We start from the raw sequence: 237,882 nt of genomic DNA, 5'->3' as shown, positions 1-237,882 counted from the left end.
AAATCAGGACCCCCTGGGGCCCGCCCCTGGGCTTATACTCCCTTTAAAAGACTACAAATAGATTTTGCTGATATGCCTAAAGACAATGGGTACAAAAACCTCCTAGTAACTGTTGACCAAGTCACGGGGTGGGTAGAAGCCTTCCCCACCAGAAGAGCTACAGCACAACAAGTAATAAAAATACTCCTTAATGAAATTATACCCAGGTTTGGTCCTCCACGTATCATTGAAAGCGATCAAGGATCACATTTTACTGCTGACATAAATAAAACACTGGCCAGCTGCCTAGGAATAGAATGAAAATTCCACACCCCTTGGCACCCAGAAAGCTCAGGACAAGTAGAGAGAATGAATCAGACCCTGAAACAAAAAATTGGAAAGCTATGTGCTGAGAGCGGGTTAAAATGGACTAAGATTCTCCCACTGGCCCTTATGTCCATCAGAACTACCCCCAGGAGAAAACTAAAGCTCAGCCCTTACGAGCTGCTGTTTGGACACCCTGTTCCCCAACATTTCCCCTTATTACCGGCTCACACTTCTTCTCTTTTAGGCGATGAAGGACTCACCTCCTATATTTTATCTCTACAGTCTCAGTTAAAATCTCTCCATAGGTATGCTGCTTTAAGCCAACCCCTCCCTGCCAATGTCCCAGCACATCGCATCCAGCCTGGAGACTGGGTGTATATAAAAACTTAGAAACGGTCTCCCCTTGAACCTAAGTGACAATGACCGTATCAAGTCCTCCTCACCTCCCACACCGCCGTAAAAATAGCAAAAAAGGACAACTGGATTCATTATACTCGTACAAAGAAGACAGAAGTTTCACCAGAGCTCAGGATCGGCTCCAACGCGAGCTTCCCTGACCTGGAAAAGGGGAAGCCAGAAGAAGACGACTGCGGACTTCGTGGGAGCACCGCACGCCCACCTGACCGCGACAAGGGTGAGCCAGAAGCAGACGAAAAAATAAAAAACAAACACCTCCTGGACCTGCAGCCCGTTAGATAATATAAAACTCAAACTAACCAAGGTCCACTAATGAACTGTCACCCTTTTGGGGTCCTGCCCAGCCCAGAAAGCACCGAACTCCAAGTACTGCATCCTCTAGACACTTTTGGATCAGCTGAAACCGAGCACTTTGAGACTGTAACATATCCCAGAAGATCAGTTATTGGAGCTGCAGGGTTGTACATACTGTTTGTGCTGATTTTGGTTATAATATGGTTTTTATAACTATGTTATTTCTAATCTTTCTCTTTGCTGGAGAAATAAGTCTCTCACAGGGGTCGGCTATAGCTGTCAGTTGCTGCAGATGTGCGAATCCTGGTGCCCAAGGTTTTCCTGTCTGGATAAGCGATTCAATCAAACTCTCTGATATAGACGGGAAGGTCAACATTGCCCGTTGGTATCCTCCCTCACATTGCTGTAGTTCAGCAGAAGTTCGGGTATTTACTTATGAAACAGAATATTGTGTAAAGTCTAGCCACCCAGTTTTCAGACAATTTGCAGAGTCTCCTCAGGCTAAGACTACTCTTAAACCTAATGTTGCCCACATCTCTGATAATAATATGTACCTCCAATACGTTGAGAGAGCCGCTAAAGCAGAAAACTAAAGTGATTGTTGGGTGTGCAGTCATTTTCCTCTCCACACTCAAGGAGGCATTCCTATGACTCCCATCCCCTTGGGCCCCATTGAGTCACTTTTAAACCCCTCTAATAACCAAGCTTGGGACCAAAGTCAGCAGGAGTTCCTTTTAATAAAGCCTGTTGTTGGAGACTGGTGTTTCTATGTAAACTGCTCAGTATCAGACTGCATTAATTTAGGCACAAACATATGTCACCACTATTTTACTAGTTCTAGTGGAGGAGACTGGCGTAATAATAACACAACAACTCCTACCTATTGCAGCTCTTACAATGATTTCTACAGCAGCAAAAATTTAACCAAGGGCACTAATCCTATCTGCACCCCCATCTCCTCTTTAAATAATACCTTGTGGTATTGTTTGTACACTGATACCTCCCGGGGACAATGCTTCTTCAATGGAACTGCAAATCCTTCCTTTAAATCAAAGGGTGAACGCGGGGTGCTAGGGTTAGGAAACGGGGGCCGAATACCTCCTAAGTATTCAAACCTCGCTGCTTTAAAAGAACAATACTGGGTCTGTGGCTCCCACGCCTACCATAAAATCCCTGCCAAAGGAAAAGGTATCTGCTATCTGGGAATGCTAAAACCCTCTACGTCCTTTGCCATGCACCTTCCACAGGGCAAGTGGCGAAACAAGAGGGATTTGCAAGAAAGCCGTGATATAATAAATAAATATCAAAAAACTCAGCTTACCAAAGGAGTGTTAGTCGGGTGTTCTTTAGCAGGTATACTCCCAAGAGTAGGCACTGCTTGTCTTGGAAGATTTACACTACGCCTACAAGCTGTGATAGAAATCATGGCTCATGAATTCAGTGAAGGTCACAAGGAACTCTCGAAGGCCGTTGCTGCCTTGGCTGACACCCAAGAAGAACTCAGACAAATGATAATTCAAAACCGTATAGCCCTTGATTTTCTCCTCGCTGCTCAAGGGGGAGCTTGCGCAGTTATCGGACCAGAATGTTGCGTTTGGGTTAACAGTTCTTTTACAATAGTACAAACCCACCTCAATGATGCAGCTGTCCATATCCAAAAAGCCGAAGATATAGCAAAAATCCCCAAAGACACATCTCTTAGTTGGCTCACAAATTGGTTGCCTTCTCTTACAGGATGGCTTAGACCTTTTGTATTAAGCTTAATTGGAATTGTTATAACTATAATCTGCCTGTTGTGCTGTTTTCAGTGTCTATGCTCTCTAGGACAACAGTTTATGCAAAGGCAAGTAAAAATGTATGGTCAGTTTGTACAAATATCCAGCATCAATCATCAAAAACTAACCCCACAAGAAGTTAAATACCTAAAAGTGCGTTCCAAAATTTCCTCTAAAAAATTGGAACAAAGGGAGGAGTTGTAGTGCGCAGGTTTGTCATTACCCTGAAATAGAATAGTTTTCTGAAAGCATACTGTTAGGTTTACAATAATTTGGATTTTTAAGAAGTATTAGCTTTACAGCTGAATACAAGGCATGACCTGTGGCCTAGCAATGCAGCTGACCACAAGGCAGAATGATAGCTAGGCCTTTGCTTGTGTCAAGTAATCATTTTAACTGCACCAAGCATTTTCTGAGTTAAAAAGTGAATCTGTGTCTGTGTGCTAAAAAAAATCAGCTACAGCAAGAAGTAAGATAAGACAGAGAAACCATTGTTTGAGCTTACTGGTTGTGTCCTTGAGAAGTATCTTCTACTGTGTAAGGTTTTGCTAACATAATGTTACTGTTACTTAACTTTTAGCTTTTAAAAAGTGCTAGTTCAGCTTAATAGAAATATGCTGTTACAAAGATTTGTAGAGCACCGCCCCAAGTATTGCTTTTTGTTAACCATATAGTCTTGCTTTGTTGTAAGAAGTATAAAAGATCGCCTCACCCTTGGGGGGGGCCATTTTGCCTTTTGCTGGCTTTATGGTCTTTGCTCGAGCAAATAAACAGCTGTCTTTCTTTACCCGCGTTGTCTGTCAATCAAATTACAGCTAGACGACGGATCTTGGGGAGGTTTCTCCCACCACACTACTTTGGCTTCCAAAACAGATTTAGCAGCTAAGAATCCCATAAGACTCTGGCTCTCAAAGCAGGTTTGAAATGCTATCCCTTTTTCCTTTGCTGGAAACTAGCACATCATTTAGCTGATAAATGGTTTCAGCCTTTGCAAGCAAGACAAATTATTTACTTCAAAATCCTTACAATTAATTTGTTTCATTAGGGCAGCATTTTTAAAAGAAACTTGCAGTAAGTTTATAAGACTTCTTTCCTGGTATTTATTACATGCCTATTCATCATACTGAAGTCCAAGCTGATTATTAGTACATTGTCTCCCTTTGCTAACCAAAAATCCAGGTCCAGTTCTCAAAATCAGTTATCCTAATTTGTGGACAAGTGTATGTTCCCCAATCTCTGCTTCCATTTAAGGCCAATTAAGTGCGTCTGTTCTGGATCCCTATTCCTTAGCCTTTTTATCATATCTAATCTAGTAATTCTTCTGTTTGAACTGCTAAATAGTGAACAGAATGACAAAGGGTATAACAGTGGTTAAAGAGTAATTAACCCTGGATTTTATTCCTTAGTAAATTTACTCCATAGGACAGATAAGATACGTGACTAGTTTGCCAGAGCTGGCTGCCCACAAATGACACTATCACAGCACCTAGCAGGAAGAGCCAATTTACATTGACCAAAAATCTACCATAGGATAGCACTGTCAAGGGAAGCATAAACACAACTAGTACATTGGTGTAACTTACACACATGTATAGTTACTCCTCTGAGGGGTGACTTTACCCTGGACTGAGGTGACTAACAGCACCATAAGAATGTATATTGTGAGTCTGCTCCGTTTTTACTACAAAGCCAATTTACTAAATAGTAAATGTATTGTGCCCACATCAGAGAAATAGTATAGTCTTCAGGAGGCTTGAGGCAAACAGCTGACCTATCTTCACTTATAACTGTGGCATGTAGTTTAATGGAAGAGGACATTTAAGGGCAGATCCTGCTACAGAAGTAGAACCAAAATAGTTGTTACATCTCAAATCATCCTGCTTTCTGTATCAAATACTTTACAAGAACCAAATACTCTTCTGTTTCTCAGACTTTTAATGTCAGGGACCTAGTTCAGATATAATGACTCAGAGAGTCAGGCGACCACCAAAATCATGTAAGATAAACTAATGAATCACTGTCTGATTCTAACAACTTTCATTACTGTTGGTCTGGGGCTCAAGCTAGGGTTCTTTCAGCCTTCCAGTTCCCCCAATTAACATTTGTTTGGGGGAAAGGATTTTATGTGAGGAGACAATCTTATAAGCCATAGATTCTCCAATGCCCCCATGCAATTATATGCTGTAGGCTTTGATGCATGCTTAAAGCTGTATGCCAAGGAAAAACTGATGGGAACAGGAGCCAAGAATCACCCTATCATTTGAGTATTTATTTTCTGTTTCTATAACACCCTGGTTTGTTGACTTCAGAAGCAGCTTTGGGTACTGTCTGGGCTACTTGCCTATTCTATTCCTTCCAACCTGTACAAGTGCTGTGGTAACATCTGCTGTTTTCCAAAAAAAAGGCTCTGTTCAAGGGACCAGATAGATAAAACAATGTCAACTTTTCTCTGGACAAACAGGGAACTAAGTTTGTGAGAAACTTAGCCATTTCTAAGCCAATAGCCAGAAATTTCTTGTTCTCTTTGGTGAAAGTCTGAAAAGAAAAACAACTCTCATTAAAAGTATTTATATCTTATCAATACAATTGTACGTGTTCTAGAAGGAGTAAGGTTTGGTTTGTCAGTAAACCCTATACTTAATGGCTTCATTTCAGGTTACCAAGATGGAAAAATATACTATGTAGATAAGTTAGGAGAATTAGCCTAGGTGTCTTAACTCCTTACAGAAAGGGCACGTCTACATGTGCACTTTAAAATAGGCTAATGAACATTAATGCACATTAAAGTGTCACTGAGAAAACATGCTATTTAGTTAATGCACATTTAAATAGACTAATGTGCATTAAGCGTCACTTAAAAACCATGGGCATTTATACACATGATGGAGCTCTGCTCTGATGTGTGCCAATTAGCACACGTTGGAGCAAACGAGTCTGCAGCAAGTCTGCAGGAGAGTGCTAATTAGTGCACTCCAGCAGCCTCTGCATCACATGTATTAAGTGTCCCCACATTTCAAAATGGCAGCAAGGGTGCTTTAACTAAAGCTCAAATGAGCTTTAGTTGGAGTGCCCCTGCTGCCATTTTGAAGCACAGGACACTGAGTACATGTGACATTGGGCACTTTACTTAGAGAAGCTCTGAATGCTGCTCTAATGAAAGCGCCCCCTCCACCCCAGAGCACGTGTATAGACACCCCATGCTCTTTAGTTAATCCACATTTAGACAGGCTAATGCACATTTTTCTAGTACCTCACAATGGAGGGTGCCTGTACACTAGACGGGAGGTTGCTCCAACGTGCTGTAATCACAGCGTGTCAGAGCAGACTCAATTAATTGAGTCTGTTGCAGCCTGCTAAATATCACACTCCAGCCAGCCTCCATGACTCCTGCATCAGCAGCTCTTGGAGCCATGCTAATTAAAGCGCCCCCCACCCCCAGGGCACATGTATAAATGCCCCTACATACTAGATTTAATGCACATTAACTAAATCATGTTAATGCATATGTAGATGCACTCAAAGAGTCCAAATATTCCTCAAACTAATAAATTACCCTTACACTCATAGTCTACCACTAGACCTCAAGCTTAATAAATTACCCTTACACTCATAGCCTACCACTAGACCTCAAGCTTTTCAGGGACATACATGTCTGCCATACCCAAAGGCTTGCCTTCCCTTTGCAGAAACCTGAGGCAGGTCTTTTTTGCAGACCTCAAAACTATACTTCCCTTCAAGAATCTTTTTTGTTTTGTCTCAGGTTCTTATCTTTGCTTCTCGTCTTCTTATAAGTGTGTCTAATGAATATGATAGGGGGTCAGCAACAGGACAAGGAAAATAAAACTGGTATTGGCTATATGCTACTCTCTTCTTTCCTGTGTGTAGCAACCAACCCCTGCTTGACCTAGTCTCTTGTATCCATAAAATTCCTCTTTTACACACAACAGGCATCTAATATTCATAATCTTATACATCATCCCCATTCTTCACACAGTGTGCATCTATATGTGTGATTAATGTGCACAAGTAAATTCCGGAGCAGTTTTTTGCTCCCAGGCACGCTGTTTGAATGTGCACCCAGGAGCAAAATTTTCAGAGCATATTGCTCTGGAGTTTATTCATGTGCTCTAGGTGGGGCCCAATCAAAGCAGCCTCAGGCACAAGGGGCATTTTTCTCCTGGCCAGGACTACCATGCATTGTGCATTTTCCCCACGTATTTTTCAGGTCTAGCTTCGTGCTAGGAGAATCATAGAAAATTAGGGATGGAAAGGACCTCAGGAGGTCATCTAATCCAACCCCTTGCTCATGGCAGGACCATCCCAAATTAGATCATCCCAGCAAGGATTTGTCTAGCTGAGTCCTAAAAACCTCCAAGAATGAAGATTCCACCACCTCTCTGGGTAACCTATTCCAGTGCTTCACCACCCTCCTAGTGAGAAAGTTTTCCTTAATATCTAACCTAAACTTCCCTTGCTGCAACTTGAAACCATTGCTCCTTGTTCTGTCATCTGCCACCACTGAGAACAGTCTAGTCCATCCTCTTTGGAACCACCCTTCAGGTAGTTGAAGGCTGCTATTAAACCCTTCCTCAGTCTCCTCTTCTCCAGACTAAATAAGCCCAGTTCCCTCCCTCAGTCTCTTCTCATAAGTCCTGTCCCCTAGCCCCCTAACTATTTTCATTGCCCTCCACTAGACTGTCTCCAATTTGTCCACAACCTTTCTGTAGTTGGGAGCGGGGCAAAACTGGACACAGTACTCCAGATGTGGCCCCACCAGTTCCAAATAGAGGGGAATAATCACTTCCCTTGATCTTCTGGCAACACTCCTATCAATACAGCCCAGTATGTCATTAATCTTTTTGGCAACAATGGCACACTGCTGGCTCATATTCAGCTTATTGTCCATTGTAACCCCCAGGTCCTTTTCTGCAGAGCTGCTGCCCAGCCAGTCAGCCCCCAGCCTGTGCTGGTGCATGAGATTGTTCCATCCTAAGTGCAGGACTTTGCACTTGCCCTTATTGAACCTTATGAGATTTCTTTTCCTCCAATCCTCAGACTTGTCTAGGTCTCTTTGAATCCTTATCCTACCCTCCAGAGTATCAACTACTCCTCCCAGTTTGGTGTCATCTGCAAATTTACTGAGGGTGCACTCTGTGGTATCATCCAGGTCACTGATGAAGATATTGAACAAAACCAGCTTTAAGACTGACCCCTGGAGCACTCCACTTGATACCAACTGCCAACTCTAGACATTGAGCCATTGACTACTACACTCTGAGCCTGATGATCCAGCCAGTTTTCTATCCACCTTACAGTCCATTCTTCCAACCTACACTTCTTTAGCTTGCCTGTGAAAAAGTTGTGGGATACTGTAACAGGGGACAAACTCCAGGCCAGATCAAGTTGGGCTGCCCAACAGTCTAGGGCAGTCTGCCTTAATTCACCTGCCATGACTTGAATGTTAATATGATTTATTAAGCGGGAGGCTGCCTTTACATTACCCCAATGCCAGGCGGCACTGTCCACAGCTCCATACCTTCCCTACACCATGTCCCATGCCTGTCAAATAGCATCCAGATTATTATTAGCCATGTACATTATTATTGTTCATCCCGGTTCGTGGCCAGGTCAAATTCAGCCCACTGTTGGGCCTCTATCACGCACACACTCACTCAGGCCCCTCTCACAGCGGCCTCTTACACTCCACCCATCACTGGCCACATTCTATTGTTCTGCTCCATTGAGCAACCCCCCCTGGGCCATTGGGCTTGCCTACTCCCGCTCCAGCATGACACACAGCACCTTTGGTTCACTTGAGCTCCCCTACTCTACATTGCCTTTCCTTGTACTGAACACTGGGCTGCTTTTGCCCCCAGCCCCTCACCAGGCAACAGCTCTTGTGTTCTCACACTTGGGGCTGGCCAAGCCACCCTAGCAGCCCTACTTGGTATGCCCCGATGCAATCCTTCAAGCTGCCTACTCTGCACCCCAAATTGCGCAGTCCTTCAGGCACCCTGCTGCGCCTTACTCTATGTGGGCCCACACTGTCACTATTCACAACACCACAACCCCGCTCTGAGGTCTCCAGGACCCTTTGTCCCTGCTGGCCTCAGGTCTTATTAACGGGCGTGCCTGGCTCCACTGCTCCCACATTCTCACAACTACCCACCCAATGGTGGGGGCTGGGGTTAAGGCAGCCCTACCCACCTTTCACTGTGGGGAGTAACCAGTCTGGTATTTCTTGGGGGCTGTCCCATCACAGGCAGCCCTGCCAAACCCCCCTTACCCAGCAGGGTGCAGTTTTAGGTCATTCCTAGGACCAGGAGCCTCCAAATAATTCCCATAGCTCCTGCCCTTACCTCCAAGGATATTCCTGAGCTCAACCAGCTGATGTTTCTCTCTCTCCGGACGGCCGAAAACTGCTGCCTTACTCCATAAGAACTGTGTCCTAACATGGCCACCCTAATCAGACACTTACTGGTTGCCTGCCTCCAGCCCTTAAAGGTGCACTGCCATAGAGACCATCTCAAAAGCCTTGCTAAAGTCAAATACTCTGTTTGCCTTTGCTCAGCTTTTTTCAGTATCACCTTGCTGCACCTCTTAGTTTGTTTTATGACAAATCTGCCTCAAAATCCTCATCTCCTTCACCCTCCTCATGGACTACTGTTATTTATCTATTGCCCAATATTCTGATCTATATAATAGCCCTGGTCTTATCACTGTTTTTCAGATTTTTTCAATTCAAATTAATTGATATTTTCCTGTTACAAACAATTCCATTAACCTCCTTCCATTTTATCCATGCCTTATTTATTCTGTTCCTAATTTCCTTCTCTCTCTCTCCATTTTCACTTCCTACACAGTAGACCAGGGATACTCAAAGTTTTACACAGTTGGTACCTGCTGCTTATCCAGTGCCACAGCTGTATTAGCCTCTTAAAATATGCATCACGTGTACTCTTATGTTTTTTATGCTGATACAAAGACTAGGCCTATTCAGAATATTCCTCCCTCTACAAATCTATACCTAAATATAGCGAGTGCTACATGTCCTCTGCTTTCTGCAGTCAAGACAATATAATACATGAACATCACGCAACAAGAAGAATCCTTACAGATGTCTTTGGTGAGCATATCCAATATTAACACAAACAAATGTCTCCCTGCTCATAATGCTGACCTTTGGTTCCCAAATTTTGATGGACCCCAACTTCTCAAACTCTCTGTGTTATTAAGCCTGTATAAATGTCACCATGTATAAGTCATCAACAATTATATTGAAAAGATTAGGCTCAAACTACCATAGAGTTGATTGGAATAAGAATTCATTTAATCTCCTGCACTGTGGTACCAGAAAAAATGACAAAGTCAGACCTAGTTTATGATGAATTGAATCTTAAAAGGAATGAGTTTTAGGTATAGATTTACTATAACATTTCCTCCTCAATCATAAGCTAAATAGACAGGTCACTGAAAAAGTCCTGCAGCCATTTATACATTTAATCCCTTTCATTAAAAATTGCTGGTCATCCACATTTAATCCCTTTCCCCACACAATTTTGTTAACAAGTCCTTCCATCGTATCATGATATGTGCCTTTCCTAAATTAATAAGTAGTATCAGAAAATATCCAGACCTTGCAAAGTCCTTACTCACATCTATTTTCAATATTACCATCCTAATCCAATGTACATCATCTATTCCTGAAGCCACTTTGGTTTCAAACAAAAAGACAAAAATGTCTCCCTGCTTATAAAGTACCTACCAAAGATTAATCAAATGGTACATTAAGATGACGCATTCACAGGTGAATGCAACAGGTTTTGGAGGTTCTGGGATTGACTGACTTCTCTGTCAGGTTATAAAATAAGAAACACTGGGTGCGTCCATATGAGACACTTTACTGTGAATTAAATTAATCTAATACACAGTAAAGTGTCACCATCTCCATGTATGCAGCAATTACTGTGCATTAGATTAATTTAAAAGCACCATCTACCAGTACCTACCAATACATGTACTAGAAAATGGCACTTTAGATTAATGTACCAAAGCACACATATAGATGCTAACCAGGAGCAAACTGCTCCCAGTGATCCCAAGCATCAGGGGGCCACAACTGCTGCTTGGCTAAGCCCCAAGCCCCAGGGGGTGGAGGAAGCTATCCCAGCTCCCTCACAGCTGCCAACCCCAATCTCCACACAGGGCCAATCTCCATGTGGCTGGGAGGAAGCTGCCCCTGGAACCCAGGTCTGACCCTGTGATTCTGTGAATTTTCTTCACAGAAAATTCAGGCACGTTAACTGAACTGTAGTTGTACCCACTGAATCCCACATCTGCCTAGTAAGCTTATAGCCACATTTTCAACAGGAGTTGTTGGGCGTTAGAGCACTCCTGGAAATTTGGCCCATAATCCTCACCTTTAGTACACTACTTTGTCAACAAAAGAATGCTCTGCAGTAGTGATTTGACCTTCCCTAGTGAAACAACTGAGTAGGACTTCCTCCTTCCCTCCATCTCCCCTGTTGATGAGAAAGGACTTTCTCCGACTCTCTTTAAAATCTCCAGCCATAAGCCCCAGGACAAGATGGTAACATCCCACCCCAAGCCATTTATGTTCCCTTTGCCCATAATCCCTACTTTTACTCATCTTGCTCTTCACAGGGTCCTGCCAGACTGCTTATCACTATGTTTTCATATAGGACTTCTCTCTCAGCCTTTTCTTGAATTGCTTCCTCAGCCTTTTTGATGGAGGGACTGTTTTATCCCTGATCTCTGTTGGCTTAACCAGAAACTTGATTTGTATTGTGATGCCTTTCCTAGCTCTTGGTCACATTTCCTGAACTATGCTAAACTTTCATTTGGCGAGATGTATTCAGCTGTGTAATAGCCTCCTCAAGGAAAGTGATAACTACCTCATATCTTGGGACTCAACTGGACAGAACACTAGAAAAATGTATTGTTAAGAATATGATTAGATGGCACAAAAGGCTCTTCAGTCTAATGACTCAAAACCTACAATATTATTGTTATCTCTTACCCAAAATTTTATTGCAAATGGTACGTAAATCTGAAATACCTGACTTGACATTATTATTTCTTCCTTACTCTCATATTGGTTTTTTGTTGATGGCATTAGGAATTGAATTTAACTACTCACCACAGATATAGAAAATGTGTGTTCAGGCATTAGGGTATTCTCTAGGAACACATAACAGAAAGGTAATGTTAGAGTGATGCTGTAGCTATGATGGTCCAGAAAATATGCAAGAGACAAGGATTTCATAGGGTGATATGTTTATTGGACCAACTACAGAGTTCAAAGAGAGTTAGACAAACTTTTGAATGTAAGACATTCTTCATAACAAAAAGAAACAGAACTAATGGAATGATTTACGTTTTTAATGGAAGGGTAGAGACAACCAAATCAGGGATTGATTTAACTGTTAAGACACTTCTAACCCATACATTCTCCTAAGTGATCCTACTCAGCATTTGTCTGGCATGTTTTCCTAAGCATTTGATGACAAAAACATAAATGCAAGGGAAGTGCATCCATTCTCAACCCTTCTCTGAGGTAGCCAAAGGATGCATTTACAGGCATGAGGAACTACACACATTGACAGTTAATTTAAGTGAATCAACAATGGACATAAGTATCTGAAATCTATGTGTCTTGAGAACTTGAAAGGCAAAAATTATGCTTACAGATGGTATCTCTACCGAGTTTCTTCCAAGAGGGATCTGTGTTTAGAAGTGCTATCTCTGAGTTGTCTGTCAGAGTCCTAATGGCAACTGCAGGGTAACAGATGTTAAAACTGAGAAACTAAGACCAGTAAAGGTTTGGGAGGTTATCCAATTACATTTTTTATACTTTAATATAGGAGAGTAACAGAACAGAGCAATACTGCCCACATGAATAGTTAGAAGGCACCAGGTGCAACTTCTGCTAATATGCATTCACAGTGAGGAGGCTTCCTGAAATGAGCAGCAGTAGTCTGCAGCATAGGTGATGCATAGGGGGCCATGGTGGGGCACATGCCCCCCCCCCCCCCCCCAAAAAAAATTGGCCCTCACCAGCTGGAAAGTGAGGAGTGCCGGCTGGTGCCCCCCCAGAGAAGCGCTGGTGGCATTTCTGCTTTGCTGCCAGCACTTCTGGTTTGCCCCAGTGGCGATTGGCTCCTGGGGGGCCCTTTCCCCTGGTCAGTGATTGGCAGCTGGTGCCCCACCAGAGCCAGGAGGCACCAGTCGTCCATGGTCTGAAGGAAAAAACTTTTCCCCTCAAATTCTTTTTGGCAATATTTTACGAAACATAAAATTAAGGTCAGGTAAAGGCCACATTAACTAATATTTCTGGCAGTAAAAGTTATTGTTAGGTGCTAAATTCTACATGGGTTTTGATCTTTGAAAAAGTTTCCCTTTGAACTTCCATTTAAGTCACCTGTGAGGCTCAAAATACTGTTAGGACATGCTTATGTATTTAATAAACATGCTCAGTGCAGTTAGCCTTTAATTGTCTCAAGATTCAAACCAATCCTGCCTCCTTTTTTAACCCATTAATTGAATTTATACACTGGAAATATTTTACTTTGTTTTATGTTATTACAATCTGCAAAAAATGACACTAATAGCCCAATTTTATACAATTATACTAATGCAAAGCATAATGCAAAACATTAAATTGAATTCCCACGGCACAATCCTACTGTTTCCTTGGTTGTCACATACAAATTACAATCTGAGGTCTGCACGTTAGAGAAAATGCTGTTAATGTAAAATGGAGTACTTTTTTCAGGGGTCTTCTACCATGTAAGAGGTTTTTACTGTCTGCAGCCAGAGGCACATTAAAGAAATCTAATTTGTGTGAACATTTTAGATAGATTTGCTGCTGTATCATTATGAGAATAACTAAAACTCTCTTACCCCAATTGTTTCTCTACAGGCCTTTTCAGTTGCACAGGTACAAAAGGAGAGGGAACAGGACTGAAGGCTAAACTGGGAATTTCCTCCCTTTTACTGTGGTTCTGGAGTACATGAGGTTATGATATTGTCAGTAGCACTGCCAGCCCTACATACTCAAAACTTACAAGATTAGCACATTATTAATGCATTTGTAGTTTTATTTGCCTTCTGGCTTTTGTTCCTTTTGAATTCATATCTTCAATTTACTCTCCAGGACCAATAACATTAGACATATATGGGGGGGGGTGGTATTTTTACTTGAAAGTTGAGATTGTCTCAATCACATGGCTTCAGGATCTGGGACTTTAAGGTGGGGAAAAAAATATCAAATGCCACAAGGCTCTTCAGTGTTTATAACACACTGCTAGCCTTCCCAGTCCAAGTGTAAGGGAAGCACATGTTACATCCTTCGAAAGGGTCGAGAATTTTCTTTGTTTGTTTTAAATGCACTAAAAATCTCCCCTTCTCACATGGGTGGATCTAAGACTTGGAAGGGGAGGGACATTGCAAGGACATCATAGGATACTAGATCAATGGCCTTTTGGAAGTCAAGGTCTACAATGTCAACCTGCTTTCTTGTGTCCAGGTGGCGAGTTACCTGGTCATAGAAGGAGACGAAGTTGGTAAGGCAAGACCTGCCTGCGATGAAGCCATGCTGTCTGTCATTCAGAATCTTACCTTCTGCAAGCTTATCACAGATAGACTCCTTGATGAACTTTTCTAGGATTTTCCCTAGGATGGAAGTTAAGCTCATTAGCCTATAGTTACCTGGGTCCTCCCTCCTGCCCTCCTTGTGGATGGGCACAGCATTGGTCCTCTTTCAATCCTCAGGGATTTCTCCAGAGCACCACAAGTTGTGAAAGATTTTCACCAAGGGTTCCACAATGACTTCAGCCAGCTCCTTCAGCACTGTCAGATGAAGCTCATCTGGTCCTGCTGACTTGTGTACATCTAATTTTTTAATTGATCATACACCAATTCTACGGCAATAGTAGGAAGGCGATTATTCCTACCGTGTTCATCCTGTACTCTACCTGGCATGATTTTCCCCTTGGTCCGGTGAAAGACCAAGGCAAAGCAGTCATTCAGGAGTTCAGCTTTCTCCTGGGTACCAGTAACCAGTTCTCCTGCGTTGTTGAGCAATGGCCCCACACTCCCATTTGTTTTCCTCTTGTTCCCTATGTACCTAAAGAAAGACTTCTTGTTGTCCTTGATTCCCATTGCTAATCTAAGTTCGATCGCTGCTTTAGCCTGTCTTATCTTTTCCCTGAAAATGCAGGCCATCATGGAATAGTCCTCCTTGGGGTCCACCCCAAGCTTCCATTGTTTATAAGCCTCTTTCTTCTTTATTAAGAGAACCATAATTTTTGAAGTCCAAGACTTCAATCCTGTTATGTGATTTGTCTGTCTTATGTCGGACAGTGAATATGATGGTGAATATGATGGTTTCATGGTTGCTGTCGCCTAGACTTCCCTCTATATTTAAGTCAGTCACCAGGTCGCCTCCTTTGGCCAGGACCAAGTCTAGCAGAACGTCACCTCTGGTTGGTCCATGCACCTCCTGAGTCAGAAAGAGCTCCTCAACACAGGTCAGGAAGGATCGTAACCAATCCAGCTTGGCCGAGTGTTCCTCCCAGGAGATGTCTGGATAATTAAAATCATCCATGATGACCATGTCATGTGCATGTGTGGCCTCAGTCAATTCTCGGGTGAACTCCAGATCGAGTTCCTCCCCCTGGTTTGGTGGTCTGTAGTATACACCTACAGTTAGGTCTATCTTACCATGTTCCCCCTCCCTGCCCCCGACAACTTGACCCAGAGGGCTTCAAGCTGTCCATTTGTGGAGTCAATGTTGGCCTCCAAGGAGGTGTACTGCTCTTTCACATAGAGAGCAATACCTCCACCTTTTTTCCCCACCTGGTCCCTTCTATGCAGGGTGTAGCCCTCTATAGCTACGCTCCAGTCACGTGATGAGTCCCACCAGGTTTCCATAACCCCTACTAGATCATAATGCACACTGGAAAGTAGGAGGGCTAGCTCCTCCTGCTTGTTCCCCATGCTCCTGGCATTAATATACAGGCACCTGAGTCCTCCTACTGAGGCCCTCGTCTTCCTGTCCCACTGATGGAGAACTAATTCCTTCAGCTCCCGCAACAGTGGTTCTCCCAGTGTTCCTATCTACAGTGCTTACTTGTATTTTGGTCCCTGGACATGTTTGAATTTGAAGCCTTCTCAGTGAGACCAACATCAGAGTCACCGATTCACTTCCTCAATGCAGCCTTCCCTTCTGGGACCGTGGCCTGAAACAGGGAGCACAGAAGAAAAGACTACCTGGGCCCCCAACCCCTTAAGCCCAGCCTCCAGAGCCCTGTAGTCACTCATGACCCAGTCTGGATTACTCCTGACTGTGTCATTAGTTCCCACATGGATGAGGAGCATGGGGTAGTAGTCAGAGGGCTGGATGAGCCTGGGGATCTTCTCTGCTACATCTCAGATGTGAAGCCCTGGGAGGCAGCAGACCTCAGGGGCTAGGGGGTCTGGACAGCAGATGGGTCCCTCAGTGCCTCGCAGGAGGGAGTTCTCTGCCACCACCACCTTGCACCTCCTCCTGGGGGTAAGAGGTATTGATCACTGTGGTACCTAAATACCAAAATCTACATTCTCACACATACACACACATGTTAATCAATGGACTCACAGTGGTTTGGCTATTGGTAAGGTTATTCATAAAAGGATTAGAGCAATGTGGAGACTGTCCTGGGATCCAAAACAAAGCTTTTTTTCTTCATGTAATGGTTTTTTAATAGGTAGTCAGGACATGATTTGGATTCTCCTACTTTGATTCTACCATAAGAAGCAAGTTTGACCAAACCAGATAGGTATCCCCAGAGAGACCAATGGAACCAACCTTCCAGGAAAACCATAGAAGCAGAGTTAATTCCCAACCCTTCCATCTTGATATGATGGTGCCATATCATGTGGCATTCTTAAAATAAAGGTAGGGAAGTTGTCCTGTCTCCACTCTGAAAAGCACCGGTATTCCTCAGTTGAATCAAAGCACCTGAGAAGCATCCATTTCAGTTGGATTTCTAAATACATAGCATCTCTGAGTATCAGCCCCTCAACTTGTCTCAGCTTGGTTACCCAGGAGCAAAGATACCTAAAATCAGGCCACTTTTGCAAATGTTTACCTGAGCTGACCTGTAGTTTTCATAGATTCATAAATGTTAGGGTCGGAAGGGACCTCAATAGATCATCGAGTCCGACCCCCTGCATAGGCAGGAAAGAGTGCTGGGTCTAGACGACCCCAGCTAGATGCATATCCAACCTCCTCTTGAAGACCCCCAGGGTAGGGGAGAGCACCACCTCCCTTGGGAGCCCATTCCAGACCTTGGCCACTCGAACTGTGAAGAAGTTCTTCCTAATGTCTAGTCTAAATCTGCTCTCTGCTAGCTTGTGGCCATTATTTCTTGTAACCCCTGGGGGCGCCTTGGTGAATAAAATCTCACCAATTCCCTTCTGTGCCCCCGTGATGAACTTATAGGCAGCCACAAGGTCGCCTCTCAACCTTCTCTTGCGGAGGCTGAAAAGGTCCAGGTTCTCTAGTCTCTCCTCGTAGGGCTTGGTCTGCAGGCCCTTAACCATACGAGTGGCCCTTCTCTGTACCCTCTCCAGGTTATCCGCATCCCTCTTGAAGTGTGGTGTCCAGAATTGCACGCAGTACTCCAACTGCGGTCTGACCAGCGCCCGATAGAGGGGAAGTATCACCTCTTTGGATCTATTCGTCATGCATCTGCTGATGCATGATAAAGTGCCATTAGCTTTTCTGATGGCTTCGTCACACCGCCGACTCATTCCTTTGCCATTTCCTGGAAGAGATAGCTGCACCTTGTCAGAAACATAGACATTATAACTCAGGTCTTCCCACTATTTTGTCAAGGCTTTTGAGGATCTGAGGAACTAGCATTTTAGGTATTTATAAATTAAATTTTTAAAAAACTGAAAGAAATAAGAAAGTCAAATGAGTCTTTAGACTGCATAAAGGAGCAGTATAGGGCAAACTCACTATTTTTGTTATACATTTCACCTTCAGATACATACATGTTTACTCCATTTCAATACCAACTGGTGTTTCAAATTATAAAATTAGGCAACAAGGTACAATGCTTCTATTCAATTTTGTCAAATATGTTCTATCAGGTTTCATTCTTATCTCACCGGAGATCATGATTATATTGCTATTTGCTCTTTTTAATACGAATACTAATTGGCAGGGCAGTGCATCTCTTTTTGCACCATATGCTCAACATGCTTCCTAAGTGACTTTCTCATGACTAGGAGAACCCTACAGTACCCAGTCACAGACGTGTCAGAGGATTAGAGCATTGAAAATGAAAAGAAAGGGTTAAAATATACACTTGATAGAAGTGTTTTTAGTAGGTCTTCAAAGTCTGGGGTGGATCCAGAGGGATCCTTTCCTGCCTCCATTTTTCCCTCTCTTTGTGTCATCCTGCATCATCCATACCTCACATCCTGGCCACAATTTCTCTTTCCAAACACCAGATGCTAGCTTGTCTAAATACCCTTTTAATCATTCCAGGGGATCACTTGCGATATTCGTTGTCACAAATTTACTCTGAGAATGTGACTGATTGTGACAGAAGCCTCAGCAATTATTTACCAGCAAGACCAGACAGAAATAAATAGACTGGTTGTCCTGATGCTGCCACATGCTCTCTCACATTACAGTTTGGGAATTTTGTTACACTGAATCTCTAGTTTCCAGGGTATTTTTTGGAATGCAAATTTTGGGATCTTTTTCACCAGCCACCTGACTATGATGCCATGCAACAAGCAGCAGTGTATTCTAACCACATGCTATTTATTTCTTTATTTCCACCCAAAGTTTCAGGAAAGCTTAAATGGATGCTACCAGTCCCATTTTTTTTCTCACCTTCCTATCCTTGAGATCTTCTTGCAAATTTTTTTTTTTTTTAATATTTATGAATGTTTGGATGCCATTTTTCAAACAGAAATCAATACCAGCAACCCATCTCACATGAGCATCTATACAAGAGCAAACAACCGTATTTGCCCTGAAGTAACAAATGACAGTACATATATATGGTATGGAGAAAGGGAAAAATACTGAATTTCAATTCCTTGCTTGCAGGATACTAAATAAAAAGTGAATTAAGTAGTAACAACAAAGGCTTTTTCAGTGCCTTTAAAAATTATAAGCTGTGGAGTATATTTTAGTATGTGCGCTTAAAAGATATAGTTTTCTTTCCAAGATTGAATATCTACCAACAGCATGGAGAAATACTGATTTCTATTTCATTTATATTAATATACATAATTCTGATCCACTAGGGTAGTATTGGAGAAAAACTTGGACTCCAACAGCTGTGCTAGCAGACTGCAGTGCAGGGTTGGGGCCTATTTGCAGTGATAGTATCCTCAGTGTGCAGACAGAAGAATGGGTAGCTCATTCAAAGCCAGCTCAGGTATCTCTCCAAAACACTGAATTGTGCCATGTAGACTTAGAGCCATTGATGTCACGGCCAGGGGGAACCACTCTGACCATCTAGTCTGACCTCCTGCATAACACAGACCATACAATGTCATTCAGGGATTCCTGCACTGAGCCCAGTACTGGACTTGTAAGTCAGAGCAGGGGTTTTAAACCTTTGCCACTTCTACCTTTTTCCACACTGTGTCCCTGTGTGTCATAATCCCTCGCCTGTAGTTATGGGACATCCTAACTTTCAACCATACACAAAGGCAGGGTCTTGATATCCTGGCCTGGCCACATCCCCTGATGAGAATCTACGGACGAGGGCCTATCAGTTAGATATTATTGCCTACTCCAGGTGTGACTGCTTTAAAAAGTTCTCTTCAGATGTAGTTGCTTTATCAAGAAATGCACTCCATGTCTAAAGCCAGGCACATTAGCTGTTAAATTATCCTCTGCCCCTGGGATGCTTCCCTTGATTTATTTTCCTAAAATGTAAGCTCATGCATTTCCTTTCATCCTGAGCTTTAATTTAAATGTAATTTATATTAGAGAGGTACATTGCAAGAGTTTGCAAGAATATGCAGAGAAAGAGCACAAGTAAAACCGAAGAAGAGGCGGCGGCAAAGCTAGAAGGATGCAACAAAGGAAAAAACAACACACACAGGGCACATCTACATGTACAATTAATGTGAAGCAATAAACTCTGGAAGCTTATTGCTTCCTGGGTGCCATGTTTACATGTGCACTCAGGAGCACAGCATGTTGAGCTGGGTCAGAGCAGCCCCAGCTGATAGCGGGGCCCCAGTCCCCAACCTGCCAGGTTGCTGACATGCTCACCGAGAGATTAAAGCAAGAACCACAAGGTGGCTTTTGTGTAACTGCTGGATATACCATCTCATTGTGAAACCCTAGAACTGGTAAAAAAGTAGGACTCTATAGTCATTTTGCTTGAATCTTATTTGCTATCACTGGGCACGTCTTCACGTACCTCTTTTAAACAGACTGACCTAAAAATTTCCATTTTTTAAGTTCATTAAGAGCATGTCTCTACACATCCATGCCCTTAATGTGCCTTCAGAATGGTGATTTAAGGGTATATGAGCCTAAATTTGATACTTGCATAAAGCAGGTATCAAATTTAGGTGCGAATAGCTAAATTGCATTAGTGCATGTGTAGATGCACTAATGTGCATTGACGTAGTGCGTGTCAAAGGGCACACACCATGTTAATGCACATTAGCACATCTGCATGTGTGTTAATACAACTTAGCTATTCACGCCTAAATTTAATACGCCTTAATGGGCATTAGCATGACCACGTGTAGACATGTGCCTAAATTGCCTTAATGCACCAGCAAAGGTGCATTAAGTTTAGGCATGCGTAAATACATGTGTAAACACGCTAACTGTTTACATGCCAACTGTCAGTCCTCAATCAAGTAAGTATCCTCTTTTTTCTTTGAATTACCTAAATTCTGCAAGTTTGGAGACCGATATCCCTCCAGAACTCAATTCATCATTTTACCTCTGCTCGGAGGCTTCCTCTTGCCATCCTCACCCCAGGCCCCTGCTGGGGATTTGCTACTTGGCTTCCTCCACTCTTATCTCCAGGGCTCGTCCCTTTCAGCAGGGTCAGCTGCGGACAGCTGCACTTGAGCTAAGTTTCGGTTTTGGACTCTGACCTGCCGGTGACCCCCACTTCCCCACCCCGGGAGGAATCTGTTCCCTCAGTAACAGGGTATTGTGAGCCCTGTTACAATCAAGAATAACATTAAATGGGAAATCTATGGGATTTATGCATGCAATTGAATCATTCCTCTAGGGACAGCTGCCATGGGGAGAGGAATATGATGGAGGTTGATTAATGGGCAAATCTCATTTAACAGTAAGGAAATGCTTCTTTATATCCAGCTCCCTTTTTCATATGACTAGTGAATGACATCCCCAGGCTCATTTGAGAGATCTCTAGCTTTTTTTTGGTTAGGTGTATGACACACGTTGTTTTAAGCTTTTAGCAAGTTAGTCCTTGTGTTACCCATCAGTCTCTTTCTCTATTGTGTTACATCCAAATGTGGCCCTGCGAGATTTATGGCTCCTCAAATTTCCTACTACTCCACCTGAATTCACCCACTGAAGATCCACGTGAATATTACTGAAAAAGACAGGATGACACTACATATGGACAATAAGGCAGCTGTCTGTATTATCTTTATGAATATCACTTGCACGTCAGTTTACCTATTTGCTATTATTTTACCTGCTTACATGGAATTAGATCAAAAGAGGTAGTTATGGGGAACAAGCAAGAAGCAACACGATGAGAGATGATAAAAAAATAATACCAAGCATTCTTAAAGAAAAATCAGGGAGCTTTAAATTAGGGAATACCCAGCTAGGTAAGCCTGATTCCACCTAGGTAAGCACCTAAATTTTTCCCAGTCTATGATCCAAGGGGACACTAAGGCTAAGTACACATAGTCAAAAAGCCCAAGGCTAAATTGATTCAGTCTTTGAAGGTTACTCTTAAGTAGTAAAAGTTGAATGAATAAGCAAATGAATAGACATTCACTTTTGATTCAGGAAATGCAGCCACATGACTGCAGTGGCACAAGCCAGAAGCCAGGGGACACCAGGGCACAGTTCTCTGGCACATAACCACCATGCACTGTGTGCTTACTTCCTCTTCCTGCTGCCCCCAAGGTCTCTGGGATTTGCAGTCCAGACTCATAGCAGTAGGACTCTTCAGGGTTGCTCATCACTTCTTCCTGCTTCCAGGTGTCTCTGGGATTTGTAGTCCACAGTTGCAGCCAGCACTAAGTAAGCAGGGCAGGGCAACTCCTTGGGGGAACGGAAGTTTAACCTCCCCCACCCCATCCCCAGCCCCAGACTCCAGTAGGGGTTTGCCAGGCAGTGGCAGTGCACCAGCCAGTGAGGCCAGTGAGCCAGCCCTTCCTGCTCCAGCTAGGGAGCAGAGAGACAGAACCAGCCCTGCTCTCTGCAGCAGACAGCACAGCCCAACCCAGGGCTGCAAAATGTTGGGGGACTGTGATTTAACTTGAACCAGGAAGGGGTCTGGGACACAAGTTTCATAAACTGGTTTGACCTAAATCAGTTAAGTCTGATACTACATTCAACCAGGTTTATCTTAAACCAGTTTCAGCCATTTTGAAACTGGTTTATGCACCCTGAACTTCTATTCTGTTAGAGGTTTAAACCAGTTTCTGATCACGTAAACCAGTTTATGTGTAACTTCTGTCCCTAGTCTAAGCCACTAAATACCCTGGCCCTGAGAGGAAGGGGATTAAGCAAGAGGCAGTTGTTAAAGAGGACACTCTGACACAGAAACCTTGAGACAGTATTTCAAGGACTCTCTGTTTCTTTCTGTCTAGCCGTAAGGGTGGCTATTTTGAATGGAACTTACCTGTAACTCCCAAGGGGAAAAAAGAGTTTATGTATGGCCCAGATGAAAAGACCTTTTGCTCTTTGTCCTTTTCCCCTGGTCAGTTCATAGCAGCAGGTGAATAAGTCATACTTTTATTTTGACAACACCTTTTTTTAATTGTGTTAATTAGCTGCCAGTCACGGCCTCCCAAAGGAAAAAGGCTTACAGCTGCCAAACATAGTTATGCCTGTTGAGTTAACCCAGCTGGTAAATAGGACAGGCTGCAGCTCAGGACCCCTCTAAGAGTACTAACACAGCACAGGTCTACCCAGCAAAATTGGTGACGGCAGCAAAACCTGTCACCAGAAAGGTGTGCTCAAGAAGGACTACAGGAGCTCTTAAGCACAGTTTACCTGGTATCCGTGACACTAAATAAAGAATATTTAGCTTGGATGTTAAGGAAGAATTCATAGAAATGAGATCTGTTGAAATTTTGAAGATTCTCTCATTTGTGATGGAAATACCCTGCTTTGGCAGAGGTACGAGCAGTGATATGACCTAACCAGTGTCCTGCATCATCAGTATCAGTGATTCCCTGCATTACAGATGCTACAAGAATGTGAGTGCTTATTATTTCCTAGAGAAGCGGGAAAAAAAAAAAAACCAACAGAAAAGGACAGGTAAACCTGAAAGCGATATTGTCATTTGACCTGTATATTTCTCCATTCATATTGTTGCTCAGAGCGGTTGCCTGGCAACTGTTACACTGCGGCTGCCCATGCGTGCAAGGAACCGTATGCTGGAGTGCAGTGGCAGAGTGATTCCATTCACTGGGTAGCAATGATGTCATTTTTCCTTACAGCAGCCACAGCTGTATGAATCCAGCCAATAACCCTCGAAGACTGAATCAACGCTTTCTGTGGGGCTATAACTGCACAACTCCCAGTCACCTTATTGAACCGTGTGTCGGGGGGGGTCAGACAGCTAAGCCTAGGGTTACCAACCTTCCCGGATTGGCCTGGAGTCTACCAGATCGGCGTTGATTTCCCAGTGACTATCGAAAGCAATCTGGGAGACTGATGTTGTGAACGGGTTGAACAGTACATTTAATTACATTACGTCATATTGGGGAAAAAAATCTCCTGAAATAGCTTCAGTCAGAGTTGGCAACCCTACTAAGCCCCCTTCATACACCATGCTAAAAATGGCCCTAACTACCCACAGTTAAAGAAGGAAGGATGCTCTTGATTCCTCTGTTGCTACTAAGTTTGGGTACTTACATACTCTTTAGTCCTCGTTTTGAGACCCTATTGCAAGTACACTGTGAATAAATCACAATATGTGAATTTGTTTATGACCCAAGGGTCAAACCAAACTCCATTCAGCCAAAAGTCCCTCCAAGTCCTTCAGATAATTAGCATTCACCTGTACTTCACACTTGAACTTAAGCTTTTGGGGGGCAGGGCTTGATCAAGCCGTTTTCTTTCTAGGATAATTAATTTGTATTCATCCAGGGACAACTGGAGCACTAGAAGGTAATAGAGAGACTGCTTTTCGTAGCTAGAGAAGGCAGTGAAATTGTGGCATCAAGAAGTCCAGCTACAGAGGATGAAACAGCCCTAGAGAAATATCTAACAATGGTTAATGTGCTTGTATTTGAATTTTAACTGCATGAGCCTTTTGTCTGCTTAAATAAAATAATTATGTCAGTGTTTGAAATCTCATTAGCTCTGGCTTTTCAAAAGTAAAGGCAAGGGTGGGGAAAAACGTGCAGCCCCTTAACTGTTTTGTTAAGGGATCAGTCAGGGTCAGTATGTAGGATTTTATGAACAGTATTCAGTATATTGTGTGTCAAAGTCAAAAGTCTGTCTGAGCTTAATGACCCATTGGGTTAGCATAGTTAAGTACATTACTTTCTGTAGCCAATGGCACACAAGGGAGAAATATGGCTAGCATCGCATCCAGCTGGTTGAGTGAATTAAAAACGATTATCATTCAGGTCATGAAAGAAATGGGTGTTAACTCACCAGGAAACCATGCAAATGAAGATCATGATGCGCTAGTGCCAAGGCACCTGCCACAGATGGTAATCTAGTGCTTAAGCCTATGCCATGTGCACATGCCATGCCAGCGAAAGCAAAGAGAAACACATGTTGCACTGTACAGAAGGTAGATACAGCAAAGCTGGTTTAAATGGTCCCTATTGTATTTAACAATGTGCCTTAAGTACTCTTTGCTGGGAAGCCCTGTTAATAAACGGAGACAGAGACTGTGGTACATGAAAGACAAGGGAACAAATGCTTCACAGTCCAGAGAGTAAATATAGTGCCCTAGGCAAACAAATTGTATAGTTTAAATGACAATGAGATCTGTACTGATTAATTAGGCTCATTGTTGTCCCTGCTCAGATGTGAGGAGGAAAACCATGATGGTGGAAAAAAAGAAAGAATAAAAAAGAAAAGGGGAGAAGTTGGGAAGAGAGGGAAATTATGAAAAGCAGAGCTGCAGAGCAAATTTGTATGTTGCCACGTGACTGGGTCTGGCTTCTTATGATGCAAAAAGGACATTCCTGATAAAAATCTATTGTTTTGTTTTAAAGCCACTTTAACTGTAACCAATCCAGGGGTTACCTTTATAGGTCAGAAAAAACAGACGATAACCAGGGATCCTGGTTTTCTCTGTTTAAAAATTGCAGATTCTCTGATAAAAATTGCAAAATCTCTGATTAAAATCCCCAAAATCTATGTTTTTTCATGGTTAAAATGAAGCACCACTATATATATCTATATATAGATATATATATATTGGTATCAGTTGAACACAATGTTTTATTCACATATTTACCATCTTAAAGCAATTTGGAAGCCTACCAGTGCCTCAATCACTATAATAACATAAATTCTAAATACCTATACATTTTGACATTTGATTTTGGGTTTTTTATCATGGGAAATCAGAGCTAACCCTGCCCCCTTCACACATTAGGACATGGTTCCAGCTGCACCTGTCCCCCCCACTGCTTTGTGGCACTTAGCAGCCCCAATATGTTGGTGCCCTGCCCATGCAATTGCTCCTCACTCCCAAGCCACAGCCCCCCAGCCCTGCTGCTGCCCCTCACTCCTGACCCACATCCCCCTTGACCCCCTCCCAGCCCTGATGGTCCCCTCTCTCCCCAGCCACATCCCCCTGGGCCCCCATCAGGTCTTCTGGAGGGGCGGGGACTTGGGGACCCAGGTCCACAGCCCCTTGCCCCCAACAACAGCACCTGAGCCCCAGCTGCCACGCATGGGAGGCGGTGGCTGCAGTGGTAGAGTGGAGCACAGAGCCCAGCTCCCCCTCCCCCACAGGCAGTACCTGGAGTGGAGCCCATCGGGGCGGAGAGTGGGTGTGGGCTGCCCGCTGTGGGCGCAGGGCTCCCCACCCTGCTGTTCCTCTCTGGGGCCTCCACAGCCCAGCAGGCAGGACCTGGTATGGTAGAGCAGAGTGGGACCGGGTGAGGAAGCTCAGTGTCACTGCTGGGAGCTCCACACCACCATGGTGAGGCACCCACTGCATGCCTGGCAGCAGCAAGGAACATAACTCCACACCACCACCCCTGCTGCTGCCAGGCGGGCAGGGGGTGCCTCATCATGAGTGCGGGGCCTGTGGCAGCAACATTGAGCTTCCCCACCCCACTGTGCCCTGCTGCACTGGGTCCCACCCGCTGGGCTGCAGGCGCCCTGGGGGGAGAGCAGCAGAGCGGGGAGCCAAGAGCACACAGTGGGCAGTCCACCCCCATCCTGCACAAAAATCTGGGGGGCATGTGCCCCCCATGTTGCCCCCCAGGAGTGTTCACAGCAGCAGGGAGCCAGCTTCCCCCCTCCCCATCTGCCAGATGAGCCCCCCGTGGTCTCGCTCTCCATCTGGGTCCTGCAGCTGCACGATCCGGCCCTGGGCCCCAAGCCCCATGCACTATCCCAGCTGGGCAGCATCCCCAGCTCTGCCCAACTCCCTCCTTCCCTCGCTATGGGGGCCTCAATCCCCCTCCGCCACCAGACTTAACTACGGAAAGCTACTCTCCAGGCTGCCTGGCGGCCATGTGCATGTGTATGCGCCGACATGCACATGGTGCCCCCTGCCTGACCACCCTTCTCCTGCTTTCCTCAGGCCCTTGCAGGCTGGAACTCTGCCAGTCTGCAAGGAGGAACCTACTGTTTCCTGTGTTTTTTTCCTTTAAAGGAGAAAATCCGGGGTTTACCGTGTTTTCCTGTGGCAAGTGGAAAACCTGGAGCCCTGATGATAACGGAGAAAAAACCTTTCAGCTTTCATTAAAGCAAGACAAAATAAAATATTTGAAGAGGGCTGCAATAATCTACTTTTCAGTAAACCATCAGGGGAAAGCATACTTTTTCTTAACAGTTACTCTAACTGTGCACTGCATTTTTTTCATGAAATCTTCCAGTCTCAAGATTTTGCATATATTTCAGAATTTCTGAGTCTTTAATGATGAAGACCATGATTCATTTGAAAACTTTAAGACTCAGTGTTGAGAATCAAGATGGAGGTCTTTTTCCACAGAGGTTCTTCTTGTTGTGTTATCTGAGTGCTACCTTTGCAACTAAAGTGAAAATTCTTGAAGGAAAAATAGTTCCTCCCTCCCCTGGTGGGTGATGATTTTCATCTTTATCGATGCAGACAAGATACTCTAAACACAGATGGATTTATGGATCGAGGTGATAACTGGGTTTGGATGACTGCCATAATTAGTGCCATGTCCAAAGGTCTTATGAGCCTTTTCTATTTTGATTTTCCATTTCTTGAGTCCAAGGCTGAGCATTTAGGGGTCCAAGTAGGAAAAAGTACCAGAAAATCAGAACCTTTGATTCTTTCAAGAAACATAACCAGTTTGAGCTTCAGAATTCTGTTTTCTTCATCTTCTGGCTTGCTTTTTCTTAAGGATACCTTATATTTAGGAGGGTGAAGACATGAGTGGATTCAGACCTCAACTCTGTGACTTTGATGTACACATGAAGCCCATCTACTCTGGTGATTAGTTGATGGAGTGAAGCAGAGTGCAAACAGATGCAACTTTGTGTGAATATCTGGTTGGATTTGAGGTCTGGCTCCCTCAGTGACTCACTACATTCTTTCTAATGTGGCCAAGTAGCAGCCCGAATCTCCTCTGATTCAGGACTGACTTTTTGAATCTTGGATACACCCTGAGCCTCTTCTCCCATTGGTATACCTCAGACCAAGAAATGCAGTGAAACCAGGTGAGGAACATTGTCCCCAACCACTGCCCTCAAAAACCTTTATTCCCATCATGATTGAGAGATGCCATAAGGAACATCTCTGGGGCAGTTTCACCAGCACATCTGACGTTGGTTGCATCCGAGAAGGAGCAGGTGACTGGTGTGTGCTTGAAAGCAAGGGTGGATCCAGGTGGGTTAAAGTGGTGCACTCAGCTTTGAATCCTGCTCCACCCAAACTTTAAAATCAACTGCCTAGGAAGAGTAGTGACCTTTCTATTCAGGCAGGGCCAAGGGAGTCAACTAATTTCACAGTTCATTATCACCTACCTGATTCCTGCTAATCTCTCTTTACTTCACAGGTATTAACAACCTTCACTTCTTGGTCTTGATGTTCCACCATTCAAAATTTCCTTTCTTCTGCCATGTTGTTGTTCAAAGCCATGCAGACTATTTTTTATCTCTAGATAAAAACCTTAACTCAGGTGTGTTAATATTAACCCAGGTGTAGAAATAATTGACATTGAAGTATTGAAAGCACTGTCAAGATGCTCAGGAAGACTAGATTTTGTTGTATGAATCTGAGTAAAAGATGCACATTTAACTATAATGACTATGGCATAATGACTAATGACACCATTTCTTTTTGATTATTTTTTGCCTGGTTCGTGTTCTTTTAATTTAAGATATGATCTAAGAAATTAGTGTACATTCTAAGAAAGTTATATTTGTTTTTTCTTTGATCTTAAACTGAATAGTATAGTGCTAGGCCCCTAGCACATTAGTAAAGCATCTAATTTCCCTTTACCTGGAGAAAAATATGTATTGTGTTATATGCAATGACATGCCACACCATCTGCACCCCTTTTTCAAAATCCTAAACCTGCCCATACTTGAGACCATCCTCCTGAAAAGTCATGAATATCATTAAATTGTATAAGCTTATTTGATTTTATTAGGTATAAATTAGCAAATTCGCAAAGCCTTTCCACTTTTGGAGACTTCTCTTTCTTTTTCTGTTGCCCCATGCACACAATCACCCCATCTTAGAATTAGCTTTTTAAAATGAGTGTTTTGTTAAGGCATTTTTGGATGGATAGTTGCAAAGAGGTAATTAAACATCCTGTCAGACTTAATTAGGTTTTTTTCTTTGGGAATATTTGCACAATTCTTATTTCCCTTCAACATTTTGGCTGGAATTAATTAATTCTTCTCTTTGATGGTAGACATGACTGAATGTTGAATGAAAAGTCTGCTTAGGTTTCTGTTTTGCTTTTTTAATTTCTAGTACTTGGTATTTTTTTCCAGAACTTTGAATGCTACTTTTTAATTGGCCATCTCTATATTCCCTGAATACTTCTGCTGCTGTAGAGCAATTAGTCTGAAGTGCCTTAATTATGGTGTCTCACAAGATTTCCCAGCCTTCTTTCAAAATGATGAGTTTTAATACATTCCCTGCAGTCAGCACTTACTTAAATAGAAATCTATTTGGTGCATGGACCATCTTTATTTTATTCTTCTATCTTTTTATAGCACTTAGTACAATTGCTAACAAGGTCTTGGTCCATGAGCAGAACTCCTAGACATCACTGCAGTAATACTTCTAAAGATTATAACAGATTTTGCAATTCCTCAATTTGTTATTTTTCTGAAAGCTAATACTCTTTTATTACTGCTTCTGTGAATTCATTCTTTAACTTGCTAAATTTGAGTGACTCACAACCATGGATTCCAACCTTTCATACTCACTTCCTAGCTTTCAGGAGGCAACAATGTAATCAAAGAGGGTGGTTCAACCCTCTGGTTAGAATCTGAGCTTTCTGTCTTCTACCAAACTTGGACAATTTGTTGGTAATGCATGGTGATGGCTGACATTTGTTCTACTACAAGTACTTGATTAGTCAAAATCTGTCTTCATTATGCTGTCATATCACTTTGGGTCCCTGAAGAATAGACCTAGGGACTTCCTATTCTTGCTCTCCTCCTATAACAGTGATAAACAGTACCAGATGTCCAGGGGAAGTTTCCACTCTTCTTTTGCTTTTTGTCCAGATCATGCAAAAATTTCACCACTATACCCTGTACTTGCTGTAAACTATTCCAGATGCAGATGCTTGAGTTGCTTCTTCATAGAACCACTCCAAGAAATGCCTCCGAATTTGCTTCCTGTCTGCTCCCCATGCTCATACAGCTACAACTGCCTTCATTGCACTCCTTCTACATCATTGGCTCTATTCCTCAGCTACGATATTATGTACAGCAGATTGGCTCACGATGGCAGGACCATTAATTGTTGCATAAGCAACAACTATCAAAATCCACAGCATAAAACAATTCATAATGCAGGGGGTGAATTAAAAAAAAATAAAAAATTTAAAGAATGTAAATAATTTAAAACCCCATATTGTACGTGGCAACCAAAATGTGTGGCATTTTTTCTGCTATTTCCCCTCACGATCAATCCACGTAATGTAAAAGATGAAAACAAATCTCCATTAATGTATTTATTTGATAGGAAAGTTCATCTGTTTAGAAGGTAGGCAAAGCAGTGGCTGCTTTGTATCCGGTGTGGTCACTGCTGACCCTGTCCTCCCCCATCCAAATCAGATTGGGGTCCTTAGAGATGACTGGGATATAAATCCTTAAGATACACTAATTTAATAAAATAAATGCCTTCATTGTAATTGAAAAGAAAAAGGAAGATAGTAAGCTGACTCATTACCTCATCATTTATTCACTCCCTCTTGAAATCTATCCCATTACTCTCCAGGGAGCTCCAGTCCCACCCCTCCAAATCAGAAATGCTAATAATAAAGGCCATATTTACTACCATCCCTTTAAGTTTAAATCCTTAAAAAATAAACAAACAACAAACAAAAAGAAACACATTCTTGGCACTGGATTTGGACCAAGCCCTTACACTTTTGTTCTGGGTGAGCAAAACCCTCAGACCAACCACAACACCTGCCAGTTGATGATAGGTGAGTTTACTGATACAGAGTGATAACAAAAAAAGCAACAATACAAATGCTCAGCAATTCTAGATCTACCAGTCGTAGGGCTGTTATCAGAGTCAAAGTGCACCTGGCCAGGATGCAGGCTCCATTCTGAGGCTCTCTCTCTTAGGTGTCAGCAGTCTGGAGGTGGGATGCCGAGGCCCACAGCCCCCCTCCAATGGGGCGCATGAGATGGGCTGTTGGTGTGTGCCCTCTGTCTATGGCAGTCTCGGGGACCCTTCCCAGGGATCGGGGATGGGGACCCCTCTTGGGGAGGAGAAGAAGGAGGAACCCAGATGGGGGACAGCAAGGAGGGGCAGGGAGGGATGGGAGGGACTCCTTGTTAATCTCAAGTCTCTGCTTTTTATTCTCCTTCCCCCTTGATGACTCCTGATGACTCTTCATCCATGGCAATCTCTGGTTGTTTGTCTCACTGTAGTCACACATCCATGTAGCCTGCCTGGCCTTTTCCTAATTTGGTCTGTTCCCCCAAAACCAGGACTCAGCGCTCCCCCTCCCCCCGCCCCCTCCACCCCTGCCGCTACTCTGGGGCCTTGTTGCTGGTGTCACTTATCTTGTGTTATGGGACAGGATGGTACATACTTCTTTGGTTCCCAGACTGTGTCCTTGTTGTGTTAGACAATCTGTCTGCCTTGAAGCCTGTGATCTCATGTTATGGCATGCCCCCCTCAACTTTCAGGCTGTGTCTATCTGTTGGCCTTGTGCTAAACAGCCCATCTGCTTCCAGGGCTATACGGAGCTGTGCGTGTGAAACCCAGGCTCTTAGAAATCCAGTTAACCCCTGCTACCCATCTTGACCCCTTATAACGCATATATCTATACCTATAAGCCAATTCCCAAAAAACAGACCTTTAAATACTATTTTTAAGCCAACACAAATCAGAGGCCACGTGTTCCATGAGTGCATATTTCTAAGAACCTGGGATTTTGTTACGTTTCTGTTATAAAAGTCTTTATACAGCACCCCAAAGTGTTTTGAGGGCAATACTGGAGGAAGGGGAGAGATGCATAACATTTTTAGTATGAATAAAGGAATGACACGTGAGAAAGAGCATGTTTGAATGTGGGAAAAAAACCAAACCTTAGTACATCATCATCATTCATTAAAATATAGAGGCCGGGATCCCTCTGCTGGAAACTGGAGGGGAGTGCACAGAAAGAAATGAAGCTACATCTTGCCAAGAGACTTCAGGATTTTAGTCCACCAATAAATCTTGGTTGGGTTTTCCACATTTGTGGAGAGTTTGGTTAAAAAGAAGGTTTACAGGTTTTTACTTTAATGGAAAAAAAATCTAGTCATCCTTATAGAACAAAAAAGGAGGCAAATGCACCAGGAGGAGTTTTACACGTAAGCAATATAAGCAGCTTTCTACTTATATAACATCATCCTAGTATAACTACTTTGCTAAAAGTCATGTTCCTAACTAACATAGTTATACCAGTACAAAAGCTAGGTGTAGACCAGGTTTAAAAACATTTCACCACCACATCAGTCAGAGCTCTAGGACTGTGGTGCTGAGACTACTATATGCTTCAAGATAGAAAGCTTTGACTAGAGAGGTTGTTAAGCTTCAGTCATACCCGTATAATTAGAACAACACAGCAGTTGTGTGAAGACACTGCCTTCATACCTCAATACACTGAATTATGTAATTCCTCAGGCCTTTATTCTGCATAATACTTTGAAGTCTGCTCCAGAGATAAAAAAAAAAAAAGCTTTTGTCCAGTCTCACAGGAAATAGGAGTAGCATACAAGCCTGAGTTTTACTCTTTGTAAAATCAAAATACTCCAGCAAAGGTTTTTTTTTCCTCTTTTTTTTTTTACTGTGCAACAGAAGAAAATAGATTGAAACAGGCCACACTGGCACAACCGCAGCAAATCAGCATCCTGTGTGAGCCCATGACCTTTACAAATACTATGGAGGGGGATTAAAAAAAAAAATCTGCACACACTGATTGCACCTGGCCAATTGTGTAATGAAAATAAAAGGGTCATGTGCGCAAGTTGTTTCTTCCTTATGCCCAGCTGGTGATTATCTTGTACTCTGAATCAAGCAGATTGGTAGTCTTTATAATTTAATCCTAGCTGGTGCAGCAACAGATACTATTCTTATTCAAATAAGTGTCTTTGCCTCCTTTGGAGCCTTATTAAGCTATTAGCCTCAATAAATAATAATAATGGTTAGGAGCTCATGCCCAAGAAACAAGGCAATGGAGTTCCTGATTCAAACAAATCTTAGAGCTGGTGTAACGCATTAAAAGATAAGCAAAATCCTTATCTGCTCCTCCTCTCCTTGCCACCCCACCAGCCATTCCTACAGAATAAAATCTTGAAGCTAGTTTAAAAAATCTGGCCCACAAAGGGCCTGGTTTTTTTTAATATGCTGAGTCCATGCTGCTTCTATTGATTTCAGTTGGCATCAAGGAAACAGAGCACCCTGGAAAATCAGTCTCTTTGTTTCTATTATTCTTTCCCTCCATCAAACTGTTTTCTTCTGTGTCTACTTGTCAGTGACTTGCAACCTATTTTCCATCTACTTCACTTCGCTTTTCTCTGACTTTGTCTGCCTTAAAAAGGCTCCCTCCTTTTATTACCCTTTCAATAATGCCTTGGCGTTCTCTGTTTCTCCCCACACCTACACTGTTCTTGGCCCCTTTGCTTTCTCTCTCTCATTTTGACTTCTACATACGTGTTTTTCATATTTCAGGCAGCCCTAAAGTTGGGCGAGAGGTGTTGCTAAGGTGAGGCCACAGAAGTTGATGGATGGGTTATATGGCCCTTGCAAATAGATTCTCCGCATCCCACAGCTGTTCATTTCTGGATGCTCTAACTTTGACGTTTCTATTTAAAAGTTCAAGATTTTGTACATTACTTCTTATTTGTCTTATGGTAGTGCTGATTTGCTCACCACCATTGTAGCAGATGCTGTGCACATACATACAGCCACAAATAGGCCTTGTCCTGAACTTATTATCTACCTGGATAACACAGAGTGCGAGGGAAATCAGAGGGTTAGGGAGTTGAAGTGACTTGTCTAAGGCAATAGAGCAGGTCAAGAGCAGGGCTGAGAAGGGAGCCCATAACAATGACCTAAGGAAAAATTATGCTGTTTTGTTATCTATAGGGCTGCATTCAGCCTGAACTCTGTCGCCATTTAAATTTATTTTTATAGGGATTTTTTTCCCCACTGTTTTTCAATTGTGCTCTGTAAGTCTATGGAGGGCATGCATTTTTTAACAAGTTTAACTTTGCCTCATTTTCAAAGGCTTTCTCTCTCTCTGTTTTCTCCCTCTCAATTTCTGTGCTATTACAATGTGTAATTGTTATGAATTTGTAGATTAAAGAGGAAGAGAACTACCAGCTGACACGTACCCCACTCAGGAAAGTGGAGCAAATATATATATGCCAGTGTTGGTAGAACGAAAAGGTATTCTAAATCCCTGCTCGATTGTCTGCTGGCACTGGAGTTCATAAAGGGTGGATGTGTCTGAGTATGTTCAGCAAGCCTGTTTTAAAATAAACTGAAGTGCAGCATGTTTAAAACATATGGTGTGTGTTATTACTGGGCCTTGTTATAAGGCTAATACCTGATATGCAGTCTACAGCACAGAGGCCACTGTCTGCAGCCTTGACTCATCTTGACTGCTATAGGAAACGCATTGGTACTGTCTTGATGCCGTCTGCTGAGCTGGAAGGGGGTTGAAAGAGAGGTTTCACTATGGATGTGCACTGCTGTTTCAAACTCGCTTCCTGGCTGTTGCAGTTGGAAAGCACCGAGAGCACAGAACCTGATGTACAGCGCAGACAAGGAGCTCTTAAATTTTAGTATTTATTGCTCATTATTTACACAACAATCCCATAGCAGAAAACATAAAACAAAATTACATTACAGGAAAATGCTGACATAGGCAGGCTTCCCCTGGGCTGACTAGAATAATAAGATGGGTCTGGCTTCAAAATAGGGAAACAAAGAAAAGGAGGTAAAACGTTCAAGTCAAAGTTTTAAAACTTTAAAATGAGGTTCTTCAGCCTACAGTCAGGCATCTAAAGGGAAGTAGCCCGATTTCCCAAAGTGACTGAGCATCCCTAATTAAACTTACATGAATGGGAACTTGCACGTGCTCATCGCTTTTGAAATCAGGCTTTCTTCAGGTGACCTAAAGAGGAATGCACTGCATTCAAAAGCTTGCCTAAGTCTATCCCAAACATGTAGTTGGTCTAATAAAAGATATCACCCATAAAAATCCTTGCCTCTCCCATATTTCCCGGATAATCACAGCTACAACATCACTCTAATCATATTGTATGACTGTTTCTATTAATTTCTCTCTTCTCTTTGTGTGTGTGTGTGTGTGTGTGTGTGTGTGTGTGTGTGTGTGTACAGAGGCAGGTGTGAGTGCACATCCTTCTCTCTCTCTCCTTTCCTGCAAGGCTTTGTACAGCGACTTAAGTGGGAGTAGAGGAAGCCTCCCAGCCTGGAAAGCACTAAACCAGGTCTGAAATGTCTACAGTAGCCCCAGAGCCTTCAATAGGATTATACTTTTTCTTGGTGACTTTCAGATTAACCAATCATATACAAGTTTAGATGGAAAATTACATCACAGGTGCTTGCTTTCCTGGGGTTGGGAAGTCTGGAGACAAAATCTGAACCTTTCTTCATCTCCAGTTCTTTAAGAATAGTTTCACCTCTTGTCTACAAGTTAAAAAAACAACATTGGTTTCCCTCATGAGTTAGGAAAGAGTTTATAGATGCACCCCTGCTCAGCCTGGGAAATGATGTTCCCTCTGACAATAAATTATCAAAAATCACAGCCCTAGACTCAAATTCAGAGTCAGAGTATCATGTAATGAAATTACATGAATGTGAAGGCAAAACAACTCTATGTTAGTTAATTCAGTTACTGTGGATTTATACCCATGTACCCGAGATCAGAAAATTCACTAAAGTCACTTCCCTAAATTCCAGATCCAGTAAATTTTCCCTATTCAGCAAAGCACTGGACATATATTTAACTGTAAACATGTGTATAACTCACATTTAATTTTTTTTTAATTTTAACTGTTTTGCTGACTAGGGATGGACTTAATCACATGCCTTCAAGTGTTTTGCTGAATCAGGACCTAAACCAGCCGAAAGCAGTTACTAGAAAGCTACCATGAGCTCCTGTTACAGAGCTACTGATAAAATAATATCAACAACACTCACAACACTCATTTGATGATGTAGACACAAAATCACGAGAACAGAACATTGGTCCCTGGAACACCTTGCAAATGAATCTTGGCTTTAACCCAAAACATTTATTGTTAATAAATATCTATTGTTTTGCTTCAGGATTTATTTATTAACTTGAGACCATTGTTTTGTTGTGTTGTACAGTTCCAGGGACATTATTCATTTATTTGCCTTCCCTATTTATCAGGCTCGCAGTGCAAAGTATATTAAGCATCACACTGCAGAGACCAGATAATAAAAACACTTAAAGAGGGCTCTAGCTCGAATATATAACTTGACAAAACATGAGGAATTGTAAAGGCAAAGGAACATAACAGCTTCTAAAATAAATCCTCTTACTGAAGGAATTGCATCAAAGAAATAGCACCAACTAAAACAGGCAACCCCCTCATATAGAAACATCCTAGAAACAGGTAGAGGGGACCTCTAATCTATGCCAAGAGATTTTTTACAACAGAGAACCCTTTACAGAGCAGGTTTGCCCTTCTGACTGCTCCAAACTGAAGCTAGAGGTAAAACAGGCTCACCAATCTGACAAATGCCACTTTCTAAAAAAACCTTTCCCTCTGAAGTCAGTCTTTTCCAAAGACCTCCAGGGACATTGTAAAATCATACCCTATAACATTCAAAGCAAATCTTAGCTGGTGAGAAGACAGACAAGACGCACAAGACTTTGCAGTGACTTAAAACAGTTTAATGTAATTCCAAGACAAAGTGTGATTACATTTCTACACATATACAATATGCATATGTGAGTTTACAAATTTTGATTAATAACTCGTTTCACCTCAGAGACCGAAAAAATGATCAAAAAGAAACCGTGAATAACAAGCTATAACATAGTTCATCACAACGGGACCTCCTTTCTCACCCTACAGTTAGTAATATTACAATTAAAATAACTATATTCTTCTATAATGTATTTTCTGTTAAAATCATCTCATAAATTTACAATGCTATTATTAGTTTCCAAGACTAATATAAATTCACTCCATTTTTCTACAACGAAAATGATTATTAATTAGAAGCACACAACGTCATGATGAAAAACACAAGCATTTTCTTTTAGTAGCAAGAACTTGATTGGTTAAGAATTAGATTTCTTGTAAAACATTCTAAAGCCAAGTAAAATATCCATTCTTATAACATACCTATAATATGAGACTAAGGAATAGGTTACATATAGGTCTACAACACATCAGTTTGTTTTTTTTTTCCTTAAAAAAAAAAAAAAAAAAGACGGACATATTTACCAAAAGAAAAAAAGAAAGAAAATAGAAAGAAAGCATAGAAAAAGAAAAAGAAAAAGAAAGGGAAAAAAGAGAGGGACAATTCACATAGGAAAGAAGCATTACACAAGAAAATACTGTTGCACACAATAATTTTCACAAAGATTAACATGGATTAACACTCTTATTACAGAAACCGTACAGTGAAGGATCACAAAGAATCAGGGCTTTCATAGGGTTACTGGGCTAAGATGACGCTCTAGAGAAAGAACCATCTAAGGACAGAGGGTTGGGGCAGGGGGCCCAGGGCATATTTTCCCTTTCCTTTGTGATAGTATTTCACAGCTTCCCCTCTCCCCGCACCTTCCCCTTTACAATTTTGGCGCAGTGTATGTTAACTTCCACTTTCCATCCAGAGTACACTAGGGTTGTGGGCAGTAAAAAGCCATGAAACATTCCCTTCTTTTAGTATGCAAAAGGATCTTGCTGTTCAGAAAAATGTTTCACCCATTGATTTAACTACCCTAACTCTAGATTCTTCAACTTCCAAGATGCCCCTCTTTCATTCTCTTTCTCTTTCTGTTTCTTTCTCTCTCTCTCTCTCTCTCTCTCTTTCTCTCTCTCGCTCTCTCTCTTTCTCTCTCCTTTTAATAAAGCTATTAATGACACTTCCTCTCCTTTCAGAATTTTGGTTTGGTATAAAATATACAGGCTACATTCTGATCCTGCCCAAGTAGAATCTGGTACCCAAAATGCCTTGTTTACTTTGTTGGTGAAACACATGGGATGAGGAGATATTTTTTACACCTGAAGTGGTTGTGCCCTGGAATATCCATGGAAGTATCATTTCAAGAAGAATACAAAACAAAAAACAAACAAAAAAAAACAAATACGGGGGGGAAAAGCAAAGAAGACAGAAGTGTTGTATGTAACCACCTAATGTGGAAGCATTGTAGCAGATTGTATTTTCTTTCTGAGGACGGAGGTGCTATATGTAACCATTCAGATTCTAAGGGATGTGCATTGCCAGTGTTAGAAACCCCTTCTTGCTTCACAAATTCCAAGCCAAATTATTCCAAAAACTCAGTAGCTCCTTCAACTGAGTGAGCCTATTTCCAGGGCTGATTCCTATCACAAAAAGCAGAATAGGCAGTTGCTGAGGGTGGCAAAATGTTAGTGTTTGTTGATTGTGCGACTGTGTGCTAAGAGGGGCCGAACATTTTCCAGTTATCCTAAGGGCTGCATTGAGCTTGGATGATGGCAAAACAGCAATCATGTGATAAGCTATCACTCTGGTAGCAGGAGTTACAGTATGGGAACCATGGCTTTGAATGGAGTTAATGGAGGAGCTAGAAATCAATCATTGAAGTCAATGAGGAGCTGTGCCATTGATTTTAATTCAAATACTGGAACACAACACATGATTGCTGTTTACCAGCAACTCATTCAGTTGCCAAAGATCACCAAATGTAGCAGTGTCAGGCATCACTGAAAAATGCAGAGAGCTTTCCAGAGTCCCACAACGGAAGCTCAGTTCTTCAGATATAAATATTTTAAAATATCAGTTCCTGCACTTTTATTAGCTAAAAGTACCACATTGCCCAGCAGACATATACACCTTGTTCATTGGGTACCCAACTGAAAGAAAACAAGAACCGAACTAGACAGGTACTCATGGCTAAGTGAGACTGAAAAAAGGGTTGCATCAAAATGCAAAATACAACCCAAAACAAGGAAACAGCACCAATACACGCTGCCATTGGTCAATAAGGTTAGAAAGAGATGGTCAGTGTATTCTGTATTTAGTTCACTGGTTCAATATGTTCCTAGGGTGGCCAGCATCACTTGTTGATGAATGGAATGAAAGCCAAATTACAGCATTGCCTCTGAGTGGCTGTCACAAAATATCAAAACAAACCAGGCTTTTGCTAACTCAGGAATCAATAGTCTAGTGAATACATTATCAACAATACAACACATCCCTTCCTTTGAATATCCTTCATTCTCATTATACAGGTATCTTCATCCAGTTTAAGGTCCTTCATAGAATAGTTAATTTAGAAGTACAGTGCTCCCTGTTTCAACCCGAGGAGTTTCTATAAAACATGCTATTAAAAAAATGAATAGCTCATCTGTCGGACTATATTTGCTAAATCTTCAAAACATGTGGAGTGGTTTCTTAAACAAATTTTGGAATAAGCTTGATTCTTTGAGCAGTACTGACTTTCCAACACTATGTTATATCTCAAAACAGAATATACATATTAAAGACACACTTGTACTTTTCTTTTCTTAAAAGGGCAAAATTAAAAAGAGGCAGCTGTACTGAGTTTTAAAGGTGTCATTTACAAACAAAATTCCCTTAAAAAGTACCAGTTTAAATGTAAACTATAAAACACTGTAATAACTATAAAATGTAGCCAGAAAATTGTTTAAGTAGCCATAGTCTATTATTCAGTTCATATTAGTTTAAAATGTGACTCTTTAAATAACTTCTAGAAGGCCAGAGCATTTTACAGTAGCTATAAACATATATACTTACATGTGCATTTTAACATCATAATTGATTAAAATACATAAAAGAGTAATCTATTCCTTGGTTTAATTTTTTTTATTATTTTTTAATAGAATCACTGTCTTCAGACTTCACTCAAGCAACAATGACCAGGGTGGGCATTTATCATTATTCCGCCCATACAGAGTTTATAGTCTTTGAATCACAAGTTCAAGCTGGCTACATGTTTTCAAAAAAGGCTAAAACCAGGATGAATGCCCACATTTGAGGTAATTATTGCCATTAGGTCACAGTTTGTGTAATATAAGTGTATCTAAATCTTTCTTTAAAAAAACCGAAGGTATTCCACCATAATTCCAGGATAACTTGAACACCAATCAGAATCCAGAATTCTGATCAGGTGGATTTGCTTCCAATGGAGTCAATGAGCTCTAGAACAGAGACAGGCCTAGAACACACATAGAGTAACCTAGAACACAGGCAAACAAACCTAGAACCATTTGATATAGAAAAACAAACAAACAAGCAAACAAAAAACTAAGAGGCTCCATATAACAGACGAATAACATTTCTGATCAGAATTCCAGACCAAAGTTTTTTCTTTAACTTCCTTACTCCCTTCCAATCAATTTGCTGGAAAAAAAATCAACATACACCTGCATTGTCATCAACTCTGTGCCAGCACTGCAGAAACTCCTTGGCTACGTTCTAGAAATGGGATGAGCTTTCCCTTTGCTCTCAGCATTGTTGCTCCATTGCTATCTGTCTCAACGAGGAAACATTTTTTAAGCAAGAAAAAAAAAAGTCCCTGGCTGTCAGACCCACACACAAGTATTTACAAGGTTTGAGTGAATCTGCACATACTTCCCCTCACAGCTAAAGAGTTAAGATCAGAGATGTCACAATATTTATCAGTGCAGTAAAAAATATCATTTTTGGAAAAAAATATACCTTTAGTATTGCCTTTCTTAGATTAACTATGATAAGCAAAAGATTTAAAACAAAAACTTTTATCTTCAAACACACATGAATAGTTATAGCAGCACTGCTGAAACTGGAAGGAGAAAGCTAACCCGTACAGGAGAAAGTTATTTTCAATCTTATTCTACAGATGCAGAAATCAAAGCCTCATCGTATGCCTCATGAGATTCCTGGAAAGTCAGATTAATTCCACATTCAAATTTCTCTCCTAACCTGTGTGTTTCCTTTTCCATTGAAAGGACTATACTTTTGCAGACCAGACTGTGCCTTCTAGGGCTCAATCCTTCACACACTTGAGCAAATTTGTGTGCCAGACCCTACGAGGAGAGGCTACGGGATCAGCCTTCACAAGAGAAGGTTGAGAGGGGACTTGGTGGCTGTCTACAAACTTACCAGGGGGACCAGCAGGCAATGGGAGAGACACTGTTCACCTGTGCACCTCCTGGAGTAACAAGGAATAACAGCCATAAGTTGCTTGAGACATTAGTTGTTCAGGCTGGACATTAGAAGACACTATTTCACAGTCAGGGTGGCTAGGATGTGGAACCAACTTCCAAGGGAATTGGTGCTGGCTCCTACCTTGGGGGTCTTTAAGAGGAGGCTCGAAAATTACCTAGCTGGGGTCATACGAGCCCAGTTTTCTCTCCTGCTCAGGGCAGGGGGTTGGACTTGATGATCTCCTTAGGTCCCTTCCGACCCTATATCTATGAATCTATGAAATTTGTACACCTGGGGGATTCCATTGAACTCACTGGGAGTAAAGCTATTCATGAGCAGAAGTATCAGCAGGGTTAAGTCCTTAGTTAGCTTATTTATAGCTCTAACCTGTTTTCTTCAATTAAGCTGCTTCTACACTGGGCTTTGCTCTGTTCTCTGGATGGTGGAGGAACACAGTGATATATATTGAAGGGCTGTCCTTCCAGCCCTCCGGGCTGATGTGCCATGTACTTAGAAAATGGGATAGCCTAGGGAATGCCTCTCTAAAAATTTACTCTAGCAAGGTGCCAAAACACCTTTGCTTTCAGTACTGTTACCACAATCTTTTTGACCATTGCTTTAAAATTCTGAAGTGTAAATTGCTCAATGTGACTGATACTTTAGGTCCCAGCCCTGTGTTCCTGATTTGGTCTATACCCAGGCAAAAGTCCTGTTAACTTCAAAGATAACATGCTAGCGTAAGGACTCGGAGACTAAAGATGCATGGGCACAGTCTTGTCACAAGTAAAGAGGTCTTAAATACAGAGCAACTACAGCAATTTAATGCACAAAGGCAGGCCATAGAGAGAACTTGGAGACCTAGACCCAACCTGCACACTGTAATGTACTGCCCAGCTGGAGGAGGGCACAAATACTTCTGCATAGAAGGAGCAGATTATTTCCCCTGATGCCTGTTGCCTGAACAAGAAAAATTACTCAGACCTTGCACACAGGTATTGAGAATTTGGCTGTAGGCAGCACAGATGATTCCTTTATTGGGCTGACTGTCAAACCACAGTAACATGTACAAGTCTTTCACAAACCATAAACAATTCCATTGCTTTTGGCCAACCTTGCAGAGGCTTCACTGCTGCAGGAGATGCACCACTGTCTTGATCCATAACAGAACAAAAACTCAGGGGATTTAAATGCTACAGAAGCACAAGGAGCACACAGAAACTTACTCCCACTCTGCACCTCACAATTTAAATGCTGCACTGCTGCCACTGACAGGATATACTTTAATTAGTATGAATAGCAGTAGCGAGAAGAATAGTTTTTGATGTCCCCTAAAGTTCGGGATAGCAGCAATATTTAGTGTGAATGAATTTCTCCACTCAACAAGCTAGCTAATCAAAATGTAAAAGTGGCAGTAACTAGGAAGAGAGAATGAAAGGTAGAAAGAAATGTGGAATTCCCTAGGATGTTGTTATTGCCTGACAGTCATGACAAGTGACTTAATTCTGTATCTGTAAGGTTGAGGGCGGGGGGAGGTCTCTCTCTATTTTTTATGTTTCTTTGGTTAAAGAAAAAAAAAAGGGTTTTACTTTCCCTTCAAGTTTAGTAATGGAATTTCTTTCAAGCCAAATTCTGAGGGATAGTTCCTTGAGATTATAAAGAAGAAAAATATCAGAGATAGAACCATCCCTTTGCTTGAATGCTTCATGAAAGAACTACTAGAGAGAAAGAGTAAAACCTACCCAGAAAGCCAAATTCAGCCACAGTGTAAGCATATGCAGTTCTAATGAGTGAGCTGCAATTGCAGCTGTTTTCTTAAAACATCTGGAGTTGACCAGTCTTCAGTGAAAAAAGTTCCAGCTTTTCCATTGTTTTCTCTTTCTGTTTAAGTTAACTAGTGTCTCCACCTCTTTCTACATTCAGGTTTCAGCAGCTTGAATGTCCAGCTCTAGTAAGAGGCAATGTCTGTACACCAAGACAATGCAATGGGGAAAGGGGTCACTTCTACACCGAGCCAACCATGAACCACCACTAAACACTTCCAGTACTAAACCATTCACCTCCTCCCTCAGGTTTCCAAGCAGTTTGCTCTACACACACAAAGAACCCAAAGCTCATTCCAAAACACATCAATCCTGTTTTCAACTCCAAAGGCAAGCTAAATAATTCAGCTATTTTTATTTGTGCAGGACCAACAGAATGCTAAGCACTTGGCTCCTTTCTAAACTTAGTCTGCCTGTTTGGCTAGCAGTATTACTATTTACCAAACCATATTTTCAAAGGGGAGTAGGAGCAGAGGTATTGTTTGCTCCAACCTACTGACCCATCATCCTCATTTAGCATTGCAACCTAAATACAATTCAGACTGCAGACAACATTCACTATTATTGCAACCCCCACCCCTAGTCAATACATTCCTGACTGTGCTGGGATCAGGTCTGTAGCTAGAATCATAGGAATGGACTTCAAGGGCCATCTAATCCAGCCTCCTCCACAGGTACAGCTTGAAGACTGCAATCCTAGCATGAGCAGGATAAACCACTGCCCCTTCCACCTTGCAATGTACCCTTTCCCACCACAGAAGGGTGCCGTCCTATCATGGTCACCCTGTTCCCAGAGAAATCAAATGTGTGCTGTTGTGAAAGAGCATGCGCTGAGAACACACAAAAAATAAAATCCCACATGCCTCAGAGAGAGAGGGAAGCCAACTTTTCCTCCCATCCCTGCTCTGTCAGACCTCATTCACCAAAGAATCTAAGCATTAATCCTTAAGCATTTAACTCTGCCTTGATTTGGCAGAGCACACAAAGACCTGATTAAGTAAATGCTGACGTCCCAGTGACTTCACAGGAACATAAACCTGTCCTGAATCAGGGCCTTTACTCAGTCTCTATGACACCATTCTAGTAAGGGTGGGAGATGTAATGGAAAGCTTAAATATCTGAATCCCATACAGCAGGAAAAAAAAGCTTATTAAAATTCCTTAGGTAATAATTAAAAGAAAAAAGACCAGCTATATGGAGGAGGAAGAAAGCCATGAGCCAAGTATCCTGGCCATATGGACATACTTTGAATCATCAGCAATGGTAGAGCAAGGCCGGGACCATTTTATTTCTGCTGCTGGATTTTTAGCTACTTAACACCTTCAGGGGCTCTCAGTGTCATTTATCCAGTGACTGCACTGGGAGGCACACTGGTTCCTCCTTTGGGGTTCTTTTTAGAGTTTTGTAGGCAGACAGGATACCCCAGGAGAAGCTACCCCTATGCTATCCCCTCTGGGAAACTGAGCCCTAACATTTAGCCTGGGCTTAGATTAATTAAAAGGCTAACTGGGTCATGGCTAGTGCATGACTGGGGTGTATGGAGTCTTGGTCTGATTTAAGTGTCCCATCAACATTAGCTACTGTAAGATGATGGTGAGCCAGACCTTATGGCCCCACAGCCTTGGTCTTCCTTCAGCCCAATCTTGCCACTGGGAAATGACTTTGAGTTGCTGTCTCACTTCTGCCTCTAAGTGAGGGTTTCTAGAACTGTGCTGAAACGCAGACATGCTCTGGAGTATAATGTGCCATCCCCTCAAGGGCACAGCCAGTGTGCCCTGGTTCCCCATCTATGCTATCAGCACAATTTACCTTTTCAGACCATGTGTGTTTCCCTCTCTTCCTACATTTCTCACAGACACAGCAAAGTTTCTGATGCCATTGATGGAGAGAAACTATTCACAATAAAATTAACAACAACAACAACAACAACACTAAGAGAAAAAAATAACACAAAGATGCAGGAATGCGTGTGCAATTAAAACCCAGAGTAAAATATAATAATATTAAAATAATAATAATCATAACAATCATACAATAAAATAACAATATTCTTCCTTTTAATGACAAGCAGCATGAAGCTTTCATTCCTGAACTGATGGGACAGGAGAGGAATGCAACGGAAACGTACAGAGAGAATGGGGAATCCATTTCCTGGTTTAAATAAATGGAAAGTATTGTCTTTCTAATGGAAAGGCATAAGGTGCATGGACTGCTCAGAGATCAGATCCTTTATGTACTTTGTGGGAATGAGGAAGAGAAGGGAAAATCAAACTTTGCAAGGATAGCGCAGGAATTTGAAATGCAAACGCAAAGGTTAGTAACTGGCTTGCCAAAAGAAGACAGTTTTATCCAACCATCTATGCATAGTGAGATCCCTTCCAGGGAGGGCAAGTGCTCACGACAAGATAGTACAGCTCTGCTTGTTTTTCTTGAAATTTTCCCTCTTGAGAGGCCTTTGTTCTAAACTCCACCCAAGGGAATCATTCTTTCTCTCTCTCCGAATCGACCTGCCATTGTCCAGCATATTAAAAAAAATGTAAACATGCCTTGCTGTAGTTACAGGGAGAGCTGTGGCGCTGAGTAGCCATGTAGACTTAAGAACTTTAATGGAAGTATGCCACCAAACTCTCTTTTCTTGGTCTCTTCTCTCCTTCCCAACAAGCCCACAAGCAGATGTGGGTATTCTAGAAACACTTCTAAGTACTGATGCAGTGGCAAATCCATTTTTATCCATGAGATTTGCCCCCAACTCACTCAATTGTAAGAAAGTCTCTCTTTGGAAACCTATCTGAAAACAAGACCATTTAGAGTTCCTTTGGAGCGGAGGACCCAGTGTAAGAATTAATCTACCAAGTGGAAAAGGCGTTCTACCACTACAGGAACTTGTTTTTACAAGTTGGCTGAGGAAGAGGGGAAATGAATACAGTCAGAACTACATTACATTGGGTAGGGCCCTGATGTCTCAAAATACTCTCGGCACTCAGAAAACCTGAGTCTGACAATCTAGACTGAATCTCTATCTCATGCTCTTGCTCCCTTTTTTTCCCTGCCATCTGTGGAGATTTAGTGAAACAATTCTTTAAGGGACCAGTATTCCCCCATTGAATGGGCTAAAACTTTGTTCCCACTCCAGACAAACTATTTAATGTGCCTGATATTCCACAGCAATGATTGGAGGAATCTGTCCTTCTACTCTGACACAAATGTTAGCAAACAGCAGAATGAGAATTAAGTTTCACATGGAGAAGTTTGTTATTTGAACAAGAAACTAAAAAAAAAAAAAGAAAAACAACCCACAGAAGAAATCTTTCACCCTTCAGGAAGCTGTACTGGGTTTCATGACCAATAGGGTCACTTTTAGCCCATACTATGCTAAACAGACATTTATGCATATGCCCTTCCAACTCCCATGAACTTCCCTAATACCTGCACATTAGCAAATGATCTAAGATTGACAGCATGGGGGAAAAAATAACTAGATGATCAGCAACAATAACAACAACAAAAGAAGAAGAGCTGAGATTAAATTCCGACTAGCCTCAGTCAGTTTCTAGGAGTACCAGTGGAAGTAAACCCTTAAACCGCATCTGTAGTTCGGTAAGGCACTACGAGGGAATGGTGTAAAACTAAGACTGTGACAGTTGTAATGGCTGTGCTGAGGAACACACCACAGAGAGAAGGCAGCATCTGCGCGCGCACACACACACACACACACACACACATACATACCTGGACAATCACATTTGTTACATGCCTATGTTATATCACTTTTTTTGTGCAATCACATTGAGGAATAGTCTATTGGTATCATTGAAGTTCAACACAAAATAGTAAAAAGGGTGTATGTACTGTATAGTGCTACATTCTACCTGGGGACAGGGGGCCAGCTAAAACTTCTACATTAAAATGGCTAGGGATTAACAATAAATTTTCCAAATAAAATCAAGAAACTGAAATCCGACATACATTATTAAAGACGATTTTTAGGAATAACATTTCTCAGGGATTTATCCAGGGTGCTCAGAGAAAGGGGAAAATAGCCCCATTGCTTCTGATCTTGACAAATGTCACATAGTCGTTCCATTTTGCGTGTGTGTGTTTTAAGCATATCAGTGCTGGGCTGAAGTTTCTAGTGATGAAATGGTCCCTTCCTCCCCCTGCCACTCCCACCCACTCCTCCCTCTATCTTCTCTGCAGAAAACACCTCACACACCATTAGGGTTATGGAGAACAGTGCAAAGATGGGGCATAAACCCTTCAAAATTCTGGATAAATCCCTAATCCATATATTTATTGAATTAAAAACCTAGTGGATTTTGTTTTAGGCGTTCTGGACAACAAATTATTAAATGTAGCTCACTATCAGATGAAAATAATCTTTAAAAGTCTATTGGTGAAGTTCTCCAAAGCACAGGACCCAGCTTTGGGATCCCTCTGCTTTCCCCTCTCTCTAGTTTGGTGCAGAATGGTTTTTTTGTGTTTTTTATTTTTGTTTTTTTTTCAGTTCTTTTTTTTTTCTTTTTTTTTAAATAAAAGTGTAGAATTAGTTTTCTCCTTCTTGCCTCTTTCATTTCTTCCTTAAAGACTCCTTTGTTCAAGTTTCACAGGAGCCTCTCATTGCATTGTTTGTTTGTCATGTTCTTCAATATAAAAGCAGCCACCTCACTCCCTCTTTGTGGGTGTGTCTCTCTCTTATTCCAGTGTTTAGATGTAAGGGTACTGGTTGACCTTAGTGGGGCTCAGCGGGTATCCAGTGTAGACTGTGGAGGCTGGAGAAGCACTGATATAGGTCTGATGGGCAAACTGAGCCTGGTACTGACTCGGGTGGATGGTGGGTGATGGTAGAACTCGAGGGCCCATGCTGACGGGAACCTGGTGGACTATACTGGCTGGGTAGGTGGTGTGTTGCACAGCATGACGAGCAGACCCCTGGGAGGCCACCAGGTGGGCGACGGTGCCTGTAGACCCAAGTGCAGCAGGGGCAGTGTACGTGTAGAGGTGGGGTTGGGTAGGTAGGTGAGCAGCTGCAGCCGCGGCCAGGTGGGGGTGGACTGTACCGTGGCTGGGACTATTGTGTGGGAAGGAGTACGGGGCCTGAGCTATTGTTGGAGTGATGTAGGCTTGCTGTCGTCGGTGACTCCCTGTGCGATCTGTTGTGATGTGCTGCTGGGCCTGGACAAAAAGAATAACAATAAAAGACAGTTACAAGACAACAGCTTGTTTTATTTTATTTATTTATTTATTTGACCACTGTGGGGTAACCGAATGTCCCTTCTAGAACCAATCCTCCTCAAAGTCTCAGTCTCAAAATAAACTTCCCTCGGAGGCCACAGGGCTGTATAAGGTCCCTTCAAAGCCCACTCACACCTGATTTTCCATGTGCACATTTGAACACTTCACTAGAGCACAGTACCCGGTGTCATACCTTCTTGCACAGTTCTCCCTCTTACCAATATGGTCAGCAAACATAAAGACCCATTATTGGATCCCTGTATTTCAAGAAGATGGGTTAGCTCAGACAGCACAGGTCTTTTTAAATCTTGACAGTGAACTTAATGCTGAAGAAAGATCCTGACTAGAGACAATGTTATTTCTTTTTTAAAAGTTTTGGTTTTGCTACTCCTTGATTAGCAAGATAACATTTTAAGATTCATCTAGCAGCGCCCCTGTCCTACCAGATCCTCAAAACTTTCTCCTTCTGGTATCCTCCCATTATCACCTCTAACTTCTTGAGGATGGGCAGCTTCTATTTTTCACAGGGACAAGCTGCATTCTTCACACACACTATGGATTTTCTCAGCTGGGCCCTTCCACTGAAGGCTTGCATTGAGTGGATTTTCTCAGTCATTTATGATTACTATGCATCCAGGTAAAATATTAAGGAACCATTAAGGAGCTCATGAAACAAGAATTGGAAGACAAGCATCACACATGCTGTTCTTTATTATTTACTTCTATCTGTCAGTTCTCTTTTATCCTCTTCAGTAATCTTTCTGGTTCAAAATACTGCAAGCCACCCTATACTCTGACTTTTGGAAGCACAATGCCATCATCTCCACCTCCTACCACATTAGCTTAATTTTATTTAGCGCTGGTTGAATTTTTTCAAACGCTCAATTGAATTCGGGGGGAGGGGGGGAAGGGGAGGGAGGGAGGGAAGTTCTTGCTGGATACTTTTCACCATTTTTGACCAGCTCTTCTTTTATTCTGCTCTGTACAAAAGCCAAAAACTCTCACTGTGAGTTTCCACTCCTCAAATCTTGGAAATTTTGCTGTTATTTCCCTAGTGCAATTACATCACTGTAAAGAAGAGACAGGTTTCAGGTACAGTGAACACAAAGGAGATTCTTCCCTGAGGCTCCTGGGCAGCACCCTTGGTGTGCTGCTAACAGATTGAGAACCACCTTAACCCTTGCATGACGTTCATCCATCAGAGCACATCTAAATCTTGGCTCCCATTAAAAGCCATCTTTAAACAGATCAGGAATCAGTACCAACTACATTGAAATCCATGAGTTACCAACTTGTCCTGTATGCACACATGTGCTCAGCCTTTGTTTGCCACCTCTGACTGGAAATCTTTCCCTCACTCAAACCTAGAGTCTCACTATCTCTTCCCATCAATCATCACTTGAAAGGCTGCCTTATATCTCAAGAGCCTATACTTGACATGAATCCAGCCCCCCTTTCCATCCCATCCCATCCCACCCCACCCCATCCTATCCCTCTCCCCTAATAATCAGGGCACCAACACACTTGCCTATGTTATCCATTTCTCTAACAAGGTTAAGCCCTCTTACTTGTGAAAAACATTGTGTGTACAATGCGGTGCTGCCAGGCAGCTGGTAAGCAGTAGCACTGGACTTCGGGACTTGTGGTTCTAAAAATGAGAGTTTCTACTGCCAGGACTAAACGATGAGGCTGTCTTCATCAGTCTGTAGCAGGTTCATCCACCACCCTCTGTGGCTCTTAACTTCAGCAGAAAGTGACAGAATGCTACGGTAATTCAGGGGCTTACATTCTGCCTCTTTCCCGGTTTACTTACCTGGCTTAGATTAAGAGGCTGTTGCTGCTGGAAATGTGCTCCTGGTCGCTGCTGCCTGTATGCAACAGCTCCAGATGAGCTCCCTGAAGAGTGACCACTTGTGGAGGTCACGGTGCTGGAGGACTTGGACTTGTAGGATGATGAGTGGTGACTGGTGGTGACTGTGCCAGGAAAGGAAACATATTTGTAGCTTAAATAATATTTTATATTTTCTACCCAACCCTTCTCTCACCAAGTCTCCTCTAGGTGACTTTTGGAAGGAGAATCACCACACTGTCTCCTGCTTACAAGAACGGGTTGAACAACAGTGCCCTCTGAGAGCTCATAAACATGCCTGTTACCCCAGAGGTCACAACACAAACTCTGCATGTGAATCCCAAATTGGGTCCGGAGGAGAGTGTGTAAAACCCTGAGGAGATGCCAGGGACTGATCTGCTGAGGAAACAGCAGGAGGCTATAGAGGACAGGAAATGATAGTGACTTGGGGCAGAGATCAAGGAAAACACATCACCTGGTCTGCCTCACTCGGAAAAGAGGGAAAACAAGGAGATGCCCAACACGCTGAGTCTTGATGCCTGTCCTACACAAGCAACATCTGAAATACATGGATCCTCACACAGCTTATAGCCCAGCATCCCAGGCAAGGCCCACCAAAGAGTCCCCTTTTCAACTTTTTGGGTTATCCAGAACAGTGGAGTAGCTGAATGTGGTTAAGCAGCCAGACATGCCCAGTCCAGAGGGGTCTGAGGAATTATTTTTCCTGGACACATTAGCAAGTGTAGATGGAAAACAATTCCATGGATCCATCCACTTGAAAACAAACATATTTAACACTGAAGGGTAGATCAAGAATGACTTACATTGATGTGAGGCTCACCGTCAAGGTTTGCACTACGGGTTACATACTATTCCTACATCACTGCTAATGTGACTGAGAACACCATTTAACCCTGTGACTCTCAACCACATTCAAGCCCCTCTCTGTACATCCCACCAGCAATGCAGTATGCCCCCCAAGGACAAATTGTGGGAAGTGGGAGAAAGGAAGGAGCACAGCATTCTTAAAAAAAAAAAAAAAAAAAAAGATAAAAAACAAAAAACCTGAACCATGAGATTCTTCAAAAATTATAGTTTATTTCTTATTATTTCTCTGGGGCAAGAAGTGCAGTTTACCTGGTGCCAGGCTATCGCACTCTACCAGCACCTCACTGGCCTGGGTTTTCAGTGGTGGCACGATTATAGTTCGTGGGTTCCCGCTGCAGTGGGTTTCTGGAACCCCTTTTGTGTCATAGGTGTTCCCATTATTCTGTCCCCCGCGCTGCTGCACTGCATAGGGGCTGTTGTTGCTAGAGGAATCGGAGTAGGGGGAATCGTGCACGGTGACACAGCTGATGACGTTTTTTCTTTGCTTGGAGAGTGTGCTGGAAAAACAAATGCAACAAGGAAAAGAAAATGAATGGGTAAGAAACACCTTGATAACCATCCCTTAGTCCCATCTTCACTCTGATCTTCACACAGTGGGGCACATCCATAGCATAAAGCACACAGCTAAATGCTTTGCCATTATATAGGCCATATGGGTTCTGAAGTTCACTTTTTGCTATTCAGGCAAACTCCCACTGAAGTCAAGTTGAGGCCTATCACAGCAAGGAGTAAAACACTGAGAATGGATCTGATATTTGCACAGCTTGGAATAGCTCTCAGGTTGCTAGGTTTATTTTCAGGCTATTTTAATGTGTGCACTATATAAGCCTAGCTTATAGCAGCTGCACTATAAAGTTGCATGTCTCATCACCCACACAAAACTGTGGAGGTCTCTTCCAGTTTTTCAGCAAAGCTTTAATAATAGATGTTATGAAGTTTCACAGGATTAAACTTCCATTAATTTACCAAACAGACTGCATTATACTAACTAATATAGTAGGGAGTGCATCTATTCATTAATGTTTGAAATAAAAGACAATTGACAAAAATGAACAAAGTATATTTTGCCATGATGAATCCTTGGGTTTTATTCTTTTTCTCATTAATTCGCAACAGGTCTCCTGACAGTAGTGCAAATTATTGAGGTCCTGCTGTAGCTAATCTATCTATGACATCAAAGAAGTGATTAAAAAGGAACATCAACACTTCCAGGATTATTGCTAGAAGTTCATTAGGCTAGTCTGCACTAGTGCTATTGGGATTCACTCCACTATTGTGTCTAATTATTCCTGATGGTTTATCCTTCCCATTACGAGCTTGTTTAGAGAAAAAGAGAGTGAGAGAGAAGGAAAGGGAGGGGGTGAGGAGAAGGGGAAGATTTGCTTAAATGGCTCACATCCTTGACAGCACACAGACCTTAACTACAGAAAATAGCTGCTATGTTTCACTGATTGCATTATGTTGTTATAGCAACTGAAGTTTTTAAAATGATGAAAAGAAATGGATAGTGCATAAAGAGCTAAGTAATTAGACTTAATGGTGAAAACAGCCCCAACAGGAACAAAAACAGCACGCAGAAAAAGGAGCACATCTCTTAACTTCTCGAGCACACTCTTTATTTCTTCTATTATTCCCTTTTCCACTGAGGCCCAGTTCAATTTCTTCTCCCCACACAAGAGAGGATCCAGATATTCAGGCCACAGCTATGGATAGAGCATCTTGTCCTTGAGTCATAGCACTGCTAAGCATTCAAACTAATGTAGGCAAAACCTGCAGAGACCTATATCAGCTTGCATTCCAGGATATTCTTTTACAGTGCACAAAGAAGTGAACTATATCACTTCAGTAGTGCTATGGGGTTCACCAAATTCATCCCAGTCAAAAGCCTTTCTAGTTATTGTCCTGAGTGGTAATTCCCCAAGTTTCCTCCTGCTTCTTGTGTCTGAAAAGTTAAATTCTTTTTTTTTTTTTAACTAGAGAGTCCACTAATGCTACATTAAAATCCAAATTGCCATAAGCCTCTCTCAGGTGAGTAATTTTACATGCTCAGATAGCCACACAGATTTCTGTGAGACTATTCATCTCAGACGCAGTCAGATGCTCCAACGAAGATCAGGGTCCCACTGTTTCAGGTACAAAACACATAGTGAGATGCTGTTCCTGTCCTGAAGCACATAAAGGAGGGAAAGAAATAGCCACCCTATTATGCAAATAGAAACATTAGCTTCAGGAAGATTAACAGGTCACACAGGGAGTCAGAAAAAAGTGCTGAGAACTGGATCCAATATTACCTCAAGTAACAGTTTTATTATGCAACAAGAGGCTTAAAGTAGTAGACCCTTATATTTACCAGATGCGTTCCCTGTTCCATCAAGAGATGGGGACAGCCTGCTGCATTTTAAATAAAGAAAATAATAGTATGTGCAAGAAGGACAACTAACATACCTGAAGGGAGATGTAGCACTGTTGACAGGGTACAGCAAAAAGTATATTAGGCTGATAAAAATGAGTAATATTTCAGCAATCTCCCATCTCCCTAAGAGCAATGCTTTAATTCCACATTTATGAGAATTTGAAATGTCTGCCCTTCACAACTTCACCCATTGCTATAAAGAAAAGACATGCATTTTCTAATGTTGACTGTGGTTAGTATTTATAATGAAAATTAAGTCACTAAATGGAGTTTTCACAACAGATAAGGCATTGGCTGTTTTTGTTTACCCCCCCCATACTGTTAACTGAGATACAAATATTTGCCCCTGTAATGGGCTCAGTTCCAGGCTTGTAATTCAGGGTACTTTATTATTTTAGAATATTCATATTTTACAACATTTTTGGAGATCTTCAAAGGAGAAATCCTCTGGTAAGTTGCCATCACAATGGGGTTGCAGCCAGTATGCACTAGCTATTACATATAATCAAGATCATGTTAAATGATGGTCCTTTGCTACAGAAAGCTGGTAGGGCAGAACCAGCTGGTAAGGTTTAGCGGAGAATTAAAGTTTTCTACCATGAGGTGACAGACAACATTATCATAGAGAAGTAGGTCTGGAAGGGACCTCCAGAGATCATTGAGTTTTACACCCTGCCTGAGGCAGGAGCATCCCTATCCAAATGATCCTATACAATCCAGAAGCCTAACTCTACATAAGGGTACCATTAACCTTGACACAACATAGACCTAAAACACTAACCTGCTATAGGTAAAGCAGGGGAACCACAGTAGACAATGTCCTGCCTCTATGAAATGTTATCAATATATGCTCAAGAGATCCCAGGTAGATCTTGTCCCATCTCCTGCTACAGAGGAAGGCAAACAAAAGCCCCCACAATCCACACCAATCTGACCATGGGGTAAAATTCTTTCCTGACCCCAAATATGGTGTTAGGTCTGACTCTGAGCACAGGGGCAAGACCCTCTAGCCAGGAACCTCTGGCTTTGGTCCCAAAAAGAGCATTGGGAAACCCCAGTCAAAGTCCCCAGCCTTGGCTGTAGCCAACACTTAATGCCTCTGAGGAAGTCTTAGAAACATCCTGACACATCTAGCAGAAAGATGGGAGCAGCAGGGACAACCAGAAAAGGCCAGAAGTCTGGGAAATACCCATAGTAGAACATAAGCATAGCTACGGCTAGATCGTCCCCAACCAGTAGCTGGCCAACCTCGTCTTGAACAACTCCAGTGATGGAGTCCACAGCTTCCCTTGGCAGTCTGTCCCACTGTGTCACTATTCTAGAAGTGAAGAAGTTTTTCCAGATATCTGATCTCAACTTTGCTGCAACTTAGAGCCATTGGTCTATGTCCTCCTCTCTGCAGCAAGACAGAAAAGGTACTTTCCCTCTTCTTCATGACAGCCCTTCAAGTATTTGAAGACTGCTATCATGTCCCCTCTGAAACATTTTGCAAGCTGAATATGCCTAGTTCCTTCAGTCTCTCCTATCATGTGAGGCATGAGAAAGGCTTGTAATGTGGTCAAAAGAAGAAAATCAAATAACTAGAGTTGAAATGAATGAACTGTGCTGAAAAGGAGAAATGGAGGTCAGGAGCATTATTATCCTCGGTTTAGAGATGGGACTGAGAGAGCAAAAACCTAGTCTGCTTGCATTTACGCAAGTGCTTAACCTTATGACTATGAGTAGTTCTACTGAGGTGAACTGGCCCATTCTGAGTAGCACACTTAACTATACATGCAAATATTTGCAGGATCAGAGCCTAAGTGATTAGTATCTCAAATCAACCAGCTGCCAACCTTTAAACACACAAGCAGTCCTGCTGAAATCAACTTGATTTTTTTCTATGAAAGGTAATAACTACTGCCAACATTTGAGAACATTAGAGAAGTCAGACAGGACAGCTCACAAGCTCAAAACCAGGAACCTGCTTAAATACCTTGTTATGCTCAGACCTATCTAAGAGATTAAGAGTAAGATTTTCAAAAGCATCTGAGAGAGCTAGGGGCCCAAATCATATTGAAAAAAAAATCATCTGACTTGCAGGCTTAAAGTTAGGCCTTTTGCTGAACTAGGGGCTTTTGAAAATCCAACCCTAAATGCAAGGTCACACTGCGATGCTTCCTTCTCAAAGCTTTCCAGATAGCCAGCGGCTGTTCTTATTCTTGCTTCCCTTGGAGAGAGAATTTAGGCATTCACTCCCCAGCCTGCTATACAATAAGACTAAAATGTGAGTACCTTTATGAGGTTTAGCAAGGACTGCTGAATGCTCTGCTTACCAGCAACCAATGCAGCAGCTACCTGCCCCAGAGGCAACTCTCCTTGCTGCAGTCATGAAAGCCCATTTATATGGCAGCCTTGAGAATAGACCTGTGTTACCAGCATGGGCAGCTCAACAGACAAGCCCATCAAGTGTCACAAGAGAGGGATAATCTGTCCTCACACACTAAAAAAGAAACAAGTCAAGCAGGATTTTTAACCTCTGGTCTCCATTGCTGTAGCCAGTACACCTTTCGCCAGGTATGCCATACTATTCTTTCTTAATTACAGATCATTACAGACATTGGACTAAATCCTATTTCATCTATACATGGTAAGAGGGCTGCTGCCCTGGAAGGAAGGGGCACACACAACTCCCAGCGATGTTCATCAGAACTACCTGTGTGCAGCTGAGAGGAGGAATTAGGCCTATTTTCCAAGAGGTGATAAACATGCTTAAATCAGTGTTTAAAGCTTGTAGGCTTTAAACACTGATTAGGAGAAGGAGGAAGCCTCATGGTGCACAGGGAAAAGGCATAAAGCAGGAGAGTCAGAAATGCAAATTAGAGATTATATTAGGAGGTAAGACATAGCAAATCCTAAAATGTCAGATGAGGGTCAGGCAGAAGGATGTTGGGTTATGTGTTAAAAAAAAAAAGCAATGAAACAGACCAAAATACTAAGGGCAGGAATAGCAGCTTGTGTGGACCAAAAGCACTTCACAGAGGCCAATTCCTACCAGCTGACAATCAGGGCCTAAGGCTTTAGGAGTGACAGCTTTTCATGAGCAGGACCTTCTCTCTCTAACGAAGCATGTCAAGTCCCATAAGAGTCTAACAGAATGCAAATGTAACTCACTGGTCAGTATGCATCAATATGAGGTGGACGCATTAAGTATATGAGCTTGTTACAGCTCCCGCTATAAGGTCCTGGCTATACCCTGCTATTCTAGTCACAAAATGTGGATCCAGTGGAAACATACAGTTGCTGTTTGTGATAACAAGAAATATGCATTAAAGACTACACAGAGGTCATTACAGTTGATTCTTTGTTTGTTTGTTTTTTATTTACTGGCTAAAGACAGGACTTGGACTTTATATAAAATATAGTGGGCTGCATATTGAAGTAACACAGTCCCTCTCCTGCATAGTCAGGTATGTTGACATGTTTAGTGGACTGTAATGGTCTTGTTACTTGGGGCCTGTTGAGAGTGCTATTGGCTAGCTCTGTTATCTCAAGCATTAGCTGCCTATGGAAGGTGTTTTTGGAACTGAAAAGCAGGAATTCTATCTCTGTTATCAGATGCCTGTGGCTAGTCAGTGTGGTCTGTGTATAACAACATCAATACCAGCATCACATATTAAATACCAAAGGTGAAATACCAAGGGTGTTTTGTCATGGACTTCACCAAGGCCAAAATTTCATCCACAGTACTTATGCCTATATAAATCAGCTTGTAAGATGTTGGGACCTGGAGTGTTTCTTTTTACATGCATGTACATAATGTGAAACAACAGGGCCCGCATGGGAGCAGCTGAACACCCTGCATTGCAAGTGCCTGCACATACACACACATAATTGGCTAGATGCTTAGCTATACCAAATTTATGTCACCCAAAATATAGCTGCGTAACTAGGGGCAGGTAAGAGAGGCACCCGCTCCAGGTGCGGAGTTAGGAGGGGTGCTAAAATAACCCCCCAACCCTATGGAGTCCGTGCCCCAGCAGCATATCCTTTAGGGCTGTGTGAAGCTTCGGTCCCTGATTCAATTCAGTGGAGATTCGACCCGATTCAGTGGCCAAATCTCCAAATCTGAACTGAATCAGGGGACCCTTTAATCTCTCCGAATCAAATCGGAACCCTCCAAATCGATTCAGAGAGATTCAGAAAGCTCCGGCAATTCAGACTAAATTCAGTGGAGACACAGCTTTAAATGTTTTTTCTACATACCTCTAGGTAGCAGGGGCTCATGAGTGCTGCGATACTGGGGCGGATGGAGAATCACACAGGAGTTCAGGGGGCTCCCCAGCATGCTCAGCAGCAGACCCAGAAGCACGTCTGGTCCACTTCTGGGTCCGCTGGGGAGACCCTGCACTCCCCTAGCTTGGCAATTGGTGCCTCCTGGGTCGGGTGGGGGGGGAGGGGGCACCCAGGGTCCCCCTGCAGCTGATTGCTGAGCCAAAGAGGTGGGGGCGCCAGGGGGGCAGCATGTTCCCCAGCAGACCCAAAAGTGGACCAGAAGAACTTCCAGTCCACTTCTGGTTTCACCACCGAGCACGTGGGGGGCCCTCCTGCACTCCCATGGGATGCTCCATGCACTCCAGCATTGCAGCGTTCACGAGTCATGCTGCTACCTCAAGGTGTGTAGAAAAAACTTTTAAAGCTGTGTCTATGTCCGAAGTGCTGATCGAATCTTCAGATTCAGCAGAATCAAATCAAGGACAGTGATCCGAATCAATGACTCAAATCATTGTCCCCGATTCAGGCCGAATCCAAATCCGAATCTAATAGGGCCTGCTTCACACCCCCCTAATATCCATACAGGGAACTCCAAAACAGCCCCTGGCTGCTGCTGCTGTTTTAGAGAAACCTCTGAGGCAGGCAGAATGTGGTGGTGGTAGCAGCAGCTCAGTTGGGGACTGTTTAGGAGTTCCCATTATGGGTAAGACTGCTGCCTCCCCCACCTCTGTTCTTGGAATTGTGCACCCCTTCAGTCACCCCCACCCACCTTGGACCTGTGTCCTTCCCCGCTCTTGGAACCATGTGCCCTCCCTGTTCCCCCTGCTCTTGGAACTCATGTGCTTTCTCCCCCAAGCAGCTCTCAGAACCATTTCCCGTCTCCCTCACCCCTGTTCTTGAAACCTTGTGTCCTCCCTCCCCCACCTCTTCCACAGGCCTTGCTCTGGGCACCAACTCTGCTTCTTATGCCAGTGCCAAAACCCTCTGTATAAGAGCCAAACCCAGGTGTGCACTTAAAATTAAGGAAACCTTTGCAATACAACAGAACAAGAGTCTGGCCCAAGCTCTGTACTAAGTGAATGTGAATAACAAGTTAAACTTGCTCGTGTTCAGTTCTGTATCTTACAGTACGGGCAGATGATAGAATAGACAGGTATTTGATAGCTGTTATTCTTTTTAATCAACAAGTGAATTACCTGCTGGTGAAGAGTTCCAGTGACTGGGCCAGTTTCTAGTCACTTATTAGGTACCTAAGTGAGATCCCTGCTTGAGCCCCTGAAAAACAGCTAATGCAAAAGGTGTATGCATTCTCTTTCTGCTTACCGCATTTTGTGATTTAGTCTTAGGGCTCAGATGATGGCCCATTGCAAAAGCAGGCATGAGAACTTTTTTCCAGGAACTATGGTGGAATGGGATCACACTGAGGTTCCCAATAGGTGGAGTAGGATCTGGCCCTATATGTCTATGGGACATTTACAATCAGCTTGTCTCTCTTAAAAAGACAGTGGCTACTATATAGCAACTCAAGATTGGGGAATGTAGACTGTGAGGGTAGATCTCTGAGGCCGGATATAGAAGAAAACAGGGAAGGAAAAGGTTTGCATCCTTCTTTTGGAGGTGGAGGGGTATGACCTCTGCTCTGATTCTCTTTTAAATAGTCCTGTCTAAGCAAAGGCATCAGCCATGTTTTTGTTTTAGAACACTGTTATGAGGTTTGGGAGGTTTTTTTCCTGGGTTTTGTTTTGTTTTTTAACTATAAAGTCACAAAGGGCATCTCCTCCCTGCCCTCCTTTCAATCACTTCTTCCTGCCATGCTCTGCTACGCTAGAGTTGGCAGCATGTGAAATTATACCTCCTGCTGCTATTACTGCTGGCCCAGGCCTGTGTGTCATTCACTCATGAACACACACATTCTCTCACTTGCGTATATCCATAATTTATTCATCCCAAGAAGCATTTGTGCCTCTGTTCTATATTTAAGTTGTTGTTTCATTTTTTTTTCCTCCCGTAAGCTTCAGAAATATGTAACCAAGTGAGGATTTATACATAGAAGAGTGCACAATGTCAAAAGATGCAGAGGGGTTATATACCTGGTGGCTATTTTGCTCCCTGCCTATGAGTCTGTCCATCTGTCTGACCCCTAACTGTCATGGTACTGGAACATTTTAAAATAGAAACTTCCTTTCTCCAGAAGCAGCAGCATACGACATCTTCCTGGCCTAAAGCAGTTGAGCTCAAAGATGCCTTTTTTGTAAGGATAAGGGAGCTGAGAATGCTTCTTAGACATCTCTTGGCAGTGAAGAGATTTAGTTGGGAAAGAGTTTTCTCTCCCGTGAACATTTCTGAAGATTTCAAAAAATGTTCCTGTATGGGACAAAATCAAAATCTCCAAAAGGGAGGGGGGAAATTGTGGGTCAATCACAATATCAATATATTTCGATAAACTTTAAATGTATTTTTCATATGATTAGCATACATGTTGAAATGAAAAGCCATTGCAAACAGGGAAACTGGATGGGTTTACGTAAAGAATATCAAAAGAAACCAATTTTGAACTTAAAAAAAAATATATATATATATATGTATATAACCTTGTAATCAGCCTCCACATACTGATAGTGAGCCTAGCGCCTGCCAAAAGAAGAGCTCAAGACCAGTAGTGAGCCAAGCGCCTACTGGCAAAGAGGATTTGCCACTACAGAGTGAGAAAGATATACCCCAACAACACCACTATGCCCTTTGAGAAAGAAAAAAGGTAGTGTGTGTGTGTGTGTGTGTGTGTATTGTGGAAAATTAAGTCAAAAGCAAATATTCCCCAGAAAAAAAGCGCTGGTTTTGACTTGAAAAGACATGTCACTGAAAGGTTCTGGCCAGTTCACAAGTCATGGCATGGCACAATACTTACTCTTTGGGCTATCTCAGGGGATTTCTGGGAAGGCTGTTAACATCAAACACCAGTAGGTGGCTCTCTTTAAAAAAAAACAAAACAGTTCCAAAGAGCCATTTGACTTTGCATGGAAGCTTTGCAAAGTCCTGCTGCTTCTGGGAATGTGACTGTGAGGATTAACAATAGTTTTAAATGTCTGTTCATTTTTGAAGGGTTACAAAGCTACTCACAGCAACAATGTAAAAATACACACAAGCAAGTATAGACCAAAGTCCTGGAGTGTCAGTGCCACAGCCTGCCAATCTCATCAACCTTTCACATACATGTTTTCCGTTAGATAAGAGAGAAATTCTTCCCATATCACACAGCATGCTTCTGCTTTCTCATTTACTAATAAAGGGCATGATTCTACTTTACTAGAAAGCCACTTTGTAATGCTCTGGCACTGTAAAAACGCATTATGTAGGAGTAAGCTGCCATGTTAATGCTCCTTCACTCAGCAACACTAGTCACTAGTGTAAATGGCAATTAAATCCAAAATATGTAGAGGCAAAACTTTTGCTCATGCCAATATTACCAATCTTTCAAAACTTGGAATAACATTTCCATTCCCTAAAGATTCATCTCTTTGTACAGCCATGGGCAACTGCAACTTCTCTTTAAAAGAAAACCAAACAAAACTTTCTATTCCTGTGGATTGAAAGAAAATCATGAATCAAATTTAAGGTTTTATCCAAGAAGATCCTGTTGACTTTAAAGGTCAGTTATTACTCATCTAATGAATTACCAAGTCATATTATATCTAACATTTGACTCAAATATATAATATGACACTGTCCATAACACGTGTCAGGTTAATCCCTTGGTCATCTTCGCACCATCAGTGCACTTTACCACACACCAGGCTAACACGTGCACACATAAAAATGAAGCAAATAAATGATCTGTCCAATTTTGAATTATTACAATTTAATTTTAGACTCATTCACAGTCCTGTATATTTGGCCACTGACTCCTGCTAAAGCATATCTTGAACTTGCAGTCTCCTCTTTCTAAGGGAAAAGTTGTTAGCGAAGTTCAGACAACATGCTACAGGTAAACTGGACAATGTGGAAAGCTACACACACTGTTTGATACCAGCTGAATATCTGGCTTAGATCTGGCCATTCCAAAAGGCCCTGAGTGAATTGACTTTCTTCTCACAGATGCATTCACCGGTGGTAACCTCCTCATACAGGACTCGCTCCTTCCTTTCTTTCTGTGACTCTGGCCCTTGTCTCCCTTTTCCAATCTCCTTGTCAGAAGCTCCACCTCCAGCGGCTCTGCTAATGCCTCTCAGGTACTTTGCCTCCTTTTTTTATTTTCACTTCTATTTTAACTTTATACACTCTGACTTTGGCTACCACTTCTATGTTGAGCCTTCAACCTTTGCCTCACCTTCTCTGACCTCTTCTTCCCCATCTTCTCCCTCTTCTACCTCCCTAACACATCACCACCATACACCCATGTCATGCGAACCAGAAGACAATTTGGCGCACCTTTTCTCCGTAGCTATTTGCCACTCTTGAGAATCCCACTGTCCTCTATATCATCAAAAATCAGAATGCTTTTCTTCATCTTCCCCTTCTCTTTGTCCACAAAATACGGTCCACTCCTGTTTTTATATCATTGTTCATAATACCCCCAAAATGGCAGGAGTTCTTTACCTAAAGCAACTAGTTTCTACTCTGACCTTTTTCAAATCCTATCTTGAAATATGCTTCTTCTGTGAAGCCAACCAACCCATAAACAAAGGTGTGTTTTATATATTTAATGAAACTATACTGCACAGTTCTGTGATCTTTCAGTCATCTGCAAGTATTCAGAGTGTCTTTAGATAAAGCCTTACGTACCTGAATTATTTGGTTTCTCTATGCATGGTTTAAGCTCCTTGAGGCAAGAACCATCTCATCTGTTCTGTACATATTTTCTATACCCCACAAATAATCTCCACAGCACAAAGATTCAAAGATATAGATAGATATGGATTAAAGACAAATCTGCCATGAAGCATGTTCTAAATAGAAAAGCTTTAACTTTATCTTGACATTATTGAAGGGATGGAGCGAAGAGAATTCCCAGCTGAATTAGTATAATAAAGATGCTATAATTATTCAGCTATTTACAAGACTACTTCTGCTCTACAGTCCCTAAAACAGAATGACATCTTGTAACTGGCATCAGGTGGGGAATCTTGAGTACTCAGGCTTTGAGTCTGTGCATGTGACAATAGGTGCTGAAAAGACACTGTCAGTAAATGACACCCTTTCTTTAGCTACAGAACAAGAACAGCAGTGGCAGCTTCTGTACACCACTCTGTTCATTCTGGCTTGGGTAGATCAATTCTATGAAAGAGAAATTCAGTCTTCATAGTCCACTCATTTGTCTTTTAGCTGAGGTCACCTAAAATTTGCAAAGTAGTTCCAAACGTGGTGATGGCTTTTATTACTACCAGTGAAAACATCATGGAATACCATGGAATAGGATCACATCAGCTGTCTAATAGGTGGAAGATAACATGGCCTATTCTGTTGTTGTTCTCGACTAATAGTGAGGGCTGGACTTATTTTGATGTTTTCCCATCTTTGTATTTGTTTCATGACTTAGAAAGAGAAATGGATCTTGAACTATCATCTCTCCAAAACTCCTAGGGTTCCTATAAACATGCAGGGAGCCTGCTCCAACATGCTGCAATTCCAGCACATCGGAGTGTGGAAATTAATATGTTCCAGCAGCCTCCAGTTTCACATATATCTGTATTGCCACACTGAAAAATGGCTTGTTCAATGAACTTTAGTTTAAAGCACCCACCACCATTTTTTCAGCGTGGGGATGCTGATACATGTGACGCTCAGGTGTTTTTAATTAAAGCACACCCCCCCACCCCACTGCCACGCCTCCCAGAATATGTGTATAAACATCCCTAGTTCCCCACAGTTTTGCTCCATCTAACTATTTTTGGTACTTACATGGCTCCTGCTTCTATAGAATATGAGCTCCACATAAGCCCCAGACAATCTTTACAATATTTCTTCACAACATTCCCAGAAAGTAAAGATGGATGTTTATCTTCCTTTTACAGACGGGGAGTTAAGATCCAGAGAGAATGAGTGTCTTGCAAAGCCACACAGGGAATCTGTGGCACAGCAAGGAATTGAATCCAGGGGTGTAGAGTCCCAAGTTGATGCACTGACCACTAGATCATCCTTCCTATCCAAGTGTTTCTTGGACAGACTTTCAGGGAGAGTACACCACTGTTGGTTCAGACTACAGAGAGCCTACTACTTAGGGTGACTATATGGGACAATGTGAAATGTGGGATGCTGCCTGCCTGCACCTCCCCACCCCCTCTTCTGCAGGGAGTCAACAGCCCATTTATGTTTTTACTTCACAGGTGTTAACAATCACCTATGAAGTAACAATAGTGTTAATAGGGCGTCCTACTTGCAGCTCCTTCTGCTCTGCCTCCCTGCTCCACTGTGCCTCCAGGCCCAGGGCGCTCATTTTAATTTCCACCAGCCAGCTGGGACCAGCCTCCAAAATCTGGGACTGTCCCAGCCAATCCGGGACATATGGTCAGCCTACTACTACTGAACCATATGATCTAAATCAGCAGTTCCCAACCTCTGACAGATTGCGCACCACCAATTTAAAATGATACAACCTTAAGTATTACCAGCAATTTTTTCTCATACAAAGTAATTATAATACATCTGTCAATGCGTCACACTGACAGGTTGTCTGCGTACCATTGGTGGTACATGCACCACACATTGGGAACTGCTGATCTAAACGGTTTATGAGTTGCAACTTCATTCAAATGTAATGCTGCTCCTCACCCTCAACCCACACTGAGGTTCAAAGACACTTACCTGGTGGGTGCATGCTTCTGCTCCTCCTCTTCATCAGTGTCACTGCTGATAGTGATGACACTGACTGCAGGGCTGGGTGTGTCTGGGATGATTATTGTCTGCCGCTGCCGCTCCCGGGTGGTGCTGGAAGCCACATCACCCCACCCACACGTGACAGAAGTGCTACAGGCAGGGCTGTTGTGCACCATGGCACAGCGAGGGGGGGTGTTCTCCTTCACTCGTTTCGATCGCTGAGGAGAGCTAACGGACTGGGATGATGACACTTCATAGGTAGATGCATTTCTGAAAGCAAAAAACACAACCAGCTGGTGAAACCTCGGATCACCCCACTGCCACAATGTCACCGGCTTTGGATTGTTCAGTCTCTCTTGCTCTGAAGCTTGTGGGGCTCAGATAACTGCACTTCTTTGAAGAGGAATATCTCATATCATTCATCATTACAGCTGGCTAAAAACTATTTCTCTCCCACCCCCACTTGGTGGAGAATGTTCATTAAATGGGCAAAAACTCATCAGGAAACTAATAAATTCTGCCCCAAACTGCACTACTGCCATTTGGAAAACTGTTGTGGTATCTCATGGGTATCCCTCATCCTGCTGTATCCTGGGAGATGCAGGCCAGCCAGGGAGCCCAGCATACACAGAAGAATGGGAGTTATAGCCCGAGTGCCTCATGCTCCATGTTCCCTTCTATACGCTGAGCTCGCTGGCTAAACTACACTTCACAGGCTACACTGGAGCCAGGTTCTCAGCCAAAATATTTTGACTCTTCACAAAGAATCAAAAGGTAGTACTGAGAGCAGACATCTTTCGCTATGTTGTTTAGTTGGAAATGAAATATTAAGAAAGAACGGATGATTTTTTTTTTTTGCCCAGCAATACTACTCATTTCAGCAACACAATGGAGCAAAACAGAGGTGTTCTAGATGGAAACCCACTGAGTTCCTTTTGGTTCTGATGTTAGCAGCAAAGCTGGGGGGTGTCTGTGTGAAAGGGGAAGTAAATGGGAACAGCTGCCATCAGCAGAGGAGAAAAACATCCTCAAGTCCTTCTTTTTCTGCCTTCCTGCTTCAGTCCTCTTCACAGACAGTAGAATGGGGATTGATTTGGATCAGTTGCCTAAACATGGCACCTACCCATCAAAGGGTGAATGCAACAGAGAGCACTTGAATGAAAAAGGAGTGCACATTCACTAGTACCCATATCATTATTTTCTAAAGCCTTTTCATTTTTATTTAAATTTGCTCAGAACAGAACATTTCAGATTAAAAAAAAAGAAAAAGCAAAGGTTCTAGTTCTGTTTTGCAGGCAAGTTTTGTTTGCATTTTTGGTTTGGCCTAAAAGCTAGCAAAAGGAATAGGTAACGTATTCAAAGGCTGGAATTATGGACATATCACAGCACACTGACTTACACAGGGTCTTTTGCATAACAAATGACTGCACCGTAGCATTTGCAGTGCTTTTTGAATACCAATGAGAAACACGGAGTACCCTTCTCTCAAAAGGAGCACGTTCCTCATTTGGATACAAAAGCATTACAAATAATGGAAAAATGTAGGACCATGGAAAGCAGCCGCTCTGAAAGCGGCCAATTCCTTTTCTGTCGCAGACACCCTGCATGCAGGGTGGGCTAGGAAGGGAAGGCAGAGAGACTATGCATGTCCAGATGCACTGTGATATGTTCCCTGTTTTACTGGCTTGTTGGGTCGTAACTGTCTCTGTTCTGCATTATGAATCGGCCAAGGCAGCTGGAACCAGCCCAAAGTAAAGGAAACATTAGACATAAGAAAGCAGATAAATAGGAAGGATTTTAAGCAAGTAGCATCTTACCCAGAGTTGTACTGATTGTGAATTCAGTGCAGTTCCTTTGGTCCTAATCAGGTCACCCACGGAAACAGGAAGCCCTTCTATTCTTTCCCCTTCCATACATCCACCCCATTTTAGGTCCCCTTCCTCCCCAAACTCTGAAACTGAAGGTGCTACCCTGAAGACCTCAGGGCTCTGCCCCTTGACAAGGTAAGCACAAGCAGCAGTCATGCACATTTGTCACAGATACCGCCCCCCCCAGCATGCCTCCCCCTTCCCCTGCAGAGATGAGTAAGGGGGTGACCACATTCTGCATCCTGCATTTTGGTCATGTAACTACATATTATGGGCTAAAACTGAACCCTCCTGCTACTGCAAAGCAAAATGGCCATGAAGCTGATGGATTCAACCATTTAAGGAACCTTCTCATATACAAGAATCTTTGGATAATACAGAATTTCTATAATGGCTCCTATGCCACCTCCCACTTTAGATCCTGATATATATATATATATATATATATACACACACACACACACTTATGCCTCCACAATTTTCAACTGTCAGAATGGCCCCTTGGGACATGCATAGCTAGCATAAGCTGGGTGTACAAACAAGATGACCACTCTAATTATGCCAGAGACTGGACTATTTCTAGGATGGGGAGAACAGGAAGGTGGTACAAAGCTAAATTTGTTCCCTGTATTGCAGTGAGTGTTATTCCTGGACAACAGAACCTATGTGCATGCAATCATCTGGCTGCTTTTAAACAGACACATTCTAGGTGCATATCTGAGGTGTGTACTTCTGAGAATCTGCCCCTTGAGACAATGACAATGCCGAGGAAAAGTGACCATTCAGTAGAGTGTCTTTGCAACCAGATGAGAGGAAGAAGTCAGGCCATTTCCTTGCAGAAATTCTGAGACTGGAAGGTATTGGTGCAGTATGTTAGAACAGAATGCAGTTTCTTTTTAGTTATGCTAAACACTGCATTGTTACATAATATATATTAGATGTAATGTATTAAACTCATGGGGTCTGTCACCACTCTCTTGAGCCTTGCCCAGTCATTTGCACCTGTGCACACTGAGTGCAAATTAAGCATAAAACACAGAAAACTATAATTATATGCTCTTCTTGCAGTGGTGTAAATAAGTGCACAAGCAATAATAGCAGAGAACCAGGTCCACAATACCAATATATTGTAAAAAAATAACCCCAGGCACCAAGATGACAATCTAGAATTTCACAGGCCATGGAATAAACTATTCTGCATCTGTGAATGTCAATAAGCAACTCTTCTATCCATATACCAGCCCTGTTTGCATTTCAGTGCTGCCCCCACAGTCCCCACAAATCCAGCAACAACAACAACAAACACCAGAAAGAAGTGTATAAATAGACAACAGGGAGCATGCGTGAGCTGGGAGCAGGGGACAGGTAACAAGATTTTTGATTGGCAGTAATTTGTGGAGACTCATATAAGTCATTTGTGGCTCTGTCACTCACAAGTGATATGGCCATCCCTAACGCATGGCATTAAAATTTTATGCCACCCCATGCCATCATACAGTTATATTTATACCTATTCTATTCTATATATATTCACTGAAGTGGAAGCAGTGGGGCTTTTAAGTGGTTCAATATCCACTAATTCTGCCAAGACATCACTTTACTAGATTTAAACAGGCACAGTTTCACAGACTTCTGTTTGAGTGACTTTGCCTTTCTCAGGGGAAGCAGAGTGGTACCCTATTACAGAGCGGAGAGAGAAAGATTCACAGCATGATGGTCTTGATTTTCCTCCCTCTGACATGGGTTCAGCTTCACCTACTTGCTTCTGATTTACACTGGTGAACAAGAGAGAAGAATCAGGCCAGCTCTACATGGTAAACTTCCAGTGCCTGCCAATGGTACCCTTGAGTACGCTGTGCTGCTTCATGCAGACTGGAAACAGCCACGCAGCACCAGAAACTGATTAGCATGGGAGGTGGGCTAATTGGCACTGTCACTCTTCAGCACTAATTAGCCCACCTGGATGCTCCTCCAGCATGGCCTGCTTGAGACCTCCACTATGATAAAGTTGGCTTTATAGATATGGTTGTAAGCCCTCTAACTGGAAGTACCTCGTTCCCAGTCCTGATTCACCTCCTAGCAGATTTGCCATTGCCATACATATATGCACAACCGTTTGACAGCACTGAATTTGAACTGGGGTGGGGGGTCTTTAGGTTTCCACTAGGTTCTTCCCCACTTACCTTGTAGATGATTGGTGCTGTTTATTCTTCCGGGAGGAAGTGGTGCTGGTTGGCTGTTGCCTCATGACGTGAGCCACACCCACATTCAATGGCTGGGCTGCTGGAAGAGTCACATGACTAGCTAAAAGCGCAGGCTGTTGCATGATGGGATTATAATGGCTACCATGAGCATGTGTGTTTCTGCAAGAGGGAGGAAAAGAGGGAGGAGAGAGTTGCCTTTAAAATGTTTGTGTATCCACTGGCTGCCAACATCATCAAATGTACCCAGTTAAAGGAGATTTCAGGCATTTCCAGCCCTGGCATCATATTTTGGCTGTTCATCTTTTTTACCTTGTGAAGGCTGTTGCCTTTGCTTTATTTTCTTTTCTGGATAGGAAGAAGTGGGGAAAGGTTGAGGAAGATGCATGTACCATACATATTTTGAACCCATGTCCTGCTTGAGCCACTCAGTTCAATTGGATTCACTGCCTGAAGGGAGCACTCAAGAGTGATATAGATCTCTTCTCCTCTGTAGATCTAAACACTGATTCAATCATTCTCATACTCTCTCCCTGCCTGGAGAACAAGGGACTGAGCTTGGGACCAGACTATGAATCTGTGGGCGCATCTACATGAGATGCTACATTGCTGTAGTGACGAGCTACCGTGATGTAGCTCGTTGCTACAGCAACATAGCATCAATGGGCACAAACCGTGATACCATCTCTACTGTGCAGTAGCAACAAGCTACTGCACAGTAGGGTTGGAAACAAACCACGCAGCAGCAGGACTCTGCAGTACCGGCAGTTACTACACAGTCATCTAGTCCTAAGTCATATAGTACTTTAGCACTTTATTGCTAAAGCAAGTACTAAATGACCGAGCAGTAACAACTGTGCAGTTGGACGTGTGTGTAGATGTGCCGTGTCAGCATAAGCCACTGTCATCTGTACCTCGAAACAGACACACAGGCAGACAGACACGCACACACACTCATTGTTCTTTGACCACTTTGACAGTGTTGTCTCTTTTGATAGTTGCTTGGTACATAAGTATCTACCCCACACACCCTGATAACTATCTCTTCTTTGGGAAGACCTTCATGCCTTTTTCAGACGTGACTTAATACCCCTGGTGCACATTACAATTATGGAGCAATTCATGTATTAATTGTACCACAAATAGTAACAGTGCTATACGATCAGCCAATTTATGGCACTGTAAGTGGCAAACCGGCCACAAAGATATTCCATAAAATATCCAGCATCAGCAAGGACATGGGGGTCAGCATAGGAACTGGGACAGCCCTAGTCCAGATGCCAAATATCAGCTGCTGGAAAAGCAGGTTGCAGCGTTCCCTGATGGTGAGGGGGAGAGAGGGGGAGCCAAGGCTCTAGCCAACCTGGCAACCCTCAAGGCCCTGCGGGGGTTACAGGGCAAGGCATTTTAAAATGCTGGTTTGTGGGTAGATGAGCTGAACACATGGTTTTTAGATGTCCTGGGACACAGTGTCCACGATTTCTCAAAGCCATGCATGCAGTTGGGGTGTCCCAGGACAATCAGCAGATTGTCAGACCTGGTCTCAAACTGGAGATGGGACTCTTGGGGCTTAGAGCTGGGCCAGCAGTCAGCAGATTGTTGGACCTGATATGGACAGCCCCAGGTCTCAAACCAGAGTCAGGACTGTTGTGGCTGGATCTTATAATCAGCTGATTATTGGAGCTGGCCCACACAGCTCTAGGGGGGGAACTTGCTGGGGGTGTGAACAACCCTGGGTCTGGGACAAAATCACCCCATCTGATCTGCAGGACCAAACTGGGGGTAGCTAAGCAGTGGCACACTTGGGACTGGAGAAATGTTATGCCTCATGCACATCTAGCAAGGCAGATGGCAGGTTGTTTGGGATGGGACATAACATTTCTCTAACCCCAATTGTGCCATTGTGTTAACCTCTGCCAGAGGCCTTACAAACCCAAACTTAGGGAACTCAGAGCCTGTACTGAAGACTTCAAGTCCCAAGCATTAGTGACAATTGTTAATATCAAAGTATAACACAGGTCACCATGCCTTATGCTAAGACAGCATTTCCCAATTGGTGTGCTACAGCATTTTGGGCTGGAGCCACACCACCCATCTGCTGCTGCTGCGGACACAGACAGACAGGGAGTGTGGCTCCAGCCCTTCATGTCGGCATCTGGCTGGCCGTGCACTACCTCTGTCTGCACCCCCATCGGTGCCTGAATTGCCGCGCGCCAATTCCCCCCCTCCCCTCCCGCTCTGTGTCTGGTGTGCCTCGGTGCCTTTTTATTTAGGTAAGTGCGCCGTGGGGCGAAAAAAGTTGGGAAATGCTGTGCTAAGATACTAACCCACAGGGGACAAGCAATGCCCCATAGATCACCTGGTTATGGCCCAGACCACCAGGCCACTCTTCCAGCTAAGGAATCAATACAGAGATGATCTCTGCAGTCTCCAGAGAGGAGAGGAGACAGCCTGATGATGCAACACCATTTGGCCACAAATTGTTCAGCTGAGAAACCATCCTGGAGAAAAAAAATGATGTTCTGACCCAATATTGATGTCTTATTTTCTGGCACAAGCCACAACATTGTTGCTTTTGGCTTTCTTTTAAAAACCAACATGGGGCAAATGACAATGATCAAGTTTCATCAAGGATGACTAAGAGCACGTAGTTTCAATGTGCCTGAAAAGCTCTGACTGTGACTGTCCATGCAAAGGCCACAGACATTACATATTCAATATTCGCACATATACACAACCTAAGATATCAGCAAACCTTCAGACATAGTAAGGTTGCATATATTCAAACAAATCCTTCAGAGGTTTCCTGTTTACCTCCAGTCTGCCAGTGGCTGGGTTCCTGCCATGGATTCTGGGATGACAGTTGCATGCTGGACTGAAGTGTGGGTAGCTACTCCGGTCAGTTGCTGCCAGGCTGGAGGAAGCAGGATCTGCTGAGTACCACTAGGCCAGGCCTGCTGTTGAACAGAGGAGAAATTTGTTCTTTACATGAATCACCATACAATGCTGGTCCACATTAAGGCAGACTTTAAATAGGAATACCTGGCTCTTGCATAATACTTTTCATTCAAAGTTCTCAAATGCCCTTGGAAACTATAGCAAAATAATGATCAAGATAGATGAAGAGAGAAGCAGAAGAAACATTCCTGATAATGCATTCAAAGGGATGCAGCCATAGCACAGTTAGGCTCAGGAAAAAATAAAATGACAGCTGGCCTGACCTTCAACCCAAATATCAAATGGAACTGAATCTTTTTATTTTAGTCCTTATATGCCAGGTGGGTTCAGCAATCTCACCAGGCTTCCTCCTATCACTTGCATTTCTGAAAAGGCAGAAGAGCTGTATCTTGGGCCCTCAGCAGTTTTGGCTTATATTACAGGTGGAGGGTGTCCTTACATTTCATTCATTTCAAGGCCTCCTAAAGGTGAGGTCAAACATACTCGAGAAACCTGTGAGCCGCGAAAGCCCAAAGACTGCAAGGACTGGAACAAAACTACTGTCCAAAGGCCAGCAGAGAGACTGCCAACTCAGAAATATTTCCATCTTTGCTACTCCAGCAGAATGGTATTAGAACATAGGAGCTCTTGGAAGTCAGGCAAAGGAATAGGTGGGTTGTGAATCTTAACAAGGGAAGGAAGAAGGGTTTAAGGTTAAAAAAACAATTAGGAATCTTGAAAAGGAGGAGGCGAGAGAAAGAGAAGAGGCAGCAGGAGGGTGGGAGATGACAGGGGAATGGAAAGATGGGCTCAGAGGGAGGGTGGGAGGGAGATGACATGGAAAAATGAGCTCAGAGGGCGGAAGGAAGGAAAGCAAGAAGGACTTTGATTTTTTAACTACTTTATTCAGGGGTTCGGGGTACAAAAAGTTGGCCCCTCTGGGGTCCAGGTCCAATAGACAAAGCAAAGACAAACAAATTACCATCAAAACAAGAGCACCATGCCATTACATTCATAACACTACACCGTTTCAGACACATTTGCAGTATCACGTCCTGCCTAACATGCTGTTATGCGGTCGGGACACCGGCCACACGATCATATAGACCAAAGCCCTCTATGAACAAACAATTCCGACCCTGCTCTATCCAATCATACACATGACAACACCTTCAACTTCCCACACAAAAAGAAAAGCAGCCTGGTGAGGGCCCAGGGCACAGCACAAGCTGGGAGTCGCAGTCCAACACTGAGCCTGCCTGGTTGCTCTGACCAGGCATGACATCAGTGCACATATTGAAGATGGCTGTCCTCCACGTGGCACAGCACTCCCTTGAGGGCCCAGCATGCCTCAAAGGTGGGCACTGCCCACCAGAGCACAGCATGCTCGAACTCCAGCGAGAGGCACACTCACACAAGGAGGCTGAAAAGCCACAGGGCATTGTCTGAGTCAGTCCTGGCAAGCCAGTTGCGGTGGCTCTTGAGGACAGCCACCTTGGCCTGACCCAGTAGAAAGTTGGCCAGGCAGACAGTGCCCTGCTTGGCTGCCCAGTACGGGTAGGAGCACACGTAGGTGGTCTCCCAGAGGCTCCTGCCCAGCGCCCGCAGTGGCGGCTCAAGGGTGACAAAGAGCGGTTTCAGGCAGGGACAGTCAAGGAAGGCATGAAACAGGTTCTCAACGCCGCCGGGGCAGAAGGGGCAGGCCATCAAGGCAGCTGGGTCAAAGTGGGAAGCAAACGTGCCAGTGGCTAGGAGGTCGCCAGACTTCTTGGTGGTTGGTGGCTTATACAATGTGTGCCAAGCCAGGTGGGCTGGTGGGGAATCTGGCGGCCCCAGGCGCCATCGCCACGGTGTATCGGGGTGGCCCGCCAGCACCTGGGCATGGTGGACGTGAACCACCCAGGCATACAGGCTTCTACGCAGCAGAGAAGCAAAGGGGCAACCCGTGTCACTGTTGGGAAGCAGGGGAAGTGTCAGCAGGGTGCCAGGCCCACCAGCCAGCTCACCAGCCATGGCCGGGGCAAGAGGAAGGAAGGAAGGAAGGAAGGAAGGAAGGAAGGAAGGAAGGAAGGAAGGGTCTAGTCAGATTAAGAGTCAGGAAAGAGAAAGCTGTGATGTGGAACAGGACATTTAGACAGGCTTCTTTGTACCAAATATGTATAACCGGTCACTAATTCCAATTGGGTCATCTCTGAAGCACTGGATGAATCTATGAGATGTACAAACTAAATTGATTTAGATGCTACCAGAGGGGATTGGCTCTCTAATCCTAATACACACGTGAGACTGAAGCCACAACTTTACTTCAGTACGTTACACTTTATTCCACAGGTTGCCTTGATGACATCCTAGGACTTTTTGCAGTGATGTGCTTTTCAGTATCAGAATCTGTCCCTGAATTCACTTCAGTAAGGTCAGCCTTAATACACACAAGTCACATAAGGGAAAACAGCTGGTTACTTTTCACAAATGCAAGGGAACTCAGTAACAAGTTCTAAGGCCTGAAAGATGTAATGCTCATGTTGGCAAATTGATTTTGAAACAAAGAGATTTAAGGGACCAAGCTCCATTTTCACCAACACCTTCAAGGGGTGAAGATGTGTTGAGGTCTTTGAAAATGAGAACAATGCTAGGGCCCCATCTATATTACAACATATGCACGGGAATCAGAACTTTGTTTAAAAATTGTTTTGAAGCATGATCCTAGCAACTTTCATTTTTCACTCAGAGTGACAGGAAATGCTTTATCAAAAAAAAGAGCTAGCCACTATAAGCTATACCCTCCAGCAAACCTTCTTTAACCGTTGTGGAACATGCTGTTGAGCTGGGGTAAATTAAAAATGTGAACTGGATTACAGCTTAAACTTTGTTTGAAAATGGCTTCAAACACTGCAAAGCCCTGGAGTTGAGAGGGCCTAAAGGTCTACCTTTGGCAAGAGACCATTTCATGTCAGCTTTTGATTAATCTATGGACAAGGAAAACAGGAAGAGATTGTGTTGGTGACAGCAGCTTACCTTTATATAACAACTTTCAAATGATAAACAAGTATTAGCTCATCCACTAGTGGAATGACATACATCAATAATTTAACAGTTCCCTGTAACACTTCCCAACAATTTTAGACAGGAAGTGAGGGAGGATACTGTACCCCAAAAAAACCCTGCAAGATTTCAAGACAGACGGAGCTTAAGATCCTCAGGAACTTATACAAAATGCATTTCTTGTGCAGTTTCCCCCTACTGCAAATACATTTCTAATTTCAACGTTTGCTTATAATTATTTAACTCCTATAGTTTTAAGAAAAGTAGCCACCATGGAAAAGCAACACTTTTCTGTTTGGTATTCATGAAGGGATGTCTTCTGTAAGCAGAGAAGATTTGTCATTAATCCATAATGCTAATCATTAAGGTACAAAAATGTGTATATAATGCATAAGAGGAATTCATAGATTCATAGATTCATAGATGTTAGGGTCGGAAGGGACCTCAATAGATCAAGTCCGACCCCCTGCGTAAGCAGGAAAGAGTGCTGGGTCTAGATGACCCCAGCTAGATACTCGTCTAACCTCCTCTTGAAGACCCCCAGGGTAGGGGAGAGCACCACCTCCCTTGGGAGCCCGTTCCAGACCTTGGCCACTCGAACTGTGAAGGAGTTCTTCCTAATGTCCAGTCTAAATCTGCTCTCTGCTAGCTTGTGGCCATTGTTTCTTGTAACCCCCGGGGGCACCTTGGTGAATAAATCCTCACCAATTCTCTTCTGTGCCCCCGTGATGAACTTATAGGCAGCCACAAGGTCGCCTCTCAACCTTCTCTTGCAGAGGCTGAAAAGGTCCAGTTTCTCTAGTCTCTCCTCGTAGGGCTTGGTCTGCAGGCCCTTGACCATACGAGTTGCCCTTCGCTGTACCCTCTCCAGGTTATCCGCATCCTTCTTGAAGTGTGGTGCCCAGAATTGCACACAGTACTCCAACTGCGGTCTGACCAACGCCCTATAGAGGGGAAGTATCACCTCCCTGGACCTATTTGTCATGCATCTGCTGATGCACGATAAAGTGCCATTGGCTTTTCTGATGGCTTCGTCACACTGCCGGCTCATGTTCAACTTGGAGTCCACTAGGACTCCAAGATCCCTTTCCACCTCCGTGCCACCCAGCAGGTCATTCCCTAGGCTGTAGGTGTGCTGGACATTTTTCCTCCCTAGGTGCAGCACTTTGCATTTCTCCTTGTTGAACTGCAGCCTGTTGTTTTCTGCCCACTTGTCCAGCCTATCCAGGTCTGCCTGCAGCTGTTCCCTGCCCTCCGGCGTGTCCACTTCTCCCCATAGCTTTGTGTCATCTGCAAACTTGGACAGAGTACATTTCACTCCCACGTCCAAGTCGCTGATGAAGACATTAAAGAGTATCGGTCCAAGGACCGAACCCTGCGGGACCCCACTGCCCACACCCTTCCAGGTCGAGACCGACCCATCTACCACGACTCTTTGGGTGCGACCCTCTAGCCAATTCGCCACCCACCGGACTGTGCAGTCATCCACATCACAGCCTCTTAATTTGTTCACCAGAATATAACTTCTTAGTTAAAATGTTAAAATCTAGCACCTTCTGATCATGCTTCCTTCAGTGTTCACCCTTCCTTCCTTCCTTCCTTACGTTGCATACATAAGACAACCTGCTCATAATAAAAGCAACCTTACAAAATGGGGCACATGATGCCAGTCTTGGAATCTAATTTTGAACCACCTCCCACTACTTGGCTGGGGCATCTGGTCTTATAAACCTGCCTGGTGAAAAGAATGCTGTATTTTCTAATGGGCATCAAGTAAGAAAAATGGGGAGATGAAGCTCTATAGCCAAGGGTTTATGGGTAACCCAAGTAATTTCTTCCTGATCTGAATAACCTTTACAAACCAATTAAAGGTCTGGCTAGATATCCTAAGGGATGAAAGTGGTGTTGTAGAGCCTGAACACTAGTGCTTCAAGCTTCTGCCACTCTCCAATGCGACTCCACCCTAACTTGGAAGAACCACTCCTAGGAATGTCATCACATCCATTCATTGCTTGGTTTCTAGACTGAAATTGCTATGTCAACAGACGTCAAATGTGATGGTAGCTACTGACTGTTGGGAATTAAACTGAGAACATCTTCTTATTTCAGAGAAGCCACTTATTAGCTATTAACAGCAGGCCCTCTTCCTGGGATCTCTCAAGTGTATTTTAACAACCTTTGCAGCAATCTTTACCTGTGGCAGATAAGGGTGTTATGCCTTGCATCTGGGTTGACTGTGTAGTCTTGCTAAGAGGTTAGGCAATGGATTTGTGTAGGATGGTGTAACAGGGGAACCCCTTCCCCCTGTTTCTTGAAGAAAATGAAGCTTGCAGAGAAGGAGCTGTGCTACCTGCATCTGCTGCCAAGTGGGCTGCAGAGCTCAGTCTGCAGATTTCAGGGACCAGAACGCTTGACTGCTGAATAGGGGATGAGGAGCACCTGGGTTCAATTAACAACAAACCAGGACAATTGACCGGAAGAGTAGGGAGAATCAAGGGCCGTATAAGCCTAAGTCTGGAGTCCAGACAGAGCCCTGCCAGGGTCAGGGACAGGGGGCAGCTAGAGCTAAAGCCAAGAGAAAGGCCTGGAGGGTGCACATGAGTGGGAAAGAGAGGCTGGGCCAGAGGAGCCTAGACAAGAGAGAGAGAGAGCCCTGCTACAGCTAGGGATGAACCGACTGGCAGCCTAGTGATCAGCAGGGTGGAGCAAGGTACCAAAAGTCAAACTCCAGGCATCGGAAGGCACCTGCCGACATTTATTAGCCTTTTGACATCAAAGTACAGCCGGCGAGAGAGGAGGAGGCCCAAGAAGGGGAACTGGAGTGGGAGAGCAGGCTAGGTTGGCCACAAAGGGATGCTCCTACCTCAGGCAGGGGGGTGAGCTAGATGACCTCTAGAGATCCCTTCCAGCCCTGCTTCTCTTGGGTTCTATGACACTTTCAGAGATGACAGACCTGGGCTGAATTCAAAGCAATGACAGATAAAATGCTCCCTATGTTCAGTGATTAGAACAGACTATCAATTGGGGTTCTTCCACCCATGTCTCCTGAGTGCTGAGACAAAAGTTAACAGACCCCTGCCATTTTCGGAGACCAGCCCTATCCCCAGCCTCTATCTACTTACTAAGACAGGGCTTGTACTGGAATTTCTGAAGGTGCCTTGGGGGAGCTGGATGCCCAAATCCCATTGAATTCTACCCCCTGCTTTTCTATCAAAATGTCCTAATTCTCCCTTAGGCTCCTTTGAAAAAATCCAACTTTACCATCTGAACTTGCATATGAACTAAGTTCTTAAAGCAGTGTGGGCTGGATTCTGCCCTAAACCCCCATGTGTAATCCCAACAAAAGTCAATGAGGAGCTTCAATCCTATGGCAACTGGCAAAATCAGGTCTAGCCATTCATGTGCTTACCTAAAGGGCTGATGCGCTTCACAGCCTCTGACTCCTTTGCTTTCTTAAGCAAACTGGAGTACTGCAGTCTACTAAACAAGCCTGAAAAACACGTTTGTCTCCTCATTTCCCTCCCTGGCACTTTCTAGCTGGTGCTACGGAGCCTCTGGGGTTTAACTCTCAGCCCTCCTATTGCCATGTAAGTAACATTCCATCCACACTGTCACAGACTGTATCCCAGTGTCATCTTGTTCTGATGACTTAATTTAGGAGTCATATAAATGTTTTGTAGCTTGGTCACAGATTCCTCCAATGTGATAGTAAGGCAGTTTCAGTGCTGGCATAAAAAGCAAGCACATTCATAGCTTGGGCCATGAAACACAGGGGTGTCGAATATATCCCTCCCTGAGGCTGTAAGCACCCATGTGTGAGGCTACACAGTGTGACCCCACAGCACTAAAGGGCAAAGCTGGAAATGTTGAGACTATTGCCATGGAAGTATTTCACTCTGTTCCTTCCTGAACCAGATTCAGAGATCAGGCTTGGAGAACTCATTATCTCTGATGAGAAATTCTGAAACTCCCCCTCACCCCCCCCAGCAGTCCACAGTCCTTCTGGCCTCCCTTCCTCTCCCGCTACCCCCACCCTTTAAAATCTCTTCCCAGCTCAGCTCCAATTTTTGATTGTCTTGGAATTTTCCGCATTGCTGACTTGGATGAAAGGGCTGGTATGGTGGGGCCTCTCCATGTGTCAGCCACATCTACAGAAGCCAGGCTGAAAAGAACAGTCAGTCACAGGGATCAAGACAGCTGTTCACATCACTGTGCTACAATCAAGAACTAATGTTGGCCAAGCTGGTGGATGCAGGGTAGGGCAGGTTTTGTTTTTATAGCTTGTGCTTTAAAAAGTTGACTACAACTCCCATTACTCCAACTTGCAGAGGACTACATAAGTTTACTCACTGAAGAAAACCACTTCCTTCCTTGGGAAGAAGTCTAGATTTATTCAGTTCTCCCACTGTAGTAAGTAAATATAGATACGGTACATGGTCCAGGCCCAAAATTCTTATTTATCAGGTAAGGTCCACAGACTGACTTAATCTACAGGTAAAGGCTTGCCTGAAATAATCCACTAGAACAGTACACTCTGTTTTCACATAGGAAAACCAGTGCTGAAGCCACAGTCAGCTCTCAGTTGTACCTGTTCAACCCCATGTGAGGTTCACGGGTATAATCAACACTACACTTTAGACTTAAGTCTTTTGATATGACATTCAGGTGTACAAAGGGAGACAAGCCTATTCAGTGGCATAAGGCAAATAGCATAAATGGAGGGACTATATTCACCACTAGCTCCAGAGGCTGGTGACAGGCCTTCATGCACAGAACAAATATAGAGAAGGAACATAAGTGGAGGAACACAGAACAGTCTCTAAAGGGAAGAAGGAAGAGTACACAAGGGATCTGGGTTGTGTCAGAGAAAGACTCCTGAGAAATGTGGAGCCCTGCCCCATTTTTGATGAGAAGCTGCAGAGCTTTTAGCAAAGGCCAGAATCAGAACTTCTTTCTACCTGTCTCATTGAATAGTATATAGACCCATTTGCTCATGAGCATGAAAACAGACCCGGTGAGGTTGGCTAAAAGTTATTTTTACCACCTGCTTCACAGACTGCAGACAGCTAATTTTGCACAACTTTTCATATCATCTTTCTGCAATAAACAACCTACAAAGATGATATACAAAATATGACCCTCCAACACTACCATCCTGAAGGCAGAGGTCATCGATGGGTTTTGGGGCCAGGAGATATTTTCCAGGCCCCATCTCCAGAAATTCATAGTTCATATAGAATATATAGCAAGAGCTAATTCCTGGTTTTCAGCCACTGTCTGTGCTGTGGTATGATAACAACTGCTCCCGGAGGATTTGGGTATGTCTACACTGTGCTGCTGGAAAAGCCTGCTCCAAAGCATGTCCTGTTCACCTGTTGTCACCTGTATACACAGGAAAATGAAACAGTGAAGCCTCTCTAGGGATGTTTCCTCTGAAATATGCCAAAAAGTAGCCACAGGAATAGGACTGCTGCTGGCCCCAGCTTGCAGCAGCAGCCTGCTGAAACCCTGTGCGCAGATCCAGGGGCCTGAGTCCTCTGGGAAGAGCTGGGGAAATGATCAGAGAACTGGGGGAATTGAACTGGGAGCTGGGGAATCAAACCGGGAGCTAGATGTCAATATCAGAGCAGTCCTTCCCGCTCTCTTTCCCCTCCCTCTTCCTAATTTTTGTTTCCCTGCAAGCCTGGCTCTGAAACTCTGAAATTCTCCGAAACATTTCTGAAACGTTTCAGAGCCTTCCGTTTCAATTTGAATTTAGTGTTTTGGGCGCCGAAACAGCCCAAAACACCTCCAAAATGCAATGGCTGATGAAATTTCACACAGCCCTAATGTGTACATATACACAACTGCACTATCAATATCAACCACTGTTAGCCTTCTTCACACTGATATTTTGTGCATGAATTGTATTTACTGAGTTCCTGTACAGAGTATTGAAAATCGGTCCTTTTATCTTTCCAGTGCACTGTTTCATAGGCTCTTCGGGCATTTTTACACATACTTTTTCATTCAGCGATGCGCCGGAGATGCACCGCTTCTGAGCAGACTCAATTAATTGAGTCTGCTCTGCATTTGAGCTGACATGCACTGCACTACGCCACGTGCAGTTGTACAAGCAGTGAAATGCATGCCAGCACACAGAAAATGCTAGCAGTGCACTTTTGAACTAATGCACCTCTGAGGTGTTTTAGTTCAAAAGTGTGCCACCGTCATTTTCTCAGAGTTCACGTGAATTTTGCCACTTATACAACTGCAAACATTGTAGCACTGGGTGCTTTAAAAAGCGCCCAGTGCTGCAGTGCTTGCACATGTAAAAATGCCCTTTTCTATTGAAAAAGATGTATGGCCCACACTAAAGATTATGACAGGCTTCAGTACACAGTATGTCAACATCAGAGAGGCAGCTCTATAACAAAGACTCTTTTATTGGGAATAGGTGTGGCACTTTGCTAAAGCAAAGTCATACAGGCTTCAGCTCATATTTTGATCTGTTTTCACCTGATAAGCTGGGTTGGCATCTGGCAAAGAAAGCAATCACACTCAGTGCCACAAGTTACCCAGGCAATCCAAAACATAGGCAGAATGTAAAAGTCTGCTGGTGTTTGAATGTAGATGAACAGGCAAGCATTACCCAGCGTACAATAGATTGGCTAATGTTATGATAGGCAAGTGTATTACCTCTGGATCACCTTTTCCAGGCTATGTTGTGCTTTGCACCTGCCTCACTGTAAGCATATTTGTTCTCTGCTGAAGATATTTCTGATGCTGCCTGAATCAGTAAAGTGCTAACCATTTTGATTCATTAACACTTGCTTAAGGGGCCCCTTGAAGGAGGGTAGGGATGTCAGTGCCAGCTCCTGCTCTGGGTTTCCACTGTGGGAGAGTCATTTATCTTCAGTACAGCCTCCTCAGAAACCATACCAGTCAAGGCTGCTAAAGAAATGCACAGACCTGGTGTACTCCTTGACTGTCTTGGCGCTCATCTCTGCCTCCTCAGACTTTCTTATTCCACAACTTTTCTAAATGACATCAGTGCACCAATGGAATTCTTTGCTTCAGTATACCATTCAGGCCAAGAGCCAAGAAAAGGCATTAATAAGTCATTTTCAGCATGGGCCTGATGCCACATATGCTGTTGTTCCCTTGTTAATTTCCAGGGGGTTGAATCAAGCCTACTAAAAAGGTGGTTGAGAAAGAGAGTGGAGCCACTGTGAAAGCCCTTTGGGAGTCAAAATAGGCCTGCAACCTGAATGAGAGTCTGGGAAGGATGGTTGCTCCATAGAAAGCTGGAGAATTCACATATTTGCCCCATTTGCAAAGCCATGTCAGAATGACCTGAAGGAAAGCTTCACTGTCTCTCTACTTTCTCATTTCAATTAACTTTCTCTGCATAGGTCTCTTCAGAGGAAATTACCTGTGCAAGGAGTCCTGGCTGGATCTGAAGAGGCTGAGCCCCTGGAGCCTGAGTGACTATTGGAACAGCGTTCTCCATCCTCACAGAATACCCAGCATGCTTCGAAGGTGAGGCTTGTAACCCTAGTTCCATAAGGAGAAAAAGTACAGATTTAGCCATCAGCAGCTGCTCATGGACCGGACCGCTGATTTTGAGAGGTACTAAACACTTAACAAGTCTTGCTGAAGTCAACTGGAACTGCAGGCCTTCTGCCTCTTTGTTAATCAGACCTTAGGTTCCTAGTTATTAAATCCTGGCAGTGACATCTACCAGCTTTGGCAAGCTCAAAACTTGATAGGGCCAAATAAAAAGACACTTTCAAAGAAATTAAGAAATTAACCTTATCTAAATCTTGTGCATGCATGTCTCTCTCAAACCCAGTATAGATCTCATACTATAATGTGCACCTGGGAGGATTTCCATAAGAAGGGAGTTAATAGTTTGTTTTCTAATGAAGCCCATTGTTTTCTGGTTTGACTAAATGCAACAACCATAGATAGCTAGAAAAACACACTATTGCATGAGCATACTGTCTAACAATGAAGGTAGGAGAATGGAAATCCAGAATAGAAAGTTCAGCTCTTACATTCTACTGTAAAATTCCAGCTCTTGCGAAGACAAAAACATTTAGGCTTCAACCAGCCTAGCATGCTACAACCAACACTGCCTCCACCACTCTACGTGGAAGGTCATGTGTTCTAACTCCACAACTCTAATCCCTAAACTGTCCTCATTTCTAGGACAAATGTTTTTAGCCTCATTTTAACCACATGACCAAAAAGGAGTAAACCAAAACTTGTCTATTTCTTAAGAGCATCAAGAAACACACCTACTGTTTCCAGAGCACCTATTATAAAAAAGGGCTGGAGAAATGAAAAGGCTACTTCAGAAATATGGCCCCACCAGCACCAAATGTCAGGTCTTGGCTGCACTGCAGACCTCTCTTCATTAACAGCTCCTGGTGATTACACTAGGTGGGCATAACCCCTAGCATAGAGAGTGTGCACCATGGCAGATTCTTTGGGTTTCAAAGAGGGTTAAGCTCCACTTGTACAAATAATGGTTATGTCTGTCAACTCAAGGGGTGCAGCTACACTGTTGACTAGCTACTGACATTCACAACTGGAGCAAATATTCAGTCTACACAGCTGACTCTCCACAGCACTAACCTGCTGGGTTATCTTTCTGAAAGTGGACCACTGAGTCACCTTGGAACTGGTTATTAAAGCATTCTCCTGTTTCCCTGTTTACCCAAATGAGGCAGAGGTACTCTGGCCAGGGGCAAAAAATAACAAAGCAAGGAAGCATCACAATCACACAACCAACCCTCTTATGCATCAATCCTATAGGTCTAGGTGTTCTCCCACCTAGATCATTTGAGAAATACTTGCTAGAAGGAGTACTCAGATGATAAGTATGTTAAACAACTGAGAGACTAGCTGCCCTGTTCTTACCTTGGAAGCCTGGAGGGCAGACGATGAGGGCTTGCTGGAAGGGGTCAGGCCGAGCACAGATCTGCGCTGTTCCTGTCTGTAGGGGCATGCTCCGCTGGGCTACCGCAGCCATGGACGCCGCTGAGGGCTGGTAGAGTGCAGATTGGTAATTTAGTATGGAGACTTCAGGGTTGGCTAAGGAAATAGTGGCACTGGTAGAGGTGGGAGCCAGGTTGGTGGCCTAAAGGAATGATGGGAATTAAACAAAACAAAAAATGAGGGAGATGGTATGATGGAAGAAGCGAATCAAAAATAAATGAATCTCGGTAAAACCAGCAAACACAAAATAAATGAGGAGCAAAATGAGGAGGCACAGAGGCCAGGACAGGTGACATGGGTGCATGAGTAAAAGGATCATGCTAGGCATAAACAGTAAGGGCTTTTACAAACTGGGGCTGCCTCCAAGCACATCTCTATGTGTCTCCAGAGCCTGGAAAATGGGGAGCGGGGCCAAAGGGTAAAGAGTGTCAAGAAGGAACTGGTCTCACAGTCAAGCTATCATCTCCACCCCATACACCACAAGGCCTCAGAAAATGCTCCATTCAAGAGTTGTGTGAAACTCAGTACTCCCCCAGGGAAGGGTGACTTGTGTGGATGTTCCCTTCATACCTCTCAAGTTATACTTTGAGCCTGAAGGAAACCAGATAGCATGCCACTTGGTAATGTTCACTGTAATTTTTTAAAGGGCCCCAAGTTTCACTTGGCTTCACACTGAAACCTTTAATGAGAAAATTTTGCAGGAGACAGATCAAAGACCATTCATCCAACTCTGCTCAAAGTGCCTTCAACATGGAGACTGGGAACAACAAAGCTCCAGTGGGAACACAATATCAAATTAGAACAACCCCCACTTCCCACCTCTGCTTCCACCTGCTCACAAACCCATTGGAACCAGCCCTGGAGGACTGTAAGCACTGTGGACACGCAGGGGTCCTCAAGGAAAGTCTTATGACTAGAAAGTCCACAGAGACAGCAGCACCAGAGCCATGTGCTGCCTCCATACCAAGACTGCTACCTGTACTGCAGCATTACAGCCACTAGGTAGTATAAGGGTGTCCGCCACCTCCTCTGTCTCCTCACTCCAGAGTGGTATAAGTGGAATGAGTTCTTCCACACAATACACCAAGCAGCAACCACAGCCACTCCCATAGTGACCTCCAGGAGTATCAAATGGGGAAGGAGACAAAACCCAGAGATTTTGTAGCGGTAGGGGACACAGAAGAGCCAAGACTGGTTGTATGGAAGAATAGATGCTGTGACTGAGTAGGCAAGTAGGGGTTCATTGTCCATCTGATAGACATTCCAAAAGAGGAGAGTAGGACATGTGGGTGGTGCCTGTCTAGGAATAGGATGGATAAGTGGGAAGGGGAGTGGTGGGAAGAAAACATTTCAACTAATAGCTCTACCCTCTCAGCCAAAGAAATAGAAGCGTCTTCCTCCCCTGTAAGTATTTTTCAGAAATTCTTTGAGAAAGCTGCAGATATCAGCCCTGCCTCTAACAGAAAACCTTTAGAAGAATTCAGAAATTTTCACTGAGCCACCCATAGAAACTACATGCTCCTTTTTACTGAAAGGATATAAGGCTGTATTTTTCTTCAAAACAAAAAAACCCCCACACAGGCACACAATCATGGAAATATAAAATGTAGCTGGACACCCAACCCATTAATGGGAGAGGAATCACTATGACAAATAGCCCCTGGGTCTGTTTTTTGGAAAGTCCCATACTGAAAACACCACAACTGGCAGAGCCTCCCAGACCTCGGTAATTGGTGGAAACACAGGGACACATTCTTCTTTTCTTTCTCATCTTAAGCAGGATTTCACTCTGCTAAGGGTCTTATGAAAAGGAACTACTAGTGAGGCACAAGGTGAGAGACTCCAGTCTCTAATTAACTTGTGCTGTTTGGTTATAGTGAATGGTATCACAGCCTGGAGGCTTGGGAAAAAGTTACCAACAGAAAATTGGCAAGTTCATGAGCAACCTTACTCTCCACCCCAAATTCTAAAAGCAGACAAGAAAGAATGGATACCAACATTTACAAATGATGGCCTGCCACATCAAACCACAACCAACGAATGACCTACCATTGCATACACTGATGTGTCCTCTACTTAATGAATTATTTCTACTAACCTTTTTGAACCACATGTAACAATTGAGCCAGCATGAAATCTGAATTTCACTTTGTAAACCTGGATAGAGTCTTTCAGACTTTCCATTTCTGTGGTACTGTCAATTCCACAACTGTATTTGTGACCCTTATGGCTTCTTCTTATAGTACAAAAGGAGACTCCCAGAACGATCTGCTCTATAAAAACACTAAAGAATGGCAGCTGCACCTTGCTTCAGTATAAAGACAGATAAATTATATCAATTAAAGGGAGTGAGGGAAGTTCTTCTGCATGTCAAACAGTTGTTTGGCAACTGTTTGCTGTGTGTCTACTACCCCACAGTAAGCAGAAGCTAAATCGGAGCAACTTACCCTAGAATGGAGCAGGAGTAAGTTTAGCTTTAACTTACTGGAAGATAGGAGTCGACTTATAACAAAGTTGTCATACAACAGCTGTTCCCCTCCTGCTCTTTTAACTCAGTATAGTTTGCTCATCAGTCCATACCCTCAGTGTCCTACAGTCCTATCCTTAAAAGCGTACCCTTCCATTTAGGGCACCTATACACATGCGGCAAGGCTGCTCCAATGCGCTATAATTACATTAATTAGATTAATCAAGTCTGCTGGAGTGTGGTAATTACCATGCTCCAGCAGACTCCAGTGTCATGTATATCAGCATCCCTGTGCTGAAAAATGGCAGTGGGGGTGCTTTAACTAAAGCACCCCCACTGTCATTTTTCAGCATGGGGACTCTGATATACTTGATGCTTCGGGCCTTTAATTAGAGTGGCTCTTGGAGCCGCTCTAGTTAAAGCACACCCTCCCCCCCATACTCTCAGAGCACATGCATAAATGCCCTTAACGACTATAATACTAGGTTAAACCATTTATGTTGCTTTTGTTTAAGCCATGCCAACACTGCACACATCCAGAGGGCATCTCTCTGCCTGGGGCAGCCACAGTGCATAGGCTGTCACTGTGCTCATGGTGGCAGTGTGTTTAGCTGTCACTGCAGCAGCAGCAGCAGCTACTTTTGTATCTTCCTGCAAGTTGTACCTCCTCCCCCAACCATGCCCCTCAGTTATGCTAGTGCATACATTCCCTTCTAAAATCACTGGAGAAACTCTGTGCTGATATACAAGGCCAAGGTAGAAGCAGAAGACACTAATGCAGGCTACACAGTGTTCAATGTAGGAACTATCTATGTGTTTGTACAGTGTCAAGCACAATGGGGTGCCTCTCAGTTGGGACTTCTGTCCTGAATTGTAAAGGCTAATGATACATAAGAATAAGGAATACTACCAAACTGTCAGAGAAGGAGAGTCTAAGACCTTATTTTTGCTGAAGTTATACAAAGGTTTTTAGTTATCTTCTGTTTGTTATATAAAGGTTTAGTTTTACCATAGTCATAATCTGAGCAAGTACTGTAAGATCCCAAATACACCGGTTTGATTGTCACCAAGCAAAATCCTACTTGTTGCATCAACAGACACCTATCAGAGCTTTTTTTCCATAGCAACTTTCCAGGTAAGTGGGATTTATCATCCTCAACACTGGCAAAACAAAGCACATTTCATAAGCACACAGTGCAACACAGAACTACACCTCTTCTTTGTGAAAGGCTAAACAGAGCTCAGGGAAGAAGAGGAGGTACAACCACACCAGCTTACTATGTGTGTATTGAAAGAGGCACTACACCTCTGCTCTCCATTTTCTAGGACTCTGTGGGGTAAATCTCTATTTTTTCAGGCTCTGGTCATTCCCAACTACCTTACCTGATTGTGGACAGTGTTCAGCTGGTTGTTAAAGGTCATGGTCAGGTTGGTAGATGTGCTTGGTGCCACATGGGTAATGAATGGTGTCTTGCTCTGGTTCACCGTGTCATACATATTCACTCGCCGCTTACAAATCTCCATGTTCTGGAAACAAGACTTGACGCTGTTTATAGGAAGGGTGTGAAAAAAAGAGACAGAGAGAGAGAGAAGACACAGACCAATGAGTAATGTTAACAGGCAACCACAGCTACCTAGCATTTTGTCACTTTGAGCCAAGTAATTAAGGCAAGCCGGAACTTCCTAAACTAAAGGCAGGGTAAATTTGCACTTTATAGACTAACTACATCAGAAATATACAGCATAAGTTTCCATGAACTCAAGCTCACTCTATCAAATGCTCCCTAGACTAATCAGTGCTCCCCAATTTGTTTGAATGGTCCCTTTCTCCCACATGGTCCCACAGCCAGTGAGAGTCAGGCTCTTGATGACTGTATTGGAAGGGAACGAGCAAAAGTTTGAACTAAGAATGCATGGTTCAGGATTCCTGAAGACCACATCCAGCATGAGTGCTGCAATCTGAGTCATGGTCAGGCACAGCCAAAGCTGTCAGACTTTGGATAGGAGAGAAAGAAAATCTACCCGAGAAACGTGGAGTCTTTTCTGATAGTCTGCGAATGAGAATGCTGGAAAGAGATCATATAAATCTTTCCTCATATGAGGCTTCTTTGAAGGCTGCTTTTAGTGTCTCTTCCACTTGTGAGGAAGTCTTTTGCTGTGCATGACCAATGAGACATCTGAAATCTAACTTGTCCCTTTCAAAAATATTGCTCCTGTAGAACTTGAGGCATTTAGCCCATTGGTCCAAGTCCAGCAAAGCACTTAAGCACATGCTTAATTTTAAGCATGAGTGAAACCTTTAAAGCCAATGGGGTTACTCCCATGGCTCAAAGGGATGGTAGGGTCAAGTTAACATGCTCACTGTCCTCCCAAATTCAGCTCTGAGGTTGCCCCAGAATCTGAGCCAACGCATAGGGAGTGTTGGGCTCTTCACCCCATCATCTATCCATGACAGAAAAAATCCTTACACTTTACTTACCAAATTTTATTTTTTTCAAAATGTTCTGAATATGACATTGGAAGTATAATGCCTTTTATCTTCAGTAAACGCATACAAATCTTTTTTTGCTCTGCTACCTCACCTTCCTTGTGAGGTAAGTATTTTCATTATTCCTTTTTTATAATTGAGGGAACTAAAGCACGCAACAGTGAGAGAGACTTATTTTGGGCAAAACCTTATATTTTTCATAAAAGCTTGATTTTATGACAGCTGAAGACCAATAAGATATATCCATAATTTTGTTCTAAAATTCAATTTAAAGGGTTATTTTTCAAAAATAATTTCTCACAGATGCTCAGACCTGGGTTTCTAATTAAGGATTTGGACTATAAGCAAAACATAGACAAAACAAAGATAAAACTGATTTCTTTGATTTCATAATCTAAACAGAGAGAAATTTAAAGAAGTAATGAATATGAGCATTAAACTTTTAAAATAATTTAGCTTTTAATAATCCAGGATGTTTCATATTCAAAAAAGCACCTGGAGAGGGGACAAAATAGGACAGAAGGACTGTGGCATTTCAAGATCCATGCAGTCAGATATGGGGAGCTAGAAGTCAGATTTGTTTTGTGGCTTCTTTGGACCAACTTCCTCAAGAGTTGGGCCTTGCAGTCCTTACTCTGAACCATGCTACCATAGAAGCTGCTTCCAGAAACTGTGTCTTTCCTATATGTTCATTTCCTCTGCTTCCTGATTTACTTTCAAGAAGATTACAACTCCCAGAATCCCTCAGGTCTTTGAAGTTTCTATTCCCAAAAACAAGGACAATTATAGACAAGACTTTAAATCAAACTGCCTACATCAGTTAAAGTCTGTGGTCCTGACCACAATCAAAATTTCTGATACAGAAGGAGCGTGCAGTAGTAACACACCAAGCTGGTAACATGTTCCTTATCTAGCATATTCGTCCCATTTTTTTTATACAGGTAAAATTCCCACTGAGCCCTGCCTGAGTAAAAACTTCCATCTTTGTTGGGAGTTTTGCCTGAGCAGAGTGTAAGTAAGAACTTCAGGAGTGACATCCACTGAAATCAGTCAACTGAAATCAATGGAAATTTTCCTTATGGCAATGGACTAAGGCCAAAATCTCTAAAATTTTAAACAGTTGCCACACATAAAAAGGATTGTTGCCAATAAAAAGCACATTACAGAAAATCAAAAATAGATTTGTGTGTATTATTTTCATATTTTCATAAAACACTGTAATGCTTTATTTATGAACAGTTTTACATAAAAGCAGTTTGCCCCTCTGTTTATAGCGATGATCTATCTTACTATGTTTCTGCTGCATTTATTAAATCAGAATCTGTGCTTATATGGCCTCCTTAATTACAGACTGCCTTACAGTCTTTAAGGTATTTATTCTCACTGCACCCCTCTGAGACAGGACGATACTAGTATGTCTGTTTTACCGATGGGAAATGAGGTGCAGAGAAACAAATGGCCAGATTGCTGCTACTTAAGGATATGCTGCTGCCTAAGGATGCAAACAGGTTTTCTGTGGGGCTTTGAGGACTAGATACCGAACTCCCATTGAAATCAACTGGAAATAAGTATCTTTTGCTTCAGAAAATCTCTCTGAAAGCTTATCTGCATTTGTAGGAACCTTCACACCTTTAGAAAATCTAGTCCTAAGTAACTTGATCAAGGTCATATGGATGTCTATACCACAGTAGTGAACTGAACTCAGGTTTCCCTCATGCTAGGCTAGTGGGCTCTGTGGCACTGGCCCTACTGTAAATGAGAGTCAGGCCTTAGTGAACTACGTTTCATAACATTGCTGGGATGCCATTCAACAGATGTAGAAACTGCTTCAAGTGATTTGCTCAAGACTGCATAGGCAGTCTGGTACAGAGCTAGGAATTGAACTCAAATTTCTTGTTACCAGCACTTTACTTTAAAACTGGGGTCCTCAGCAAGCCAGTCACAAACAGGTATCAGGGGCCATAACCAAAATACCCTCTCCAGCTAGTTAAAATGGTGAAAGCCTCTGAGCCAGGGCTCTAAGCAGGACGCAGGTATGTAAGAGAGGGGAGGTTTCCACTATGGATCAGGTTGAGAACCACTGCAATAGCTATGGAGGACTCTGCTTCCTCTTCCACATGCACTAATTCATGGATCCAGTATTAACTGGACATATTTTTTCTGCATTTTAGTGTGGATAGATGTGATTATTGAATATTATAATACACATAGTGTGTTCTGCAGTAGTTTGGAGTGCCATGTAACTGCAACAAGTTTCTTATTTGTGCTAGATTTAGTACTTTTTAAAAACAAAAATAATATCTTTACACCTAAACTTCTAAATCCTGTTACTAGGCCCTTGTATCTACCTAGCTACAACCCAGTGCCCCCCATATCCTGTAGGGTTTTTTTTCTGTCCAACACCCCAAACAAGATAGAAAACAGGAAGCATACTGTGTGCTGTGGGGAAAATCAAGCAAATGCGTCATGGTGACAAAGGGGTGGTTCAGAGTTTCAATCGGTGTTATTCTTTTATCTGCATCTATAGTCAACATCTTCTTTAACAGATCTATAAACTCGCGCCGGTCTGCCTTTTCCACCAACATATCACTTCCTTCCAAATCTGTTGTCATATTCACCTGGAAAAGAAAGGACAATCACAACAATTAAAAGAAAAAGCAGATGGTCAGGTCTCCAACAGATCACATCCTTTCCTGGCTGAAGCATCTTTACAGCATGTTACCATCTCTAGTGGGGTAGCGCCTAAGGTCACAAGGAAGACTGAGGTGGCCAATCATTGTCATCTGGCTAGTGCAAGCCAAGTCTCCAGACAGGCAGTTATGTATTTAGCTCATTTGGGTCAATGGATAATGAAGCTCTTAGTTACCCTTCACTGAAGATGAACAGCTTCTGTGTAGTAACAGACAAGCTCTGACAATCATTATGTATCATATAAAGCACTATACAATTAGACTACTTAATTATGTGTCCCATGACACAAAAAAGTAGATATCAGCAACGTTTCCTATAAACCTACTAGTTATCTATCAGGTGCTGGGAAGAACCTTCATTTCATCTGATCAATTTATTCAAGTCTTTCCTAATCCCAACCCTTCATTTCTGTGGATTAAAAATACCATGGGTAGATTTTGTTGGTGTTAACTTAAATACACCCTGACCAAATCCACTATCAAAACAGGAAAACAATAGTATTAAGCAGCAGCAGCAACAGCACTTTTCTTCCACAGAAAGCAAATGCTTTACAAAGCGGGTACACATTATCATCATCCCCATTCCACAAGCTGGGAAAATGAGACAGAGAAGTTAGGTAACTTATCCAAGGTCACACAGAAAGTCAGTGGCAGAAACAAGAACAGAACTTAAACCTTTTGAAGCTCAGCCCTGTGACCTTGCCTCATAATGACAGTGCCACCTTATATCTCTTTCAGCACTAACCCTGGCCCTGTGTGCAGACCCCCATAGCAGCACATGAAAATTGGGAGCCACCTGGACAGGTATAGTCTTGGTTTTTCTCAAGGGCTTCTCCTTTGTTTGCCTGGCCCAGAAGCATGTGAAGCATTCTTGCTTGTTTTTCACCAACATTTTTACCTGTGCCATATCATCCAAACAGTTGAAAATGTACTTCCTTGCTTCCTTTGACTTAATCCCCGTCTCTGCCTCATGATCATCTGGTGTCTGCTCAAGACAGGAAAAAGCCGTTTAGCAGAGTTGCCCTATATTTAAGTACAAGTGATGTGCCAGCCCAAACCGTGCACCCCTTTAGAGAATGTTCCATATCTCTTGCCTGACTGTTTAACATAAATAGCACTATATACAACATAGTGGCCTCCCTCTTCGTTATAATATTGTGCAATTACCTGATTAACTGTGCAATTGCCTTAAGACCAGCTACATGTGCAAAGTAAGTAGCACGCCATAAAAAGCTCCAACCAGCTATAAAGTTAGTCCTTGAAAATGTGTACTAACCTTCTAACTGGTTGCTATTGAGCTTTAATTTGTAGCAGGGTCTCCTCTATGGCTGGAATCCCTGTCAGCAGCCACAGGGCTGCATCATACTTAGAATGAAACCCCTGGGTCAGGAAGACGGTGGGGGTGTCACACACCCCTAAGCCTGGGAGGTCACAGCTGCCACAATCCCACAGACCTCAGGGTTTCACACACCCCTGAGCCTGGGAGACTGCAGTAAACACAATCCCCCAGGCTTGGAGGTTTCACGCGCCCCCCACCCCAAGTGTGGGAGATTGTGGCTGCTGCAATCCCCCATATGGCACCCCCAGGGCTGGGAGCCTTTCAGCTGAGGGGGCTTCCACCTGTCACAGCTTGCTTCTTGGTCGTGCAAGGGGAGCCCAGGATCAGCATCAGCAATAAGGTACAATGGGATCTAATACATGACCCCACAATTGTGCATCCCGCCATGCACGTGTGGCATGGCAGGAGATGCAATTGTGTGGATTGCACATTAGATCCTATCACACCTTTACCTGTGCATGTAAAGGGGGCCAGTGTTTGGTATACTTATATAGCTCATCTCGTATCCAAGTGTCCCGAAATGCTTTCTCTCCTCCTCTACAGGCCTTATATCCCTATGGTGCCTTACTGAACCCTTTCCCATACGTAAGGCCTATGCACCATCCTGTCAGCCAGGAAACTAAACAGGAGTCTCCTCAGAGCCCAAAGACCCCACTCTTTGTTAAGATAAAGGATTCAGTGTTGAGAAAACCAGGCACTGATTGGCTAAGGAGTTGGCTAAAAGGAGCTTAAGATGGGTTACTTTGAAATGTGAGTTATCTAAATGCACAGCAATTATGCAGAGATTGGTCTTGGAACTCATCCTGTTTAATATTTTCATTAGAGAGTTTGGTGCAAGAACTAGATGTCTTTATGAAATGTGTAGACAGTAGTAAGATGGAAGGCATTGCTAATATAGAGAAGGACTAGATGATTATACAATAATAAACAGGAGTTGGAGCTGGAGTATTGCATCCAATTCTGGGTTCCACATTTTGCATCAGGCTCCACTCCCATGCATCAGGAACTGGGAGAACATCTGTCCACCAGGGCACCCCAAGAAAAGACAAGGTGTAATGGTCACAAACTGCTGGAATCCCATTTTAGACTGGACATAAGGAAAAACATCTTTACTGTCCGAGTCTCCAGAGTCTAGAATAGATTCCCCCCAGAAGTGGTACAAGCACTACGCGGAGGACGTAGTCTTTTTGGACTTTAGGAAGGCCTTTGAAACCATCTCTCACCTCATCCTCATTAAAAAATTAGGCGACTGTGGTGTCAATGTCTACACAGTCAGATGGGTCACAAACTAGCTGGAGGGCCGCACCCAGAGAGTGGTGGTGGACGGGTCATTTTTGACCTGGAGAGATGTGGACAGTGGGGTTCCCCAGGGTTCGGTCCTAGGGCCCGCACTGTTCAATATCTTCATTGGCGATTTGGACAAGGGGTTGAAAAGCACCTTCTTCAAGTTTGCAGATGACACTAAAATGTGGGGAGAAGTGAGCACGCTAGAAGTGAGGGACAGGCTACAACTAGATCTGGACAGGGTACAGAGGTGGGCAGATGAGAATAGGATGGGTTTCAATACAGACAAGTGCAAGGTGCTGCACCTGGGAAGGAAGAACCAGCAGCATACCTACAGGCTGGGGAACTCCCTTCTTGTCAGCACACAGGCAGAAAAGGATCTTGGTGTCACTATTGATTCCAAGATGAACATGCGCTGCCAATGTGGGGACGCAGTCAGGAAGGCTAACCATACCTTGTCATGCATCCATAGATGCATCACGAGCAGGTCCAAGGAGGTGATCCTCCCCCTCTATGCAATATTGGTCAGGCCACAGTTGGAGTACTGCATCCAGTTTTGGGCGCTGCACTTCAGGAGGGATGTGGACAGCATTGAGAGGGTCCAAAGGAGGGCCACTTGCGTGATCAGGGGGCAGCAGGGCAGACCCTATGAGGAGATGCTACAGGACCTGAACCTGTTCAGCCTCCACAAAAGAAGGCTGAGAGGGGATCTGGTCGCTGCTTATAAACTTGCCAAGGGGGACCAGCAGGCAATGGGAAAGTCCCTGTTCCCCTGAGCACTATCAGGGGTAACAAGGAACAACGGCCATAAGTTGACTGAGAGTAGGTTCAGGCTGGACATTAGGAAGCACTACTTCACAGTCAGGGCTGCTAGGAGCTGGAACCAACTTCCAAGGGAAGTGGTGCTCACCCCTACCCTGGAGGTCTTCAAAAGGAGGCTAGACAGCCACCTAGCTGGGGTCATTTGACCCCAGCATCCTTTCCTGCCCATGGCAGGGGGTCGGACTTGATGATCTGCTTAGGTCCCTTCTGACCCTACCAACTATGAAACTATGGATTCCTTTAAGAAATGGTTGGATGCTTATCTTGCTGGGATAATCTGACCCCAGCTGACTTCCTGCCCCTTGGGCAGGGGGCTGGACCCGATGATCTTGTGAGGTCTCTTCTAGCCCTAATGTCTATGAGATCTATGAAACAGATAACCTTGTTGAGTGGAGCAGTAGAAATGATCTGAAATTTAATAGTATAAGGAACAACACTGAGAACTTGCACTACTAGATGGGAATTCATTTACTGGAGGCAGCAGAGGAGAAGGACATAGTTATATTGACTGATTATAGGATGACCATAAACTATCAATGTGATGAAGCCATGAAGAAAGCTAACACCTGATGTTCCTGTGTGGCAGGAAAGGTACATCTAGTAAAGACAGGGACATATTAGTACTACTACACAAGGCACTGGTAAGATAACATTTAGAATAATGTGTAGGATTTTGATTGTCTCTCTTCAAAAAATAAATTTAAACTTGAACAGGTATAGAGAAGGGTTATTAGGAGGGTTAGTGGATTGGAGAGTCTATCTCATGAAAGAAGACTAAAAGAGTTTGGCTAGATTAGCTTGGCAAAATGAGGGTTAAGAGAGGATGATTACTCTTTATAAATCTATTCACAGGATGAAAATCACTGAGTGAAACACTATTTAAGTTAGAAAAGATTAACGGCACAAGATCAAATGCATACAAAATGGTCAAAACGATGACTAAAAAAATGAAAATGCAAATCAGAAAAAGGTTTTAACCATTACAGCATTGAAGTTACGGATTGGTCTTCTGAAAAAAAAATTATAAGAGCAAAGAATGGGAATTGCTTCATGATGAAGCTCAACAGGTTTACAGAAGAGATAATATAATAGGAAAGGCATGTTCTAGGTATAGTAATCTGAGTGTCATATGTGATTCTGAGAACTTGGTATCTCCATATAGGGATTGAAAGGAAACTTAATATCTGGATGGGAGGTAGCTGAAGTCCCCTGCTCGGAGGTTTCTTCTAGTTACCTGTAGGGACTAACAAGGTTTTTTTTTCCTTTCATGAAAACATTACAAGATTTCCTCTAAAGCACTGGGCATTGGCCACTACTAGAGGTGGGAGTTTGGCCTAGGTGTACCAGTTCTATTAAGGTGCTAACATCTCAGATGCACAGAATTCAACCTATTGCCAAATTTGGGGGCAGGAAATACTTTTTTTCCCCAGGTCAGACTGGCATTGACTGTGGGAGCTGCAGGCAGGGGAATGGGGTAGAGAAGGGGTGGAGGTAGGGCAAGGTAGTCTTTATCTGCATGATCTTTATCCTAAGAGGGAAGAGGTGGTAAGGGCTTAAGGCTGCAGGGAGGCAGGGAAGTACAGTAGAGGCAGAGCAACTGAGTACAGTAGGGGCAGTAGGAGCAGAGGGGAAGTACAGTACAGGCAGCAGCTATGGCTCTGGCCCCAACCCTGGAGTTGCAGCAGTTGCCTTCCCCACCACCACCTCATACTCAAATCCAAGATGAAGGGCTTTGTTCTTCATGTTCAATGATGGGGTGGATCCCCATCTTGGATTTGAGCAAATCTGGTATTTAACTGGTTCAGATGAAAGCGTGTTTAACTAAACAGAAATAAAACCCATCCAGAGGCAGATTTTATGTAAATTAAGCATCACTTCATCAGCCATAAATCTCAGCTACAAAGATACAAATGACAATCCCAGAATAACAGGATATTTCTCTCTCTAAACCAAATTTTAAAAGTCCCCCATACACAATTAAAGCCTGAACTGCTCCCAGTGGAGTAGATTCTAAGGTAGGACTTAAAGGGAGTCTTTACACGTGCTCCAAGGATGGGCAGAGGAGAGTGGGGAGAGGGGGGCACTTTAATTATTGCAGTTCTGAGAGCACCTCTAATTAAAGTGCCTATAGTGTCTGGTGTATTCAGTGTCCTGCACTTCAAAATGGTGGTGGGGGCACTTTAACTAAAGTTCGTCCAACAAGCTTTAATGAAAAACACCCTTGCTAGCATTCTGAAGCATGGAGAAGCTGAATACATGAGATGCTGAGGCCACTGGAATGCGCTAATTAGCATGCGTCACCAGACTCGATTAATCGAGTCTGCAGTACCAAGGCAGTACCAAGGTCTGCAGTATCTTGGCAATACCAAGAACTAACTATAAAACCTTCAGGCCAGTCAAAGTTTGCATAATTCTGTCACGGTAGTCTTATCTCAGCTTGTACCCCACTCCCCACCAATAGCTCAGTTATGGGAAGTGTGTCTATGCACTGCAGAGAGATGAGATCTGGGACCTGAATTCAACAGAATGTCACCTTATTTCCAACCTACTGTTGCAAGATGAAGGAAACATCTTCCTACCTTCAGCCTCCACAAAGGATATGGTGAATCTGTATCCCTGTTGAAAAATCTTGTAGTCTTTGTCCCTGCACTTAGCAAATACTCTGCCGGTAAGCCCTGTGTCTGTGAAATATAGCGAATCTGTAAGAGAAGGATGAGGAGTCACTGTTCAACCTGTGACAATTTCTGGTGGTTTCCCTTTTGGGAGGACAGAAGGTATATAAAACAATGGAACAAAGCAAGAAAGAGAAAAATGTATACCACTAATCTTTAGTGAGGACACAGTAACAGGAACAATAAGCAAGAGAATTCTCATACACCTTAACAGACTTCCTCCCTTTATCATTAATGTCTATGGGCATTTCCCCTTAAAATCTATACAATATTCTTCCTTTCTCTTTTAAATATATGGATAAGAATGAATTAAGTGCATGTAGACATTAGAGGTTAAAGAATATTCATGGATTTAAATAGTAAGCTTTCACTGATTTTTAAGAAAAATTCTCCTCTGTGAGGTTTACCATATCAATAATTTGATACTTGCGCTCTTCTTCCAATGGACAATACAGACTTTCTTAGGAGCAATTCAGAGGATAGGGCAGATAACTATGAAGCCAGTATCTGAACATAGGTGGCCTGTATATTCAGGCAAATTTATACCATCACTTTGTGACATATATTTAATTTGCAGTTTCCATATGGTTTACTGCACTTGTCCTGCCACTAACTTTCACAGACTGTCTCAATGGTATACCCAGGACTACAAGAGGCTACATGTTTTTTTTAAGAGCTTAGAGTTATTTAATGAAAAAAAAGGTATGCGACTACGTAATTAAAGAGTGATATAATGCACAGATAGGCTGGCACATGAAATTTTAACTTTGGCCTTTCCTGACTTCTGAATGCTTCACTTTGCAAACTCAATATTCTTGTGTCATAGGAAATTCTTCAGAAAAGTAGTAAGTATTTCTGAAATGCAAAGGTGGAGGGGACAAAAATAAGTATAAGCTGAAGCTGCCAGGACATCAAATCACTGCCAGTCCTGGCTTGTTCAAAGCGCCTACCCTGTCTTTGGAGTTTTTTAAGTGCATTGGGGAGAGGGTCCCTCCTGCACTCCTTAGAAACTTCAAGAGCTGTTCTTCAGCCCACTCCCAACCTAACAAGCCTATAGAGTTGGAGGCAGAGGCTCAAAATCAGCTCCTGCTGATCTCTCAGCTCCACAGAAGCTCTCCATAAACTCGACTAGAGCAGAGTTTCTCACTGTGAAGTGAAGTTAGCTGTGCTTGTATGTACAATGATTTCTTTCTCAGCTGTGCACTTTATGAGGTCTGGAATGGGGGGAAGCTACGCTTCAGGCTCGGTATGTGATTTTTCAAAGGCTCGTTCGTTTGTCAGCTCAAAACTGATTTCCTCTGGAACAGCTAATGGCACTACATTTTGCTGAAGGCTATTTCCATGCCAAATTTTACCTTTAAAGCATTGGCTAAAAAAACTATTAAAAAAAGAAGCGTCAGGAACATTTTCATAATGGGAAATATATTTTGCCCTACTGTCCTTTTTTTTTGCACTTCCTGCAAAAAGACCTCTTTCAGAACTCAAGCCTACAGTTGCAGAAAGTCATGAACAACTGAAAAAGGTGATTAGAACTGAAACTGTTATGCAGTCTGACCTGTCAAAGCTGCTGCATCATTTGTTATAGATATAAGAGGAACATAAAAGGCTATGCGAATGGAGATATGAAGATCTACATTGCTATGCGAATTCTCTTTCTTGTCATTCCTTTTAATATATGTCTTCATAAGGGGGATTATGGAAAGCAGTAGAGTTCACACAATTTCGCATAATATATCAAATAAACCCTTATTTAATACTTGCTGTTACAGTGGAGTAAGGATGTTGCTTTGTTCAGTGATTAGAGATCATCTACAGAGCTTTCTAATCAACAGGAATTTATACTTTTGATTGGCAGTTCACTTAGACAGTCAGTCCTTAAAGGCACAGTACTAAGAATCTTACTGGTTACCTAGAATATTACAGGTGGATAAGGAAAAGGTTGTTTTAGAATAATAAAAAACAAATGAAAATATCTTCTGCCAGCAAAGAATACCAAGGTAACAATGTGTTCATTATTTCTTATATAAGAAGGAAAAAAAATCCACTGTACTTTGATCATTAGCTACTTCACCTTCAGCATCTGTACCAACCTGATCATACTCTGAAGCTCCTGGGTATAAAGGCCACCCCAAAAACAACTCTGCAATGACACATCCCAGTGACCACATATCAATTGCTTCACAGAATGGTAAACCAAGGATGATTTCAGGGGCTCTGCAAAAGTAAAGGATAGAAAAAAAATTTCACCATTGTTAAACACACTTGCCATTTGTTGAGATCCATGTAAAACAGTTATACCCAAGAAACCATATGCAGTACACAGCTGCCCAAAAGTGGTGATATACTGTGAACAACAAGTTAGCTGGTCTAACAAAACCCAAGAACTATGCTACATATTCTAACACTCCATCTGGTACTGGCAATGTATCTATTAATGAACCCACTTGGCATATATAAAGGCATTGCCTTTACAGGGTACTCCTGGAACAAAACTTAGTGAAATTATGGTAATACTATTGAGTCCTAACATTTCACTATTCATCAACATTTCATCTATAGATTTTAAAACTCTTTACAAAGGACAGAACTTTCATTATTTCCACTTTGCAGAAGGGGGAAACTGAGGCTCCAAATGAGGAGAAATTATTTGCTAGTCTCAAACAGCTAAAAATAGAACGAAGTTTCCTGATTCCTCATCTCCAGTGTCCTAGTTGCCTTCATTCACAGAACTTGAACTGCTTTATAAACGTTCATACCACATTTACTTGAATACCTGACAAGGTTCCCCCCCACTTACAATTGGCATGGGGAAAAAGCCCCTCATCTTATAATCGCATACAACATCTCACTAAATACATTGGCTATCATTCAACTGCTGATAAAAGCAGCATGTGCTCAGCAATGGAAACCAACTATGAAGTTGATTAAATGCAATCAACACTAAGCACTACTATAAAATATATGGTCCACACGTTGGGCAAACATGCTGATGGGAATCTACTATAAGAACAGGTTAGTGTAGCCCATCTGAATAAGACATATGGTAGTGCCCATTAAGTGCAGTCCCCCTCACTGCCAACTCTTTTCCAAATCGTGGTAAGCCACAAAATTGCATATAGTTCAACCAAAATCCCTGTTGCCCCCTCTCTGGCACATATGATTAGTGTGGCCCTGCCTCTATAAGGTAAAGCCAGACCAGGTCGCTGTGCCTCATCTGCATATACATTTTTGAAGCATCCCAAGACTTGTGACAAGAACACCTGCTTCCAGTCATGAGTGGGGGCTAATAAGTACATGGATCCTTTGTGGGGGTATCTGGAGTACAGGGTAGTGGGAGGAGAGGTGATGAGGGGGGCAGCCTGGGGTTGGAGCCAGACCCACAGTTGCTGCCTGCCTCTGAATGCTCTGCTACTCCTCCCCTGCAACCTCCAGTCTCTCCCCCAACACTGCTTCTCCCTCTCTGTCCCCCTCTGCTGCACTCCTCTTTACTTTTGCGTGGTGCCAACAGGCTCCATCCCTGCTGCAGCAGTGGCATGGAGCCGGCACTGTTATTCCAGTCTGGCCCCGTAGCAGCAGTACTGGCTCTCCATTGCTCCTGCTATAGGGCCAGGCTGGAACAACAGTGCTGGCTCCACACCACTGCTATGGGGCCAGGCTGGAGCCATGCTCTGTGCCCTTGGCTGCAGCAGGGATGGGGCCTGTTGGTGCAGAGGAAAGGTAAGAGGGGACAAGGGGTTGAGGGCAATCGGGGGGGGGGGATAAACTTTGGGTGGGATGGAGATGGGAGGAAGGGGGACAGGGACCTGAGGCTGCGAGTGGCAGAAGTGGCATGGAGAGGGAAGGAGTGGGGAACAGGGGAAAGGGGAATCGGGGCAGCCTAAGACTGCAAGAGGGAGGGCAGGCACAATGAGGAGTAAGTGGGGGAGGGGGACAAGCTGCCTGCCGCTATCATTGCCTGCCCCATTACTGCCTCCCACCTGTCCTCCCCCTTCTGCCTCCACCATTGTTTGTCCCCCACCACCTTACCCCATTATTGCCCACCTCATCACCTCTCCCCATAGCTCCTGCAGTAATGGGGGGAGGGATGAATTGAATATGATCTTCTAATAATTAAATTCCACACCTGGAAAACTATAATAACTTTACAAATTTTCTGTGTGCGGAATCTAATTATTATGGGTCATCTTACATTTAGGGTCATCTTGTATTTGAGTAAATATGGTAGTCCTGTAAGGTATAAACATATTTTTTTACTTTTTTATATAGATGAGCACATAGGTGACATGTAAGAGGCGCACAGAGGGGCATGTGCCCCCCCTGAGTTTGGCCACCACTGAAGCTGTTACCAAGCTTCTGCAGGCGGTCGCTGCTCACAAGACACTGCCGACGTGGTTGGTGGCGTCTGTGGGCAGTCACTGCTCGCCACTCCCCCATCCACTGCCTGTGGGCAGTCCCCACTTGCCACTCACCACCATGGTGCCCCCCGCCCCGCCCCCCCCCCATCTTGGAAGGCACCAGTCGTTCATGGATTAGCACAATGTAAAACAGAGAAACAGCTTGGCACCAAGGCCACAGAGAGTTAGTGATGTTGGCAAAAACAGAACCCAGGAATCTTGCTTCTCAAGCCCATGTTCCAAGCACTGAACTACATTTCCTCTCTAGTTCCAGGTGGGACACAGCAAAAGGGGATGCTAACGCACCCCCCCCCCAATCTATCTAGTCCAGTATATCTCTACTGTTTGCTTCAACCAATGCCAGTTGAGGCTGAACACACATCCATGTAGCATATTCCAGCATTAGATCTCCTATGAAAATGGAAAAGGAGGAAGGGGTAAAATGGAAAAGGAGGAAGGAAATAAAATATTTTATTTCTGAGAGGATTTAATACAGTACTTCACAATTAACTTAAGTGCTCACAAAGAGAAGCTATATCTTGCCTTTATCTGCAAAGTTTTAATCTATCCAGGTCACCTCCAGCAGATGCAACTGGTGCAAAGCTTTTCTTTTTTAACACAGAAAATTCTAGCTTTAGAGAACTAAACCAAAAGCCCACATCTCTTAGACTGAGCATCCAAAGACCCACGGACTCCTCAGCTGCTTTGTATTTTAATGGCAACACTCATTTAAGAACTTCAGAGCACTTTTCAAGAACTGAGAGATCCATTCTTATAGCACCCCAACAAAGACAATATGTATTGTTTGTTAATAACTGCATCCTTTTGCAGTTGGAAACTGAGGCACAGACCCGCTGCCTGATCTTATTATATTTCTTGCAATTCTCCCATGATGCTTTCCTAAGGTCCCAGCTCCAGGAATATGGAGACTGTGTCAGAATTTCAGCATTCGTTAGCTTTTTTTAAAGAGGACATTTCCAGGCCACATAGCCCCAACAAAAAACTCATGGGGTGCATCTACACATGCAATTAATGTGTCTAAATTTTTTTGTGCAGAAAATTCAGGCTTATTAAAATGCTTCCCAGTGGATGTCTACATATGCACTCTGGTCAAAAGCAAACTGAGCCCCAAAGGAGCAGCCCAGTCCAGGGCTGCTCCTGCCCTGATCTGCCCCCCTGCAGCAGGCAGGGGGAGCTCCAGGCTCCTCTGAATGCCAGTCCTGGGCTGTCAGTCCCCAGCTCCGGAGGGTGGGGGAACCTGTCCTGATCTCCACGTGGCTAGAAGACAAGGTCCTGTGGAGCTGGGACAGCTCTCCCTGCCCCCTGTAACCCTCTGCTGCCTAGGCTGGCTTACAGTAATTTGCTTCTGGTCAGCATCTATTGGTGCCTGTAGATGTGCTGCAGGGCTGCTCCAATGCACTGTAATCACAGTGCATTGGAGCAGACTCGATTAATCAAGTCTGCTGGAATGTGGTAATTACTGTGGTCCAGCCAGCCTTGGAGTCTTGTGTATTAGTGTCCCTGTACTTCATAGTGGCAGCGGGGGTGCTTGAACTAAAACTCAAACAAGCTTCAGTTCAAGCAGCCCTGCCATCATTTTAAAGCACAGGGATGCTAATACACAAGAGGCTGTGGCACTTTAATTGAAGTGGCTGTGGCGCTTTAATTTAAACCATCCCCTCCTACCCCCAGTGCACATGTAAAAGTGGTCTACACATGCACTTCAGCACATTAGGTTAATAAATTGATTTCTAGTACCTGTATCTACAGGTACTAGAAAATGGCGCATCAGACTAACCTACTGCACAGTGATTGCTATGCATGTGTAGATAGTGACACTTTACTGCACATTCGATTAGCATGTGCAGTAAAACATCTTGTGTAGATGCACCTTACAGATAAGCCTTAAGGCCTTGAAAAGCAAAAGGCAAATAAAGAGAATCTGAAAAGTATTGTTTTTAAAGCTTCTTGATTTTAAAACCAGTCCCAGTTTCTGGGGGTCTGACTCATGGTTTCAGAATGTTTGAGGTTGGCAATACTCAACACAGCAAGTGCCTCTGCCCATGTTAGAGTCAGAAATAAAACCCGTGACTCCCAGCCTCCTCCCCTAACCACTGGGTTGTCTCTGAGACTATGCCATTTTTCACTGACACACCCCCAGGGGACTCAAAACTCTCAAATGCAGTTGAAAACTCATGGTATTGCTTCCTCACGTAGAGACACATCTTCAGCAAGCAACCAAGCAAAATGGGTGGAGTGTTCTTTAATAAACTATCAAACACACAGTAATAATAACCCACACACAATTCCCAGCACAAAACCCCCTTCAACACTGGACTGACTTGGAGTGATGAAAACAAAATTGTTCATCCCCAAACTCAGCACCCCAGAATCTAAGCGTTGAGGAAGATCTAGGAATTTTAAGCCTGGAATGTCTCTGACACCCCTACACAGAACATGCTAAAAGCCTGAGTTAAAAATCAGCCCCCCTTCAGCACTCCTAATTTATTCTGTGATTGCTACAAGCTTGTAGAGCCACTACTGCTTTGCATTAGTCTGCACATCACTTCAAACTTTCTTATCCCAATATCATGAGAACACTCAGAAGCAATGGCAAAGGGTTAATTTTCTAGATCTATCATCTATACTCCCCTCCCTTCCTTCCCCACACACTGGCCTACACCCAGACAAAAATGTAGAGAGAAAAAGAAGACAGCTATGGCGACCCGAGTCTCATTACTATGTAAATCCTGTATTCAAAGCCATCTGCCTCTCCCTGTCTGCCTGCAATGTTATGAATGAAGCCTCTCTGGTCAGTAATGAGAGTTCAGTCTTGCACTGCCTGAACTTGAAATCCTATCCATTAGCTGGATGAGAGTGGGAGGCATTATCCAGAAACCCCCAAACCCATGAAAAATCAACTCCATTTCATACACAGGTGTCACCACGTCACTCCACCAACTGCCCCATCACAGCCTTTCTTATTTACTTACTGTTCTAAAGAGCTAAACTGACCACTATGTCCACCGTGGCCTTGTTTCCTCATGAAACAAGCAGTGGGAATTCAGGCTTTTTTACCTTGCTCTTCCAGCGTACCTCAGATTTTACCTGGGGGGTGCTACCTGAAAGGTATGTTGCCAGCTCTTCAGATTCTGATCATCTATCTCATGATGTTAGGTGTTTTTCATAAAGTTCCAGTTACTATCATTATACGGTTAAGTAAGAATCTCATTTTAAAATACACACACACACAGTTTTCAGCCCTTATGGTTGAGGAGAAGGGCTTGAAAACATGAACCCCACAATTCATGTATGGCACATAAAAAAAAGAATATTTTTTTACCTCATCATTTTTAAACTGATCTTATGATTTTGGGGGCCTTGACTCATGAACTATTTGAATGTTGGACTGATTAAATGCTGGCACTAGGTTAAACATCTGTTCAGTCTCCTTGCTCACTGGCTCTTAACAGGAGTGGCAATTAGTGTCCATAATGGCTTTGGATTAGCACTGTGAATTCCTGTCTATTCAGGGCTTCAAGATAGCTAGTGCCCTAGGCATCCCAGAATAGGGGTTCCCATGTATCTCACCCACAGCCCTGCACTATTACCGTATACCTTGTTTGGACTGGTAGTGCCATGGGACCCTACTTCTCCCATCCTGAAAAAAAAGCTCAACTATTGATCAGTACCTGAATAGCAGGCAGAGAGAACTGGAGAACTGCAAGTAGTATTATACATCAGATGTGGCTCCAGATAACCCCTCTATAATACATAAGACCAAAATCTATGCGTGCTTTGGAGCACAGACACTAACATACTGCAATGGGCTAGCTGTCTATCCAGCCCCATAGCCTCTCTCTGTTAGTGGCCACTGCCAAACACTTCAGAGGACCGTGATGGAAACCTGGAAATAAAAAGACCTGCCCACAGCAAAAGTTTCTTCCTCCTTTGCTAGCTGGAAGTCATCCTAACCCCTAAAGAACGGGCATTTATATCTTTTATGCAGTATTTCTCTAACATAACAGCAAAAAGTCATTATGGATGTCATTTTAAAAAATCTTACCAAGCTTTTGGTTTCAGCAGCTTATTGTGACAATGGTTTCCAAAGGCAAACAGCGTGTTGTTTTAAGTTATGTTTGCTTTTGTCAGATTTAATTTTTTTTACTTTCATGTTATGTTCCCTTGTTACTTCACTGGAAAAAAAAGATTAAGCAAAACCCTTGAATTCACCGTCCCCATAACATCTGTTACTTATCTAACTTTGTCATGTCCTCTCTTGTTTGTGCTCTCTCTAAACTAACGATTCCACTCTTATCAGTCTTCCATTGTGTTGATGTCTTTCTACGTCCCAAATCATTTATTAAGCTCCTTATATTCCCATTAAAAACTTTTTAGAGAGGAGGCGATGAGAAACAATTTAGAGAGGACGTGACGAGGAGGCATCTTATACCCTTTTCCCTTCCTGGACTAATATGTTGCTTGCTTTTGGATAACTGTTGTGCATCTTGTTTGAGTGGTTCACAGAGACACAATGGTCTTATGCCTGAGTGGCTACCATAAATTTAAAATCCACACCATGTATGAATAAGGGCATATTTAATTCCCAATTGCACGCATTTCATGGAAACCGCGAAATCTGGAATTGTCCACGAAATTCACTTAAATTAATAAAAAGAAAATGCTGGGTCCTCAGTGGGAGTCAGCAGTCCTTCCTGTCATTGTCAGGCCTTGCAGCCCACCTGGGAGGGAAGATGCCAGCTGGTGAGACCAAACGAAGGGCAACAGACAAGGAGGTGGCTGCCCCACTCACCCCTCCTCCCCCCGCCAGGTGCTCTCTGCCAATCAGCACTGAAGGGCGGGGCCAAATGAAGGGCAGCCAGCAGGCAAAATGGCAGCTGCCCCCTCATCCCTTCCTTCCCCACCAGGGCCTCTCCATCAATCAGCACTGAGGGGCAAAACCGCCCAAATGGCAGCCAGGCGACAAGATGGCGGCTGCCCCCTTGTCCTTCCACCACTGCTGGGGCCTCTGCCAATCAGCACCAAGGGGCGGGGCTGGCGGAGCACACCTAGGAAATATCTGCAAAATTTGCTCTTTATGCCACAACCAACGGGGAAAGATTGTTTAGTCTCATGGGCATTCATATATAGGTTTCTATATATGAGCAGTTCAGGTTTCTTCCTTTTAACATTTACTGCCTTGTATTTGTCAATACTGTATTTTATCTGCGACCATGCTGTTGCTACCCTTGTCGTCTTCAGTTGCCTTGACTTCCCTAACCAATTTTGAGCCTCTGCAAACTGTGCCGCCAGCCCCCTGTTCATCCTCTGAGTTTTTTTTCCCCAAAACATTTTATAAAGATATTAAAAACTCTACGGTCCTAGTAAGGGAAGAAGGCTGTTTTTCCTTTTATTCTTAGATCGTTTAGATATGGTTCAGACACCTGATTAATTTTATTCCAAAGGAAAGACAATGTTTTCGTATCTCATCCTGTTTCTATCAGAGAGCACCTCATACTATAGCTGTTAGAACTGTATGGCACAATAATGCTCTATCAAAGCTTGTGCACTTCAGACTATTGCAGCTATAAATCAAAGAACAGCTCATATGGTGACTGGTTTGCCTTGGAACGCTACCCTGTATTTATGTTGTTTTCTATAAACCTCTTCCCTGTGTGGTCGCATAAGAAAATGTTGTTCTCCCTGGCAATACTGCTACTTGCAACTGTATAGCACCTTTTAATTGCCAAAATGTTTTCCAAACACTAATTAACTGGCTTGACCAATTAATTTACTAATACAGGTAAGATACTATTCCTATGCGTTTGAGCCTTCCAAGTTATTTAGTGAGGTCCAGAACAATCTGAGCCCTACCTACAAACTCTGTAATGGATTAATCAGAGGCTCAGTCACAGCCCCTAAAGTCTCTACACTTCACACAGTAATCTGGTCAACAATGGGGAGCAGTTTCAGTAGTATTCACTCTTGCCAATGCCACTTCAGCGGCACCAGTATTTAGCAACATTAGGTGCTTTGGCATGGATGAATCTGCTATTCTGGTAGCCAGTCAACCTGCTCAGAGTAAACAGTCAACAATGCACTGAAAACAGTTTACACTAGTGCAGCTGAACCTAGGCTTTTTGTCACACTAGTGCAATACTGGAAAGCTAGTGGAGCTTTTGCTCTTTCAGTGCAAAATCCTGTGTTCTGACAGCGCTGTAGTTACCAGATTCTCAGTGACTGCAGTCCTAAATTTGCCGATGTTATGAAATGCTGTAAGGGCAATCAGTGAATGCTGAGGGGCCCACTCTGCTTGAAGCAATAAAAATCTGTCGAACCTCTGCTGAGGGATTCTTTTAATCTGCTCCTGCAGGAAAGAGTGTGTGAGAAAAAAGGGAAGATCCCTCAATACCTTGAGAAGGCCGGTTAGTGACAAGGAGAAGACAACGTTTAGCAAATCACAAACCAAAAGCAGCCATCCAAGCTCCTAAAGCCAGCAGGGACCTAAACTGGGGCCATTTCCTTTTCAGGATCATACAAGTGCACACCTCATATTCAACCCTCCACCTCCACATACATACCACTCTCTCTACACGCCCTTTTAGTTCAGCACTCTCCCCACAACACAGGTCCTCTCCCTTTTCAATCATACCACTCCCTACCTTCTCTCTGCCCAGAATTACAAAGCTAGGACTGGGCTACCCACTCTTCAATTCAAGCAGTAAGGGGGCAGGGCTAGAGGAAGGGAAAGGAAAAGAAGACAACCTTTTTTTAATCTTAGTAAGCAAAGCCAAAGGCAGGTTCCTGCCCTACTTGTGAAGAGCATCCCTCTCTCCAAGACGAGCCTAGACTCAGATGCTATTGTGGTTGCTGAAGGTGGTCACTAGATACTGCAACAAGTGCGGGAATGTCCCAGGTTTATAATTCTACCCTGGCAACGCATGATTCTATATACAGGCGGTGGGCAATTATTTCCGGTGGAGGGCTGCTTACCAAGTTTTGGCAAGCTGTTGAGGACTGCATGGATAGCCCCACCCCTTAACAGGTGCCCCGCCCCTGGTCACCATCTAACGACTGGAAGTCCCACCCCTAACCTCTGACCTTTGCCACCAGAAGTCCCTCCCCTTCCCCTGGAAGTACTCCTTTGGGGAAGAGGGTTTGCCATCTTAGAACAGGGAAAAAAAATCAAATTATATACTAAAAATGAAACACCCATAATAATATATTTTAATTTAATTAAAAATATATATTTTTGTCCAGATCTGAGTGTGTTTGTACTGTATATGCAGAAGTGGTTGCATAATAGCTCAAAATGCAGTCTTACTCTTGTACAGTGTGTGGGATGTGCAGGGGTGTTGGGGGTATGGGTGCGTGGGTGTGGGGTTTGTGGGCACTGTGGATGTGTGTGTGTGTATGGTATTTGTGGGGTGTCTGATTGTGTGTAGGGAGGGTGTGGCTGTGGGGCTTGCAGGAAGGTTTTGAAGGTATGTGGGGTATGCATGGGAGCCCCCTGCGCGTGCCCCCTAAGCCGGTCAGCACCTGTCCCCAACCTGGAACAGCCCAGAGGCCACGTGCCCTGCGGCACCTCTGTGCCACTGCCAACAGCGTGCCCCGCACCAGCTCTGCACTGGCTGGCTGCATGCAGCGTAGCAGCATGTAACAGCACATGCAGCCATGACCCTGAGCGCCCCGCACCAGCTCCAGGCTCATCCGTCTGGGCAGAGCAGCAGGGGCAGCAGCAGCTGGGCACAAACTGCTGCTTGGTATGGGGAAAAGCAGCCCCTCTTCTTTGCCACCACCGGCAGTTTTTTCTGCAGCCCACCAGAGTCCACACCGTGCTAGGCTGCAGTGCAGCTCCTTCACCACTGCCTCTGGGCTGCCCAACGCAACAGCAGTGACAATGTGGAGCAGCTGCAGGGCAGCTCACAGGCGGTGGTGAAGGAGCCGCACTGCAGCCTACTGTGGTGTGGGCTCTGGTTGGCTGCAGCAAAAACTGCCCAGCAGTGGTGAAGGGGAGGGGCAGCTTTCCCAGTGCCGAGCAGCAGTTTTTGCCCAGCTGCTGCTGCCACTACTGAGCCCTGATGGGTGAGCCCGAAGCCATCGCAGGGCCCAGGCTCAGCAGTGGTACTGCAGGACAAACTACTGCTCAGCGCAGGGGAAAAATGGCCTCTCCCCCTCCTGCTGCCGGCACTTCCTGGTACAGCCGCTCGGAGCCTGTGTGGGGCTGCCCTGTGTCTGCTCTATACTTCCACCACTGCCCACCGGGGAAGCCTAGAGGTGGTGCTGATGCAGTGGAGATGCAGAACAGCCACGCACGGGCTCTGAGCAGCTGCTGCAAGAAGCACCAGCCACGTGGTGGGGGAGGGGCCACTTTCCCCCCATGCTAAGCAACAGTTTGTCCCACACCACCGCTGCTCAGCCCAGATGGGCAAGCATGTGGCACACGGGGCTGGGGCTGCACATGCTGGTCCCTGCTTGTACCACGGGGCTGGGGCGGGGGGAGTGGGAGTGAGTGGGCGTGTAGGAGCACAGTGACAGCCAAACAGGAGTGCAGGGCATGCGCCAGTACCCTGGGGCTAGCGCTGGCGGAACCCAGAGTGGGGCGGCAGGAGCATGGCATGCTAGACAGAGGCTTCCAGCTGTGGGGGGCAGGGCAGGGCAGGGGGGGACCAGATGGGCCTTTCTGTTGCAGGGTCCTGCCATGGCTTCCCCTGGGTCCTACTGCCCCTGGCTGCCTGTCATATTTGACAGGCAGACAGGGGCAGATAAATATTAATTTTCTATACTTTTTAGGGGCCTTGCAGGACAGATAAAATGGCCTGGTGGGCCGGATCCAGCCCACAGGCCTTACTTTGCCCACCACTGCTATATACAAAATCCTTCTCCAGTACCAATTGTAACTCCACCATTTGTTGTTACATGTGTGGAAAAAGGCCTGCCTTTCACTCCCATGTACCACCTCAGATATCTTTTGACTAAGGCACTCCCTTCTGGGAAGATGACCTTGCTTTAAAGACCACAAAATCTGGCCAGTGTGAACTAGAGGAGAGAAAGTAAAAGACATGAGCAACCAACCTGGAAGAGGTTAAAGACAGACAAGTGGGCTTGCACCTCTGAGAGCAGAGCAGCCCCTGTGGCCCACAGCTTCAGTACTCTCATTCCTTTCTATAACTGAATTGCACCAACCAGTCAACAGGGATTTGGATCAAAATGTCTGGGCCGTTACTCGAACTCAGTGCTGCCTCTTTACAGTGCTTCTCTCCCTTTGGAACTGAACTACAGCAGGCCTGCATCTGCTAGACAGCTGTTTTAACTAGCATGGGAACTGTACCCTCCTGTCTATCCATACAAGAGTGATGCCAGAGTCCTCGCACCTGCTTGCAATGCTTAAAATTCCCCAAATGAAGAAGTGCTGCCTCTTTGTTTGCTTGCTCCTGACATGTGACCCAGTGCCGCTTTTAGGCCTGCCTCTGGCAGAATATTTACTTTAGCGACCCTGTTTTGTGGCAGGGTAATTTCATTGTCTGGTGTTTCTGTCAGGAAAATTAATTACCAGTCTAGCTCACTGGCTTTTTCACCCACACATCACAGGACATTAAAAACAACCTCCAAGGAATTTCATTTCCACAGACTTGGGCTGTAAGAGCTGGGCTCCTTTTGATTTTTAAATTTGCCACACTCCAATATAATCTAACACCTTCTTGGCCTATGTGAAATGAGTTTGGTTGTCTCAGTCCAGTTTTAAGTGAATAAGTATCCATATCACATAAAAAACATGACAACCATCAGCACTAGCTGACACCCTTAGCAGAGACCCCTCTCACCTTCAGGGCTAGGTACAGACATTCAAAAAAGCCCGAGAAGAAATCAATCTAAGTTATGCAGTCTTCTGTAAGCGGTCTTGTTTAGATCAGGTGTGAACAAAACACACATTTGGTCTTTGGTGAGAATGCAAATCTGAGACCAGATTTTGCCATTTTTAAGCCAGTCTATGGGCACATCTACATGAGATGCTAAGTCGCTCTAGTGATGAGCTACAGCTACATAGCTTGTTGCTACAGTGACGTGGCATTGGTGGGCACAAACCATGACACAAGCTACTGCACAGTAGTTCGTTGCTACTGCGCAGTAGGGTCGTAAACAACCCGTGCGCTGCCAGGACTGTGCACTAACTGCGGTTACTACACAGTCATTTAGTACTTGCTAAAGCATGTGTGCCAAATTTCTGTTAGGGGTATAGACTGGTTTACGTGCCAAACTTCTGTTCTGTTATGGGTATAGACTGGTTTCCAATCACGTATACCAGTAAAAATGTAATGTCTGTATCTGGCCCAGGGGTGGTCATTTCAATAAAGGCCAGGAAAGCAAAACTTCAAAGATGTTACTTGTTCTGGAAATTAAGAAAGGATTTCAGTATCCAAGACTTCCTCTCTGAAACTTTTCAGTGACTTCTGGAAAAGGCAAACCACAAACCAATGGAATCTATTCACAGTCAGCTGCTATAATTTATTCTCTTGTGCAAGCTGGAACTTGTTTCAGTTCTTCACTGGACAGATGACTCCGTTTCTCAACTCAATTGCTACCCTGGAATTCGCAGATCAAAGCAATTGAGCAATCAAACTTTAGTTGGAGAAGGGAGCTGTGGCATCTGAAGACTGAACGCTTGGCCAGGGCCAAATATTGCAAGGTATCAAGCACCTTTAACTTCTACTGAAGTCAATGGCAATGGAGGCTGCACAGCACCTTGACAGTATCAGGACCTAACTTTGTTTCACAATTCTTCATTCCAGCTCCAATCCAGAGCTGTTTCTCACCAAAACAGACAAGTCCATATTCAGAAAGTAGAAGGATACTGCACGTTGAAGGGAGAGTCTTCTAATTCTGATGAATTCCATATTTAAATGGCTATCCTGAGCCTCAAAACCTTTTATCACGACAAACACCCTTACTTTTGTCAATTGACTGGAGAGTACCAACTTGCCATTTTCTTCCAGGTCCATGGACTGGCTGTCAGAGCTGCATCTGAGCCATTTTGAGCACAAAACACTCTGTGCACATACTCTCATTCTCTCTGTCAAGTTCTCCTCCACTTTCACTCGCTCACTTTGCCGGGATATCAGGTAAGCGAAGTTTAAGGTCCAAAGAGACTGTTTAGTCAGGAGTGTCTCTGAGGGGCACTAATTGAGGTCAACCTATTGCCTTCCTACCAGTTCCCATACAGGCAGATAGGTCCATCCTAAATAGTTCCTTACCAGCTAAAGGAGTCCCAGTAGAACAACACTCTTTCCAACATAGTGACCTAATACCCTACCCCAGATGATGCCCAGCTCCTACCACTAAATATATGGGATGGCACCCAAGTTTCTCAGGTGGTAGTGGCAAGCACTAGCCTCCTGGGCCAAAAAAACCCTATTATCTTACTAATATTTGAATTAGTAAGCATTAGGCAGCTTTTTAATGGAAACATTGAGAAAAAAGGAAAAGAGATACCATTTCTATCAAGTACGTGCTGTGTTGTCTCAGTGAGACTGTTTTACACATTTTCACTCATAAGGAAAGGCAGTGGCTCTGGCAAGTAGTCCTTTATTTTTCACTCTTAAACCATGGACACACCTACTTCCTGTTAAGGATTCTAGGTGTAGTCCAACAGTCATTTCCTGTGCTACATAGTATTGCTGCAGCCACCGCTAGGGAACGTTCACAACATTATGGGCTCACATTACCATGAAGAGTCCCATTAGCCTAGTTTTCAGGATGTTTAAAACACACACACATATACTTTAAATGCTCATAAATCTATATCAACTATATGAGTAAAGGAATTTGGTGACAGCATATGTTACAGGACATAAATATTACGTACAATAAATATATACTTGCCAATGACATGGTTGCTACTATCCTTCTGTTTCTAGGCAAAGTAGTATGTAATTGGAAGTATTGGGGGAAGGAAAGGGGCAGATCTCAGTGTGTATTTACCAAGTGCATGCACAGTTATTTCTGTTTTTTTAAAACAGACGGCAGGTTACATCAGAATTATTTTTGGACCTGATAAGAGTAATTACCAAGTAAGGTTCAGGAACCTACAATTATTACAAGGTATTTAATAGCAAATAAATCATAGAATTGGGAACTGAAAATATTTCTTACTGACACTATTAGGAACCTAGAAGCAAACTGACTAGTGAGGGTGGAAATTACTTACATTGCATCATCCCCCAAAGGCTCTGCCCCTGCAATCGAAAGGAAGAAAACAGTTGCATATTGTCAATCCAATACCTGTGTAATGCAAGTGTAACTCACTACCTCTCTTTTGCCTTTGTTTATGCTCCTTCTTCCTCCCTGCTTTGAATCTAATTTTTCTTCTGCCCTTCCCCTCCTATTAATGTAACATGCTGCATCTTTCCCTGTTGGTCTTCAGCACCCATTTATCCGTTTCCTTAACTTTCTCCTCCTATTACTGTCTCACCTAATTTTCCCTGCCTTTTTCTGTATTGTCTTTTTCACCTCCTCCTCACTAGCTCTGTCTCTTTTTTTTCTCCTTCCAACCAATCAGTATGGTTTTTGCTTGCTTCTCCCCATTATCCCTGAGCCCAGTTTCTCATACATTCATATAGGGCACAGAAATGCAAAATACCTAAGCACAAAAAGTAGGTGTCCACCATACTCTGCAAACAATCACAGGCCTGTGCTACTAAAATAAAGGGTTGGGCAGATTCAGATTTGTGCATCTGCTTTTGTGGGCTCAGTTACTTTTTTGTGCCCAAAACTAACGTATAAGTCAGGGATTGGCCAATAACTAGGGGTCTACTTAATTCACAGTTTTGCGATTTTCATGGAAATGGCAAAACCAGTGTTTTACCAGGAAATAGTGCACTGTTTTAGAATGTCCCAATGCTTACTGCAATCAAAGACAACACAACAATCACTGCAGCCATAGATCACATGATAGATAGTTATTGTCTATTAGTGATGTAGACTAAGTGAAAGTGCCACTCAGTGAAGTGAAAATGCTTCTTTTTTTAGGTTAGCATTAATCAGTATTTCTAAATACCTTCTGTAGAATGCTAGATATAACAATAAATTATGATATGTTACAATTCATACTGTATAGAAGTTTATATTGACAATATATTTAAATTTAGATTTATAATAATATGATAAATGATATAATTTACTTTCTACAGAATTTGCTACTAAATTATATGGCATATGCCTCCCTGCCAATCAGTGGCGAGGTACAGGGCCACCGGGAGATGCCCACAAAATTGGCTGTTCATGCTGGGACCAAGCCACAAAAATTGTGTTGTCTGGCCACAAGTTAAGTAGACTTCTACCAGTAACTGTGATCTTCTCTGGGATTCCTGAGTCTGCAAACAGCAGATAGCAGAGGCTCTCTTACACTAAAAATTCCTATTGGTTGATCCCAGAACATACCTGTGTAAACTGCAGTAGTGTGGAAGTCATTCCTTATGCCAATGCAGCACACTAGCATGGAAGTGTGCATAGACCAGTATCTATGCATACACCAGTGTGAATTTCCCCTAATGGACACAAGACCTAAGAGGAAACCTCCTGCCTACTTCAACAAGAGGCAGACAAAGAGCACACATAAGGAAAGGACGGAAGCTCTGAACTTCAGTTAAGCAAACAGCTGTTCATAGAAACAAGACAAAAGATTCAGAAATGGTTACTTTTCCCTTGTCATGTTGCTTACTGAATTCAGCCAAGGACTGAAATTTGCAAAAACACTGTGAGCAGCTTGACAGCCTAAGAGGAAGGGAAGGACAGTGGGAAGTGAAAGCTTCTTTCAGGATTATGGATCATTGCTAAATTGCTCTATCAATTATTAAACCTATCACTCAACTCATGGTAACCAAAATGTAGCAGATAAACCCTTTCTCATCTCCTCTTTACCAGCTGCTCCCCTCTTCCTAAAGCCAGAGGGAAATCAAAATTCACCTTGTTTTGACTTCACAGGCATCATTTTTCCTGTGCCTTGGAAATATGAGTCCTCTCCAACAGGAAGAAATGAGGGATATTATGGAAAGAGAAGCCTTCGGAAAGTTCAGTTCAAAGCAATAATACAAAAATAATTAATTTTCTTTTTTGGTAGTGGCAGGGTTAAAATGTTTACTTGTCAATAAAGTGAGCAGACCTCACTTACTGGTGGTTCATAGATTTCCACACACCCTTTCCATGTGATGGATTTAGAAATGCAGAGAGGAACTTGCACAAAACCAAATAGAATGGAGCAGAATTATCCTGAGTGATAATAAGCTTGTTAATAATAAAAAATATTCTGCTTGGGGGCTGAAAGGGAACAAAGAAAATGTTGAGATCTATGGTTCAAGGGGGTTAAAACTTAAAAAGCTGTTGTGCAGTAGTTAGACATTTGAGTCAGCGTAACTTTTTGGCAGTAGTCCTGTACAGTTGCTGGCCTGGCTATGACCCAAATTCAGTAAGGTACATCAGCATATGCTTAATTTTAAGCACATACTAAGATCCTACTGAAGTGAATAGGACTTTGGTAAGTAGTTAAAAATGTATTTAAGTGCTTGCTAAATTGGAATCTTTGGGCACGTCTTTTTCATCCTGCAACTTGAAACCCATCAGATAAGGCAAATGGAACCAGTACCAAGAGCTGGGAGATGTGCTAAGCCTGTTTCAGCTGGCAGCGTTATCTCCTGAGAGAGCCTCACTGATCACAATCATAATGCTCTATGCTGAGCTTAAAATGCACGAATCTACACATTTCCAAGAATACATGCGGTGCAAAGTACCCCCACCATCATCTGTGATTCTTGTTCAGAAGTTTAGAAACATGCAAGAGGAACAGTGAAGAAACAACAATATTTAATACATTACAATCTCTCATCATTATCTGAAATCAAGGGTGGAACTTGAGGGGCCAAGCCAGGGTTTCCTCCCAAGTGATGAAGGAAATCACAGAATAGAAGAAATGCAATTTTAAAACAGCAGCCATGAAATGGATGAGCCAATGTACTGGGCATGGAGTTCTCCTCAAGGAGGCATCTGACCAGAAGGGAAAGAATGTCAATTATGTGCTTCCATTCACACCACTGCAGTGAAAGCATAACTCCAGTTCTACTGTCTGACCCAGACTATGCAATTTATGCAAATCCAAGCTGCTCTCACATCCCTCAGAGCCAAACATCTAATCGCGCCAAGCTTTGGCTCTAAACTGCTGTTTCCCTTTCTTTATCTATTGTTGTCGCTGTTAAATATTTTAAGACTATTTTTTTCTTTTGCTTTAGACAGGAAACTACTTTAAAAAAAAGGTGTGGTCATCAAAGGTGACTTCTTGACACTTACCACCTGCCCTTCCTCTACTCCCAGTTTGACAGAAACATCCAGCCTTTACCTCTGGTGATTCCAAGCCCAGGCCCCTTGCAGATGAGCCCAACAAATTGGTAACTCTCCCTGCTAGTCCCACCCAGAGCACACCTGCAAACTGTATCAGGTTCTTGGTGCTTTCATAGGATTAGACTGACGAGCAAGACAACTATCAATGTAAGAGATGCCAGAGGTATTCTGTCTAGACCTCTAGTTTAGACCATGATTCCACAACTGGCTTCACCCAGGCAGGCGCCTGTACACAAGCAAAGCCAGATTCAGGATGTGATATTTGTTCAGGTTTTTATGGCATTCAGGAACAATAATACTAGGTCTTCCATGGCACTTTTCAACCTCCAGGCATTTTACCAAGCCAATCAGTACTTTTATCCCCATTTTACACATAGAGAAGGGAGGTGAAGGGTCTTGTCCCAAGCTACTCAGACCAGCTGATGAGTTGGGAACTAAACCAAGGAGGCCCGAGTTCCCCACATAATATATATCTGCTTGGATACACTGCCTCTAACCAATAATATCTGCTGACCTCAAAAGATTGATCAAAAATGAAATGTTAATCATTTGAAGTCAACAGTAACAATTAAACATTTAAATATTTATAAACAATTAAACACTTGAAGCTTCAGCCTAGCCTAGTTAGGAGCAACTTGTACCACAAAATGGAAGAGAGACCAGGAGATAAAAGTTCACGGCACAAACAGCTGAGAAAAAACACACAAAAACGATTCCCCTTCACAGAATTAACCAAACAGATGCATCATGAACTCACCTCCTTTTGGTAACTATTGATGGTTATTTACTTTGATATTAACAATCTAAGAGCCACAATAAGGGCCCCATTGCACTAGGCGCTGTACAAAATCATAACAAGACTATGGTCTTTGTCCATAAGAGCTGATCATCTACTTAGAAATCCACAGTCATGCAGGAAAAATAAGATCTACCTGCACTAGAGGTATTACTATTAAATATTTGCTAAGCACTGACCATGTAGTCAGACTACACAAGACACACAGGCCCTGACCCAAGAAGTTAACCATCTGAGGTCTGGAGCCTACAAGCTCAGATACATGAGTGACCATATGCATGTGAGTAGTTTCACAATGTGGTCTCAGCAACCTGGACAACTGGCATGACATATTCAGTTATTTAAAGAAAACACCAAAATAAGGGCTTGGCAAATTTCCACGAGGTTTCAGGGGTCCTTTCTCAAGTTGCAAGCTGCTGAAAGCACACAGTTCCCCCTAAGGAGACAGCACACAAACCTGCTCCCTGTATGCTTCAGTTTAGAAGAGACCTCTTGTGTTGGAAGTTCAAAACCCTAAAATGAACCATGAAAATATCTTAGGGTATCTTTACACATGCTCTGGGGGTGGGAGAGGCACTTTAATTAGAGCAGCTTACATCTGGTTATGGTGAAAAGGGGTGATGCAAAATGAAATATTTAACTTTAAAAATTCAAAAAACAGCCTATGTAGGAGTGTGTGTGAAGGGAAACTAGATGTGTGTAGCTTGTTGAGAAAAACACAAAGACGTGCATGAAAAGGTAACAAATAATATAAAAACATCCTAAAACGTTTCTCTTGCAAAAGTTATTTCACACTTTACTTAAAGTAGTTACACTAAAAATTCAATTGTCCTCCTAAGGTTACCGTATGAAATCTGGAGAATAAATCCAATCTCTGAAGCGTGAAACAGAGGGATTTGAGTCCTGCTGTAAGTGCAAATTTCAAAATAATCTTAAGCAGAGAGTCACTCACAACACCTCCATAACATGTCAACACATAGTCATATACTAGTTTTTGGGACTCTTCAAGTGTCTCCATTTAGAGTTTCATTTTTTCTTGCCAAAACAAATCCTTGAACTTACCCTGATGTTCTTAAAAATATAAACATTTCCTGAATGTTAAAATCTTAGGCAGCCATGCCACAGACCCACTAGAGATGTGAAACTTGCTGATTTTGTCACGGAAGACAAACATTTCCTTATCTTAACCAGCCAAGAATTGATTTTGTAAGTATTTCTGTTCAATTAACTTTAACTTCTAAGTTTCCCTTGGATCTCATTACTATAAGTTTGTCATTTCTTAATTATAGTATTTTGCAAATAGCCCATGCTATCCTTATAAATGAAGAATTCCCATATAGCAAGAAATCTTTTGTATTAGAGGACATTCAGTAGTTACTTGAGGAACACAAATGCATGAATGAAAATAATTCCCCAAGACATAGAAATACAGGCCCACCCTTCCTACAAATGGGAGCCCTGTTTAACCTGTGTATTTGTGTCTGCAATTATCATGACTGCCCATGTCACAGATACCGCCACACATTTCTTCCAAATCCACTGGAATCTTTCAAATTTTAGCGTGTTTGAAATTTTGCTTAGGGGTCAGAAACATCTTATTCTGAAACACTTGTATCATTTTCCTCTCATTTATGCTGGCTTGAAGCATCCATGTACTTTCCGAAGAGCTCCAAGTCTATAAACACTGCTCTGACCCCTCCCTAGGTTGATCACTGGGGGCTGTGGTTCAAGTCAGCTGAACAGAGAAAGTGACACCCTATACTTGAAAGGTTAAGCAGTGGCAAGTTCAAGCAGCAGATGAAACAACGGAAGCATCATTTCCCCATGACAATGTCTTTATCAAGGCCCAGGCCACAAATCTAAGGACATGCACTGATCTGCCTCTTACTGTGCAATGTCACTCTGTGCCATAATACAAATCTTTAAGGCCCAGGTTAGGTTTCATTAGTTTTTCTGCTGTGTGGCACTCTTTCCCATTTCTCACAATACCCTCCACATACACCTGCATCTACTTTAGCCCTAGAAATTGTTCCACTTGGTTTAACTACCCAGGTCTGCCAAGTCAATACCATTTTTAGCTGAGTTGTCTATTGCCACCTGAATGGATGAACTATCTCCAGTATCATTAACTGTTTCCTGGAATGAGAATGGGAAGGATCATCAGGTCTCTTCAAAAGGTATAATTTCTAATTACCCTCAATATGATTTGCTAACAGCAAGTAGCTATGTTTTTAGCGAAAAGCTGAGGCCATAACTGGATGCATTACACACAAACAATATGGGGAGGGAATAACTATATTTCTTCCGCTGTTCGGAGCGGAAGTTCAGGAAAAGGTCAGAGAGAAAACAATGCGGGCCATCGATCAGCAAGACGGCTAACCTAGAAAGGTTGCTGTATGTTCCAACCTCATTTTTCACATCTATAATTACCCCACAGTCTCCTCCCGCCCTCCTGTCCCAAACGCCCCACCCCAGCCCAGGAACTGAATATGAACCACCACAGGTTTATTAATTATGCATTTTGTTTATACTTGCTGCTACTGCCCTGCAGCCAGCCACAATGGCTGAAGGATTAAGCAGCAGAACTGTTAACCCCCCAGGGAGATGGAGAAAGGGGCCTGATGGATTTCTCTTCTTTCTGACGTTGACTGCTGAAGGTTCAGAAAGGCCGTGTGGCCATACATGGGCCCGAGGGAACGTGGGACGGGGTTCTGAGGCTTGCCATGCAGCACGAAAAGGCGAAGCAAGGGATGCGGAGGAAACGGGGTCCCACTTTCACGTCCTGGAAGCTTGTGCACAGCTTAAACGTTTTTCACTGCTGTCAGATCAGCTTTTCTCCGTTTAACAAACACTATTTTGATTGCACTAAGTTGCCAGTCCTGCAAACTCAACCCAGACGTCCTGCAGACCAAGTTAAACCAGTGCGCATTATTATAGTGTGATGGAGTGGTGAAACTCAACTCATGATTTGAAGACAAACGCACTGCAGGAGACTGAGTAAATTTCTATTGCAAAGTATGGAACAATATTGCTGATAAAGACATGCAAGCTTTTCCCTTTGCTTTGGAGAGGCTCACAATAGCCTATTTTAAGAATCAGTGCTCTATAACCTCTCTGCTTCCTCCTGATGTAGCATTTGTATATCCAACATTCGCTGCTGTAAGATAGAAGTAAATATTTACCTAAAATGAGGAGACATTCCTTGTGCAAGAGTGACTGAGAGAGAGTTTAACCTCTAGTATCTAGGAAATATTTTCCACTCCTGCTACTGCTTCAGAAGAAAAACAAACTAATCAATTCTCTAACATCAGTAAATTCATATTTTCTCATTTTAATAAATATCTTGATGTCACACAAGCCTTTATTAAGGCAAAATTAAGTTTGAAATTCACAGAAGTCAAGAGCTTCAGCATTAAGACTCTAAAGGTAACCTTAACTCTGCCCATCATCACATGTGCTACAATGATATCTTCTCATCATATGACTATTCAACAAGCTGCTGTACATAGTACCACAAGTCTGCATCTAAGAACATAAAAGAAAAAGGAAAGCTCACACAAAACCCAAGAACGCATAGCTGAGGTTTTTAAAAACAGAATAATTTTGCAACTGTGGTACTAAAATTCTGCTCGCAAATAAATGTAATGCATGCCATGCATCTACTGTTTCAGTTAAAAGGGGGTAATTCCTTTGTATTGCATGACAGTGTATTGTTTGCAGAACCACATAACATGTTATTCAGTTCTGTGACAATATTCACGAAAAGCATGCAATGAAGGCTACTGTGGGAAAGTCAACTGTGACTCTCCTAACTTTCATGAAGTTAAAGTCTTTACTGCTTCTAGTATGACATTCTGTCTAGAATTCCCTTTTCTTGAAACAAGAAATGTGACAGTTAAAGCGCTACAGCTTTTACAGTCCTTTTGAGGTCCCTGTGGCCTGAATGTACTCCTGCTGCAAAGGTGAAACCAGGTATTGGTAGGGCGCAAAAAAGGGTCTAGAGAAGGTTCCTGCATAATCAAGAGAAATTAAAAACTGAGCTCCTCCCCCCCCCCGACACCTGTAACTTATAACAAAGGCACCTATGGGTGCCTGTACATGAGCACTGAGGCTGCTCCAACGTGCTGTGACTCGATTAATTGAGTCTGCTGGAGCGTGGTAATTACCGCACTCCAGTAGCCTCCAGTGTCTCGTGTTTGATGAGCTTTAGATAAAGCGCCCCTGCTGCCACTTTGAAGTGTGCAGATGTGGATACATGAGGTGCTCTGGCGCTTTAATTAGAGCAGCTCCGAGAAAATAAGGGATAACCACATTACCAGTTATATTGCCTCCAAGAGCTGCTCTAATTAAACCGCCCTCCCCCCACTCCCAGAGCATGTGTGTAAATGCCCTATGCCTTTAATAAAACTGACCCAAATAGACAAAGATATCCAAAAAGATTCAAATTTTTGCCTAAGTGCTAGTAAGGAAGGACTCAAAGTCCCAGCATATGAATTTGTTCCTAAAGATTGACTTCTAAGTTCTCTCTCAAAGGGAAACAGACCTATTTCCTTCTTCAAGGACAGCTGACCTCACTCAAGTCCCACTGCCCAAGATTTCTGCCATATAAGACCAAAAGCTTGCGAGAATACCTTGCAGACTTTCATCATGTTTGAGTCTGTACCTGAACTCTAGTCATGGTATCCACCTCAAAGTAGCACATTGTCAGCGACAGGACAAGGAATTAAATAAGGTTATATTTTCCACAGGGATCCCTAATAAATTCTGTATTTTCTGGGCTATAAGACAGCCTGAGGTATAAATTGTACCTTCCAGATTGTGCCTTTGTGACAAATGACAGAGAAATCAGGAAGGGCAGCAAGGAGGTGGAGGGAACAAGGATTAGCTTGGCCCCTTCTTGCTCTTCCTTACTTCTACCTGCAGACTCTCACCAGTGTCTCTGGGTTTGTATTCAAGGTACCAGGATCTAATTTCAATTATCAGTAGTTTTCCTTCCTCTACTTCATGATAAAAGACAGCTCTTGCGTTAAGCATCTCATATAGCAGAAAATATGGTAATATGGTTATCCATTATTCTGGTTCTCTGCAAGGGCACTGCCTAGTCCTATCCCATCTTGAATAAGTCCCCTTCACAAAACAGGAGCTAGTTACACAGTTAAAGATAACTGCAGCTGTTTTCAAAATCCCATCAGTCCTGGTTTGAAGGTGTGTCTTTAGTTCAGGAGCTTTTCTTTGGATCTCTTTAACACACATCATCTGTGCACAAAGTAAGGACTGACCACCAGGCCTCAGCTGAGGCAGACAGTGGTGAAACATGTAGCTGGGACTGACGCAGAAGATAGATGCCAGCTTAGAATCTGGTATCCCAGCCACCTGGCACAGACTTGAATCACAGCCTCAAGCTATTGTGCAGCCTGATACAAATATCATTTCCTTGGCCCACTTCTAGCTATAAGAGCTTTTTTGCAGAAATATGCCAAAATTCTGCAGATTGTCTATCCATACAGTTATATATGAGCACTCAAAAAAACACATGCTGGGACGACTTTCTGAAGTTAAAGAAAATAGCGTATGCTATTTTTGAACTGCAGAATTTTGTATTTAAGTAAACAGATTTCTTCAGACGAGACAAATGTTCAGGAATGTGAATCTGCCGAGTATGAAGTTGGAGGAGTTTGAGTTATCAGACCAACAGTCTGATGTCTCTAACAAAGGGAACAACCCTATTTCATACTCAGACACCACACAAAGGCAGAACTTCATCCCAAAGCAGAGGGCCCATCTGACATCTGAAAACCAATTATGTTTCATTTAAGGTCTTAAGAGGTGCAAGCATCTGTTTGCTGCACCCGGTCTACGGTTAGGCGGTTTACTTTAAGCCACTTAAATCTAAACTGGGAATGTCATGGACACTCCTGTTGTAGGAAGGTGCTGTCCACTGGGGGGGGGGGGAGGGGGCGGGTGCTCGAGGGTCTGTGGGGATGGGAGGGGAGCTGAAGGAGCTAAAGATAGCCCAATCGGTGTTGGCGGGGTAGGAACCGTACAGCCCCGGGGCTGGGGTGAGTGGCTGGTTTTTCCCATCCCCCAGGTTGTGCTGCAAACATATGCAGGCATAAATTGGGTTAACCCCTTCCTGGATCGGGTTAACCCTTTCTTGGTCTAAGCTAATTAATCTCCTGAGGTGAATTAATTCAGATCAGTCATGCTGTTCTTTGGCCATTTTAAATCCTGAGAACACCTGTGTCACGGCGCACCTCGCTGCCCCGCTCCTAGAGAGGGGAGAACTGCTGGGGAAAAGCCTTAGCAGAGATAATGAGCACAGCTGCAGGTTGCCAGGGCAACTAATGAGAGTCAGCTGATCCTGAGGGGGCAGGGTCTGGCTCCTATAAAGCCTAGAGCCAAGGCCAGGCTAGCAGTTCCCTGCCAGCAGCCAGAGGGGCAGGGGCAGGGGCAGGGGCAGGGGCAGGGGCAGGGGCAGGGGCAGGGGCAGGGGCAGGGGCAGGGGCAGGGGCAGGGGCAGGGGCTGGGGCTGGGGCTGGGGCTGGGGCTGGGGCTCCTGCAGTTAGGATGGGAGGAAAAGGCTAACGGCAAGTATAACTCATGAGAGCTCCAGAGGCTGGAGCAATGATGTTAAATTACAGCCAGGAGGCGTATGTTGTTAGGGCCCAGTGCCTTGGGTTTTGGTTATAGCCAGGAGGCTCAAGTTTATGTTTTAGTGTATTACACCGGTGGTTTGGGTGAGGCTATATATAAGGGGTTGGAGGAGGCCTCATAGGGACCCCAGAGGGGTGGGGCCCTAGCGCCAAGAGGGCACGTTATCCTCATAAAGGGACCCACAGTGGTGTGGGGCCCTAGCGCCAGTGAGGGCGCAGTACTCATAGGGGGGCTCACAGGAGTGTGAGGACCCCAACACCAGTAAGGGCGCAACTTGCAGGGTGTGTAGACCCCAGCCCAGAGAGGGGCATTTAAAGAGCCCAGTGTGGGCACAGCAAGTCCCAAGAGAGGGGCGATTTTATTAGGAAGCCCAGGGTGGGCATAGAGAGCCCCAAACAGGGGGCGGTATTATTAAGGAGCCCAGCGGGGGCCCGGAAGGTCCCAGAGAAGGGGGACCATTGCGAGGCCCAAGAGGGGCAATGTTTGAGAGGCCCGAGGGGGCAATATGTGAGGGGCCCAAGAGGGGCCAGATTGAGAAGCCCAGGACAGGCATAGCGAGCCCGGTTATAGGCTAGCACGGCAGTAGACCTCAGACAGGGGTAGGGTGCTGCGGTGGACCCCGACAAAAGGGGTTATCAGCACAGCACCCCAGGAGATGGGCAAGGTACTGTGGTGGTCCCCGGCAAAAGGGGATAGCAGTGCGGTGAGCCCGCATAAGAGAGGGTAGCAGTGCGGTGGGCCTAGAGGACCGGAGACTCAGAAGCAAGTCCCAGAGCTGGCTAGATTATTTTACAGAAGGTCCAGAGTGGGCTCGATGAGAGTCCCAGTGAGGGGCTGTATATTAGAGAGAGCCTGGAGTGGGCTAGATTACAGAGGAGGCCCGGGGAAGCAGGCGTGTTGACAGACCAACGTCCAGTACATCAGTGAGGCTTGGGGCGTGGTATTAGGGGTTGGTAGGAGCCATGCGTAGCCCATAAGGCTAGGGTGTCTGGGGAGCACCCATCATACCGGGAGACCCCCAGGGGGTCCGGGAACACACGGGGACAGAGGTCCCAGCTATCCGTGCCCAGGGAGTCGTAAGGCAGCCTCCCAACATATACTAAACAGCAAAGACGTGGCGGGCGAGAATTGAGGGTGCCCTTGGGCCGAATTGGCACGGAGAGAGGGCCTTAAGGAGATCACGGCCCTCCTGAAGGACCCCGCCGTGACAACCTGCATGAGTGAGCATTTAAATAGACCTAACCCTGACTAGATCGATTTAAATTTAATGCATCTACATACTCTAGGTAGGACTTAAATGGAAGATGAATGCTACACAGCCCTTTTGCTGACTCTGCATTAATATGAATTTGACTCTAATTACATCTGTCTATTGAGACAATACATAAGAACCTTCAGTCCGAAATCTATTTTGTCCAGAAATTGGTAATTAGGCTGAAATTAAGAATTTATACTAACAGCCCTGTATCAACAAGGGGTAGTGCGTGCATCATTTACATTGACCTGAAATAATCATATACTCTTTTCACATCCTTTTATGCACAAAGCAGAGTAAAACTACCATAATTCCCTCTTTCAAATCAATGTCTACAAAGGCTTAACACAGAGATTTTGAGAGGAGTGGCGTAGCGCACCCACAATGCCATTCAGGAAGCCTTAAAAAAGTAACATTTGTGGAAAACTATGGTGTGAAGTATACACAAACCAGAAACTCACAAGAGAATGAAACACTACTTTCCAAATATTGCACTCTTTCTTTACAGAAAACTGTCTGTCCTTCTGATTATATATAGTTTGCTCAGCATAGCTGACCTTCTCTATGTATCATAGGAATGTGGCTTCTCTTCCTTCTTCCCTTTTACCTAAATTTGTTTTCTCTGTTATTCTATGCCCATCCTCCCCTTCCCCATTTTCCATGCGTGCATTCTTTGCCTAGGAAGCTTCAAACGCGTGCAATCACATATTTAATTTAAGCGCTGCTCAGTCCCAGCAAGATGAAGAGAAACTGGAAGGAAGTCAAAACACAGCAAACAGAAGTGATTAATGGCTTGGAAGGAGTAACTTACAAAGAAAAATTAAAAGAACAAAATAACCGAGTTTTTGCTCAAATGATACAAGGCAGAACTGCTTACAAATACTTACAAGAAGTAAACCCTAAAGCCAATTTAGGACAGTCTAGCATGGATGTGGCCAAGCCTGATAGGGTAAAATTAAGAAAATTTTATTTAAAAATATACTGAATATCAAGAAAAGCTCCTTGACTTATTGGACTGGGGAGCAGTCTCACATTCAAAACAGTAGAACTCCACCACTGATATTAGAAGTACGCTTCATAGCACACACAACAATGGGGAGTAGGAACCAATCCTTCCTTGGTATGGCAATGGACATATTCTGTCCAAATTCTATGATCCAATAATCCAAAGATCTTCAGCCTCTCCTTATACAGCCCTAAGTAGTATCTGCTTTTGCTGCATGCTTTAAAAGTACACTTTGTTTTGTTACATTTTTGGCAAGAATTGTCCAAAGTCTCTTTAGATTTTCAAAATGTGCTTAAAGGATTAAAGGCAGGGGTGGGCAAAATGCGGCCCACCAGGCCATTCTATCCAGCCCACAGGGCCCCTAAAAAATTTAGAAAATTTATATTTATCTGCCCCTGGCTGCCTGTCATGCAGCCCTCAATGGCTTGCCAGACTCAGTAAGCGGCCCTCCACCCAAAATAATTGCCCACCTCTGAAGAACACAACAGGACTTGTGTTCCTAAATCCCTACAGTGCTATTGAAATCTCTCCCCCTCCGACTCCAGAAGAATCCTAATGCTTTATCAACTACACAGTCCTCCTTTCCTGAGGTCTGTGTTTATCACTGTATACAGTATTCTGACCAAGCTTACAAAGACTAAAGATTGCCCTTAGTTGAAAATATTTTATGCTGCAAGAACTGAAGTAGATACAAAAGCTGCCTCTGGTCTTTCATGCTGACTGTGGCAATAAAGTACTTACTAGGGGCATCACTACATTATCCCCCACCCACCCTCAACTTTTGTAGTTCTCTGCTATACTCAATGGAAGATCCCATTATTAAACCCTCACTTTGTTCTACAGAGACCCCTGCTGATTAGATGTGATCCTGGCATGTCTGCCAGGTCTGCCAAGCAGCCAAGATCAAAAGAAAATTCACTGGAGGCACCTACTTAGATTCATTTGCAGTTTTTAAATAAAAATCTCACACAGGAGGGTTTTTTTGCGCCTTGATGTTTTTGTTGACTTCACGTGCGCTACCTTTGCTGTGTTGGTTCTTGACAGGTAGCAGAGCTATCACCAGTGCTCAGCTTTGCCGTATGGTACAGGGACACTACCCTCATCCAAAATCCTAATTCAGAACCTCAGCAGGCCTAGAAAGCTGGAGCAAAACCTTCTTATACTTCCCAGTATTTCCATCTGAAAACGTCATGCTTCCCACTGTTCCAAGCAATCCCCCAGAGATTGATATTGACTTCAATTTGTCAACTTTTCCTCATTTGACAGCACTTTGTGTACTGCCGCAGTTTTGTGGTCTGTGTCCACCCTTTCACCACTCTCAATCAGTGGGTGTTCAACAGTAACACCAGAAACAAGGCTGACATGGCAGCTGAGAATAGCACGTGGACTCAAAGAGGAAACAGAAAGTTGGACCTAGGGATATTTGACGATGATGCCACTGCTCCTGAAGATGCCAAAAAGGCCTTTCTAAACATCCAGAGGGACATAGAACAAGTCTTTTTCGTTGTTGTTTTTTTTTTAAATACTTTCTAAAAAAAAAGAGGACATAAAATGTAAAGCGTTTTCTTTGTCCTAATTAGTCCATTTAAAGCAATTAAAGTTTACAGTTTCCCTTCAAGCTGTAGTGTGTGTGTTGGGCGATGTCTCATTGGAAAATGTTTATAATCCAATTTTTATTTATTGACTTACTGCAGAAATAGAAAAGCAAACAACCCAGAATGAGAGCCATGTGATGAGGGCAGGAGCAAGAGGGGAACAGCATTTAGTATTCATACAATCTGAGGATTCATTTTGCTCACTCTTAGAACATCCCTACTTGCACATTCTTATTTGAAGTGGTGAATGAGAAGATGCAAGGATTAATTTGTTAGTGTTTGTAGAGCCCTTTGAAGATAAAAAAATTGCTAAATATTATTTTATTTTCAAGTTCCAGAAAAAAGTCAAGAGCACAATTGTATTTTTGAAAAAGCAGTGAAGAAGATCCATTTAATAGTATGAAGCACTGGATTTTTCAGAGTAGTTATTTTCTTCAGAACTGTGAATAACTGAAATTATTTTCTTTTGTTATTCTCTTTTTCTTTTTTTACATTTGTCCTCTTTCATTGGTATTTCAGCATCTTCCTTTTATTTGTGCCAATCCCTCTTTACCTCTCCTGTGTCACAGAAGTGGCCAAATGCTGGAGCAGAGCGTCTGCCATCTGAACAGGGGCTGCTGCACAAAGATGCGACACGTGATTTTAGAGCACAGCACAAGAATCCTCTGGCAGCTTTAACCTAAAAATCAAGTTTATGGGTGGATTCTTTTTTCACCAGCTATAAGCCTGCCCTAAGAAGCCTGGAATTAGCAAAGGAAGACGGATTGAAATAAAGTGTGTTAGTGTGTTTGAGGCTTTGGACAGGAGGTGCAGGGAAACTCACAGGCCAGGACTGACATGTGCTAGCACTTTTAGTGGTGGAGAAGGGGTGAAACCTGGTGCCTGCCTCATTAGACCTTACTCAAGATAGTGCTTTTATCAACATTTCACCACCCTAGCATTCACTCAATCTTTTAAATTTACTATGCACAAAGTCCAGGTTGGACTGTTAGGTACTACTGTCATCTAAAATAAATTATTAGTGTTAAAATTAATCATTAATGCCAAACTTCAGGCATATTTCCCTCCTGAATAGGGCTCACAGTTTCTGAATTGAGCCTACAGGCTGTAAACCTCTTTCTTCTCATATGCTTCAGCAATACACTGAAACATGAGAGATGCAAGGCCCTTCCTTCTCTATGAAAACAACCATCCGGCGAAGAGGTAAGAGGACTCGGTTAAGCCTTGCTGCAGCAGGTCAGTCACACAGGACAGGAACAAATGGACCATGTTACAATAACTGTGGCTAAACAGTGCTGCAACCTTGGTCTTTTCTTTAGGGACAGACATTTAAAAAAGCCGGAGCTTGAATTGATTCAATCTTTGCAGGTTAGTCTAACCTGCCTAGATTGAACCAATTTGCAAGTGAATAGACATTCCCTTTTGACTCAAGAAATGCAGGCACTTGTCTGCAATGGCTCAGGCCAGAAGCTGGGGGGCTCTAGAGCATGACCTCAGCTTCAGGGAAGCTGTGCTGTGGGAGTGGTCAGGGAGGGGGCTGTGGCACAGCCCCAGCAGTAGCCTCAAGTGAACTGGCCAGGGAGGGAGTTTTATTCCCTCTTCCCTGTACCACCGGCACAGACCCGAGTTCGGATCTGCCTGGCGCCCCCCCCCTTGCTGCTGCTACAGCAGGGGCAAGGGCATGAACAGAGGCCAGCTGGCATGGCCCCCTGAGGCAAAGGGGGCAGGGAGAGTGTTTATTCCCCTCTCTATCCATAGGGGACTGCAGCCCCAGCTGCCACCTCTGCCAATCGCTCCTTGCATGGGATGAGTGGCAGAATAAGCCCCTTCCCTGCCCCCTTTGCCAGACGCCAGGGGGAGGGAGAAATACATTTCCTCCCAGCCCCCTTCGCCTAAGTGGGGCATGCCAGACAGCCTCTGTCCACACCCTCACCCCTGCCACTGGAGTGGCGAGGGGGGAGTGGCCCTCACGGGGCAGTAGCCCCTGTCGTGGTTTCCCAGGGAGCACAAGCCAATTCCCAGCGGGGGTACTGCGCTGGCGGTGGAAGCAGGGCAGGCAGAGCTGCTGCAGACTGCATGGGGCCACAGACCGCATGACCCAAATCAGTTAATTCAACCAGGTGCATCTTAAACCTGTTTTGGCCATATTGAAACTGGTTTATGTGCGCTGAACTTCTGTTCTGTTACAGGTTTAAACAAGTTTCTGATCACTTAAAATGGTTTATGTGCAATTTCTGTCCCTAGCCCTGGAGCTGCTACTGCATAGAGGAGGAATGTAACTTCACATACAACTCGGTCCCATTCACATTACAAACCTGGACAGTTTTATTATAACCAAATTGTGGGGATTACCAGGTGTTCACCAAGATCATTACTATGAGTGAATTTAGAACATAAACAGGATATCAGATACCCCACGCTAGTTCTTTCGTGGTATTTGCTTTAGTAGGGAAACAAAACTTGATGTATTGCTGGCCTTACCAATTAGACAGCATGGAAAATAACTCACATGACAGCCAAATGCAAACAATCCAGTGGCTAAATAGCGCATTGTTCCTAATGAAGGGATTCTCTCCTTCCTATTCTCCCTCAAATATCAGTGGCAGAACAAGCCAACAGATAAATGTGACTGCAAGCTGGTTCTTATAAAACTGCTCCCCGTCCTTTCACAGCCATTTCAGGGCTACGGTTATTAGGATGCCACGTAAGCAAGCTCCAAAAGTACTCCTTGCTGGCAGTTATCCTGTACACCAAAAACAATCCCTTCTCTGAGGTCACAATAATCACCCAGCTCCCACTACAGTAACCATTACTAATTCCGTTCCTAAAGTCTTTTAATCAGATTACAGTCACTAGGCATTAACCATGTGTTAGATACTGAGCCTCCCTTTGCAGGGTCCTCCCACCCCTTGCCTCATTCTTGCACCAAAGCCACCACTCCTGCTTATCACCCAACCTTTGGTAATCCACCCCCCAAGGGACCTATCATCCTCCTCCCTTGCTACCCCCCTAAATCATAAACTTAATAGATAAGCCTCCAGATTGCAAAGTAAAATAATGTGATAACACCGTTATCTTGATTAACGTGTGCTGTTGCTGAATTCTGCACGTGACACCAGACAGATGCATAGGTCAGGCTAATGCCAAGGATAAGTAAGGATCTGAATTTTAAAAACTCCTGCCACTCTGCACAAAGCCAGACAACAGCAATTCTCAGCCACTGAGCAAAGTTAGCTCTGACTGAACTCATCAGTAAAAAGGATGTTTTCAGGTAACAGCAGTTTATGTCCAAGTTGAAGGCAATGATTTGTGTGGAAATCTGTCTCTCATCACTTTTTCCTTCCATTTCTTTGCTTTTCATTTCTACCACCTTTATTTTTCTCTACCTTTGGTCCTTTTCTATGCTACAATTTGCCATCAGGGTTGAAACTGTTTGCAGATACAGATCATTGTAACAGTCTGTGCCCACACTCATCTGGAGGACAGCTATTCTGCATACTAGCAGCCACATAGCCCTGTCTGTTTTCAGTGTGAGTTGTGAATCTGGTGCCCCCATAGTCATCATACCCATGTTGTATGGTTGTTAAAAAGGAAAAAAAATTCTTCATCTATAGGGAAATGGTGCTTCAACTACGCTAGCAACAGCAGAAGTAGAAAACTGTTGTCAAGCACAGTTCTGACAGAGCATGGCTCACCATACTAACATGGTTCAAGCTGTGAGGCTGTCTTATATCTAATATGGCATGCGATATATCGTAGAAGATATGGCCTCTGATGCTGACACCAAGGAACTTTCCAGGGCAAGGAAAATTGCAGTTTGAAGACAATTAGTATGTTTGCCATTAATTCTTGTTAGGAGGAAATATATTTGTGCAGCCGTGCTTAGACAAGACTGAAATCCTAACATGCCCCTCCCCCTTCCACCGTCTCTATTTAACACCTTATTAATATTGCACACAGGGTGTAAGTAAATATGCAAATAAGACTCAGTGTAAAGACAGCTGCACTTATTTCAGTATATTAGTGCTGCACTTATTTCAGTATATTAGTGCAACTGCAGGGGACAAATAGATCACATGGGTGAAGGAGAAAAAAGCGTTGAAAAACTGAAGTTTCCAATGAGAAAGCTGTGTTCACATATGCATGTGGTTGGGCTGAGGGTGCTGAGTTTTGTCAAGGTGATAAGGGAGTTTTTTGGCATTACTGTAACAAAGTAAACTGCACTGGTGAAAGTGCTATAAGCAAAAACTGTAATTTGAAAGGTTGAAACATAGCACAGTTGATAAATCCATTAAATTACAGGCTGTAACTTTTTTTCTGGGTGTGAGAGCTGCACCCTGACCTTGCCACTTGACTACTTGATCTCACAGGACTGACTCTTAAGTGGTCTTAAAAATGCACTTCTGTTTTGCAGTCAGTCTGTAAAACTGGCGTCATCCAGTCTCCTGTTTTACTATTTCTCAGTGATCTCATAACAGATTCTCAGTTTTTAGATAAAAATCTGTTTGCTGTTTCTTTCCTAAGTGCTATCCTTGAAATTACTGCCTGGGACCTAAGACTCAACCAGTTTCTTTCATTCCTATCCACCATTACCAGTAATTAAGATTCCACAGGCAAAATTCTACCCACACTTCCACCATTAATCATCAGTGGGGTGGAACAGGTACCCAATTACATAGTTACATGGCCTTCACCAGTGTATGTTGATAGATCTAAAGTATCTTCAATTCTTGCTATGACTGTCACACTTTGAAGGCAGTGCTCTTATGCAAGGTCAAAGACATGGAAAAAAATTACCAAAGAGATTTGCTAAACATACCAATTCTGGCTGCAGCTAGCCATGATGGCAAAAGGGTTTTGTTCAGATATTCATTTGTGAAAAGGGATTAATGTTTGAAAAGCACTAATGCTTTGCACTTCTATAACATCTTCTATCCATAATCCTGGAAACTCTTACAAATATTAATAAATATAGGCTTGCAACTCCCCTTTGGGACCGGTAATATGATTATCCCTATTTTACAGAACTAAGAAATATAGAGGTTAAGTGACTTTTTAGATAAGGCTACGCAGGAAATGTGTGACAGGCTTCCTGACTCCCAGGCTTGTGTTCCAAACCTAAGATCATCCCCAGATGAAAGTGCTACATAAGAACAAAATTGTATTAATTAGATATGTACATCCTTGCAATTTATGAAACCACCTTTAGAAATACAATGGTGTACAGACAGACAGGGATTGTTAAGGTTAAATTAAGTACTACTGGAGAATGAATAGTCCAGAAAGCATCATTTTTGGTTAAGAAGTCTTTGGAAGCTAGGTTCCCATATGGAAACCTCATTTGCTGAAGTGACAGCATATACTCTGACCAATAAATTCAAAGTGTATCTGCTACTGGCTTAGGCAGCATGAGCCTGCAATGAGTTGAACTGTAGGAGAGTATTAAAGACCTGTCAAACAAAAGGATGGTGAACTGTTCTGCAAGGACACAAGTGTAAAAGTTGGATAAGAAGTGGGGTAAATGAGGAATCTTCCACATTTCAACAGGGACAAAGCAGACATAAATAAGGAGAATGCAGAATAATTCTTTGTCCTCATGGAAGACTGCTGGGCTGAATTTTGTATAGGTTACCTGCTCCCATCCATCATGTTATTTATTCAAACAATGATTAAAAAAACGGAGGGGTCAGGAAATAGCAAAATCTTGCAGTGAGTGTCCTTAGAAGATGTTTAATGCTAAGATCACCTTAACTGTGTTTGGATCAAGCCCAGGATGCACTGCTTTTCTAGAGACAATACTGTGAGTCACTGCCTGATATGTTGCTCATTACTATTATAACAAACCCTACAAGACCAAACTGCAAATGCCGTGTTAGTTTGACAAATGTAAGCAATGTGGCAGGTGTTTTTCCCCACTGTCTCACATGTGCACCCTCTCAAACCACTCTTCTGAAGCTACAGCATCTTAGGTGTGAAGTGTCACCACTTTTTTTATCCTCTTCCACCTGAGGTCTGCATAGTGCAGTAGAAAAGATAGCTGGTTTCCAATGCATATGAACAAAAGAGGCATCAGAAAAATAAAGGGACATCTGGCAGATGTGGATTGGAAAATAATCTAATGTATTTAGGAAAGCACCTAATTTGAAAGGAGGAACTGGAAAGTTCCACGGGATTATGAATGGACAATAGTAGTTTCACTTTTAAGCTGTCAGTTTAATTGCTACCCAGGACAATAATACCTGAAAGTTGTTATTCTCTTAATACTTGTTTGGTGACCTCTGTGAAATGGGTTGATGGCTGTCATCCAGCCTTTGTGAGGCAGGTTTCCATATTACAAAATCAGCCACATTTGGTATAAATTGGCACCATGAGTGGCAGTCTGAGAGAGGGCATGAAGATAAATCACTCTCTTACCTGCAGGTAAGTCTCTCCAGGTGATGAAAAATTGAATAATAAAAAAGGAAAAGATAGACCTTTCATCCACATACAAACAAAAGGAAAAATTAACTTATCAAACCCTCACAATAATACTCACCTCTCTTGTCCTGTACCCTGACAGGTGCCCAAGAGTAATCTTTGGGTGTCCCAGGCATAGGCTCCATTTTGGGTCCCTATCCTTGATTAGACAACTATACTAAAACCAAAATGGATGCAGGAGATAAAGAAGTTACTGTATATGTGTGGCAACACATAACTATAATACAGTGGGGACCCCTGACCAGTTTGCACAGCTGCACAGCTCCATGCTTGCAAAGAGATGCTGCTCTCAGGGGAAGATCCCAACATAGATGGAGAGTAATGTATTGAAGGTGAGTATCATAGTGAGCCTCTCTTAAGAGAATTTTGCCTCCAAGTACTCATTGTTTCAGACATTCATCACACATGAAGGGTATTTTCATTCACGTTTAAAAAATATCTCCAATGTCAATTATGTGCTTTGTGAAGGAAGAGCTGAGGAACACACCTCTAAAAAGCATGCACATCTATACACTACACTCAGGGCTTGGCCACGTAGTATATTTACCAAGAAAGGCTTTTCCCTCCTATACTAGCATATATTCATTTAACCGCTTTGTTTTAATAAAGACGGAGAGCACCATTTCTCCCTGCCCCACCTCCCCGCCCCTTTGAATCTTGCATATAATGTGCCCACTAACAGTACAAGTAAACATTTATAGTCAGGAAGGTAAAGAACAGCAAGGAAAAGAAAATGGAGAAATTATGAGTCCCAGTGGAACAATAAATACAGATGGAAAAACACTCTATGTCAAACAGCTAAGAGGACATTGGGGTATTTTCTTACCATCCTCTGCCCACCTTTTCCCAGTTGGTTCCTTGTTTAGAAACAACAGCCATCATTTAGACTTGCAAAAAAAAGCCAATTCATCATCTGCAATAGCAATTTTGAAATCTCTTTTTATATCAACAGCCCATCATAATAAGACCATCCCATTCATTTTCTTTTCTCAGGTTTTGCTGTTTTGTTTAAAATGTTCTTCCGCTCCCTTCCTCCTTCATCCTCCCACCCTCCTCCATTATAAAGCTAAATCCTGATGTTCTTCTTACTCAGGTGAAGTTCTCACAAAAGCCAGTAGGGCATTTTGCTGGAGTAATCTCAGATGTTTGGCCCTTGTGCCTTTAATTGCTAATCTCCTCCAATTATAATATACTTTAAAAAAAAATGCCAAATGAACAATGAACAATGTCTGGTTCTGGAATGGATTAGGACTGTGAGAAATTTACAATCAACGACTGTGGAAACTTACAATCAACAACTGTGGAAATTGAGGGTTGAGGTTGTGGAAACAGTTTTATCACCTCCTGAGTCAAGTCATGGTAAACCACCTAGGTTAACCAAATTGAATTATTATATATTTCTCATCCTCCTCCAAGGAAACAAACTGGTGAGACATGAGCCATGCAGCCAGAGAACAGTTGCATGGGGCTGACTCTCTGTGGACTCATCCCTACTTCCTTCTTCCCTGTTCCTCAGAGGCCCGGTCCAACCACCTCCCCGGTACAAAGTCGCTGGAGGCCTTGGTTCTTATCAGGGAATGTTCTGCCAAATCAAATGTAAACAAATGACATGCACAGTTGACATGGCAACAAAGCAGCACTGCACGCAAGGGTGGCTCCAGCATTTAACTCTCCATAGCCGGGCACAAAATTTGCTTCGAGAGGCCAAAGTAACTAAGGAACTGCGAATGTACAGGCCAAGACTCGCCTGGAATTGCACATGATTCACTTCAATGTCATATGCTGATAAACCAACTGGCCTCCCATCTACAAGGTAGCTGTTAAGCCTTTTAATTTCCTGCGTAATTTTAGATGGCAAGAAAAGGGCCTTAACAGAATATTAACAAAGCTCAGAAGTGGAGATTAGACAGGCTTATTATTTTTTTTTTATATGATGCTTAGGAGTGTGCTGAGCATCTCAGCAAAGACACCATTCCTGCTCCCAACATATTAAAACTAATATTACCCAGCTCTGCTATCGATCTCAAAGCCCTTTACAAAGGAAGCCAGTATCTGAAGCTCTAATCCCCCAAACTCTTATGTGGGCTTTGCTCTGTGGGCCCACATGCAGCCCCACTGTCTTCCACATAGCTCACAGAAGAGCCATGAAGATATTAAATTAATAAAGATTTAAAAAAAAAAGCAGGGATGGCTAATACATCTTGGTTCACACCGGACCATGAGCCCAATGGCCCTGTTTAAAATTTAGTTTGCAGGTAGCTATTAAGTCGTAAGCTCTCTGGGGCAGAGACTGTATCTGCTCGATTTTACACTACTGTGCCTAATGCGACTCATTCCTTGTCTGGTTTTAGACGGATATGATAGTTTTAATTCCCTGACCTAATACAATGTTATGTAGGACTACTGCGTGCTGTCAAACACCTACTATATTTTACCCAGAAGGCAACTAGATATCTATGGTAGGTAAAGCAATTCTTGTATAAAGCATGTGGTTTGTAAATTCTTCAGATCATATGAACGTTAAGCAAAAATATTCTTTTTTCATTTCCCTAAGAGGTAAGGGAAATCTCTGAGCTCCCTATTAAAAGAACCTGGCGAGGAATTTCAAGTCTGCAAGGCAAAGCCCCTTTAAATAAAAATGGTTGACAACGTTAAGATAAGCATCCGAGCAGTAAAAATAATGAAGCTGGCTCTTAAATAATGAGTGCTGATGGCCCCCTCTGCTTATACTCCCAGCCTAATTACTTACATGGTTAGCTCAGCCCAATATGCCTTTCAAATGTCTCCATCTAAAAATAAAGTTTAACTCCACTTGGAATGAACAGGAGCCATGCTATGGTAGAAATGTGCCCACAAAGGTGGGGTGCCTTTTACAGGGCCCCATGTATCTGGTCTCAGTTTTCAATAAGACAATATTAGTTTAAAAAGAATGATATATCTGACCTATAAACCAAATCACTGTTCTTTACAATGGAGGAATGTAAAGCTTGTGAGGTTAGGAATTCATACATATCACTGGCTCAGGAGGCATTTGCTGAGGGGAGGCACTTACACCCTATTCCCTGCCCTCAGCCCAGCTCTGCCAGTGCTCCTCGGTCCTAATCATTTGCTACATCCCTTGTTATCTCAGTTCTGGGCCCAAATCCAGCTCTGTCAGTGATCTCAGACTTTGCCTACAACAGTCCTTGCTATTGCAATCCTGGACTTACCTAATGAAAGCCTACCAAACGTGGTTATTTAGTGGGTGGTCAAACATGGAAATAGGGATGCAGTCACCCAATGCTATGTTTGAGTCTTGTGGTGTTAAACGGGACTGAAACATAGCAGGTCATCAGAACTGGAAGGCCAGCAATTCCCTTTCCCTAAAGTCACCATTTCCCCATTGTAGGGGATGAAAATGGGACTAGAGGGAGCAGAGGAAGGTATAGGAGACTATAAACAGACATGGTCTTTGTGGCAGGATTGTCTGTGCCAGGATGTGTCCCAATGCAGCTGATCTAAGGCAGACACCACACCGCCTGGGACCCTGCCACTCAAGGCTTCACATGAATGCCCTAGGTTGTTTCCATGTACCCAGGGCTGTTGTCCTGCAGGATCAGGCCTCTGAAAACACACGTCTACAAGCGCAGAGCAGGGAAGCCCAGGGGGCACACCTGCAGACATGGGCCCCAAGTTGAGTCCAGGAGCTAACAGCTGTTGTCCTGCAGGATCAGGTCCCTAAAGCCTCATGAAAGCTGGCCCACGGCTGCCCACACTAGTGCTTTAAACAAACACACATCTACCACAAGAAGGCAGCACAAACTATTAATAGGAATTGTCATGCTCACAATTTAGGACATTTGTGGCGTGACAAGCAGCAACGATGTCTGTTCACTCTGGTTTTGTGCTGCCCAACATTTTTACGGTGGCACAATGGTGACATCTGTTTCGAGCCAGACAGTTCAGCTTCTAATAACAATGAAAACGTGTATGTTTGTGTGAAGTGACAGGTAGCACCTTGAAAACCTTCCCACCCTGCTCCTGATAGGGCCCCAGGCAGGCAGCCACAGGAACTGCTCCTAAACACAGAGATATTTGCTCAGGCATGGGGAGTCTGCAGGCTTGTTCCTCTGCCCTGTCCTGCATCCCTCAGTTCAATGCAGCCCCAGGGAGCCACCAGCTGATGCCCTCCCAGCAGACAGCATGCTGCCTTATGCTCAGGAGCACAAAATACTGAAGAAGGCCCAGATCCTGGGAGAGTTGAGATCTTTGTAGCCATGTGCAGTCCCCCTGAGCACCCTTGCAAGGGTGAGCATGTCTGAATTCCACTGCAATACTGAGACTCAAGACGGCAAAAACAACCAAAGTTAAAGGAAAAAAATTAGAAGAATGAGAACAGAACCAGGAAGGAGAGAAGTTGGACAAAATTAGGTTTCAGCCAACTCATGCTCCAGCCATGGAGCAAAGGGGCACCCCCTCGCTAATGCCATACAAGGGGGAGCTCTATTAGAAAAGGGTTGGGAATCACAGCCCCCCACCCCCTCGCGGCAGCTCTCACAAGTTTCTCGAATACACTTTTCCCATTTAGTTTGGCACTAGCATTTTGGCTTTGATCCCTGTCCTGGCAACAAACACTTTCCTGAAAATTCATCACATGCCTTTATGCAAAGCTGTCAGAATCATTTATAGCTATGTATCTAACAATACCTGCTTTTGCTTCAGTTATTAAGCAAATTCAAAGAGGTTATAAAAGAGGCAATATGAAAACAGGGCATTTATACTGGAGAAATAACAGCACAGTGCTATCTCAGATTAGGAAACTCTGCCCTGCTTTAAAATATGAAAGGACCATGACTGCTAGTGTAGCTAAGGCAGTCTGTTACCGTACTGTCTTGTGCCCCCTACCCCGCCCCCCCATTTCCCAAAACGCCATCCAATCGCAATTCAGGTCAAAGTATAATGAGTTCAACTTTCAGTCACACTTTTGAGTAATACCAGCATTCTTGTCCCAAGCAGAGGCAAAAAAATAAAAGTACCTCTAGGCTGATGGTAGAATTCACCTAGCACAACTGACAAACAATTAGCATTTTATTAGCTCAATGGCGGGGTGGGGAAGATGTAGTAGATTGCTTTCTGTATTAACTCTATGAGATATTTAAGATTTATAATTTATCACTATTTGTCCGAAGTAGCGAATAGAGATGTATAACATTAACTACAGGTGCACTGATACATCGGTCCGATATCGGATCGGCACCAATATAAAGAAAACTGACTATATCGTAAATCAGGCTGAAGTGGCCGATAAATGCTTGTGTGTGTGCGCAGCCACAGTGCAGCATGCCTGCAGTGAGGAGTACAGCCTGACAGCTTGGAGAGCTGTGTCCAGCTGGTAAGCCTGGTATGGTGGAAGGGGAGTGGGGAGGGAAGGGGTGGGGGGGAGCAGATCAACGCCCTCTGCGGTGAGGGAGGGAGTGGGGCTGGGGTAGGTGCTGCCCAGCTGGGGTGAGGTGGGCATGGGACAGAGCCACACTGTGTCCAGGGGGTGTGCGGAGGGGGAGTGGCTACCGCCACTCATATAGGAGGGCACAGGGTGGAGGGGGGGTGCCCCCAGATCTGCATGGGGCAGGGCAGGGCAGGTTGCAGCTGCAGATTGGGGCTGGGGACCATGCTGCGCTGCGCTCGGGGTGGATGGCAGTGGCACTGGGAGGGGGGTTGTGGGGCAGGCTGCAGCCACCCCAAATTTCACCATAGCCCCCCATAACCCGCTCCCAGCACTGCAGCCACTGCCTGCCCTGAGCACAACACAGCCCCTGGCCCCAGCCTGCCCTGCCCCGCACTGCACTGATCCAGGGACACACGCCCCTCCCCCACGGTACCCTTGACAGACGAGCGGCATGCAGTGGTGGGAGCTGCCCCCCCTCCCCACACCTCCCAAGATGAGCCACAACTCCATCCCACATCCCACGCCCACCTCGCTCTGGCTGAGCAGCACCTGCCCCAACCCCAACCCCACTCCCTCCCTCCGAACGGGGGGCACTGATCTGCTCCCCCACATCCCTTCCCTTCCCCTCCCCTTTCACCACAACAGACTTACCAGCTGGACTCAGCTGTATTGGAAATCAGATTGGTATCAGCTGATATGCCTCCTTAAATTTGGCTATTGGTATCAGCCCCCAAAATATCTACTGGTACACCGCTAACATTAACAACCCTAAGCACTGCTAAGTCCCCAAATCAGATCCCATAGTTTTTTATACCTGACTTATATACCGACAGACAAATAGATGGACAGATGCTTTTCACTTTTTTTTTTCTTTTTTTTTTTTTTTTTTACATTTATAAAACAAGAATTTTACATTTATAAAAACAAGAATTTAAGAAGTAGGGGCTGGGCAGAAGTGGTCACCAAGCAAACTTGCATCATAACCAGAGATTAAAACCCCTCTCCCCACACCCTTCACACAGTCTCTCTTTTTTGGACTATCTGGTCATCTTTGACTGTAGAGTATACCCTTAATGACCCAGCAGGACACAAATTTGTCCATGGTCTCTTGCAGGGTGAAGTGCCCAAACTCAAAGGAGAGACATCAGGGAGCATGTGCATGAAGAGGAAACCACCCATGGCCAACTCTGTACCTCACTGAGCCCAGCCCTGCTACAGCCTCTCCCTGCAGTTTGAGGCTGGGACAGTGCAGGAGTAGCTCTGGGACTCTCTTCCCCTATGCTTAGATCAGCCAGGTACAGTGGCAGCAGGTACAGTGGCACTGCTTTCCTGAATTCCCCATCAGCTACAGAGCAAGGCTGCATAGGTTGCCAGTCTTGACCAGCAACAACAGCAACAGTGTAACAGGAGGATGCGACTATACTGCTGCATACCCCTTGGATCAATCCCTAGCTTTACTTCCTCAAACAGTCAGTTTGCATGAGTGAGAGTTTACTGGTATTTAGTGCCCAGAGTGCAAGCTGCTGGGAACATGGACTGTGGCTTTTATTTGTCTGCAAAGCACCATGTTCCTGTATAACTAGTAAATAAAACAATCAAAATCACTGTATAAATCTAGCTTACATTTTCTTTTTCATTTGAAAAATCCTAGAATCTTCCAGACCACCTCCAACAGAAGATACAGAGGCTGACATAAAATCTCTTTCCCTCTACAGTATAGCTCTGGCATATATCTAATGGCTTGGAGGAATTGAGTACAACTCCCCCAACCCCTCCCCTAGCAAGCTCTCATGAATTTCATACCTCAAAAAAATTGAACTGTCAAATGGTTTGTGACCCACAGGAAGCCCTGATTTGAAATATAGTCATTAATGAAGATGTGCCTTTACTTCTAGAAAGCAATTCATTACGAAAAGAGGGCAGAAGGGAGGGGGAGAAGGGGGGCGACTCAGGCACAGCTCACAAAATATTCACAATTACTCATTGAATCAGGAGTCCGGTTCTGGGGAATATGAGCAGTAAATTGCTGAGCGGCTTTCTAATCTAATTATTTCACTTGCAATTCAAATTATTTTCCAATTAAAAATGAGTTAATAAATTCTGAAATGTAAATCAGACACCATTACCTTTTATAGCTGTAATGCCTATTTTATTCCTCTCTAATTGATAAGAGTCAGGGGTAGATTTCTATATGTCCTTCCGAAGTCCTATAAATACAGGGATTATTTCAAAGACTGCTCATTTGCCACCACGTTCCAGCACAATGTGAAATAAGTTTGACGTTCTCTGCTTAGCAAGCACCACAAAAGTCCAGACTTAAAGCTAGGAAAATGGTGTTCTTCTCCTTAGAAGTGGCCCAACACAGAACAACAGCAGAGTTTTACGGGATTATTGGTAAACTGCAGACAAAAGGCTGCTATCTGATTGCCATATCTTACCCTATAACCATTTTATTTTCCCTGTTCCTAATAGAAGCACTAACCTCAATAACACTGATGCTATGCTAACAATGACTTCTAGTAGCTTTATTTCCAAAGCGCTGATGACTGTTGTACAAGGCTGAAAGAGAGGAGGAGGGGGAAAAAAGGACAGACCAGTCTGTCCACTGAGCCAACTCAGGTAGGATACCAATATACACAGAGCTAACTCCTTCTAGCTAGCAAGACACTTTTTCAGACTCAGGCAAGACAGTTTCCAGACTGGCATCCCCCGAACAGACTTGCCGAGCTGTTAACATCCCTGAATCGAGACTAAATCTTCTACCTCTCACAAGAGGAGACAGAAAGAGACCTGGGTTCTTTCTCCTCTAGGAGCAAGTTTGCAGCAGAGCTCAGCCTAAAACTCTGGATTGTAAGAGTGTCTTGCCCAGGGCTACCAGATTCTCTCTTCATTCCTGCCCTAAGTGAGGCCCATGACTCAATCATTCCAGAGAGCTGTTAACATCTTTTGATCTTCAAATCCCAGAGAAGCAGGAAAGCTGAGGACAGTCCATGTCCAGCCTTTCACTTCCACTGGAAGAGACACCAGGCCTCTATGCATGGGTAGACATCCAACTTCGAAAAGGGAGGCGCAGATGGCAAGGTGCATGCATTATCACATATAAAACAACACATTTTTCTCCAGTTAGAAATAAAAAGAACTTTACTAATATGCTAGGGGCCTAGGGCTGTATTGAAGCAAAAACAAGTACAATTTAATTGCAATGAGTTAAAAACAACCTGCTGCAGGGTTATGAAATAGAAGCTTCATTATCAGGAGCAGCTAACAGACAGTGGAATTGCAGAACAAGAGTTAGCTTGATTGGTGGAACATCAAGACCATTAAAAAGAAAAGAGGGTCATTAACACTTGTGGAATGAAGAGTTTAGAAGGAATCAGGTAGATGATAATGAGCCATGAAGTCAGTTAACTCTCTCCACACAGCCTGACTAGAAATGCTGCTGCTACTGACAGGCAGTTGGTTTTAAACTTTGGGTGGAGCAGGAATCAAAGGGGGGGGGGGGGGGGGCAAGTGCACCCTGCTTCTGGATCCACCCTGCCCATATGTCGCAAAGGTGAGTACCTTATTTTCAGTAGTGTCCAGACAGGATGCACAGCATGCATTCATAGTGCCTTAGAAATTTCCTTTTTTTGCTTCCCAGGGACATGAAGAGATAAAAAAAATATTACCACTGATATCTTTATTTGAGATTGGAATGAAAAAATAAATACAGGGAATCAGCTATCTACAAGCTGCCAATGGCATCAGTGGAAAAAAAATTTTACTCACAGGTCTAGACTACTGGTGCTCAACCTTTTCCATTAAATAACAGAGAACAGTCGGGGGATCCCTTCCTACCCAGAGGAGGCAGTGAAAACACTTCCAGACCTTTTTGTATGCCTCAGGAGAGTATGTAAGACTATCTGGATTGCTGCTAACAGTCTCTGGCTGCCTGATCCAGCACTTCTAGCACTTCTAGCACCAGGAGAACATCAATTAATCCCAGTGTGATAGCTGCCCATGTGCAAAATGCGGGATGGAATACTATAACTTGAAACATATGATACTCAACAAGCTTAAGTGCAGTTTACAGACCCAGAAGAGACCCAGTGATGTCCCTCAGGGGCCCGTGCTTGGTCCAGTGCTTTTCAACATCTTTAACAATGATTTGGATGCAGGGGTGAAGTTAGGTAACTCTCAACCAGAGTGCCACGGCACCCTGAGGTGCTGGTGTCATGAGATCCTTTGAAGGGTGACAAGAACTATGAGGAGATAAGCAGGGTCAGGCTTGTCCCTGCCTATTTATTCCCCTGCTACCACTGTCTGGACTCTCTGCAAGGAGGTAAGCACTGTAATAAATAAATTAGGTTTGGAAATGCTGCGCCGCTCAATTCACAAACATTATGGAGGCGTGACTTGAGCCTAAGAAGGTTGAGTACCACTGAGCTAATCTGTGCTTTGCTCCCATTTCATGTGGATATATCTGGTTGGATCATGATGGCAACCTCTTAAGCCTTTTCTCTGACTGAATTGGAAGTAATAATGTAAAGTCATAACAGAAAGTAGCGTGGAATGGCTATGCCTTACTTGCCTTAACTATTGGGGTAATTTCAGATTTACCATGATACAAATGAGAGAAGACATCTCTACACCTAAAAACACTCTGATCCAAATTTTGCATTTCAGGGAGTCGTCTTCACTTCAATGGCATAAATATAGAATTGGAATTACTGCGGGGTACAAATCCACGTGATATTTTTAAACACTCACAACTACCTGTTAGTGTGTAACATCCGCTTACAATCCTGAAAATACAAATTCCTTTCCTTCTCATCCCTCCTTCTTTCAGTAAGTATTAACTCTGCACTCCATGTCTTTACCAAGGTTTGGAATTACCATGGCTTTTTAAGTTTGTTTCCTCTCCTTTTTTTTCACAGCATGGCAACATGTCAAAACAGCTCTGAAAATATTCTTTATTAGTTAACTGCCTAAACACACACCTTTGTTTACATCCTAAATAACAAGTTTAAAAAATAAAATTCTCTAAAGATTTCAAGAATGAGATTTTTGAATAAATATTTAAAATCAGAAGGTTGTACACTGACCAAGACAGATATAAAGTGGGACTTGTTTTAAATGTGAACAACGAACAGTCTTTCAAAAAACATTATGTCGGGATGTCTTGGAAGCCACAGTGCACACAATGTGCAGTTTTACAGAAATGATTTCATCAGGCTAGAGCTGCTCTTTTACTCCTGTTAAAAGCCATAGGATGACAATCACATTTAATCTTTTTGTAAGAAGACAGAAAACAGATTCAAGTCCCAGATGTGGAAGTGTATCCTGTAGAGGTTTAAACCGCTGGGGTGGGGGAAAAAAAAAAAATCACACAAATTTGACTTGAGGAAATAGCTGAAAATGTCAAAACTTACATTTTATTTATATGTAAGTTGATGTTATTCAGACTAAATTCTTCTCCACTAGAATTCTGAAGATTTCTTTGACATGGTCTTTTACTTTTTACTACATTTTAGAACATATCACAATAAAATAACACCCCCCCCCAACCGTATATAACCTACAGATTATTCAATTCCTGATTGGTTTGATATTTTCACCCTATTTTCATCCCCTTCAGAGGCTTTCCTGGGCTAGCTGCAATTGCCTACATTCAGAAGAAAGGTCATGAAGCAGTTGCACAGCACCGTGTTCTTCTCCTTTTAGTTTTAAAGTGTGTGTGTCCAACTGGCCAGGATGGAAATGAAAAAAAATGAAATGAAATAAAGCTGTATTTTGCCCAATACCTTCCTCTTAGATTAGTTTACTGACTGCTGTAGTTCCTTAGTTTCTGTCTCTCTCATTGGATATTGACAAGCTCTGGATTTTCTGGCTTTGATCTCCCACACACCCATATGCTATAAATACATTTCTAACAAAACAGCGAAGTGAGTGGGGACCATTTCTAGGACTGCATGGTTTTTTTCTCTATCCTCTTGGCTTTCAAATCCAGTGGCCATGCATTCCCTTCCTTCCTGATCCTCAGTTCCATTTTTGTATCTACTGTGGCCAATTTGCCAAGGGATACCTCCACGAGTATTAAGTTCTCCCACTGTTTTTTCATTGTTTTATTTCCTGGACAGTCTGCAGCTAAGCTTAAGGAACATGTTGCCTATATTTGCATATGGAAAGAACCAACCAAGTACAGATCTCCCTATTCCTGTTTGCAAAAGGGGATGAGCTAATGCCACATCCATGATACTGCTTGTGGAGGCCTATTTGCAGTGCTGGACCTATGCTGAGCTGGGCTGAGAGAAGGGCTGAGACGGGTTTAGCCCAGAGGAAGAGGATATATGCTGGCCCAGCAGGGGTTAATTAAAAAAGAAGAAGGTAGCCCAGACTTCCTCCACAGCTCCCACCAGGCAATCTGGGAGGCCATGACAAACAGGGGGAGGGCAAGGTGATACTGGATCAGTTAGAGTGGCAACTGCCAGGCAAATTCTGTCCAAGTGCAATGGCACGGCGGTTTCAGCCCCTGTGGCTCTATGGGTTCTCTCAGATTTGGGATAATTCCTTTAGGCTTTTCTATAGGAGACAGACTCTGCCCCATGCCCCAGTCACCTATAGGGAAAGGAATGAAGGGCATCACCAAGTGCTTCCTCAGAGAACTACCAAAGATGCTCTTGGTGGATGTCCTTTCCTACACAGGGGTGCTCGAGCCCAGCCCATATGCCAAATCTGGCATGTGGAGCTGTGTTATCCAGCCTGCAGGGCTCCCCACAGGTCCAGAAAATTGGGTTGCAGGGGAGCAGTAGCAGTGTTAATTGCTATTCTCCTGCTCCAAAATTGCTGGATCTGTGGAGAGCCTCAGGGGCTAGAGAACACATTTTGGTGTGCCAGCATGCAGCCGAGTCAGGCTAGCATGCTGGCTCACACCCATGAACTGACCCCACATGCCAACCCCATGCAGGATCTAGCCCATAGGCTGACTCCATGCAACTGATCCGGCCTGTGGGACCAGCGGATTGGGTGCCACTGGTATACATTACTGATGATAAAATAAACACCATCCACTGATTGACCCTTTCTGGGAACTAGAGAACCAAGAACTCCATGTAACTGATTCTCCTTGCACTTACGCCATCGTAAATTAGGAGTGCAGCTGTAGAAATCAGAGATGCACAGGTCTAAATGAGAGGAAAGTTGGATTGTATGAGTTTTACACAGATAGTTCCTTCTCTAAAGTCCCCACTTGCAAGCTTTCCCCTGGGCAGAACTGATCCAAAAACTCATGAGCCAAGAACTCAAGAATTCATAACTTCTAAAAAAAAGAGTAAATAATTTGAGTCACTTTTAATTTATTGTTTGGGTTTTATTTTCCATCCTCCAGGGGGCAATAACTTTTTTTTTTTCCCTTTCTGAGGAAATGAAATGTGAGATTGTCCCATAATTATAGGATTTCAAGAACTGAGGCTTTAAGAAACAACATCAAATATGGTGAAACTTAAGTAAAATCATCAGGTCTGGAAACACTGTCATCTGACCTCAACGTGTGCAGTCTTTAGATCCTGATGGGTAGCTTAGCGTTCTCACAAGACACTCAGCAGACTCATATCTGGACAGCAATCCTATGGATACATGTAACTGAGCTCATTTCTGTTTCTGAGCAGTAGGAATTGCAACTAGAAGGACATTAGCATGTATCTAATGCTGTTCAGATGAACCCTTGTTAAATCAATTCAATTGTCAAGAAAAATAATCCAAAGGGTTAACAGACTATTTATAATAGCAGATCTTGGGATCTTGGTTATGACATTTACTTTCAAAGCCATGAATGAGTTATCCTGTCTCTTTCCTACAGTAAAGATAAATGTCAGAAGAGATCAGCCATCATGTATTATAAATATACAATGCATAATTTTTTCTCCTGATGTTTTGAAGAACTGAAACTGCTTTAGATGACAGACATGAAATATTCAGAGTGCTCAGAAATTGTTGGATTAGAATGTTCTGAATCCTGCTAAACTTTTAATAACTTGCAGTTGTGATGTCACTAAAGAACAAAAACAGGACGGTGTTTGCAAAGAAGGAACAGCCAAGAGAAATAGCTCTGCTTTTTCCATACACAAGAGTATCGTTTCCCGTGAAACAGGTTATCATATTTAGATAGTTCTTCTCTACCTGTGCATTCTGCCATCATTCCAAAAATGTGTTTAGTACAATTAGCTGAATTCAGCAAAAAATTGAAAAGTGCAGTTTCTGGAACAAACTCCCCCCAGAGGTGGTGCAGGCACCTACTCTGGATTCTTTCAAAAAACATGTGGATGGTTTTCTTGCTGGGGTCACTTGATCCCGGCTGACTTCTTGCCTATGGTGGGGGGGCTGGACTAGACCTCATGAGGTCCCTTCCAGCCCCTAACATCTATGAAATCTAAAAAAATCTATGGAAGTGAGCTAGTAGGAAATTTAATTTACAATAATCTGAGACCAGAGTAGTATAAAATATACAGGAATTATCTGGTTTATTGTAGAGAGTCATATATTAAATACTTACAGTTTATTAGATCATTTTGGTTTTGTGCACAACCATATTTTTATTACACCCTCACAGAAATCCAAGTAAGAGGACCTTAGAAATCGATTACAAAATATTACTACTGTAGATTCCCACTACACACAGGCAGGCACACATTTCTGTTTTAGGAAAGCTAAAATATTTTTTCTCCAGTCTGAGACAAATGTAGATATGTCCATTGATTGTCTAAAATCATTTTACTAAAAGCCTAGTGAGCGATAATACCTTGGGATTCTGATGCCCTTCAGAATAACACCTAGATTTGCAAGTGCATTACTACTAAGGAAACCATTTGCAATGTAAGAACTTTGGCCACTCTCCTCTGTGGAGGAGCACATCTATAGTCTCTTCGCTAAAAAGCTTTGCAATACAGTACCCCGGTCCTACTTGCATCAGCATTTCAACACTGGGGGGCTTTGCAAAATATGGATAATTTCACTAATCTCCTCTCTCCCCTCCCCATCTCCCAACTGCCCCCCCCCCCCTTTCTCTCTAAAGTATCCTTTCTGCTTGAGAGGATGTTGAAAAACTCAAGTTTCCTAGAAAGCATCAGATTCTTGCTTAACATAGGAATTCCTGCCCTTCCCTCCTGCCCCAACCTCCACCCTACTAAAGGAAATTCACCTTCCGGGAAAAATCTTACTTAACTCGGTACAAGCTTGGAAATAGTTTATGTTAGTCTGTCCCCTGCCATGTGAAGTTATGCTTATGAAAGGACTGTGTCATACCACATATCCCACAATGGACATGCAGCAGTTTGTGCATGTCCGCATGACTCTGTGTGTGTGTGTGTGTGCACACACACGCATGCACATGCATATGTATTGTATGTTTACCTAGCATGAGACTGCTAGATCACACTGCAAAATATCCCAATGATTCTTTCTCTCTCTTCACCCCATCCCCAAGTCCCCTTAGACTTTCAACTCTTCCCCCTCCGCGTTCACTAAGTTGCTGTCACACCAAGTTTGTTTCATTTTGTAAGCACCGGTTTACAGAAGCCACTGGGCGGAAGTTATTAGAGCTGCTCTGGCATGGGGAAAATCTCATTAACCTCAGTAAAAGGAGGAAGAGTTCTTTAAAGCTCCTAGCTAATTTGCTTTCTTTTAATTTTCTTGCAAATGCAGTACATTCCCAATAAATGAGTCTCTCTCACTGTGACAGTCTTCTCTCTAAATCTGTTATTTTCCAAACTTTTAACCCTTGTATGGACAGCCCAGGGACAAATGGACAGTATGCTGCACCTTCTCAGAGCAAATGAATCTTAGACATTTCCAGTAATTACTCCAAGCAGTGGAAAACCCCAGCTTTGTTTAGGGATTTTTTGTTATTGCTTTTCAGTCGTCACAATGATACCAAGCTGGTATTTCCCACATCCTTTACTCTGTATTAATTCTGTTTGTCTTACAGTAAATATGGCTCTGAAGCTATTTCTAGAATGTTGTAATCCAGTTTTTAATGGAAAAAAGTGAAGTATAACATATCCTATGGCTGATTTGTAAACCTCATTAAATTCAGTTTCACTTAACTAATTTGGAAAGGCAAAAAGTGATCAATTAATATCACAGGCTTCATTCTTTCAATATCTACTTCATTAAAAAGTGAAGCGGTCTGAAGGAAGCCACTTGGATTTGAATATGACCTATGGTAATATTATAAATGGAAAATCTTTAAAAAATGAGGACATATTTAGTGTTTTTTGATCATCTGAAAACAAAAACCAAAAATCCTAACAAATGAATATCAGAGTAAAACTAAAGCATTTCAATTTTGAGGTGTTTTTTCATAAAAACCCAAAAGTTTTGGTAGATAGCTCTTAACAAAATGGAAAAAGCTTACTTTGGGATAATATTTTTGTGAGCACATACAAAGTAGATCATGATCAGTCCACAATACAACCTTTCATTTTTAAATAACCAGTCTGCATCAACTCTGAAGCCATTATCATTTGATGGCTGTTTCAGTGCTGCTTGCTTTTCTGATTTCATCACATGGGCTTGTTAATCACATGCCTCTGTGAACTGAGACGTTATGTGAGAATATCATTTCTTTTTAAATGAGTTTCTAGCCTTCCTGGTTATAGCAAAAATCTTGAAAACTTGAATCTTAAAGGTTCAAAAAGAAAGAAAGAAAAGACCAGAAATGCAACAAAAAATACCATGAGATTGCAAATATAAAGAACCCTTTGTTTATGATTTTAAAATATCTCTCATGATTTTTTTATCCAATCTTGTTGTTTTGGGGGATTTGACTCATGATTTTTTAATACTTGAGGGACACAAGGAGAAGTTTTCGAGTACTCAAAAGGCTAGCACTCACAGTTAAGAGTCTTGTTGATATTCTCAGCTTAGAGAGACCCAGCACCTAAGTGGCACGGTAACTTCTTTGCATTCATAAAGTTGTGCACTGGGGACTTTGCAAATCGTGTAGGCTTCACTCCTCCATTATGCTGCCTATTACATACCTGTTCTTTGCAGCACCACAGTCTCCAGCAATATCATCCCTCTGGCATGTATCAACAGCACTAAATTGATTAAAATGACATTACACGTGAAAATTAAATAGTTATTAAAATTGCTATTTGGCTAAGCCCTTACCTGGACACACTTCAGCCAAAAACAGCTTCTTACAAATGAACTGTAAATTGCAGAAACACTCTGAGGTGCCAACATTTGAAAGTAATTAATAAGTACATTCTTTGTGTTTTTTATTGAGGGGAGTAAGAGAGGCATATTTTCAACTTTTTGGGGGATGTACTTGACTACATGGGCTTTTAGAACAAGTAAATTATATATAATTGTCTGTTGAGAAAAAAATCTGTCCATGCCACTTATAGATACTAATTAATCTGTGTGTATGGTGTATGCATATGATATAGAAAGCAACAGAGCCTGCTAAATGTGATGCAGACACTGCTATTGTCTGCATCAATAATAGCCAAAGAATTGTTGCTCAGAAAATGTGGGATTATAACGGAAACAGTTTTTCAACCTTAACAAATAAGTGTTGATATAGTGTTATTTAATCTTCAATGCATTTTACAAATGTCAACTAACTAATCCTCATCCTACCTGAGTGGGGGTGGTAGGTACTGTAAGCCAGTCTTTCGTGTTTTATCTGTTTACGGCAGCTCAAATATCTATATGAGAGATGAAGCAGAAAAACTAAGGCCCAAATTTTGAAAGCAGCATCTAAATTTGGGTGGCCTAGTCTTTGGGTGTCTGTCTTTCAATACCTTGCAGATTGATTTCTGAGGTTCCAGCTAATATCAGTGGGAACAAGGGTCCTCACAACCTCTGAAAAGCAGTATCTAGACATGTGAAGTAGGATGCCAAAAACCAAAAATTAGAAAATCTGCACTACATCACTTGCCCAGTACCATAGAGGAAGTAGTTGTCAAAACCACGATACAACTCAAGAGTTCTTATCAGTCCAGTAATAGGACTGTGCCCCTTCCTTCCCCTCTGCACGGTATCCTGAGGGCTGACAACACTGAAATGTTATCCATACTACATGATTGAAAGGTAAAAGAATGCAGAACAGAATTTTTGATTTTGTGGGACCCAGTGTTGGAGAGAGGCCTTCCTGTCTCAACATCTATGCTCCCCAGGACTTGCCCAGTCCTCAAGGAGTAGCAGGCAAGCTGAAGAACATTTCCTACTTGAGGCAATAGATTTTACCTCCCATGCAAAATCCTGAACTCGCTGTGCTTCTGGTAACCGAGGGCTCCTATACACATGCGCGGAGCCTGCTCCGATGTGCTGGGGAGCACACTCGATTAATCGAGTCTGCTGGAGCATGAAAAGTGACGCGCTCCGGCAGCCTTCCACATCATGTGTACCAGCGTCACTTAACGTCTCTGCACTGAAAAAATGGTGATGGGGTGCTTTGAAATAAAATACATTCAATGAGCTTTAGTTCAAAGTGCCCTGTTGCTATTTTTGCAGCGCGGGGACACACCGCGATGCTGATGCATGTGATGGGCGGGCACTTTTAATTAGCATGGCTCACTAATTAAAGCACCCAGCACTGCATCCCACAACACACGTAAAAATGCTCTGAATGTTTAAAACCAGAACTGGCATGTGCCCAGCAGATTGGCAAGAGACTGTGGAATTTTTCAGATGGAACTAAAGTTTTAATTTGAATAAGACTGGCAGTGGTTGAAAGCAATCATACCCTGAAAGCTGTATGGTGGCCTGTCAAACACGAGATAGCAATCCAACTCCTAACGGATGCGTACCCACGTGGCATTTGATAGTTTGGCGAGAAAGGCCAAGGCCATGAGCTTCCTTCTCATCCTCAGGAGTTGGTTCCCCCATATCAGTCTTAGGGCTACTTAACCTCACTTCAGGCAAAACTTGCAGTGCAGATGGTGCGCCTAGTCTGGGGACAAATAGAGGATATTGTCTCTAATGTGTCTGACCAACACTAAATTTCACTTATTAAACGGCTGACCATTTCTGTCTCTGCGAGGGCATGCTGAAAGAATCCATTCCTCCCACCCTGTTCAGCAAAATCCTGATCATTCCAGAGTCAAAGACGAGTGCTTGAGAAGTTGTGTTTTTCCATGCCACAGAACAATTCCTGCAGTATAATTTCCCATGATGGCTCAGCAATAGTAAGCTCACTCCCCCACAATAGATAAACACAGGCAGATAAGTTCACCAGCCTACTTGTTTGCATACAAACACTGAGCCTTAGCTGAGCAAGTATTTCTTACCAGCTGCTGAACCTTTCTCAGAAATCTATTTCTCAGAGACCAAATGTTTTTTTAAAGGGGCACAGCAGGAAGGGGTTAAGGTTGGGCAAACACTAGAAAGGGATTCAGATCAAAGCCAGACTATCTGAAACCCCAAAGGTCTGGGTAGCTGGATAAACAGCTCTGAGTTTAGCCCATTTCTACACCCCAAATTTCACCTTTAAAAAGATAGGTATAACCTGATTGCAAGTAGGTTGCCTTGTCTGCTGACTTCTGCAGGGGTGTTGTACTTCTGAAGAGCTCCTAAGGCAATCCTCCCAAATACACTGCAGCCTTTAGGCAACAAATAAGCAAGCAAATAAACAAAATCAAACCTCTCTACCCTGTCCCAGATGCTAGTTGGGGACCCTTTTGGCAGCAGCCTGGTCTCTTCTTGTATCAAGATGTTCTACTAACAGCTTGCTTTCTCTTCTCCTGCTTACTCTTCTGGGTGCTTTTTAAAGCTCCTGCTTGAACACTCCTTGACTATCCAGGCTGTCTCAACAAGGCTGGCTGTCTCTCTAAAAGGGACAGACCACCCCATTACACTGAACAATATTTTATAGATCCTAGTTTTAAAAGCAGCCAGTTGCCTGCTAGCCTGTTACCAAATGTGAACATAAGAAGCTGTAATTTTGATATGTTTTATCCCCAAAATAATTTGTGACACCAACCCCTGCTGGCACTCTACTAACAGAGCTGGGCACATGCCTGGTAACAGAACTGATTTTGTTTGTACAGGCAGAATCTAATTTTTAATCACTGACTTCTTCCCATTAGAAAGGTAGCAAAGGGCTATACTTGTCAAACATACAGAAAAAAAGTCAGAAGTTGGGCAGGCAAATAGAGTCCTTTTGACCTTACGAAGAGCTTGCTACAAAAGAAGGCAACTTATAAAAACAACTATAAAATAATAGCTTCTTGACTTAATAGTCCTAGCTTTATTATCCAAATCCAAAACTAAAGTAACTTGAGGATAAGGGAATGCCTCAGCATAGAGATGAGAGAGACAGAACGGAAGGCATAAAAAAAAGTCCATGATAGTTGCATTTGAAGCATATACACATACACATAGACCAAGAATGAGGTATAGAGGCAGAGGGAGAGAGAGGAGCATTGTGAATACTTGGGAGGAACCCGTCTGCTTTGCAGTTCTTTGTTTTAGCAAATTAAACAAACAGAGCTATTGCACAGGTCACCAAGGACTTTCCTTCTGCAACTGTGGACCCAGCTGCACTGCAAACAAAACCGATTATTATCCTCTAATGGCTGCACCTTTTGGACAATGGTTCAGTGTTTTCTTTTTTCTTTCAGGCAGCACCATTTAGCTTTTCAGTTTATTTGATTTGTGTTATTTTATGCACACTTGAAATCTTCATATACTGGTTAAAAATTCATGGGGTCACTTGAAATTAAAGAACTACTTTTTACCAGGATGCACAAAAGATTAGGTATACAACATACATGTGACATTTGAACAGATGGTTATGGGTCATCAGTTAAAAACTCCAGGCCAAACTGTGAATCTGTATGCACATTGCAAAGCAATCTTCCTTATTAAGTAGTCTCAATGAACTCAACACAACTATGTGTGTGAGTAATTGCTCACCCACACAAGTAAGAACTTTACAGTTTGGTCTCAACTAATTATTTAAAATAATTGCTGTGGCTGAAACACTATGCAACAGATACCCATGAATTCTGCCAAATATTCTCGGATTTCATAAAAGGAGTATTGTCATTATTTATGAAGTGCTACTGATCTGTATGGTGTTACACAGAAAGAGAGTGGTGCTTCTGGACACCAGAAATTCTGTAGAAAATTTGCAGTCCCATAAATGTAAGCTCCTTGAGTCAAGGTAAAGATCTGCTACTGGGCTCAGAAGTGCCACCATCTTGGCTGAGCCAAATTTCTCAATGCCTGCCTCATGTCTAAGGCCATTCAGGCTTCAGAAATCAAATGTCTTGCACTGAAGTCCTCTGAGAGGCCTAAATCCATATAATATGGACCTAAGCCAACCTATCAAACACTGACAGTATTGAAAATAAAAAGCATGGCACAGCCACTTGCCTGTAAAACATGGCTAGAGTAAAAGATGGTGCCTCTCTTTTGGTTACAACATTTGTCCTAGAGATGGGACTTCTGGGGTCAGTATACTCCTCAGCTTGAGGGGATTCCAACCCACAGCTCCTGCTTCTCAGGAGGAATGCCCCGACTACACAGTACAGATTAGGCTGGGCTGGGAGCGTCCTTCACATCCGCTGTTGAAGCTGGTTTGTGTAGAGAGGAATGCAAGATCCATGGGGCCACATATATAGGCTAGGGACAGACATTCAAAAAGCCTGAGCCTGAACTGATTCAATTTTTTCTGGATAGTCTAACCTGGCTAGGTTAAATCAGTTTATAACCCAGACAGACTTCCCAGAAATGCACCCACATGTCTGCAGTGGCTCAGGCTAGAAGCCAGGGGGTGCTAGAGCAGGCCTCCCTTGATTTCCACAGGGCAGAGCTGAGGGGAGGGCCCTAGCAGGAAGCTCTGATTATTCTCCCCCTCTTCTGAGCAGCCCATCAGGGAATGTTTATCACCCTTAACTCAGTGTTTATCAACTCATTAAGAAAACAAAGCCTCTCCATTAACTAATGGAGCTCTTATTAAACTGCTCTTCCAAGGAAGGACATTAAGCTACCTGTTGATTAGGTCCAAAAAGCCTGCCTGCCTCTGTCCTCTCCCACAGCATGGACCATAGCCAACATGTGGTCTGCTAGCTAAGGTTGAGGTGTCTGCATAAAGCAGCGGGGAGGTGGGAATAATCCCTCTTTAGCAGAGAGAAGCCAGGCAGACACTCTATCCCTGCAAGTCTGTGCTGAGCTCCAGCCAGGGAGCAGAGGGAAGGGGCCAGGCCTGCAGTGGAGCAGAGAGCCCTGCCCAGCCAAGAGAGCATGCCAGGATGCTGGGGGTGTCTGGTTTAACTTACACCAGCAAGGGGTCTGGGAGAGACATTACATAAACCAGTCTGAACCAAATCGATTAAATCTGATACTGCATTCAACCAGGTTTATCTCAAACTGCTCTCAGTCATTTTCAAGCTAGTTTATGCGCACTGATCATCTGTTCTGTTACAGATTTAATCTGTTTCTGATCACTTAATCAGTTTCACTTTAATCTGTTTCTGATCACTTAACCCAGTTTATGTGTAACATCTGTCCCTAGCCAGAGAGACTAAGCAAAACGGAGGATAATTCTGCAGCCCTGGGATGAAGGCACTCCACTGGGGGAAGTCCTGGTTTCTGATCCTTGCTAGAAGGATGAATTACATATTTTGCATTAGAGTTACTGTAGAAAATGCAGTGCAGGGAGCAGGAACCAGAAACCAGGGCTCTCCTTATAACTGGGCTACAGACTCATGATCTCCCTGGCTTCCTGTTCATTGAGTTATTCACAGCCTGTGAATCTCACTCTTACATAGGAGCCCAATTCAAAGGTGCAGGTGGGTGTCCAACGCCAGGGAGAGAGGTGAGATTTCATTCACATCCCTCTCTCCAGTATTTCATAGTGGCTAGCTCAGGGGTTTCCCTCCCTTCTGCCCTCCACTCAGGATCCCAGCTATAGTAAATCCAATTTCTGGGCACCTGGCTCACTCCATACTCACTGTACAGGGAGGTAAGGCAATGAATCTGGACTTGCGAATTCCACTTCTGAGTCTCATTGTGGACCTTGCTGTAAGGGTTTAGAAATGCTCCTGCTGACTTCACTGAGAGGGTGCGGGAGGAGGGACGGGGCGGGGAGGAGGAGGAGGAGAGGGGAATCATATCAGTATTTTAACTTTCCCAGCAATAATTGTGCCAACATTTGAGAAGCCAGAGCACTCCCTTGCCCATCCTCCTCGCCTTTTCCATTCCAGAGTGGTTTGTCAGTCTTCTCCCCTGCCCCTTCCAGTCTCGAGTCCATTTTTAGGGCCAGGTGGCAGGAATGTTAACAGCCAGCCTAAAGGACAGCCAGCAGAGACTGTGATTCACCCAGGAGGTACATCTACATCTATATGCCCATGCACACGCCATAGGTACACACAAAACAAACATCTTCCCTGTAATAATATCTTTCTAAACATCATTTCTAAACATCATCAAGCAAGAAGCCCCTGGCCCAGCCAGCCCATCACTACAAGCTTATGCCTCTGCTATTAGGAAAAGAGCCCAAACAACAACCAATACGATCATATTGTACTGTGCACCACACAGACTTAAATCCATACAAACCAAATGAGAGAGAAACCTAACTCATTGTTCTCAGTGTGGAAAAGTGTGGGGGAAATTAAATTTAAGAGGGCATTTAGAAAGTCATGTGAGAGTGACAAGCAGACCCTGAGGACAGAAGACCCAAGCCAGCAGCTTCCACACACCCCTCAGTTCACCTCACCCATACCAGCCATTTTATTTAATCTATATGACTGAGATGGAAAAGATAAACTTCAGTTACATTTCCTGCAGTACAATAAAAGCAGCTCCCTCTCCCTCTCCTACCCAATCATCAAATTGTTGAGGCCCTAGTTTTGCAAAATGAAGGATATTAATTATTCTCTCCATTTAAGATCCTCATGAAACTCAGAATACCCATTTCTATGCCAATCAGGGCCAGTTACCATAGCTGCAGGCTAATGTAAAAGCTACAGATGTTTCTGGAAACCGGAGTCCCTGTGTTGATACCTTACACTGGCTATGATTTTCTACAAGTCTCATACACAGGACAAAACAATAAAGCTGGGTTGTGAATTCTGTATTTCTTGTAGGTGCAGAAGCACCTTAATGCAATTCAGGCTATGCATTCCATAAATTACCTCTGCACTGATCTCTCATTTTCCAATGTTACTTATATTTTTATTTTAAAGAGACTGTCACATGCCCTTCAGAGCCCTGTGAAGGCAGCAGAACTCCCAGGAAAAGTTACCTTTACAACTTTGAGGAAGAGTAACACGTAAAAAAATGCACATTATAGTTGGGTCCCTCTTTGTGCAGCTTCCCTCACCTAAGCGAAGAAAGGCTACCTATTAATCCCCTTGTTAGTTCTGCTCCACCTTGGGGGAAGGCTCCAATCCACCTCCACCCTGCAGCATCAGCTGGGCAACCCCCAAAACAAGCTTTCTCTGCTCCTTTCCCCCCTCCCATTCTGAAAACAGCCCCAGGAGCAGGTCTGGGCTGGGCTGTCAGCCCAGCCCTGCTCTTGGCACACGCAGATAGACGTAAATGAATGCGCACCACTTTGGAGCGCCTTCCTCTGAACGCTCATGTAGTAAAGGTTTAGACTGTCACAGGATTGGGGCCTTTGGAAGCGCTCTGCAGCCATGTACTTGTGTTAGATCACATCTGTAGAGATCTTTCAGGGGCCAGATCAGATGAAAATTGTCACTTCTGTCATGCCTTGAGACAGACAGTGCTAATCTCCTTTGCAGTACATGCAGGGCATATGCACAGCAAAGTCCTACCACCATAAAGGAGGGTTATGTGCTCCGTTTGGGCACCAGGTGGCAAATACATTGTCATGTTAAGAAGTTTATTCTTAACCAGATAACCACCTATGAATGCTGCAATGCACCTAAAAACTGCACACATACCACATTCCTCTTTTGGGATCTAATTCAACACAGCACTTAAGCACATGCTTTAATTTAAATCACCTCTCTTGAAGCCAATTGGCCTACTCATATACTTAAAGTTAAGCATGTGTTAAAATCCTTTTTGGGTCAGGGCTCTCTGAAGCACAGGTCAAATCGCTGGAAATGGTAATGCATTAAACAAGAGTCAACTTTTTATGTGCTCCAATCTATATTTAGGTATATACATATGCCTACACAGACACACATGACAGATTCTGATTGCCTTGAAAAAGAAAAAAGAAAGAAAACCAAAACAAAAACAGGATATAGCTTTTTTTTTAATCTTGCCTAGTATCAATATTGCACTTGCTTACTTCCAACAACACAGCCCAGGAATTGTATACAGATCAGGGATCAAGTTCAGACAGTTGCTGATTATTTCAATAATAAAAGCTGTGTGTTCTATTGTTTTTGCTTGTTTTGTTTTCAGCATCTGAAGGACAGATCTTTTCATTTTGCCAAAGGCCAAAAACACAACCGTAAACCTGTTTCTAAATGATACAAGAAACCCAACCTAGTACTAGTCCATTTCTAATATTATTTCGTTGTGACCATAACAAAACAGAGAACAAGAGCTAAACAAAGGGAAAAATATTCCTGTAATTGCAACAATTGTTTGATGAAAATTACATCAGTGTCAATAACAAAACTGCTTTCAGGAAACATAATGTTATCTAGCAGCCCAGCTAAAGTGCCTTTCTTTCGCTTCCTCATTATATGCTTTATGCATGTAGAGCCAGCTTCTGATCTCACTGATGGAGGAGTAACTTGGGAGTAACTCCACTGACTCCAGTGGGTTTCTTCATAAGTACATCAGGAGAACTAAGAGTAATTATATACTTTGCTGCTTTTACCTTTCTTACTTCTACATCGGATAAGAGATGACAGGTTATCATATTAGCCCCCCAGAAGAGCTCTGCAGAAATTGATAGAGGCCACATTCTGTTTGGGATTTTTTTTTGTTGGTACTTATGCAATCTCATAGAATCTGGTTCACCCATTTAAGACAGTAACAACTGCAGCTATATTTTGACAACAAGGGGGCCTGGATCTCTTGGGGAGACATTTTTATTTTTAACTTCGGAGTACATCACCACCCGCCTTTAACCTGCTGAAATCAACATGCATTATTTCATCATTAGCTTCTTAGCATAAGTAGAAAGTCAGCCAACCTCAGCAAGATCTGTTTACCTTTTAGATTTCATCTGCCTTTCTCAATATCATTTTTAGACTCAATAAAATACTCCATTTTCCTTTTGACTGAGGATTCCATGTTTTTAGGCCCTCAGTGGCAGCCAAATCACTGTTTTCAAAAAGTTTCATTTATTTGGTTTAAGAGATCAAATACTCCTCTTCCCCTAGCAGCTTCCTCCATGCCCATGAGCGTTGTAGATGGCAGCAGCTACTTGAAGTGTGAATATGAAAAGACTTATCAATTCTCTTCTGTAAGAATGGCAGAAGGCAGGGCAGGGGTGCCACCTTAGAAACTAACTAGTTCAGAGAGGCATGAGCTTGCATAGGTGACCACCTGTTTTTTCAGGTGGTTTGAATAGCATCTGATAAAGCAGGCTGTTGCCTACAGAAGCCCTCTCTGAACCAGTTAGTCTCTAAGGCTAGGGACAGAAGTTACACGTAAACAGTTTAAGTGATCAGAAACTGGTTTAAACCTGTAACAGAATGTAAGTTCAGTGTACATAAACCAGTTTGAAAATGGCTGAAACTGGTTTAAGATAAACCTGGTTGAATGTAGTATCATATTTAACTGATTGAAGTCAAAACGGTTTATGGAACTTCTGCCCCAGACCGCTTCCTGGTCCAAGTTAACTCACAGTCCTCCAGCATCCTAGCATGCTTGCTGGCCTGGGCTGGGCTGTTCTGTCTGCTGGAGCAGAGCACAGTTGGCCCTGCCCCTCTGCTCCCTAGCCTGAGCAGTGACAGCTGGTTGACAAGGGGGTGGGTGTGCTGGGGATGCAGCCTGGTCTGCCTGGCAAGGACGGAGGAGCCTGGAGGGGGTGAGAGCATGGGGCAGTAGATTCAGGCAGAAGGAGATAAAACCCCCTTGCCTCCCCTCTCCCATCAGCAAGGACCAAGACTGGAGACTGCACGGCTTCCCCCCTGCTCCTGCTGCACCTTCCCAGCTGCTGGGGCTGGGGCTTTGCTTGGGGCAGCCCAAAAGCAAAGGCCAGATTGTGGGGAGGGAGGGGAACCAAACAGCCCCAAGCCCAGGTGGGGACATGTATAGAGGGATCAAGGTGGTGGCTCCATCCTGGATGTAAGCCCTGCCAAATGGAGGGACTCAGGCTGAGTGGGGGTGGGGAAGGGGCTCGAATGTGTCTGCACTAGCCCAGGGCAGAGCTGAGCCAAGCTGAGCATGCAGGTGGGGAAGCAGCTCCTGCCTGGTGGCCCCTTCTACCCACTGGAGAGCGGCACCCAGGCCAGCCCTGGACCCCACAATGGCACGCATGGTGCGGGCTCACCCCCTCAGCTCCGAGAGCTATTACCTGCATCCCTTGGACCACTAAGCAATGAGCTAGGCCAGCCCTGCTTACTCTTCACCTACCCAGCGCCAGCAGCAGTGGCGCAGCACAGCCCTGTGTACCAGGCGCTAGGCATGGGGTGCTACCCCAGGGGGGTCCACCCTGGCCATATTGGTAGGCACCGCCTGTGCCACCGAACTCCGGCTGGCCACTAGGCAGGTAGACAGCAATGGCAGCAGGGAAGCCAAGGGGTAGTGCCCCATGCCTGGTGTCTGGTACTCAAGGCCGTGCTGTGCTGCCACCACCAGTTAGGGGAAGAGTGAGCAGGACACACTCCCTCAGCTGCATGCTCAGCTAGGCTAAGCTGTGCCCCGGGGTAGCGCCAATGCACTTGAGCCCCTCCTCTGTCCCCACTCCCTTCCTAGCTGGGGTCCCTCTGCTTGGTGGGGCTCATGTCTAGGATGGAGCCACCACCACTGCAATCCCTCTGTGCTGTGCTCTGTGCATGTCCCCACCTGGGCTTGAGGTAATTTCATTCCCCATCCTCCCCCTGATCTGGCCTTTGCTCCTGGGCTGCCCCAAGTGAAACCCAGCCCCAGCAGCTGAGAAGGTGCAGTGGGATTGCCCCCTTGCTGGGAGGGGGGCTCTGGGGGTCCTGGGTCATGCTGAGCCACAAGCAGGGAGGAAAAGCCAGGCAGACCCCAGCTGGGGTCCCTGTAGCCCAGGATGGAGATTTAAACCTTTCCCGTCAGCCTGGCCATGCCCTCCTCCTCAGCTCAGCTTCCTTCCACTCTAAAGGGGAGGGAGGGCTCACTGTAGCTCAGGCTAGAAGCCGGAGGGGGCACTACTGCGAGCATGTGGCTGCATTTCTGGACTCAAAAGTGAATGTCTATTCACTTACTTGTCAGTTCAATCTACGCTGGTTAGACTAATCAGCAAAGATTGAATCAATTCAGGCTCTGGCTTTCTGAATGTCTGTACTTAGCCTAAGAAGCCACCCTGCTCTGCCTTCTGCCTGCTGGCACACTGACACAGGTAACTACCTCTCTCACTTCAGTAAGACTTAGATACCAATGTACATTGCCAGATTTACTATCAAGGTATTTTATTAATATTTGTATTACCATAGCACCTAGGAAGCCCAGTTATGGATCAGGACCCCATTGTGGTAAGTACTGTACGGGGGGGGGGGCTTTAAAGGTTCTCCTACTTAAACCAAGTTTGCAATATGAGTGGAAAGAATCAAAGGAGAGTGAGTGGTGAAGGAGAAAAAAAAGGGAGGCAGGAAGGTGGGCATGGAGAATAGGAGATGGAATGGAGTCACTGGGGCAAGCTGCGGGTTAGAAGATGACAGCAGATAAGAACCTTCTATGCTTGTGTGAGAGGACAATACAAAGAGAGTTGGGGAGAAGGAGAAGGCTACATAATATTGTCATTTTTTTCTTGGAAGAGATCAGTGTGATCTTGGGGGAGATAAAGGTGGAAGCAGGGGGAAAGGAGGGTTGAGTAAGCCACAGAAAAATGTTGCTGGTCTGGTAGATGTGGGATTCAATTAATTTGAAGAGGTAGCATTGTTTAACTAGGAGATGGCATGTGTCTACATCTCACCAGATGCATGTCTGCTCACAGAACCCCATTCTAGTCCCATCCAACCCACTCAGCTATAGAAGCACAACCCCCACAAACACCATCTTGACATAAACCTCTAGAAGATTGTAGTGTATAAGAATTTGGCAAACTCTTTTTAAATACTTTGTTGGCCCTCGGCTGGGTTCACCTGTGTTCAGTGTTTTAGCCAAATACCAGTCCGAGCCATAAAATATATGGCTGTTTGTGTACATTTTTTAATAACTGAGTTATTGAGAACTCAATTGTGCATGTGATCAGGATGTAAAAAGCAAAAGGCACCAACAAAGATCTAACTTTTTTCCTTATCAATCACCATTAGTTCAGAGGGAGCTGAGTTTTTCCTTCTAGATCCTTAAAGTTCAATGTAGTTCAGAGAGTGCTGAGAACTCTGGTTTACTTCTTTCTCAGCAAATGGCAAGAGCTCTCAATTGTCAGCCATACCGTCTCCTGAGTTTAAAAAAAATGAGTATGAGTAAAAAATGTATTAGGTGAAGCATGATTTGTGTATGGAGAAGAGAATGCTTACAATACTCTAAGTGTAATTATTAATAGTTAAAACACAAGTGGCCAGCTTATTACAATACTGCTGTTCTTGTCAGACTTAACTGGGACATCATTGACTTGTCCAGTTCAGCTCTGTCATTAAAAACAGTTTCAGAAACTCTCTCATAATGCCCTGAGTCTGGGTTTTGATAAACCCCTGAAGGCTGCAGGCATCTAAAGCTAATTTCAACCTCTTGCACATAATGAACAGTAGTGCGAGTTACAAGATTTTTAGGGTGTTTCACTTCCAATCAGACCAGAAGTACCAGTGCTGTGCTTGAACTTCTACTTACAGAAAAATCTAGAAATAGCTACGAAGTGCAAACAGGAAAAACAACGAGAAAGTGTTCCACTCCTGAAAGCACGTGCTTTTTGGTTCAGTTTCACATGAGTAAGATTCAAGTCTCACACACCTCAGCTGGCCCTATCCTACCAACAAAATGTTTTTGAGAAACAGCCTAGAGGTATATAATGGGTTTTATGGGATATGGCAATGGATAAAAAGCTGCTACTCTCTCTCACACAAGCAGATGGATGGGCAGGCAGTGGACAGACCCTTAATTCCAACCATGACTTTTGCCAGCCAGAGTGGTTCTGAAGAGGAACATTATCTGCACTATATAACTTGCATCAAGCCATATAAAGGGCTAATGCAGATTAGTTCTACCCTGCAGCGAAGTGAAAGAGCCAGGAACCAAACTATGAATCAGAGTCCAACTTAGATGCACAAGTTGTTCTCTGATCTGCCTCTAGGGCAGCACAACTGCATACCGTCCTTTACTACTCCATACTGTCAGGACTAACAGTAAATCAACAACCCGGTTCCTTGAAATCAATAAAACCATTCAAAATAAGAATGGAGAATCTCACCTTTAAACACTCCCCCTCCCTTCCCCCTATACACACACACACATTTACTTCACCTAGAGAAGATAGGGTCTCAGGTGACTATAATGGGATTTCTTCTCTGTCTTTCCTCTCTCCAGGATCCTAAAGGCATTTCCCTATAATTTCTCCCCTGGAAAGTTCTCGTGGTGTGTTAGCATGTCCTTTTTTTATTTTCCTCTTTATTTCCCTGCTAAATGTAGCTACACGACAGCTAAAGTCAAGAGATAAGACTAATCTTAACCAACCAAGGTAGCAATTCTCACCTGGTTGAGGATGCTCCTTTCCTCCAGCTCAGTGGTTCTGAACTGGAGGTACATGTACCCCCAGGGGGTATGTGAAGCCTCATCAGGAGGTACGTGAGATATATTTCATACATTGTCTAACACAGGTCGAAGAGCCTAAAAAAATTAATTTTCCATTGAAAGGGGGTACGTGAAGTCTCACTCTGAGACCAAGGGGTACGTTGACTGAAAAAGGTTCAGAATCGCTGCTCTAGCTTGATCTGGAAAAAGAGATGGAATCTGTCAGCTGTTTCCTGATAATTAGCTGCATTACACCTAGCTGGGGCTAATTTAAAGTATCTGTAGGTGCTAAGGCAGAAACTTGGGACACTGATGTTACAGAGTCTGAAGGGAATATGGAGCTCAGGAACTTCCCACTCTTTTTTTATTTACTGGTATTAATCAAGTTGTATTTGTGATATGTACCTCTACATGTTCTGATGAGCCAACTCCAATCACTTGGCTAGAGACACAACTATTAAGCAGTGGGGTGGCTCTTTATAAGGCCAATATCATGCTATTCCCCAATTCATCACACTGGGGAAACTCAGTCCTAATGGAAGTACTCATGTGTATAATAAACACTCTCTGTGTAACATGTGAAAGTCTTGTCTGCTAAAGGCAATCTTTGAGACAGGATGGACTGCAGGTTTTGGCTGATGTATTCAAGTATTAGGTACCTGGGCAGATTATGCACTCAAGTGCTGTATAAAAGGTATCATCAGCACTGCCTTCTCATTCAACATACACAGATGATGAATCTCCTTACTAATAACTATTCTTACTTTCACGCTTCAAGACATGAGGAACGTTAGTACTAGATCAGCTCATTCTGGTTCCTAGCAGCCTCTCCTCCTACTATTAGCCAGTGAGTGCAGTGACCCACAAATGTCTTGCAGTAACTGGAGAATCGCATACCCTGTAATGAAATAAAATGTTATTTCAGCACTTTCTCTTTCCATAGCACTCCATTCTGGGAGCAGTGCTTAGAGACTGCTGTACTTAAGGCCAGCTATCACTGCTGCTGCCACCGTGCCACTATACCTGAGGAAAGGAGTTTCCTTTCCCTATTCTATTCCCCTTTTCATGCTTAAAATGTGATTTGACTGGGAGAAAACAGAAGGAAAGAAAACTGAAGAGTGCCAAGCCAAGGAAATCAATAACCAGCTCAGTCTTTCACTTGTCATTTTACAGAGCTAAATCCTGTTCTGGCTTCCGTTATGGCCCTCCTAATTTTATAGTATCTAAGGAATGACAATGCAAAGGAAAGTACACAGCAGCGTACTGAGTCTGTCCTTTCCCAACCCACCCTAGAGTACCACTATGCAGTGTGCCTCTGAGTCACTGGGAAGCAGCACTCTACTAAGTCAGAAGCCCAGGCTGAAGCAGGACAGTATTGGGTATGGATGTACATAACATTTAGACCAGTTCAAATGCAGTCTAAATCTGACATGGACAATAGGCTAAAAACAGAAAACAGATATTGGATTTCTTCCAGGACAAAGCCTTTTATTCTGGGATCTTACAGGGGTCCAACCTATTGTTCCACATTAAGTACCTGTGAAATATCCCAATGAACACTTTGCCCTAGGACAAGAGCAGATAATTTGAGTTAATTGCCATGCAAGCTGTGTGTGTAAACACGGTCCCAGATCTGTTTTTATGGAAGTCACAGCTAGGGCTAATCAGCCCCAGGTTAAATCTGGCCTCTGTTTTTAGCCATATCCAAGCCTGTGGAGTGGTTCAAAAGTGTCCCTGAAAAATCAAGTGTGCTTTTGAACCGGATCTGTGTTACACGTCCCACACTGCAGTAAATGCCTGCTCCTGTATGTAGCTAAAACTCTACTGCCCCTCTCTCATTCTTTTTCTGGCAATTCTTATCAATGAGTTCCCTTGTACTGTTGGTGCAGAGCATGGGTGCAAGCACTGCCCACTCTCACTGGCCCCGTGTGAGGCTGGGTGATCACTCCCACCCTCTGGTGTCAGAGCCACAGCACTTCAGTGCCTAGAAGGTGGCCATGCTTGGGCAACACCTCTCACTTGCAACAGTCACGAACCAGTGACATTTGGGAACACTTCAACTGTTACATGTGTCCACACCCTCTGATTCTGTTTTCTTTTTTCCTTTGCCTTTTTTTTTCCCCAATAGCTGTTGCTAAATAAAACAAACTCTTTGTAGCCATTTCAGGCCATGCCCTGGTACAGTAAATAAGAGTGACCTTGAATTTTATATCACTTCATCATGCAGCCCAGGAAAAAACTGGCTTCATCATGCAGCCCAGGAAGAGACTGGCTGTGCTTTTAAAGCTTAAAAGAAGAAAACTAAAAGGCAGGAAATCCTGTGACATGCTCGTACTGGTGATGGTAATATCAGAGAGATAATACCAAAGAAAAATATCTGTGGCTCAGCCTTATGTAGGAGGACTATAACCTTGAATTCCTGCCCCTACTCTTAACCTTACTAATATTAGTTAAGCAGCAAAAGCAGATGTGAGATATTATACCAGAATGCTGCACTTGGTCAATAACTCACTGAGGTTGCAGCCACTCAGTCCTATAGCCCCTGACCACATATACATGGAGCTGGGCAGACTAGTAACAAAGTTTAGCCGAATATTACTGAGCAGATCATGATTTTGCTTGAATAAAGGTGGTATTTGAGCACAGATGCAGCCAAAGCACATTTGTTTCAAAACTGAAATGTGGGGGTTTTTTAGGATCATAGGAAAGTAGAGCTGGAAGGGACCTCACAAGGTCACCTAGTCCAGCCCCCTGCTCAAGGCAGAATCATCCCTGACTAAACCATCCCAGCTAAGGACATTTATACACATACTTTTTTTTCAGTGACGTGCCGGTGATCTGCCGCTTAATTGAGTCTGCTCCACACACGAGCTGAGGCAACCTGCACTGCGTGGCATGCAGTTGTATTAGTGGCAAAATGTTCATCAGCACACAGAAAATAGCAGCAGTGTGCTTTTGAACTAAAGCACCTCCAGTGAGTTTTAGTCCAAAAGTGCACGGCCACCATTTTCTCAACGCTGATGCACATTTTGCTGCTTATACAACTGCATGCGTTGCAGCGCCAGGCGCTTTTCAACGCAGCCAGCGCTGTGATGCATACATGTGTAAAAGTGCCCTGTCTTTCTAACCTGCTTTTGACAGTTTCCAAGGATGGAGATTCCACAATTTCTCTAGGTAGCCTGTTCCCATGCTTGATCACCCTCGCCTTCCTGGAAACTTTTGCCCAGCACCGACTGGCAGAAACACTGACCTTCAAAGGAATGAACCCTCATCCCACCCTATACCTCCTCCCTCCCCATTCAAATACATTGTATTCCTCTACAACCATTAGGCTCAGTTTGTGGCTCAGAAGTAATTTAAAATTCTTGTGAAATCCAATGGCCTGCCTATCACTCCTTTGAGTTTCACAGCAGCAAAACTCACCAGGCCATATTGTATGCGTCATACAACATGAAGAAGATTAAAGTCACCAGGACCCTTCCTCAGCCCCAAGAGTAGCCCTAGCAGGAGAGGAGAGAGAACATAGGAAGAAGCTTCCTTATTTCCTAAAAGCCAGGATGAAAAAGAGGAGATGCAGGATTGGATATCACCATGATATAAACACAACAGCTCCACCCAAAGGAGCTGTATCATCTTTCATCAGGGCTCAGCTACAGTAACATAACTAAGAGAGAGCAACCAAGGCAGCAGCCCTTGGTGCTAACTTGGCTGGGAGGGGGCACAAAAATAGCAGCCAGTGCATCTGCCCACCAGCTGCATTACTATGGCCAGAAGCCTAGCAACCACCACTGGCCTGTGTGCTGCCCAAGGACCAGAGTTGCCCTGTTATGCCTCTGTTGAGTTGGGAGTAATGAGTTACAAGAAACCACAAAACAGCACAAAAGAATAGCAGTGCAATGTCCTGCTCTTGCATCATAATGTATGAACCGCAGCCTTTGTCCAGGCCAGCACAATGTGCAACAGTGACACAGACAGAACAGTGTGGCTAGATGCCACTCCGCAATTATTTCTGGGTTCTGCAGTCCCATTCTGTGACAAAGTGTCCCTGTGGCTTTGCCAAGACAAGCATCTCTGCTCTCAAGTGCTATCAAGGATTTGTTCCTTTGGTTATCTCAGTCCATGCTCAGGATCAGTCAATGCACAGGATTGAATCCATGCATAGGATCACTCAATAAATGAATTTGTACAATAGTAGTGTCCTACTCAGGAATAGGGCTCCATTGCTCCCCTGCTGCCAAGTTTCTGGACCCATGGGGAGCCCTGTAGGCTGGACAGCATGGCCCTACACTCTACACTGGGCATGGAGGGTGGCACAGGGGCTCAATCCCAGCATGCGGGATCTGCTCCCAGTTTGCAGGGGTGGCAGGGGCCCCAGGGCCCAATCATGGCATGTGGGAGCCAGCCAAGACCATGTGGGGCCTGATCTGGGCATGCGGGGCCAGGTGGACAGCGCAGCACCCAATCCTAGTGCGTGGGGTCTGTAGTGGCCCACAGACTGGCCTCACACCACTCATCTGGCCCATGGGGCCAAAAGATTGAGCACCACTGACAGAGCATTCCTGCCCAGTGAGTCTAACAGGGAACTGAACAAGACAGAAAGTGAGGTGGGAGGATAGAAATGTTATTATCCAAGACGATGGAGTTGGGGAGCTGAAACACAGGGAAACTAAATGACATGCACGAGTTTACCCATGAAGTCTGAGCCACAGCTGGGACTAGAAATCTAAGTCCCTGTCAATGCCTGGCTCATAAAAATATCCTTCCATTCAAAGGAGACATACATGTAGGCACTCCAAAGCTGTGGGGAGGTGTATTTCAGGAGGCACTGATTCCTTTTAAAGGTTTGCACCTGCTTCATTGTAGAATTACCAACACACTTAAAGAGTTGCTGATCTCTGGGAAAACATTCCTTTTTTTAGAAACAAATTTACATTTCCCTTCCCCCCCCCACACCCCGTATTTCCCTTGTTCTTTTGTACTATGGCCATTTTCATAAAAATGGGTTCTTTGCTCAAACATTCATCTGCTCCCGCTGCTTCTTCCCTCACCTTAAGTCCTCATTCTCCTCTGTTCATCTCATTGGAAAACCTATCCATTTCCATATTAACCAATTGTGTTGCCACTAACAGGGGGATTACTACTTCAGGTGGGGAAGATAAGGCAGCTGGAAATGATGAACTCTTAAGAAACAAACATTCTTTTAAATGCAAATAACCATAGCAATAAAAAAAACAAAGGAAAAATACAGGAAAGACAAGGTAACAGATGGGCTAAAGCCTAAGCCTTGAGATTCTGCTGAATTTCCAGTTGTTCCTTCTATGAATGGAGATTCTTTTTTAATCTGTGTCTGGTGGGATACTGACACCCTTTTCTATCAGATCTGTGCCTTTCAGTCTCATCGGATTATTGCAGTATTTGGAAACCAAACACCCCGTCTAGTACAACTGAGCCTCCTCACCAGAAAGGCATTGTTAGCTATTAGGAACATACGAATCCTGTTCTCTGACCATCTGCGCTGCTGTATTTGCCACTGGGCCACCATAAAGCTGAGAGCTGCTGGAGTGGTTTTGTCATACACTCCCTAGATTTCCCCAATCTAGGGATTGTGACTTCCAGCATTCTGAGGAGAGAGCCCTCCACCCTAGAAATCATTTTTTCCATTGCTAAAAAAGAGAGGGATCTATTAATTACATAGTAAAGTGACAGCAGGACTAAGCCCACCAGAAACTACAACCCCTCCTCAATGGTTAAAGGGATCCCACTAAGTTCATAATAACTAAATTCCCAAGACAGAGGCTGATAAAACAGGAATGGGAGTAAAGGTCATAGGCTAATTTAACTTTCAAGACTGTAAAAACTTTCTCTTTCTTTGGGGATAGTAAGTGTGGATGGGCTGTTTGGTGAATTTTCTTTTGCTTGAAGAACTCTGTCTCTGTTTTCTTCTGTACAAACAGCATTTTATGTTTGCATATCCAGGTCTGTATAACTGGGTATATTTTAACTATTTGCTTAATGAATAAACAGACAACCCCTTTTTTGAATCTCCCTGTAACGTGACAGAAGACTTTAAGACCCTACAGGAGGATGCAGCACTCCTATGTGGAGTCACTCTGAGATCAGAAGCTGAGAGATCAGACCAAAGAGAGATTAAATCCTGCTGAGTCATAGTGCAAGGAGTATCTTGTAAACTTCAGCAGGATAAAGAGAGGAACTGAGTTTTGTCTGTCTCCAACAGAAGGAACTAGGGGTATGAAAAAGGAAGGTTAGCAAGGAATGCCTTCAGGGCAGACAGGCTTGAAAAGACAGCTTAGGGTTCAGTGTAAGGAGGATTAGTTGTTTGTAGTGCTGCCTGTACACATGCTTTATGGTGGGTGGGTATTTTAATTAAAGCAGTTCCCAGAGAGCTACTCTAATTAAAACACCTCACTGTCATGTGTTTTAAGCCCCCATACATTTAAAACTGCCGGTGGGATTCTTTATCTAAACCTTACTTGATAAGGGCCATTTAAAAATGTGTAGGGGCTTAAAACAGGCTTATGACAGGCTATGCTGGAGCATTCTAATTAGAATAAGGAACAGAGTAATTAATCAGACAGACTAATTAAACAGACCTCAGCTGGCTTCCTGCCCCTGGGGCAGGAGGCTGGACTCGATGATCTTCCAACGTCCCTTCCAGCCCTAATGTCTATGAAATCTATGAAGACAGATTAATCGAGTCTGCTCTGATATGTTCTAAACCAGCATGTATATAGGCAGCCAGTAAATCCCAATGCCCACTGAAGGAGTAAATCTGGATTATACAGAATGTGTGTCCTGTATCCAGAGGAGAGTAGGAGTACCCTCCCCATTCTGTGGTGCAGATCATATTTAATAGTGATTTAAAGGAAGGGGGCATAGAATCCCCCTGCTTTGGTTTTACAAAACCAAAAACCATCCTGGTGTGACCCTCACACAGATGAGGCAAAATCAAAAGCTTTCAACTGAAACTTCAATTTCGCTCCAAACTTTTTTGTTTTGGAGAAAATGAAACAGAGATTCAATTAATCCTCTTATGTTAGTTTTCCAAAACCTCTCCAGCTGAATTTTGGTTCTATAAAAACAAACCCAAACTCTAGCCTGCTAGTCACATTGCTGGTATCAATGCAGAATTATTTAAAATAGGATTCTCTCCCCTCTCCCCCTCCCCAAAGCCTCTAAAATGTTCTGGCTATTCTGCAACACTGTGATTCTAAGCACATAAAAGCCATTATATGAAACCTGGAGTCTTTTTAATGCTGAAATGAGAGGAGAAATTAAATGGACCAAATTTTATCAGGAAATCTAATCTTGCACTGACCTTACAAAATACAGTACTGTTCTGGCCTGTCTCTGCTAAACACTCTAATGCAAAGTATCTTTTACCACAGTCAATCCATTGGGACTAAGGCAACAGAGGGTAGGGAGTCAGCATGGAAAGCAGAGTGGACCAGTCATGTCAACACAGACAGAAGAGGGAGATGTTTCCATAAGCACATCTGCACACCAGTGGGCCCATCTGTTTGCAATAAGATGCTGGTAAAGAGGATTATAGAAATGCCTTTCATGGAAGAACTTAGCATGACCTTGACTTCATACTCACAAGTTCAATTTTAAAAAGTTCAGGGAAGCAGACCAGTTGTCTCTGAAATGAACCCCTGGAGCTAGCAAGAGGGTCCACCGCCTTCCTAATCCCTTGAGAGCTAGCTTAATGGCTCTTCAGGCTTTTTTAAAATGAGAACTCAAAGGCACAGAAAGAAAATGCAATGACTCAGCTGTGAGATGAATGGGCAGTTGAGCAGAGGGATAGAAGGTGTTCTGGATGTACTGAGCTGATGCACTTTGCATTCAATTCAGAACATGTACATGCCTTATATTAAAGTGGTCTTGGTGATTTCATTCTAATCCCAAGAGGGAACATTCCTCTTAAAGCCATGAAGCAAAGGCATAACTAAGATGTTTTGCACCCTGGAGAGTGGCACTGACCGGGTCATCTTCAGCTGAGTCAGTAGCTGCGGCTACTATCCTTGCATCCCCTTGCTCTGTTCTCCCACACCTGTTTACATTAATGTCATGGAGTTACGTTATTCTGTATGTTATTCTGTACAGGAGAGGCAAAGCAGAGTATGGTGCTTGCTGGTGGGATGGAAGCAGATGGGCAAAACTTTTGTGTGCCACACTTGGGAAAGCAGAGAGTGCTTCAGTTTTAGAGTGGAGGGGTTTATCGGGAGGTGTGGGTGCAGTGTGTCAGGTTAAGTCAGGGGTGGGCAAAATGTGGCCCAGGGGGATCCAGATGCAGCCCACCAGGCCATTCTATCTGGCCCGCGGGGCCCTTAAAACATTTAGAAAATTAATATTCATCTGCCCTGGGCTGCCAGTCATGCAGCCCTTGATGGCTTGCCAAAACTCAGTAAGAGGCCCTCTGCCCAAAATAATTGCCCGCCCCTGGGTTAAGTACATTAGTGTTGGTATATCAAGACCCAAGGCTGAGGCTGACTGTGCAGAAAACAGTGCAGATCAGGAACAAGGGGCACCTATACACATGCAGCAAGGCTGCTCTGATACGCTGTAACTACAGCACGTTGGCACAGACTCAGTTAATCGAGTCTGCCGAAGTGTGGTAATTATCACGCTCCAGCAGATTCCAGTGTCACATGTATCAGCATCCCTGCACTGAAAAATGGCAGCAGGGGCGCTTTAACTAAAGCTTGTTAAATGAGCTTTAGTTAAAGTGCCCTCAACCATTTTTTAGCACAGGGATGCTGATACCCAGGACACTTCCAGCATTTTAATAAAAGTGGCTCTCAGAGCTGTTCTAATTAAAGTGCCCCCCACCCCCTCGGTCCCAGAGCATGTGTATAAATGCCTGAGGTGCTTTAACAGAGCTAAGGGTCAGGAAGTACTATGCCCAGTTCTAACTTCTCACCTTCTTAAAAAGTAATGGTCACCTGGCCAGTTTAACACAATTAGCCAAAAGAAACCATTAATTCAGTGAGATAGGAATTTACCAGCTACGATATTTTAAGTATTTGTCATCCAAGAAGCATATACTATGAAATTGCTAACATGTCTAGATACTGCAGGGAACCTTTGTATATTGTATCTATGCATTTTCCTGCAGCATTTAGAAGTATGGTAATAATGATAACCATAACCACATTTCCAAAATGATCACTGGTATCATTTCAGTACTGTCCACTTGCAAAATAAATATGCTATACACAGAATGGCATTTTTAAATAAGGCAAAAAAGTATCTTTATTTGATTCTAGGACAAAGGTTACACCCATAATCTTATATTTTCGGGGTTTAACATACTCAAAGATTGCAAAGTGTATTATATATTAGGTTTACTTCATTTTATGAGGCATTTCACCCACCAGAGAAATGCAACCATTTCTGGGGTGAACAATGAAGCTGTTTTAGCAATGGACAGAAATACTGTACAGCAGATAAAATGTAAAGAAGAGTATATCCAGTTGGAAGCTAAGGGAATCTGTCATGCAAAATGCAATCCCCCAAACTGGAATTCGACTGGAATTAATATTCTTATTTTTAAGCAAAGTACTTTGTGACTTTCATGAATGCATGGAGCCAGGGCCCCAGTTTTACACAAATTCCAAAACTGTATCACCCAACGCTCAGTGCTAGGCCATCCCAACATAAAAAGATGAGCACTGACACAGACAAAAGAAAGATACCTGCTGAATCACAGTGATCACTTTTCACTAAATCTAGGTTCTCCTTGGAAGCATTTCATTCAGACTCATAGATTATAAGGACAGAAGGGTCCACCATGATCAACAAGGCTGGCCTTCTGTACAGAACAGGGCATAGGACTTCCCTGAATTAATTCTTGTTTGAACTAGAGCATCCCCTTAGGAAAAAAAAAGAAAAAACACAACATACCATTTAAAAATTGCAAGGATACAGAAACCATAACAGCCCTTGTTAAATGGCTCCAACAATTAATCCTCCTCACTGTTAAAATGTGTGCATCATTTCTAACCTGAATCTGTCTAGCTACAACTCCCAACCACTGGATATTGTTCAACCTTTGTTATACAGAAAGGCTCTTCTGTTACTAATTTTTGGTTCTGCATGCAGGTATTAATACACTGTGATTAAGGCCCCACTCAACCTTCTCTCCAAAGGCTCACTGATCAGATCCAATCCTCCTTAATTCATGGCATCATGACTTCTTGTGATGTCTGACAAGGACAAAGCCCTTGATTATTGGGATACGTGTTAGGAACTCTTCTGTATATTAGACCTGGGAAAGCAGCAATCAGCTGTATCCACAAGTGCCGTTTTCTGCAATAGCTAGGCATAAGGCAGGATAGGAGTGAGACATGATGCATGTTGGTTGCGCTGAAGTTTTATTTTACTGTAAATGTACAAGTTGAAGAGGGGGGGGGGGAAAGAAAGCTTATCCTCATCACATACACCCACTTTGCATGACATCTCTGACCACAATGCTGACAAAATCTCTGCCTTAGCTGCGAAGGCTCATGTAAGAAGCTTAACACTAAATTAGAACCATGTGGGATCATCCCCGAGTGGCTGATCAATGATTTAGGGTAGGGGGAGGAAAGCATGCAAGTATATTTGCTCTTCAGCTATAAAACCATTGTATCTAGCATGAGGACGATCATTGGTGGCAATAGTGTAACTAGGGAGGGGCGAGTAAGGCTCCAGACCTGGGCGCTGACTATAAAGGGGAACCAGAATCTCCCCCTGCTGTGAGTCTTTGCCATGCAAAGGCAAGCTCGTGCTGCCTGTGCCTGGCCATAGGATATGATAGTCAGGGGTGCGCCACACCAAGTAGGGTTTCTGGAGGGCAGGGAGCAAGTGGGGCAAATGTAATGGTGCTGTCCCTGCCCTCCCCCTCGAGCCTTTGCCAAAACCAATATATCTGTGTCTGTGGGGGCAAAGGGGAATGAATAGAGCACCAGGATGGCTCTCAGGGAGCCCAGCCACAGGGCTTCTGCCTCTGGAGCTGATACTTCCACAGCAGAAGCAGTAGCTTGGGCAGCTCGGACTTCCCATACTTCAGCCACACCTTTCCCTTCCCCATCCCAGGTGCTTGATGAACTTGCTATACCTCTGACAGCTGGTGTGGGTGGACTAGGCACAGCTGCCAGTGAGAACAGCACAGTTGGGGAGGATGGACTCTGCTTCTGTTTTGCAGTCTACGACAGGTTTCTTTCCTGTCACATGAAAAAAAAATACTGACAGTAATTGCAACCTGCTGAGCCCAGTTCTCAGGATTTCAAAGGGGAAAAGAGCCAGAAGCCATTACCTTTCCCAATGGGTATGTTCCCAATCAAGTCAAAAGTAGGTTTAACCACTGCCTTTAGCCAGCTTGAGCTCTCAATGCATACATGCGCTAGCTGTGAGTCAGTACATAGGTGAAATGTCTGCTCATCCTTCCAGTTTTACACTAGTACCATGTTCGAGGCCATACCCGAAGCCCTCCCGGCATGGCCTGTCAGATTCCAATTAAATCTATGATTTCTGCTAAACACTTTGTCACAAGGACACGAAAAAGGAAAGAGCACCACTACCATCAGCTAAGTTCTTGTTTGTATTCTCCCTCAGTTACCCTGAGAGAAATTTTGGCTTGGGACAGGTAGTGCTGTTGACTTTGTGACACTGGCACCTTTACACCATAGTCATGGCATACAAAGAGAAATGGCTCGGTGAGGATTTCCCTGAAGTCAAGGGGTTCACTGAAGGGTGAAACGATGCCACGACAGCTCTTGATTCGGTTCACCTGCAGTTCATGTCATAGGGGGTACGTGAGATGGATTCAGTGTAAGCCACATTATGGATGTGTCTAAAGCACTGCATACTCAGCTATGGTGCACAATCCATAACAGACAAAACACAAAGTAGAGAGGCCCTGAGGCTGCTTAAACTGATGACAGAGACTACCTGGGCTTTGGGGAGCCTGAGGATAAAGGGAGCACTAAAGTTCATTTGAAGTTTTCTCTGTCCTAGCCCTCCATTCTTGTGTTTGACATAGGAGTGCAGAGAGAAATGGATTATTAGCCTCTGAGAAGATGGAGTGTTTTATTCTGTCCCCTCATGATAGCTAACAGAGTCCCATAAAGGTCCCCTCAATTGTAAGGTCCAGAAGGCAGAGGTAAAACAAGAATTTTTTGTTACCAAAATGTGGGATGTGAAAGATCCTGGACATTACCTCCAACAAATGGCTATAAAAGAGCATACAGAAGAATCAAATACATGGCAAATACATGCAATCACAAATGCTGGACATCTCAACTGATTTTAAAGGTGGTGAGCTTCAGCAGCTCCCACTGAGTTTCATGAGAATTGCTACGGAGACACTGATGGAAATCATGAATTGGTCATGAATCATACCGGTAAGGGCAGACTTTGGGGTAGCTCTAAACTGCATGAGTCACACATTGGGATGGTATGGAAAAAAGAATGCAAAGCTCATTTTGCATTCCTCTGATTCTGAGGCAGGACTCACAGATCAGCCCCCTCTTGCTATATTACACCAGCCTAAGAGGGCCAAAAAACCTGCCTGGTATCAGCATAACCCAGGAGCATACTGGTCAGGCCCTTGTCCTGCAAAGACTCCTATTATGCCTGCTGCAACAGCAGAAGGGTGGGTAAGTGCAGTAAGATCCCTTATGTCACTTCTATGTCATCAGATGATCACTGGACTGATCCTCTCTGGACTGATTAAACTGCTGTTAGGGCGAGTGCAGTGCAAAATGGCCAGGCCACACAGGAGCACCTGGCCAATAAAACACTTACTGCATCATCTACATACTCTTCCTGCCACTTGATAACTGTCCTCTACAGTATAGTTCCTAGGGCTTTGTCTAGCCTGGTTTTAAATGTTTTGAGCAATGAGGTTTCTGTCACTTCCCCAGAGAGACTATTCCACAATCTAATGAGTTTTACCGGTAGGAAGTTTTCCTGACATTCAGCTTAAATTTACCAATTCTTAATGTCATCCCATCATTCCTTTTATCACCCTAGCAAGCAAAATATGTTTAAATTAAAATAGACTTATTATAAAATCTCTGTAAAGTCCTATGTTGCCCCCAGCATGAAAGTTCCCCCCTTTGGAGTAGAATAGGCCTTTATTCTGTGCTGTATTTTTTTCCTAACAGAAAATGAGGAAGAAGAATATGAATTTTCCCCATGACTTGAATTTAGCTTCATCAGCAGCCCCCTGCTGATGTAATTCATCCCAGCTAGCATTTCTTGGTGAATTGTTGTCCTTTCCCTCTACATCAGCTCAGGAATGGAAAGCAGGAGAGGAATGAGAAAAGCTGGACTTATTATCTAACAAGTTGCAGTTTCAGGCTGGGCAGGAATAACATTTCAAAGAATGAAAAGCAAATTTTATCAATCCTTTTCTTCCCTGGGGACTGTCACAGAAAACACTCTTTGCTTGTTACTGAGAATCAACAATTTTTCTCTTTCATTTCTGTTTTCTATCACATTTCATTTTGGCTGCCCCTTCTGTCTTTCAACCTGGGACCTACGCTGCCAATGCAGGCTCACAGATAACTCAACAACAAAATGCCCATATTATCATTATTTTCTCCCTCCACCCAGCAAGGTAATTGCAACCCTAAAAGGGTTTGCATATTTACAGTGGAAACGCATCTCCCCTGGAGGATGGGACTGTCATCGGGTGGAATATTTCATTTAATAAGTCTCTTCTGAGGTATAAACTACATTTTTTTTGGCCTCCTTCAGAGCAAAGGACTAATAGATAAAAAATCAGTTACTGCAATGCTACACTGTCAAAGTTCCCACTGCTGTGAAAATTAACTCTTTCCCACCTCACAGTTCTGGGCTTGGCCTCTGTATCTGAAAACTGAATAGTTATTTGGTAAGGAGTAGCTGAAGAGAACATAGCACACATCCTGGCACTAGTCCCCAGCCTACTCCTTAAAAGAGGTGAGCAACCCCCAACAGAAGCAGAGCAACTAACTTGTCTTTCTATAAGAAAGAGTGATCCACCATGATATCCCTTCACCTGCTGCCATGGCAGACTGACCAAATCAGTCATCAGAAACAATTACTTCTCACTATTTCCCTCAGTTTTGCAGACTTACAGCAACAGAGACAATGCCTGAAAGTTTCTAAATACAGCTGTTATCTGAAAACAAATTCTTTCTTTTTCACCACCTACGCAAAAGTGCCACCCCTCTTCTGAATCCTTGGGGTGCTACGAGTCAAGGCAGCAGGAGTAACAGGGTGGTTCTTCAGACAATCTTCAGACAAGGATTTGCTTTCTTGAGTCAAGGCAAAAACTTCAAGGATGAAATTCACCTTTATGCAATGCAGCTGCACAGGAAGCATATTCTGTTTCACAATCTGGAGTGGAATGTAAATGCCGAAGCTGCACATGGGCCCCCAGTACAGGTCAGAGTTTCACCCAAAAAGCACACATGCCCATGTTTAAAAGATAAAAAGCATAACAAATGGAGATCAATAGTCTCTGGCCAGGCCACCAGCCCAAGTCCCTTACAGAAATATTACAATGCACATTCATCCCTTTTCCAGACTCCATTTCAAACACAGAGGCCGAAACGCCTTTAAAACAAGATTACACTCTAAAACATGTTTTTCTTCTCCATGATCCAAAGCCAAGTAAAAACAATGGTAGTCTTTCCATTGACTACAGCAGGCTTTGCATTAGGCCCACAGTCCAGAAAATTACTATTGCCAACATCTTTGAGGGATTTGTACAGCTTCCATTTTTGGTCTCACTTTGTTTTTATAGAGTTCAATTTTCAACCACAGAAGGCACCTGTAAGTTCATATTTAAATGTATCTACTATTTTGACCTAAAACCTTTCTTAAGCCAACCATCTGAATCTTGCGTTGACTTGGGAACATCAACAGCATTCAGGTTCTGGTCCATATTTTAGAGAAAGAAAACATTGCTCCTTTTCTCCTGTGGCTAAGGCATCTTTTCAATTGTAACTAAAGACTTTTTTTCTTAATGTCAAATTTTGCAAATTTTAGAACAGTTGTCAAAACAAGTGAAACTCAGGAGGTTAAGATACTTTTCATCACTGAAAATATATAGCCTATTAGAGACCAGCCATCGCAATTCAGGATTAAAAGGGCTTCCAAAGATATTGGAAAATCACAGCTGATTTTACATGCTTTTATAGAAATTTTTAAAAATACTTCTAGGAAAATATCTCCATTCTTACTGTTATTTGATGCAGTTCTCTTACCTGTAATATCTGGATTGAAGGTAGGTTGAACACACAGCTTTAGACACATGGCTAGCTGAACCAAAGTCTATGACCTTGACCCTGTATGGTTGTCGAGATGGGTCTACCAACATGATGTTCTCTGGCTTGAGATCCGCATGAATCAGTCCCAGGCTTTTCAGCTTCATTAGGGCTGTGGCTACCTGCTGGAGGATTGGCCGGATGTACTTAAGGGGCAATGGACTGAACTTGTTTTGCTTTAGGAAATCATAGAGGTTCTGCTCCAACATTTCAAAGACCAAGCAAGTGTGATTTTTGTGCTGGAAGCACTCATAGGCTCGGACAAAGTTGTAGTCATCTGCACTTTCCGTGCTCAGCCGGGCCAGGATGCTCACTTCAATCTGACCTTGTCGGGCGTAAGAAGGGTGATTCTTTAAGATCTTGATGGCCACAATCTCGTTTGTGCCACGTTTCCAACATTTGACTACTTGTCCAAAGGTTCCCCGGCCAAGAAATTCTAATACTTCATATGTGTTGGTCATGGAACACAGCACCTCATGTTGTACCAGCTGGTAATCCCCCTCGCTGTTGGAGCCACTGTTTTTGGATGTGGCAGTGGATGTGGTGGCAGTAGCTACTGTGGCCCCACTGGCATTATTCTGAATCATTGGTGGATGCTCTTCAATTATCTGCACGCTACTTGTGTTCTCAATTTCCTCACTCTTGCGCTTAAGTCCACATTTTTGGTAGGTGTCCAGAAGGCTCACAGTGCTTCGCCGCATCAGGTTGTGTGGGCCACCCAGTGTTTGCCCAGACACTGCAACCACACCAGAAGTGCTGTTGGCAGATGTCACCACAATGTGCCCTGTGCTTGCTGGGAAGATGATGGTCTGTTCGTAGGGGATGCTGGGGTTGGGGATCTGTAGAGAAGCGCTGACTGCTGCTGCTGCTGCTGCTGCTGCTTGAGAGGATTGCACGTTCTTGCTCTGGCTGTAGACTTTGCTGTGTGTGCCGTACCCAGTCATATCCCAATTAGAACTGGGTTCCACTTTCAGTTTCTTCACACTACAGAAGGCACTTGACTGAAGGGTATGAGGAGAGAAAACCTGCACATGCGAGGCCATACCTGCAGCACAACATTAAAAAAGAACAGCGTCAAGATTTCTTCTTCAGCTTTTTAATAATGCAGTGAAACAAAATGGGAAACTACCTTCAGATACAGCAAGAAAATAATGGGGCTCTTACATATTAAGAGATGTCTCCATTACAAATTAAATATGGTACAATGAAATACAATGTCAATACTTGACTGAATCATGGACAGTGACCATTATTCTTTCTTTCTTTTCCTCCCTTGTTAATACCAATAACTTAAGGACTTTTTTTTTTTAATCTCTTCTAACTGAAGAGTTTCTATTCCCACTTTTTCCAGCCTGGTCTTTAAAAACTGATGAAGAACACATGTAGTGTGGTAGCGCAACAGTCTTTTACCTCTGGTGGCCAGAGTTCAAATCCCGATCCATGTCATACATGAGATGGCTTGGTGGATCTCTCTCTTGCTCCCTATTTGTACATGTAAAAGCACCATACAGTTCATGGTCTCTGCTAGGTAGAGGTCTGGGATGGGAATAGCAAGTGGTTTTGCGCATTAAAATAGTATGTCCTGACAAATTTGTCTGAGGACACAGAACTGGAACTGCCAGTGGTGTTGAAGTCACTTGCCAAGTCTGAATGTGGGAATCACACCCACCTGCACATATGCATATCACAGAGGAGCATTATGTCAGATTATCCTTAACTCTCATTTATAGCACCCTGATGTTTTACATCACTATGAGCCATATTCATTCATCTTTACTCACATTGTCCAGCACCATAACTGAACAAGCAGAGCCCACTGAAGTCAACAGAATTACTCATAGAATGAGATACTATTCAGCCTGAGTAAGAGTGACAGAATCTGGTTCCTAAATTAACTCAACATTTTTTAAAAAGATGAAAACCTATTTTACTGCAGCTTTTTTCTTTGAATAAAAAGCTGCTAATAATCTTCTAGACATTTATAACACAAATCCCCAATAGCCCCGGTTAAAAGAAAATAAGTGTTGAAATTTAAGACAAACCTCATTGAAAACTGTGGTTTCATTTTACTGAGGTCAAAAGTGCTGAAATTTGGGAAACCACTGATGACCCAAAGCAAGTGGAAGTCCAAATACAGAACATCTCTCAAGTTCCTCTCCCCACAGTGGAGACTACACTTTTGACAGGCAGGCATAGAAAACTACACAAACCCGCATGTGGATTTGCATAGAAGAAGCTGATGCTCTCACTGAATTAAATCAGCTGATGCTCTGGACCCTTCTCACCAACCACTGCAAATCTTTGTTTTTAATAAACAAGATTGACTAGGAGAAAATAAAAAGATAATATGCTGAGCTGGCAGCATCACTGGATTTTTAAGTGCAAGCACAACCTTGACTTTTGTGAATTTAAAAAATAATAATACTGAAAGAATGTTTCAGTAAGAAAAATACAACAGGAAGAAAAATACAACAAAGCCAACAGCACGTCCACAGACAACATGAAGTAGCTTTCTGGGTGGACAGAGCTGAGAGTTCACAATACTCAGCTTTCTTACCTGAACATTTCTGAAAGAAGCCAGCTCTTGTCTAGCCCCTCCCAGAATGTGTTCTAAAAATTAATTTATGTTTGTGTATATATATATATATTTATAGATATAGATATATATAGGTATAGATATAGATATATAGATATCTATCTATATATACACACACAGACAGATATATATATATATTTATAAATATCTATATATCTCGATATATATAGATATAGATATACAGATATATATAGATATATATATATATATATACACATATATAGATATACATCTAGTTACTTAGCCATTTCAAAGTTGAGTAGTGTGGGGAAAATAACTCAGTTAACCACACAGATTCACATTTGTAGACAAATCTTTCAGTCAGTTTTCAGCAGTCAAAAACCCAGGAACTACTTATGGACTAGCTGGGGTGAGCTGGAAGAGTATTCTGTGCAGTTATATTCAAATAAGCCCAAACTTCCCAGTTGCTACAGAATTCCCATATTGCAAAAAATAGCTTTCAGAGATGAAGAAAGTCAAAGGAACACCTTACTAAGATGTGGGGAAACCTGTTTGCAGCAACATTTATTAAAAACAACCTCCAAGATGCCCACGACAATCCTCAGTTCTCTCTCAACCCTCCCTCCCATCACCTAATTTTTTCCTCTCCTTTCCACAGTGTGACAACATTGCCATGAATGACTTCGCATGTGGCACACAATGAGCTCAGAGAGCTGCAGTAATATTACTCAGCTTGTCATCCTGGACACAAATATCGTGTCTGAGCAAGGCTAAAACAATGTTTGTTTTTCCGCTGATTTCTAAGAAGAGTCAGTGTTCTTTCTAGTACCAACCTTTCTGGGATAGTGGGTTGGTTTGATGTATGCTTTCCCCCTGGACATGAACAGTAAAGCAGTTGTAATTGGTAACATATTGTGGACCTAGCAGAGGTGTAATTTATAGTTTTATAGCATTCATTCTGCGGCATGCATGATCAACAGCTCTATAAAACTCCTAACACAGAAAAAGGGGAATAGAGCCATAACAGATACCCCTAAATACAATGCCAGAAACCTAATCACCCAAAGTGAAACTTGCTGATAGAAAGCACAGCAGCTCTGCCAATGTCATTGCTTCTGTAAGAATCATCATCATCATTACGGACCAAATCCTCTGCTTATCTAAAAGGGCATAGCACCAACTGACTCCTTTTTAAAGGAGAACTGAAGAACTGTTCTATTAACAACCAAGGTCAGTAGTCACTGAAATTTGCTGACGTCAGATACTCCTTAGTGAAATGAGCTGTTGCAGACAGATATAAACACCAAAAAAACAACAACCCACCTCCCCCTGTACCTACAAAACCCTTGTCAGTAGCCTCAGCAGGAAGAACAAGAACAGAATGAGTACAAAAACTAAACTATTCTGTTGCTCCAAGGCTAAAGGTTAGGGAGACAAACTGTGCCTGCCTATTTATGCCTAGCTCATGGCTAAATAGATAGCTCTGATCTCTAGTGGTTTCAGTCCGGCTCTTCTCAGGAGGTTAAAATTCACTTTAAAAGAGGGTTTGGGGGTTTTTTTAGAAAGAAGAAATGTTAACTCTCCCTCCCATTCTCAGGATGATTTTCTCACAACTTATTTTGGGGGCACATGTCATAAGAAAAGGGGCTCAACTACCAGTTCATTGTAGCTTGATGCCAAAACAATTGTAATCTGACTGACAGGCCAGGAACGACAAAATAACTCTTATTGTAAATCTGCCCATGCGTTTGATGTGAGAAAAACACAAGCCCTAGACATCCTGAGAATGCTATAAAATTGTGGCAGCAAAGATCACCACTCAATTTCAATAGTAAAAATGAGAAACAACAGAAGTAAGGCTCACCCTGGGGACACAGCTCTTCAGTTCTGCCTTAGAGACCAAAACACAAATCACAAGGCCAGCTCTCGATTCAGCATCCCATCAAGGGCCAGCAGCAATGCAAAGGAAGCAACAAGCAGAGTACTACATGGTGGCATATGCCAACCAATCTACATGTGACCATGATGAGTTCTGAACATCCCACACAGTTGTTTTCCCCCAAAGAAATATTATCATTCTCGGCATCTTCAAGAAACAAAGGGGCCATAAACTGTGTAAAAAAAAAAAGAGAAAAGAAAAAAAAGGAGGCAACGGTGTAGTCATAGAATATAGATTGTCAAACTGCTGGCCAGAGACCTTTGAAGACCTCCTCTGCATGAAGCCCTGCCACTTTGCATGCTTCTGTGTCTCTCCCCTATATTCACTTGAGTATAAAGACTATACATATAGCATCACCTTCGAAGCTGAAGGGGACTTAGGCTAGTCCCCAGCTCACCACTTATTACTTTTTTCAGTCTGGACCAGCAGGGGAAGTGTTAAGAAGCTCAGAACTGGCAGCCTGTTTACAGGGTTCTCCAGCTACTTGGAGGTTAGCTAAAGGAGCTCTGCCCTTGTTCTTCAGAGGCTTAAGACAAAAACTGGTCAAGCTTAAGTCGTGTTTATACTAACTAGGCCTGACCTAAATGTGCCACCTGCTTGCTTAGAATCAATGCAGGTAAATACCTTGTGTCTCCATGTAGCTTGCCAGGTTGTAGCTAGGACCCAGGAATAACTAATGTAGAGACAACCACGAGGGGATAAATATCTGGTTTTGCACAAGCCCTTCTGCATGCTGGGTCCTGACTGAGTGAGTCCTATGCCGAAACGGGGTCAGATAAGATGCTTTAAATAAAGCTGGTAGTTCTTTCGTTTAGTAATGAATTTTAATGTAGTAATTTAAGGCTTTCACACAATAGACAGTAACTGGATTTAATGGGGACTTTTCTGTCCTTGATATAAGTTGCGTAAGTCCCCATAGCATTAATAGGAATTAAAGTATGAGAAGTGCACTGAGGGGACAAATCGAAAACTAATTAAAGAGCTTTTGTTAAAATATTTTACTTCTGGTTTTGTTCCAAGAACAACTCCCACTTGCGCCTTCACTAAATAATAATTGAGTAGGTGCTATTCCCAGGTCAGACTGCACTTTCCTTCAAGTGTCTACACATCATGCACCTGATTCTATATAGATCATATCAGACCCAACAGGTTCTAGCAAAGCCAATAGGAGACAAATCACGGCTTTCCTCCCATTCCCACCTCAAACATAAGGGGAAAAATGGCAGTTGGTGGCTAAATATGCAACAACCTGAAAGTCACAGGTATTTTTTTTCCTACTTGTAGCACTTCCTGCTGATTTATAAACAAGGTTTCCAGGGAGCAAGAGAGAAGGACCCTGGCCTGTATTAAGCAGGCAGCAAGACCTTTTGCAGAACCTGCAGACCTGCCAACTCACTGAAACCAGTGTTGTTGTCTGCCAAGAGAACTACAGTGTCTGTAGAAAGTGCACTGGTCGAGTTAGCATGTCAGTAATGCCCACAAGACACTCCTAAAATACATGTCTTCCAGTGTTGCAGAAGCAGGAAGTAAAACAATCTATACACACCTAAGTTAAAAGGGTAGAGGAGGAGGGAATTGCACAGCATGCTTAATCTTTTGGGTTTAATAAGTATGTCTGCAATAATAAGTATGTCTGCAATCACAGTAAATCTTTAAAATGACTTCTTCATGGTGAAACATGGTTCCTGATACTACTGCACTTTGCACACAGTTATGCCCACTGAGGCTACTAGAGGTCCTTCCCTTGTAGTAATGAAGATTTGGAGTCATACTCAAAGGATAGCTAGGGCCCCAAATGCCCGAGTTCCTCCCTGTCCCTGACTAACCAAGGGGATCACAAGAACATTTGATCACACTTCCTGTTTCATTAGTAAAAGTCAGTAGCAGAGCTAATCTCTTCCTTTATGGGGAAGGACTTCTAAATTGTTTTTAAAACATTTCATTTTGTTTACAGAACTTATAGTCCACAATAGTGATATGCAACCATCTGGCCCCATAGGCTGAATGAATGTCATGGGGTCAGTCCACAGGCCGAATCCAGCATGGGGTCGGCATGCAGGGTGGGCCCATAGGCGTGAGCTGGCGTGCTGGCCAAGGTCTGACTGCTGAATGTGGCTTGACCCCCACACTGGCTCATCCCCAACCGTGGGATTTGGGTGCAGAGCAACCCTGCATACAATTAATGCTGCCATCACTCTCTAGCTGCCAATTTTCTGGTCCTGTGGGGAGCTCTGCGAGCCAGGTACCGTAGCCTCATAGACCAGATTCAGCCTGAGGGCTGGAGGTTGACACCACCCACCAAATAGTTACACTCTTGTACCAATGTACATACTGCACCAGAACAAAAAAAAAAATCTCATTAAGATGCCATAACTTGAAGTTTGAGAAATTCTGATCTATGGTTCCAAAACAGTCTTAATTTTGCCTCTTCCCCTATCATCCCTGACTCCCCCACATGTGTAAACCTCTAACATACTCATACCTGCGGGCTGTCATTCTCTTGCATTTACAGTTTGTTCCATATACATCCATGAGTTCACACATGCTTTGCACACTAATGTGTGAAACATCAGGTTTTAGAAAGTAATGAGTCACCTATCCAATCCAAGCCTTTCTCCAAGTCCTCCCCATCAGCCACCTACATCTCACACTGAAGGTCCCATATATAGATGAGAGACTGATCCTTGCCATATCCAGCCTTACTTTGACAATCAAGAAACCACACTTTCACATCTTATTCCCCACTTACAACCTCAACACAACACTTTCACCTATGCACTATAAGTCACAAGCTATCCTGTGCCCTCTATAAACTAAAAACATTGCTATTCTTAGTCATCCATCTGTTATGAATACAGGTGCCCATGAGCCACGGTAACAAGCTGCAGGCTCTTTTGATATCTTCTGGATTGAGGCTTTTAAAGCAGAATCCCAGGGGCAGATAAATATATTCATGTTTAGAAACTTAATTACGACTTAGCAAACGGTATTTTTTTTGACCACCACATCTCAGATTTTCATGAATTGTCAGAATGGCAGTAGATGTTATGCATTTCTTCCGCAAATCAGGTGATTATGCTTCTGTTTCACATTATAGTTAATTAGTGATGCAACACCTGAGGATGCAGGTTAAAATATTCCTCGCTGGGGTCTCTGCTACCTAATTATTTCTCTGCAGACTCTTCAATCATAAGATGTACCAGAGACTTCTAGGTTTTGGTGAAGAGAAAATGACAAGGGCCTGTAATTCAAGAAAAAGCACTTTCAGGATGTGTGTGTATCTTTTAGCTGTTGTCCACCTTCTTAGGGCTAAAGGTTGGGTGGTGTGGATAATAAGGAACCTCCCTGTCCACAGCATGCTTTGAATGTTATTGAAATGAAAGCAAAGAAGAGCAGCAAATAAGCTAAATTCTAGTAAGAAAATACTCTTTAGCCTTCCTGGGTATAATGCACTGACAGAGATGCATCCTGAACTCAGGACTAGGGGTTCAAAATGTGTAAAGAAGAGCCTCTGCTTGGCCATGCTTTTGATACAGTCTTGGTCAAATTACTTAACTTCTCTGCCTCAGCCTCCCATCTTCAAAACTGGGTTGAAGATGGCCTGTCTCACTGGGATGAAATGAGACTTCATTAATTTATGACCCAAATTCACACACGCTCCATTAACTCATCAGCCTGTAGCTCAGTGGGTATTTGTCCTGAGGGACAGTCCTTTAGTTTCTATGAGGAGCTCCATAAGAATTCTGCCAGTACATACTAGCAAGGGGTTAAAATAAATCCATGCAGCTCTCTTGCCCCCTTGCACACCTGGCAATGAAACCTTTGGGCACCTATATATGACGCACTGTAATTACAATTAATCAAGTCTGCTAGAGTGTGGTAATTACTGAACTCCAGCAGACTCCAGCATCTTGTATAACAGTGTCCTTGCACTTAAAAATTGTGGTGGGACTGTTTTATCTAAAACTCGCTCAATGAGCTTTAGAGAAAGCACCCCCACTGCCATTTTTAAGCACAGGGACAGAGATACATGAGATGCTTCAGGTGCCCCCCCGCCACTCCTGGAGCATATGTATAAACGCCCTTCGTAGCTTGCCTGGCCCCTTATGGAGCCCTTAGCGCAAGGGACTTTATAGCTCTTTCCATTCTCCTTACTGGGATGACTTTCCAGCTGTAAATATTAGCTTTATAATGTCAACTGGTAAGGTCCTCCTGCAATTCTAGGGAAACCTTGGCAAATATTCAACACTTTACATGTGTCACTGTGCAGCAGCAGCAAGACTTGCTAAATAAGGGTCTACACTGTCCTTCTCTGAGCCTCTTATTCTCAGTGGGCATTTGTACACATGGTTGTGCTACAGCACCGGGCACTTTTAAAAGGTGTTTTAGTTCAAAAGTGCACCACTGCCACTTTCTCAGCGCTGAGATGCATTTCACTGCCTATACAACTGCACGTGACATAGCACAGTGCGCATCAGGTCACGAAGCATGAAAATGTATGTGTATAAATGCCCATGCGGTTTTTGAAGCATTTCATTTTCAAAGAGGCCGGCGTGTGACAATCAGCGCTTGGTTTTGTTTATGAAACGTGAAACTCATATCAGTCACTAGACGGGCTGAAAAGGTGTTTGCCTGTTTGTGAGCCCTTCACTTCACTTTATTTCCATCAGGAAATAGGCTGGTTAGAGCCAGACAAGCCACTGGTAAAGATAGTATGCTACCCAGGAACTGGGCTGCATGGGCACAGCTCACTCAGTGTGGCTGGAGGATTAAGAGGGAACAGTGCTACAAGCCGGCTGCATGCATCTCACCCAATGCAGAGAAGTGAGAGAGAGCAAGCTAGATTAGATGACCTTTCAACTGTCACCGGATCAGGGTTAACTATGTCATCAACGTCTCACTGCTAAAGAAGAGCTGCTGAATACATGGCTTACTGCAATCCCACATACAGTATCACCTGCTAAATCCAGGGTATTTTGGGAAGATAAAAGATGAGAACCCATCGGGTTAGTCACCCGACCTGCATTTTAAATGGTAAAAAAAGAACTCTCTAAATAGCTCTGAGGTTCTTCAGGAAAATGCCTAACAAATGATTTTTCTTCCCCTTCTTCCATCCCCCCACAGCCTGTACCCAGTTTATATCTCAGCGCCAAAAAAATCCCCAATTAAAGTGAAAATTATGGCTCAGCCCATCCCTCTGCAAGGCTTCTTTGTTTTTTTAAATTTGTTTTTAAAGGAGGTCAAAAGGCCAAAAAAAGGTAGGAGATAAGAAGGGAGAGGTCCTGGAGAAACACTCAGAATTAAAGCTGGGGCTGAATAATGAAGTTCAGAGCAAGGGACAGACCCAAATATTCTGTGTTTGGGGGTTTTTGGAGCTAAGATTTCTCCTTAAATCACAAAAATGTTATCAGTTGATCAGTGAAGAGGCAGCAGCTGAAAAGAGTGACTTCTAGACAAATTCCTCTTCTAAGGCATCCCCTTCTGCCTCCTTCTCTCATTAGCGTGAGGGAGACCAAACAGAGGCCAAGATGAAACATGCCAACTGAGTACAGCAGACTCTAAAAGGCAAGGAAAATATCTTCGAGAGCTGTTATAACTGTACATTATAAAACCATCCCGTCATTCCTTTTTCTTTCTTTAGCTTCCAATACATGCCCAGCCACAGGATGTTCTACTGGCATCACTTTCCCCTTCGTCAGACTGTTCGACCACATTGATCAATCCCCATCAGATGAAATATTTAAGTGCTTATAGTCACATGTATGCCAAAGTCCACTCTCCCTCTCTCTTCTCCACTGCCAGTGAAATGGGGGCTATGTCCCTTTGATGTGGACTGATGTGTCTTCACGCACCTCCATTACAAATGTGTTGGAAAAAAGATCTAATAGGGCTAGCTGGTCACAGTGCGGAGGAGAATCCTGTTTGACTAAGGAAGATGGACTAACTGATCCAGGAAGCTCATTCCATCACTAAAAGAAAATCAGAGTTGGGGCTGGAGATAAACTATATAGAGGATTTCACAGCTTTGAAGAGTAAAGGTCCAGGAGATCAAGAAAGGATGACTGACTTGAGAAGGAAAGATGTGAGGCTCTCAAGTATAACGAAGCAGCTCAGCAAACACTGCTCAGGAAAACTAAGAACTACCTTCCTTCAGATTTGTGAAGAAAGAGAGACCAGGGAGGAAGGGAAGTAAAGAGAAAGAAAATAATAAAAATCTCCCTCTGGATCAGCAGAATTCTGTGCTTCCAGGTTTCTCTTTCACATAGGTATTGACTTCTTTATTTACTCATTTCTGCAGTGCTTACTGCTATGGCTGCTAGGCTACTTCCATTGCAGGGACTGTAATGCAAAAAGAAAGGAACCAAGCAGAAACAGAAAACCAAGCGCTATAAAAAATGAAAACTTGCCACCACACCACTTGCCCTATAGCTCCCAAGATTCAACTGTGACAGGCCACCAAGGGGAGCGAAGTCTGAAAGCAGGACCCTCAACCAAAAAAGTCATCTGCCAAACATGAATTATTCCTTTATGGGCCAACAGCGCCATGCACCTTAGCTCACTCAGCGGTATGTATGGTGAGAAGCCACCAGTCATTTAATCCAGCTGCAGACTATGAGAGGTTGCAAAGTTCATAGCTAACACCTTGAACTGAAAGCCAGTGCAAACACTACAGCATTGCTCAGGCAACACACTGCTGCATTCATCCCTCTTTAGAGCTTCTCCAGGGTGTTCCAGCATAAGTATCATTCTCAACCCTGAAGACAACAAAGACATAGATGACAATGGCAAAATTCACAGAAGAAAGGATTTGCCCCATTTCCTTAGTCAGCTTTACAGAGCGAAAGGCCTGATTCTCATCTGAGAGACCAGGTGCAGTGATGAATCCAATGTGGCCCCAACCTTCCTAAATAACAATAGGTATATACCCTCCAGAGATGGTACAGATATTTGCAGTGCCCCCTCCTACTAATGCTTACCCCCTACAAACAAGTATCACTTCAGCATTTTCCTTCTGGAGTTACATTCATCTCCCTTCCAACCAAAATCTTTACTTCTTCCAAACATGGAAGAACGAAGAAACTGCAGAATCTGGATCTGATACAAAGATGACATAGAGGTAAATATCATCAGCTTACTGGTGATGTTGCACACAAACTGTTGCATGCTACCATCCCCTGGCTTCGTATGCATGGCAAGCAGGACAAATGTTAAGACCATACTCTATGGGAACCCATTTTTGAGAAGGGTTTTTTGGAGGTGAGCCACTGCCTAGAACTGCTCTGCGGACTCTTTCCAATAAGAAACAGCAAATGCTTGGAAAAACCGCATCATCCACTCCCACAAGACAGAATGCAAGTTAACAATTTCTTACGGTCAATTATATCAAAAGATGTTGACAGATCTAATAGAAAGTTGACTATCTTGCCTTTTTCTATCATGAGAATGATTTGAGTGAGAAACTGCCTGGGGTACTCCCATGGTTGTTGCTACAGTGATCCTGATAACCCAGGAAAATGCACACAGGGAGATATTTTCAAAGGCGCCAAAGGGATTTGGTAGCAAAAATCCTACTGACTTTCTTCAAGACTTGTGTGGCCAAAGCCCACAGGGTACTTAGAAAAAATCTCTATCAAAATATATAATCAAAGTGAACACAGAAAAATAAGAACTTGGCAACTATATCCAACAATAATTCAGTAAATTTGAAAGGAATCCCAGTGAGAACTGGGGTGCTCAGTTACAGTCAGAATTCCCAAATTAATTTTATTATAGGACTCCTATGTGGACATACTCTTCGGGTTTGGGCATCTTTCACATATGAGAATAGGTGTGCTTTCTCTTCAAACCTTCCTGGGCTTAGGCTACATTGAGATGAATCACCAGAGGACCAGCTGAATCATCCAGCCAAGGCTTGGAAATATATGCAAAGTTGGTCATCTCATCCACATTTAAAACATGGATGACGGCAGATTTCCTAGCAACCAGCCATGCATTAAAGAACCAGCAGCTGGGGATTGATGTCACTGCTAGCCCTTACATCAGGCCACTGAGATAAGGCCTCAGCTGAAACCAATAAGAAAGATAACAAGCATTGACCACCTGGCCTGCGTCAAACAAAAGGCCATTTTCAAACTTCTCTTCTGACGCCACTCACAACAGGTCTGTTTTTCTGTCTTCCAGATACCTGGAAACTTCCAGCCAACTCTTCATACTTTTACTAACAAAATACCAATTCATTCCATTTCTCTTGAGTGCCATCAAATCTTTACGAAACCTGTTTAAAGTTCAACACACAATCTTGCTGCGTACAAAATGTGACCTGTTTGAAAACACAGGTCTGTATTTCATTTAGAGGTCTATTGTTTTCAGAACAAAAGGGAGAAAGAATAATGGCCTTTGTACATGGAAAGTGTATTTACCTAATAGACTTTTTGACAATTATTACAAAAATGTTGTGAGTGCATTTTGCATCTGGGAACAAGTGTGACTGCTAGAAGTGGCTTGAGGGATATGCTTTGCAAGTTGCTAGGCTCCCCCACACATTGCTCTCCATGTCTCGATCCCATGTTTCAGTTCTGACCAAATACCCCAAGTCTAAGCTTGTGGTACCACTGCTACAAGCAGAGATTGCTGGTCGTAACACATTATGAGACAGTTTCATGACAGGTTTGAATGAACCGAGATGAAAAGATAGCACTGAGTTTGGCCTCAGTCCTGCAAACACTTCCACACCTGCTTAACTTTACTCAGAAGCATGAAGCTAAACATACGCATATGCACTTAGTAAAATGAGAAGGACACAGATTGTGTCTTCAGCCCTGTTTTTGTAAATGTTGAAACTTTCTACAGAATTTACAGTGAACATTGAGAAAACTAAGAGATGAGCAGCTACCAGAATAAGGGGCACAGAAAGGTGTTCCTCTCAAGAGAATGAAAAGATCAAAACTGTTTGCCTTTGAAAGCAGACAAATCAGAGTGTACAAGATGTATAAGATGAAACTACAAAATAAGGTTAGAGAAGCTGTAGGGAATTCCTGTACAGAATTCCTGTTCTTCATGGATCCATGGACCACAATACAGTGGTTCCCAACCTTTTTAGCCTCAACACACCGCTCTATAACTTTTCTGAATTTAGTGGCACCCCATTTGAGAATCACTGAGTTACAATCTAAATTAAAAAAAGTTATGGGCGCATGCCTTGAGGTAAAAGGGTTTAGACCACTGATCTAGCTGATGCCACGGGGCACTGGACAGAGGAAGGAAAGCACTTGCCACCTCACATAAGAGTCAGACACCATGGCACCATTAAATGGATTGTGTAGCACCCTGCTTGTGAATCACTATGAGAAAAGAATGAAGGGATGCTTGATTTAAGAGCAAGGTGCCAAATTCCAAATGAATAAAAGAATGTTGTTTTTCATGCAACGCAAAACTGGCCTGTACACCTCATTGCCACAGAATATTGAGACCAAAAATTTAGGAGGTTTTGAAAGGGGATATTTACAGAGATAGTGAGATTATCCAATCTTAGCATAATAAAAGTTTTAAAAAGCAAGATTTTTTGGAAGGCACACAAACCCACCAGCTTTGAGGCCAATGTTTAACTGCTGGGATTTAGGAACAAACATTCCCAGGCAGGAAGTTTAGTCCATAACTACCTACTTGAGTGTTTCATCCTCTGAAGCTATCCACTGTCAAAAAAGAATACTAGACTACATAGAGCATGGGTCAGATTTTTTGGGGCAAGTCTTATGTGCCTATAAAAAGAATAATGAAAATAATGAAAGCATCAAACACACTTTCTCTTGCCTTTGTAAACAAGGACTTGCTCTGGAAGTGGAAAACTAGTGGACTAATCCACTGTGTTCTCAGCCCCTAGAATATTTTTGGTGTTAACTGTGTGGTTTATACTTTTGGTGCGTTTACCAGTTCTTATTGATATACGCAATATTTCATTAGTTGAATTTCAGCTCCAGGGTTTTCACTATATGTGGCCGCACATGGTTGGTTTGACACAACTTTCCAAAATTAGCAACAGACTATAGGATCTGTCATGCCATACCAGACCACTAGTGTACTACATTTGGAGTGGTGTTCTGCTTCCAGCAATGCAGTGATTCTCAGTCAGGGTGATGCAGACGCTGGGGCACTTTGAGATCCTTTCGGGCGGGGGCGGGGGGGGGGGGCATGGGGCATCATGCAGTGTTAGGTGTGCAAACATGATTCACAGGATAAAACCAGAGATTTCAAATAGGAAACTAGTGTCAGAAATATTGCAACCTGCACTGGTCTGAGTTTTTTCAACAGAAAAGTTGTTCTATTTTGTTCCCAACGGTCAAAAAAATTAGTGAAACCTAAAAGCTGGCATTTGTGAGGAGGCTCTTGGGTTTAACAAGGTTGAAAATCAGTCCAATAGTGGCTAGAATCCAATGGTCCAAAACAAATATAGTGCCCTATAATGTAGCTAGTCAGCTGCATAAGAGGCATGGGGGGAGTGTTCTTCTGCCCTCCACATATGACCATCCTAAATCAAACACATAAAAGTCCATGTCCTTTTCAAAACTAATCAGATGCAGTATGAGATGGACTCAACTACATCCCACAGCAGGGGGTTTCAACCTTTTTGGGTCAGTGTACCCCCGGCAGATGGTTGAGAAGGCAGGAGTCCCCTGGCCTCCAGATGAGCGAGGGGGGGTGCCCCCCAGCAGCCAGTCGATGAGCGGGAAGGCGGGGGGGGTGTCCTCCATGGCCGATCAACGAACGTGCCAGCGGAAGTGCCAGCAGCAGCAGTGCCGGCAGCGCAGCAGTGGCAGGAGTGCCGGCAGTGGCGCCCACTGCTGAGTACCCCCTGAGGCCATCCCAAGTACCCCCAGGGGTATGTGTACCCGCAGTTGAAAACCCCTGTCCCACAGCAATGAATCCCACTGGGTCACTACACATGGTATAAAGCAGAAAGATGTTTTCTTTTGTTTGTTCTATATTTCCTAGTCATTAGCGGTACTTTTCTTGGGAAATTCAGAGGCTTCAGCAGCCTCTGGGTCTTTCTGTGTTTACCTACCAGTCCTCTCTTCTTTCTGCACTGGAAGGAATCAAGATCTCTGCATTGTGTAGTCTTTTTCCCTGACATCCTGGCCACTGCCTTGTGCTTACAAAAAGACAGGTTGCCGAAAGGAAGAAACAGGGACATCTCAGAGAATAAAGGTCTCAACAAGTTGCCATACGGAAGCTGAATGTCAAAAGGGAGCAGACATAACTGGACAGCAAGACTGGAAAAGGCTCAGAGGTAGAGATTCCAAGTGGTTAAAATGAAATGATAGTATCCCCTCTAGTCCCTGCAGTGACAAATATCTCCCTGACACCAAGCATTGTGAAGGGAGACTCTGGGGATAGAAACTTGAAACAAAAAATTAAGTGAAGCTGAAGCCATGGAATTTTATACTTTATTCATCCACATTGTAAATAAATATGAAATGGACCCTGGCAGGGTCAGCAGGTCCAAAAAGTGGTGTTCTTTCCTTACTATTTGCTTCAAGACACACTCTTGGTTACATTTTTTAAAAATTGCTAAACAAATGCTTCCAGGCTCTTTTGACTTTAAAAAAAGTCAGCAGTGGAATCTCACATTCACAGGCAACCTTTCCATGAGGCAGTATCTAGATCGCTGCACTTGTTAGCAATGCAACAACAACAATTTTGATTGACCACCTGCCCATCCCAAGTGATCTTATAATAGCAAAACAGAGTATATAGCCCACCACTAAAAAAATCAATCTGCTGGACTGCATAACCTGTGAATCACACGCACTGGTACCACAACAATCCAGTGGATGCATCTGTGCGTGCAATTCATTTGAAGCAATAAACTCCGAAGCAGTTTGAGCCACAGTTAACTACTCCTGGTTGCAGCATCTACATGTGCATCCAGGATAGCTGTAACTTAAGCCAGGACAGAGCAGTTTACACCAGTGCATTTTACAGCGGGGGTAGTCAGCCCTGTGTTCTGGGTGGGAGCTTCAAGTGGTGGAGGGGCTGGCTGGGGCATGAGGGTGCTAAAAATGCAGAGCTGTGTGGCTAGGCAGCAGGCAGGAGTCTGGCCCCCTGCTGACCAGGCACAATTTACGCCAGCGGTCAGCATCTATATGTGCGTTTAATCACAGTTAATTACCTCACCGTAAGATAGTACTGTCTCCCACTGTATTATCTTACAGCAACATGAATTACTTTACTGTGGCTTAATAGCATTTCACATGTAGATAGTGACACTTTACTAATTAGCCTACACCACAGTTAAGCATACATGTAGACATGGCCATTGTGTGCAGCCTAGCTGTCATTGCCAGCTTAGCAATAACAAAGTAATGTAAGTGTCCTATCTATGGGGTTACATGTTTGCCATGCCAAACAGGAATCTGATAATTTCTCAACTGCATGTTTCACTTCAAAAACATATACCCTTGACTTTTGACTCCCAGAGGTTTTTATGACTGGCCTGGTTGGGAATGTAGGTGACAATCAAATTCTTCCTACTGAAAGGTGGATTGCAAAGAAACTTGAGAAAGGGATGGAAAACCTGTAACTAGGGATTTTGGTTTGTCACAGATAATTGAGGATTGAGGAACTGCTTGGAGTTTTTTTAGATAGTGTCCTGGAGCTCCTTTAGCTGGTTTAGAAGGCATCTAGTAAATTCTGCTTTTCCTGATGCTTTTGTTGAGGAATGGCAGGAAAGGCAGGAAAGTAGCATGACAGACAACCTCCTCTCATGCAGCAACCTTCTTCTAAACATATTCTTTCCGGACCTCCTTATGCAGTTGTGAAATTGAACCAGCCATCAAGGGAATAACAATTCAAAAAGTTTAAAGGGTCCTCACTATCCCCTATTTATTGCAACACCAATTTGAACTCATCTGTGAGACCCCTCTCCTATCCACATTCAGATTCTTCCAGAAGATCTGTCTCTTTGTGGATGTCTGAAAGAAACAAAGCAACGAGAAACTGCCAGCTGGAAGGGAAATCAGACACTGTTTTTTTGTTTTTTTTTAATTTGCCTTATCAAAACTTTGTATTAATAAAATGAGGTGAAATGATCCCTGCCACTGCATGTTATACCCTCTCTTCCAACCCAATCTTTATTTAACTATCTATTTCAGGAGTGACCAAATCTGGCTCACCAGGCCATTCTAACCAGCCCATAGGGCCCCTAAAATTTTTTGAAAATATTAATCTGCCCCTGGCTGCCTGTCAATGATAGGAGTCAGGGGCAGTAGGACCCAGGGGAAGCCTCAGCAGGAATGCTGCAGCCCAGCCCCGCCCCGCCCCACCCCACCCCAGCCTCTTCCCTGCCCTCCTGTCTCCACACTGTTCCTGCTCCACATGGCTCTTGGCTGCATCACCAAACCGGGGACCACAGGGCACGCCGGTACGGGTGTGTGTGTGTGGGTGTGTGTGTATGTGTGTGTGTGTGTAAGGAGGGGCAGAGAGAGTGTGTGGGGGGGGTTAGAACTCTGTGTGTGTGTTCATAGGGTGAGTTCCACATGCACACCCCACCACATACATGCACCCACACCCCTCCTCAGATGCAGACCCCCAAACCCACATCCCCTCACACACCCCAAGCCACCTTTCCCCCCCACACAGCCCCCTACAAACCCCACACCCCATACACACCTACATGAGCCTTCATCCCACACCCACACCTATCCACTCCCCACAGACATACCCATACCCTCCCCCATACCCGACATACCCACACACCTGCAATCCCCCACAAACCTATACCCCTCCACAATATACAAGTGTAAGACTTCATTTTAAGCTATTACATACAATCACCTCTATGTACACTACACAAACGCATGTAAACCAGGACAAAAATATTTGTTGAAATCAAATTAATGAATGTTGTAGATGTTCACTTTTTAGAATATAATTTGGTACTTTTCTGGTTCCCAGATGCAAACCTCCTTGCTGAAAGGAGTACTTTCTGGGGGCAAGGGGAGGGACTTGGCAAAGGTCAGGGGTTAGGGGGCAGGACTTCCAGTCCCAAGATAGCGACAAGGGGGTGGGGCATCTGTTAAGGGGCGGGGCTACTCATGAAACCCTCAACAGCTTGTCAAAACTGGGTAAGCAGCCCTCTGCCCAAAATAATTGCCCTTGCCCCCCCTCTCCCCGATCTATGTGTTTCTCATCTGTTAGGCCACAACTGTGCAAATACTGACATACACGGCAAATTTTCCATATGTTCACAGATTTGTAGACTGTTAGGGGCTAGAAGGGACTTTGCAGATCATCAGGTCCAGCCCCCTGCTCTAGGCAGGAAGACAACTGGGGTTAGGTGACCCCCAGCGAGCTGACTGTCTAGTCTCCTCTTGACTACATGCAGGACTGTAGGGTAGGAAAAAAGGACAAGAGGTAGGGAAAACCATATGGGATTTATTTCCAGGATCGGGGACTTAGAGTGCAGCAATTTCAAGTCTGGGACTGTGCCTGCCTTTGACAGCATTTAATATATAAGCTGATTGACTGCTTCCCCTCTGAAGTCAGTAAGGCTCTGAGGATGCAAATAATTTGCATGTGTTAACTTCAAGTGTATGAGTCCTGTCACTGACTTCAAAAGGACAACTCATGCTTCAAACTAACCACACAGGTAAGTGTGAGCAGGATCAGGGCATTAGTCAGCTTCCTTTGCTGTATTGTGGGATGTTTCACACATCAATGAGAGAAGTATTTAATACCACAAAAGTTGGCAGATGGAGTTCAGAGTGAGGGGTAATCCTTGAAAGTTTTTTACCCTCCTTCTTGAAATGGACTAGTTATTTAGTGTTTAGTGGCCTTGTTAAGGAACACAGGAAGGGGGTCAATTTTACTCAGTAAACCACTTGGCCCATTAAAGCAGATAATCAGTTTACTCTGAAAAACTGTGAAAAGCACCACTTCTTGAAGTAATGCTGATTCCTTGTGCAGGCAAAATGTCCAATGACATCACGAGGTGTTTTTTCCTGAGGAGAAGGGGATAGGAAGGGACCAGCCTGGACCTTTTGTCCTGAGTTTTCTTGTGTTATTTTCCCCTTCCCTCTTTATTTATTACTAGAGACACAGACTTTGATTGCTGAATAGTTCATCTGCTCCTGCTGCGTCTTCCCCACCTGGAGTCAAAATCCTCTTTGTGACACATCGCTCCCATTGCAGCCAATTGTGATGTCACAGACTGACTATTGTGACTTCAACTGGGAAATAAGCAGCAGGAGCAGATGAACTCTTCAGAAACAAAGATCCTGTTTTGATGTAAACATCCCTCACAGTTAAAAAAGAAAAAAAGAAGTCATGTGAAGTACAAAAAATATATGATAGACAAACGTTTTTTTCTAAGCAGTATGTTTGTGCAACTTGTTTACCAGGCACCAAAGAATATTTCCTTTTGTCTCCACTCTGTTATAAAAATGAACTGGCTTTATTAACCCTTGGAATAGCTATTTACTACTCTTTTTTTTATTTTGTTTTTAAGACTGCATGTCTCGTCATTGTCCCAGAATGAGCAAACACAGTTGCTGTGCAAAGAAACAGCTCACAGGAAATAATGTACTGTGTGTTTCTAAATGCTTCATAAATCCACAGGCAGCTGGCAATGCTGCCTGGGTTCCTACAAGATTTCTTTTTAATACATTACCTATTAATATTTTAAAAAATAAAATAAAACCAGCTCTCACCCCCAAACACACTGAACAATGGAGTTTATAACCATATCCAGGAGAAGAATTAAACTAAATTGATGTTCTGGAGCCAGGCTGGAGGATGTTTATGAGAAGGACAAAAAACAGATTCAGTCCACTATGCCTGTGAACTCTGACCCAAGAGACAATGGAGCTGGCTAATGTGCCAAGAAACAGGAGAAGGGATTTTCACAAGAACTTTTCAATTGGAACAAATATCTTGCATGTATAGCCAAATCCTAACATACAGCATTAGGATGCAGATCCTCAAAAGGAGGTACTTCCCTCCTAACTCCCTTCCTGCCTTTTAACCTCAGTCTTCAGCCTCTAGAATTCTGCTGGTTCTTCAGAGGGAAATGAAAAATCCCTTCATATTTGCAATAACCCAAACCTCCTTAATTGCGAGAAGACTTTTCACAAATGGGGACAGAGTCCATACCCCATAGTAATGAGGTGATTTATGGGAGCACTAGGCCAAATGACAGACAATATGCTACTGACTCTGAGGATGACTGCTGGAGACTGTTTCTGAATCTGAATCTTCAGGGTGATGGACTTAGTGCTGTTATTCAGAGAAACCCACCTCCATCTAAACTTCCACCATGGCATTGCAATGTTACACTCTGCAGGGCATGAAGGCCAAGTAATGATCTTAGGTTTTTGCATCTAGGACACACGTTAGGTATTTATAGTGATCCATACACAGAGCAGTCTCCAGCCAGCAGCATACCTGAGGTACAATGACTAGAACTCATGACCTTGCAACTCCAAACAACAGAGCTTTCACTCAGTGGGAGTGAACAAGCAGCTCTGCAACATTAGACTGTCACTGAAGTGATATAAACTGAGGTAGATCTTCTGCAGTCCATCTGGCAGAGGACAGTGGTACAAAAACACACCAGCCAGGTCATTACCACTTGTCATGGAGCTGACTTATGTGATCTCTGGTTCAGTAGGGTTTGTTCAATGCCATGCACACTTCCAGTGACGCCAGGATACTAAGAATGGTCAAGTGAATTTCTCCAGATCTCTTCTAAGGGCCAAAAGGTTTGCCTTGTGTATAAGATTTCCTAGAGAAGAACAACCAGAGATCTCTTGAAGTGAGACACAAGAAAACCACCTTCCACTGACTCAAAGTTCTTTATACACCACTCATGAATTCTTTTGCTTCTTAGTGGCTGCATCTACACATGCGCTTTACTGCAGTTGACTAATTAGCTGGAGTAAAGTGTCACTGCCTTCACCTGTGAGCATGTAAGGCCACAGTAAACTAATTTACACTACGATAAGATACTACTGTTAGGGACAGTACTATCTTAGGCTGGCATAATTTACTATGATCAAACATGTGTCGACATTGACCGTGGGTATAAACTGCACCCAGGCAGCCCAGCCAGCAGGGGACCAGAGTCCTGCCTGCCACCTAGATAGCACCCTCATGCCCTAGCTAGCCCAGGGCTGCCATAAAACTGCTCCATCCTGGCTCAAATTGCTGCTGTGTAGATGGTGCATCTGGGAGCAGTTTACTCCAGCTCAAACTGCTCCAGAGTTTATTTCTCCAAATTAACTGCATGTGTAGATGTACCCAATGAGACCAAACCCTGCAAAGCCACATCCTGACTTCACCTCTGGCCAAAGTCTGAAATTCCACAGTAAAATATCTCACTGACTGTCAGTGGATGCATGCACAAGCAAATACAGAATTTTGCAAAGCAGGGTGCTGGTGTGGCTGCACCTTCTGCTTCAAGCCTCCTTCCTCCCCGCAACCAGGGCAGGTGGACTGTGCCATGGGAGCAGCAGCCAGGGACTTTTTTAAGCCCCCAAAGCAGATAAGAACTCACCTCACTCCTCCCTGCTCCCTGTTCTCTTCCCTACATAGGGATATGCCCTCACTTTCCCTTCCAGCCTGCCACTACCACTGTCCCCACTGACCTGGGAGTGAGGGTAACTACAGAGCTGTTCCAGCTGAGCTGCACAGAGGCCAGGTTCAACCCAGGACAGCAGCACCAGTGATGGTGGTGGGCAGGTTTCCCCTCCCAGCCTGGTGGGGAACACTCGGGAGACTAGGCAGGGATAGAGAATCCATCCACCACCCCTGCTTGCTGCCACTGTCCCAGGCTGAGCCCATCCCCAAAGCAGGGACAGGGAAATCCATCTACCACCACTCCTGCTGCTACTGTCCCAGGTTGAGCCCAGCTCTAGGGCAGCCTGGCAGAATTGGGTCCTGGAACTCTCCTCACCTTCAGGACAGTGGGGACAGCTGCATCTGCAGGCAGGGGAGAGAGAAGGGGAAAGAGGAAGGAGGGTACAGAGAGGGGACATGCCCCTGAGCACAGTGGCGAAGAGGATGGGGGGGAAATTCTTACCTTCCATTGCTGCACCTCCCTCCACACCACCACACCCCGCTCTGGATCTCCCCTGAACACACTGAACTCAGTCACTGGCCCTAGATGGGTGAGTAAGGTGTTGCAATATAGGTGTGAGTGTTCACTCTGAACACACAAGCCCATAAAAGGTTCCCCAGACACTGGAAAACTGTCACAGGCCTGTGAGAATGGGGTCTGCTGCTAATGGTTCCACTAGTAAATGGCCTTCCTTTCAATCACCACAACAATGTTAAATCTCAAATTAACTTCACAACTCACTAGAGACACACCCACGTCCAATTAGAATGTAAAAGGTGGTTGCTGCTAAGATATATTACTATTAGGCACCGGTATTTGCTTACTATGAAGCAAAATCCAAGCAAGTTATTTAATGCTTGTACACAGAAGTATAACAGCAAACTAGTGCATGCAGCACGGACTCCACCTTAACGAACCTGTATTATAAAACTCTCACAGAGAAGAAAAGATTGCTCTAGGATTTCAATTACCAGCTTCCAGTGGGGGACTAAAAACAATAAGAAAAGAATACACCAATTACCTTGTTGGTGTCATATCCTTAAGAAGAATAAAAGCTGAATGAATTTTTTGTGAAAACCTCATTTCCCAGTTTGCAGTGAAAAGTAAGTAGAAATATAGTTTATGCAGAAGTTCTATGAGAAAAATCAACCACAGAGTAGCCAGATAGCAGTTACATATACCAAAGTGAGAAGAGGCTCTGGTGATTATTTGAGTCTAGTAAATAAAGGGCAGATTTTGTTTTCTTTTCAGGGGTTGAGGACTTGAGGAAATAATAAATCTTGGTTTGACTCAATAGGTAGGTAAAGGATGTGCAGATTTCCCCTACATGTACAGCTCTGGTAGTGCATCTCTGTCCCAAATGGCAGCAGCTCTAAACTCTACCTATACATCTACAGTCAACCCTGCAACATCCTCTGCTCTTCTACTCCTGCCCCATACACATCTTCATTCATGACATGAACATGCTATGACCTAGGCTTTCTAAACCTGACAGGCTCTTGCACAAATTCATGTTCCATTTAGAATCCAAAGAGGGAAGAATTCAGGGGAGGAAATTCTGTATTCCCTGGATAAAACTCAACATTTCATTCCAGCAACAATCCTAGGAAATAGCTACATTTCTGATCTTACCTTTTTATAAAATTATGAGCAAAGGCAGTGAGTAGAGGCATTACTGTGTGATGCTGTAGAATATTTTTAGGAAGACAGTACAAAGGAAATAGCTCCCAAAAGGGATGGGGAGAGTAATTCTTCTAACTATCCCCTAATTTTCCTCAGTTTGAGCAGGATCTTCATTCTTTGCTTGGGGAAAAATTTACCAGGAAAACTTTGCTGTAAAGACTGAAGGCAGAAGACCTACTAAATGTCTCCTGTTCCAGAAATTATACCTACTTGCTTGTTCTTGCGCCCCTGCTATGTTATTTGTATATTACACAAATAAATGATGTTAAAAGGACTTTATTCAAATTGCAGTCAAACACTCAAAAGATTAGGAAATGCAAACATTAGGGTAGTCTATGCAACCTTAATCTGGCCTCCTTGTGAATATCCTTTATGATGCACTTCTTAATTACACGATTGCTAACATTTTTTTTCCGCAGGACTCCAGCCTCATTCAGTGCTCAGGATGCATAATGCTCACTTGATGGGCAGCTAGCTATTCACTATTTTCTTTCTCTTTTTGCTTAATACCTGGCCCTGGCCTTTATGTACTGCAAGAAGATTAGTAATGTATTCATGGGGGTTTCTGTGGTGCTGGTCACTACAATAACTGTGTGCTTCACAGACATTAATGAATGTATTTCCATAACACCCACAGGAAGGGAATGTGTAGTTTTATCCCCATTTCACAGATACAGAACAGAAGTGGCGGGATAGAGATTAAGGTCAGAAGCCTCCGTTAAATTTGGTTACTCCATTTAAGACACCTAGGGCATCTTTACACTTGCTCTGGGGGCGGGGGGCAACCCTGGAGCATATGTAAAAATGCCCAAAGGTACTTTGTGGCAGAGGCAGGGAAAGAATCCATTTCTGAAGTGCAACATTCAACTGCCTTACTCCTGAGATTATCCTTTCCCCTTCTGCAATTCCCTGCTGCACTCACTAAACACCTTCCATCTTCTGCAACAAATGAAGTGGGAATCCTACAGGCATGTCTGATTCACTGCGTGCCCCCACTCCACCCCCCAGAACAGGTCCAGCCTGTACGCTAAATTAGGCTGGTGTCCTGTGGAAAAAGTAATTCTGTGATCATGTAATTAAAGACTGCATCATGAGCCCATATGCACACTGGAGCCAAATTAAGGTTACATTGGGAACCTTAACTCCGGCATGTCTTAACTTTTGAGTGCTTGACTTGGTAAACTTAATAATGTTCTTTTAGCACAGTGTTCCTGGTGAGGAATTTCCTAAGACCCTTTCTAAAACATTTGACTGGAAAACCAGAAATGCTATCAGCCTGTATCAGGTTGACAGCTGCATGGGTCATCACCATCTATGGAAGCTTTAGATGTGCAGTCCACAAACCTCTGTTGCTTGAGGTACTGTAACGGTGTAACCAATAGTACAAGTAAGTTGTCATCTTCTGTGTGGAACAAAAATAGAGGGTGGTTTTGCCAGGAGATTTTGTGGATGTTAGCTGACAGCAGAGCAATGGGATGCAGGAATCCCGAGTTCAATCTAGGAACTGGAGGGGAATGTGCTCTAGAAGGGACAGACTTGTCTGCCCGTTTCCCCCAAACATAACCAGTTCTGCCCTGTCACATTCAGCCTTGTTTGATCCGTCTTCCCTCACCGTCTTACTTGTTTTCAGTTTCTTCCAATTCCTCCTCTAATCTTCAGCCCAGTGGTTCTTATTCACCTCCATTTTCTTAGCCTGCTCTGGGTCCCAGTCTCCTTGCCCAGTCAGCTAGAGTCCCTCCAGCTGCCAAAATTCCCACGAACTCCAGTTTCCATTTATGCTTTCTCTTCTGGCAGCCCCTAGTCCCAGTCTCTGACCTCTGTCTCCTCTGAACCTGAATTAAACAGATACCCTCTATTGCAGCCTGGGCCCTGAAGTGCAGAAGGACATTAATGAAAGCTGTTGGCTCCCTTCTCTCAGTTTAAATGCCTTGGCACAGAATAACTCAGACCTACCATTACAAGGAAAGCTCTCCTCAGTGTTGGGGAATTTAGCCACTAAAATTAAAGGAATCCTACTGAGCATGTGCCAGCTATGATTTTTCAAATAGTTATAATATAGCTGATCCTGGGCAGATTTTCCGGGGACAGTCCACTCCCTGCTAAAGATCAAGCCCTCACTCCAATTCATGAAGGCACTAAAACTTTGCATCCAGAATAGGGCTTTTTTTTTTTTTTTTTTTTTTAACATGAGCAAAACAGCCAGGTATTCAGAAGGGATTAAAAATGACCTAATTTCTCCAATCTCTCCCCCTTTTCTTCCCTTGCATTCCTCCCCCCACAAAAAAAAACCTAAAACAAGTCTAAGGCAGACACCAAGCAAGGAAAATTTCAGCCCAAACAGCTAAATCTTGGCAAAGTTATAAACTGAAAACAGTCTTACAATGGGAAAAGCTGGGCAGGCTTAATAATAGGCAGCATTATCAGCCCTTCATATAACTTTTAGTATCATAACTCATACATAATTCAACCTAAAATAATATGTTATCTATATATGTTATATATATATTATATATAACTACATAAATGTGTGTACACAGGACATATGCTTATATCTTTGCATATACCCCCCCACACACACGTGTGTGTGTGTGTATATATATAATATATACATATGAACATTTCTTTCATAGACTGTTATCCAGCTGCAGAGAAACCACATATGCCAGATGTTACAGAGACACAATGAAGCCCAGCTTAGATGCAAATTGCAGATAAAGCTCTATTTTATTTCCTGTTCCTGTACAGATAAACAGGATTCACTTATTTCTAATCTTAATGCACAATAACAAAGTCTTGTTACTCAATTTTGAACAGCAGCTCCTGCTTAGAACATTAACTCTATCTTGCCTCCTGTTCTGTTTGTACCACAAAGGAAGTTAAATATATCAGAGATAATATGATTAGCATGTAAGTATGGTACAAAGTTAGATAGATATGTAGATAGGCAGACAGGCTCCTATGGAAAAGGTACCTTGGACTGTGTCAGAAGGTAGAGACCAGTGATTTTCAATCAGTGTGCCATAAGATCCTTTTAAGGGTGCCATAGGGTGCCACACAATATTAGCAATTTTAGGGATGTAAGCATCTGCATATGGTTCACAAGATAATCACAGAGATTTCAAATCAGAATCCTTAGTGTCAACAATATCCTGCCTTCCTGAATTCTTTGCAACAGAAGAATTGCTGTATTATTTTTCCATAGTCAAGGAATAAGTGAAAGCTAAAAGCTGACATTTTCTACAGGGTCCATGGACTCTAAAGAGAGGTGCCTGGAATCTGAAAAGGTTGAGAACCACTGGCAGAGGTAGACTCAACAATTGCAGCACTGTACGCTGTTACAATGTAACTTACATTTTGGCACAAACAAGTGCATCAAAACCACAACCCTGCTTCATTCAGGGTCAAAGGCAGGGTGATTTAGCTCCACTTGTATGGCTACAGATCAGGCAGACATCACAGTTCCAGTATAACGGCTGCTGCACATTATCAAGGAGTTCTCCCCTCTCGCCCTAACATAGCTAAAGTATATATTTGTCCGTACCCAGAGATTGCCTCAATGCACCACCCGAACACCACTGTCAGCAGCAGGAAAAGAAAAAAAGGAGGAAAAAAAAAAACCAAGGAAAAAGGAAAGGCCCCTACACTATTAGCCTTCTCGGAACAAGGAATTACCTTCACAACCACTTTATTAGAGGCAGAAAATCCAACCTTACAACTCCCCATCAAGTGCGTGTGAGACTTGGGCAGAAAGTGAGACACTGAGAGCGCCAGCCAGGGAATTAACTCTTCCATCAGCTCATGAATAAACACGTTCTAACCCTTGGATAATTCCTGATGATTCCTTTTGCCACCCAAGTTATATTCCTGGTGAATGATGTTATTGGCTGCCCCTCCCCACGGTACATACACCACACGCAAACCCAGATACATACAGGCATAGTTTCTTGGTCCTATGCTAAGAACTCTGTCCAGATCTCTGCCTCTCAAACACAGTCAAGTCTCCTGACTTCACTAACACTGCCAAACGTATTATTTTTAATTACAGAGGGATTTACAGCACTGCATGACAGTGCTCTCTTTGATTATATCCACCATATCTACTGGATCTGGGTATCTTCTACATGCAAAGTTACATATTAGACAAGTTACATTCCACAGTCAATACAGCTCTCACTAGAAATAAGATTAGACCAAGAAGTAAATCCTCCCTGTTCCTAAGGCATAAATTATCACCTCCAAAATCAACATAAAGTAAAATATCTACATCTATCAATAAAATAAAAAAATACCATGAAGCAAATTTCTCTAGGAGCCAAATGGGATTTTTCTATTTTGCTTAATAAATAAAACAGCTGGTCTGAGGAATCAGGTCAGTCAGTGTCTGGAAGAAGACCTATCAAAGCTGCTATATAACCTAGTTTCTCAAGCCACATGAGAGATCCTAATACTGTGGAAGGAGAAGTCCATGCTGAGAGAACTAGTTCCCTCCTGCTTCTGTCCCTTCAGGTTCATCGAGTGTATTTGTGATGGAAGATAATGGTAATTGAGCTATTGTGTGGAAAGGTAAGGAGCCAGCCTTCAAAGGAGTATGATGCAGTACATTCAGACTGAAATTTTCAAATGTGGCTAATGATTTTGGGTGTCTTTGATGCTGAGGTGCAAAGATGTGAAGTGACCAATGTGGAAATAACAGCCAGATGTCCTGACTCTCAAACCAGGACCCAAACCCATTAAAATTCTTCCCCGCCCCCCTGCATGTAAAGTGAGAAAGAAACAGAGAAAGAAAGAAAAAGACAAATATTATCTAGACCATTGATACACAGTCATAACTGGTTCAGATGTCATATGAGCAGTTACTATTAACCAAAGAGGCACAGTAGCACACATGCATTGTAGCAAATGTGTTCTGGTTCAAAAGGGCACTGTACAAGGGGTCTTCAGGGACAGATGCTTGAATAACATCCCTCTCCCCATCTACCTCACTCCCCCCCCAACCAGAGTTATCAGAACTTCAAGGAGTTTCACTTTCATTGGTATCTTTTACTTCCCTTAATCTATACGCTGTACACCATGATTCTCATCCTTCTGCACCAGATACAGACTTTTCTATGAACTTCTCAGTGAGGCAGGGGGTCACAATGCAGCAAAGTAAAATACTCCTTGCCTCCCTTACTATATTTGGGTGTCTTCTCTGTGCATTCATTCTACCACATTTTCTAATGAAAAAGTGCAATTTTAACCCAGTGGGTGATCTACTTAGATGGTAAGCTTTTGAGGGTAGGAGCTGTCTCAGAACATTTTTTGGAGGGGGGTGAGGCAGAGAGTGGGGTCCTAGCATACTGGCATCTACAGCGTGGTTGGGGCCTACTCTGTACTGTCACACAACCTTTTTTTTTCCCCTCCAAGACAAGTACAGCATGAGCAACATCAGTACAAACTTCCTTCACACTGCCCTGCCAATATATCTAAGCCTAGACTACAAGGACCACTCTTGAGGTAAAAGAGTAGTTTAATCTTCATTTATTTTCTGTCACTGGCCTGTTGGCCTAACAGGTACTAACTTGTTCCAGCTATGTGAACCCTTGTCCATTGGAAACTGGACTGAGAACACAACACAATTCATTGAACATACTGTAGATCAACTACACAGCCCAACTGCTAGCCTAAGCCTAGGAAGCTAACCAAAAGGTAGAATGACTACAATCCCATTATTAACTTTTCTTTTAAGGATGACAGTTCATAAGGAAGGAACCAGATACAGAACAGAGACTTTGGAGGCTGGTCGCACTTCGAGAAACCTTCCTTTCTCAGATATATATATATGACTGAGAAACAAAGGAAGGAGTTTTACGGCTATATTCACCATTCACAGTCCCACAATGCTGGGAGAGCCTGGCCAGGGTGCAAGACAGGTTGGCTGCTGAGCTGGACTTCCATGGTATAGCCTCCTTTTCCACATCCATGCCATAAAACTAGCTTTCAGTTAGTTCAGTTACTTTTCAATGTTAAAGTACCCTGAGCTGAAGCAAGTGCAGCTTTGTCACAAGACAGTGGCACTACACTGGCAGCTAGGAAGACATCACCAAAAGCATGATCCTGTGCACAGCACACTGGACTAGGATTCAGGTGACCTGCGTACTCTTTCTTCTCAACTCTGCTACTGATCTTCTCTGCAACAGTGGATACGTGACTTGATTTCTCCATGCCTGGGTGAGCCCTCCAATGATTGGTGTGTCTCGTCTATTTAAATTGTACTCTCCAGGGCTGAGACTGGAGAGTTTCTTCCTATCTGTGTGCATAGGGCCTATGGTAGGGAGGCCCCAGTCTCAGCTGTGGTTTCTAGGCATTACTATAATGTACATCAAGACAATTACACTGTGAGTCAGTGCAGTGTCACACCATCATGCAATGACAGCCTGCCCCAGCAGAACATTTTTAGTGTCCAGGCGGGTTTGCAGAAGACATCCACCCACCCTGCCCACTGCTCCACACCGAGGGGGCCTCATCATGCAATTCTTACTCATGCAGGCAGTCCCACGGACCAGCCCACACTTTGCCTGGCACAAGATACTGCTCTCAGTTTAGTACTGGAGCAATGCACACAGAGTTCACTGCATTCACCCTCTAAAACGCAGCCGGGTGACACCAGTGGCATGCAGCCCTGCCTCTGGTATACACAGAGTGTTTCTCACCCTTAATCTTACACTCCCCCTCACTGTGGGCACTTACACCTATAACCATTAATGGGAATGACATGCATCCAGAGGAGACTATACCACTAAGGGAGGATTGGGGAAAAGCATTTGTTGACAGAGAGGTGCAGGAGTATTGGGATGGGTGGAGGGGGATTCCTCATTATACCTGTAAATCCCATCTTCCAACTGTTCCCTTAGTTACCTCATTACCCATTCTAGAAAAAATCTTCTGCATCGCTGTGTAGGGAGGCATGAAAATAAACTGCCACTTCCACACTCTCTCCTGGCAGATTCGTTTCTCTTTCCTCAACCATCTCCAAGTGCCTGGTTGTTTTCTAATCCCCACTGAGCACTCCATTAACTCTTCCATTGCTAATCCCTTCCTCCCTCCCTCTCTCTTAAGGGACAGACAGAGCTGAACAGAGGTAAAAGCTAGAACAAAAGTGAACAACTGAATCCAAGTAGGAAACTAAAAGACAGGCAAAGGAATAAACTAGTCATTTCTCCACCTGGCCTTTATTCTCACTGCTGAGTCCTCCACTAAGAATTTTTTTCTCTGTGGACTTTTATATACAGGAGAACCATATTTCTCCCTTGCTAATCTCCTCTTGCTTAATCATGCCATGAGGTCATATACACTGCTGGTAACATCATATTAAATCAGACTGCAGTTTGCTCTTTGAGGTCTGAATTACAACCCCCACCTTAGATCATGAAGGGAAACAAGCGGGATGGTGTCACTGCCCCCAAACCTCAACATACTCACATAGCAAAACCATGGCAAAATCCAAAGTAACTGTTTAGTCTTTGGCCTCAGAAGATGTTAGGGACCTTTAAAATCCCAGCATAGAAGGACTGATCCATAGCTATACAGACTTCTCAGTCCTGAAAACAGCATCAGGGTCTTCAAGACAGTAGTGAAGTGAATCAAGGAGACTTGCTGGTGTAATTAGAGCTGGAAGAACCACAATGTATTGAAGTTCACACATTGCAGAGCTGTGAGCACAAGCAAGAGGAGGATACTTGCACCACAACAAGGACTGCTGTGGGTCAGGCTAGGCTTCAGGTATACTGGAAGAGCTGGTGAGGGATGGGGTTGGAACAACACAGCCAGAAATACTGTAGGTCACCCCCCAATGAGGCGCTGTGTGGGGAAGGCATGGAAGCTTTCAAATTGTAGCAAGTGGAGCTGTCCAGAAGCTTTGGATCTCATAATGGTGAGTAACTGAAAAATAACACCATCGGAAGACCCTTTTTTCTTAGAGACAATTTAAATAGCTCCCCATTTGGGGTAAGGAGCAAGGAACACAGGTGAAAAGACAAACAGCCTTCACATAGCCTAGCCTATCTCAGGTATGAGTGCTTTATACCTGGCTGGCTTTCAGAGCCTACAAAGTCTATGGTAGCTTATTCCATATGCTTGAGATTATAAATGATGGTTAGCGCTCTAAAGTTTGCTGCTGTGTCTTTTGCCCATAGGTTATTCATGACCCCTGCTATAATCACATACACCTGGCCATCAGAACTTTTGAAATGGACTGCTTGATGCTGAAGGAGATCTTAACTGTGCAGGATCATTAATGGCAGCAGGATCATCACAAGCTCCTTCATAGCCATCTGCCTACATGTGACCCAACTCTTCTGCTGAACAGCCCAAATAGTTTATGGACCCAGAAAGATTTAATTAACAGTGTGAAATGCAGCCTGGGCCAGTGGACTAAGCAAGAAGCTAAGAGCATAAGCTTCCTGTGTTGTAATGCCCATGCTGTTACTCACTCTTTCTGTGGATCCAGTGAAGTCTCTTAAGCCAAAGTTTTCAAAGGTGGCCACTGATCTTGAGTGTGTGAATCCTGGTGTGTCCAACCACACAAACCAAGAACTGGTCTTTTCTTGGTTTGACTTGGTTTGACTGGTGGTCATGTTGGAAAATGCTGGTCATAGTCTTTCTACTTTGGATGCCCCGACAGTAAAAATAGGGATAATAATACTTTAAAATCTCACTGAATTGTAATGATTAACTAGCTCTTCCTTATACAGCTCTATAGAAATGTTAATAAGACCCACTTGAATGTGCAAAAAGCCCTCCAGCGACTGTGGACCTCATGGCTCTCAGAATTCCAGGCTTATTTTCCACTTGTAAAAGTTTCTTTAAAATCCTAACTATTCAGAACAGACCCCTGTGAGAGCCATCTGAAGATTTTTCTCCCTTTTTTATACAACAAATCATTTAAGCCAGGGATGAACTCAAAGGTTCATCCTGTTGAGCCTTCCCCAAACCCTGTCTACTGGTGAGATTGTGGTGGGTGGTAGTTGGTTACTTTTCAGAGAGTGTGGGCAACATACTATTTTGTAGGTCCACTGCAAAACACCAAGGTCAGCTCTGACATGTCATTCAGCAGTGACTTCCACCAGGTGTATAAAGAGCAGCCTTGACGGGGTCCAAAGCCAGTCTCAGTCAGTGGATAGCATGTGAGATATGGGAATTGTGGAAGGAGAACAATTGAACGTTGGAGTTAGGAAGAATGAAGGAAAAATCTAAGGGCTGTGAAAGCAAAAGGAATGTAGAGGCCCCTCCTTCTGCAGGGGAGAGTGGGGGAGAAAGACAGGAATGATGAGCCTGGACTTCTTCATAAAAACAATAGCTCATCATTTATTCTCATCTCCCCTCTCTAATGCTTGAATAATGCTAACAGTGGAATTCTTATGGTATGCATATCATCCCAGCAAATACCTAGTGAGTTATTATTTCTTAGCAGGACTATAGGCTATGGCATTGTACAGCACATTTGTTACCAGTGACTGGATGATGAACAACAGTCCCCCAATTCCTCCTTCACAACACCATTTATTCTGGGATGGAATTAAGAGAGAAAGAGAAATAAAGTTTGGCTCAAAAGTACTGGCTGGATGTTGTTGCCTCCCACTGGGTCTTGTATTAGCTGTTGTCACCTCCTCCTCCTCCTTTACCTGCTCCTCCTCTTCTCATCTCTTCACACTCAGGCCCTAGTGCTAAAACCAATGTCATGAGAGTCATCCGGGTGGCCAGAAGGTATGGCAGGAAGTCTCAACCACAGTAATCACAAGTGCATTCCTTCTGGCTGCAAGACCCAGGAGGAAATAAGACTACACTTTGCCTTCTCTTCGTCTCTCCCCTGTATGCAAAGAGTCCATGGGAGGGGATAATTAAGTTGTACAATAGGAAGTGGGATTTAGCTCTGATAGCCTCTTTTAATGTTATTCAGTGAACCAGTCGCAGTACACATATAAAAGCTTCTCCCCACCAAAGAAACAGAACCTATGCTGCAGTAGTGTAAATGTCTGCTATGCAGCCTTGCTAAGGTGTCAGGTGCTGCATATTCGGCTAACCCCTCTCTGAAGTTAGGGAATAGTTCGGTCCTCGATAACTCTCCGGGGATTGCCAAGAGAAGTGCTGCCCATCTGACTGTTCTTTCTTGGGTTGCAGGCATCTGTCCTCCAGTCAATGGATGAGACCACACAACTTGCACACAGGCCACTGAATGGCAAACACTTTTGGTCATAACCAAGCTAAAATTAATATAAACTACAGACCTAGAACTGGCAAGTTCCAAATATGCTTATCATTCCCCAGAACTATCTAGTCCCCTCTGCTTTTCCTTGATAATATATAAAAAGACAAACATCCACAAATTGCTAATTTCTGGTGTTTCCAAACTCCTGTTTCTTGTCTCAAAGTAATTAACGGAACACAAACAAAAAGCCTCTCTTGACTAAATTTTGTAACATTTTAGGGAAACTAATCCAAATGAAATTTACACTTTTCTGAAGGCCGTGCATAGTCGGGGGGAAGGAGAAATCCCCTTAGGATGGGAACCAAATGTAGTTTAGCAAACAAGATTCAGGATTTACAACCCCCTCTTCACTTACAGTCTGTTTTACTCTTAGCCTTACTTTATAAACCATCTGTCTTCTTAAAAGGGTCAAGCAACACTGACAATCCTTCCTCCGGTTCTAGACACAGAGTACAATGTCCTGTGATGTGTTGACGGCCTTCAACTCTGACGTTGATGAGATTTGAGGGTAAGCAGGATGTCACAGGAGCTTCTCTGTGTCTTGCAGGATCATCCCCGCTTGTGTACACACGTGTCCAAATATACCTGGATGTCTGCACGTGCATGCAGCCCACAAAGCACCACACATGTTCCACGTGAGTCAGGCTCAAAAGCAACTCAGAAGTAGTGCTGTACATCTTCTGTCTCTGTTTTCCAAAGCCAGGTCTGCCTAGCCTCTCCTTCCATGTGTTTCTTCTAAAACAGAGCCTGCATCAGTCACAGGACCTGGGCCCCGGGCCCCAAACCACATGCTGTGCAAGCGGCCCAGAACCAAGTCCTTTATAGACAGTCTACGTAGTCTACCCCCTCCTCTCCACTGCTGCCACATAGGCCATGTGAGCCCCTCCCACCATTGCACAAGCTCCCCCCCTGCTGCTGCACAGGCAACAGGCTCACTGGGCCCCCTCCCACCATGCTGCCTTGCCCCAGGGAACCTGGCTGCTGCACCAGCAGGAGCAATGGGGGCAGAGATAGCCAGGCAGGAACCCACAGGCCACACTTTAACCCCTCACGAGCTGGGTGCTTCCTGCGGACTGCCAGTTGGACAGCCCTGTTCTAACTTAATACAAGTTTTTATAGGTTGACTCTTTAAAATAAATGAAAGAACCCAATGCAGAAGCAAGCAAAGGGAACACCACAGCCGTCACTCTGCATAAATAACCAAGAACAATAAGGATAATCATGAAAAAGACATGTTGCAAGCCCAAGCCTGTCATGATTACCAATAAGCTGAAGAGTGCACAGTGCCAGCAATGTGCTGGGCCTTATATTCTCACAGATGAGCAAGTCCAGCCCTTGGCACTACAGGCAAGGTCAGAAGCTGCAATTGTTATTTGCAGCTGAAAGGGATCACTGTGTAAAGAGCAGTTGTGGGGGAGCAGGTAAGGGGAAAGGCAGGCCTGAAAGAGGAGTGAGAGGTGCTCCCTGACTGTACCCTTTCACAACAGCAGAGCTACCTTTAGAGGACTGGCTTTCTTACAGGGAGAAAACTTGCAGGGGTGTTATTTGCTACCAGCAACAAGCTGTGCCCATTGCAAATGCCAGCAGAGAGAAGAAATTGGATGGGGTGACAGGAGGGGGAGAGAGAGAGAGAAAGAGAGAGCAAGATTGAGGTTCACGGGGGGAAATAAATATAGTAACACACGTAACTAGATCTGTGCAGATTAGCAGGCTAAGAGAATGAATATGATTGGCTCACTAGTGTTTTGAAACATGCAGGAGGACTGTGAAAACCACAAAGGTTAAAACTTGTTAGCCATAATTAACATCATTTAAAATGTTAGAATCGCCAAATGAAAAGCAAAACCTTGGAGACATGCAGTTTTACAGGCCTCTCCCACACATCTTGGAAAGCTAAGAGCGCTCTGCTGTCCAACAAATGCCTCACAAGGAACCCTGAGATGGCAGGAAGCCTGCTGGACTCGCCTCTCTGCTCACCTTGTCATAGTATGTGATTGCTACTTACAAGTGCAACTCACCAGAGTGCAGCTGACCAGCACAACGTGGCCATGCCATGCCAGTCTAATTGACGTGCACAAATTAGAGCTTAAGTGAGACTCAAGTTGTGCCTGGCTGTCTGCACAGGGCTGAATTTCACCCTCCTCATGCCACTGAGCTGCCACCTTCAGTATAACTAGATTAAACAAGGTCGCCTTTCCAAGAGTTGGTGGTTTTATGATTGCCCACAAACTGGCTTATATACAATCAAGCAGTCAAATAAATCTTGTGAGTGTTAATCATTCAGTGCCTTTCCCCTACCAGGGACCTGAATGCCACTCTGCAAATCCCACCACATGCAAAATGGGAGAGCTATAGTCACCAACTCTATGGGATTTAAAGGTTTAACCTTCTCAGGAATTTCTCTACAGCCTGTCCCACTTAGTGCCTTCCAGAACAGCCATCTTCAGTAAGTATTTCACAGAAGCCAAGGAGTACTGCACAGATGTACACATACCCTCCATATACATACAAGTTGGGATTTTCTCAGGAGCAAAAAGGAATTGGGTACCAAACCCCTCACTAAAAGCCAGTCCTTGACTCCCTTTTGTCACTTGGCAAACAAACAAAACAATGAAAACCTTGGATGCACCTATAACCTGTGCCTGGATGTTGTAAAAATTCTTTCTTGGGGTATTACAATGTTACGGCCATGCCTTTATCATTTATACTATAAGTGGGGCAGGGACCAGATATTTTCTGTCTGCAAACCCATTGTACTGAAGTAGAACAAAGTAATAAATAAGTAAACCCCAACAATCATCACATGGTTACTGGAGTAATGGGTCAGCATTGAGTGGCCCTCCCTTCTACGTCTCAGGTTTCAAAGCTGTGGGTTGTGTGCCATCAGGCATTAGGGTCATTTTGCTCAGCCATCTTCAACAAGCCATGGATGCCAGAAATGCTCAGTGGAGCACTTAGCAGTGCTGAGGAAATCATTAGAATGGCTTCCAGGGTGCCCCTGAACAGGAGTGTTTGTAGATAACTAGACACAGTGTCAGAGGATGGGAATTTTATGAAAGCCTATTCTGTTATGGAATAATGATGATAATGAGGAGGCTGCTGCTGATGAGTTGCTTTGGTTGAAGGAGCAGTTTTTATGGCCCTCACTACATGTGCATGGCAGGAGGCACAACTGTGGAATCACATATGAGATGCCATTATGTCTTACTATTAGTGCAGGGGGAGCCCAGGGTGTGGGGGGGATCACAATCACACCCACCATGGGGATGCATGAAACCCCTGGGGCCAGATGATCACCACAGAAGTGAACTCCCTACCCTAGAGGCGCAGGAAACCCCCAGAGCCCAAAGATCACCACATGAAGATTGCACCCTGGCGATTCTCTGGCCCTGGGGCTTTCCCACACCCGTAAGGCCAGGAGATCGTGCCTGCAGTGATTCTGCTGTCCCAGGGGTTTGCCAGGAAGTATGCTGACAGGATCCATAGTTGCGGGACTGTGGGTCCCAGCAGTTGTAGAGTGCTGCCAGGACCCACAGTCTGCAACTACTGGGTCTGAGAGTCCCCAGCAGCTGCAGGGCTCCCAGCACTGGCCGGGCATGGTGCATCCCTGTGGCTGGGAACCCAGTTAGCTGATGGATCTCTCAGCTGCAGGGAAGACCCTGCTACATGTGCAAATTTAAGCCTGATACCAACCAGCTATGAGGTTAGTACACATTTCTGAGGTCTAACTTTATAGCTGGCTGAAGTTTTTTACTGTGTGATAAGTACTCTGCATGTGTAGCTGGTCTCAAGGGAACTGTGCAATACCTGTAATGTGTAAAGGAGGCCAGTGATTCCTTCCAGCCCAGGACTAGAAAAGGCCTGTTTCAGTCTGGGGTCAGTAATGAAGAAGGCCCTCCTGTCCTGAGTTGCTGTGCAACATGGAAGACCTACAAATGCATGTGTGTACCAGCTGCCTTGATTCTCAGCTATTGCTTCAAATGCTAGCTCCCAGGGGAATGAGGACATCACCCACTAGCACTCCCCTCACTCCAGAGATAAAATCTTCCCTTTCTCCTTGCCTCTTCCCACTGTTCTGTACCCTTAAGCACAGTGGCTGGTCATTGGTACCTTTTAAGCAAGGTAACAGAGGGAGAGAGAAAGAGCCTTGGGTTAACAGGCCAAAGAGAAGTCTCTAAACAAATGACTGAAATAGGGGATCAGGCCACTTTACAGACACATCTAGTGACAGACAGGGAGGCAGACCGGACTACGGACTGCATCTGCAAAACATTCAGAGGAACTTTCCATCTGTTGACAGCTGCTGTGGAGAAATAATTAAACCCAAATGAAAATCTATGACCTGTGACTTGTTCCAACGATGCCAAATGACATAAGCATGTTTCCCCCACTCACCCCCCAGTGCAACCACAAAACATCTGTTTTATTGCTCCTGGTATCAAAAGTCACAGAGATCCCACCTGAAAACCTGCCCTACCCTGCTGTTCACTCACGCTCCATCATCTTCTTGCCTCCTTTCCCCATGCTGCTTTAAAAGTTTGGGGCCTCCTTCACAGGGAGAATCAGTCTCCGTGACAAAATATGGCAAGGAAAAACAGACTCCCCCTCATAACGCATCTCTCACCTAAAACCCCTTCAATTTTTCATGGTTGAGAGGAAATGCAAGAATTGATAATGAGTCATGTGTTCCTGTGGGAAACTGGAATGATTTCAGAAACACAAGAAAGAACTTAAAAATAAGGCTGGCTGTAAGGCCAACCCCAGTCCTAAAGAGGGCAATAGCACACTGCTTAGGGAATGACTACCCTCCCCATTTGAATTGGAACAAAACCATGGTTCAGAAGCCTAAGGAGTGCTGTGGAAAAGATAGAGCTAATTTATCAAAGTGAAATTTACCTCCATTAGAAACAAAGGTGGATAGACAGACAGACAGACAGACAGACTGATACTGATCCCATAACAGACCCTACATTTGCCTGTATCCTTAAACTACATCGGAACTCAGTATGACTGATATAACTGGCCCAGGATTGAAATAACGGGGTGCATCTATGCGAGATGTTTACTGCAAAGTAGACCAATTAGCTGTGCAGTAAATGTCGTGCATCTACATGTGCACCCCTATTAGGTTAGAGTAAACTAATTAACTCCACTGCACATAGTACTGGTAAATATAAGTACTGTCCTGCTGTGGAGCTTTTTAGTACACAGGAGAGCATGTGTTGATGCTGCCATGGCTGGCTAGGGCATGAGGGTGCTTCAGTGCAGGGGCTGTCTGCTGGTTAGCCCTGCACTGGAGTACCTTTGTGCCCCAAGCAGTGCCTCTGCAGCTGGGGGGAGCAGCCCTGGGCTGGCAGGCTGACCCTCAGGGGCCCCTGCCAGCCGGGGTTGCTCCAACCTAGCTCAACATCCTGCAGACCTGGGCATGTGTAGATGCAGATCCTGGGAATGATAAATACTGGAGCAATAAGCTCCAGAGTTCATTGCTTCACATGAATTGCACGTGTAGACATGCCCACTGAGTACAGCAGGCCAAGACTAGGATGCATTAACAAAGCCACAGAGAGATCCCAGAATTGGAATAGCAAGGGTGCTAAAGGCTCATGCGCATCAAAAGCTATGTTCATGGTGTCCAGCAGCTACAGACATTGCAGACTAGGACTGAGGTACACTGGAAGAGACAAGATGACAGATCTTTCCTGAAACAGGCCTCTTGGTCAAAACGTATGAGAGGACTTATTTTCCATTTTTAGCCTTAATTTATAGTGACTCTTTTGTTTAGTTCTAGACAGAGACATTGCTTCCAAATCTCACCCTACCCTACCCACAGAGACATGGTGTCCCCTCTTGTACATACAAAGACATACTGTCCCCTGTACACATACTGTTTCAGCCAGCCTCTTTATTGCAGAACACACACAGCCTTTCCCCGATGCACACTGTGACTACATTGCTCTGCATAAAGGCACTGAATTATCTCCTGTACACATATTCATGTATAAACACATTTTGAAGGTCCAGTTTGCAGTCACACTAAAACCCCTCTATTTCTCTCTGACAGTGGGAAAAGATTCTCCCTGTTAGTGGAAAAAGATCTTAGATGGGTGTTAGTATAATTTACTTGACAGAGTTGTATTAACAGGTCCTAATGAGAGTAAGGCTCACGTTGTTCTTCCTGTGCAGAGGTGACACTGTTTCTCTCATACAGGCAAACATGCTCACAGTCCCACACAAGTTCTCTCACTTGTACACACCCACAGACATGCACCACGCACAGAATATCCTTCTGTCCTTTCCCTTCAGACATACCAGTGCTTTCAAATTGCTCTGGCATTCTGGCTATCAGGAGCTTCAGCTTTCATTATCCCAGCATTCACAGCCTTCCCTGTCTACTTAATGAGAATATGACAGTGCAAGGAAAACACTGTCACCATCAATGGGATAGTCTCATGTCTGGGTTTCTGGCATCCTTGTCAGGCTCCATGGGAACTATAGGATGGTTTGTTTTATCCTCCTAGTTAAAAACAAACACTGTCTGATGTTTTCAAAACCTAGGAAGCTAGTTCTATGGGGCCTGCAGGTTTCTCATGGGCTGGCAAAGCAGCCAAAAAAGTTTATGAAACTTATATTTGTACCTCTGACTGAGTGATAATGAACCCATTTGTCTTATGGATACACAACTTGAGGGAGCTGCCTGATTTGGGGCTGGTTGGGTGGCCAGCAGTGGTTGTGACTAAGGGTACAGACAAACATGCATTTTAGGAGCTTTAAAATGGGAGAAGGAACTGCTATATCAAGGCACACATCAGCTGTTACCTTGTAATTGTTACCTCCTCCTGATCTCATAGCCATATAAGAGAGCTAAATCACCCTCGCTTTGACCCTGAATGAAGCAGGGTTAAACTCAGAGTGGTTTCCCTATGTTTGTATCACTACAGAACCATGCAGATGTAAAAGTTGTATCATAACAGCTTTTTCTGGTATCCTTTGAGATAGATACAATTGCCTATAAAAGGGGTCAGCAACCTTTACAGGGTAGCGGGTCAAAATAGTGCAGCTCAGACTGAGACAGGCCAAATCTTCTTGACCCAACCATCCCCACCACTGCTTCTCCTTCCTGCAGCCACTGCCAATGCTTTTTTCTGCAGATGCACATATGACCCGCTAAAGAAGCTCCCTGCTGCCAAAATACCACCAATTCTTGGGCTTCGTTAGTCAGATGAAATCACTTGCTGGGCTGCATCCAGACTGCAGGCCATAGATTGTGGAGCCCTGGCCTACACCTTAGAGGAGTTTATTATCTATATCATAAAAGTTCTTTTTGACCATCAAAGCAGACTCGGGTGCCCTGTCTCTCCTATGCAGACACACTGTCACAATCTCTACCAACCTGAGATTTGATTGCTCTGCCAACCTGAGATTTGATGTACTCTACATGGGACGACTTCCTGAGTCTGCTCAGACCAGGATAGAGTGCTGTGGCCTATACCATGTTAAGCATAGTTGCACACTGGAAACATTAAACCATAATCTGCGGTCTGTACCAGCTTTCAATAAGCTTCCACGTGACAATCAAGGTGACCCTCACACTGATTTCCATCAAGGTGCTCTGTGCTCAGGTGCATTTCAAACTACTCTAACTCCTGGCTATACTTTATACAAACTAAGCTCCTGTGCTTGCACAATTCCCCATGCATCCCTCCTACCCTGTAAAGACAGATCCCATTAAAATTCATCTTTTGACATAGTAACAAACGCTGCCTTCCCAGATGCTGAGAGCATGCTATAGCCCACAAAGGGTGTCATATAGTCAAGAAGAATGAACCTGGAACTGGGAATCGGGGTCCCCTGACTTCCAAACCCAACACTGCCACTGATTCACTGTGCAGCCTTGGTCAATTCATGCAAACTCCCTCTGTTAAAGTGAAAATAATAATAATAATACCCAGTTACCTGCCTCATCAGGGTGTTTTCAAGATTAATTAGTTATAATCTGTAAAGAACAATACATACATTTAGGCATGATTACTATTTTTATATCATTAGCCAATTAAATTATGTCACTGATGTGCTTCTGGGATGTGCACACAGAGCCTGAAGAAGAAAAGAATTCCATTTCCTTCCAAGTGATTCAGTTTACATAAGAGAGATTAAATATGGCATGACAGCAATGCTATACAGCAACAGCAGCCTCATTTTATTATATCCTATTCCGTTTCCTATACGGTATCCATCCCTTTATTATCTGAGTGTCTCTGTCTCAGATGAGACCTATGCTACCTATATGGCATCTCTACCATGATCAAGAGCATTGCACAGGATTTATCATGTCAGACTGGTTCCCTGGTCTAGCTATTTCATCACTCACAGCTGGCCACTACACCTCACAGAGAAGTTGAAGGGAAACCTAAAGATTACCTGTACTCACTTTCAATGTAAAACATTCATGAAGTTAGGGGCACATCTCAAAGAATCTGCTTATTACCTTTCCCCAGCTTCAGAAGCCAGTCCTGTTTAAAGTGTTATGATTCTGGTGGTTATGAGTTGACTGTGTTTGCAGGGGGAAGAGAAATCAGTTTACAGGCCTGCTCAGAAATATTATGATCTTCTCTGTCAACATTACTTTTCTGGAATTAGTCAGTTCCAAATGTTTCACAGGAAGACAAAGCCCATAATGCACCTGGCTAAATGTTCCTCTCTCTTAATTTCAACACACAACCATCTTTTCTGTCCTTGGAAGTATAGAACTGTACAGACTGCTAGAATGGTTTCATAGACGTTAGGGCTGGAAGGGACCTCAGAAGATCATTGAGTCCAGCCCCCTGCCCGAGGGGCAGGAAGTCAGCAGGGGTCAAAGAATCCCAGCAAGGTAAACTTCCAAATGTTTCTTAAAAGTGTCCACAGTAGGTGCTTGCACCGCCTCTGGGGGGAGTCTGTTCCAGGCCTTGGGGGCTCAGACAGTAAAGAAGTTTTTCCTTATGTCCAGCCTAAAAGGGTCTTGCAGGAGTTTGTGACCGTTGGACCCCTGGAGTGAACAGACGTTCCCCCAGATCCTGATGCACACCCCTTATGTATTTATAGGCTGCCACCAAGTCACCCCTGAGCCTGCGCTTCTCCAGGCTGACGAATCCCATGGCTTGCAGCCTCTCTTCATAAGGCCTATTCTCCTGTCCTCTGATCATGCACATGACTCTCCTCTGGACTCTCTCAAGCTTCTCCACATCCTTCCTAAATTGTGGAGCCTGGAATTGGATGCAGTGCTCCAGCTGCAGCCTCACCAAGGCCGAGTCAGTGGGAGGATGACATCCTGGGTCTTGCTCGAGATGCATCGGTAGATGCAAGCCAGAGTTTTGTTTGCTTTGCCAGCTGCGGTATCGCATTGGTGGCTCATGTTCATCTTGTGGTAAATCATGACCTCCAAGTCTCTTTTGGTCATGGTGCTAGCAAGTGTAGCACTGCCGAGCCTATAAGTATGATGTGGGTTGTTATTCCCAAGGTGGAGCACCTTGCATTTCTCCGTATTGAATGCTATCAGGTTTTCATCCGCCCACCCTGCAAGCCTATTGAGGTCAGCCTGGATCAGTAGCCTATCCTGAAGTGTGAAGATTCCTCCCCAAAGTTTGGTGTCATCAGCAAACTTGGCCTGTCTGCTTTTGACAGCAGTGTCCAGATAATTTATGAAGACATTAAAGGGTATAGGTCCAAGAAGGGAGCCTTGGGGGACACCACTAGTCACTGAGTGCCATGTTAATTCAGTTCTGTCAACGCTCACTCTCTGGGTCTGACCTCGGAGCCAGTTCCCCAGGCATCAGACTGTGGAGTTTAAATCCACCATTGGACATGGCCTCAAAGTATGTGTGGTGGTGACATTCCTGATTCATCAAAGGTTCCCTCGTACTGCAAAAAAAGACGCAAATAATTCATCACCGCTATCAATGCAATTGGCAGAAGCTAAGCAGAGATGTGGCTCAACTGTCTCTACCCCTATTGTTACCCTAATAGGGTTAGAACATTTTTCTAGATGCTGGGCTGGTAAAAACATCTGAGCCTCATCTATTCTGGAACTTTGAGCATAGTACCACTTGTATATTTCTGCTAGTGCTGTTCATTTTGTGCTTTGTCCTCCCAGCTACATTTATTACATTTGTCTGATTTGACCATCTGTTGCTTCCTTTCTGACATGTAGACTGTTGAGGGTCAGGGGTCTGCCCTGTTGGTTAACATCTGTACAGCACCTAGCAGAGTGATCTTTGATTTGTATTCTTAGTAGCTACTACAATACAAATAATTGACAATCAAAATAACGCTTGAGCTGTATCAGTGGTGAACTACACCTCCAATTTTTGCTAAAGTAAATGCGCATCAGGCAACACAGAAAGGCTACCAGTGCTATAAAGAAGAAAGCACAGCATACCAGACCCATACTGAGCTGACCTATAACATGCATATATTGTGCCATCCAATGGATTTTTTTCATCTTTAGAAGGCAAGTGAAACAAATAGAACAAGGAAGAAAAGAAATCAAACAGACAGCATCCTTGAATATATGTAGGAATATAATCATGCATTCAAATGCATGCAGACAAACACCATAATGTCTCCCTTCTCCTGTTTGACATTATCCTCTGTTCTAGTATCATAATCTGTTACTATGGAAACAGCTATGATGTCACAAAGAGAGGATTATGGATGCCTTGACCAGGAAGGAAAGGAACTTTATGATGGGAGGGGAAAAAAACACTTACAAACAGCTGCTGAGCAGGAGACATTCCAGGAACAACATGCGTTAAATGGAAAATAATCTAATCAATGGCATTTGAAAGGAGAAACTGTCCCATAGTTTTAAAAATAAAAAATGCTTACAGTTTTTGCCCCACGAAACAAAAGGCTTCTAAAAAATTGAAGCATTTTAAAAAACAAATGTTTTTTTAAATATGTTTTGCAAGTCTCCTGCTGCAGGATATTTTCTAAACCTGACTGCTTGAAGCCATCTCCATCATGGCACCACATCATGTGTGCTATAGAATTCCTTTCACAAGTGCTGGCACAATGCATTTTGAACCCCACAGCTCATCTCTAGGAAGCCTGTTGGTTAGTTGCCATCCTATGTGCCTTTTTTAATCTTTAACCAGAAAGAAAGCCAGGCCCATTGGCAATGTGTAGGGGGTGCATGCGGGTGCACATGCACCCCCTAAGATTGGCAGTGCACCCCCTGCAAAAAGCACCACCTGTGGGCGGTCAGTGCTCACCCTCCCCCGCCACTGCCAGCAGCATCTGCAGGCAGTCCCCAATCGCCGCTGGCCACCACCAATGCTGCTGGCCGCATTCGTCACCCTCCTGCCACCAACAGCGCTATGGCCACCTGCAGGAGCTCACTGCTCACCGCCACCACGCTCCTACCACCGACAGTGCTGCCGCCACCTGCGGAAGCTCGCCATGCCCCACCCCAGCCTCCGGGGGCACGCGATGTTCATGGCCAGGCCTTTCGCCAGAAACAAACAGAGAAGCTCTGAACCAGTTGGATTACATCTGACAGCAGATGAACTCACTTACCCAAGATGAAAAGCAAGGAGAACTCCTTCTCTCCCTAGCCCGACAAAAAGCATAGCTTTATTGACATGCTGGCAAACATACTGAGATTGCTAACCTGATACTGGAGAAAAGAGCATACTGAGCCCAATATTGCTTTAATTTCATCCAACTTTCATGCCACACATGCCTTACTGACTGATGCCTGCAAGGTTTTTACCCATGTGCACACTTTCATTGAATGTGCCTCTACATTCTTACACATTCCAGGCACTCGGACTGGTCATGAGAATGAGTGACAAAGAGGAGAGATGGTGTGCTGTCCACCACATATCATATTCAGACACATGACTGCAGAAAATATTTCAGTATGCAGGGATTATTAGAGTCTTTCAGCAGGTCAGCTTGAATTGCTTTGGGGGAGGAACCCTCATTTTGAAAAGGGTGATAGGGGCGATGGAGGAACCAGAAGAACTTCAGACTTAAGAATCAGAGGCATTAAACAACCACAAGTATTGATACTTCATCAGATCTTGTTTGGATTACCTGAACTTCCTAACAAGAAACTAGACTGGACATCTCCTGAGAAGGTTGTGGAATCATTTTTGCTTTCATCCTTGGCTTAGCATCATGCAGTTCCTAGGGACTCTGATACCCGGTAGGCATCTTAGAACCTAAGTGGCACCTCTTCTTTTCCTATCCTCTTCCTCCATCTGACATAGGGAAGAATAGCAGGAAACAGCTACAGACTCCAGTCCATCAGGGCAACAGCAGAAGCAGCCAGATCAAGGACTTTAGAAGATTTGTAAAACTACCTACTGTTCTGACTGGTCTTTTTTCTGCTTGTTTCAGCCTTCTCTTTCCCACTCATTCATGGTCTCTTCACTTAAGCTTCAATCTATACCCACCTCTCCTTTTTTCCCCTTGTCTTCTCCCTATCTAGTCCTCCATAAGTACACCCACTTACCAGCAAAAGTTAAAATAAACAGTAACGCTGAGATGCTATTAGTTACCATCCTGTTGTTTCCTCTGTTTCTGTGTCATACACTTTAGTCAACCCTGAGTCTGTCTTGTTTATTTAGATTGCAAGCTCAGCGGGACGGAGAGGACAGAAATTACACGTAAACTGATTTAAGTGATCCGAAACTGGTTTAAATCTGTAACATAACATAAGTTTAGTGCATATAAACCAGTTTCAAAATAACTGAAACTGATTTAAGATAAACCTGGTTGAATGTAGTATGAGACTTAACTGATTTAGGTCTAACTGGTTTATGAAACTTCTGTCCCAGACCCCTTCCTGGTTCAAGTTAAATCAGAGTCCCCCAGCATCCCAGTATGCTTTGCAGCCCTGGGTTGGGATGGGACGGGCTGTCCTCTCTGCTCCCTCTGTATCCTAACTGGAGCAATGACAGCTGACTCAGTGGCCAGCTCACTCCCACCCCTTCCCCCTGGCAAACCCCAGCTAGTGTCTGGGGCCAGGGAGGGAGGTTAAATTTACCTTCTCCCAAGTACGGAGCTGTCCTGCCCCGCTTACTTAGTACTGGCTGCAACTGTGGACTACAAATCCCAAAGGCACCTGGAAGCAAGAAGAGGAAGTGATGAGTAACCCTGTGGAGTCCAGCAGCTCTGATGCTGGACTGCAAATCCCAGGGACCTCTGGGGCAACAGGAAGAGTACGTGAACACACCTCCCAGGCCATGTTTATAATTTTCAGTTTATAATTTTTCAGAGAAAGAAGTATTCTTGTTCAAGCTTTTATGAATTCAATGCTACTACCTGTCTCCCCCCATCCCCCTGCCACCCAGGCAGAGCACAGGCTAGGGCTTGGCCATGCCGCCTCCACTTCAGCCTTGGAGTGGCTGGCAGGCCTGCTCTAGCACTCCCCCAGCTTCTGGCTTGAGCCACTGCAGGCATGTGGTGGCATTTTCTACATCAAAAATGAATGTGCTTATTGGTTCAAACTCTGCAGCTTAGACTAACTTGCAAAGACTGAATCAATTCAGCCTCAGGCTTTTTGACTGCCTGTATTTAGCCAGACTGTCTACTGCTCTGTTTGTACAGTGGGTGGCATAATGGAACTCTGTTGTAACTTGGCTCTTTGGCATCGACATCATCATCATCATCATCATCAAGCATTAACAGAAAAAGAGTGAGCATGAGGGAAGATGCTATATGGACTTCTTTTCAGCCTGTGCTCAGGATTGGGTTCAAGGTTCCATTCCTGCTTTAATTATTTTCTCTTTCCCAAGTTATCCAGGTTCAGGAGAGCAGAATAGAAAACAAAGCTGGTTTACAAAGGATTTAAGTTGGGCTCTGCACTGTAAGTGCAGATATTCTCAGGAACTGAAGCTGTCGGCCTTCAGAAAAATGGAAGGAGGGAACTGCATGCACTGCGGTGTGTGGATTACTTCACTGAAAGAATGGTATTGCAAATGACTAAGGCTTGCTAATGTCTTTAGGTCTAAAAACTGTAATAAACAGGAAACACAGCTGCCCTCCTAAACTTCTTGATTTAGCAAAACATCCCCAAATCTCTCTAGGTATGACAGAATATCATCACATGCTGGTATGACCTCTTCATCATGTTTTAAATGTGGCAAACTTAAAAGATCCCTCTCCCTTTATTCTTCCAGAGGCAGATGTCAATGCAGACACTGGAAGAGGAGTGGGGAAGAATGTGGGCCATTAAAAACACACTTCAACTTTTCTAAGCAAAAGTCTGGTTTAGTAAAACTTGACAGGCACTTTTACACTATCAAACTTCTGGAAATACCTTAACTATATTGGGCTAAATTCTGCTGTTCTCAACTGCAAAATTCTAACTGACACTAGAATTTGGTTTATACAGCCTGGCCGTGTCTACACAAGATGTTGACTGCGCAGTCATTACTGCACAGCCTGAGTTACTGCACAGCAGCATCAACAAATGTCTTTTTTGTGATGCTGACTGTGCAGTAGCCTAATACTACTGTGCAGTAGCGTTGCATTACGATTTTTGCCATGCAATGCTATCACACAGTAGTATCAGGCTACTGAGCAGTCCATGTCTTGTGTAGACACAGCCCCGGAGTCTATATTTGTCTCTATCTAGTTTACACCTCTGAAATACCATGGATTTCAGTGGAAACTCTGCCGATTTACATCCGTTGTCAATAAGATCAGGTGAAAACCCAGAAGAGGCATGAGGAGTTTGGGTGTAGGGAAGCTTGTACTGCCACTGCCCACTGTGTACTCATAGAATAAGTTGCACACATTGTTCTACAAAACTAACTTTCCCACGCAGGCTTGAAATTCATCTGGGTTAGACCACCACTCTGTATACAGTATTATGAGTATATAAAACACTCCATACAGGTGCAGTATGACATTTATTCTTGTTTCTCTTATTGGACAAATATGTACTGTGGCTTACTCATTCTTTTTAGCCCTGACTTGTAAATATACAAGGAAATTCAGGAAGATGTGGAAATGGTCCTAAGCCCCTAATAAACATCCAGCAGGAATACTGAGACTGGTTGTCTTCTGATTTACTCTACTGCAATCCCACTGACCTTCATGAAGTCACTCCTCATTTCACCCCCAGCCCAGAAGAGCATCCATAGTAGGGAGCAGTCCTCAGACTCAAAACAGGCTCAACTATTTTCCTCCTTACAGACAGGAGGAGGAGGATCAGATCCACTGTTTCTATGGTTCATCAGCCCATGCTTAGAGGAAGCAATGTAGCTTTTTCTGTACTATACAGAGGCAAACTGATAAGCCACTGGCTTGAAGGCTAGTTATCATTTGGGGTTGAATGTACATTTTTAGAAAGGAAAAAAAAAGAAGTAATTCTGATATTTCTAGGCCAACAGTTTCAAAAGAAGCTGCATAATGTCAGGTTTCTAAATCCATACTGTGGTTTGTAAATATGTAAAGAGAAGTCTCCCCTTTAACTAGGTAGGGCTTAATTCTTTCTGCTTATTTTGCAGAAATATTTGTAGTCGCAGCGATGCTCAATAAAAAGGTCAATAAGGTACCTTCTACTAGTAACAAACAGCAAGAATAATAACAACACCTCAAACTTACACTATAGCAATTTCTTAGTGAAATTCAGTGAGAAGCCTTGTTTTACAAATGGATAACATAAGCCAGGGGTTGTCAACCCGGGGTACGCATGCCCCTGGGGGTACTTGAGAAGGCCCTAGGGGGTATTCACAGGCAGGCGAGGATGGAGTGCTGCCATGCACCATGCCACAGTGCCGCGCAGGCGCTGCCTGCCCAGTCGGATGGAGGGGGCAGGGAAAGCTTCCACGCAGCAGATCCCCACCTCCTGTTCCACGTCTGGCCATGCACCACCACCTCCCCCTACCACATCTGGCGATCGGGGGTACGGTGATCCACAAAGGTTGAAAACCTCTGACATAAGCCATAGAGGCCCTAGCTCAAAAAGGTATTTAAGCCATAGGAAGTACCAGAGTATGTAAAGTTAGGCCCAACCATAATTACCTTCCTGAACTGAAATCAGACAGATGCAGGGTAAAATTTTACAAAATAGACAGCATCAGTCTAAGTTTGCTTCACAGGAACCAAAAGTAAAACATCCTACTGACTTCAATGGGAGCAAAGAGAAGCCACCAATGAGTGCCTCTGGAAAATCCCACTCTCATGGTCTCACACAAGGTTCACCTCCAAACCAGTCCCCAGACACCTGCTCTAACCACTGGACCATACTGCCTCATCTTGAGGTCTCAGCCAATCTGAGCCCAAAGATGCTGTACTCAGAGCTGAAATGTAGTCGTAAATAACCCTAGAGTAAAGGTGCTTGCAACTCTATTGTTCTAGAAACCAGTGCATGAGAAAGCCACACTCACATGGACTCACTTGCATGGTCACCTCTCCAGTTTTCCCATGGCTTGGCCCTCAGAAACTCATTTTAGAGGCTACCAGGAAGGTCCTCTACAGACATTCGCAGGCCACAGGTTGAATACCAGTGCCACCCTAGCACTTCTAAACCTGAGTAACTCAGACTGAGCATTTAAACCCATTTTTTTTTTTAGCCTCCATGTAGATGGCCTCGTTTACTGAGGTGATGAGCATTCAAAACATCCACAGATGGCAATGAGGATTAAGGATACTCCTCATGTCTAAATCTCAGAGCAGGCCCAGCAATGCTTAGAATAATAATAATAAAGAGCAGTTAATAACTAGTCCTTAAGTAATTCTTTTCACCCATAGATCTCAAAGCATTTTACCAAGGAAGTTGGTGTTGTTATGCCCACTTTAAAGATGGGAAAGTCAGGGCTCTCAGTGAGAAAGACTGTTTGAATGGCCTTCATGCCAAATCCAAAAACACCAACAAGAAGCACATCCCAGCTTCATCCTTCCTTGTCTTGTGTCCTGGTCTCAGAAATGAGACAATGTAGTTGCCTTAGAGTTGCCATGAGTATGTGCCAATAAGTGAACCCAAGACATGGTGTCTGAGAACAGCTCTGGGAACAGGTTCAAGGCCACCCTACGACAGCTACCTCACCTCAATTCTAGGGTTAGGCACATGTGGACCTTGGCACAGACACAGTGGATACGCCCCTAATGATCTGCCTGAGGTCAGCTCTACAACACCCCAGTCTCCATTGCAGAAAACTGCTCACTAAATCCAAATTTGGGCCTGATCCTCTTGGGTCTCTTTATGCAGGCAAGAAGAAAGAGTCCAGAGGAAAACAATGGGGTGTGTCACCGGGGTCAAGTCAAGCTCATTTTTAGGCACACGCAGGATCAAGCCCAAACTGGAAGACAATAATTACCATGCAGATTCCCACATTCTAACCAGTGAAACCCCTCAGAAAGCATTGCCCATCATCCTCCACCACTCAGACCCTGCTGTGCTGCTTCCACTTCAGAAAATAAAGCAGCATTTTCCACCATTGCATCTGCTCAGTATTGACACACTAGACTCCGCCCAATAATACGAACAATAATTATAACTGGAGAGGGCTTCCTGTTATCTTGGCTATAACCATATCCTGAGCTAATAAAACCCCAAACCAATGGTCCTAGTATTAATTTAGCTCAAGCTATAGTTATTATCTCATCAGTAGGAAGCACCTTCCAGTTCTCATCTCAGTGCACAAACTATTGGAGCAAAGACCTTTGCAAAGTGCCCTTGGTTCTACCCCTTTGATCAGAAGGTCTGTGTATCATAAAGCTTTTGGCGATCCAGTGAAAAAAATCATTGCATTTTGCCTATCTCTGCTGCCTGCCCCAAAGGAGCTGGGAAAACATTTGCTAGGTAAATGCAATCTGACTTGTGATGTGTGCAGGGTCACAGCTGCAGGCCTCCAAGGACCCCAGGCCTAATCTTGCCAGGAGTTCCATGTAAGCGGCCCTCCCGTGATTGCACAGAGCCCCATAAGCATCCTCACAACAGTTAGGTATAATATACAAAAATTACAGGTATTAATTCCATAAGCCACCCACATATAAAACTAGTGAATGCTAAAAATATACTGCAAACTGCAACAAAGTTGTCAAGGATAAGTAATAAGCAAAGCAAAAGGGAGCAAAACCAAAACACATGGCAATACTTGTTTTTAAAGTGGAGGTGAAAGCAAATACATGCCTGTTAAGCATCCCTGCTTTAAACAGTGTAAAATTCTGGCTTTAGAGAACCACTAAGGGAGCCATAGATGAAATTCACGCTAGGGCACAATGCCTGGCCCCTAATTAAGTCCAGTTTTAAGCCCTCTTAACTGAAGGCTTGAGTGGGTCACAAGTGGTATACAGGCCTGCTTGCTCTTTTCACAGGGGGAAATTTTACTCAGTTTAACTCTTGCAAATGATCTTGAGTATGCAGAAGGGGAGTTGGATGAGAGGCCATCATCTCTCTGGGTTAGATTCATATGGCCGGATCCCCAACTGGCTTGAAGCAGTGAAGCCAGTGGACTTGTGCTGATTCACAATAGGTGAGAAACCGGGCATGTGATTTTTAAAGACCACTCCCCATAGTTTCTGTTCTGAGCCCAGTATATTTTCCAGTCTAGGTTAAGACTAAAGTAACCCAAATTAAGCACTGGAGGTCAGTTGGAGTTCACTTTCTATTTTGATTCTATGTGGTCTGTTTTGTTTCCTTCCATTTACCTACTAGTTTTAAAAGATTAAAAAAAAAACCCTCATAAATAAGAAAGGCCAGTGCATTGGGAACGTGATGGGCAAAATCCTGCCCTAATGAAATCAGTAGCAATACTGTTGCCAACTTTAGTGGGACCTTACCCTATGATTTCTTTTTTAACTAGAGTGGACATTACTGCTCAGAAGAACTGGTACATGTACCAGCTGCTTAATACACTTAAGCATAGTATTCACCTTTGCCTTCAGAACTGTACAGGTCTTTGTGCAGATGGTGTGTGTTATACTTTGCTTACATAAAGATATATTGGAATGATTTGATAACAGTTTCAGTGTAACATTTTTTACCAGGGCACATCATTGTAAAAAGCCTGTATTATTCAAACCTGTATTGTTAGAAGAGACACCTTATCAAATATTTTGTCCTTTTTTTTGCTGCTGGTGGTTGTGGGGGGGTATGTTTGTTTTAACAACAATGATCAATTTACATGGCAGGAATCTAACAATAGGAGTATAAGGGCTGCCACACACATCACAGCGCTGATCCAACACATCTGCTGTTGTGTTTTTGTTGGTGGCCTAAACATACTTGATGTTCCAGGGGAAGGCTACAGAGAGTTTGTGATATGCAGACTATAATTTATGGAAGGATGGACCAGAACCACACCATCTCCTTTTGAGAGGATAAAAACACATTCCATGTTCAAGTAAAAATGTTTCCATCCACACCCCTGGATGTGACAAGGAACTCGGAAGAATTCTCATGACTAGGAGGAAGGAAATAGTGTTCATTAACACCCCCCACCCTGCAAATGCAACCCAACCCTCAACCTATTCTAATGCAAAATTAATCTAAATTCCACACGCTCCCTTGTACCAACTGTTTCAGATTGAATGTTTCAATCAAATTTGCCCATTTTAAGGACAGGGGTGTATCCCTATGATGCAGAGATTGGATGTGTGACCCTCCCTGCTGTAGTGCTATTGCAGTTTGGTTCCAAACAATCCTCCTTTATCCTGAAGGCACAGTAACTTACAACTCATACTAAAAGCTTATGTGTGTCACCACCAGGTTTGATAAGAATCCTGTATTTTGGCTCCCACAAGGTTGAAGTCTATTCTTCCTGTATAATATTTCACAGTTAGAGAAGGTGCCGTGTGCTTTCCCAGAAAGAGCACTTAATGAAAAATATCGAGAAAGGATGCATCCCAAAGGAAGGAAGGTAAGAATTGTGTTCATACTGCCCTATGGGCCTACTTCATTAGTCCATCCTCATACCAAGGGCATGGAGATCTTCAAAAGGAGGCTGGACACACACCTTGCTGGGGGTTATTTGACCCCAGCAGTCTTTCCTGCCCAGAGCAGGGGGGCTGGACCCAATAATCTCATTAGGTCCCTCCCATCCCTAAACATCTGTGAATCTGTGAGCGAGACTTGAAGTGAAATGCACCAACTCTGGGGACCTGGAGGGAGCCATCATACAGCTGAGGTCAGAAATTAATCTGATCTTGGTTTGCCCCACCTTGCAGTGGACTTAAGAAAATCACTGCATAACCCAACCTGATTAGTCGTCTCTGCCTCGGATAGACTCAAGAACAGGAATAGCCAACTGTGGGATGCAGGTCAGGCCTAAGGTAAACTGGACTAGCTGTGCAGGTGGTCCAAGTCTGGAATAGAAAAGAACTGACCTGGCTCAGGACAGAAATATGCCAGCAGTATTACCATACATGAGGCCCCAAATCTGTGACATGGATGAGGATTCGGGGGCAGTGACACTGCTGGGAAGCATGGAGCCCAGGACTAGAAGAGCAGGGAGCAATGCAATTCTGGTCCAGCTGAGATGCAGGGCAGAGCAACCCCGTGAGATTAGCACTGAAAAAGAAAAGCTGGCTGAACCAGAGACACTTTTTATTTCCTTCTAAAAAGGCAAAACCTGTCCTTACAGTTCCTCATTCAACAGCAAGTTTCTTTTCTAAAACAGACCCAAATGTCCGGCAGAGGGCGCCTCCAGGAGGTATTTAAAGAGAAACATTGTTTCATTTCATTTCAACACTCCCAACAGTTCCAGCACTAACTGTGGCCCCTTTTTTACCAACACAATTTAATAATGAATATCCTTCTTTGCTTTGCAGGCTCTCGTTCCACAGATCCACTGTACGTCTTCTAATCAGTGCAAGTTGCAAAGGGGAAAAAAATAGCAATGGCTACATAAAACCCACATATTCTTCAGAACCAGGGAAGAAAAGATTGGAATAATATTTCTTTCTGTTGCCTCTAAAACAATCCCCTTTGTTTCTTTCTGAGTTCAAACTATTTTTTAGCCACACATTTTAAACCACCCAGACTCATCCTAGCCATCAATAGGCAGATCGGTAACTTTAGATCATCAAGAAAGCTGGTTCATTTAGGACACTTCAACTAATATTAGATATTCTTCTCCGATAAGTTTTATCAGCCTCCCTATCCAGATAAAAGTATTGTTCCCCCCATTCCTCTCTCCTTCCCAGACATTTAAATCCTCCCTTGCTACAAATCAATCACCAGGGCACGACTGAATGAAATAAAATAAAATAAAATAAAGCCGGGTGGATTTTTCTCTAGTTTATGTAATGCTCTTTAATCAATTCCAAACCAGAAAGGGTGACAGAAGGGGAAGGAAATAAATACAACGCTAGGTGATTTAAATGAAGCCAGATTTTTTTTTTCTTTTCCTTTCTTTTCACATGTATCCTAAATATGTTTACGGGTGTATTTTTTTTAAACACTGGGGAAACTAAGTGAGTTGACTTTTCATTTTCACTGCAACCCCCACCCACCTCCACCCTGGGGTTGATTTAACTGGAAACTGAAAGAACTGACAGCCTGGTGCAAGAAATCCCCCCCCTCTTCCCCCCCTTGACATTTATACCTACAGCCACACAGGTTTTTTTTAACCATGAAAAAAAAATCAAGTTGATCAGCAAAACAGCCAGAAAAAAAATCATCATCATAATAATAATAAAAGAAAAGCAAACGCCTCTTGGAGATTATGCAAAAGGAACGGGGTGTTCGGAGCTGGGAATTAAACTACATTTCACACACGCAGCGCAGAGGAGACACACACAGAGCAATCGCAGGGCAATCTTAGTCTCTATTTCATTGTTCTGCTCGGCTCTGAAATGGACTTTTCCACCCCTTCCCTTCCCCACCAAGGACCAAGATGGGCAAAAGAAAGAAAGAAAGAAGCAGGGACAGAGACACCCCATGAAAGAGGGGTCAGGAGATATATAGATTTTTTTTTTTCATCATATGGGGAGGGGAAAGGGGAGCAAATCTCACCCATCGGCAGGGCTCTTTGGGGCTTAAAAAAAGCAGGGCCAGACAGACAGCTCCTGCTCTGGGATCTGTGGTCATTTGGGGGTGGCTGGGTTTTGTGTTTTTTTTTTCTGGTGAGAGGTGGCTGGAAAGAGATGTCCAAAGGACAGGGCTGGGGGTGGGGGGAGGCGGAGGGCACGCGAGCCCTTACCTTCGTACATGGGGGCCATCGGTGCGAGGATGTCTGTAATGCATGGCAACCACACCGGCGATGAAGCGAGATCGCAGCCCCCCAAACTCAGTACCCATCTGCCATCTTGAGCCTGTGTCTCTCCGTAGAGCCGAAGCTGCCAGCCTCCTGCATCACTGCCTCACTTCAGCGCGGGGGCCGGCAGAAACATCCAGCCTTGCTCCTGTCCATCTAACAAAAACGCCGCCGCCGCCGCCGCAAAGGAAGGGGCTGGGAGGGGAGGGGAGGGGGGCGGCGATGCACAGTGGACAGGTCAAGGGTTGGGGGGGGAGGTGGCTAGAGGGCCCCCAGGTTTGGGCCCGTGGGGGTGGGGCAGGGGGGACTGCGCCGATCCCCCCTCAGCTCTCAGCTCAACATGTCTGCGCGCCTTGGGGGTGTCTGCAAAAGTTGCACGGGAGGCAGGAGAGCGAGCGAGACGGAGGCAGCGAGAGAGGAGGAAAAGAAAAAAAATAAAAAAAAAAAAAAAAGCCAAGGGAGTTTGCAAATAATCAAGCACCGATGGCACGGATCGCAGTTTCCCAGAAGGACAGGGAGGGGTGGGGGGAAGCGAGAGAGGGGGAGAGAGAAACCCTCTGCTGAGATTATGTGGGATCGTGTTTAACAACACATTTCAATCAGGAGAAAAAAGGAACAGTCAACAGAAGTTGGTGAAGCGGCTCTGTCTCTGCCTCTCTACAGAACAGAAAGAAGAAAAAAAGGAAAAAAAAAAACAACACCCACCCAGCTGATTGAAGCTTTGCCATTCACTGGCTGTGGGGATCATAAGCATTTGAGCTGATGTTTTACAATCGCATGGAAAATTCCTACCCCCCCCCCCAATACATCTCCGAGTCCCTCCAGGCATTTCACAATCTGTTTTGCTGACAAAAGTTCCAGTCCCCCCCCCCCCTTTTCTTTCCATTTAGGTTGCTCGCAGTGTAAATATTTAGAGGATACATTTAAAATAAACATACATGGCTGCTTCCAGGATTTTTCCTGTTTTTCTTTTTCTTTTTTTGAAAGAACTACATCAAATGAGTGTTTACTTATTGGGATTGACAGGCGGTGACCCTCCCCCTGTTTTCGTTTTAACAGCTCCATCTCTTTCACCCAGCTATTGCTGTGGAAATGCCAATCCTATCATAATAATTTGTCTTCAGCACCTTGACATGTGCCTTTTATTTTCCACAGCAGCTTTCATCCAATGATCTCTCAAAGGGAGAGGAAATAACTATAT

At 43.6% G+C, this 237,882-nt stretch overlaps 2 protein-coding genes across 3 annotated transcripts in view; one reads left to right on the top strand and one right to left on the bottom strand.

Annotated features, from left to right (window-relative positions):
- LOC132250151 (syncytin-2-like) overlaps positions 1-3,579 on the top strand; it is a 7,266-nt gene extending 3,687 nt beyond the window's left edge. The window contains exon 2 of the mRNA XM_059726453.1: positions 612-3,579. Within this exon, the coding sequence (XP_059582436.1) occupies positions 1,665-2,996 (1,332 nt within the window). The 5' untranslated portion in view covers positions 612-1,664 and the 3' untranslated portion in view covers positions 2,997-3,579. The remainder of the gene's footprint in view (positions 1-611) is intronic.
- A 33,229-nt stretch (positions 3,580-36,808) lies between these two features.
- HIPK2 (homeodomain interacting protein kinase 2) lies at positions 36,809-237,099 on the bottom strand. 2 transcript variants are annotated; one of them, XM_006275178.4, is made up of 15 exons: positions 236,628-237,099; positions 180,393-181,497; positions 99,451-99,574; positions 97,268-97,387; positions 92,142-92,228; positions 90,987-91,171; positions 87,449-87,611; positions 83,521-83,647; positions 82,028-82,149; positions 71,449-71,591; positions 68,617-68,796; positions 64,554-64,835; positions 51,338-51,585; positions 50,165-50,325; positions 36,809-48,291 (listed from the first exon to the last, which is right to left on the bottom strand). In XM_006275178.4, exons 1-15 carry the CDS (start codon positions 236,644-236,646, stop codon positions 47,824-47,826), a joined length of 3,534 nt encoding a protein of 1,177 aa, XP_006275240.1. In that variant the 5' UTR covers positions 236,647-237,099; the 3' UTR covers positions 36,809-47,823. The 2 variants fall into 2 exon arrangements, with proteins under 2 accessions (XP_006275240.1, XP_006275239.1); XM_006275177.4 differs by having other exon boundaries at positions 83,521-83,740; positions 236,628-237,098.
- Between the last annotated feature and the right edge of the window lie 783 nt (positions 237,100-237,882).

This window comes from Alligator mississippiensis, chromosome 4 (genome assembly GCF_030867095.1).
Source record: "Alligator mississippiensis isolate rAllMis1 chromosome 4, rAllMis1, whole genome shotgun sequence".
In the NCBI taxonomy this organism is placed as follows: Eukaryota; Metazoa; Chordata; order Crocodylia; family Alligatoridae; genus Alligator; species Alligator mississippiensis.
Note: the sequence above shows the minus strand (reverse complement) of the source record. Positions and strands in the feature narration are given on the sequence as shown.

What these genes read in the sequence shown, in the direction of transcription:
- HIPK2 (XM_006275177.4), bottom strand. An exon ending in GTTTGGATGATATGGCACAG is followed by an intron (nt 91,172 to 92,141) that starts GTAAAAATGTTG and finishes TTTCTTTTCCAG; the next exon opens with GTGAATATGACAACAGATTT. An exon ending in AGCCTCTTAATCTAAGCCAG is followed by an intron (nt 48,292 to 50,164) that starts GTAAGTAAACCG and finishes CTTTTTGTCCAG; the next exon opens with GCCCAGCAGCACATCACAAC.